This window comes from Engystomops pustulosus, chromosome 4, assembly GCF_040894005.1.
Source record: "Engystomops pustulosus chromosome 4, aEngPut4.maternal, whole genome shotgun sequence".
In the NCBI taxonomy this organism is placed as follows: Eukaryota; Metazoa; Chordata; class Amphibia; order Anura; family Leptodactylidae; genus Engystomops; species Engystomops pustulosus.
Window position 1 is genome coordinate 49,784,968 of NC_092414.1, and position 288,358 is coordinate 50,073,325.

The 288,358-nt window shown below is 41.6% G+C and overlaps 6 protein-coding genes and 1 long non-coding RNA gene across 12 annotated transcripts; 5 read left to right on the plus strand and 2 right to left on the minus strand.

Moving 5' to 3' along the window:
- The first annotated feature begins 12,878 nt into the window (after positions 1-12,878).
- SLC25A48 (solute carrier family 25 member 48) lies at positions 12,879-40,192 on the plus strand. Of its 2 annotated transcripts, XM_072145881.1 has the most exons (7): positions 12,879-13,090; positions 13,675-13,718; positions 21,377-21,448; positions 21,819-22,071; positions 26,995-27,252; positions 31,755-31,888; positions 37,446-40,192. In XM_072145881.1, exons 1-7 carry the CDS (start codon positions 13,045-13,047, stop codon positions 37,560-37,562), a joined length of 924 nt encoding a protein of 307 aa, XP_072001982.1. In that variant the 5' UTR covers positions 12,879-13,044; the 3' UTR covers positions 37,563-40,192. The 2 variants fall into 2 exon arrangements, with proteins under 2 accessions (XP_072001982.1, XP_072001981.1); XM_072145880.1 differs by lacking the exon at positions 13,675-13,718 and having other exon boundaries at positions 12,952-13,090.
- Positions 40,193-69,571: 29,379 nt separating this feature from the next.
- On the plus strand, positions 69,572-73,014 carry LOC140128954 (uncharacterized). The gene is made up of 3 exons (XR_011855210.1): positions 69,572-69,833; positions 69,957-69,989; positions 72,970-73,014. It is a non-coding gene; the product is annotated as an uncharacterized lncRNA (long non-coding RNA).
- Positions 73,015-94,336: 21,322 nt separating this feature from the next.
- On the plus strand, positions 94,337-124,038 carry LOC140126423 (F-box/LRR-repeat protein 21-like). 2 transcript variants are annotated; one of them, XM_072145883.1, is made up of 8 exons: positions 94,337-94,422; positions 98,484-98,613; positions 99,372-99,418; positions 105,551-105,646; positions 109,387-109,762; positions 111,026-111,148; positions 114,179-114,350; positions 121,321-124,038. In XM_072145883.1, exons 4-8 carry the CDS (start codon positions 105,564-105,566, stop codon positions 121,962-121,964), a joined length of 1,398 nt encoding a protein of 465 aa, XP_072001984.1. In that variant the 5' UTR covers positions 94,337-94,422; positions 98,484-98,613; positions 99,372-99,418; positions 105,551-105,563; the 3' UTR covers positions 121,965-124,038. The 2 variants fall into 2 exon arrangements, with proteins under 2 accessions (XP_072001984.1, XP_072001985.1); XM_072145884.1 differs by lacking the exon at positions 105,551-105,646.
- A 397-nt stretch (positions 124,039-124,435) lies between these two features.
- HMMR (hyaluronan mediated motility receptor) lies at positions 124,436-144,220 on the minus strand. The gene is made up of 21 exons (XM_072145882.1): positions 144,020-144,220; positions 143,407-143,505; positions 142,768-142,856; positions 142,157-142,234; positions 140,071-140,259; positions 138,273-138,359; positions 138,072-138,183; positions 137,158-137,223; positions 136,099-136,172; positions 135,512-135,598; positions 134,854-134,951; positions 134,515-134,601; positions 132,409-132,587; positions 132,055-132,203; positions 131,748-131,962; positions 130,909-131,013; positions 128,838-130,310; positions 127,498-127,573; positions 125,310-125,486; positions 125,045-125,207; positions 124,436-124,610 (listed from the first exon to the last, which is right to left on the minus strand). The coding sequence occupies exons 1-21, from the start codon at positions 144,063-144,065 to the stop codon at positions 124,591-124,593; spliced, it is 3,669 nt and encodes a 1,222-aa protein (XP_072001983.1). The 5' UTR covers positions 144,066-144,220; the 3' UTR covers positions 124,436-124,590.
- Positions 144,221-144,439: 219 nt separating this feature from the next.
- On the plus strand, positions 144,440-153,299 carry NUDCD2 (NudC domain containing 2). 2 transcript variants are annotated; one of them, XM_072145886.1, is made up of 4 exons: positions 144,440-144,630; positions 148,243-148,291; positions 149,778-149,929; positions 152,109-153,299. In XM_072145886.1, exons 1-4 carry the CDS (start codon positions 144,532-144,534, stop codon positions 152,190-152,192), a joined length of 384 nt encoding a protein of 127 aa, XP_072001987.1. In that variant the 5' UTR covers positions 144,440-144,531; the 3' UTR covers positions 152,193-153,299. The 2 variants fall into 2 exon arrangements, with proteins under 2 accessions (XP_072001987.1, XP_072001986.1); XM_072145885.1 differs by having other exon boundaries at positions 144,444-144,720; positions 152,109-153,292.
- Positions 153,300-159,372: 6,073 nt separating this feature from the next.
- Positions 159,373-166,196, minus strand: CCNG1 (cyclin G1). Its single transcript, XM_072145891.1, has 7 exons — positions 166,006-166,196; positions 163,940-164,203; positions 163,128-163,381; positions 162,323-162,401; positions 162,006-162,104; positions 161,025-161,228; positions 159,373-160,837 (listed from the first exon to the last, which is right to left on the minus strand). The coding sequence occupies exons 2-6, from the start codon at positions 164,201-164,203 to the stop codon at positions 161,037-161,039; spliced, it is 888 nt and encodes a 295-aa protein (XP_072001992.1). The 5' UTR covers positions 166,006-166,196; the 3' UTR covers positions 159,373-160,837; positions 161,025-161,036.
- Positions 164,148-215,838, plus strand: LOC140126425 (uncharacterized). Of its 3 annotated transcripts, none has more exons than XM_072145889.1 (9): positions 164,148-164,245; positions 202,650-202,715; positions 202,853-202,900; positions 204,745-204,795; positions 207,661-207,723; positions 212,007-212,054; positions 212,178-212,210; positions 213,201-214,366; positions 215,712-215,838. In XM_072145889.1, exons 2-8 carry the CDS (start codon positions 202,653-202,655, stop codon positions 214,362-214,364), a joined length of 1,470 nt encoding a protein of 489 aa, XP_072001990.1. In that variant the 5' UTR covers positions 164,148-164,245; positions 202,650-202,652; the 3' UTR covers positions 214,365-214,366; positions 215,712-215,838. The 3 variants fall into 3 exon arrangements, with proteins under 3 accessions (XP_072001990.1, XP_072001991.1, XP_072001989.1); XM_072145890.1 differs by lacking the exon at positions 164,148-164,245 and adding an exon at positions 167,215-167,458; XM_072145888.1 differs by lacking the exon at positions 164,148-164,245 and adding an exon at positions 202,090-202,173.
- The last annotated feature ends 72,520 nt before the right edge of the window (positions 215,839-288,358 follow it).

The window sequence follows — 288,358 nt, forward strand, 5'->3', positions numbered from 1 at the left end:
CCAATTCTGAGCAATTTGTAGTGAGACTTGCGACCGCTGTGTTCTGCGCTTAGTGGCGCACATATCCATAGCAAAGGCCGAAGTGGCAAAATTCAGTAGGGGTTGGATTTCTATTAGGCAATAACTCAGTGTCATCTCATCTGGCATAGTAGTGTGCTTCCTTTGATACTTGGCTAGAAAATAGCCATAGGAGAATACAAACAGCTTCTTGAAGCCTACAGTAGCGTTCTATATATTTGATTTCTGGTTGATCTGCTGGTGGCTGTAGTTTCTGCAGTGCATGTACTTGCCAATTCTGAGCAATTTGTAGTGAGACTTGCGACCGCTGTGTTCTGCGCTTAGTGGCGCACATATCCATAGCAAAGGCCGAAGTGGCAAAATTCAGTAGGGGTTGGATTTCTATTAGGCAATAACTCAGTGTCATCTCATCTGGCATAGTAGTGTGCTTCCTTTGATACTTGGCTAGAAAATAGCCATAGGAGAATACAAACAGCTTCTTGAAGCCTACAGTAGCGTTCTATATATTTGATTTCTGGTTGATCTGCTGGTGGCTGTAGTTTCTGCAGTGCATGTACTTGCCAATTCTGAGCAATTTGTAGTGAGACTTGCGACCGCTGTGTTCTGCGCTTAGTGGCGCACATATCCATAGCAAAGGCCGAAGTGGCAAAATTCAGTAGGGGTTGGATTTCTATTAGGCAATAACTCAGTGTCATCTCATCTGGCATAGTAGTGTGCTTCCTTTGATACTTGGCTAGAAAATAGCCATAGGAGAATACAAACAGCTTCTTGAAGCCTACAGTAGCGTTCTATATATTTGATTTCTGGTTGATCTGCTGGTGGCTGTAGTTTCTGCAGTGCATGTACTTGCCAATTCTGAGCAATTTGTAGTGAGACTTGCGACCGCTGTGTTCTGCGCTTAGTGGCGCACATATCCATAGCAAAGGCCGAAGTGGCAAAATTCAGTAGGGGTTGGATTTCTATTAGGCAATAACTCAGTGTCATCTCATCTGGCATAGTAGTGTGCTTCCTTTGATACTTGGCTAGAAAATAGCCATAGGAGAATACAAACAGCTTCTTGAAGCCTACAGTAGCGTTCTATATATTTGATTTCTGGTTGATCTGCTGGTGGCTGTAGTTTCTGCAGTGCATGTACTTGCCAATTCTGAGCAATTTGTAGTGAGACTTGCGACCGCTGTGTTCTGCGCTTAGTGGCGCACATATCCATAGCAAAGGCCGAAGTGGCAAAATTCAGTAGGGGTTGGATTTCTATTAGGCAATAACTCAGTGTCATCTCATCTGGCATAGTAGTGTGCTTCCTTTGATACTTGGCTAGAAAATAGCCATAGGAGAATACAAACAGCTTCTTGAAGCCTACAGTAGCGTTCTATATATTTGATTTCTGGTTGATCTGCTGGTGGCTGTAGTTTCTGCAGTGCATGTACTTGCCAATTCTGAGCAATTTGTAGTGAGACTTGCGACCGCTGTGTTCTGCGCTTAGTGGCGCACATATCCATAGCAAAGGCCGAAGTGGCAAAATTCAGTAGGGGTTGGATTTCTATTAGGCAATAACTCAGTGTCATCTCATCTGGCATAGTAGTGTGCTTCCTTTGATACTTGGCTAGAAAATAGCCATAGCAATAGGATAGGATTGTTTGGTTTTAAAAACTCAAAAAAAAACAAAAAACACAAAAAAAAAAAAACACACAAAAAAACACCAAAAAAAACAAAAAGAAGTAAAAAAAAAAAAAAAGTTATAACTCTCATTTTAAAAATGTTTAACCCGAGGGCTAGGGGTAGAGGACGAGGGCGGGGACGTGGGCGTCCAACTACTGCAGGGGTCAGAGGCCGTGGTCCTGGGCGGGGTGAGACACCACCTGCTGATGAGGGAGCAGGGGAACGCCGCAGAGCTACACTCCCTAGGTTCATGTCTGAAGTTACTGGGACTCGTGGTAGAGCACTGTTGAGGCCAGAACAGTGCGAACAGGTGATGTCGTGGATTGCTGACAATGCTTCGAGCAATTTGTCCACCACCAGTCAGTCTTCCACGCAGTCCACCCATGTCACCGAAATCCCCACTCCTCCAGCTCCTGCACCTCAGCCTCCTCCCCCCCAGTCTGCCCCCTCCCAGGAAAATTTGGCATTTGAACCGGCATACTCTGAGGAACTGTTTTCTGGACCCTTCCCACAGTCACAAACCACTTGTCCGGTTGCTGCTGAGCAATTTTCCGATGCCCAGGTTTTCCACCAGTCACAGTCTGTGGGTGATGATGACCTTCTTGACGTAGTGGAAGTGTGTAAAGAGGTGTCCGACGATGAGGAGACACGGTTGTCAGACAGTGGGGAAGTTGTTGTCAGGGCAGGAAGTCCGAGGGGGGAGCAGACTGAGGGATCGGAGGATGATGAGGTGACAGACCCAAGCTGGGTTGAGAGGCCGGGTGAACACAGTGCTTCTGAGACGGAGGAGAGTCCTCGACCTGAACAGGTTGGAAGAGGCAGTGGTGGGGCCAGACGGAGAGGCAGGGCCAGAGCTGGTGCATCAGCGCCACTGTCAACTAGTGAAGCTCCCGTGGTGAGGGCTCTTGCGGCGAGGGCTAGATCTTCAGAAGTGTGGAGGTTCTTTAAGGAAACACCGGATGACCGACGGACTGTGGTGTGCAACATTTGCCAAACCAGGCTCAGCAGGGGTTCCACCACTACTAGCTTAACTACCACCAGTATGCGCAGGCATATGAATGCTAAGCACCCCACTCAGTGGCAACAAGCCCGTTCACCTCCGGCCGTGCACACCACTGCTCCTTCCCCTGTGTCAGCTGCTAGTCAGCCCCCTGCCCAGGACCCTGGCACAAAAACCCCATCGTCGCCTCCACGATCCTCCACAGCATCCACCAGCGTTCAGCTCTCCATACCCCAGACGCTGGAGCGGAAACGCAAATATAGTGCAACCCACCCGCACGCCCAAGCCCTTAATGTGCACATCTCCAGATTGCTTAGCCTGGAGATGCTGCCCTATAGGCTAGTAGAGACCGAGGCCTTTCGCAACCTCATGGCGGCGGCCGCCCCTCGGTATTCGGTCCCCAGCCGCCACTACTTTTCCCGATGTGCCGTCCCAGCCCTGCACCAGCACGTGTCAGACAACATCATCCGTGCCCTGACCAACGCCGTTTCTGACAAGGTCCACCTGACCACGGACACGTGGACGAGTGCTGCCGGACAGGGCCACTATATATCGCTGACGGCACATTGGGTTAACTTGGTGGAGGCTGGGACCGAGTCTGACCCTGGGGCTGCTCATATACTGCCGACGCCGAGGATTGCGGGGCCTACCTCGGTCCAGGTGTTTCAGGCCTACTATGCCTCCTCCTCCTCCCACCCCTCCTCCACCTCCTCCTCCGAACTACCATCCGTGGGCACGGCGCCATCAGTCGGTAGCTCTAGGCACAGCAGCAGTGCCGTCGCTAAGCGACAGCAGGCGGTGCTCAAACTGCTGAGCCTAGGCGACAAAAGGCACACCGCCCAAGAGCTATTACAGGGCATCACGGCGCAGACTGATCTGTGGCTGGCACCGCTGAACCTCAAGCCGGGAATGGTTGTGTGTGACAACGGCCGTAACCTGGTGGCGGCTCTGCAACTCGGCAGACTGACACATGTGCCATGCCTGGCCCATGTGTTAAATCTGATAGTGCAGCGTTTCCTCAAGACATACCCCAATCTGTCTGATTTGCTCACGAAGGTGCGCCGCATCTGTGCGCATTTCAGGAAGTCCAGCCCAGATGCTGCCACTCTCAGGGCAGCGCAGCGCCGCCTCCAACTGCCCGCTCACCGACTGTTGTGCGACGTGCCCACGAGGTGGAATTCAACACTGACCATGTTATCCAGAGTTTACCAGCAGCGCAGAGCGATTGTAGACTGCCAGATGTCAACTTCCACCAGAACTGGTAGTCAGGTCAGTCAGCTTCCTCAAGTCTACAATGAGGAGTGGACGTGGATGTCTGATATCTGTCAGGTGCTGAGTAACTTTGAGGAGTCAACACAGATGGTCAGTGGCGATGCCGCCATCATCAGCCTCACCATCCCGCTGCTTGGCCTGTTGAAAAACTCTCTGGTCAGCATGAAGTCGGAAGCTTTGCGCTCGTCACAAGAGACGGGGGAAGAATATTCCCTTGTTGATAGCCAAAGCACCCTGAGGTCTGTTTCTCAGCGCATATCGGAGGAGGTGGAGGTGGAGGAGGATGAGGAGGAAGAGGAGGAGAATGTTGGCGAGACACAAGAGGGGACCATTGTTGAGTCCTTCACTGTTCAGCGTGTATGGGCAGAAGAAGAGGAGTTGGAGGAGTTGGAGGAGGAGGAAATGGACAGTCAGGCCAGTGAGGGGAGTGAATTCTTACGCGTTGGTACTCTGGCGCATATGGCAGATTTCATGCTAGGCTGCCTATCCCGTGACCCTCGCGTTCAAAGAATTTATTCCAGCACCGATTACTGGGTGTTCACTCTCCTGGACCCACGGTACAAGCAAAATCTTCCCACTCTCATCCCTGGAGAGGAAAGGAGTGTGAGAATGCATGAATACCAGCAGGCCCTGGTGCACAAGCTGAAACAGTATTTCCCTTCTGACAGCGCTAGCGGCAGAGTGCGTAGTTCTGCGGGACAAGTAGCGAGGGAGAGTAGGCGAGCAGGCAGCTTGTCCAGCACTGGCAAGGGTACGCTTTACAAGGCTTTTGCCAGCTTTATGTCACCCCAGCAAGACACTGTCACCTGTCCCCAGTCTCGGCAGAGTAGGGCTGATCTTTACAGAAAGATGGTGAGGGAGTACATAGCTGACCATACCATCGTCCTAAATGATCACACAGCTCCCTACAACTACTGGGTTTCAAAGCTGGACATGTGGCACGAACTGGCGCTGTACGCCTTGGAGGTTCTTGCCTGCCCTGCCGCTAGCGTCTTGTCCGAGCGGGTTTTCAGTGCAGCTGGTGGCATCATCACCGATAAGCGTACACGCCTGTCGACTGACAGCGCTGACAGGCTGACGCTTATTAAAATGAATAAAGGCTGGATTTCTCAGAATTTCCAATCTCCACCAGGTGAAGGAAGCTCAACCTGAATAATTGATCCACTCCTCCTCCTCCTCCTCATTTTCCTCCTTCTCCTCCTCTTTGTACAGTAAAGCAGAGGAAAATGGCTATTTTTTGACAGGGCCCACTGGCTCTTGCTATAGTACTTCATGCATTTAATTTTTCTGGAGGGCCACCTACCCGGTCCTCTGTTTTAAAAAATTTTTGGGACTGCCACATACAGGCACTCAATCTATTCCATTTTTCTGGAGGGCCACCTACCCGGTCCTCTGTTTTAAAAATTTTTTGGGACTGCCACATACAGGCACTCAATCTATTCCATTTTACTGGAGGGCCACCTACCTGCTCCTCTGGTTTGAAACATTTTTGGGACTGCCACATACAGGCACTCAATCTATTCCATTTTACTGCAGGGCCACCTACCTGCTCCTCTGGTTTGAACAATTTTTGGGACTGCCACATACAGGCACTCAATCTATTCCATTTTACTGCAGGGCCACCTACCTGCTCCTCTGGTTTGAACAATTTTTGGGACTGCCACATACAGGCACTCAATCTATTCCATTTTACTGGAGGGCCACCTACCTGCTCCTCTGGTTTGAAACATTTTTGGGACTGCCACATACAGGCACTCAATCTATTCCATTTTACTGCAGGGCCACCTACCTGCTCCTCTGGTTTGAACAATTTTTGGGACTGCCACATACAGGCACTCAATCTATTCCATTTTACTGCAGGGCCACCTACCTGCTCCTCTGGTTTGAACAATTTTTGGGACTGCCACATACAGGCACTCAATCTATTCCATTTTACTGCAGGGCCACCTACCTGCTCCTCTGGTTTGAACAATTTTTGGGACTGCCACATACAGGCACTCAATCTATTCCATTTTACTGGAGGGCCACCTACCTGCTCCTCTGGTTTGAAACATTTTTGGGACTGCCACATACAGGCACTCAATCTATTCCATTTTACTGCAGGGCCACCTACCTGCTCCTCTCGTTTGAACAATTTTTGGGACTGCCACATACAGGCACTCAATCTATTCCATTTTACTGCAGGGCCACCTACCTGCTCCTCTGGTTTGAACAATTTTTGGGACTGCCACATACAGGCACTCAATCTATTCCATTTTACTGGAGGGCCATCTACCTGCTCCTCTGGTTTGAAACATTTTTGGGACTGCCACATACAGGCACTCAATCTATCCCATTTTACTGGAGGGCCACCTACCTGCTCCTCTGGTTTGAAAAATGTTTGGGACTGCCACATACAGGCACTATCCAAATTAAATTGTCTCCATAGCAGCCTCCACACGTTGTCTCCATTGCTACCTCCAAAAGTCGTCCATATAGCTGCCTCCATACATCGTCCCTTTATCAAACGAGGTGTGTCAGGCAGAAATTTGGGTTGTTTTCATGGATTCCACATCAAAGTTGTTAACTTTGTCGCCACCCTGCTGTGTTATCCACAAAATATACTGGCAAACTTTTACCATTTAGGGATATTATTTCAGCGCTTCTTGCGCATCTGTTTACATTCCCCTCACCCGGCATATCCTAAACTTATAAGAACGCTACTACACTTGATCTTATACAAAAGGTTCTTAGAAGTGCTGTTTGGGGAGTAGCCTAGAGACAGGGGCTTGGATTGGCGAAAGCTCGCCTGGCAGCGGAACGCCAGCTCCATGCGCATCATGCGCTTCTTGCGCATCTGTTTACATTCCCCTCACCCGCCATATCCCAAACTTATAAGAACGCTACTACACTTAACTTGGTGCAGGCTGGGACCGAGTCTGACCCTGGGGCTGGTCATATACTGCCGACGCAGAGAATTGCGGGGCCTACCTCGGTCAAGGTCTCAAAGGCCTACTATACCTCCTCCCACCCCTCCTCCACCTCCTCCTCCTCCGAATTACCATCCGTGGGCATGGCGCCATCAGTCGGTAGCTCTAGGCACAGCAGCAGTGCCGTCGCTAAGCGACAGCAGGCGGTGCTGAAACTGCTGAGCCTAGGCGATAAAAGGCACACCGCCCAAGAGCTATTACAGGGCATTCCACATCAAAGTTGTTAACTTTGTCGCCACCCTGCTGTGTAATCCCCAAAATATACTTGCAAACTTTTACCATTTAGGGATATTATTTCAGCGCTTCTTGCGCATCTGTTTACATTCCCCTCACCCGCCATATCCTAAACTTATAAGAACGCTACTACACTTGATCTTATACAAAAGGTTCTTAGAAGTGCTGTTTGGGGAGTAGCCTATAGACAGGGGCTTGGATTGGCGAAAGCTCGCCTGGCAGCGGAGCGCCAGCTCCATGCCAAGATCCAACTAACATAGTTTTAACTGCAGCACCTTTAATCTACTACTAGTTCACTGCCTCCATACATGGTCCCCTTATCAAACGAGCTGTGTCAGGCAGAATTTTGGGTTGTTTTCATGGCTTCCATGTTAACTTTGTCGCCACCCTGCTGTGTAATCCACAAAATATACTGGCAAACTTTTATCATGTACCGATATTATTTGAGCGCTTCTTGCTCACCTCCTTTGGTTCCTCTCTGCCACCCATTGGTTTGAAGCCTGAGTCCATTTAGGGTATGTCGCCATGCCACTCTCTAGCCTGCCGCTGCTGCCGCTGCCTCTGCATGCCGTCCCCTATAGTGTCAGGGTCAATTATTGGATGTTTTAGATGCTATCTAGCTTCATTCTGTCACTCTGTCATGGCCATGCTGTTGGCCATAATTTTGGCATAATGGTGCGATTATGCAGCCTCAGAGGCATCCATGCATGCTGCCCCTGCTGTTTCCTGTCCATTTCCGTGGTGTTTCCATCCTTTTCTGAGGTTCCCAGGTGTTTGGCCAAGCTTCCCTGTGCAGAGCCTTGGTCCCCTTGAAAAATGCTCGAGTCTCCCATTGACTTCAATGGGGTTCGTTATTCGAGACGAGCACTCGAGCATCGGGAAAAGTTCGTCTCGAATAACGAGTACCCGAGCATTTTAGTGTTCGCTCATCTCTATCTGAGACACATTTCTGGCTCAGGAACGTCTCATTAGGACGCATCTACCATCAGTAAAACTGATTTAGATGTCCTTTAAGTTGAATTTGTTAGTCAAAACAGGTGTAACTAGACATTTTTTCTTTTTTTTTTTACAAACAATGAATTTTCAAACTTTTGAGTTGACCCCTCATATGTGGTAACTTGATATGTGGTAACTAAAGTACAGTAAATTAACAGCATCCATGAAGTTGGAGTATGTGGCAAAAAGTCTTCTTTAACCATTTAGTAACTTATTTCATACATGTACCAGCATCTCTAAAACTGTATGGGGAGAGCTTACGAGCTGAGCCTTCTGCATGGCAGCGATCGCGGCTGATATCTTGTAAGCTGGTTTCAATATTTGAAATAGTTGGCAGCATCAATTGACAGCCTGTAATTCACCCTGATGCCATGGTCACATTGATGCCAATATTTTACATTTCTGGGTGCATCAACTCTTCGCAATGTCATACTTTCATGACAGCCTGTTTTGTAGTGTTCCCTAATTCCCCCTGCCAGAAGCAATGTGTAGAAGAGAAGCAGCACACATAGAATATACTGCAGTATTGTTTTATTTGGTATGTTGTATGAGCAATCAGACCCCATCTAGGGTTCTAACACAGTAAATAAATGTAAAATTAATAAACAATAAAAACAAACTAAAAAAAAATAAATTCACACCATCCACCTTTCTCTAAACTGTAGATAAAATAAATGGACATACCATAGTTGCCAGTTTAAAATATAAAAATAATTTTCCCGTATGGTGAGTGATATTACAGAAAATGTCCACATGTCCAAAAATTTCCATACAAAGTCATCAACTTGTTGTACAATACTAAAATTTTTATTTTTGAAAATTTTAACTTGTCCTTCAATATATGACTTTTTACACAACTCTACACTGAAATAAAAAAAATTGACAGGTGTAAGATTATCTTTTTAAAGATCTACATTTGTTTTTAAACATAACAAAATCTTTATAAATTTACCATGATCATACTTACCTAAAGAATAAAGTCTATATGTCATTTGAAACACATAGTGAAAGGCGTAAAAGCATAGCCCGTAACAAAATGGCATAACTTTGTTTTTGTGTCAATTCCTGCTCATTTGGATTTTTTCCAGCCTCCCAGGTCGTTGCATGAAATATTTGCTCCACTAGGAATCCTAATTTGCTTTGCATAATATAAGCTCTGTAAGCAAAGGGATAAAAACATTGTGAAAGGGGTAAAGTAAAAAACCGAAAATCAAAAATGAAAAAAATCCTGTGGTGTTAAGGGATTTACATAGTAATTAGCCCATGATGAGAGATCTAAAAAACAATGTGTAAAGGTAATTTATTTTTTCTGTCATTGCCTAGGAACCAAAAACGGATCTTGTGAAATAACCAATAACTGGAACAAGAATGTCCAGCATGTACTTTGGCATTTCTAATAATTACTGGTTGGGAAATGTGACATTAACATTTCTAGCAAAACATCAAGCAAAAATAGGGTTAGAATTCAGAATATTTTAAGAGGTTGAAAAACTAGTTTCTTTTCACATATTCATAATGATGATGGGAGTGTTAATGGTTGGAATAGGGAAGCTGGTGACTTTGCTATTCCTTTAGGCCCAATACATGTAAAGTTGTTGTTCTGTCATGGTGGATGGGCCTTGCCGAAGCTTTCCTGCATACATACACCAACGGTTGGAGATGCCAGTGTTGAGGGGCACACAATTTTGTGAGATGCTGGTGGTTGTAGTTTCCAGTGAGTGAACTATGATGCAAGTGTCCTTGCCCTGAAATCAGATGAGACGGTCATTGTTGTTGTAGTGCAATTAAGGACACAGAAAATAAATGCAATTGGTCAAAGCCAGAATTTAATTTACTGGAAACAGGACAACTAGTGCACATTACAAGAAAGCACAGGTCTTATGGCGGCAGGTTCATAGCGTGGAGAGTGGCAGTAAAGTTCTTGTGATAACTTGTGTCGCCCTCTGCCACACAAATTATTTAGTAGCAGCACCATAAATAACTTTACCTACAATTCCCAGGTGACAACTGTAAGCCTCTTCAAAAATTAGCATAAAGTTACAAACTACAATAGCTGGGGTGGGTCTGAAAACTCTATCACTCCAAGAACATGTCTTCACAACATTACCTTTGTGAATTTACATTACCATTGTGAATTTATGCCACTGTTTCTATTCTCCTAGTCTCTTGTAAGATCCATCTTGGTCTCATGTTCAGATGAGCAGTCAAATCTTGCTGCCCTCAACTCCTCACTAAGGTACCTTGTCAGTTGTTTTTGTCCATTATTGCTCTGAAACCCTGCTGGGAAGCAGTCCATCAACAGAAAGCACCCAGCCCTTAAGGTTCTAGTCAGGATGGTCACATAATTTTTAATCCCAGAAGAATTTCCCTTTAATTGTATACATCAGCATGATTTTCCTTTTCCATGTCCCCCTTTAACACTGAATTGGTCAAATTCATAACATTTTAAGACCTCGTTTTGTTCCAGCTCATTGATTAAGGTATGAGACTGTTCTCTACTATGATATTCTACTCTATGATCTCTACTATTACATGGGGTGGAGCCAAACTGTCTTTTCCAGCCCGAGACAATTTATCTAATTAGCATATGATGTGCTGATACTAACCTGAAGCTAAACTATTTAGGGTCTCCCTTATGTCAGGAAGATATCTCAAGTAAATCCAATCAGTCCAGTTTGAGAAGCAAATGGAAGTAGATTTATTGCAGTATAATTCATCCAATTGTTTGATGTTTCGACCAGGAAGGTCGTTAGCCGCTGGAAGGATCTACATAGGATCTGGCACTATTCAGAAATACATGTTTGTGCTGTATTTAGTGTATAGTGTCACTACTGTTTTGCACAAAACAAAAAAAAATTATGGCAGGACTACATGACACACACCGAATGACCCCAAATGACCAGTTAACATCTGAAGTTGGGCAATCATTGTCTAAACTGTCCTTTGCCTAAATATTTCTTCATTGTCAACAATTGCTGGCTTGTTTTCTCTATCTGTGTGATTAGTACTGCAATTGTGATATAATAATTATATTTGTAGTTATTGCTACAAAAGAAGACCATAAGATTTTCTTGTGAAATCTCCACAGAGAAGAAAAGGTGTGCCAGACAGGACTTCTGGAGCAGATAAAGTACAAGAACAACTACTTTCTCAGGACATGTCACCTAAATCAGAGGTATCAAACTCATTTTCAGCAGGGGCCACATTAGCCTTGTGGTTGCCCTAAAAGGGCCGAATGTCATTTTATTACTGTATAAATCTTTACTCAATCAGATGTTACATTTATATAACATTAGAGTGCCCCACAGAGTCTGTCACACAGCAACCAGAGTGTACCTACACATATTACCCCAAAACAGCCAGAGTGCATTCACAGAGTCCTCCCACAGCAACCAGAGTGTACCCACACATATTACCCCACAACAGCCAGAGTGCCTTCACAGAGTGCCCCCACAGCATCCAGAGTGCCTTCACAGAGTGCCCCCACAGCATCCAGAGTGCCTTCACAGAGTGCCCCCACAGCATCCAGAGTGCCTTCACAGAGTGCCCCCACAGCATCCACAGTGCCTTCACAGAGTGCCCCCACACAGCATCCACAGTGCCTTCACAGAGTGCCCCCACAGCATCCACAGTGCCTTCACAGAGTGCCCCCACAGCATCCACAGTGCCTTCACAGAGTGCCCCCACAGCATCCACAGTGCTTTCACAGAGTGCCCCCACAGCATCCACAGTGCCTTCACAGAGTGCCCCCACAGCATCAGTTGAGTATCAGACTACCCTGTCCCTATGCTGAATTCCTGACTAGCTCAGCATAGGAACAGGGTGGTCTTCAGTATAACACAAGTCTGGACTCGGGGCATTGTGTTTGACACCAGTGACCTAAATCCTAGATTAAATAGGCATGCATTTATCTTGGGTATTCTGTGGCTGCATATGATACAGTACTGTAGCTGCATAGTACTGTTGCTTTTAGCACAAGCGCATGTGGAGGTTGTATATGGGGTCTCGTCGCTACTGAGAATTTAGTGTATATAGAAGCTAAGTTCCCAGATCATTTAGAACACCTCTGCGCCCAATAGAATTGTCCATATATTGTATGAAATCTTTAAAGAAATAGTTCTTTAAAAACTGATAACTTTTACGGTTAAAACTTTTTATTCTAGCAATAAAACAGCAGGAGCTTCATAAAACTTTTGTAATAATAAAGAAATCACATCTTGTCTCATGTCCTAATTTTGCTTTTGTAAGTAAACCATAAACCAAAAAAAAGATGTAGCATATTAGTAAGTTATACATTACAAAAGGCCTAAAGGCAACCATTAACTAAAATGCAAATATTTGTAGTAAAAATTGTGGCATTCTGCATGATATGTTGGACATATGATCCATGTATGAGTGCTTGACAATATGGCTACAGACCCGATTCTGATGTACACAATGACAATGCAGAACTCCCGCCTCATTTATCATTGCTGTGCACCAAAAATAAGAATTTTATTTTTCTGGCTCTTGTACAGTACTGCTGTGCACCGAATATATATATATAGAGAGAGAGAGATTATACTATTATTTACAGTGTAGAAGCCGACAGCTAGATGGAAACACCAGTCGTATCCTACAACACAGGTGATAACATTCCCTCCAATGAGAACAGTTTATTTTCTCTCTAAACTATTGGTCTTGTTATGCTGGGAAAGGCTGACAATCATGAACTAGTATTGGCATTAGCATAAAACAGATGATACAGCTCCATCTGCCAGGAGAACACATTTGTTTTGTGCATTAAAACCTTTGGACTGGAAGAAAGCAAATACTTGTTTCCACAGCTATGTAATAGTTACTTTAAAAAAAAAACCCTTCATCTGCACAAGAGAGGATACACTAGTCCTTAAACGTAATATGGGAAGAGTCCAACTAGAAGATTTTGTAGCTGGATATCTTGGAGGTAAGTAGTAATACACTGTTTTTGTATTATTTGTTTCAATATTCCTATGAGGCTGAGAGTACAGTGAAGAAGACTAGGCATGACTGATATTTTCTACTATTTAATAACCTTCAAAATCTAAAGTGGAAAATAAGGATTATATGCTGCGGATTGTGTTTGGAACATATAGTGCCATTTGGGCCAAGTTCTTCTGGATAACTCTGTGTTCCTTCCAAGCCCATAAATGTTAAAGATTTCTCAAGAAAGTGTGGATACAAAGTTTATTCTAAGAATCAAGATGGAGATTTGTTTATCCACACTGTATTTGACTTCTGGCTAAGAATCATTTATAAACATGTGATGTATAGAATACTAGTGGGTCATGTTTGACAGAGACATAAATTATTTTTGCTTTTGTGATGTATGGTGAATCTTTATGTACAGTGGCCGTAGAGAGGTATCGGATGGTATATAAAAAGCCTACAACAGAGGAATGCCTCCATACAGTGACTATGAATGCATTCCAGTGCTGAGAACTAGTGTCCTCTCCTGCATAGCATGTCAACTTAAAATCAAGCAATGCTAAATATTTCTTTCTTTTATAGGGGCTGCTAGTGTTATTGTAGGACATCCCTTGGACACTGTCAAGGTACTTGAGTTACGCTTCATAAGCATTTTTTGGCTCTATCCATTATAATGTATTCTCATACATTCGAAAGCAGTTGCCAAATTAGAAACATTTGTGGAAAATTGATAAATAATCATTTCTCAGTAAACACACCATATGACATGTTTATATCAATTTATGTTATCTGTCCTACCCATTCAGGTTAGTGATCTAACATTCTTATAATGGAAGCACCAGTTATCATAAATACATAGGACCAAGAACCAGAAGTCACACTTTTATACACCGACTGCAGCTTATATCAGGATATATCACAGAGTAGACCACACCGGTGTTGTCTTGTCCTTAAATAACCCCACACCTGTTGTGCCATCTTGCCCAATCAGCCAAGCTCACTTTTTACTCATTGCTTAAAAATTAATATATGTTTTTGTTCTAAGCTATGCGCTAAGCTGTACATGATGTGGAAAATAATGTTCTTGTTAAATGTTTAACTATTTCTTTAGCTTAGTTTTTATTTCAATTGCAAAACAAACTAAACTGAATGTATTGTTAGAAAATGATCCATGTAACTGTACTGTACGTGCACATAGAATGAAGAATTATAGATTTTACACTGGCAACTCAAGAACTAACAACATTGCCCCAGATTTACTATTCTTATTGCACCAATACGTGCAAACTGCTTGGACATGTATTTATGTACTGTTTCTGCCAGTATGCACTATAGTGTGCACCTATAGGGTCACGAGTCCGACATAATTGTAGTGCACCAGAAAAAAACAGGTACATTTAGATTAACTGGTTCGCGACCGCCCGCTGTGTATGGAGAGGGCTCACGGGCCAGGCCCTCTCCATAGCCAGCAAGTCTTTGCTGCATATTGCAGCAAAGGCTTACCGGTAACACGGGTGTTTTCACAGAGATGGCTGCCGGCAAAGCTGGCGGCAGCCTCAAAAAGATAGCGGCGCATGGCCACCGCCATCTTACCTGGGATCGCCGCTCCCCGTGACGTCATCGGGGAGCGGCGATCCATCTCCATGGTAGCCTCGGGTCTTCCGAAGACCCAAGGCTATTACGTTTTAACCCCTGCATGTGCTGATAGCACATTGTAATGAATGAGGAGGAAAATCCCCATATACTGCCATACTGTAGTATGGCAGTATATGATAGGATCGATCAGACAACCTAGGGTAAGTAACCTAGGGAGTCTGAAAAATAGTAAAAACAAAAAATTATAATAAAAAAACCTAAAATTTCAAATCACCCCCCTTTCCCTAGAACTGACATAAATATAAATAGTAAAAATCATAAACACATTGGGGCACATTTACTTACCCGGCCCATTCGCGATCCAGCGGCGCGTTCTCTGCACAGGATTCGGGTCCGGCCGGGATTTGTGAAGGTAGTTCCTCCGCCGTCCACCAGGTGGCGCTGCTGCGCTGAAAATCATCTCAACGCGCCGGAATGCACCACCTCGGACCAGGTGAAGGTAAGCGCTTCCCGAGCGACACTTTTTCAGTTTTTAAATGCGGCGGTTTTTCCGAATACGTCGGGTTTTTGTTCGGCCACGCCCCCCGATTTCCGTCGCGCGCATGCCGGCGCCGATGCGCCACAATCCGATCGTGTGCGCCAAAAACCCGGGGCAATTCAGGTACAATCGGCGCAAATCGGAAATATTCGGGTAACACGTCGGGAAAACGCGAATCGGGCCCTTAGTAAATGACCCCCATTAGGTATCGATGCGTCCAAAAATGCCCGATCTATCAAAATATGATAACAATTTTTCAATGCGTTTAACCCTGTAACGGAAAATAGCGCCCGAATTCGAAAATGGCACTTTTTTGCCATTCTGAAAAACATAAAAAAATCTATAAAAGGTGATCAAAAGGTCGTACAGTCCTAAAAATATCATTGAAAATATTATCAAATTTAGCAAAAAATTACACTACCCACAGCTCCATACACCAAAGTATAAAAAAGATATTAGCGCCAGAATTTGGCAAAATCAAAAAAATAATTTTTGTACAGGAGGTTTTAATTTTTGTAAATGTATGAAAACATTATAAACCCTATACAATTTTGGTATCCCCTTAATCGTACCGACCCAAAGAATAAAGTAGACATGTCATTTGGGGCGCTCAGTAAAAGACGTAATATCCAAGCCCACAAGAAAATGGCGCAAATGCGTTTTTTCACCATTTTCACTGCATTTGGAATTCTTTTCCCGCTTCCGAGTAAATGGCATGGAATATTTAATACCATCACTATGAAGTGCAATTTGTTACGCAGAAAACAAGCCATCACACAGCTCTTTACGTGTAAAAATAAAAAAGTTATAGATTTTTGAAGGTGGGGAGTGAAAAATGGACATGAAAAAACAGGAAACCAGTTTAAGGAAACCTTCCATTTCAAATGGTAGCGGTAAGCTGTAAATACCGAGCACCAGCCGGAGCTTACTTTCGTTAGTGTTATTAACCGTTGTATCGCGGTTTTAACACTTTTTAAAGTTTATAGCAGAAGCTGCTTCAGCACGCAGCGCCGAAGCAGCTATAGCTATAAACTTTAAAAAGTGTTAAAACCGCAATACAGCAGGGTTTTTTTTTTCAGATTTTATTTTTGTAATTTTTTTAGGTTTAGGGCCATAAGTAGTGCACTAGAAGGAGATAAGAATTCAGTAGCTCAATTTAAACATGCCTGATCCTTTTGTTCTCTAAATGATAAGATGCTGCAAGAGATGACTAACAGTGGATTTCTGTGCAGGGGCTATTTATATACTGAGTGGACATGTGTTTGGGCTGTCTATATACTGATGGGCACGTGCAGGGGATATCTATATATTGAGTGGGCACGTGCAGGGGCTATCAATTTTCAATATATAAAATGTTCTAATTCTAAAAAGCACATCAATATGGCCAACTCTCCTATTACCTTCAGTACCACTTATCATCACAAATACAAAGACATTGTACAAATTATTAAACAACATATCTCCATCTTACGTCATGACAATATACTTTCAGAAGTCCTGAGCAATGGGATACATTTTGTTTCTAAAAACAATCTTTCATTTGGCAACATTGTATCTCCCAATCTTTTTAATAATCCTGAAACATGGTTGCATTATAAAAAGAGATTTTTTTCTCCTTTATTAGCAAAATGGCCACGAGCACAATGTGTTACATGGGGCTGAGAACTGTGGGAAGAAGGAAGGAACATGGTGGTACTGTTCCTCACTGTATGGGGGTAGCGTTCCTCAATGAATGGATGTATTCCTAACTGTATGGGGGTAGTATTCCGCAATGTATGGGGGTAGTGTCCCTCACTGTATGGCGGTAGTGTCCCTCACTGTATGGCGGTAGTGTCCCTCACTGTATGGCGGTAGTGTCCCTCACTGTATGTGGGTATTTTTCCTCACTGTATGTGGGTATTGTTCCTCACTGTATGGGGGTAGTGTCCCTCACTGTATGAGGGTAGTGTCCCTCACTGTATGGGGGTAGTGTTCCTCACTGTATGGGGGTAGTGTTCCTCACTGTATGGAAGTAATGTTCCTCACTGTATGGGGGTAGCGTTCCTCAATGAATGAATGTATTCTTCACTGTATGGAGGTAGTATTCCTCACTGTATGGGGGTAGTGTCCCTCACTGTATGGGGGTAGTGTTCTTCACTGTATGGGGGTAGTGTTCTTCACTGTATGGGGGTAGTGTTCTTCACTGTATGGGGGTAGTGTTCCTCACTGTATGGCGGTACTGTTCCTCACTGTATGGCGGTACTGTTCCTCACTGTATGGCGGTAGTATTCCTCACTGTATGGCGCTACTGTTCCTCACTGTATGGCGGTACTGTTCCTCACTGTATGGCGGTAGTATTCCTCATTGTATGGCGGTAGTGTTCCTTACTGTGTGGGGATAGTTTTCCTCACTGTATGGCGGTACTGTTCCTCACTGTATGGGGGTAGTGTTCCTCACTGTATGGAAGTAATGTTCCTCACTGTATGGGGGTAGCGTTCCTCAATGAATGAATGTATTCTTCACTGTATAGAGGTAGTATTCCTCACTGTATGGGGGTAGTGTCCCTCACTGTATGGGAGTAATGTCTCTCACTGTATGGTGGTAGTGTTCCTCACTGTATGGGGGTAGTGTTCCTCACTGTATGGGGGTAGTGTTCCTCACTGTATGGGGGTAGTGTTCCTCACTGTATGGGGGTAGTGTTCCTCACTGTATGGGGGTAGCGTTCCTCAATGAATGGATGAATTCTTCACTGTATGGGGGTAGTATTCCTCACTGTATGGGGGTAGTGTCCCTCACTGTAAGGGAGTAATGTCCCTCACTGTATGGTGGTAGTGTTCCTCACTGTATGGTGGTAGTGTTCCTCACTGTATGGGGGTAGTGTTCCTCACTGTATGGGGGTAGTGTTCCTCACTGTATGGGGGTAGTGTTCCTCACTGTATGGGGGTAGCGTTCCTCAATGAATGGATGTATTCTTCACTGTATGGGGGTAGTATTCCTCACTGTATGGGGGTAGTGTCCCTCACTGTATGGTGGTAGTGTTCCTCACTGTATGGGGGTAGTGTTCCTCACTGTATGGGGGTAGTGTTCCTCACTGTATGGTGGTAGTGTTCCTCACTGTATGGGGGTTGTGTTCCTCACTGTATGGGGGTTGTGTTCCTCACTGTATGGGGGTAGTGTTCTCCACTGTATGATGGTAGTGTTCCTCACTGTATGGCGGTAGTGCTACTCACCTTGTTGCGGTTATTTTCCTCACTGTATGGAGGTTGTGTTCCTCACTGTATGGGGGTAGTGTTCCTCACTGTATGGGGGTAGTGTTCCTCACTGTATGGGGGTAGTGTTCCTCACTGCATGGAGGTAGTGTTCCTCACTGTATGGCGGTAGTGTGTCTCACTGTATGGGGGTAGTGTTCCTCACTGTATGGGGGTAGTGTTCCTCACTGTATGGGGGTAGTGTTGCTCACTTTATGGCGGTACTGTTCCTCACTTTATGGCGGTACTGTTCCTCACTGTATGGGGGTAATGTTCCTCACTGTATGGTGGTAGTGGTCCTCACTGTATGGCGGTAGTGTTGCTCACTGTGTGGGGAAAAAGTTCCTCACTGTATGGCGGTAGTGCTACTCACCTTGTGGCGGTAATGTTCCTCACTGTATGGAGGTTGTGTTCCTCACTGTATGGCGGTAGTGTTCTTCACTGTATGGAGGTAGTGTTCCTCACTGTATGTAGGTAGTGTCCCTCACTGTACGGAGATATTTTTTCTCACTGTAAGGCGGTAGTGTTCCTCGCTGTATGGGGGTAGCGTTCCTCAATTAATGGATGTATTCTTCACTGTATGGGGGTAGTGTCCCTCACTGTATGGGAGTAATGTCCCTCACTGTATGGTGGTAGTGTTCCTCACTGTATGGGGGTTGTGTTCCTCACTGTATGGCGGTAGTATTCCTCACTGTATGGCGGTAGTGTTCCTCACTGTATGGAGGTATTGTTCCTCACTGTATGGAGGTAGTGTTCCTCACTGTATGGAGGTAGTGTTCCTCACTGTATGGCGGTAGTGTTTGTCACTGTATGGCGGTAGTGTTCCTCACTGTAGGGCTATATCCACACTGCCGTTGCCCGCCCGTACAGTGCCGTAGCGGGCAACGGCAGTGCACGGGGAGAGGAGAAGGAGGTGAGCGCAGCTCACCCCTGCCCCTCTCCATAGGAAGTAATGGCGCACGGCGCCGTATTACGGCAAGAGATAGGACCGGTCCTATCTTTTTCCGGGAACGGAGCGGTACGGTGCCGCACGTGTTCTGCACCGTACTGCTCCCGTAGGGCGCCGTGCACCCATTTCCGTCTATGGAGGACGTATATCGCCCGTATATACGTCGGCCGTATATACGTCCTCCATACGTTAGTGTGAATATAGCCTATGGCTGTATTCTTCACTGTATGGGGGTAGTGTTCCTCACTGTATGGGGTTAATATTCCTCACTGTATGGGGGTAGTGTTCCTCACTGCATCAGGTAGAGTTCCTCACTGTACGGCGGTAGTGTCCCTCACTGTACGGCGGTAGTGTCCCTCACTGTACAGCGGTATTTTTTCTCACTGTATGGCGGTAGTGTTTCTCACTGTATGGCGGTAGTGTTTCTCACTGTAAGGCGGTAGTGTTCCTCACTGTATGGCGGTAGGCATACCATATTTGTATAGGTTTTATAATGTTTTCACAAAAATACACAATTGAAAACCTCCTGTACAATTTTTTTTTACTATTTTACCATCTTCTGGTACTAGTAAATTTTTTATACTTTGGTGTACAGAGCTGTGGGTGATGTAATTTTTTTGCATCTTTTGATGTAGTTTTCACTGCTATCATTTCAGACGCGTTGATAGCTAATCTGTTTATGATTTTTACTGTGTATTTATTTTTATATCAGTTCTAGGGAAAGGGAGGGGGGGGTGATTTGAATTTTTAGGTTTTTTTATTATAATTTTTTTTTTTACTACTATTCAGACTCCCTATGGTACTTTAACCCTAAGTTGTCTGATCGATCCTATCATATACTGCCATACTACAGTATGCCACTATATGGGGATTTCCTTCCGCATTCATTACAATGTGCTGGGGTTAATCCATGCCTTTAAGGTGGCCTTAATTGGCAATCTCTCCATAAGAGAACACCTACTGTCTGAACCTAGTCAATAGCCTCTCACACAGCCAATCCAGTTCCCTACGCTGCACTGAGATGACCAAATCAGATCGAAACAGTGCTGTCTACAGTTGGGAGTCTGTTCCTTCTGGAATAGATATACTGGTTTGGCTTATTCCCACAGTAGATCTTTAGACTTCTTGTAAGTCATATTTGGTGTTAAGGGAGCTGCCTTTCAAGGTAGCAAAAGGAGGCATTGTTTTCATTTAACACCTTGGAAAACATTTGTGCATATTTCCCAGAATTCCCTAGTGGAGCATCTATGGCTTTAAGTCTCCACATGCCTTTAAAGTGGCCTTAATTGGCAAACTCTCTATAAGGAGAACACCTACTGTCTGACCGGGGTTAAACCGAGGCAGCCTCGGGTCTTTGGAAGCTCCAATCGAATGTGTCCCGCAGCCCTTACGTGGTGGAGACTTGGACTTATAAGTTAAGCTCAAGGGAAGCATATTGTTTTTACCCATATGTGTGCTTTTCCACACACACACATCTTGGTTAACATCCAACAATGCATTGCAAACTAGTGTAGGTGAAGTCAACTTCCTCTTGTGTATAATATGCATATAGTCGCTATGTTTTTAGGCTATGACTAAGGACCATGTATGGTCCAAAGCTCATCAGATTACGGTATGTGACTCTTGTGATTTATTATTTTAATTCTCTTTTTCTATCATAGTACCAGATTAAAAAAAAATTTTGCAGGGGGGAGGGCAAAAACATTCCATTCTGGGGGCTCCAAAAATTCAGAGTGGCAGCCCTTTCGGTCACCATGGAGGTCTGGGCCAACTGCTCATGGTTGGGTGAGCACATGGTGTCTCACTGCACTGTGATTGACCCAGGCTGCCCCTTGTCTTTTTATGGAGAGTGCTTCTCCTTCTTCCTTCACCTGAACGTGGCCTAAGGTGTATGGCCAACTTAAGAGCCAGAAATAGGGACATAAGGAATGTATAACTAAAGAAAATAGTAACTCCTACTGTGTTTTTTTACAGGCTCGTTTACAAGCTGGACATGGATATGGATCTACCTTTAACTGTATTCTCAAAATATATAGGAATGAGAATGTAAGAGCAAAAAAGAATAATAATATACATTGATAGTAATCTTTAACAATCTTTAATTGGCTGTTAGGGCAGGGTCCCTAGCCTAAGGCCCCTTAGTGACCGATGTAGAAATGTGTATGGGTGGTCACTAAGGGATTAAAATAACTTTCTATATATTTCAATTCCGGCACACGAGTGCAGTGCTGGACTTGCATAACCTTATAGTAATTCTGGCATGTCATGTACCAGATAAGCCGATGATTAAGAATGGTGCAAAATGTGCCATTATGTGTTATTACATTGGCCCCTTTGTTTTAAGTTTTAATATGACTAAAAAAATAAAAGGGAATTTTCTAATCATCCAAATAACTTATGCAATTTCTTTTATCAGGTTTCTGGCTTCTTTAAAGGGATGTCCTTCCCTTTGGCTAGTATTGCAATTTACAACTCGGTAACATTTGGAGTCTTTAGCAATGCTCAAAGATTTATTAGTCAGTATCGAAACACAAGCCGAACACATCCTCCTGACTTTTTAGATTTGACATTTGCAAGCATTTTAGCTGGATGTGTTTCTGTGGTAATTGGAGGACCTGTTGACCTGGTGAAGATAAAACTGCAAATGCAAACCCAGACTGCTTCTTCAGGTAGGAAATTATTTTTTTTTTTAAAAACTAAAAATTCAAATCACCCCCCTTTCCTAGAACTGATTTAAAAATAAATAAACAGTAAAAACACATTAGCTATTGCTGCATCCGAAAATGCCCGATCTATAAAAATATAAATGTTTTTCACTGTGTTAAACCCCGTAACGGAAAATAGCACCCAGTCCAAAATGGCCCTTTTTTGCCATTTTGAAAAATATTTAAAAATTCAATAAAAAGTGATGAAAAGGTCGTACAGTTTTTAAAATGACAGCAAAGAAAATATCATCAAAAGTCGCAAAAAATGACACCACCCACAGCTCCATACACCAAAGTGTAAAAAAGTTATTAGCGCCAGAAGATGGCAAAATAAAAAAAAAAATTGTACAGGAGGTTTTAATTTTTGTAAATTTATGAAAATGTTATAAAACCTATACAAATTTGGCATCCCTACCATCATACTGCCATACACCATACAGTGTACTATTCTTTACGGGGAAACTGCGAATGGCTCATTAAATCAGTTATGGCCATACAGTGAGGAACTGTACTGCCATACAGTGAGGAACTGTACTGCCATACAGTGAGGAACACTACCGCCTTACAGTGAGCGACACTACCCCCCTACAGTTAGGAAAACTACCCCCATACAGTCAGGAACACTACCCCCATACAGTGAGGAACACTACTGCCACACAGTGCAAAACACTACCCCCATTTAGTGAGGAACACTACCACCATACAGTGAGGAACACTACCCCCATACAGTGAGGGACCCTACCCCCATATAGTGAGGGACCCTACCCCCATACAGTGAGGGACCCTACCCCATACAGTAAGGAATACTACCTCCATACAGTGAGGAACATTACCTCCATACAGTGAGGAACATTACCCCCATACAGTGAGCAACACTACCCATATACAGTGAGGAACACTACCGCCATACAGTGAAGAACGCTACCCCCATACAGTGAGGAACACTAGCGCCATACAGTGAGGAACACTACACCCATACAGTGAAGAACGCTACCCCCATACAGTGAGGAACACTACCCCCATACAATGAGGAACACTACCGCCATACAGTGAGCAGCACTACCCCCATACAGTGAGCAATACTACCCCCATACAGTGAAGGACACTACCCCCATACAGTGAAGGACACTACCCCCATACAGTGAGGGACACTACCCCCATACAGTGAGGGACACTACCCCCATACAGTGAGGGACACTACCCCCATACAGTGAGGGACACTACCCCCATACAGTGAGGGACACTACCCCCATACAGTGAGGGACACTACCCCCATACAGTGAGGGACACTACCCCCATACAGTGAGGGACACTACCCCCATACAGTGAGCGACATTACCCCCATACAGTGAAGGACACTACCCCCATACAGTGAGGGACATTACCCTCATACAGTGAGGGACACTACCACCATACAGTGAAGAATACATCCCCCATACAGTGAGGGACACTAACTCCATACAGTGAGGAACACTACCTCCATACAGTGAGGAACACTACCTCCATACAGTGAGGAACACTACCCCCATACAGTGAGGAACGCTACCGCCATACAGTGAAGAACGCTACCCCCATACAGTGAGGAATACAGCCACCATACAGTGAGGAATACTACACCCATACAATGAGGAACACTACCGCCATACAGTGAGGGACACTACCGCCATACAGTGAAGAATACATCCCCCATAGAGTGAGGAACACTACCTCCATACAGTGAGGAACATTAACCCCATACAGGGAGGAACACTACCCCCCTACAGTGAGGAACAGTACCGCCAATTTCCTTTCTTCTTCCAGAGTTCTCTACTCCAGGTACCCAGGGCAATAAGAGAAAATAGTTGATTAAAGGAATGGAAGAAGGAACTGCTTTCTGCTGCATTTTTTCCACAATTTGTGTATGGGAATATCAAAAGTCCCATATACAACACTGCTACTGTATTATGCTGGGGATCTACCGCATAGAAATGCTACACTGCCATGCTGCAGGCAATAAGCAATGTTTTCAAGTATCATATTAATTTTTTAGGACAGAAAAACACAATTTTGCTATGGGACCCAGCCTTTCCTAGTTACACCCTGTGAAGGAAACTGTTTTGGACCCCTGAAGGGTACACAAGGGTTCTGAGAGACGCAGGAAGTGATTTGAAGTTGTCCACACAACTTCCGGATATGGCACAACAATAAATCATGACCCTGGATGGCTAGGGTACATTACCGTATATAACCGAGACACGGTCATTGGGATTGGCAGATCGAGATAAGAGTAACACAGGTTACATTTTATATTTAATTGCCTTAAAGGAAACCTACCACTGGTAATGGTAGGTATTAGCTGTAAACACTGGAGCTTACCTTTGCTAGTGTTTTAAACCGCTATATCGCAGTATAAACACATTTTGATGAACAGACCCGAGGTAGCTTCGGCGCTGCGCGCGGCCGGGCGCACATGACGCCTCCGGCACTTTCTATGGCCGTGCGCAGCGCCGAAGTTGCTTCGGGTCTGTTCAACAAATTGTGTTTAAACCGCGATATAGCGGTTTAAAACACTAGCAAAGGTAAGCTCCGGCACCAGCTGACCCTGAGATGGTGCCCGGTGTTTACAGCTAATACCTACCATTACCAGTGGTAGGTTTCTTTTAAGGGCACACTAGACAAACAGTACACACAATAGATATATTGTACAGTTCAGATATACAGTTCAGTAAGTTAGTTACCTTCTGTGTGGGCCTAATAAGGGTGGATAGTCCACACTTTAAGATCCTTCTCCTGCACTCCTGATGTTGTTTCCCCCAGGTTAAAGACAAAAACATCAGGGGTGCTCAGATTATATTAGGTACAGACACACCCCTGCACACCCCCAGGAAAGCTCATAGCACAACTATGGCTGCTGCTAAAGCAAATAAAATTATTGGATGTATCAAGAGAGGAATAGATTCTAATGATAAAGACATAGTTTTGCCCTTATACAAATCCCTGGTCAGACCACACATGGAATATTGTGTAGAGTTTTGGGCACCAGTGTATAAAAAGGATATAGTAGAGCTGGAACGGGTGCAGAGGAGATCAACCAGGATTATTAGGGGAATGGGGGGATTAGAATACAATGACAGATTACAAAATGTTGGATTATTAAATGTATTATTTTTCCAGCCTTATATACTAAGACTATGTCTATGATTACTTGAGGGCTGCAGAACAATTCATTACTAGGGGGCTGCATCTGGCATTTCATTACTCAGCTGGTTGAATATGGCATTTCATTACTAGGGGGCTGCGTTGGGTATTTCGTTACTAGGGTGGCTGCATCTGGCATTCTAATACTAGAGGGGTTTATCGAGCATTTCATGACTGGGGGATGCATGGAGCTTCTCATTACTAAGGGGGCTGCATGGGGCATTTCCTTAGTAGGAGAGGCTATATGGGGTATTTCATTACCGGGGGAAACTGTCTGGGCATTTCATTACTAGGGGAGGCTTCATGGGGCATTTCATTAGTGAGGGAAGGCCACTCTGTATTTCATTACTCATGGAGGCTGTGACCAATGGAGGTATTTTCCAACCTAGGCTTATACTCGAGTCAATAAGTTTTCCCAGTTATTTGTGGTAAAATTAGGGGTCTCGGCTTATGCTCAGGTCAGCTTAAACTGGAGTAAATACAGTTCTTTCTGAATGTTTACATTTTATGTTTACAGTACAGTATCTTTTTAGTTAATCAAATGTGGGAACTGTCTGCGCATACATGTCCCTGTTTATTAACCTTATCATTGTGAATTTGGACGAAAACATACTGTAAAATAAACACATTAGATAAAGATGTTAGACATTAGAAATTAGATCAAATATTACAACATAGAAACACATACATACTAACTGTTAAAACTTAGTTTTCTCCAGCTCTTTCAGCAAAGTACACTGATGTAGCAGTAGCGAGTTTGTAATTTAATGACCTCCATATATACAATACAAAAAAAACCCAAAGTAGAATAAAAAGGAACTTTACTGGCAGATCATATGCGCCCCAGTATATTCATTCTATTCTGTTTGGATGTGCGGGTTAACTTTGTTTTTGGCAGAGGAATTGACAGCTCACTAAAGCATATGGTGCCTCTCAATGCAGCATAAAGAAGGTAAAGAATGGTCAAGTATATTATATTTCAATATGTTCAATCCTTTTCTAAACATTTTGCCTATAAACAAGAGAAAGCTACATATTGGGATCCAACTTAAGACATGTAAAAGCTACTTACAGGTTACAGCTTTTTCTGTAATGCTAAGGTCTACCGCCAGAGGGCTAACTGTTAACAAACAACCCTGATGAATTGTAACTATCGGTATATAATTATGTATACATAAGTCTGCTTGGATATGTCTATGGTCAGGAAAGAAACCAAATTTCTTATGAAGATTTTACCTCTGACACTATTGACAAGATATGAGTTTACATTTTCCTGATTTTCCCAAAGGGAATCTGTCACAAGGGCAGACGTCAATCTTCATTAGCATTCAGGGAGATCATTTTCTTCAGGGAGTTGTGTGAAAACTTGCTAATATATACTCTTCAGGTTTATATTTGTCTCAATTGGTCAAACAGTATTGGAAATCCTGAATCGGTGCTCAATCGGTTCACCCTTAGATGTAACAAATACATTTCAATAAAATGTAAATGCAAAAAAGTTGCAAATATAAGCAAAAAAAGTGATACATAAGTGAAAAGTCACACAGAACATGTGAAAAATAAAGATACATAAGACACTGCACAAGGTGCAGACCAAGGCGTACTGTTAAAGTCACAGTGATAAGTCACAAAAATCAAACTAGCAGAAATAAAGATACATGTCCCCCATTGAACTCACTGATGTTATTATGTTATTTGTTATATCTACAGACATCATGGCCCTGAATCAGAATACATCTCTGCACGGTTATCAGACATCCTACAAAGGTCCAATACATTGTGTGAACTGCATTCTAAGGAAAGAAGGTTTTATGGGCATGTATCGTGGAGCAGGAGCAATGCTTCTAAGGGATATTCCAGGATATTGCCTGTACTTCATACCCTACATATATTTAAGTGAATGGCTGAAATTAGAGCATCACACAACACCAGGTGCTTTGTCTGTGTGGCTGGCAGGTGGCATTGCAGGTATGTAACAATATGGGACATTTCTGGGATCAAAGAGTAAACAAAGTAGGGGGCTACTTCTGAAGTTAGTACAACTCCTTTAAATTTGCAAACTCACAATACAGGCGGTCCCCTACTTAAGAACACCTCACTTAGAGATGACCCCTAGTTACAAACGGATCTATGAATGTTGCCAATTTATTGTGCTTTAGCCCTTGGCTACAATAAACAGCTATAACAGTTATCAAAAGTGTCTGCAATGAAGCTTTATTGTTAATCTTGGTTCTTATGAGAATCCAACATTTTTAAAATCCAATTGTTACAGAGACCCAAAAAAATTTGGCTGGGTTTCCAATGATAAAGTATACAGTTCCGACTTACATACAAATTCAACTTAAGGACAAACCTACTGACCCTATCTTGTACGTAACCCGGGGACTGCCTGTATTACTTAACCATCTGGGGTGATTAAAAGTATCTTCCAAAGGATGAAAATGTCAGATCATTTTTTACGTTTAGTGAAACACTTAATGAATACTAAAGGCCACGTTAATATGTTCTACAATACTGAGATTTTGTTTCATTCTTTGGGTGCACGCACAGTGGGTATGAAAAGTATTTGTTTCATTGCAGTCAATTGCTAAGACCCAAAAAATGTCTTCTGTTTTTGCTCATTAATGTACACTCTGAACCCCATCTTGACCGAAAAAACTGAAATCTAGATATTTTTGCTAATTTATTAAATAAGAAAAACTGAACTTTCACGTGGTCATAAGTATTCAGTACTGTTTGTTCAGTATTGAGTAGGAGCAGCTTTTGAGCTAGTGCAGACATGAGTCTTCTTGGGAATGAAGCAACAAGTTTTTCACATCTGGATTTGGGGATCCTCTGCCATTCTTCCTTGCAGATCCTCACCAGTTCCATCAGGTTGGATGTTGAACGTTGGTGGAAGCCATTTTCATATCTCTCCTGAGATGCTCAATTGTGTTTAGGTCAGGGCTCTGGCTGGGTCAGTCAAGAATGGCCACAGAGATGTTCTGAAGCCTCTGTTTTGTTATTTTAGCTGTGTGCTTAAGGTCATTGTCTTGTTGCAAGGTGAACCTTTGGCCCAGTCTGAGGTCCAGAGCACTGTGGAAGAGGTTTTCATCCAAGATATCTCTGTACTTGGATGCATTCATCTTTGCTTCAGAGTCGTCCTGTCCCTGCAGTTGAAAACCCCTCCCATAGCATGATGTTACCACCACCATGTTTCACTTGGATTGTTTTTGGCAGGTGATGAGCAGTGTCTGGTTTTCTCCACAAATACTGCTTAGACTTTACACCAAAAAGTTCAATCTTCATCTAATCAGACCACAGAACCTTATTTCTCATAGTCTGGGAGTCATTCATGTGTTTTTTTTTTCAAACTGTATGTTGGCTTTCATATGTCTTAGGCTACATTCACACGGACGTATAAAAACGGCCGTATACGTACCGTTTTTTTTACGGGTTACATACGGCCACATTCATTTCAATGGACAATACGTCCAACCATTTATAGTGCCGTTTTTGACACTGGAGTGTACGTACCGTATACTGGCCGTATAAAAATATAGAGCATGTCCTATTTTCTCCCGTATTTCAGTTCTGTATGCCCTAAAAGTCTATGGGCATGTAAAAAATACGGGTTAAATACGTGCTGCATACGGATGAAAAACATCACGTATATACGGGCTCATACGGCCCGTAAATACAGGACTGGAGAAATCATACGGTCGTGTGAATGTAGTCTTACACTAAGGCTATATTCACACTGCCGTTGCCCGCCCGTACCGTACCGTAGCGGGCAACGGCAGTGTACGGGGAGAGGAGGAGGAGGTGAGCGCAGCTCACCCCTGCCCCTCTCCATAGCAACCTATGGCGCACGGCGCCATATTATGGGAAAAGATAGGACAGGTCCTATCTTTTTCCCGGGTACGGAACGGTACGGTGCCGCACGTGTGCGGCACCATACCGCTCCCGTAGGGTGCCGTGCGCCCATAGAAGTGTATGGGGGACGTATATCGGCCGTATATACGTCGGCCGTATATACGTCCCCCATACGTTAGTGTGAATGTAGCCTTAGGAGAAGCTTCACACACTTCCATAAAAACCTAAATGGTGGAGGGCTGCAGTAATAGTTGGTGGAACTTCTCCCACCTCCCTTCTGCATCTCAGTACTCTTGGGGTTCTTCTTTACCTCTCTCACCAAGGTTCATCTCCCACGATTGCTTAGTTTGGCTGGACGGCCAGGTTGAAGAAGAGCTGTGGTCATCCCAAACTTCTTACATAACAATAATAATCTCAATAATAAAATTTCTAATGAACAAGGCCTCACGAACACAAACATATTAACATGGATAGATGTGCTAGAAATTGTTTCAGCAGCTAATGCACATACTCAGTTACTTCTATTGGCTCATGCCAAGGCTGTGGATGCCATGGCCCAGTAATCGCACATTACTGAGCAGGGCCAATTCCTGCCTGAATTTGCTGCCACGGCAGTCTCTTCTACTGGCATCAGCATGTGAGTAGTTTGTGTGCATTATGCCGTTTGTGTGAATTAGGTCTTTAAAATTGAGTGCAATTAATATAGAATTATATTGTAAAATTGTATAGTTTTTAATTCTACAAAAAATAAGACTTATTTGCTGAAACATGAATATTCCATTAAAGGTGCCAAATATGTAACTATTCTGTTGTGTGACCTGCTTAGGCTTTGCTTTTTCAGGAGGATTTATGAGGTTATGTTATTGGTTTCAATATTTTACAAAATCTTCAGCAAGTACATATATTATCACAGTATTAAAATGATAAAATACTATAAGAAGTGATAGTAAAAACGTACAAATACACAGCAGTGCATTCTGTGTGGTATAAAGCGCCAGTATGTGTCGTCTTCCTGCACTTGGTTAACCACATAGGGGAGTGTCTGTGCAGGTCAATATTCACAATCAAACAGAACACTTTCACTGTGAACTTTCATCTGTTTTCTTCTATTTTTGCATTTGCTTTAATGAATAACAAGTCTTCTACAAGGTTCAGGTGCATCAAAGTACAGGTTTACATAAAATGGCATGGACTTGAAAGCATTTGTGATATAGAACATAGGACTGCTATGATTTTACACTAAGATGATTCTAATAAATGTAAGACCTTACAATGAAGGCTTCCCATCCTTTTTATGTACTATCATGACAGGTTTGGGTAGTTGTTAGGGCAAAACTGACGATTTCTACAGAATATGGCGCCAGCTCAGCAGCATAGCAATGGGTGTTATCCATAACATACAGCTGCAGTGGCCATGGCCAAATTTCTTCAATTTCTTAGGGTTCCATATTAGTTAATATATTTGATTCTGTCAGAGTAAAGATCTGATTTATTATATCATATGTTATGATTTATTGTATTATCAGTCATACGCTGACTATTACATTTCACACTGCACACATTTAGTTGTTAAAGAGAATCAACCATTTGCTTTTATGCATTATGAACCAAACATACCTTGAGAATGCTACGGGGACACTGATGCAGAGACATATGTTATTTAATCCAAAACCAAGAGGTTTTGCTGAAAAAAACTGTTATAAAATTATGAAAATGAGGCTCTGTTGTTCCTGTTGCTGCCCCGGCGCTTTTCCTCATCCTAATTACGCACTGCTTCAGCCTTATCCTACCCAGCATAAGCGAGAATATGTCATCACTGTGTTGTCCTTTACAGGCGGAAGTAATCAATTGCTGTGCCATGCCCCAGCTGCTGTACCTGGAAGTAATGTGTAAGTAATGTCTATGGCATCCAGGAAACCCATCTTTCCCAAGCTCCTGAATTTTATAATTGTTTTTGAGCAAAACCAATCAGTTCAGGGATTAAACAAGATATGTTTTTGCATCAGTGTAGTTACAGCATGCTCAAGGTATGTGTGGTTCACAATGCATAAAAACAAATAGTAGAAATGGGTAACTTACTTTATGTTCTACCAACACATGAGCCCACTTTTGGGTAAAGTAAATCCTGGCATATGCAGGATATTTGGTAGGTATGTGATTCATCAAAACAAACATGCATATAAAGCTTCTTTTATACTGGCGAGTGCTCACCTGGGTGACTATACGGTAGCGTGGTGAGGAGAGATGCACGAAGCACAGCTGTATGTACGGTGAAAGATAGAACAAGCTTTATCTTTTGCTTTTGCACAGTACTGTATGGCGCCACACCTATGAGCACACCGTACCACAGCCGGACACCATAGGCATCTATGGGGATGTATATCCGGTCGCATGTTTGTCCACACAATGGCAGTCTGAAAGGGGACTGAGACATGATACCGTATGATAACAGTAGCTATTACAAAAAGATAGTATACTCGAAGAAAATTATCCATCTTTAGATGATACACATTACAGGGAATGCAAGCAATGGTAAATGGAGTAGTGAATGACTGGTTAATACATTGATTATTGATTCTGCTTCCGAATAAATGTATAAAATCTTATAATTTCAGGAGCTATTTCTTGGGGCACCGCTACACCAATGGATGTAGTAAAGAGCCGTCTTCAAGCAGACAGTCTATATAATAGAAAATACAAAGGAGTAAAAGACTGCATTACACAAAGTTACTGCAATGAAGGTATTCAGGTAAACAATGTGATTTCCGTCTCCATTCCTTTGAGAATTTCTCTCTCTCATAAATCACTCCCACATCAGATTGAATCTCTTGATGACCTTTTTAATTTTTGGTTTCCATTATTTGCTCCCCACTTTCAAAAATCCATCACAGCACAAAGCTGTATTAGGCTTGTTTTCTGTGTAAAAAAAATTGTAGTTTCCAGTGACAGTATTTAATATTCCATGCCATGTATTGGGAAGAGGGAAAAAATTCCAAATGTGGTAAAATTAGCAAAAAAATTGTATTTACCCCATTTTCTTGTGGGCTTTGTATTGATACCTCTCACTTTCTGTTCCAAATGACACGTCATATTTATTCCATGTGTTTCTATGATCACAGGGATAATATATTTATATAGATACTAATTTATTTGAATAGATTTAAAAAAATTAAAACATTGGGGCAGATTTACTCCCCGGTCCATTCGCGATCCAGCGGCGGGTTCTCCGACGCTGATTCTGGTCCGGCCGTGATTCACTAAGGTTCGTGCGCCCAATGTCCACTGGGTGCGGCTGCTGCGCCGAGGTCCGCTGGAGTTCACCGGAGTTCATCTTCTATTTCTTGGTGCAGGTAAGTGCGTCTCAAGCGACACTTTTGAAAAAAAAAATACCACGATTTTTCTGAATCCATCGGGTTTGCCGACGGCCACGCCCCCGATTTCCGTCGCATGCATGCCAGCATCGAAGCGCCACAATCCGATCGCTTGCGCCAAAAACCTGTGGCAATTCAGCGCAAAATGGAAAAATTCGGGAAACCCGACGAAAAAAAACGATTCGGGCCCTTGTTAAATGACCACCATTGTGTATAAAAATACATTTCTTTAATTTAGCCTCGTTCTGATGGACTATAAGACACTTCTTACTATAGGACGCACCCTAGATTTAGGCTTCCAAAAATAGGAAAAATATATTTTACCCCAATTAAAATATCCCTTATTGGGTCGCAATAAAGCACAGCACACACAGATTTGCTGCATCCATACATTTACACATACAGCTCTGCTCCATCTATACATTTACACATACAGCTCTGCTTAATCCATACATTTAAGCACACAGCTCTGTTTCATCCATACAGTTACACACACAGCTGTGCTTCATCCATACAGTTACACACAAAGCTCTGCTTCATCCATACATTTACACACACAGCTCTGCTTCATCCATACAATTACACATACAGCTCTTCTTCATCCATACATTTAGACACACAGCTCTGCTTTATCCATACATTAACACACACAGCCTGCTTCATCCATACATTTACACACACACAGATCAGCTATACACATATAAGGAACACTCTGAGCATTACTCTACACATGAATACATATACAGCTCTACTATACACAATTAAAGAACACACTGGGAACTACTGTACACACACAGAAACCCCCTTCCCCTCTTCTTCTTACCCTGTCCCATTGCAGCATGTCACCATTCTCAGCAGTATATGGTGATGTAAGAAGCATGTGATCAGTAACATGATTCTGACATCACCGCAGGTCCTGTAGGTAGAGGGAGAGAGCAGTGCGGAGGCTCTCCTCTCTGGGAGATTGGATGAGGCGCTACGTCAGGACATCATCCGATCTCCATTACAGTGGTCAGGAGGGTCTGACAGTGCTGTATCCTCGTGACCTGTCTATAAGACGCAGGCACTTTTTACCAACATTTTTTTCTTGCTAAAAAGTGTGTCTTCTAGTCCAAAAAATATGGTAACTTTTTCATACTACAGCTTACAGACCTGTGTATGCTTTTATTCTTTTGCAAGATGAGATGGTGTCTCTTTCACTTACTCTCCCTATCTGTCTCTCACTCACACTCACTGGTTGTCTCTCTGTCACTTACTCTCTATGTCTGTCTCCCTGTCACTCAATCTACCTGTCTGTTTCTCTGTACCTGACCATCTCTATCCCTATAAGACACAGGGCCTTATCTGCCATGAGGCGAGATGAAAATCTCGCGGCAGAATGCAGAGACCTTTAGGGATCGGCATTATTACCTGTCTTCTCTTTAAGACAGGTGCGCTAGATATGCCGAGTGATGCAGCGCCTTTATGTCGCTGCATACATTGCCTATAGTAACCTATCAAAGCTCAGAGCTCATATTAATGACCTATGACAGAACAGCAACTAATCACGGCTCAGCTTCCAACTGCCACAGCAGCAGCAGCAGACAATGGCTCCTGTATATGGTCGGTAATAAGTGGATTTTGGAAAGTGCGGGGTGAAAATTTCGGCACAAAACCGGGTCTATGACTTTCTCTGAGTCACCAAGAGCAGCTGTGCATTTGGTGACTGTAAACGTGACGGTATAGATTTCTTCAGTGGACATAGATACATTCAAACATATATAGTGTACATATACACATAGATTCAGCTTTATATAATAAATTAACTGTAGTTACTGGCGTTGCCCAGGATAGTAAATAACTGCTCTTAGCTACAACAAAACGATAGACTTTCTCAGACTGTCTCTGACCATCTCTGTCAATGACCGTCCCTTTCTTATAAACTTTTTGGACCGTCTTTGTTTCTGGCAGGCTCTTTCAGGGATTGTCTGTTACTAGCGCTCTCATTTCATGGACTGTCTGTTGCTGGCACTCTCATTCCGGTGACTGTCACTTTGGGGCACATTTACTTACCCGTCTGCTGGAGTTCACAGAAAGTGCATTGTCCGACGACACTAAGTTTGTGCGCCCGATATCCTGCATGTGTCGCTTCCTCGCTCAGGTCCGACAGAGTAGAAGACAAAATGGCGCTTAACGCGTGCGCTAGTAACCAACTGATTAGACAGTGAAATAGATCATCCAATATTTATTTGAAAACACAAAACATCCAAATGGATATTGTTCCAGGAGTGCTTGGGAGCTGCTGTTATCACACGAGACGTCGACCCTCCTTGGTTGTCTCCTTTTTTCTCAATTCCTCTGGTTTCCACGGGTAACTGGAACAGTTTTACCTCAGACATTTCTGATAAATCTCCCCCTATCTCTGTATCCGTATCCATCTTACCTCACACATAAGCGTCTTATACTCATTCCTTATAGTAACCTATCAAAGCTCAGAGCTCATATTAATGATCTATGGCAGAATAGCAAGCATTCAACTTCCAACTGCCACAGCAGCAGCAGCAGACAATAGCTCCTGTATATCGTGGTTAATAAGTGGATTTTGGAAAGCGCAGGATGAAAATTTCGGTTCAAAACCAAGTTTATGACATTTCCTGAGTCACAGAGAGCGGCTGTGCAAAATTTAGTGACTGTAAACATGATTGAGCAGATTCCTTATATATATACATGCATACATACATACACACACACACAACTTTATATTTTAGATTACTGATACATTATCATACTGACAAAAAAAATGGGGATGTGTCATTGAACCATACAGTACCAAAAAAACAGAGCCCGCAAGAAAATTACACAAATGTGTATTTTTCCAGCTTTCTAGAACATTGCATGGAATATTAAATGGTGCCACTCGGTGTCCAAATAGTGAAAACAAGCATCTCTCTAGACTTAAAAAATTATGAAAGTCTGAAAAGGGAGCAAAAAAATTAAACATAATAACAGAAAAGGTCATTGGTAACAAGTGGTTAAAGGAAATCTACCATCAAAATCAAGAATGTATAAACCAGGGCACTAACTACTAGAACTAGGCACTGTGACAGTGGTAATCTTCTTATATTTGTTATCTATGGCCTCCTTCCTTCTAAAGTCAACTTTTAACCCCTTACTGATGTGTGACCTTTTGGTACATCACACTTCGGCTGCTACTTTATGAACAGGGCTCACGGGCTGGGCCCTCTCCATACAAGGTGTGTGTTTGCTGCATATTGCATAGTTAGCAAGCCGGAGTGCTGAACATCTATTCTTGGTGATCACAGCATCTCAAGCTTAGAGAAGGCAAGTGCCGAAATCAATATGTAGAGAAGCGTAGGTAAGTATTGGTAGATGTTTTTTATATTTTTTAAATGGTAGATTTCCATGAATAAAAATTTATATAGAGGGTAAAAAAAATGTATGTAAGGAGGCCAATTTTCAAAAAAATATGGCACTTTAAATTTTCTTTCTACCCCTACAGTTGTTCAGATATCACTCCCACAATCTGTCATCCTCTCCACTGTCAGCGAGAAGGTGCTGAAGTGGAGGAGGGGGTCATGTGTTATTATCTTCTGTGACAATGCCCTATCAGCGACAGTCAGTGTCAGATGTGTTTCTATGTACATACATAGTGTCAGCTTGTTATGCTCATCTAGTGAAATCACACTGTCTGCTGCGCATTAACACTTCTTGTCAGCATTATTCAGCACACAGAGCACAGCTCACAGGAGCCACCTAGACAACAAGCGTGTTATATAGCAGTAGCCAACCAGGCAAAGAGCATGTTCTATAGCAGTAGCCATCTAGACAGTAAGCATGGTCTATAGAGGTATACTCACAAATGATGGAAAATTCAGTAGTATTAAAGTATGTTTTATGAGCAATAAGACCCAAATGCCATGGGGCCTAAAAAGTAGTAATATTATTCTTAAGCATAGCATTTTTTAACTCAACCCTCTTTAAAATTCATATATAAATAAATCAATCACCAAAAATGTCATAAACAAGTTAATTTTCCTGCATCCCAAAATTCCTGATCTATAAAAATGTAAAAAATAATTAGCCCATACAATAATGGTAAAAAACATCAACATCTCCAACCCTACCCTAGCCTCCACCCCCTTCCCCTTGTATTGTTCGTTATACCCCATTAACAATATTAGTTTTTTCTTTAACGATGATGGGAAATGTTATTCCCCTCTAAAAATGTTATTTATCAATATGTGACATTATACCTTAAGATCCCATTTACTAGATATAACACACAGAGTCATGCCTGATCGCAAATAAACAATAACGATATTACTATGCATAGACAGTGGGGCTTATTTACTAAGGGTCCCACGGCCACATTTCCTTCAGGTTTTCTGACGTTTTCGGGGATTGGGATTTAGAAGGGGATTGTGTTGCATGCAATCGGATTTCGGCATCAGCGCCGGCTTTTAAATGTATGTGTCACTTTTCGTTTCTGTTTGGACTAAAAAAAAATTAAATTTACTTGATTGTTATATAGTTGAGCAGTTTTTGGTGCATTCTGTTTTTCTTGTTGGGTTGTTAATATATTTCATTGCACCAGCTCAGTTGCACTACAGATTGTGCTGACCATTGTACTGTTTAATGGAAAGGTGATAGGGAATGGTGATGCAAAGACATTTTTTTTGCATACCTCTTTATCCCTGCTCACCCACTGCTCAATAGGGCAGTATGAGAATATGCACACAGTTCTTCACATTTTCGGGTTCAGATCTGTTTCGGTTCAGGTCCAGGTCAACTTTAGTTCATACATAAATGTGAACGTTTAAAAAAAAAATCCCTAATTTTTTACTTTTTGTGAATCATCTTAAAATCTTATTGAAACCTACTTTAAATTCCACGGAGTCATTTCTTACAATGATTTTTAAATCTTATCTTTTGCAGGTATTTTTCAGGGGAATCACAGTGAATGCTATACGTGGCTTTCCAATGAGCGCAGCGATGTTTTTGACCTATGAACTTTCATTACAAGCTTTGAAGGCAAGCAAGGAATCAAATTAATTTACAACCAACTTTTTATTATTTTGGGTAATCTAACATAACTGATAAAAAATACAGTTGACTGGAAAAACAACTGATAAATTGATAAATCAAAGACCAAAAAAAATACTGTTCATTGCAAAGACGTCATATGCCACTTATATGTCAAAGAAAATGAGTAGTGTCTGCTTCTTTTAATAATAGCATCCTGAAAACTCTTATGTATTTTACTACTCACCACAAAGATAAAAGATAGCAAAAAGGAAAAGAAGTCTGTGAGGTGCTATGAAACGTAAATGAGGTCAAGATTTTAATCAAACCATCAGATTTCAGGCATGTGCTTTGCTATTGTTCCATTTCATTGTGTGCTGCCAAAATTACATTTGTGAAATGTGGGGGCTGATCCTTTTGTGCATTACTTGTTTTTTGCATGTGTGTTATGAATATATTGGGGCGCATTTACTAAGGTCTGTGCACAGTTTTCTGTAGGACTTTGCACATTCTTTTATGTGCAAACTGCTTTCACATGTATTATATACACTCACCAGCCACTTTATTAGGTACACCATGCTAGTAACAGGTTCGACCCCCTTTTGCCTTCAGAACTGCCTCAATTCTTCGTGGCATAGATTCAACAAGGTGCTGTAAGCATTCCTCAGAGATTTTGGTCCATATTGACATGATGGCATCACACAGTTGCCGCAGATTTGTCGGCTTCACATCCATGATGCGAATCTCCCGTTCCACCACATCCCAAAGATGCTCTATTGGATTGAGATCTGGTGACTGTGGAGGCCATTTGAGTACAGTGAACTCATTGCCATGTTCAAGAAACCAGTCTGAGATGATTCCAGCTTTATGACATGGCACATTATCCTGCTGAAAGTAGCCATCAGATGTTGGGTACATTGTGGTCATAGAGGGATGGACATGGTCAGCAACAATACTCAGGTAGGCTGTGGCGTTGCAACAATGCTCAATTGGTGCCAAGGGGCCCAAAGAGTGCCAAGAAAATATTCCCCACACCATGACACCACCAGCCTGAACCGTTGATACAAGGCAGGATGGATCCATGCTTTCATGTTGTTGACGCCAAATTCTGACCCTACCATCCGAATGTCGCAGCGGAAATCGAGACTCATCAGACCAGGCAACATTTTTCCAATCTTCTACTGTCCAATTTCGATAAGCTTGTGCAAATTGTAGCCTCAGTTTCCTGTTCTTAGCTGAAAGGAGTGGCACCCGGTGTGGTCTTCTGCTGCTGTAGCCCATTTGCCTCAAAGTTCGACGTACTGTGCGTTCAGAGATGCTCTTCTGCCTACCTTGGTTGTAACGGGTGGCGATTTGAGTCACTGTTGCCTTTCTATCAGCTCGAACCAGTCTGCCCATTCTCCTCTGACCTCTGGCATCAACAAGGCATTTCCGCCCACAGAACTGCCGCTCACTGGATGTTTTTTCTTTTTCGGACCATTCTCTGTAAACCCTAGAGATGGTTGTGCGTGAAAATCCCAGTAGATCAGCAGTTTCTGAAATACTCAGACCAGCCCTTCTGGCACCAACAACCATGCCACATTCAAAGGCACTCAAATCGACCTTTCTTCCCCATGCTGATGCTCGGTTTGAACTGCAGGAGATTGTCTTGACCATGTCTACATGCCTAAATGCACTGAGTTGCCGCCATGTGATTGGCTGATTAGAAATTAAGGGTTAACGAGCAGTTGGACAGGTGTACCTAATAAAGTGGCCGGTGAGTGTAAGTGCCCGCATCACATATGTAGCGTACATGACCATTTTGTGGCGTGGCTGCACTATTCTTCATGCAACACAAATTTTGTCATTTAAATGAGCTTTTTGGTGCACAGTCGGACTGGAAAGCTCCATGTAACATACAAAGTCTGATAGAAGTGTGTTGCATGCCCCATGTTAATGGGAACCTGTCATCAGAAATTGGCCTAATAAACCACTGGCAGTATGTTTTCAAGCAGCTGAGCAGATTCTAGATGATGTTTCTTTCATGACCAAGTGTGGTGGCATCATCCACAAAATCAACTTTGAAGTGAGAAGTAAAGTGGTTTTATGAAGTCAAGGAGGCGGAGAGTTTAACACTGAAGTCGAGCTTTCCCTTTCTTAAAATGTTCCCTTGACTGTAATTGATCGTCCTGCATCCAGCAACATCATTTATCAGATCTCAGGAAGTCCAGTGCATGTCAATCACATGGGAGTAGGTATTCAGAGGCAGGGAGAGCTTGACTTCAGTGTTAAAATCTCTGCCTCCCTGACTTTATACATCTAAATTACATCTCACTTAAAAAGTTGATTTTCTGCTGGATTATACCACCAAGGTGGACAATGAAAGCAAAATGATCAAGAAAATGTTCAACTGCTTAACAAGATACTGGTAGTGGTTTATTAGACAAATTTCTGATGAAAGAAAAGTGGTGCACTCTGTTGGAGCAATGCAGGGGGCTCCAGATTCATGAAGAAGGTGCGCCACAATTCATGAATCTAGTGCCCCATTGTGTGATACTTCCAAATTGATTGCAGAAATGTTTTGCAAAGCCATTTTGTCTAGTTATCACAAGTCTTTCCTTTAAACAGACTTCATTCCGATAATATTGGAACTTATTTATTAATAAAGGCTATATTTACATTATAAATACCGTAGTCTTTTTATTAAATGGTTACTTATAGAGACATGCTGGGGGTATTTATCATTGTTTTTTTTTTGTCTATGTTTGGTTTGCTTTGCCACAGTTTTAATACAAATGTTGTTTTGTGACTTTCCATTGCGCCAAATGAACATAAGACATTGCAAAATCACTTTGACATAGACCCTGCTTGTGGCAAATTCATTATTTGCATAGACTAGTTTTTACAATACTGATCTGAATTCATGATTTGTGATTTGGCGCAAATTTGTTGTTTAGGCGCAAGTTTTGGTCCAAAATGACTCCATTCACCCCCTGTTGTATCAAGGCCAATTGCTCTTTAGAAGGACATATGTCCGCACCTGATACAGTGCTGAAAATGGTGTTGGGTGTGCATGGCTAGCCACCTCGGCCGGCCAGAAGCCGGTCTGGGTGCAGCTGCCCAGCCCCATTTGAACATACAGGGGCAGGGCCAAGAGAGGTGGCGGCATGGGACATCAGGAGGGACTGATGTACAAGTTTATTTTTTTAGGCAGTCCAAATGACAGATTCCCTTTACTCTTTGCAAGTACTATTAGTAGAAATTTATACTGTTTTGTTGTATAAGAATACCTCTAAAAACTGTAAAATCTTTACAAAAAAAAAATCTTTGCATTGCTATATTCTGACACCCAGAACTTTTTTTATCACTTTATAGCGCTGTGTAACATATCATTTTTTGTTGAAAAAGCTGATGTTTTCATTGATACTATTTTGAGAACTGTACAACCTTTTGATCACTTTTTTAAAATTTTACTTAAAATGTAAATGTCTAAGAGGTGATAGGTTGGTGCTCTTAAGGTCTCATCAACACGTAAAAGTAGGGTGCCATGTGAATTTAGCCAGTCTTTCACAGTAGGTAAGATCAATACCTATGCATATAAGCACATTTTCGGGGGTTATTGTGACATTTGTGTAATTTTGGAGCATGTCTTTGTTGTTTTGTTTTGGGTTTTTTGCATAATGACTGTATTCTTATTTTGTAATCTCCAAGTCAGAACCTTCTGAATGTTTTCTGTTGTAGAGTTCTGGGCTTTTTAAAAACCCTTCATGACTAATGGTTATTAAAACCTTCATGACCAGACCAAGTTTAACAGTATTGGTATGCTTTAGATCAGTGATGGCGAACCTTTTAGAGACCGGGTGCCCAAACTACAACCGAATCCTACTTATATACCATGGAGTGCCAACATGAGAACTTAAACAGTAACTTATTGCTCATTGTTCTTCCACAACATTCAATCGTATTGGCCCCCTGAGGCCACCAATATAGTTGAAGGCAGGAGGACAAATTTGGACATCATTGTAGCTTCTCTCCAGGATCTCTCTGTACAAGAAGAATCATGAGGCCTCAAAAGATAATCTGGACCTTCTCACTCTTCCTGCATTTCCAATCAGTCAAGGATGTGTCACATTAAAATATCATTGAGAACTGCAGGAATATGCTAGTCCTCACTGATGAATCTATCCTGGAGCGACAGCCGGGGTGCCAACAGAAGGGCTTCAGAGTGCCACCTTTGGCACCCGTGCCATAGGCTTGCCATCACTGCTTTAGATTATCTTAAAATAACTATTAAATTAATCAGCATAGATAAATAATTATATCACAGGTTTTTAGTGACAATATAGGATTTATTTTAGAATATTCACTTTATAAATATTCCAAACATATTTTTCAGTATCTAAAGAAATATTGAGATAAAAAGTAAAACTAAATATTTTGCTTTTTTAATGTAGTGTACTTTGCAATGTACTCTGCAGTGTATATATATAATCTGTAATCAGTATAATCAGTGTAATAAGACCAATGTATATATACACTGTAGCCCAATAAATGCTGTTGTTGTAACAAACTTTCACTTTGATTACTTTGATTGGATCTTTCCTATTACCTCATTGGATTAGGAAAGTACCAATAAAGCAATCAAAGCGAAAGTATATTATTGTGACTTTCCTGTAAAAAAAAGTTAGGAGCTATTCCTCTCCTGAGCTGGGATTTCAGATTGCTGCTTCAGGCAAGCTTTAGAAAGCTGTTAAAGAGCTGATAAATGGTAATAAATTTAACTCTTTCAATGTGATCTCATCTTGATCCAAAGGATTTAGATCCAGAGGATACTGACCTGTATTGTATATTGCGATGTGCCAGCAATACAGAAGTGTATGACAGCCAGGGGCCCCAACTAGGAGAGGCAGGGCCCCATAGTAGACTTCTGAATGGGGCCTTCCTTCCCACTTAAAAATATACATATTACACTCATACATACACACACATTTCTATACCTATATACATAAACATACAGTTCTTCATACATACACACGCATTTATACACTCTTATACACATACGCACACATATAGAGCATTTGAACATTACACATAACCACACATACAGTACCATATACAGATGAACAGCATATGTACACAATACAGTATACGTTGAAATAATTCTCACACCATTTATAAAACAAAAAGACTTTGGTGATTTCCATGTTAAACATCCTTTTGTAGAATCAGAAAAGCAGCTTACACCTTAGTGTAAAAACTAAGAAGTATGGGTTTTCCAGTATGAAGAACAAGTGGAAGGGAAAGCATTGAAAGTTTTTTAAGATATTAACTGGCTAGGGGGAGGGAGAATTAAAAAAAAAAAACCCGATCGTCATCCAGGTGTTGTTGGAGCAGACTCCATGCACATCCTACCCCAGTCTGCTCCACAGACTACACGGGGTGGGAACCAGCTGAAGTGCCTGTACTTGTTGCAGTGGAGCACAGAAGCTGAGTGCTGCACTCTATTTATCATACAAACCCACGTGAGCTGTGTGATATTAGATGCAGTGAAGGCGATGTGTGATAACATCATGTCCTCCTGTATCGGGTCAAAGGCCTATGGCCAAAACTGACACAGCACAGGCGGACATCTGATGTAATCATATGTCACCTGTGCTGGAACTCTGAAGAAGGAGTAAGGTAAGTATGTTTTTTTTATTTATTGCCTACTGGGGCATGTGGGCAGCATTGGCTACTGGGGGTAGCACTGTGAATACTTGGGGGCAGCACTGGCTACCAGGGGACAGCCCTGTGGCTTCTGGGGACCGCACTTTGAATACTGGGGGCAGCAATGGTTACTTGGGGCAGCACTGTGACTACTGGGGCTGAACCGCCTACTAGGGCCAGCCCTTTGACTACAAGGGGCAGCACTGTGACTATTGGGGACAGCCCTGTGGCTACTGTGTGCAGCATTGTGACTACTGGGGGACAGTCCTGTGACCACTGAGGGCAATACTGGCTACTGGGGGCAGGCGCTGTAGCTATTGGCTAATATGGGGCATAATTGGGATATCTAGAGGAACAAAAGAACACTATTAAATTTGTGATAACAAGGTGAAGGATATGAGGAACCTAAATTTTTGAGTGTTTCTAAATCTTCAGAGCCGAGTTCTGGCTGGAAGAAGCTGACATATCCTCCAGATCGAAGATGAAAGAATCTGTCTGACCAAAGACATCATGTGTGATTTGCGGAATTCACAGTAAGTGCTGGTATTACCCATAAACTCACAATTCTGCACTCAATAAACAACACTGACCCTGGTTTTGGTTATGTTTTCATGAACTTCCTATTCTTATACATTACTCGTTACAGGAAATTAATAGAGCCAATGATAAGACAAAAGCATTTAGAAACCTTTACTCTTATCAATTGCTCTATTAGGTTCTGAAACTGCTTCTGAAAAAATAGCTTCAATGCTTTACTTACTCTTTTATTTTGCAATTGCTTGTTAATATGTTTATGCTATATTAATATTTAGTTTCCGTATACAGCCTATCTAAGTATTAAGATATACACTCACCGGCCACTTTATTAGGTACACCTTTCCAACTGCTCGTTAACACTTAATTTCTAATCAGCCAATCACATGGCGGCAACTCAGTGCATTTAGGCATGTAGACATGGTCAAGAGAATCTCCTGCAGTTCAAACCGAGCATCAGTATGGGGAAGAAAGGTGTTTTGAGTGCCTTTGAGCGTGGCATGGTTGTTGGTGCCAGAAGGGCTGGTCTGAGTATTTCAGAAACTGCTGATCTACTGGGATTTTCACGCACAACCATCTCTAGGGTTTACAGAGAATGGTCCGAAAAAGAAAAAACATCCAGTGAGCGGCAGTTCTGTGGGTGGAAATGCCTTGTTGATGCCAGAGGTCAGAGGAGAATGGGCAGACTGGTTCGAGCTGATAGAAAGGCAACAGTGACTCAAATCGCCACCCGTTACAACCAAGGTAGGCAGAAGACCATCTCTGAATGCACAGTACGTCAAACTTTGAGGCAGATGGGCTACAGCAGCAGAAGACCACACCTGGTGCCACTCCTTTCAGCTAAGAACAGGAAACTGAGGCTACAATTTGCACAAGCTCATCGAAATTGGACAGTAGAAGATTGGAAAAACGTTGCCTGGTCTGATGAGTCTCGATTTCTGCTGCGACATTTGGATGGTAGGGTCAGAATTTGGCGTCAACAACATGAAAGCATGGATCCATCCTGCCTTGTATAAACGGTTCAGGCTGGTGGTGGTGGTGTCATGGTGTGGGGAATATTTTCTTGGCACTCTTTGGGCCCCTTGGTACCAATTGAGCATCGTTGCAACGCCACAGCCTACCTGAGTATTGTTGCTGACCATGTCCATCCCTTTATGACCACAATGTACCCAACATCTGATGGCTACTTTCAGCAGGATAATGCGCCATGTCATAAAGCTGGAATCATCTCAGACTGGTTTCTTGAACATGACAATGAGTTCACTGTACTCAAATGGCCTCCACAGTCACCAGACCTCAATCCAATAGAGCATCTTTGGGATGTGGTGGAACGGGAGATTCGCATCATGGATGTGCAGCCGACAACTCTGCGGCAACTGTGTGATGCCATCATGTCAATATGGACCAAAATCTCTGAGGAATGCTTCCAGCACCTTGTTGAATCTATGCCACAAAGAATTGAGGCAGTTCTGAAGGCAAAAGGGGGTCCAACCCGTTACTAGCATGGTGTACCTAATAAAGTGGCCGGTGAGTGTATATAGTACAAAACAAACATGTTCGCTAACATAGATTGAGCAAAAATAATTTGTTTTGTTAGAAAAGTTCTTTTTACTTATTATTATCCTTCTGAAGACAAAGCATTACTTAAGATTAGAAAATCATAGCATATGATAGCCATATTTCGTTTAGAGATTAAAAAAAAATAGTTGATAAACAATTCCTGTTTACTAGTGAATACATAAAAAACATTAAGACAGGGCACAATTACCCATTTATGACTCATTTTGTACATCTAAAATAAAGAAATCAAATAAATGATGTACATTATAGATTGACATCACGAGCCTAGCAACATGATACAATAAGTCATGTGACATTTTAGCATAAATATTTGAACAAAATCATTTATTTACTTCTTTACAATGGAATGTCCAATTTCAAAGAAACTTTGTGAACTTTAGGATCAAAATTGATCTGATTTGTTGATTCTTTTTATTTCCTATTATAGTGTGGATACCCTCATGACAATTTTGGTTGGAAGACAAACTAGATACAATTTTGTCTTTCACAATATTTAGGAGTCTTCTATCAACATCCTATCTCTTACAGGTTTCACAATCCAGCATGATTTTACCTTTGGGTATCACCAGAGTTGCTGTTGGGTTCTATTTGGTTCGGTGGTGTCTTTCTTAATGGTAAATCTGCCTGTTCCCATCCTACATTGTTGTAATGTGTCAGGGTATATAAATGTTTATGGGTTTTTGTAGCATTTAGGCTGTAATGTTTATGCAATGCGCTGCAGACCATTTTTTTTTTTTTTGCTTTTTTTTATTTAATGGACAAATTTATTGATCAGTGTGGAAAAATCACTGTACTAGCCACTATTGTGGTTACAACATGACAACTGGAGGGTAGAATAAACAACATACCAATGATATCAGAACAAATAATACCATTTGGAAGTCCACTGAAGTAGCCATTTAGTTTGTATACTGAATACTGTCAATAATGTAAAGTTCAATATCAGACCTGACTGGTCTAAAATACCTGCAATTCCATGAATTCCAGATATGCATTATAGAATAGGATATCCCACGCATGATGTTACCCAGGATGAGAGTAAGCATTACCATTCCACAATTATTCATACCATAGTGAATCATAAGAATTGTATACACAAAATAAAACCAACAAGATTGACCACCGAGCAACATGAGATATTATCTATACAATGGAGCACATAAATAAGGAAGAAGAGAAGAATGGATGAAAGGTTTATGGTTAACACAAAAAAAACTGTCAAAAATTAATTACAGATTTGATGCTTTTTTTAAACCTCCGCCCCTCGCCCCCCAAAAAAATCCATTGTCAACAATAAGGCATAGCAACCCCAACATGGTATCACTGGAAAATGCATCTCATCCCACAAAAAAATGCCCCAACATGGCCCCACTAACGGAAAAACAAAAATTTGTTTGTCTACAAAAGGGCGCCAATTAGGTAACTAAAATCCACTAAGTTCTATAAGACAAAATTGGCTGCTATAGGGCCCTCTTTCCATTATGTACATCGCTGTGCGCCCACACAACAAGTAATGTCCACATGTTTGGTGTCGCCGTACTCAGAGGAAATTGCATCAAAAATTTTAAGATGTATTTTTTCCATTTATCTTTTGGGAATGTGTTAATTTTAGGGATAAATGAACGTATTACCTTTATTTTCTTTTAATTACTATGCATCGCTCAAAGGGTTAAAATCTTCCTAAAAGCAGTCAGATTACAGAATTAAAGGCAGAGCCTAAACAAACAAACTGGCTACGTCTTGAAGGGGTTAATATTTGAAGATTCCTTAAGCTCTGGTTCTGTTCCACAGGACTGGTGCATAGCAAATGTAGTGCCAATATACAAAAAAGATCAAAACATGATCCTGGAAACTACAGGCCCGTGAATTTAACTTTTGTTGTGGGGAAAATATTTGAGGGGTAAAACCCAGCATCAGCATGGGTTTATGAGGGATCGGTCCTGTCAGACTAATCTGATCAGCTTCTATGAGGAGATAAGTTCTAGACTGGACCTTGGGGAGAGCTGTGGATGTTGTGTATCTGAACTTTTCCAACGCTTTTGATGCTATATTCATATGCTTAGTGGGGTATTTGTGGCTTGATTATATCTAAACTTATAGAAATTTTTAACCCCTTCACGCTCTGTGACGGATATATTTGCCACGGAGCTATGAAGGGTGTATGAAGAGGGCTCACGGGCTGAGCCCTCTTCATACAGAGATGGACTTGGCTGCATATGGCAGCAAAGACCCATCCCTATCACCCGCGGTCGGTGCTTGCACTGATCGCAGGTGTCAACAACAGTTTGCCGCCGGAAAAAGTCCCCGGCGGCACTGAAAGCATGGCGCGCATGGGCGCCGTTCAGCATAAATTGACCTAGAAAACTATAACCATGGCGTCCTCAGGGGGTAACAGGGCTGATCTAAAGCTCTGAGCATGTTTCCATCCACTTTATCACTTTGCTTGATGATGTCATCAGTAGGGGTACTTTGGCAATTAGCCAATTGTCGACGAGTACGTCACTGCAGCATTACAGCTGATGCCCAACCTTCCTCGTCTCTCCATGCTATTGGTCCCAGTAGGGATATTTCATTTCGTCATATTTGTTGGCCTGTTGTTGCTATGGTTTCATAGATGGTTGGTATCGTTGGAACATGTGCTCCCACTTAGATAAAAAGACCCCCCACTTTCTTTGCAGTATAGACCTTACATCCTCATAGAAGCCAAACAGATTAGTGTGACAGGACCGATCCCTCATGAACCCAGGCTGATGCTAGGTTATAAGGTTATGTACATTAAGATACTCCAGGATAGCATCTCTAACAAACCCCTGAAATATTTTCCCCACAACAAAAGTTAGACTCACAGGTATGTAGTTTTCAGGATTGCTTTTTTGTATATTGGTACAACATTTGTTACGCACCAGTCCTGTGGAACAGAATCAGTCCTCACAGTCTGTATTAGTGGTTGTTGTGGGGCGCCTTACCTCTTCCTGGGTTAAATTGCTGACATTCCAAAGAGAATTTACATTATTTCTCATCATGTCTTTCACTATGGGATTTTCCTGGGTAAAGACAGTCGATAAAGCAACATTCAGTAGATTGGCCCTTTCCTTATCTCCCTCCACAATGACCCCCATGTTAATCCTAAAATGGCCCACACTCTTCATTTTTAGTTTCTTATCATTTATATACTTGAAAAATTATATGGGTTTATTTTTACTCTCCTTGGCAATATTTCTCTCAGTCTCTATTTTTGCTGCCTTTATCTATTTTTTACAGAATTTATTTTTCTCTCTGTAATTCTGTAACACATTATCGCTACCTTTATGCAGCGATAATCCTGTAACACCTTATCTTTCTTGCTTATTCCTCTCCTAATAGTACTTAGTTAACCACATTGGCTTTTTCTTGAATCTCTTATGCTTTTTCCCATATGGTTTGTCTTTCTCACACACCTTTTTTTTTTTTAATCAGATAAATTTTTATTCAATTTTTACTTTTAACACAAACAAACAAGTGGACATGCGGTACATTTTGCACAGTATAAGCCACTGCATAAGGAGATGCTAACAGACTGTACATAACATCAATTTACATTGCCAGCAGTCACAGTAAGACATTATGATATTAATCTCCAACATGAAATAGAAAATACAGTGAAGCAGTACACATGCCCAAAAAGAAATTTAACACTATTTCTAAACAGTCAGACCACCGTTCATCTGAGATAGGTCCGATGTCCCTTTCCCACTTAGCCCTACATTTAATTGGTACGTTATCCACTGTTTTATTAAGCAGAAATCAGACTCTTGGTTGTATTAGTCAGCAATGCTCTATTTAGAGCTCCGCACGGTCCTAATGTAATAGGTGTCAAGCGATGCTGAGCATCGTAAGCATGTCGTAATTGAAAAAAACAGGCTCTAGGAAGTTGATAGGAAGTACTGAGATCATCAAATGTCTTGCATACACCATCACTACATAAGTTCTCTATAGTGAGAATACCTTTTTCCTCCCAGGGAGTGAAGCCCTCTAAACGAAAGATCTCCGGGAGCGCCGGATTTCTCCATTGGGGACTATAGGGGTTGAATCTGGATGTACCCATAATGTCTTTCACCTTGTTCCATACCTTCCTCATAAGAATTAAAGTGGTTTTTTTTTTATGTAATCCTCCACCAAAATTGGCCTCCACTGTCTTTTGTTGTTGACAAAAACCTGCTATATTTTAAGGACCCCCAGTCAATATTCGGGCAATTGAAGTCCCCCATGATAAGTATTTCACCATGCTTAGAAGACGCATCCATTTGACTTATCAGTAGTTTCTCTGGTGCATCCAGGGGCGGACTGGCCATAAGACCCGCCGGGAGCCGGTCTGGGACTGGTGGGGCCAGTGAAAAATAAACAAACATGAAACTCACCTCTCCGATGCTGCTCCCCTTCTTGATTCAGTCCGGCCGCGGTGACAGCTCCATACGGGCCGGCGTTGCACAGACCATGACGTCAGCCGTCAGTCCGCGGCCGGACTGAATAAAGAAGGGGAGCAGCGTCAGGGCATCGGAGAGGTGAGTTTCATGTGTTTTTATTTTTATGTACTGTGCTGGCGCTGTATACCGGGGGCAGGGTCAGTCTGGCTGTATACTGGGGCAGGGGCTGTACACTGGGGCAGGGGCTGTACACTGGGGCAGGGGCTGTACACTGGGGCAGGGGCTGTATACTGTGGCAGGGGTTGTATACTGGGGCTATGGGCTGTACACTGGGGCAGGGGCTGTATACTGTGGCAGGGGTTGTATACTGGGGCTATGGGCTGGCAGGCTGTATACAGGGGCTATGGGCTGGCTGGCTGTACACTGGGGAAGGGGCTGTACACTGGGGCAGGGGCTGTCTGGCTGTATACTGGGGCAGGGGATGTATACTGTGGCAGGGGTTGTATACCGGGGCAATAGGCTGGCAGGCTGTATACTGGGGCTATGGGCCCCAGGCTGTATACTGGGGCTATGGGCAGTCTGGTCGTATACTGGGGCTATGGGCTTGCTGGCTGTATACTGGGGCTATGCGCTGGCTGGCCCTACACTGGGGCAGGGGCTGTACACTGGGGCAGAGGCTGTACCCTGGGGCAGGGGCGGTACCCTGGGGCAGGGGCGGTACCCTGGGGCAGGGGCTGTACACTGGGGCAGGGGCTGTACACTGGGGCAAGGGCTGTATACTGGGGCAGGGGCTGTATACTGGGGCTATGGGCTGGCAGGCTGTATACTGGGGTTATGCGCTGGATGGCTGCATACTGGGGCTATGGGCAGTCTGGCCGTATACTGGGGCTATGGGCAGTCTGGCCGTATACTGGGGCTATGGGCAGTCTGGCCGTATACTGGGGCTATGGGCAGTCTGGCCGTATACTGGGGCTATGGGCTGGCTGGCCGTATACTGGGGCTATGGGCTGGCTGGCCGTATACTGGGGCTATGGGCTGGCTGGCTGTACACTGGGGCAGGGGCTGTACACTGGGGCAGGGGCTGTCTGGCTGTATACTGGGGCAGGGGCTGTATACTGTGGCAGGGGTTGTATACTGGGGCTATGGGCTTGCAGGTTGTACACTGGGGCAGGGGCTGTACACTGGGGCAGGGGCTGTACACTGGGGCAGGGGCTGTACACTGAGGCAGGGGCTGTACACTGAGGCAGGGGCTGTACACTGGGGCAGGGGCTGCCTGGCTGTATACTGTGGCAGGGGCTGTATACTGTGGCAGGGGTTGTATACTGGGGCTATGGGCTGGCAGGCTGTATACTGGGGATATGGGCAGGCAGGCTGTATACTGGGGCTATGGGCTGACTGGCTGTATACTGGGGCTATGGGCTGGCTGGCTTTATACTGGGGCTATGGGCTGGCTGTATACTGGGGCTATGGGCTGGCTGGCTGTATACTGGGGCAATGGGCTGGCTGGCTGTATACTGGGACTATGGGCTGGCTGGCTGTATACTGGAGCAGGGGCTGTACACTGGGGCAGGGGCTGTCTGGTTGTATACTGTGGCAGGGGATGTATACTGTGGCAGGGGTTGTATACTGGGGCTATGGGCTGGCAGGCTGTATACTGGGACTATGGGCTGGCAGGCTGTGCACTGGGGCTATGGGCTGGCTGGCTGTATACTGGGGCTATAGGCTGTCAGGCTGTATACTGGGGCTATGGGCTGCCTTACTGTATACTGGGGCTATGGGCTGGCTGGCTGTATACTGGGGCTATGGGCTAGATGGCTCTATACTGGGCAGGGGCTGTATACTGGGGCAGGGGCTGTATAGTGGGGATATGGGCTGGCTGGCTATATACTGGGGAAATGGACTGGCTGGCTGTATACTGGGGCTATGGGCTTTCTGACTGTACACTGGGGCAGTATATATTCTTATACTACAATGGGCTGGATGTATACTGGGGTGGCACGCTGACTGTAAACCGGGGGGGGGGGGTTTGGCTGGCTATATACTGGGGGGGGTGCTGGCTACTAGTAATAGTAGCTATATTCCTGAACATAGGGGGCAGTATTATAGTAGTTATATTCCTGTACATAGGGGGCAGTATTATAGTAGTTATATTCTGATACATAGGGGGCAGTATTATAGTAGATATATTCTTGTACATAGGGGACAGTATTATAGTAGTTATATTCTTGTACATAGGGGACAGTATTATAGTAGTTATATTCTTGTACATAGGGGACAGTATTATAGTAGTTATATTCTTGTACATAGGGGGCAGTAGTATAGTAGGTATATTCTTGTACATAGGGGGCGGTATTATAGTAGTTATATTGTGGTACATAGGGGGCAGTATTATAGTAGTTATATTGTGGTACATAGGGGGCAGTATTATAGTAGTTATATTCCTGTACGTAGGGGGCAGTATTATAGTAGTTGTATTCTTGTACATAGGGGGCAGTATTATAGTAGGTATATTCCTGTACATAGGGGGAAGTATTATAGTAGGTATATTCTTGTACATAGAGGGTTGTATTATAGTAGTTATATTCCTGTACATAGGGGGCAGTATTATAGTAGTTATATTCCTGTACATAGGGGGCAGTATTATAGTAGTTATATTCTTGTACATAGGGAGTAGTATTATAGTAGTTATATTCTTGTACGTAGGGGGCAGTATTATAGTAGTTATATTCTTGTACATAGGGGGTAGCATTATAGTAGTTATATTCTTGTACATAGGGGCAGTAGTATAGTAGGTATATTCTTGTACATAGGGGGCGGTTTTATAGTAGTTATATTGTGGTACATAGGGGGCAGTATTATAGTAGTTATATTCCTGTACATAGGGGGCAGTATTATAGTAGTTATATTCTGGTACATAGGGGACAGTATTATAGTAGTTATATTCTTGTACATAGGGGACAGTATTATAGTAGTTATATTCTTGTACATAGGGGGCAGTAGTATAGTAGGTATATTCTTGTACATAGGGGGCGGTATTATAGTAGTTATATTGTGGTACATAGGGGGCAGTATTATAGTAGTTATATAGTTATATTGTGGTACATAGGGGGCAGTATTATAGTAGTTATATTCCTGTACGTAGGGGGCAGTATTATAGTAGTTGTATTCTTGTACATAGGGGGGCGTTATTATAGTAGTTATATTCCTGTACATAGGGGGAAGTATTATAGTAGGTATATTCTTGTACATAGAGAGTTGTATTATAGTAGTTATATTTCTGTGCATAGGGGGCAGTATTATAGTAGGTATATTCTTGTACATACAGGGTTGTATTATAGTAGTTATATTCCTGTACATAGGGGGCAGTATTATAGTAGTTATATTCCTGTACATAGGGGCAGTATTATAGTAGGTATATTCTTGTACATAGGGAGCAGTATTATAGTAGTTATATTGCTGTACAAAGGGGGCAGTATTATAGTAGTTATATTCCTTTACATAGGGGGCAGTATTATAGTACTTATATTCTTGTACATAGGGGGCAGTACGACAGTAGTTATATTCTTGTACATAGGGGGTAGTATTATAGTAGTTATATTCTTGTACATAGGGGGCAGTATTATAGTAGTTATATTCCTGTACATAGGGGGCAGTATTATAGTAGTTATATTCCTGTACATAGGGGGCAGTATTATAGTAGTTATATTCCTGTACATGGGGCAGTATTATAGTAGTTATATTCTTGTACATAGGGGGCAGTAGTATAGTAGGTATATTCTTGTACATAGGGGGCGGTATTTTTTACTTCGGGGCAGTAGTATTATAGTAATTACATTCTTGTTTATTGGAGAAGGTATTGTAGTAAGTTTTTAGTGTACATATATGGCAGTATTAAGTTGTGTGCTCTTAAAATAGAAGTGTTATTTCTTTACAAGGAGGCAGTATGAGTCTCTTTCTCTATGGTGTACATGTTGATTTAGACCATCTATTAACAGTTTATATGGAGTTTAGTAACTCCACCCACATCACAAGGCCACACCTACTTGTTTTGACCCCAACCCAGAATGTGGGCCACTTTTACAGTTTTTTCCAGGGCCACTTTAAATTCCCAGTCCGCCCCTGGGTGCATCCATTGTATTTGGAGCCTTATAACAAAGCCCTAGTAATATTTTATTATTCTTTTTTCCTCCCCTTATTCCCCTCATTTCTAAAAAAAGATTATATCTATCTATAGTAACAGCCTAGTAGTCATAGCTACTGTCCAGCCATGTCTCGCTGATACCCACTATATCATATTTTCCCTGCAAGATTAAGACAGTTCCTCCATTTTGTTTGTGAGGCTTCTGGCATTTGTGTACATACACTTTATATGGGTTTCCCTATCCCTTTTCCTTTGGTTATTATACTCTGATTTTATCTCAGTCCACCTCTCTCCCCCATGTACCATGGCTCTTCCCAGTTTCCTATGTACACTGTCTTCTTGCCGTGTACAGGTTTAGTTGCCCTCCCCCACAGTCTCTAGTTTTAACATTCCTCCAGACTTCTAGACATTTTTCCCCCAAACAGCTGCACCTTCCCCATTGAGATACTACCCATCCCTACTGTAGAGCCTGAAGCTGACAGCAAAGTCAGCTCTATTCTCCATTTTAAGCATGTTTTGGTTGACCTTGCAGTCAACCTGATCCGCAACATGCCGAACCCAAGCATCCAGCAGACAACACACTGCTCATTATTATGCACATTATTTGTGACAGATTGCCCTGTCTGTTCCCCTAAAAATGGAATCTCCCCACTACCAGCACCTGACGTGTCTGACAGCAAAGCATTGAAATCTATTTATAAACCCTATAAATTGGTTTAAGAAAGATTGTCATTGTTTTTGTAGCTTTTCTGGTTGATTTACCTATTGAGTTTAGTAATGTGTGTATTTCACTGTACATGATGTTATCTTGATGGATGCATAAAGCAGCAATATTTCCTCTGCGTAACAGATAATAATGTCTGATGGACTTTCCAGGAATCTGTCTAAAAGCACAGTATGTACGTTAATATGTAAGCATGTGGCTGTAGTTTTCCCACCTACTGTTTTATTTCTGGAACTCCCAAGGCTAATCTTAAAGTTCATACAACTAAATGCAACTTCCACTGCACAATCCAGTCACATGAAACCATTTTGGTCATTCTTCATCATATTGATGGTAGACTCCTATAACATACTACTCATCAAGTGGTCTGATAATTTATGCACGCCCCGATTATTCTTAACAATCCAGGAATTATCAGGAAGTGCGTAGACATGTGGGGACTTCTTTCTGGGAAATATGCAAATATGTGTTACAGGTTGGGATAAGGAAAACAATGCCCATCCTAGAAAATGTATTTGCATATTTCTAGGAAATAATTGAAAAAATTACTAAATAAGGCAACACGCACTGACTTGGATATACTTGGGGGCCTTGGAATATAGAGAATGGGGGGAATGTGTAGGGAGTGGAGGATCACTGGAGTGTCTCATGTGGTTCATAATGGGTAACTACCTAGCTACCATATTTTCCAAAGAAATTACAAATTTTATGGTTTAGGCCAGAGCACACATGGATCTGGGTCTGTGTTCGGGAAAACGTGCAAAGATGCTGCAGCGGTCCATCAAGCAGCTTCCAGCCCCTTAGCAACCACAGGCAACCACAGGCATGAGTTGGAAATGCGTCTCTGAAGTATAAGAGCAGGGTCACACATCTAGACGCCATTACACGCAGAAGAGAGCTAGGGAGAGGTTGCTACTCATCATTGGGTCAGTGAACTAGGCAGGGAATTACAAAACAGCAATTGCCCTGTACATGGCACTGAGGTGTATAGAAGAGGTTTCTGTTATTAGAGACAGCTGGATATCTGAAATAATTGCCCTTATAAGGGCACTGTGAAAAATTTGTGCAACACCCTCGCCGATGCAATGGCGAGGGAGGGTTTGCGAATACGTCCCACCTGCATGTAATCCCATTACACTACATGGTCCTGACAGGACATAGGGATATTGCAGTGGTGAATCCTGCCTGGCAAGGCAGAGGTTAAGTATTTTGTATAATGCCAGATGCTGTTTGTCCAATGATATGTGTTACATCCTGTGCTTTGTGAGCTGAGATGTGATTGGAGGAGCAGCCACCACCTGACCAAGGGGAGGTAATTAAACTCTCTGGCCAGGAATGTTCTGGAGAACAGTTTAGTCTGAGCTCAGCTCAGATCAGAACTCTTAGAGAGTTAGAGAGAGAAGTCTCTCAGTCTATGTAGTGAGTGAGTGAGTAAATCTCTGTCTAGCCCATACCAGAGCAGGAAGAGCCTAGCCCCTGCCTCTGAAGAGTGGAGCTAATAGATTAGAGTTAGTGTAGTGAGGAAAAGGGGTATCATCTTACCTTTGAAGGTGATACCTGAAGCCCTACAGGACAAGCTGAAGCTTCCTACCAGGACACAGCTGCCTCCCAGCCTGCTCTCTACATCCAGGCTGGTGAACTATCTCCTGCGGCTCCCTCCAACTCACATCTCGGCACCCTACCTACCTGTTAAAGGCACGTTTCCTGCAGTTCCTGCCGGTTGCAATAAACGAACTGTGAGTTGTTTTCTTCAACTTCTGTCTCCGTCTGGTCCCTGCTAATACGGCTGCCTTCATCACCGGCACCCTGTCCATCACCCAGAGACTCACACTCGGGACATTAAGGGGTTGCCCCAGGGAGATCCGCTCTAGCAGCCTCTCCCATATCTTTTCTTGCCAACACCACCCCGCTGGAGACCTGCCAGGCTGTAGGACAGCCCTCCGGTTCCCCCGTACCAAGCACCGTGACAATAGCGTGCTTAGGCCGCAACCGCCAGCCACTCCGGTACCGCGGGTCCCGGCTGACTCCAGGCCTCACCTCAAGGGCTAGGCCCCGGTGGGGGATGTTGCAAGTGGCGTCACGAACAGGATATATACTTCTGTGCCTTATCCTGGCACTAAAGACTGTACTTTATTAAGAAAAAGACTGTGCTGCCTAACCCTGCTGCCATCCGGGTTTAGGCCCGTGTATTTCTACATTGAACTTTATACTGCTGCCACGTGCTGTCGAGCGCCGCTCCAGCACTCAAGAGGTTAATCCTTGCAAGAACTGTGTCAGCTCTGCTACATCCGGCGCTGCCGCGCCTGAAGAATTTACCTCAGAAACTGTGGCGCAGCAAGTATTTCCAGCCCGCCAAATCCTCACTGGCGGGAACTCCAGAGGCGTCACTAGGCTCCGCCCCCTGCGCGAGTGGCGCGAACTACCGTGGAGGAGGAGCTGGAGCGAGTGCGGCCGGCAACGAAGAGGGTTAATCGGCCATCTTGGATTTCGGCGCAGGCCGCGCCTGAAGCCTGCCAGCAGTGTGCGCCTCATCCGGAGTTCCGGCGCACGTGTCCTGCGACTGGAGAACACCGCGGAGCATCACTGAACCCTGCTGCCTGCCGGACATCGGGAACGGAGACCTTCGTGTACCGGAGATGTCCTGTCACCGCGGCTGATCCTGAGTGAGTACCGCTGGGGAAGTTAAAGGGGGGTAGAGATTGTTTCCGATGCTAGGTTATTGGCTCACCTCCCAGGGAATAGTGACTGTGTCTTAAAGTGCCCACGTCCCATTCTAGCCATCGCCCATAGCAACGGACATTGTGTAACCCTACAGGCTTCCCTCAGCTAGGCCAGTCATGTCCACCCAGGACGAAGATACGGGACTGACGCAAGTCCCGTCCCCTGGTCCCTCCTCAGGGTACCGGAGCATGTTAAGTCCTCCAGAGAGTCCCTTCAGCCCTGCTACAGCTAGTGCCCCTGGGACTCCCACCATGATGTCTCTGACTATGCCCTACTATCCGGGGGCCCCCTGGTTACCCCACTACGAGGGAGAATCACACACTCTCTCTGAATTCAGAGACAAATTGTTAGCCACCTTCGCCCTGTGTCCGTTTACAGAGGAACAGAAAGTGGGCATCCTCATCGGGCAGTTGAAAGGACCCGCTCTCCGGGAAGTCAAGTCTTGGCCCCGAGAACAGTGTCAGAATGTGGTCCAGATTCTTGATAGGCTACGCAACACCTTTGACAAGTGTACTGTCTCCGAGTTGAAGCAGAAATTCTTCGGGAAAAGACAGAAGCCCCAAGAGTCCCTCCGAGACTTTGCCCTCTCCCTACAGGAGACATGGAAGGCCATCACCTGCCTTGAGCCCAAAGACGCTGAAACCTCTGATCAAACCTTAAGGGAACAATTTATTAATGGACTTGTTGATAGAAATCAAAGGTGTCAACTAAAGATCATCTCTTCTCAACATGCCCAGGCCTCCTTCCTTGAGTTTAAGGAAACTGCCATTGACATATTAGGGGACCGACCGCCTACTGGACCGCAGAAAGAGCCTGAGTCCGTGGAAATGGAGGAATCTGCTCTAGCTTGCTATCCAACGCAGTCGACATCACCTACTCCTGCGGCTACGGAAGTTGCTGACTTAGCAGGACAGGTCTCTAATCTGGCGGACACCCTGCATAAAATCCTCGATCGGTTGACCCAGGTTGAAGTGACTATCTCCGCTATGAGGAGGAAACCTCCAGAGAACCCGGTACGGTCAGCTACTCCTCGTGAATCTCCGACTAAGCAGCGCCCAAAAGAGGCGAAGTCGTTAAGCACCTGGAGTCAGAAGAAACCCCGCCAGCGGTGCAGCTACTGCCATAAATATGGGCATGAAGAGAATGATTGTCGTCAGTTAAACGACAAACCCTTGGAGCTAAGGGACGACCTCCAAGGGAAGAACTTGTAAGTCCCCGAGATGCCAACTGGATGCCCAGGTTCGTGGGGACTCGCCCCATGGTTCATGTAACCATCAATGGAGTTACCCTACCGGCCTTAATTGATACCGGCTCTCAAGTGACCACCCTCCGGAGTGCTGCCTTCGAGAAATGCCGAGGAAAAGCATCCCTAGTCCAGCCTCCAAAGGCTTACTTGAACATTATTGCTACGAACGGAAAACCCGTACCCATCCGCGGCTACTGGGAGCCCACGCTAACCATGGGAGACACTGAGTTAACCAGACAGGGCGTAGTGGTGACACGTGTGCCCGAAAACGGTAACTTCTCCCTGGTACTGGGTACCAATGTCCTCCGCAATTGCTACCCTGAAGTGCTGAAGGCTCTCCACGACTCCCTGCCAACAGTGCCCAACGGTTCCCGGAAGGTAATTCAAGAGACTATGCAGGTTCTAGCGGCGCAACAGAAGTTTGCTGGCCCTAATGGAGAAATCTGCAGAGCCCGGATCAAGGATCCCCAACCTGTCCGCCTTCAACCTGGGACTGAGACGTTAGTATGGTGTCGAGCCTGCATGGGCGTCCAAGGTCAAGACTACCAGGCGATAGTAGAACCTCTACCAGCTGATGAGGACCTGCCCATTCTAGCCGCCAGGAGCCTAGTCACTGTATCCCGAGGACAAGTACCCATTCGATTACTAAATGTGGGAGACTCCCCAGTGGATCTGAGAAAGTACCAAGCCGTAGCCACTCTCTTCAGTGTCCATCCTGAAGACTTGGTGGAAACCGCTCTGTCTGCCTCCCAACAGTTGGAAGTGAAGCCAAGTGCTGAAGGTGAGCCTGCCGAGCAATCCTGGTGGCTTGAGCTCAATATTGGAGACGACGATTTTACTCCTGCAGACCAAGTACAAGGTGTCCTGGATGTCGTTATGAAGCACCACCAGGCCTTCAGCAAACACCCACTGGATTTTGGGCAGACTACTCTGATCCAACACACCATCCCTACTGGCTCTCATCCTCCTATCAAGGAACGATACCGGCCCATACCTCCAGCCCGCTACCAAGAGGTGAAAAAGCTGGTACAAGAGATGAAGACAGCCAACGTTATCCGGGAGAGTCACAGCCCATGGGCTGCCCCGCTGGTCCTTGTGAAGAAGAAGGATGGAACCCTTCGATTCTGTGTTGACTATAGGAAGATCAACAATATCACCCACAAGGACGCCTATCCTCTGCCTCGAATCGAGGAATCCCTCGCAGCCCTAGGGTCAGCTGCCTACTTCTCTACCCTGGACCTGACCAGTGGCTACTGGCAAGTGGCCATGGCACCAGAAGACAGAGAGAAGACGGCTTTCACCACCCCAATGGGCTTGTTCGAGTTCAACAACATGCCGTTTGGGCTATGCAACGCCCCAGGCACATTTCAACGGCTGATGGAGAGATGTTTGGGTCATCGCAACTTTGAGACCGTCCTGCTATATTTGGACGACATCATCATCTACTCCAAGACTTATGAAGACCACCTCCACCATCTGGCTGAAGTCTTCCAAATCCTGACCCAACATGGGTTGAAGGTCAAGCCATCCAAGTGCCACCTGCTACAGCCTAGCGTCAAATACCTGGGACATGTGGTGAGCGCTCATGGAATTGAGCCAGATCCAGAGAAGATTGCAGCTGTCTACGACTGGCCTACCCCATCAACCGTACGGGACATCAAAAGCTTCCTGGGATTTGCCAGTTATTACAGGCGTTTCATCCCGAAGTTTGCCCAGCTGGCGGCTCCCCTACAAGAGCTCCTAAGGGGCCTGCCAAAAGAGAGCCAACGTTCCCGAGTATCCATTGAGTGGACGGCCGAACGAGAAGCTGCCTTCCAGATGCTCAAGCAACGGCTGACTGAACCTCCGGTGTTGGGATATCCAGACTACAGTCTGCCTTTTACCCTATACACTGATGCCAGCAAGCAAGGTCTAGGGGCGGTATTATCCCAGCTCCAAAACGGAACTGAAAGGGTCATAGCCTACGCCAGCCGTTCCCTCCGAGAACCGGAGCAAAACGACCAGAACTATAGTTCCTTCAAGTTGGAGTTTCTGGCGTTAGTCTGGGCTGTGACCGAAAAGTTCAAGGACTACCTAGCTGCATCATCTTTCACTGTCTTCACAGACAATAATCCGTTGGCGCATCTGAACACCGCACGTCTTGGAGCAATGGAACAACGGTGGGCCTCCAGACTTGCCAATTTCAGCTTTACCATCAAGTACCGGGCTGGTAAGACCAATGACAACGCCGACGCTCTGTCCCGTCTCCCTGACCAGTGGGAGGGACCCTCCACGGATGCTCAGTGGGAAGATGTGGAGATGCCAGCGTTCTATGCCCGGTTTGTGCGTCAAGATGCCCAGAGAGTTTACTCCCTACCGACAGAGGCAGAGCCAGCTACTCCTCAAGAAGAGTCAGAGCCCCCTGCGGAGAAGGACCTCTGGATGAGTCTTCAGGCTGATAGCCGTGCCATAGGAGAAGTAATGGACTATCTCTCTAGTGGGCGAGTGCCTGAAAGAATCCGGCGCAGAAGAGCTGATGGAGAACTGTCTCAATTGTGGCGCCAGAGAAAGACTCTGAGCATGCACCAAGGTCTGCTCAAGAGAAGAACTCTGGACCCTATCACTTATGATCGGATATACCAGATTCTGATTCCCAGGAGGGACGCCAAGATAGTACTGGAAATGTACCATGACCAGTCTGGACACTTTGGCGCTCAGAAGACTGAAGCCACCCTCCGAAGGCGATTCTTCTGGGTCAACATGAAGTCCGACATTGAAGCCTGGTGTCGAGAATGCCCGGCCTGCGCCATCGCTCGAGGAGAGCGACACAACCAAAGGGCCCCTCTCCGTCCCATTGTGAGCCAACGGCCCTTGGAGATCCTGGCATTGGACCACGTGAAGTTGGAGCCCAGCAGATCCGGTCACAGTTATGCCCTTACGATCATCGACCACTATACCAAATTTGTGGTTACAGTACCTGTCAGAGATCTGTCTGCAAGGACCACCGCAGCGGCCCTGTGGAAGAGCTTCATCCTCCCCTATGGCTGTCCGGACCAGATCCTTACAGACCAAGGAACAGCATTTGAGTCCCAAGTCTTCCAGGAGCTGTGCACTCTTTATGGCTGCAAGAAGCTGAGGACCACAGCCTATCATCCCCAAGGCAACGGGCTTTGTGAAAAGATGAACCAGACTCTAATCAATATGCTGAGGACTCTGACCCCTGCAAAAAGGGCTGACTGGCCAAAGCTGTTGCCCGAATTAGTGTACCTGTACAACAATACCAATCATTGCTCCACAGGGTACACCCCGTACTATCTGATGTTCGGGAGACACGGACATCTCCCTGCGGATATGACCTGGGACATGGAGTCCCCTGATTCCCAATCTTTACTCCCCCAGACTGACTGGGTTCACGAACACCAGAGGCGCCTGGCGGATGCCAGAGAAGTTGTGGATCTGCGGTTGGAAGAGGCCCGAGAGAAACAAAAAAGGGACTTCGATCGTAATGCCTGTGCTGAGCCTTTTGCCCCAGGAGATCGAGTGTGGCTGCGCAACAACCATCCTACCAGTAAGCTAGATGGGCGTTGGGAGCGTGAGCCATACCTAGTTAGGGACAGTCTCTCCCCTGAAGTCTACGAGATTTCAAGAGGAGACCGTCCACCACTCCGGGTACATAGGAACCGGCTGAAGAGATGTCTTCGTCCTTTTGCCCCTATGTCCACACCTCTCACCTCGACTCCCAACTTACAGACCTCCTTGTGTTCGCCTACCCCCAGTTTCTTGGAACTTGTGACTGTGCCTCAATTCTGTTTTGTTTCCACTCCAGTAAAAGGTACCCCAGAGAGACCATCATCCCCACCGCAGTCTCCAATACTGCTGCCTGTGGAGGATGATCCGGCTCCAGTGTCTGCAACCCCTGAAGCATCAGAGGCAGCTGAGACTCCGACTCCAGCGCTTGACTCAGAGGAGGACGATGAGGAGGTTGTTATCTTCTCCAGGCCGGAACTTCGAAGGTCTCAAAGGGAGACAAAAGGTAAAGCTCCTGCGTACCTGCAGGAGTATCAGCTGGTGTCACGCAGAAGGAGGAGGCAGGTACGCTTTTCTGACACCGAAGTACTTACCACCGAGGAAGATGCTGAGTAACCCCTGAAGGGCTGTAGCCCACTTCAGGTACTGTACATATTGTATATTTCTGTCCTTACCCCAAAGAGCCAGAGACTTTCCTGAGACTCTCATCCCTATTTATCTCAGTCAAGAGACTCTCCTTGAACTGCCTACTGTCATGTGCTATGATAGCACCCCTTCCTCTGCCACAGCAGAGATTTCTTCAAAGGACTCTGTCCCTCTCCAAAAAGAGGAGACCCTTTGCTTCTTCATTGCACTTTTCCCCCACATCAAGGGCTGTACCCAGAAGATGGACTTTGTCATTAGAGACCTTCTGAGAGACTTTTGCCAGATACTACCAGGGAAAAGTTGCTATGTCTATTGACTATCATTTTGCACTTAATGCCTTCCTTTTTAGGTACGGACATTCTGTTTGCACTTTTTATGCCTTTCCTTTGCAGGAAAAGAGACATTTGCTACCGTGCTACTCTGAGTAGCCTATCTATCTGTAACGTTATGTTATAAGATGTGTACCCATTGGGCTGCTAAGCCAATGTGATTTTGCTAACCTGTTGCACACTGTCATATCTGCCAGTAGTCTGCATTAACCCTTTCATAGGCTTTTCAGGTTGTAGTGTGGCTGTGTCGGACCGTCTCTATGTAGTACAATGTTTTATTGTGTCACATATGCCAATGTATGCATATATACACTATATAATTGCCGCCAGGGAAGAAGCGTTGATCAAACAAATATACAGGCCTTGGTGCAAGGAGTGGATTACAGGACATGACACCACACCTTTCCTACTGTACAGTTCGGTTTAATGGCGTCAGCGACCAACTGTCATACAGCTATATGTTTTGTCTTAGTCCGACACCAACCCAGGTGCCTGTCTCCAGGACCATGGGCGGTTTGTCCCTACACCTCACATAGCCTGCACTTCCCAGAAGTGCCCTTAGCCCCCTCTGTGCCCCAAACCATCTGTAGTCGAGCCGAGGGCGGCTCTTTCAATTGCCCCCGGGGTATGCAACACCCTCGCCGATGCAATGGCGAGGGAGGGTTTGCGAATACGTCCCACCTGCATGTAATCCCATTACACTACATGGTCCTGACAGGACATAGGGATATTGCAGTGGTGAATCCTGCCTGGCAAGGCAGAGGTTAAGTATTTTGTATAATGCCAGATGCTGTTTGTCCAATGATATGTGTTACATCCTGTGCTTTGTGAGCTGAGATGTGATTGGAGGAGCAGCCACCACCTGACCAAGGGGAGGTAATTAAACTCTCTGGCCAGGAATGTTCTGGAGAACAGTTTAGTCTGAGCTCAGCTCAGATCAGAACTCTTAGAGAGTTAGAGAGAGAAGTCTCTCAGTCTATGTAGTGAGTGAGTGAGTAAATCTCTGTCTAGCCCATACCAGAGCAGGAAGAGCCTAGCCCCTGCCTCTGAAGAGTGGAGCTAATAGATTAGAGTTAGTGTAGTGAGGAAAAGGGGTATCATCTTACCTTTGAAGGTGATACCTGAAGCCCTACAGGACAAGCTGAAGCTTCCTACCAGGACACAGCTGCCTCCCAGCCTGCTCTCTACATCCAGGCTGGTGAACTATCTCCTGCGGCTCCCTCCAACTCACATCTCGGCACCCTACCTACCTGTTAAAGGCACGTTTCCTGCAGTTCCTGCCGGTTGCAATAAACGAACTGTGAGTTGTTTTCTTCAACTTCTGTCTCCGTCTGGTCCCTGCTAATACGGCTGCCTTCATCACCGGCACCCTGTCCATCACCCAGAGACTCACACTCGGGACATTAAGGGGTTGCCCCAGGGAGATCCGCTCTAGCAGCCTCTCCCATATCTTTTCTTGCCAACACCACCCCGCTGGAGACCTGCCAGGCTGTAGGACAGCCCTCCGGTTCCCCCGTACCAAGCACCGTGACAATAGCGTGCTTAGGCCGCAACCGCCAGCCACTCCGGTACCGCGGGTCCCGGCTGACTCCAGGCCTCACCTCAAGGGCTAGGCCCCGGTGGGGGATGTTGCATTTGCTTCAGTTCAAAAAAATTCTTAAGGTTCCTGGTCAGGTATGCAGACCTGCTGAAGCTGCTGCTTCAGTCTGTGCAGTGTGTTTGCATTCATACCCTGCTGCTGCTCGCCTACATGAACTGCAGAGGAACTTTGGCCCAGCCACTGTGATGTACCAACTAAAAGGAATTCCACTCTACATATGTTGGAAATCATGTGTTAGCAGCAGCATGTCAGGGTGATTTGAATTAGGGACCAGCAGCACTTCAACACCAACGACTGGGTATCTATGAGGGGCATTTGTTCAGTGCTGTACTGCTTCTATTATGCCACCAATATGGCCAGTGCTGATAATGCCCTTGTCAGCTATACCATCCCTATATATCGCTGCTATATAATAATTGAGAATATAACGGAGGATGTTATAGTGGCAGACAAAGAAAAAAAAGAGGAATAGGTTTCAGACTACAAGACTTGCAGGGTGGGTTCCCAAATCTGTTGTCTGCTATTGCACTGACTTGGCAGGAAACACTGCACTGTTTTGGAGCAGAGATCAGGCCAAGGAGGATGAGTCTGGTGACACCCAAAGATGCTCACAGGCATCACTGGAGCATGGCTGGGGCAACGCAAAGGAGAAGGAGGGGAGACAGATCTCACGGAGGACAGCTTGTCCTTGCCTTTGAGCAGCCTGGGATACATGAGCCACTATATGCTCCAGTGCCTGTAGGCCCAATACTCAACAGTGCCGAATACTCAACAGTGCCTAGTGGCTGGATACCCGCTACATATCATATTTCATTCCAATACAAGCGTCTGAGACTAAAATGAGGGAGTACAAGTGCATTTTAATTCCCATCCAAAATCCAAAATAGATTGATAAAAAAAACTGTTAAAAGACGCCAAAAATTATGATTTTTACCTATTTAATCCCACAAAATGCAATAAAAAAATTATCAAAAAACATATGTACTCCAGAACTGTTGCAAAGTACAACATGTCTCGCAAAAAACAAGCCATCAACCAGTTCTGTAGCCAAAAAAGTAAAAATCTTATGCCACTTGGAAAACAGTGATGCAGAAATGAGAGATTTTTCCCTACGTTAGTAAAACATAAGAAAAAATATTCATGTATGGTATCCCCGTAATCGTATCAACCCACAGAATAAGATAGCATGTTTATTAGGCTATACGGTGAACACCAAAAAAAAGAGTAAAATATCCAGTAGAAAATTGATGCTAGGGGATACCAACCCCAAAATGGTAACACTGGAAAAAGCATCTCATACCAGAAAAAAATGCATCGCATTGCCCCAATAAAGAAAAAGCTAACATTTTAGAGCCTACAAAATGGGCCAATGAGAAAACTAAAATCCTGGCAGCTGCAGGGCTCTCCTTCCCTTCTGCGCCTCGCTGTGCCCCCATAAAACAAGTAAAGGCCACATGTGGGGGGGTCTCTGTGCTCAGGAGAAAATATAGAACAAATTGTATGGTAGGTTTTCTCTTTTTATCTTTTGAAAATGTGTAAATTTTAGGGCTAAATGAACATATAACAGACAAAATTTGACCATTCCAATGGAAACATCTGCAATGTGTTCTTCACACATATTGTTCTTCACATACTATTGTGAAGAACACCGTTCAGCACTCGTGTCTTCGGATAAGTTAGCGTCAGTGAAGAACACATTGCAGATGTTTCCATACATCTGCTAACTTATCAGGAGACATTAGTGCAGAAAGGTTCTTCACAATAGTATGTGAAGAACAATATGTGTGAAGAACACATTGCAGATGTTTAACACGGGTCATTCTCCTTTTTGAAGTTCCACGAATATTCCTTTGAATAAAAAAAACAAAGGAACATGACTGACTTCCTTATTTCTCGATAAAATGACACATTTTATTGGAGAGCCTTGGTCCCTTTGAAAAATGCTCGAGTCTCCCATTGACTTCAATGGGGTTCGTTATTCTATACGAGCACTCGAGCATCGGGAAAAGTTCGATTCGAGTAACGAGCACCCGAGCATTTTAGTGCTTGCTCAACTCTAGTAATTACTATGTAGATCTCAAGGGGTTAACAATCTTCCTAAAAGCTGTTTCTGATAGCTTGCGGGGTGCAGATTTGAAAATGGGTTAATTATATAGGTGATTTTAATGCTAAATATGTAAAATTTCATTCAAAATTGAATTTATCCCCAAAATAGTAAATTCTGAAAATACGGTAAAGCGATATTCGATTTGTAAGCTGCGTGACATCAAAATAAATTATCCAGACATTACAAAAATTATGAAAATGTAAAGTAGATATATGGGAAATGTTATTCAGCAACTTATTTAGGTGGTAAATCTATCTGCCTGAAAACGCAATGATTTAGAATTTCAAAAATGGAAAATTTTTCAATAAATTCATAATTTTTTCTTTTTTTTTTTTTTGTACATAAACACAAAACTTATCAGTCAAAATTTACCACTAAAATGAAGTACAACATGTGAGGGAAAAAAACAAACAATCTCATAATCATTTTGATAAGTAACAGTGTTCAAAATTTATAACCATATAAACGCATGTCAGAATCCAAAATATGCGGCTGAGCCTTAACCTATATAATGGCTACGTCCTTAAGGGGTTAACTGCTGTAACATCATTGTGGTTTTTTTGTTATTTTATTATTTCAAGTACTTTACATAGTCCTTTGGGGGCAGGGCAACTACCCACCATTTTTCAACCCTCTACCCCTTACTAGCCCCATTTTACAGCCATTTTGGCTGTCCCCATTAACTTCTATGGGGTGTATGTTCGTAGCAAATTTCAGCCCCAAGTCCAGGTCCCAAACTGAATTTTGTTGCGAACATCGACCAAGCCTCTCATCTCTACCAAAGATAACAATCTGGGTGACACACTGAGAAAAAAAACAGACCATGATATTCAACTCTGACAAATACAGAAAGTAAGTAAAAGAGAAAGTGTGAAAATTCCATATGTTGTAGGAAGTTGTTTATTCCTAGTCATACTATTTCATGCTTTTTTATATTTTCTTATTTTCATATATGTCCCCTATGAAGTCACAAAAGACCCCTGAGGAACATTTTCACAGTTTCATTTTCTCTTACTTTTTTTTCTTTTACTAGTTTTCCCCTTCAACTGAGGTATCTATAAGAGGGAGAATGACCACCTGTGACTTGTGATGTTAATCAGAGCTTTTTAGAGCTGATTAGCGGATTAGCCCCAGCAGCTCTGGTTAACCCCTTTAGAGCACAGCTCCCTTCTCTCTAGGGTCTCTGGGTGTCTCTGACACCTGGAGACCTGGTTCTGCTCCCGTGGCAAAAGTCATACCACAGTATGGCAGTGTATGGGGATTTTACTGATAATATATTACAATGTGACACTAGCACATTGTAATGAGTGATCAGCTGCTGTACAGCCTTGGGTCCTAGAAAGACCCAAGACTGTCATAGCAACAGATCATTGCTCCCCGATGAAGTCACAGGGAGCGACAATCAAAGCCAAGATGGCAGCCTTGCTGCCGTGAATCAAGGGGTTTCCAGGTGTTACTGTTGAGTGCCTGCTGCAATATGCAGCAAACACTCACCGTGCATGGAGAGGCTCAGCCCTTGAGCCCTCTCTGAACATCCGCAGCCAAGATATATAGATATGTCACACATTGTAAAGGGCCTATTTACATTGTGTTAACATCACATTAACATAGAATTTTAAAAAATGTTAACACGGTGTTAACATTATTCCCCATTGTTAACACATGTTAGCATTGCATTAACAATGGGGAACATTTATTAAAACCTGTGCATGCTTATGTTATAGCGAATCCCCCTGCACTGCTCCGACAGTGTGCACGTTTAACTTAGGGCGTGCAACACATTTCTGTTGAACATTTCTTTTGGCATGATAAATATGGTACATTTTCTGACTGTGCACTGAAACGCCCCTTTATGTGCAGAAATTCGGATGCAACATGTGTGGCGGCTTACACTTCTTTAATACATGTGCAATTAGTTTGCACATAAATAACGTGCAAAGTCTGACAGAAAACAAGGACCTTTAGTAAATGTGCCCTGATGTGTTTTGTAAATGTAAATGTAACAGCAAAGTAATGAGGCAAATTGCCGTCGTGTTGCATTTCAAAGCACAATTTAGACACTACGTTTGAACACAGCCCTCACTCCTCTTTATATATATATATATGACTATTTGTACTATCTGTATATGGAATATGATAGCGCTATAGAATGATTATTATTATTTTCATGGCAAGATTCTGCTTGCTTTAGAGGCAGCTGATTGACATTCCATGCTGTTAATCTATGATCTACTACTACCCCCAGATCCTTCTCAACAAAGGACTCTCCCTTATTTACTCCTTTAAGGACATTTGTTGCATGTGGATTATTAGCCCCCAGATGCATAACCTTACATTTATCTACATTGAACTTCATTTGCCAAGTTTGTAAATCAGCTTTCAACTAGAAATTGTTGACCACAACATTTGCATACGATCCTTCAGCCTGTTTTCAATCTCCAGTTGAGCATGACTCCTGCCAAACCAATAGAGCATATTTTACATCAAGCATTTACGATGGATAGTGTGAAATGCCAAAGTCCAAAAAAACTTTATATACATATACATCGTAAACATTTTCTTCCACTTGGTTGATATATTTACATAACCTATTTCCTGTATTGTAATGCTTTTTTATGCTTTGTCAATTACATACATATTTAGCGAGGCTGTAAATTTCCCTGGTCAGAATGATGTATTGTTTGTGTCTATGACTAAAATTATGATTTACTACAGATATGTAGGTACACACTTTCAGATGAATAAGTTTTTCCCCCTTTTTAATGAAGTAATGATGCTCTAAGAAACATTACATTCTTTTTTTTTTCCAGAAACAAGAAATTTTTATTCCCACTCAAAAGCTAGATTTAGGAATGAGGGCAGAGTTATGCAAATGAGATAATAAAGTGAATTTAAAGCTGTCCTTGTCTTGGCAGGGAACCATCACTTGAGTAGATCTTAAAAGTAAAGATGCCGACTTATGTCTTACTGTTTACTATTCTGGCTGTCATGCCGTTGGCATCAGAGAGTCGCTGTAGCGTGATGGAATTGAGCCGAAAACTCAGATACAAAGGCCATCCAAGAAAAAACTTTTTAGAGGTATGAAATGAATTTACTTCTGTTTTCTGTTTCAATTTTAAATATTGTTTTAAGAAAAAAATTACAAAGAAGGAAATGATTTAAAAGTCTTATTTCTAAAACAGCTTTTTTTTGTTCTTTCAGAATTGTTCGTGTAATGCAACATCTGGATTCCATGTAAGTATCAAACAAAATTACAGTATATAACATTTTTTATTTATATTTAATTTTGATACAAGCTGCAATCTAACCTATGCAATTACAAAGATTTAGGTCAAATACACTGACCTGATTGATTGCTTCTCTGATATTCATAGAGATAGGTGTCAATCACTGTGTGCAGGGCTGGCTTTAGGGGGTGGCAAATTTGGCACTTGTCCGGGGCCCTCTTTCTTAAAGGGGCCCCCTGCATGTAGACTTTTGTGGGCAAAGGATGTATTGCTCTTTTAATACCCCTTAGTTAAATGCCCGGGTGAAGATGCTTATCACCTATCTCTTGCCTATATATCTATCATCTATCTGTCATTCATCATCATGCTATCATCTCTCTATCTCCTGTAAAATTCTCCTACAGTCCCATGTTACAGACACTTACCATACTACTGTAAAGTGTTTGTAAAGTGTTATTGTCGTACATGGCTAAAGGGAGCCTCTTACTGAATGTGACTGTGAATGTTCATAAAATAGTTTTATTTGGGGGCCCTCTTTAAGTTTTGTCCAGAGGCCCACTTTTGTCTAAAACCAGCCCTGACTGTGTGGATGAGGAAATTAGGACTTGTAATGTTTTTACTATTACTATTTACTATATACTATTACTAATTACTAATCTTGCCGGGTAAATCCTATATTACCAAAAGGTAGAATTCTCAAATCAGGTTTGCAGTGAGATGACGTTTTTCCCTAGTGGTAGCTTTATGTAGGTTTTATCACCTAACATTATTACTACATGTAATAATGTTTATTACTACAAAAAGAATTTACTAGGCATTATGTTTTTAAAATGTGAAGCAAACTGAAAAGAAAAAAAGGTTCCTGCTGTGAATAATAATTCCGACTGTTGGCTACTTACAAGAGTATATTTATGTGTTGTTACAATGATTTACAGCTTTTAAATGACAACTGATGACGTCATAATAGTGGAGGGGCCAGCATCCTGGTCTAGCGGATGCCTATGGCAAAATTATTTCTGAAATGAGATGACTGTAAATCTGGTTGCTTTGGCTAAGTGAGCGTAGCCAAATTTGTAACAATGTATATACCGTATATACCGGCGTATAAGACGACTTTTGAAGACAGAAAAATCTTCTGTCTTCTCTGGGGTCGTCTTATACGCCGGTAATCGTCTTATACGGCGGGTCCCGGTGCATGGAGAGGGCTCACGGGCTGAGCCCTCTCCATAGCCGGTAAGTCTTTGCTGCATATTGCAGCAAAGGCTTACCGGTAACACCCGCGATCGGTGCTAGCTCCGATCGCGGGTGTTTGCACAGCGATGGCTGCCGGCAGCCTCAAAAAGCTGCCGGCAGCCTCAAAAAGACATCGGGGTGCATACTCACCCTCCGTTGGCCCCGATGTCCGCGCGGATCGTCTTCCGCGCAGTCTTCTTTCTTCTGCTGGGCGCCGCCATGCTTTTCCCCGGGGCGGCGCCTAGTATGACGTCAGCAGCGGCGCGTCATACTAGGCGCCGTCCAGGGGAGAACAATGGCGGCGCCCGGCACGAAGACAGAAGACGGACGCCGAAGCCAGAAGAGGACCCACGCGGACATCGGGGGAGCAGCGCTGCAGGTCGGGGCCACCGGAGGGTGAGTATATAAGTTTATTATTTTCTATTAATGCTGGGTTGTGCTGTATACTACTGGGGGCAGTGCTGTATACTACTGGGGGCAGTGCTGTATACTACTGGGGGCAGTGCTGTATACTACTGGGGGCTGTGCTGTATACTACTGGGGGCTGTGCTGTATACTACTGGGGGCTGTGCTGTATACTACTGGGGGCAGTGCTGTATACTACTGGGGGCTGTGCTGTATACTACTGGGGGCTGTGCTGTAATGGTAATGTTGTTGTTGTATGCCTTATGTTTATGAGCGACAGTTTTCCTGCTATACACCTGCATGTCATAAGAATTTAAATTATAAAAAGGACCATGTTAAATTTTTAAATCTGTTTTTTTTTAATTTTTACCGGTGTTTTGTATGCGTTGGAAAAGGGGTAGTCTTATACGGCGAATATATCTTAAACTCTATATTTTAAACAGGAAAGTAGGGGGGTCGTCTTATACACCAGGTCGTCTTATACGCCGGAATATACGGTAATTAGGATTGAAAAAGCAATATGGGATTTTTAGCAGTAAGCATTTGGTTTGCAGTATCTTTTCTCTGCTATCAGCTGTTTGAGGCTGCACTCTCAGTGTGATCGGTAGCAGGAAGTTTACTCTCCATAGGAAACAATCTTCACAGACAGTTTATCTTGTAAAATCTATTTCTCACCTTAGAGCAGATCCTGTGCAAATCATCACAGTAGTAGTATATTTATACACATATATTTCTTTCAGTGTTATTACACATAAAGAAAATGGTCACTCATGAAACTCATTTAAGAGAATTTTAAGAGAAGCTTAAAAGCGTAAAACTGGCACAAAACTTTTGGAAATTACACTAAAAAACAGATCTTTTAATGACAGAATTCTGGCATACACGGCATAATGAATTGATACAGATATTTTGACTATCTGTATCCCCCAATAGAGGAAGCTTTAGAGTTGCTAGTATTCTTGTTATTGAATTTAAGGCATATCAGTATTTAATAACTTCAAAGGCTCCCTCTAGTGGTGACTCTAACCAGGCACATTTTTATATTTTACAACTTTAACTATACAGAAGATATGAAACTGTGTTAATAAAGAAAATATTTGACTACTGTAAGAACAAAATAGGAAATGTAGCAGTACTTTAGGAGTATTGGACACATTGACACATGATTTTATAGTTGATGGACCTTGTTATAGACATTCAATGTGGCATAATTAGGCCTCCGAATAGAGATCAATCTTTGTGAATGTATTCTCCTCTGCTTATTGTGTATATTCTAATTTTTATAGAAATTCAAGAATACTTCTATTCTGAAAAATAATAAGTAATGTTTCTTTCGGATTTCTCATCAGGATTATGTTGAGCAAGCTGAATGCAATTGTTTTCAAGTCCCAGAGGTTAGTATTGGTTAAAGGCTACTAATATTATACAGATAATCAGTAAGAATTTTGACTTTGATTTAATTACTTCAAGGTCTCAATTGTGTGAATGTCAATGACTGGTAAAAACTTGTCCTTCTACAAAAACAAGCTGCTTAACAGAAATCTGTAATTTTGGTTGTGCAAAACCGAAGACGTAAGTCTGGGTTCACATCAGTGTTGTGCATTCTCCTGACGCATTCTGCATTTTGTGTCATCCGTCTTCACTTATTTGACGTATATGTCGTATACACTTTAAGGCTACATGCACACGGCCGCATGGGGGACATATATATGGCCAACGTATATACGGCCTATATACGTCCCCCATAGACGGCAATGGGCGCATGGCATCGTACCACTCCATACCCCGTGAAAAGATAGGACATGTACACTACGTTGTGCTGGACCTGTGACTTTCACTCCTTGGTTCCATGTATATATGGTCGGGCTCCAGTCCAGTCCGTGCATTTCAGGGTGTGGAGGCACTTGTTACCTACTTTCTTCTTGTGTTATCATGTCCTATCTTTTCACGGCATATGGTGCCATGGAGAGGACCGGGGATGAGCAGCGCTCACCTCCTCCTCTACTAATTATTTGTGTTTTATAGTAATTTTCATCATTGTTCATCACAACTACCAAAAATATTCCCCCATTTATATAATGTGGTTACATGTGAATTCCCACTTTAAATCATTTTCACTGATCTCTTTGTACATTTAGTAGACTAAGCAATAATTATTACGGTCTCTCAGGAAATAGAAATCATAGCTATTGTTAAAAGTAAATAAGTGACATTTTTCAGAGTCGCTTGTACGCTTGATCTCGGGAACTTGTCTAACCATTTCGGCTTTATATAATTTTTTCTAAATCTTTGCAGCTTCCAGCTCATTCATTTCAATTCAATTCTTCTGTTTTAGGAAAGTAACTGCAATTTGACCTGTTTTAAAAAAGGGGTCCAGAAATATAATGAAACTCACAAAGGATTTGTTGAAGACGCTATGAGGCGCATTAAGGCGTGTCAAGTGAGTAGTTACTTTCCTAGTTGTTATGATTTACAAGTATTATCAATATGTATTATACAACCAGTGTTGGACTGGGTTTCCTTAGGCCCACCAGAGAAAATCAATTTGGGGGCCCACTCTTCATTATTCCCCAGGAAATATACTCTAGCAGCCTCCAAATTGTGTTGTTTTCTGATGGACCACTGGGCTTCAGTATTGGGTTGAGCCAGGGCCCACCGGAGGATCCTCTGGTAATCTGGTAGGCCAGTACGACACTGTCTACAACTGTCCGGTGAGAATAATAACGGAGGCAGGCATGCCAGTGGGGCAATGTGACTGAACATTGGGGGGATGTATTGCTGGCATATATGACACTGTATTTGTATCATGCCTTATGGTCAGGTGCACCCTACAGTCTACAGAAATAATGTATGTAATGTGTTATGTGTTTTTCCTTAGAATGAAACAAAAGCGTGCTATAATCCATGTGATGTGCAAGAAAATGTGACTGAAGACGTGTTTTGGAAACGATTATCCGTTGCTTTACAAAACTTGAACACTTCACCAAAGTCATAAATTGTAAATATTGACATTTAAATCTACATTTTTATTTATTATAAACATTATTTATTTGACTATGTGAAATATTTTATTTTTACACATTAAAATTTTTTTTACCAAACATGGAATTATCTTCATTGTCAACACAGAGTTATGAGATACAGATACAATTGATCGCTTTAGTTCCACCAGCCCTGGCCATTGTGTTAGTGGTGAGGAGTAGCCTGTGGGCCTCTAGCTTAGGGTCTGGTCACCTCTGGTGACCTCTGTAACACCTATAGCTCTGCCAATAAAGCCAGAAATTGTTCTTTATTCAACATGAACAGACTATGTCTAGATTGGATTTCAGCATGATCATACATTGAAACCTTATATACTTTTCAAAGCAGGATTAAGGGAGGGGCAGGGGGAAAAATAAATGGGAGCCCCTAATAATTTCCTTTTTTTAAGTAAATATTGACCCCTAAAATAACACACCTCAGCTGCAGAAGAACATAATTATCCACACCTCAGCTGCTGCAGAACCTCATAATACACACTTCAGCCGCTGCAGAACATCATTATAAAAAAGTCACCAGCTGGAGAACCTCATAATACACAACTCAGCTGCTGCTGCACTTCATAACACACGCCTCAACTGCTGCAGAACCTAATAATACACACCTGAGCTGCTGCTGGACTTCATAATACACACCTCAATTGCTGCTGAACTTCATAACACACACATCAGCTGCTGCAGAACCTAATAATACTTCAGCTGCTTCAAATTCTTACCTGAAATCTGAAGGTTTATTCACACATTACATTTAAAACTGCATCGCAACTACATTGCAAAGAAATGCAGTCAGTTAAGCGGGAAAGCATGACTGCATCATATATGGGACTATGATATAAGATGTCCCAGGGATTGAGCCACGTAAGTAGATTCCATTTTGAAAAGCTATCTAACTGCATAGGGCAGAACAGATCATGAATAGAGATGAGCGAGCACTAAAATGCTTGGGTGCTCGTTTTTCGAGACAAACTTTTCCCGATGCTCGAGTGCTCGTCTCGAATAACGAGCCCCATTGAAGTGAATGGGAGACTCGAGCATTTTTCAAAGGGACCAAGGGTCTGCACAGGGAAGCTTGGCCAAACACCGGGAAACCTCAGAAAATGATGTAAACACCACGGAAATGGACAGGAAACAGCAGGGGCAGCATGCATGGATGCCTCTGAGGCTGCTTAATCGCACCATTATGCCAAAATTATAGACAACAGCATGGCCATGACAGAGTGACCGAATGAGGCTAGATAGCATCTAAAACATCCAATAATTGACCCTGACACTATGGGGGACAGCATGCAGAGGCAGCAGCGGCAGGCTAGAGAGTGTCATGGCGACATACTCTAAATGGACTCAGGCTTCAAACTAATGGGTGGCAGAGAGGAACCAAAGGAGGTGAGCAAGAAGCGCTGAAATGATTTCCTATGTCAACAAAAGGTTGACGGTATATTTAGTCGATAACACAGCATGGTGGCGACATAGTGACCAAGTTCCATAACGTATCTGGTGAAACACCCGAAAAATGAGCCTGACACAGCTCGTTTAATAAGGGGACGACATGTGGAGGCAGCCATGGAGACAACTTCCATGATTAAGAGTGACAGTATGGGGCATCCATATTGCTTCTATGATTGAAACTTCAGGCGACGACAGATGGGCCGAGTTCCATTATGTATCTGGTGAAACACCTGAAAATTCTGCCTGACACAGCTCGTTTGATAAGGGGATGATGTGCTGTATATCCTCTCGTGCTCCAGCGTCTGGGGTATAGAGAGTTGAAAGTTGCGCATGGAGACATTGGTGGACGCTGTGGAGGATCGTGGAGGCAAAATGGACAGGAAACGGCAGGGCCTGTATGCATGGATGCCTCTGAGGCTGCCTAATCTTGGGATGGAGCTGGCGGTCCGCTGCCAGACGAGCTTTCGCCTGTCCAAGCCCCTGTCTCTCGGCTCCTCCCCACCCAAAATGGTCCTGGGGGCCAGAAGCGTTTACTTTGAAAAAATTATAATTTTCGAAGCAGGCGGGGTCGTTTGAATATTTCACTTAGGAATAATGGAATAGCATAGCGGTTCTATTTTCAATTGTTTTTTCGTAAATGGTTCCATGATTAAGAGCGACAGTATGGGGCATCCATATTGCGCTGCTATGATTGCAACTTCAGGTCTCCAGCATGGCGGCGACAGATGGGCCGAGTTCCATTATGTATCTGGTGAAACACCTGAAAATACTGCCTGACACAGCTCGTTTGATAAGGGGACGATGTATGGAGGCAGTAAGGTAGTAGTAGTAGATTAAAGGTGCTGCAGTTAAAACTATGCCAGGCAAGCTTTCGCATGTCCAAGCCCCTGTCTCTGGGATCCTCCACAAACAGCACTTCTAAGAACCTTTTGTATAAGATCAAGTGTAGTAGTGTTCTTATAAGTTTGGGTTATGGCGGGTGAGGGTAATGTAAACAGATGCGCAAGAAGCGCTGAAATAATATCGGTAAATGATAAAAGTTTGCCAGTATATTTTGTGGATAACACAGCAGGATGGCAACAAAGTTAACAAGTTTGATGTGGAAGCCATGAAAACAACCCAAAATTCTGCTCGACACAGCTCGTTTGATAAGGGGACGATGTATGGAGGCAGCTATATGGACGACTTTTGGAGGCAGCTATGGAGATGACGTGTGGAGGTAGCAATGGAGACAACGTGTGGAGGCAGCTAAAAAGACGACGTGTGGAGGCTGCTATGGAGACAATTTAATTTGGATAGTGCCTGTATGTGGCAGTCCAAAAAAGTTTTCAAACCAGAGGAGCAGGTAGGTGGTCCTCCAGAAAAATTAAATAGATTGAGTGCCTGTATGTGGCACTCCCAAAAATTGTTTAAAACAGAGGACCGGGTAGGTGGCCCTCCAGAAAAATTAAATACATAGAGTACTATAGCTAGAGCCAGTTGGCCCTGGCAAAAAATAGCCAGTTTCCTCTGCTTTAGTGTACAAAGAGGAGGAGAAGGAGGAAAATGAGGAGGAGGAGTGCAGAATAGGAGAAAATCTGTGTATCTGGGTAAGTAATTGGCTTAGTGATAGAAAACAGAGGGTGGTCATTAATGGCACATTCTCAAATTGGGTTGATGTTACCAGTGGAGTGCCACAGGGGTCAGTATTGGGGCCTTGTAGTGGGTTTACACAGTCAAGTTTCAATATTTGCAGATGATACTAAGCTGTGTAAAGTAATAAATACTGAGGTCGATAGTTTAGCATTACAGAGGGATTTGTGGAAGCTTGAGGGATGGGCAGAGAAATGGTTGATGAGGTTTAATGTAGATAAATGTAAAGTTATGCACTTGGGCCATGGAAACAAAAAGTATAATTATGTTCTAAACGGTCAATTACTTAGTAAAACTGAAGCTGAAAAGGACTTGGGCGTATTGGTGGATGGTAAACTTAATTTTAGTGACCAGAGCCAGGCGGCTGCTGCTAAAGCAAATAAAATAATGGGATGTATCAAGAGAGGAATAGATTCTCATGATAAAGACATAGTTTTGCCCTTATACAAATCCCTGGTCAGACCACACATGGAATATTGTGTACAGTTTTGGGCACCAGTGTATAAAAAGGATATAATAGAGCTGGAACGGGTGCAGAGGAGAGCAACCAGGATTATTAGGGGAATGGGGGGATTAGAATACACTGACAGATTACAAAATTTGGGATTATTCAGTTTAGAAAAAAGACGACTGAGGGGAGACCTCATTACAATGTACAAATACCTGAACGGACAGTACAAGGATCTCTCCAAAGATCTTTTTATACCTAGGCCTGTGACCAGGACAAGGGGGCATCCTCTACGCCTAGAGGAGAGGCGATTTTACCATCACCATAGACAAAGGTTCTTTACTGTAAGAGCAGTGAGACTGTGGAACTCTCTGCCGCAGGAGGTTGTTATGGCCGACTCTATGTACATGTTCAAGAGAGGCCTGGATGACTTTCTGGAGAGAAAAAATATCACGGGTTATGGGGATAAAACATTTATTTAATTCTTGAAGGTTGGACTTGATGGACTTGCGTCTTTTTCCAGCCTCATATACTATGATACTATGATACTATGATAAATTATTCAGGTTGAGCTTCCTTCACCTGGTGGAGAATGGAAATCCTGAGAAATCCAGGCTTTATTCATCTTGATAAGCGTCAGCCTGTCAGCGCTGTCAGTCGACAGGCGTGTACGCTTATAGGTGATGATGCCAACCAGCTGCACTGAAAACCCGCTCGGACAACACACTAGCGGCAGGGCAGGCAAGAACTTCCAAGGCGTACAGCGCCAGTTCGTGCCACATGTCCAGCTTTTGAAACCCAGTAGTTGTAGGGAGCTGTGTGATCTTTTAGGACAATGGTATGGTCAGCTACGTACACCCTCACCATCTTTCTGTAAAGATCAGCCCTACTCTGCCAATACTGGGGACAGGTGACAGTGTCTTGCTGGGGTGACATAAAACTGGCAAAGGCCTTGTAAAGCATACCCCTGCCAGTGCTGGACAAGCTGCCTGCTCGCCTACTCTCCCTCGATACTTGTCCCGCAGAAGTACGCCCTCTGCCGCTAGAGCTGTCAGAAGGGAAATACTGTTTCAGCTTGTGCACCAGGGCCTGCTGGTATTCATGCATTCTCACACTCCTTTCCTCTCCAGGGATGAGAGTGGAAAGATTTTGCTTGTACCTTGGGTTCAGGAAAGTGAATACCCAGTAATCGGTGCTGGAATAAATTTTTTGAACGCGAGGGTAACGGGATAGGAAGCCTAGCATGAAATCTGCCATATGCGCCGGAGTACCAACGCGCAAGAATTCACTCCCCTCACTGGCCTGACTCTTCATTTCCTCCTCCTCCAACTCCTCTTTTTCTGCCCATACACGCTGAACAGTGAAGGACTGAACAATGCTCCCCTCTTCTGTCTCGCCAACATTCTCCTCCTCTTCCTCCTCATCCACCTCCTCCGATATGCGCCGAGAAACAGACCTGAGGGTGCTTTGGCTATCAACAAGGGAATCTTCTTCCCCCGTCTCTTGTGACGAGCGCAAAGCTTCCGACTTCATGCTGACCATAGAGTTTTTCAACAGGCCAAGCGGGATGGTGAGGCTGATGATGGCGGCATCGCCACTGACCATCTGTGCTGACTCCTCAAAGTTACTCAGCACCTGACAGATACCAGACATCCACGTCCACTCCTCATTGTAGACTTGAGGAAGCTGACTGACCTGACTACCAGTTCTGGTGGAAGCTGACATCTGGCAGTCTGCAATCGCTCTGCACTGCTGGTAAACTCTGGATAACATGGTTAATGTTGAATTCCACCTCGTGGGCACGTCGCACAACAGTCGGTGAGTGGGCAGTTGGAGGCGGTGCTGCGCTGCTCTGAGAGTGGCAGCATCTGTTCTGGACTTCCTGAAATGCGCACAGATGCGGCGCACCTTCGTGAGCAAATCAGACAGATTGGGGTATGTCTTGAGGAAACGCTGAACTATGAGATTTAACACATGGGCCAGGCATGGCACATGTGTCAGTCTGCCGAGTTGCAGAGCCACTACCAGGTTACGGCAGTTGTCACACACAACCATGCCTGGCTTCAGGTTCAGTGGTGCCAGCCACAGATCAGTCTGCGCCGTGATGCCCTGTAATAGCTCTTGGGCGGTGTGCCTTTTATCGCCTAGGCTCAGCAGTTTGAGCACCGCCTGCTGTCGCTTAGCGACTGCACTGCTGCTGTGCCTAGAGCTACCGACTGATGGCGCCATGCCCACGAATGGTAATTCGGTGGAGGAGGGGTGGGAGGAGGAGGAGGCATAGTAGGCCTGAGAGACCTTGACCGAGGAAGGCCCCGCAATCCTCTGCGTCGGCAGTATATGACCAGCCCCAGGGTCAGACTCGGTCCCAGCCTCCACCAAGTTAACCCAATGTGCCGTCAGCGATATATAGTGGCCCTGTCCAGCAGCATTCGTCCACGTGTCCGTGGTCAGGTGGACCTTGTCAGAAACGGCGTTGGTCAGGGCACGGATGATGTTGTCTGACACATGCTTGTGCAGGGCTGGGACGGCACATCGGGAAAAGTAGTGGCGGCTGGGGACCGAATACCGAGGGGCGGCCGCCGCCATGAGGTTGCGAAAGGCCTCGGTCTCTACCAGCCTATAGGGCAGCATCTCTAGGCTAAGTAATCTGGAGATGTGGACATTGAGGGCTTGGGCGTGTGGGTGGGTTGCACTATACTTTCTTTTGTGCTCCAGCGTCTGGGGTATGGAGAGCTGAGCTTGTTTATGGAGACATTTGTGGATGCTGTGGAGGATCGTGGAGGCGAAGATGTGGTTTTCGCACGGGAAGTGTTTGGGCCGGGTCCTGGGCAGGGGGCTGACTAGCAGAGGCAGCAGATGACACAGGGGAAGGAGCAGTGGTGTGCCCGGCCGGAGGTGAACGGCTTGGTGCCATTGAGTGGGGTGTTTAGCATTCATATGCCTGCGCATACTAGTGGTAGTTAAGCTAGTAGTGGTGGAACACCTGCTGATCTTGGTGTGGCACAGGTTGCACACCACAGTCCGTCGGTCATCTGGTGTTTCTTTAAAGAACCTCCAGACTTCCTAATATCTAGCCCTCGCCACGGGAGCTTGACTACGTGAAACATTTGGCGCTGATGCACCAGCTCTGGCCCTGCCTCTCTGCTGGCCCCACCACTGCCTCTTCCAACCTGTTCTCGTCGAGGACTCGCCTCCGTCTCAGAAGCACTGTGTTCACCCGGCCTATCAACCCAGCTTGGGTCTGTCACCTCATCATCCTCCGATCCCTCAGTCTGCTCCCCCCTCGGACTTCCTGCCCTGACAACAACTTCACCACTGTCTGACAACCGTGTCTCCTCATCGTCCGACACCTCTTTACACACTTCTTCCACTACGTCAACAATGTCATCATCACCCACAGACTGCGACCGGTGGAAAACCTGGGCATCAGAAAAGAACTCAGCAGCAACCGGACAAGTGGTTGAAAGACTGACTGGTGGACAAATGGCTAAATGCTTTGTCCGCAATCCACGGCATCACCTGTTCGCATTGTTCTGGCCTCAACAGTGCTCTACCACGAGTCCCAGTAACTTGAGATATGAACCTAGGGAGTGTAGCTCTGCGGCGTTCCCCTGCTCCCTCATCAGCAGGTGGTGTCTCACCCCGCCCAGGACCACGGCCTCTGACCCCTGCAGTAGTTGGACGCCCATGTCCACGCCCTCGTCCTCAACCCCTAGCCCTCGGGTTCAACATTTTCAAAATTAAAGTGTAAACTGTAAAAAAAAATTGGGATTTTTTTTTGTTTGTTTTATTTGTGTTTTTTTGTGTTTTTTTTTTTTTTTTTTACAAAACGATGCTATGCTATTGCTATGGCTAGTTTCTAACCTACACTGACAGCACACAACTGGATTTTGTGCTGTGTCTGATGACTTTGAGTTATAAAAAAAATAAAAGTAAAAAAAAAAAAATCATCAGACTGTGCCTAATTCAATCAAACCCCTAATAAATTGTCCCACTTAGGTGTTTGAGATGTGTGTGTCACTAAGAGCTAAATAGAACGTTCCCAAGTCTCTCTGCAAATTCCTCACAATATGGTACTAGCTGCACTACTAGTGCCAGCAAGCCCAGCCACAAGCAAACAAAAAAAAAAAATATATATAACGCTATTGTAGCCCTAAGAAGGGCTGTTGGGTACTTGTAGACTCACTCCTTCGTAACAGTAAGCTAAGATAACACCCTAACGCTATCCCTGCAGCAGCAGAAGCTCTCTCCCTAACAGCATCCAGACAGAGAATGATGCAAGCAGCGCGGGCAGGGGCTAGTCTATTCCAGGGTCGACTGATCAGGCCAGCCAACCACTGATATCGACGTGTAAGGGTACCACGTCATGCTGGGTGGAGTGCAGAGTCTCCTGGCTTGTGATTGGCTCTGTTTCTGGCCGCCAAAAATCAAAACGGCGGGAGATGCCATTTTCTTGAGCTGGTGAAGTATTTGTCTGAGCAACGAGCAGTTACAAGTACGCTAATGCTCGAACGAGCATCAAGCTCGGATGAGTGTGTTCGCTCATCTCTAATCATGAACCCTTATCCTATGACCTTAACACTTGTATTTTGCCTTTTAACAATAATGGTTAACAGTGCAAAATACATGTTTCTACTTTCAAAGTGTATATATTTTGATCAGGGAACTTCTAAATGCAGCCTTTAAATAGCCATAGGCATTACATGCAGGTGAGTTTCTTGTGTGTCGGACTAACCTACCTAAATGCTGAGTGAACGGCCCATTGAATCAGACAGACACACACAATAGGGGAAATTTATCATAACTAGGAGCATTGTGCACCAGGCTCCATCGTCACTGAGAAAAGAATATCTCTTACTTTCAACATACAGAAATATGATGCTGACATTGTTATAACAGTGCTGGCAGACAGGGTGTCCTTGCATCATATTTCTGCTTAATGAAAGGTCTCTTCCACAGCACTGTGCTTGGTCTGTGTCATTTAATAAGCATAAGGGTCCATTTCCCTGGACCCAATGTGTTTGTGAGCAGGCCGTCTTTCCTGAAGATCATCCAAAAGACAGCAGCATCCAGGCAGACAGTAGTATGGCAGTATATGGTAGGATCGATCAGACAAGCTAGGGTTAAAGTACCCTAGGGGTCTTAAAAATAGTAAAAATAAAAATAAAAAAAGTTAAAATAAATTAAAATTTAAAAACAAAAACCTAAAATTATAATCATCCCCCTTTCCCTAGAACTGACATAAATATAAATAAACAGTAAAAATCATAAACACATTAGGTATTGCCATGTTCAGAAATGCCCAATCTATCAAAATATTTTAATGGTTTATCACTGCGTTTAACTCCAAAAAATGTAAAATTCAATAAAAAGTGATCAAAAGTTTGTACAGTCCTAAAAATGGCAGCATTGACAACGTCGTCAAAATTTGCATAAAATGAGACCACCCACAGCTCTGTACACCGAAGTATGAAGAAGTTATTAGCACCAGAAAATTTTTGTACAGGAGGTTTTAATTTTTGTAAATGTATGAAAACATTATAAAACCAATACAAATTTGGTTTCCCGTAATTGTACTGACCCAAAGAATAAAGTAGACATGCCATTCAGGGCGCACAGTGAACTCTGTAAAAATCCAAGCCCACAAGAAAACTGCGCTTTTTACCAATTTTACTGCATTCTGAATTTTTTTCCTGCTGTCCAGTACATGGAATGGAATATTAAATACTGTCACTATGAAGTTTGTTATGCAGAAAACAAGCCATCACATAGCTCTGTACATGGAAAAGTAAAAAGTTATAGATTTTTGAAGGTGGCGAGTGAAAAATAACGCAAAAACAAATAAGGACCGTGTTGGGAAGGGGGTTAAATTACACATTAGGGTAGAGGCAGGCAGTAGGATTCTACCATCAGATCTACTTCTTTTGGTAGATTCCTTATGGTCTCCACTGGATAGGGCCTAACTTGTTGATCAGTGGGGGTCTCAGTGCTGAGACCCCCACAGGTCACGAAAACTAGAGGTCAGTCAGACCACTTGTCGCTCCGTCAGACTAATGGAGCAGACGGCCGCGCATGACGGTTCTGCACTATTAATCTCTATGGAACTGACGGACATTGGTGAGAGAACCACTCGGCAATTTCCGTCAGCTCCATAGAGATTAATGTTGCAGAACCGACATGCGCGGCCGTCTGCTCCATTAGTCTGATGGAGCGACGAGGCCAAACAATTGGCTTGTTTCTGAAGTATTTTAACCCATTGTAGAATTCATCATTTTCAATGATCAGCTTCCCTACCCCAGCAAGATCACAGCACAAAATGCTTCAGAAACAATCTAATTTATACAATGCTTCCGAAATGGCTGCAGTATTACTGCTGGTCTTCGGCAGTCATTCTGCTATGTGTGCAGAGATCCTTACATCTCTGTGGATGTTCCCACCTGCCTCTGAATCCTTGGTTAATAAAAAAAAATCACTTTTACTTCACAAACATTTTCAAGAACACACAGCTTGCACTTCGGCATAACATAACCAGTTTTAGCTATGCACACTCCTGCTTTAGCTTTGCAAGTATGAGCACTGCTCCAAAATTGAAGATGTATTACCCTAATATGGGGGACCACCTCCCTGCTACACGATTGTGCAAACCATTCACTCTGCCGGAAGTGTGAATAGGGGCATAAATTTATTAGAAGTGTTAATAAGATAGATTGCTTAGAAAATCACTTTTAACTTTATTTAAATATAGCATAAGTGCTTCGGCCAGGTGCTAAACAAATGTCTTGATCATCAGCAACTGGGACCATCTCTATAAAAGTAGAAGTTTTAACAGTTTTTGGTCTGGAGCCTTTAGACTCCTGTTCACACGTTGCCAAGTAGGAAATACATAAGCAGTTATCTCAGAGGAGTAATTGTTGCTAAAATTAAGAAAAAATAATAAGACCATTTCCAAGCTATTTAAAGTTCATCAATCTAAAGTGCAAAAAATTATTTAGAAGGAGAAATCACTCAAGACAAAACAATCTTCTCAGAAGTGCATGTTCAGACTGTGTAATAGATCTGAAAATCACAAAAAAATCACTATACATGATGGAAAACTTATGGGTTGCCAGGGCAAAACATTTTTAGGATGAACATACAGCACTACAATAATTTTTACCTATTTTATCATCCAATTTTTTTTCAACCAATTTATATTAATCAGCCAGTATTACCATATTTAGGATTTGCTTTCTATCTGAATATTTTCAGTGTCCTTCTCTTTACTTGGGTCAATTGTATAGGTGTATATGCACACAATTAAAGTATAACCTTATCCACAAAAAAATATAGCAATTCAAACATTCTGAAATACCAAAGGATTTATGTAAAAATAGGATACAAAAAAAAATTCTGTTGAATATTAGTTCTGTACATCAATAAAATTGAAAGCAAAGAGGAAGAAAAAAACTAAAATCTTGATTCCTGAGTAGAGCCAACAGTTTAATGAGCATAGGAAACGCCATGCATAATAGTGATATTCAATTGGATGAGCAGTATAGTTATGGAAAAGTTGGGGGTTTTTTTTAGACACAGGACCTGGACACCTTGCACACCTATGTTTAGACCATAGTGCTTCTATGTCACATGTGAGGACATGTAACGAACAACTAAAGCTTGTCCCGAAACTAGGTCATACAATCTGACACTGATCCCAAGCAGAGCAGCATATACTGTATACCACAGATTAACTGATAAATATTAAGGTGCTACAATGTCCCAGTCACAGTACAGACTTAGGCTACATTCACACACATGTATGGGGGACATATATACGGCTGACGTATGTACGGCCGATATACGTCCCCCATACACTTCTATGGGCTCACGGCCCTGTACGTGCGGCACCGTGCCGCTCAGTAGCCCGGGAAAAGATAGGACATGTCCTATCTTTTCCGGTGATATGGTGCTGTGCGCTGTATCTTCCTATGGAGAGGGGCGGGGGTGAGCAGCGCTCATCCCCTGCTCCTCTCCGCAGCGCCGATGTATGCCCGCCGTACTACGGTACGGCGGGCATACATCGTGTGAATGGAGTTTTAAACTGTATTGAAATGCTGTGGCAGGACCTTAACAAAGCTGTTAATGAATGTAGAAAACATAATTTAAAAAAAACACTTTTCCACTGAAACACGTTACGTTCCTGGCCAATATTAGACCTGTCCCTGTCTAAAGGTATGTTTGCCTAATGACGGGTGTTTCTAAATGGTAAATTTCCTTTAAATAATAAGGAATAGCACTGATATTTGAACACCAGAAACATATTTCCATTCTGCCACTAGATGGCACTTTATGACATTGAAATAGCATGTAAGATATTTTGTAGTGCTTCATCAATATGAGCCCTAATGCCTTTAGTTATTTAGATTTACCTTGGCTTCCTCATGTGAATATGGAGCGATGATGTTTCTAAAACGGTGGAGATAGTTTTGTTCTTCAGTTCCTGTCAGTTCAGTTTTATGAGTTGATAGTAATGTGTGACAAGAAGATTGTAACAAACTCACTCATGTGCAAGGAGCCTAAAACTGCTTACTTGCCTCATTGGTTCTCAGAATTTACTGATAATCTGGAAACACAAATATTTTTTTTAAGATTTCAAATCTACTTTCAATTAGATAATCCTTTCCATCATAGTTGCATTTCGATTAGTTTTTCCTACATTCTCAAAAGCAATAATTATTTTTTCTTTGCTGTTTACCGAGCTGCACAAGGTCTCGTTTTTCTTACTAATAGCATAATTTATTTTCAGTGCAGTATACTGGGGAGCTGGAAAAAATTCCAAATGCTGTAGAATTTACAAATAATACCCAAATGTGTCATTTTCTAGTGGGCTTTGTCTTTAACCGTGAGGTCCAAACGACAATTCTGTTTAACATTTTTAAGTTTTAAAACTTTACTGTAACCTTTTCATTTATTTAAATGTGCAGGTGACTAGATACGGCACAGCCCCACCAAGCTGCTTTTTAGTGCTTCTTTAGTCTAAGCTAAGAAAGGGTTGTCCATGGATGAAAACGTAAATGATCGCTAATGTTTCAACAAACTTTACACAAACCATTAGCAAGAGTGACAACTTTCTAATATATTTTAATAGAAAAAAAGGTTTTTCTTCTCCACATACTATAGCTTTTATCATCACCATTTTTTTGTAATTCTCAAAAATCTCAACAGAATTCTGTCTTTCTAGCAATTTGGACAGCTGAGTACTGTTGTACTGTTCCCAGGCGCCCCCACACTGCACTCCTTCCTGTAACTCTACTGGCCTATGTGTTTGATAGAGGCTGTTACGCCAGGCAAAAATGTTCACGCATGAATTTTGGCCATATGCCCTAATAAAAACATGTTTCTGCATATTGGTGTGCTTGGATTACATTTTATACATATATGTTTGAGTTGGATCCCTAATCCTCAAAGGTTTTTTCAAATTACGCGCAGTTTTTAGACTAAACACCCATCTAGCCGCTCAGCAAAAAAAAACATGTTTTCCTAATTATTCCTACCAATCCAGATGTTGCTGCGCCTAATAATCATTCATCATTAGCAACTTTTCATTCAGGCGCAAAAACAGGTGCTAAAACACTCCAGCCTGAAGGGGGAGTAAACTGAGAAGCAAGTACTGAGCTCTTGTGCAGAGCAGATTATCCCCAGCAATAGAGCTTAGCGGACACTGCATGCAGCCTCTGTTTACAGTTCGTGACCTTCTAATTACAAACAATCTGCTAAAGCAGCAGCTCAGTGCAGAAGGGAATAGAAGTTTATAAGGTTTTGCAGATAGTACAGAGAAGAGTCCTGGAAGTGTAGCAGGATGAACAAACTGTTGTCTGAGGAGGAATACTGACCAGAATTACAGGGAGGGGGGGGGCAGCAGAAGGAGAAGCCTTCAGGGCTTCTCTACCCTCCAGGACAAGCCCTTGCTGAGGAGATCACTGGTTGCAGCTTGTGGGCTGGTGATGGGGCGTTTGTGAACGAGGCAGCCCAAAGAGCCGATGGCTCACTAAATCCCGCCCCTAAACGACTCACCACACCCCCTTTAACCCAATAAAATAAAGTTAAATTTAATAGGGAGCCGATCAGGAGCCAGAAGAGCTTGCTCTTCTTAGTGAGCGGAGCCTAATGAGCTAGCTCACTAAGAAGAGCTGGAATTCCCATCACTAACCTGGGCTCTGCTGTGAGTGTTATTCTCAAGCTGGGGTGTGGGAGAAAAGCTGGAGGAGTTTGTAGAAAGATCACAAGTAAGAGCCCAAATCTAATATTGCACCTATACTGCGTCTAAACTGCATGTTCTTTGGTGAGAAATTTCTATCATTGATTTATGTTCGTTCAGCCTAGTTTTTATATTGCGAGTTGTCTGGCCGCCATATACTAACCAACAAGGGCATTTTAACATATATACTACGTTTTTTACTTTCACACGTAAAGAAGCCTATTGGATAGACAGACTAGAGCCAGTGTATCCATATAGTCTGAATGAGCAGTGTTGTTTTAATGTTTTCTTGTAATTGTTGCCCTAAGTATTTTGTAAAGCTATGAATTTTTATTGGTCTAAATGGTGATTTGAAAAGTATTTAAGGTATGTGAAATAGCTAAGGCGAATGCCTGAAAATGTACCATTTTCTCCTGACTATGGAGGAGTAGATGTGAAACTAACAAAATATTATGTGATAACAACGTAGGACATGCGACCTGTTTGATTTGGTTGTGCCATGATTATGACCCGTTAATTCCTTTCGGACCGCCCGCTGACTTTAGATGTCAGCGGGCGCAGGTCCAGAGTCTTTAGACTTTGCTCCAGTTTTCTGCTGCTCCCACGCTAATTGGGGGAGCAGGACCCAGTCTCCCGGTGTCAGAGGCACCCGGAGACCCTAGGGAGAGGGGGGAGCGTTACCGCTTCTCCCTTCTCCGGTCTTCGTGCATCGAACTGAATGAGCGCGATGCATAGAGGAGCCGAGCCGAGCTCCATAGACTCGCCGGTTAAGTGACAGCTGGGTCTAAAGGGAGGGGTTGAACAGAGCTGCTGGGTCATGTGACCAGTGACATGTGGTAATTTCCCCTGTAACTGAAGCTCTTACAGATGCCTCAGTTACAGGGGAAATTTATAAAAGAAAAAAAAAATCAAGTAAAATGTAAAAAGAAAAAAAAATCAAGTAAAATGTAAAAAAAAAAAAAAAAAAAAGTGAAAATGTCCCCCAGGGGTCTTTTATGACCTAATTCGGGATATATAAAGTAAAAACACACACAAAAATTACCTATTCACGCTCCGCATCTGATATTTTGGACGCTGAGAGCAGTGACATAACGCTCAGCATCTGATATATATCGGAGGCGAGCGCTGCTTGGATTTTGGACGTCTCGGTGGGAGGTGTCGGCATCGCCAACCTGATTGGTCGTATGACGTTGCTCGTCGCCATTGGCCAGTCAATACAGACTGGCCAATGACAGTGATCTGTGATGATTTTTGGGCAGATCTTACTAGCCTAATGCTCTCCAACATCACTATTTTGTGATTGATGATGTTGGAGAGAGTTGTGCTAGTGATCTATCCCCCCCATTGTCCGTTTTCGCTATCCCCCACAACCGCACTTTTAAGTGCGATCTGTTAGGTGTAGTAGTAGTAGTGTGGAGCAATAGTAGTAGTGTGGGGGAGCAGGAGACGCGTGGAGGAGTAGGTGTTTTGTGGAGGAGCAGGTGTAGCGTGGAGGAGCAGGTGTTGTGTGGAGAAGCAGGCGTTGTGTGCAGGAGCAGGCGTTGTATGTAGGAGTTGTTCTATGTTGTACCAGTACAGAAGCCCCCAAGCCGGACTGTATTTTAATTATAATAGGTACATGGGAGGGGTGGATTTGTCAGACCAGGTACTTCAGCCATATAATGTCATGCGGAAGTTGAGGGTGTGGTACAAGAAGCTGCCGTGCATGTCATGCAGATGGCACTGTATAACGCTTACGTGTTACATCGATGTGCAGGCCAGAGGGGAAGAGAGGGTGATAGTCAAGCTGTTGATTTTTAGAGAACAGGAAGAGGGGAGTGTTAGTACGTCTGTAAGCGAGGCCACATCACGCATTGTACCAGGGCAGTACTTTCCAGGAGAAGTTCCCCAAACTGCCAGCGAGGGAAGGACACAGAAGAGGCACAGGGTGTGCTCCAAAAGGGGCTTAAAAAAAAAAACATTTACCAGTGTGACACGTGCCCCGAGAAACCAGGGTTATGCATGAAAGATTGCGTATATTATTGCCACATATGGGGTATTGCCGTACCCGGGAGAACCTGCATCATGTTTTTGGGGTCTTAGTCACCCGTGACAGTAGCTGGGCACAAGATGACATAATAGATATTTTGTACTATGCACCATCCATTATGCATCATCCTTGGGGTCCACCTGTATGGTTGAAATGCTTACTACAGCCCTAGATTTATTCATGGAGGGATGTAGTTTTCAAATAGCATCAGTTCTCAAGGGTTTCTACTGTACTGATCCCTAAGGGCTTCTACAAATGTTTTATGGTGCCAAAATCTTTTTTTTAATGTCTGTGCTCCAAATGCTATTCTCTTCCAAGCCCTGCCGTGTCTCTATCTTGGCACTTACCCAGGATACCCTGCATGACGATTTTTGGGATGTTTGTCTCCAGTGACATGAATTGGTCAAAATACTTTTGACACTACAATGGCAAATTTTTTTTCGATAGCATTCAATTTGTGTCAAATTTGAGCCAGGATCTTATGAGTTAAAATACTCATACAATCCTAAATAAATTCTTTGAGGGTTGCCCTTTCCTAAAATGGGGTCACTACTCGGGAGTTTCTATTGTACACCAGTCTAGTGAAAAGGGTGCTCCGAAGACCAAATAATGCTTCTGAGGCCTGCCGTGTCCCCAGGCTGTAAACTATTGCTACACATCTTGGCAATGGTATGCCATACCCTTAATACCCCACAGAATTATTTTTGGAGTGTTTATCCACAGTGGCATGAGTTGGGCTGAATAGGTTTCTTCCTACTATGACACATTTGAGAAAACAATGCAATTTTTACACTACCCCCTTCACTTTGTATTACATTTGGGCCAGCATTTCAGGCGTCAAAATTTTCATACAACCCTTGATAAATTCTTTGAGGGGCGCCCTTTACTAAAATGGGGTCACTACTCGGGGGTTTCTATTGCACTGGTACCTCAAGGGCACCCAAACACCAGTCTAGTGACAAGGGTGCTCCAAAAGCAAAATTCTGCTCCTTCCCTTCTCAGCCCTGCTATGTGCCTAGCCTGTCAATTATTGGCACATGTGTGGTATTTCCGTATTCGGGACAATCCGCAGAATGATTTTTGGGGTGTTTGTCTAAAGTGGCATGAGTTGGGCACAATATATTAGGCACTAAAATTACATTTTTGAGAAAAAAATGCAATTTTTGTTCTGTTTCATTTACTGTGCATTAGATTTTGACCAGCATGATGTGGGTCAAAATGCTCACTACAGCCCCAGATAAATTCACTGAGGGGTCTATTTTCCAAATTGGTATAATTTCTCTGGGGTTTCTATTGTAGGGTACCGCACGGGCCCTGCGAACATGACATGGCACTCCAAATCCAAACATTTGAAAACGGAGCTCCAAAAGCTAAATTTTGCTCCTTCCCTTGTCAGCCCTGCTGTGTGCCCAACCTGTCAATTATTGGCACACGTGTGGTTTTACCGTACTCGGGACAACCCGCAGCATGATTTTTGGGGTGTTTGTCTAAAGTGGCATGGGTTGGGCACAATTTATTAGGCATTAAATGACATTTTTGAGATAAAAACACAATTTTTGTAAGCAAAAATTTTGCTTACTTTGCATAGATTTTGACCAGCATAGTGGGGGTTAAAATGCTCACCACAACCCCAGATAAATTCTTTGAGCAGTCTAGTTTCCTAACTGGTGACATCTTTGGAGGTTTTCTATTGTTACTTCAGGGGCTCTTCAAATACACTGTGGCACCACAAAACATTTGTAGCCAATTTCGCCTTCCAAAAACCAAGCACTAACTAACCAACTAACCAACTAACCACTAACCAAGCACTAACTCTGTTCTTGACATCGCTGTGCTGGGAAACAGCAGTTGACATCCACATGTCTGATATTGCCATACTTGGAAGAAGCAGGGCAAAAATTTTTGGATGAATATTTACCTCAAATTCCTTCTGAATGTGTCCATTTTAGGGTTAAATGCGAATAATCTTATTCAAAAATTGAAATTTCTAAATTTTCAATCCATTTTTGTTTGCTTCCACATAAAGAATTAAAGGGTTATCAGACTTCTCAAATGCTGATTTGAATAGGTTGAGATGTTAGGTTCATAAAATGGTGTTACTTGTGGGGGTATATAGTACATAATCCTTTATAGGGCACTTGCAAACTGAATTGGTCACCAAAAATTTATCATTTTTTCAATCTCTTGAAAATCTGAGAAGTTGCTACTAAAAATTGAAACCTTCTCACATCCGTAAAAAAAATGGAAATGTAAAACAAATTATAGAAATAAAAAGAACAATGGCAAAAGGTTTCTACAAAAAAAAATAGTGGCATGACTTTTTGTACATTGTTAAAAGTAGAACATTTGAAACTTTGAAAAATGTAATTTTCTTCAAAATTTTCCCCCCAAAAAGAAACTGATCAACGAAATGACACTACTAACATAAACTACACGAGAATATCTCATGAGAAAACAATCTCAAAATCACAGAGATATCTTAAGGTGTTGAAAAGTTATTACCACAGGAAGAGACACTGGTCAGATTTTTTAAAAAAGGACTGAGCCTTAACTTACAAACAGGCTGTGTCCTTAAGGAGTTAACAGAGGACACGACTCTTTTTGTGCAGCAGTCGCAAAAGTGTCTAAAAACTGTAAGTAAAGTACAATATTGTTTCTTACAACACTAAAGACATATATCTCATTGTCACATGCCTTTGGAAACGGGATGCTAAGACTGCTTGCACATGTCAGTGAAACATGACACACTGACCTACTTTCCATGGCCTACTGAAATTCATTCTCTGGTCAGGCAGTCTGATCTGCTCCAGCAGATTAACTGCACCGTGTCATTGCCTGTGGCGGCGGCTACTCCTCAAAACAACAGATCTCACTGGCAATGTAGAGAAAAGTCATGTACTGTCCGCAGGTTTGTTAATGGTAAATACAAGTTAATATTAATTTGTCTGTAACATGCTAATAGGCCTTTTTTCTATTACATATTCCTCATTTGTCGGCAAAATGTCATCTCTCAGCAGAAGTGCAGCTTTAGGGAGTCGGAGATGTCAGCCAAGGATTTTCAAACTATACATCATGGCATAAGTAGAAGTCTCCTATTCAAAGTGTGTTGGCTTAAAAAGATGGCAATAGCTACAGGGGCGTAACTTGAGGGGGTGAAGAGGTTGCGGTTGCACCAGGGCCCAAGAGGTTTAGGGGGCCCTTATGTTGTCACTTTCCCATATGAGAAGACTATTGCTATAAACCCATACATTATAGTCAGGGGCCTGGCACAGACTTTGCACTGGGGCCCATCAGCTTCTAGTTACGCCACTGAATAGCTAAGTATAAAAAGTCCCCCTACAGAGAATATGAGAAATAACATCATGTCCTCCGAGTCCTCCGGTTTCCTCCCACACTCCAAAAACATACCGGTAGGTTGTTTAGATTGTAAGCCCCATGGGGACAGGGGCCAATTTGACATGCTTTGTGCAGTGCTGCATAATCTGTAGGTACTATATAAATAAAGAATTATTATTATCTCTGGTAACAATGTTTGGCCTTGTTTACATTCCTGCTGCAGCCCAGGGCATCCGTCTCAGCAGGGGATCCAATGTCAATGGCTCTGGAGGAAAATGTTCACCTGCAGCTGATTCAAACAGTTTTTTTCTAAATAAAAGAAGCTTTTCTTTATGTAAATAATATAAATTTACATACATATATATCTACTATTATCTTGTAGCTAACTAGTAGTAGCTCTTGTAGCCCTCAATCTGGTGTAGTAATTTACTAAGCTGCAGTAGCCATAGTAGTTGCACCAGGGCTGCCATCAGGGGGGTAGGACTTTGTAGAGCTGTGTTTAGGGGCCTGGACTACAGATTGGCCCATGCCCCCTGTGTGTCCTGTGTGAGTAGCAGGATGTCGGTGTAGCTTCTGCTGCACAGCCTGTAGGGGGCAGGAGAACATGCCAAGCTCAGAACACAGGAAGCGGAAGGAGAGGTAGGTGTTTAACACCTTGTTTGCGCCAACATAGCTTCCTGTTAGCTGGGGCGTCCTCCTGCATACATGACAGACTGTGAGATACCTGTGTGTTATGCATGTATGTGTCTGTATGTATTTTTCTGTGTTAGCATGTGTGAAATTAATAAAAAATTAAAAAAATTAAAAAATGGACATGCAGTATACACCCTGTGTGTGCATGTGCCCATCATACATATGGGAGTGCCTTTTTCTGCATGTTATTGTGTTTATATCTGTATGTATATTTGTATTGGGTATATGTGATAACATGTGTGTGTATATTTCTCTGCATGAACATGTAATTGTACAGAGCAGGTGATTTATTTGTGTATAGGTTAGATAGGCAGATTGGGACTTGCCAAAGGGCAATGTTGGATACTAAACCATCGGTCCATAAAGACCTGTGGGTAGTTTAGTGTCCTGAATCGTCCTGACCGATTCTTTTTAACTGAAACACAATTCTTGGAAGGAGCCTTCTGTACATGTATACATGGATGGAAGGTGAGCAGCTGATGTGTATATTATGAGGTTCTGTAGCAACTGGCAGATGATGTTTGGATTATGAGGTACTGCAGCAACTGAGGTGTGTATTGTGATGTTCTACAGCAGATGATGTGTGCATTGTAATGATCTTCAACAGCTGAGGTATGTATTATGAGGTTCTGCAGCAGCAGATGTGTGCATCATGAGGTTCTTCAGCAGATGAGGTGCATATTATGAGGTTCTGCACCACATGGAGGGCATTTTAAAGGACACCTGTCATCAGGTCTGTGTCACTTGTCCTGTCACTACTACCTGTTGGAACAGCTCACAAGGATCCCATCCCAGCCTTTATCTAGTTATTTCATACATTATTCATTGTAAAATCACATATTTTTTATCATGTAAATGAGGCTGGTCACATGGTCAGAGGCAGTGATGTCACCCCTGTTACCCCTCCCCTCTCCTCCCCCTGCTCATGTCTGTGTGTAATGTATAGTAAAGCATGGCTAGTGTGTATGTCATCTGCTGACATGCTGCATCCTCCTAATATACAGGTCAGAGACACAGACATCAGCTACACATGAATCTGACATGTTCTGCTGTAACATGTCTGCATCCTGGAGCTGCTGTATCTCTCCTAAACACACACACACATGCACACACAGGCTGCAGGGGGCGTGGCCACCAGCACCAGGAAGCACATCATTATACAGCCTCACATCATTATACAGGCTGTCAGTCAAGCACTGGGGGTGTGGCTGTGCCTCCCACTCATGAATAGAGTGGACAGCTTGAATATGCTAATGCTTCATTGGACATTTCACATGTCATTTGCATACAGCTTTAGGACCTCCGACCTGCCGATATAGTTTTTAAGGTATGTTCAGGTGTTTACATGGTGTTTAGGATGAACTGGTAAATAACAAACCTAGTGACACTCCCCTGGTTTGATCACCAAGGTTTGCTAGCAAACACATTGTACTTTGGTGCACAAACGTAGCACTAAGGTTTGACACCAGTTTTGTTCGATTCAGTTAATGTGGGGGGGCTGCTTGAACTTTTGACCTTTAATTTTTTTGTTCATAAATTCAAAACAAAAGCACCACAAACAAAAATTTGAGCAGCAGAAACCAGCACAAACAAAGCAGAATTGTTCAGCATCAGTTTGGTTTGGTTTGGGCAATGTGGGGGGCTGGTTGACCTCTGATGACCTCTGGAAACTTTCATTAACTAGGTTTGGGGGGGCCAACTTCACTCAGGTCCCTGAATGAGTACAATAAACTAAAAATGCCTCCTTTTCGACACTGGCCAATTTTAATTTATTGAGAAACCAATGCCTTACTAAGGAATAAACCACCTAGTGGATCAAACCAGGGTATATTAGACAAACAGAATTTTCAAGTAAAAACTGGGGGTAAATTTTTTTTTTCATAGTGGGGAGATTTATTAGAAGTGAGAGCAAAGCTGTTCTAGTTGCCTATGGTAACTAAACAGAGAAGTTTGACAAAACTGCTATGGGAAAATGAAAATCAAGCTGTAATTGGTTGCCATGTGTAATTATTATTGGCATTATTAGCTAAACCTGATCCCAGTAGCTTCCTATTTGGTAAGCGGAGTGTGCGCAGCTCTGCACATCATTTCAGGGACATTGAAGTGGTATTCCCATGAAGACAAGGTTTTTAAATATACCCAGGATAACAAAATAACACATTTTCAAATTCACTGTTATTAACAAAAATACAGGGTTTCACAGATATAAGTCCAACCTGTCTCTATCAGTCCTGGTGTACACAATTTACATTACCCAGGGATCTGACTGTAAATCAGTAGTAGGGTCGGGCAGGAAATTTTGTTCTCCTATCTGACGCTGCACTGAGCTACTTTGTGCCTCAAGGCCCCACCCTTGCATTCCAAGACGAGCTCACACAAAGACTACACAAGCTACAGACAGATACGGTCTTTATCCACAAGGGGGTATGGAGGCACAGCAGAGGTGACAGTGTATGTTATGGCTGTGATAGCAGAGCTGAGAGTGCCATTATGCCATCCATCTCATGGATCTCATAATCTCTCACCCTTGATCTGTCTCATCTCTTTTTCTATGTGTCAGATACAAGTGAATGTATAGAAGCTAAATTAAAGTGTATATAAACCCTGGACCCTTCTAATCTAGAGGGATCATAAAGTCTCTGCTTATAGGGTCCCTGCCCACACTCTGGTATTTTACACTGACCAGCCTAGGGAGTGATAGCTTCTAAAACATCAATAAAACTCATTGTAAAATTGAGTAAAATTGTAAAGTAAGGGGTTAAAAATTATCTTTATTGTGTAAGCATCATTAGGAAATTGAAATTTGATAATATTCTTTCATAGGCAAAACCCTTTAAGCTAGTTCCAAGGTAATCATTGCTTAGTATTTGCCATCTACTGGTGATTTATGGTATTGCCGTTAATTAACAATCTGCCTGTCAAAGGAAGGGTTAAATGAGTTGGCCACTTATGATTTTTGTAATGTGTGTGTAAGTTTGGGGGCATGATATTGTGTTATTTACCAATATACATCTGCGCCCGTTTAATGGACAAGAATGCCTGGCTGATGGGGTAAAAGACAGGAGGCTTCACTTTATATATCAATAAAGTGGAACAGAACTTTTAAAAGATGTATATTGGTAAATTACCAAACATCCTGTCCCCACACTTACACATGCATTACAAAAACATGGCCAACCCCTTTAATGTTTACTTTGTTTATAATAATTTTAGTTATATTTTTGTACATATGAGGCAGCTTATAGTAGCTATATTCCTGTACATAGGAGAAGAATAATAGTAGTTATATTTTGTGTCCATAGGAACAGTATTTTTGTTGGTATATATTCTTGTACATAGGAGCAGTATTATTGTAGCTATATTCCTGTACATGAGGGATATATATTAATCTCTCTGCGTTGTATATGCATTCTGCATTGTATTAGCACCATCTACTAGCGCCATTCTCTCTTTATTTGTGAATTAGTCCTGCTTACTAGCAAAAAGTTGTTCTGGTTTTGCATTCCGACCATCTAACAATAAGGTGACTCCGCCCAATCATATGACCACGCCTACTTGTTTTGATTCCACGTACAGCATGGGGCCACTTTAATTACCCAGTCTGCCCCTGGCAATGATCTCTCACCCACCCCTGCTTCTCTCTACCCAAATCTAGTCTCTTAGAGCCATTTTATAAGGCAGCAAGTAACTTTTAAGCCCCATTGAGCCCTTTTAAGCCCTCATTTATATATATGCCTGAGACATAACTGTATGTTTTTTTTTTGTCATTGAGTGTATTTTTAATTAGCTCTACTTTTATGATTATTGTGTGGTTACTGACTTGGGTGGATTGTAAGGTTCAGAGACTCCCCTATATATATTGATGTGCCATATATGGTTAGGGAAAACAAGTTGTAAACAGAGGACCCTATAAATAAAACATAATGCCTTTAATACGGAGGGAAGTTTGTGTGCTGGAGCTTCGCCAGGTCTCCTCCTTTTCACCGACACAGTGACCTACTTTACAGAGAGAAACACGCGAAGGGGAGGGAGAGAACAGACGTAGGAGCTCAGTAGTCATCAAGTCACAAACAGTCTGAATCACGTTCTGCAGAGACACACTGCTCTACCTGTCGATACCGGTGAAATACGTTATAGGTAAGTCGTCTCCATTAACTATTTACTAATGAATACAATCTTTATATGTTTAGAAACGTTCTATTGTTTACTACTCTGCAATGTTTTTCTCACTGCCTTCTGTTTACGTCGAATCTTATATTAGTGCATTCAGCACAAATATGTATTTTATGTCCCCATTCATTATGTTTTACATGTGTGCATGTTGGTGTGGGTTTGTTATGCCATATCTTTTTAAATAAAATACACATTGACTATCATTTACAATGTATTCTGACTACACACTGTTTATTATATATAGCTGGAGATCTATCAGAACTTCTCTGTGTATTAGGTTTCATGTGTAGACGTAGGGAATACACACTGCAAAGCTATTAAAGTCATCAGGTCATGTATTTTGGGGTCACGCACTGTATGACGCACTTGGAGAAGGCACATGGATTAAAGGAAGATACCTTTACAAGTATCTGGAGCATGGTGGCTTCAGGTTAAGAGGACAAAGGGGATTTGTAAGACATCTCCACAAAGGTAAAACATGTTGTAAAATTACAACCTGGTTAATACTGGAGAGGAATCTGAGGCTTGTAGATGTTACCGCTGTCAGATTTCATAGACTCACATACTGGCATTCACAGTGAGAAAGAATATTTTATGTGATTTTCAATCATTCTGAATATAATTCTGTATATATGTAAAATGTATACAATAAGAAACACATACATACCTTAGTAATATCAGTGATTTTCTTTAATGTATTGTTCTTCAATTATATTTTCTAGAATTCCCTTGAAGCCTCTTAGAGAGAGAGTCAGAATTTTGCTTACCGGTAAGTCTATTCATAGTCTATGATGTAGTACTGTATATAACTCATTCGTTTTATTTTTGTTTTATTGTCCCTTTGTGTTTTATTTGTCTTTTTGTCTCAATATCTTAATATATGGTCTCTCTGTATTGGGGGGTTTTATCAGAAGCCCAACTGTTTATAAAATGAAAGCAGAGCTCTGATTGGTTTCCATGTGCAACTACTACAGTTTTACCTCAGATACTTATGATACATCTCCCCCTATGTGTTTTGCAAAGCCACATAAGAACCGTTAAGCCAGCGATGTAGCATACATCTTTTGAGAAATTGTACAAAATAAATTAAAAACTTCCATTCATAATGGATTGAGGGTAAACAGAATATTAGTATATTCTTGCCTGTTCTATAAGTGACGCTACTGAAAGGATTTTACTACTAAAATCAGTCTCAAAAATGGGTGCCTAATATTTCTCTTTATGAATGGAGTGAAAGTCATGAATGTCTCAGCTATCCCCGGAAGTCCCATAGATATACATTGGCTGCAGTGGACATATGCAACTAGCTCTCCATTCCTGCAGAGATCAGAAGACCCGCATTACTGAGATCTGGTAGTGTCCCAGCAGGTCAACAATACTGAATATTGGGGAAAAAAACTGAAACCTGTTAAATGGAGGAACCCTAACCAAAGAAAATGCATTTATTGGTTAGATGAGTCCCAACCAGGATACTTTTCCTGTGATCTATCCTTAGTATGCCGATGTGAAATAAAATCATCTGACTAAAGAGAACAAACCAAAATAGGTGAAAGAGTAGCTGTGAGAAAATCTAATTCTTATACTCCTAAGTCCATAAGAATCCTAAATGTTAGATTGTTTCCCAGCAGCAGGAGCTGGGAGGTGGCACATGGCCATGGCTTTCTAGGATGAGAGTGGCCATGGCTTTCTAGGATGAGAGTGGCCATGGCTTTCTTGGATGAGAGTGGCCATGGCTTTCTTGGATGAGAGTGGCCATGGCTTTCTTGGATGAGAGTGGCCATGGCTTTCTTGGATGAGAGTGGCCATGGCTTTCTTGGATGAGTGTTTTTCTATTCTTTGGAATGTAAATTTTGACCTTCAAGCACTAATTGACCATTTGATGTGAATAAATCCACAACATTGTGCTCATTTCTTAATAAATTTACTGGCTACAGAATTCACAAAAATGTTTTACCATTTTGGATATTAATGGCATATTATCATAGTAATAGTATATTAGGACTTCACTACTTTAATTGAATTCTGTGTACAAAGAGTCCCATGTAGTTTAAAAGCACAAAGGGTTAATCCAGTTACTTCCAGTTATCCTGTGGATAAGGGGATAAATGTCTGTTTAGTTGGTGTCTGATTGGGGTAATAGAGATGTAGGTCAGGCATGGTTACTACAGGACTATTGAGCATAAAGTATCTGGCTCCCACAATCTCCTAGAGTTAGACAGAGCAACATCACGTATGTGACTGGCTGTTTCATTCAACAGGTAAACAGGACCTCTGTTTCTCATTGTAAATGGGAAATAATTTGTTGTAAATGGAATACCCCTTTAAGGCATATTGAATATATACAGACTGGCTGGCTGCATAAAGATGCTGAGCAGAGCTGAGAGCGTTGTCTCTCTGAAAGGAGGCTGGAGAGCACACACAGCCCTGACCTCTGTGCCTGGAACAGTGAAATCTTTTGTGTTAGTGGTGAGTTAGAGAAACTCTGTTTAGTTAGCGCCCAGACGGATATTGTTTGTTTTGATGCCTGAATGTAAAGGCTGTTTTATTTTGTTCCTCTTGCTGCAATAAACGCAGACGAGACCTGTTCTGGACTGTACCTTGGTGTCACTGTCTTGAACTGCATCACAAAACCCCGCTCCCACGGTCTCTACTGGGCCAAATCTCCCACAGTAGATAGAACAAACCAATATGGTGTTACAATATTCAGCATAGAATGGCCTTACCATGTATAATGGAACCTGCTGTATAATCGAACAACCAAAACAACCAAATGGACATTTTATTAAAAAATCAGTTGTACTTTTAAAGTAGGTCAAGATACTCCATGTTCTGTACTGCTCCTTTAGACACTACATGTGGATGGCTACATTTTATCTGTTTGGGACCATGTGTGCATTGTAAAGGATCCATACGGAGCTCTTGACCTCAATTTAAGACTATATTCACTTTGGTGCGCTGAAGAGGAGGGGTGACCTCCCTTCTTCATAGGAAACAGCGCTGCCCGGCCGTACGTACGGGGAAAGATAGAGCAGGCTATTTCTTCTCCCTATGTATAGTACAGTACAGTGCCACGTTTGTGGTACAGTACCACAGCCGGGTCACAATAGCTATGGAGACGTATATTATGCAGTGTGAATTGGGCCTTATAACCTGACATTTTAGGACTTTGGAACCAATTACTAGTTTCCCATACAATTATGGTCTCAAGTTACAATGTTTTCAGCTTACCGTGGTCTGAGCTGCACAATCATCATGTGGAATTTTCTTGTCAATAACTAGTTATAATGAGTTTTCACATAAATATTTCAAATATTTCCATTTTTAGATTATTAACTATGGCTGAGTTAGTTTAGATGTTTGTCATCACCTATACAGATAATGAATAGTTATCTGATAACTTTTGTAACCTGGTTTTATTAGTTCTCCTGGTATTTGGCTTTACTTGGTTCTAATAAAGGATATTAGTGTTTAAAAGACCACAACAGAGACTTTTGTTGTGTCTTAAATGTGTACAGAATACAATGTAATATACTCCTGTTGTATCGGGCTCCTGTTCAGCCATGTTGCGATATCCTGGCTAACATAGATAACCTATTGACCATCCTGCCACCATGGTTGGTGAGAAACATCAGTATATTAGAGGGGAGAGATGAATTTGTGTGTAAGAGATTGTGGTATTCTTACCCCACTACGTGATTATGGGTAATATGCTCATGTGTGCACTGGTCAGACAAGATTGCTATATTTGCTATGTGCTTCAGCAGTTCTGGACTTTGAACTTCTTTTTACTCCTAGATATTTCCATTTCAGTAGCCGTAAGAATTCACAGGGGCAGCATGAGAAGGTCATACATTGTAAAAAAGTTGTCATGTTATGACTGCTACAACTCCTCAGCTACCCTACAGATAATGATTGTCTAATTATTTGACCATATAATTACTAGTGTAGGTGATTAATGTTGCTTTAATGTAATTGCCCCATTGTAGTTGCCCCATGTATTGTATATTGGGATCAATTCAATGGTTAATGTGTAATATTAGATATTTTCATGACATACTTACAGATGTACTTTGGCTCATACTTGCAAACTTACTGTTTACAAGCAGGATGAAAGGTCACCATTGTACATTATACTGTGCATCAGCTGACAACAGACTGCAAGCAGTGATAAAAGGAAATGGCCCAATAATGTTTCCGGGATCGCCCAGACAAGGCAAAAAAATCAACATGTTTCAAGTATCCAAAGATGCTTAACCAGCACAGAATAGAACAGATTCACCTTTTGTGATCAGTGATTGGGTTTCATTTACCTTATGAATATTTAGGATATCTTAGCATTGGGGATCACTAATTGCTACAAGATGTGAATTTTGGCAAGATGATCGATCCACATCTAGATGAAAAAACAATAGACCGCTGTCACATTTTAACAACTGTTTGCTATATTGCTTCCATAAGTGGTGCAACTTCTACCACATACACTCTACCTTGTCTCTGTGACTATATAATAGAAAACTGTCATAGGTAGATTTTATGTAACATTTAACCATATTATAAACCCATCTAATTTTAGAGAAAGCGTGATGTGAAGTTACATTAGTCACTCTGCCTGAAGCATGCCTCACTTCATCACATACAGGCCACTAATGAAAGTGATGAAGGCCTCCTCACTCCCTTTGTATTCTGCACAAGAGAGCTTTTACATCCTGTCTTCTGCTTGTAATCAGGTCGAGGTCGTGATTCATTTTCAGATGTCCTCTCCCTCCTTTCCATTCTTTTTATAGACACATTATGCTCCACTTGTCTTCAATTTGGATGCTGGGGACTTATTTAGAAAATCTATTTTGTATTAATAATAAAAAAAAGATATTTTTTCTTCTAGCCCTGGCAATTGCTATTTTTATCATGGCATTATTGTGTATCGAGTTTTTGCTATTGTTTAAAAATAGCAGGCAGTGTGAGCACGTTGAGAATGCAGATACAGATAACGCTTGCTTTATCGTTCTCAGCTGTGTAGTCTATTTGATAAGGTAAAGGATGTTTGAACAAAGTTCTAAAATTTGGTATACCCCTGAATACCATCATTATGAGTATGTGATGTCATACGTGGTTGGCTTTTATCAGGACTCTGGTTCTTATTCTAGTTTGTTATAGTATTATGGTTGTCAACTGCATATATGCAGAGTGTGTACAGAGTGTGATTGCACTCATAAAATAAAGTCATTCCATTTTTTGACAGATTTAACAAGGATTTAACAAATTACTGGTTGAGCATGCAATTTTTCCTATACTGGTGCAGCTGAATTTAACTTTTTTATTTTTTTGTATGTACAGATAGATATATAGATACCATTAAAATAAAGTTAAATTTAAGACAAGAATATCTCTTCAGGAGGCAAAAACTTTTAGCCAAATATGCTTCTAATATAAAGATATCTCTCCTTCATACACATGCATTGTCAGGTTGTGTAGTAAAAGGAGAAAGTCATTACAAGACACCTCATAGACCTGTTTCACATTAGTCCGTGATCATGGACTTGAGAAGTACCATGCATCGTATAGCAATATTATGCCCTGATCAGACCGTGGCACGGCTCTCCTCCCATTCCTGATCACAGACTGGTTATGGACTAATGTGAAACCAGCCTTACAGTGGCTGAAACAACTTCATCGGCAGAAAGTTGAGAGGACCTTTACTAAAAAGATGGGCAGCTCAACCACTTAAATAGGTGGATTTAACTGATTTCCAACTAGTGCGAAAAGATGGTGATAAACTTTAACCAGAAAATGTCAAAGCACCATACATATATGCTATAGGTTCTGTGAGCTTATATGAATGTTCAGTAAGGGTCCTGCAGGGAAGCCAGAGGAGAAGGAGAGTTTATAGTCTTCTTCTGTCCATGCTACATAATGCTCAATGAGCGCTATGCTTTGAATAGTGGCAGATTACATTACTCCAATTGAAGCAAAAAGCAAATAATTTTTGGTAGCCCAACAAATAAGAAAGTTTGTTGAATTCCAGACAATAGTGCGCTTATGTATGTAAATAAAAAAAAGTTATCGCAAATATATAGCATCACTGTGGTCAAGATAAATCACACTACTTACCTCTTTTTAATGAAACTGCATGATTTAAAGGTGTATACATATATATGTACATTATGTCACTATCACTCATGTGGTGACTGAAAAGCTAGTGAAACGTCTCCCTAGAAGTGTGGTGGCTACTACTATGTCTAAATGCATATTGAAATCTATAATCCAGATCAGCTCCAGATTTCAGTGGGCCCCTTGGCGACAGAGCCTCAGTGGGCCCCTTTGCAGTTAACTCACATGGTAGTATTCAAAATTAAGAAACTAAAACAGTCTTGTGTTACCTAAAATATTCCCTAGTTTATCATCCCCCTCATGGTTATTTTAATTAATCCCCCCTCACACCCTATGGATTCATTAGATACAGCACCCCGCACCCCCTTTGATTCCTTATGTTCAGTCTTATTTGCCCCCCCAGCAGCTATGGGCCCTGGCACTTGCCCAGGTACACCCAGTGCTGGCGCCGGACCTGTCTATAAATCTGGAATGAGCAAAAATGGATTGGATGTTTGAGTTCTACATACATTTGGGCATATACTCCTTTATTTCTGTATTAAAACTTTTGGTAACACTGAGAGCAAACACAGAATAAGTATTCACTTTTACTTGGGTGATTTGAAAAAAATATATGGTATTTCAAGCCTTTGTATGTTGCTTTCTGAGTTTTCCACTGCCTACCATCCAAAGACATTTATGTACATTACATATATTAACAGTATGGTTTGTGGTCTGTGTTAAATGTGAGTGTCTTGTCCTGGTCTTAATATCTTCTGATGGGCTTGTTTTTCATGATATTCTGCTGAGGTAGGAGGTCAAAGTGGATGGATGCTGGTGAATGCCCCATGGCCGCGGCTACCTCAGTTCATTCATCAAGTACAAGCTATAACTTGGAAGCATATTTTAGGTAAGGAATTTGTTTCCCTTTATGGAAATTCAGTTCTTACTCCACAAACACAGGAAAAGATGTGAGTCTACAGTGTCCATAACCTATTTTAATGGGTGCTAGTTGTTTATTTTTACAATTACATTTCTGTGCTGAATAATTTCTTATTGGTTCAGCCACAGCATAAATAGTAACCATGGGGCCAAAATTTTAAACCTTTCAAAAAGATTTGATAATGATGTCATAGTGCTGGTGGTTGCTATACCTGCTATCCTGGTCGTTACGCCCTTGGGTTCAGTGAGAATTTTTTTTTTTTTTTTTACGATAATAGAGCTCCAAATAAAAATAATTCAAATATACCCTGATATGCACACTCTTTCCATGGTAGTATGGAACCCTCTCAACTTTTTTTCTGAAAATCTTTTTGTTCAACTTTTTTTTGTTAAAGTATAGTGGCCCAGATTTATCAAAAATAGTGTTAACTGAACTAGTTTGCCTGTGGAGTGTGCAACAGATTCAGAAATTGTGGCGCATGTTCTTCATAAATCTGGCGCTCCTGCACTGCTTTTTTTTCATGCACCATATGCACATATAGGGCGTGCAACACAATTCTGTCGGACACTGCATGATAAATGCGTCGGCAAAATTTTGTGTCGCATAGTGCAGCCGAGATGCAAATGTGTCTCGTAACACTTTATGAAAACATGTGCAAGCTGTTTGCACTAAAAAGAGTGTGCAAAGGAAATCAGAAAACTGTTAAACCCTTACCGACATGTGATATACAACTATGTCACATTCCACCTGCGGGGGTATGGAGAGGGCTCACGGACATATTACAGCAAAGACCCACTGGTAACACCCGAGGTCGGCCTTCGGCAAAGCAGTGAGCAACCACTATTATATATAGCGGTCGCCCCCCACCCAACATGATGTCATTGGGGAGCAGCAATTGGTTACCATAACAACCTTGGGTTTTCCGAAGATCCAAGGCTGTCTTGTTTTAACCCATTCATTACAATGTGAGATTTACACATTGTAATGAATGAGGAGAAAAATCCCCATATGCTGCCATGCCGTACTATGGCAGCAAATGGTAAGATCAATCAGACCATCTAGGGTTAAAGTACCCTAGGTGGTCTGAAAAATAGTAAAGAAAATTATATTTAAAAAAAAATGCATATAAAAAAAAAATATATATATATAGCCGTGTCCCAAAATGTCTGATCTGTCAAAATATAACAGTGGTTTTTCACTGCGTTTAACCCCGTATTAGCGCCCAAAGTTGAAAATACCACTTTTTGCCACCAAAGTATGAAAAAGTTTTTTGTGCCAGTACAACCTTCTACAGGAGATTTTAATTTTTGTAAATGTATGAAAACATTATAAAACCTATACAAGTTTGGTATCCCCGTGATTGCACCTACCCAAAGAATGAAGAAGGCATGTCATTTAGGGCGCACAGTAAAAGCGGTAAAATCCAAGCTCACAAGAATATGGCACAAATGTGTTTTTTTCACTGCATGGAATTTTTTCCCGCTTTCCAGTACATGGCATGGGATATTAAATATCATCACTATGTGCAATTTGTTATGCAGAAAACAAGCCCTCATACAGCTATTTACATAGAAAAAGTTATGGATTTTTGAAGGTGGGGAGTAAAAAATGGAAACTCAAAAATGACCTCGGCGTTAAGGGGTTATTAAATCTGGGCTTATTTTTGTGTGCTTTTTGCTGACATTTTGTCACTTTTAATGTTGGGAAAGAAGGTTCATATAACCTCACTATAGGAATAGAAGACCCACTTTTTACTCCCAAGTTGAGGCCTACTGGCGTGCTGTTTTCTTCAATTCACACTTTTAATGTTGGCCATTTGTTATTAGAAAGAAGCTACTGGTGAAATACACTTTGTACCACTCTTATAACGGAACTCTAAAGCAGCTACCTAGACTTGGTTTACAGTACATATACCCCATCTTTATTTCCACAATTTGGTGGAATCTTAAAGTACTTTTAGCCGATCCTATTCATTTTAGATAAAGATGTTATTGTCTTGGGTTCTTAAAATTTCAGAACATAACAGAAGCTCTTATTTTAAGAGTACATAAATCAGCACAAATCAAAAGATTTCATTGCATTTTTTATTTCACAAGTCCAAAGTGTGGGTGAGGGACTTAGCTATCTACCAGCAGAAGAACAGAGGTTTCTAGCACCAATGAATGACCAGTGTAAAGAGTACAGGTGACTCGTAGATAGGAAGAAGACCTGTTTCTTGTCTATTTAAGGGGATAAAAAGCTATATGGTGTTTGGTGGTGAGCTAAGTTCAGACAATATCCTATGGAGAAGCTGGGTGAGTACCAGTACAGCTCTTGGTCACTCATTGTGGTGTATGTAAGCATATGATGTCTAGTGAGGAAGTGAGTACAACCCTTAATTTAAAAAAAAATGCTAAATTGTGCCCAAACTGTCAATATTTTTATGACCAACTTTATTTGTATGTACTTAAATGTCTTAAATCATATCTTAAATCTCTTGAAGTTCACTAGAACTTTACAGTTTGCCACTGGAATCCTCTTCTACTCCTTCATATTGACATGACAAAGCTGATAGAACTGGCACTCCCCCATCTTCATTTTGAGAATGCCTCCACAGATGCTCAATAGGGTTTAGGTCTGGAGACATGTCTGATTGGTCCAGCACATTAATATCAGTTTTTATAGAAAAAACAGAGTTAGTATTTGAAGTGTATTTGGGCATGTTATCATTTTGGAATACTACCCTGTGGCCCTGTTTCTGAAGTTATGGGATCATGCTCTGATTAAGTAATGTCAAAGTAAATGTTGTTATTCATGATTGTCTCAATACTGTGGCTCTCCAAAGCACACACTTCTCTTTGTACTGCTCACCAGGTTCCCGCCAAACACACACTTGAAACCATTGGAACCAAATAAGTTTATTTTGATCTCATCAGACCACAGATCAAGGTTCCTTAGTCTGTTTGTCTTCAGCAAGCTGTTTGCAGGCTTGTTCATCATCTTTAGAGTAGGCTTCCTCCTGGGATAACAGCCATGCCTACCAATTTGATGCAGTGAGCATCATATGGTTTAAGCACTAACCGGCTGGCCCACACCCCTATGAAGCTCTGGAGCAAAGCTGTTAGCACCCATACATTGATTTTGAGAAGACAACCTATGGACTGAGCAGGTACTGTCAGCTTCTTCAGTCTATCATGTTGAGGCCTGATCTGCATGGTTTTGGCCACCATACTAAAGATCAGTTTCAGGATATCACCAGTCTTCTTGTAGCGTAGGTCATCGAGAAATATGGAACAACAATGTTATTATCAGATCCTCAGAGAGTTCTTTTCCATGCGGTGCCCTGTTGAACTTCCAGTGACCAATACAAGAGAGTGTGAGAGCGATTCCATCAAATTGAACACACTTGCTCCCCATTCAAACCCGAGAACTTGCAACACCAATAAATCACATGACTATGGGAAGGAAAAGTTCCCAATTGGGCATAATTTGGCCATTTTCACTTAAGGGTGTACTTACTTTTGTTTCCAGCGGTAGAGTTAATTTGAGGGCACACCAAATTTACAATGTACAGATTACTAGTGGGCAGTTTGACTTTTTCTATTATTAAATAAACAAATAGAACAGGATATCCCACATAAAAAGGTTCATATATCTAAGCATTTGACAAGCCTGTAACATGTCTCTTTGCACCTTAATTTTGAATACTTCATTTTTTTCCTCTCTAGAATGAAACGAGGTAGATTAACTGTTACCATTGACAGCCAAGTTGTTGAAGGTTCAAAAAGAATAAAGAAACAAAAGAAAGACCCTCTGCCTCCTAAATTTCAAAAATCTCAAATGCAGCCTTGTTTGTTGGAGTGGGGAAGCCTGCCACATCACGTAGTTTTGCATATCTTTCAGTATCTCCCATTAGTAGACAGGGCTCGTGCATCATCTGTCTGTCGACGTTGGAATGAAGTTTTTCACATCCCGGAGCTCTGGAGAAAGTTTGAGTTTGAACTTAACCAGCCGGCCACATCATATTTGAAGTCTACTCACCCAGATCTCATTCAGCAAATCATTAAAAAGCATGCTGACCATCTTCAGTATGTTAGCTTCAAGGTATTGTCCCTACCATTATTGATGTCAATTGAAGGTTGCACATAGAAATACAGTGGGTACGGAAAGTATTCAGATCCCTTTACATTTTTCACTCTTTGTTTCAATGAGTTCTTTTTTTGCTCATTAATATACACTCTGCACCCCATCTTTACAGAAAAATATCAGAAATGCAAATTTACTAATGAAAAAATGAAATATCACATGGTCTTCCTTATTCAGACCCTTTGCTCAGTATTGAGTTGAAGCACCTTTTGAGCTATTATAGACAGAAGTCTTCTTAGGAATTAGGAAAAATGCTTTTCACACCTGGATTTGGGGATCCTCTGTCATTCTTCCTTGCAGATCCTCTCCAGTTTCTTCAATTAAGTTTATGTCAGGGCTCTGATTGGGTCAGTCAAGAATGGTCACAGAATTTTTCTGAAACTCATGCTTTATTTTAGCTGTGTTTTTCGGCTCAACCTTCGGCCCAGTCTGAGGTCCAGAGCACCCTGCGGCCAAGTACAGAGATATCCTGTAAACCTCTTCAATTAATAATTTCTTCAATTGCAACCTGTCGTCCTGTCCCTACAGCTCAAGAATACCCCCATAACATGATGCTGCCAGGGATAGTATTTGGCAGGTGATGAGCAGTGCCTGGTTTTCTCCACATATACCACTTAGAATTAACACCAAACAGTTCAATCTTCGTTTCATCTTTTAAACTTCTTTCATTTAAAGCTAATGGAGGCCACTGTGCTCTTTCTGTCTCTGAGCTCCTTGGGCAGTTCCTTAGACCTCATGATTCTCAAGTGGTCTAACATGTACTGTGCGTTGTGAAGCCTTATATAGACAGGTTTGTGCCTTTCTTAATCAAGTCCAATCACTTTAATTAAACATAGCTGGACTACAATAAAGGAGTAGAACCATCTCAAGGAGGAGCTGAAGGAAATGGGTAGCATATAAGTTAAATATTAGTGTCACTCAGCAAAGGCTCTAAATACTTATGATCATGTGATGTTTCAGTTTTTCTTGTGTAATACATTTTACAAAAATATCTATTTCAGTTTTTTTTTCTATCAAGATGGGGTGCAGAGTGTGCATCAATGAGCAAAAAAATGATCTTAACAATTAGCTGCAATGAAACAAAGAGTGAAAAATTTAAAGGGGTCTGAATAATTTCTGTACCAACTGTACGACTTTAATAGAGGTTTTTGCTATTTTTTTTTGCCAAAGCAAGGATAAGTGATGCAATGTATTTTATGGAGTTTTTACCTTAATTTGCAGGTTGACAGCTGCACAGAATCGGCAGAAGCTGCTTGTGACATTCTTTCCCAGCTCGTGAATTGTTCCATTAAAACTCTTGGGTTGATTTCAACAGCAAAACCTAGTTTTATGAATGTTTCTAAGGTAAAAATAATGTGATATATAATATTGTGTGTGGAATTGTGTGAAGTGTGCATGATGGTGCACAAATGATGTGTGTATTCAAAGCCAACTACAATAAGCAATTTATTTCCTTGGTGACAGATTTCATATAATATAATGTAATGTATATATTGTAAAATTGTGCCTCCCGCTACTTGAGCAAATCTGTAGATTCTATGGAGAACATGGACCTCATAACATATGACCTTACTAAAAGAAATAACTACATAACCACCCAATCAAAGCATCCTTCTATAAAGTTAACCAGAGTAGCCCAGTAAATAGTGTAATGTAACATCAACATTTAGCGAAGTCAAATTTCACATGATCCAATATTGACAATGTGTGTTCTGCAAGTACTTAGCACTAATGAATAAGTATAAGCATATAAGTTGCATGTCATGTTAAAAGGCCCTATAAATATGTGAGGACTAATGTTGCTATGACACAATTGGACACCATCCAGTTTGCAGGTCTCAAATGTAAGTAAGATGAACCTAAATGAAATATACCATTTCAATCAGGGATAATAAACCAGATGCACTGATCTTCTGTTTGTTATCCATGGCCTCCTTCCTTCTAAAATATATATTTTTAATTATGTTAATGACCAGACTCCCTTCGAGTTCTGGCTTCACAGGCTGTTAAACTGAGCAAGAGCTCGTCTCCTCCTCCCCCTGCTCCCTTTGCACATCCATCTCCCTTTACCTGCTGTGATCTCATGGCAGCAGAGTAAGTTTAAGCACACAGAGGGAAGGGGGGATGGGAGTGCTCCTGCAAAATGTAACAGTCTGTGAAGCTACAGCACAGAGGTGCTCTGGTAACGCTCTTCTGGCTCATTAGCATACTTTTACATTACTTTTGAAAGAATGAGGCAATGAATTACAAATATAAAAATATTATTACAGGTCACTGTGCCTGGATCTATAAATAAATGTGCCAGGTTTACTGGATTTTGATGGTAGATTTACTTCAAACTCATATAGACACAACTACACTGCTCAAAAAAATAAAGGGAACACTCCAATAAAATCCTAGATCTGAATGAATGAAATATTCTCATACTGAATACTTTGTTCTGTACAACGTTGAAAGTTATGACAACAAAAACACCAAAAAATCATCAATGGAAATCACATTTATTAACCAATGAAGGCCTGAATTTGGAGTCAATCAAAAGATTAAAGTGGAAAAACACACTACAGGCTGATCCAACTTTTATTATAATGTCCGTAAAGCAAGACAAAATGAGGCTCAGTATTGTGTGTGGCCTTAACATGGCTGTATGACCTCGCTACAACACCTCGGCAACCCACACAAGTGTCTTAGGTAGTGCAGCTCATCCAGAGTGGCACATGAATGGAGCTGTGCCAAAAAGGTTTTCTGTGCCTGTTTGGTAGGTGCCTGGAGGTGCTATCAGGAGACAGGCCAGTACACCAGGAGACATGGAGGGGGCTGTAGCAGGGCAACAACCCATTAGCAGGACCGCTACATCCGCCTTTGTGCAAGAAGTAACAGGAGGAGCACTGCCAGAGCCCTGCAAAATTACCTCCAGCAGCCACAAATGTGCATGTATCTGCACAAACGGTTAGAAACCAACTCCATGAGGATGGTATGAGGGCCCGATGTCCACAGATAGGTGTTTGTGCTTACTGTACAGCCCAGCACCATGCAAGATTCTTGGCTTTTGCCAGAGAACACCAGGATTGGCTAATTCGCCATTGCCCCCCTGGGATCACCACAAAAGCAGGTTCATACTGAGCACATGTGACAGATGTGACAGAGACTGAAGAAGCCATGGAGTGTGATCTGCTGCCTGCAACATTCTCCAGCATGACAGTAATGGTGTGGGGTGGGGAGTCAGCCTGACTGCCATTAGGTACCAAGATGAGATCCTCAAACCCCTTGTGAGACATATACTGGAGCGATGGCCATGGGTTCCTCCTAATGCAGGAAAATGCTAGACCTCATATGGCTGGAATGTGTCAGAAGTTCTTGCAAGATGAAAGCATTGAAGCTATGGACTGTCCCGCTCGTTCCCTAGACCTGAATCCGATTAAGCACATCTGGGACATCATGTCTCACTCCATCCACCAACATCACGTTGCGCCACAGACTGTCTGGATGCTTTAGTCCCTGTCTGTGAGAAGATCCCTCAGGAGCATGCCAAGCCAAGGTGTTGTAGGGAGGTCATACAGGTACGTGGAGGCCACACACAATACTGTGCCTCATTTTGTCTGTTTTTACGGACATTACAGCAAAATTGAATCAGCCTGTAATGTGTTTTTTTTATTTTAATTTCAAATAATAAATTTGATTTCTATTGATGGGATTTTGATGATTTTGTTGTCAGCACATTCAACATTTTAAAGAAGAAAGTAATCAATGAGAATATTTCTTTCATTCATATCTTGAGCTTTCCCTTTATTTATTTGAGCAGTGTATAAGAAGCGACTCTGAACCTTCCATAATTTTCTAACTGCATAAGTTATAAAAAAAAAAAAAAAATCGACACATTTATTGCCACACTGGTAGTGTTGGTATAAATATCATTTAGGCATTTTACCAAACAGTCTTTATGGAATTTTTGGCACTTATGAATACAAGTCAACTAAGCTAATAAATAAGTAGTGCAATATAGACTAAAGATGTACAAAACAATTTATCTTTTAACATGAGTCACTATGATGAACTTGTACAGTAAATATATTATTTCTACAAATTACATAGGTTATGTAATCTTGTGCAAATACATGTACAATAGGAAGATCCAAAACATACTGGTAGGTTAATTAGATTGTGAGCCCCATTGGGGACAGGGACCGATTTGGCAAGCTCTGTGCAGCGCTGCGTAATCTGTGTGCGCTATATAAATAAAGGAATTATTATTATATACGTTATTCATAACTTGCTTTTGAGAAATAACATTCAATTTCTCAATATAGATAACTTGAAAAACTGTAGCTAAACCAAACCTATGTTATACAAGTAATAATGTCTTTTCTCTTTTAGTCTCATTTCGTGTCTGCACTCACTGTGGTCTTTGTCAACTCCAAGTCATTGTCTTCAATAAAGATTGACGACACTCCAGTGGATGACCCTTCCCTAAAGGTTTTAGTTGCAAACAACAGTGACACCCTGAAGCTACTAAAAATGAGCAGCTGCCCTCATGTTTCACCTGCTGGTAAGATAACATAGTCTCCAATACTCGTTTATGATACGCAGGAACAGGGGCGTAACTACAGCCTTAGCAGACGTAGCAGTTGCAGCGAGGCCCGGCAGGGTCAGGGGCCCGTACTCGGCCTTGTGTCCTGGCCCCTGTAATGGGCAGCATAGCGGTACCGCAGAGATGCAGGACTGGAATTAGGGGCGGGTACCATCCTTCTGCTCTGTGTAGCCTGCATAAAGGATCTTGCTATCAGGAGAGAGATAGGGAGGGCAAGAGACTGGCTGCAGCCAATCCCTGCTCTGCACCTCAGCAACGTGGGAGACTCAGCTTGAAGTACGGCACCTGAAAAAAGGATGCAGCAGCCGGAATCAGCCAGAGCAGTCCTCCCTTCCCCAGTGTCTCCTCAGGGTGATGCCACACATGGTGTTTTGAACCCGTTTTGGTTCGTTTTTAAGCAGTCCGTTTTTTATCAGTTTTAACTAAGATAATTGTTCAAACCTGCTTAAAAATGCTTAAAAACGGACCAAAAACAGGTTCAAAACACCAAGTGTGGCATCACCCTCACACTCAGCCTTAACCCCTTAGTGTTCTGTGTGCATCACATCACACTCGCAACGAATGCTGCTTGGATCGCACACGCTATATTTTGCGCAATTTTTTTTGCGCCTAAAATGTCTCTATTTTGCACCATATTTGTCTAATGTCAAAATTTCCTTAGATAGATGTGAACCTTTTTTTTAGACTTTTTCATATATTTGCGAAAAAAGTCTCAATGAGAAAAAGTTCTATAAATCATCTCCAGCCGACTACATTCCGCTGGAAACATCCAATTATTTACCATTTAGGAACATTCTACAGATTAATGGTTATTTTTTGGGAGGATTTTATATAAAAATAAAAAAATGGATATAATTTTATGTTTTAATGATAATATTACTGTTACAGCTATGTATATAGAGATGTCCTATCCCGGTGTGTCCTGTACATGGTCACTGCTCCTTTATCACATACATTATAAGGAAGTGGGGCTCAGCCACGTGTCCTTACACTGTATATCACTGACGCATCACTGTGTGCGTATAGAGGGCGATATGAAAGCAGGGGGAGGAGTCATTGACTGTTTCCCAATGTCCCGGTGCCCATATATGGAGACTGAAATAACTGGGGATGTGTTCAGGCAGGGGAGGGGTTAATGTGAACAACCCTGTATTATGATGGTTTATATTGCTAAGCATCATCATTGTTTTCTATTTAAAAGAATCAGTTTAAAAAATATATATTTAAAAAACATCAAGAACAGCTGTATGACTGATGCTCCTGATGGTTATGACAAAATGTTTATGTAAAAATAAACATGAAGTTACAAAATAACAAAAAAAAATTTCCTCATTAAAGCCTATGGGAGAGTGAAAATCTGCATCAATGTGCAGTTTCCATGCAGAATTCTCAGTCAAAACAGATGGGAAAAAAAGCGGAAAAGAATTGCATGCAAAAAAATCTACATTAAAATCACAAAAATGCACCTATTTATCAAATGTGTCTGATCTTTTTTGAGACATTTTAAAAAAAGTCGCATGTCATAAATTAGGAAAAACATCTGGATTACTAAATTAAATGAGGCGTAAGTGGCTAAAATCCATGCGCCGCTAACTTTTGGAAAGTCTCAAAAAAAGACGCAAATACATACTTAAGCCAAAAAAGTCTCAATAAAACACACCGAAAAGTCGCAAAAAATAGATGATAAATCTGGCCCTGGGAGTGAACTGGGATGTCGACTTCATCGCATCACACTCGCCATTTTTTTGCGCCATTTTTGCGATTAAACGCCAAACTAGCCGCGCAGCAAACATAAGCAGCTTTCCCTCATCTATCTTACCAATCCAGATGTTTTGCTGCGCCTAATGATATTCATCACTTGCAACGTTTTCATTTAGGTGCAAAAACGGGCGCAAAAACACTCCAACCCGCAGGTGGTGTTATCTTAGAAGAAAGCACTGAGCCCCTTTGCAGAGCAGCTCATTTCTAGCTGCAAAGCTCAGCCAGACACTAGAACATATAATAGACACACTACATACACTGCAAACAGGAGCTGCAGACTCTATTTACAGTTCATCACCTTCTATTTACAAAAGATTCTGCAAAACGCTGAGCTCACAGCAAAAGCAAGAGAAGTTTGCACAAGTTTGCAGAATGTTGCAGATACGACAGACAAGTGTCCCCCATGTAATTCTGCACAGTATCACCAGTGTTTCTGAGGGGGATACTGTACAGAATTACAGGGGTGCAGCAGGAGATCAGCACTGGGGGATCCCCTCCAGGAGAAGCCCCTGCTGAGGAGGTCACTGGGTGCTGGGTGTCACACACCTGGGTGCTGCTGTGAGTGTTATCTTCATTCTGGGATGTGGGAGAAGCAGAGAGGAGCTTGTAGCAGGATCACATGTAAGTGCCAGAATCTAACATTGCGCCTAAACTGCGCCAAAATTGCGCCTAAACTGTTTTAAAGTAAAGTGATTAATAAGAGGCAGAAAATATACTTATCACAGATGGTTGTAGCTTGTGATAATTCTGGCAAAACAGTGCGCCAAAATTTAGGCGCAACTACTACACTTAGGCGCACAAAAGTGATAAATGTGGCCCACCATCCCCTCATATCTTCCACCACCACTGCATTTCTACATTAATATGATGTGAAGCAGTCAGTAATAAATGTGACGCAGTCAGTGATAAATGTGGTGCAGTCAGTGATAAATATGATGCAGCAGTAATAAATGTGGAGCAGTCAATGATAAATGTGGTGCAGTCAATGATAAATGTGGTGCAGTTGGTGATAAATGTGGTGCAGTCAGTGATAAATGTGGTGCAGTCAATGATAAATGTGATGCAGTCAGTGATAAATGTGGAGCAGTCAATGATAAATGTGATGCAGTCGGTGATAAATGTGGTGCAGTCAATAATAAATGTGGAGCAGTCAATGATAAATGTGGAGCAGTCGGTGATAAATGTGATGCAGTCAATGATAAATGGGGAGCAGTCAGTGATAAATGTGGTGCAGTCAATGATAAATGTGATGCAATCAATGATACATGTGGTGCAGTCAATGATAAATGTGGTGCAGTCAATGATAAATGTGGTGCAATCAATGATAAATGTGGAGCAGTCAGTGATAAATATGGAGCAGTCAATGATAAATGTGGTGCAGTCAATGATAAATGTGGAGCAGTCAGTGATAAATATGGAGCAGTCAGTGATAAATGTGATGCAGTCAATGATAAATGTGGAGCAGTCAGTGATATTTGTGGTGCAGTCAATGATAAATGTGGTGCAGTCAATGATAAATGTGGAGCAGTCAGTGATAAATGTGATGCAGTCAATGATAAATGTGGAGCAGTCAGTGATAAATATGGTGCAGTCAGTGATATTTGTGGTGCAGTCAATGATAAATGTGGAGCAGTCAATGATAAATGTGGTGCAGTCAATGATAAATGTGGTGTAGTCAATGATAAATGTGGAGCAGTCAATGATAAATGTGGTGCAGTCAATGATAAATATGGTGCAGTCGGTGATAAATGTGGTGCAGTCAATGATAAATATGGTGCAGTCGGTGATAAATGTGGTGCAGTCGGTGATAAATGTGATGCAGTCAGTGATAAATGTGGTGCAGTCAGTGATAAATAAGGTGCAGTCAATGATAAATATGGAGCAGTCAGTGATAAATGTGGAGCAGTCAATGATAAATGTGGTGCAGTCAATGATAAATGTGGTGCAGTCAGTGATAAATAAGGTGCAGTCAGTGATAAATGTGGTGCAGTCAATGATAAATGTGGTGCAGTCAATGATAAATATGGAGCAGTCAGTGATAAATGTGGAGCAGTCAATGATAAATGTGGAGCAGTCAATGATAAATGTGGTGCAGTCAGTGATAAATAAGGTGCAGTCAGTGATAAATGTGGTGCAGTCAATGATAAATGTGGTGCAGTCAGTGATAAATGTGGTGCAGTCAATGATAAATGTGATGCAGTCAGTGATAAATATGTAGCAGTCAATGATAAATGTGATGCAGTCAGTGATAAATAAGGTGCAGTCAATGATAAATATGGAGCAGTCAGTGATAAATGTGATGCAGTCAGTGATAAATGTGGTGCAGTCAATGATAAATATGGAGCAGTCAGTGATAAATGTGGAGCAGTCAATGATAAATGTGGTGCAGTCAATGATAAATGTGGTGCAGTCAGTGATAAATAAGGTGCAGTCAGTGATAAATGTGGTGCAGTCAATGATAAATGTGGTGCAGTCAGTGATAAATGTGATGCAGTCAGTGATAAATATGTAGCAGTCAATGATAAATGTGATGCAGTCAGTGATAAATAAGGTGCAGTCAATGATAAATATGGAGCAGTCAGTGATAAATGTGATGCAGTCAGTGATAAATGTGGTGCAGTCAGTGATAAATGTGGAGCAGTCAGTGATAAATGTGGAGCAGTCAGTGATAAATGTGGTGCAGTCAATGATAAATGTGGAGCAGTCAGTGATAAATGTGGAGCAGTCAGTGATAAATGTGGTGCAGTCAATGATAAATGTGGTGCAGCCAATCATAAATGTGGAGCAGTCAGTGATAAATGTGGAGCAGTCAATGATAAATATGGAGCAGTCAGTGATAAATGTGGTGCAGTCAATGATAAATGTGGAGCAGTCAGTGATAAATGTGGAGCAGTCAGTGATAAATGTGGAGCAGTCAATGATAAATGTGGTGCAGTCAGTGATAAATGTGATGCAGTCAGTGATAAATGTGGTGCAGTCAGTGATAAATGTGGTGCAGTCAGTGATAAATGTGACGCAGTCAGTGATAAATGTGGTGCAGTCAATGATAAATGTGGAGCAGTCAGTGATAAATATGGTGCAGTCAGTGATAAATGTGGGGCAGTCAATGATAAATGTGGGGCAGTCAGTGATAAATGTGGTGCAGTCAGTGATAAATATGGTGCAGTCAGTGATAAATGTGACGCAGTCAGTGATAAATGTGATGCACGTTCAGACTAAGCAGTAACAGCCCCTTTATGTGACATTTTTCTGTCTTGTCGGACACTGAGCAGCCACCAATATGGTAGTTGGCTTGTGTATCAGGGGCTTCTGCAGCAGATGGCGGATGTATTGGAGGGTTCTGCTGTTCCTGCTTCTTAGTGACTTTATTAAAATGATGCAAGAATTCCAGAAATGTAACCCTTCCCCTGCTTTATTGCGGTTAACGACTCTTCAGACAAGCAGTGTAAGGGTTAAAACTCCTGACTAGTCGCTGATAAGGACACATGGCCCATACACTGATACTGAGCAGGAGTAGCCATACTGATGGTTCTCACCAACATCAAGGGTTTCCATTATCTTCTTCAAGAAGTCTAAAAATATGATGTGGGATTAAGCCAAACCAGTATATATGGGGGGACATTAATCATAGTCAGTTAGACTGTTTTGAGCGTCTTTTAACGCGAAAATCTGGCGCATCTCGTTAATTAGGCGCATTTATGCGCCATTTCTGGCGCACGGCAAAGTTCGGCACGTAGTGGTTTTGAGTCTCTGCGCCTTATCTGACATAGTGAGTGCGTCCTAAACAGATGTTTGCACGGGATCTATCACAAAAGTGCGCCTAAAAAGGCACAAAATAGGCGCAGAAAATGCACCTGCTCTGAGCAGGTGTACTTTAAAAAAACTTCCCTTTTCATTACTAAAAACATACATTTTCGGTTCCCAAATGAAGAATAACCTCTATGCAACATGGAAAATACTTCGGAGCAGTTTTAAAATGTAAAATTTCTCCAGTCACGACTTCATCATTGTCTATGGGATCATCTCTGGGAGTGATTATTGTCTTATTGTACAGATCTGAGAATATTATCAGTCTCCATTTCATGTAAATTACAATAAAAAGGGAAAAGACTCATTTCAGCAAGAATTTTTTTTTTTTTTTTTTACATCTCTGTCACATTTAGTCCCTGCATTTGCATCATAATGATATTTTTTTTTGTGCAGAGATGAAACCCTGAACGTTCTGTCACATTTTCTCAGTCTCCTTTCATTATTGCTCACAAATGAGATCTAACAATTGCGCCAAATTTGGCGCTAATTTAGGCGCAAATGAATGGGACATGCGACAAATCCAAAGTGCATTTACTAAGGCAGAACCAGATCCATCATAGATCAGGAGCCAAAAAGAAGAGCAAACCAGGCGCAAAAACAGGCGAACCTGAGACCCACTATGATTAATGTCCCCCCATATTCCCTAAGGAAATTATGGAAATAACAGAGACCGGCAGTAAATAGAAGCCCCTCCCCCAGCGCCAGAACTGCTACCGTCACTTATAACAGAGAAACCTGTGCAGCAACCAGCAGTATTATTACATTCTTCATTTACTGCCGGTGTCTGTTATTCTCCTCCATTATAGAAAAAGATAATGGAAACCCCCATGTAACACTCAGGACCTATGGTTGGAGGGAGCCCCAGCCAAAACTTAGCTATGGGGCCCACTCATTCCTAGTTACCAAGGGCGTCAGATCAGACTAATGCTTGGTTCCAAAGGGACAATTGTAACTGTTGGAGTATAAAATGTAAAGAATATACAAACCAGAACAAAGATAATAATAGTGTCACTAACACCTCCAGCAGTAATGCAGATCAAAGGAGGAAGAATAAAGAATACAATGTATGTCTGTACGCTGTGGGATTAGGTAAAAGATCATGAGGACAAAATATGATGTTTACATAGATCAACAGATGATACAGTAAATGATCTGCTCTTGTCCAGGATACTCGTAACATGCATGACACCTAGGTTCTTACCCCGTAGTATGTGTACCCCAAATACCCAAATATGTCATATCTTCAGAGGGTATTCACATTGTCTTTATATTTGTATGAACAAAGCCATGGGGGGGGGGGGGGGGGGGTACTAAGCTAAGATACTAAACACAATTGTTCTTTTTCCTTCCATATCAGGAATCTTGTGTGTGGCTGATCAGTGTCACGGACTCAGAGAACTTGCCCTGAACTACCATCTTCTGAGCGATGAATTACTCTTAGCTCTTTCCACTGAGAAACACGTCCGACTGGAACATCTGCGCATTGACGTAGTCAGTGAAAATCCAGGTCAAACCCAATTTCACACAATAAAGAAACAAAGTTGGGACGCTCTCATCAGGCATTCTCCAAAAGTCAATATCGTCATGTACTTCTTCCTGTACGAAGAGGAATTCGATGCATTCTTCAGAGAGGAGACTCCAGTTACTCACCTCTACTTTGGGCGGGCAGTGAGTAAGGCAATGCTGGGGCGTATCGGCATGAACTGTCCACGACTGATTGAGCTGGTGGTTTGTGCAAATGGACTTCAGCCATTGGACGATGAGCTCATCCGGATTGCCGACCGTTGTAAAAACTTGACTGCCATCGGCCTCGGAGAGTGTGAAGTTTCGTGCAGTGCATTTGTGGAGTTTGTAAAAATGTGTGGGAGGAGACTGACACAGCTGTCCATCATGGAGGAGGTACTTATTCCTGACAACAAGTACAACCTGGAGCAAATTCATTTTGAAGTATCAAAGCACCTTGGAAGAATGTGGTTCCCGGATATGATGCCGACTTGGTAGACTAAGCGGAGACTTCAGACGTGTCTTACTTTTGCTTGCTATGCAATTATAAGTTACACAGATAAAATGTCATATAAATCAAACACAAAAGCATTTCAGAACTAAAACCATTATTTAAACATAAAATCATTTTAGGAGATTGCTGGGCCAGTGATCGATGGTTTCTACTGATGCAGCTGCTATGGATAGATTGTTTATATTGTTATAGTGCCTGGTTTATGGACAATTCTATTTAGTGTTCTTCTAGGCTCTTAGCAGACCTACAGTATTTATGGTGGACTTTTACCATAGTAGAAAGATCACTTACAATAGAATGTGTGTCCTGAAGCTTCTAAAGCTACATCCATGTCCAACACAATGACCATGATGTAGGACATCTGTTATATAAAGATCTACTTATATGATTGTTGTCTCTTATTACCTTATGTCCCATGGAATAACCGATATACCCAACATAGGTACTTGACTGAAATCTAATTTCTGTACTGAGGAAAAGGTATAGATCCAGTATAAGAAAGCAAATGTAAGCCATGTTCATGGATGAACAGAGCAGACATAGACCACAAGGGGCGCACTGCTAAATTGTAGGAACACAGTGGACAATGCTAAATCATACAAGTCTACGTTGGACAGAACCATTGGTATTCTACGGTGCCGCTATGGGCATTATGGGAAGATTTATCAGAAGTGTCTGAGGCCTAACTGTTCTAGTTGCTAATGGAAACCAATCAGAGCTTAGCTTTCATTTTATAAACCACTGTGGGCAAATGAGAGTTGAGCTGATTGGTTGCCATGAGCAACTAGAATAGTTCTCTTCTGAGACATGTCTGATAAATCTCCCCCAATGTTTTGCAGTCTGTTGATCCAATATGAGATATATATATATTTATTAAGACTGTACATTTCTATTAATTCCGCAGTAAATGTTCTCTTTTTAATTTGTATTTGCAATCGATCAGGATTCAATCAGTCTTTTTAAAAATCCTCTACCATCAGTTTCACTGACCAAGTTACATTCCTCCTTTTTTCAGAACTATATGTTGCGATTGTGGCAATAGTTATGAAAATTATTCTAATTAGCTTGTTGCGCCTCAGCTACATCACCGGAGCGCCTCATATTTTCATTCCATAAAACTGATAGTAGTTGTCCTTTAAGCCAAAGCCAGAAGTGGAACCTACACAGAAAACGTGCAATTGAAAGATCTGAATCGGTTACATGTCTTGGACCATTCCTGGTTTTGGCTCAAGACTTGCGCAAAATCCTGACATTTTTAGGCCATTTTTGGGCCGTTTTTAGTTATGCGTTTTCAGATTGTAAAAAACGCATGAGTTTTTGACCAGTTTGAATTAAGATAATTGGTCAAACCTGTCAAATACTCATGCATTTTTTACGATCTGAAAACTAACCAACTAAAAACAGCCCAAAAATGGCCTAAAAACATTATGCGTCACCACTTTAAGAGTGCGTCAGAGGTTATACAGTAGCTATCTGAATAATGGCTCATTGTGATATTCAGGGGCTTTAACATGTATCTCATTATTGAATAAAGAGGGCATCTTATAAGTGTGCAAAATCAATGCTGCTTTGATGAGTTGCTAGGACCAGGGCAGCCCTTAACTATGCATCAAAATTGAGTTAATAGTTACCCAAATCTACTCATGTCTAACAGGAGAATAATATGTGAAATCTAGAGCTAGTTATTCCCAAAACTTAATACCAGGATGTCAGTGGGATACCATTGTTGAAGAAAACTGGAATAGAGTTAAATGCTTACATAAGTCGTCCTGAGAAATCATATTGCAATGTGTAATCCTTTGGGTTTCTAATATTTTCAGTATGTAATGCTTTACTAGACTAAAATTGTAATGTGAATCCACTGAGCCATTTCAACTCCATTATATAAGGAATTTCTTTATGGGCAGGTCTACCATTCATCACCAAATATAGACTCAGTCTTCAGTTTCATGTGACCTGGAATATGAGTAGACAACTCGGAAATGTGATCACAAGAGTCTAATTTCACAAATATGTAGGTGACCTGATACAAAGGATAATAAAATCCAAGTTACCTTATGATTATTGTGTGATATCTTTTTAAAAGTTTACCTTCGGACATATTTAGTTCTAGGGCTCCAAAGACCTGACTGAAACAAACATAGGTTTAGGTAGTAAGTGAAGGCAAGGAAAGTTTCCAAGTGTCACAATAAGCCAAAACTATAAAGGCAGGGGTTAAACACTGTTTATATGTAAGCCCAATGTCCATGAGAAGTTTTATTCGGAAAGTTCTGCTGCTTATGGATCTATCAGACTTCGGCCCATTACCCACAAGCAAATGTGCTGCGAGTTCCGCTGGATATTGCCTTAAGTGTTTTTGTGCTGGACTATTGAGACTGAACTGACACGCTGAGTGATTCATTCTGAGATTTTTACTGCTCTGGAGGACCTACTATAGACCAAAATGTTACGTGCGTAAAGATAGATTAAAACTTTATTTAAATGACAATAAAAGCAGAGAAAGCGCAGAGTATACAAGTTTAAGAATGGATTTTCATGATTTACAAGTGATCGAAATGTACAGTACTACATTTAAACCATTACACAAAGTACAGGCAGAAGAAGGTCTCATCAGAATTTTTTTCTGTTTCCTGTAATGAAAAACAAAACACATTTAACATCCAGGTCCATAAAACATATCTCCTATTTGTGAAATTTTATCTAGCAGTGAAGGGGTTAGTGGGTCTGAGTATGCCAAACCCCCAAAATTGGGATTTCTAATATAGAATAGTACTGCCAGGCAAATATCTCTATATCTAACTTGTGGTGTTCAAAATCCCAAGAGTTCATTTTAACTGCAGATGAGGGATTGGCCCATTCTCTTAATACATGCAGGCTTGTCTGAGCAGAACCCAGAAACTGTATAGAAGACCGGTAAGCGCCATCTTTGTGCAATACGAATTGTGTGAAGATCAGTAACCATGCAGGAACTGGTAAAGGTTCACTTGATCAGAAGGCTAAACAGGTCAGGTTGGCCGTGCTACTACATTGCCCCATGTCAGACACACAAGGAGCTTGGTCTTACCATCTCTTAATGGAGCTTTAGGATAAACGTTCTCCTTGACATCATGCTGGAATGCTTTGGATGGATCAAACCTTCTTACACCTTGCAGTTCATTTACATGGGATTGGAGTTGCCTTTCTATTTGCTTCTCCTTGGAGAGCTGAACTCTCAGTTTGGCCACCTCCTATGGGGAGAAATAAAAATGTTCTATTATTCAATAAACTGCATCTCAAAATGGTCTGGGATAGAATTTGGTTATGTGTAGGCCACCTTGTGGGTCCAGTACCTGCTTAAGCTCTGTGTTCTCAGTCTTTAGCTTCATGACGTGCTTAATCTTCTGCTTCTGATTCTGATGCCCCAGCAGCTTGGCATAGGCGTCACTAAGCTTGTTCAGTTCATCCTGGGCTGCTCCGTGTTCATTTAGTAAGGCATTTTTTTCAGCTTCAAACGCATCCAATTGTTGCTGTAGCAGATAAAGCAGAAGTTAACACAAGATAAAAGATGAGCGATTTATAGGGGACCCTCGACAGCTTCCTTCCTTTTTAGCAGCTGCACATACTACAGCTTACTTTACATTTATTTGGCAACTGTGCCTTTTAAGGCAACATGACTAATCTGCTCATTTTTACCTGACTTACCTGAAAGGGTCAAGATTAAGGGGGTGCTGTATAGTACCTAGAGACATGCAAGACTGAAATTGAATTTCTGTCTGCAGTTCACATTCCCATCTATCTCTAAATGCTTGCATTATTTAGGTAGAACCACAAAAAGGAGGAAACAAAAAACATTTTATTAGAAACCAATAACAGTTTATTAACTCAATTAAAACAAACCCATACAACATACACATCAATGGTCAAATAACTAAATATACATAATACAGATCACAATAGGCCTGTATACAGAAGGTCTAGTCCTCAGAACAAGTCAAGGTATTTGCTTACAAACAAGTATTGCACATTACCCAGAGGAATAACAGAGGACAAGGGACACATTATAAACAGATCAAAGGTGGACACATGTTTAGCCTAGCTTCATCAGGGGTATGTGTGTATGTAGACCTGTGTATGGGTCCCTTACCCTCTGGGTAATGTGCAATAATTGTTTGTAAGCAAATACCTTGACTTTCCAGAGGACTAGACCTTCTATACCGGCTTATTGAGATCTATTTATTATGTATATTTACTTATTTTGAACACTGAATGACTTTGTGTATGTTGTCTCTTTAAGATGGATTTGTTACAAGTGATCTAATAACGTTATTTTATGCTTTCTACATTTTTGTTTTCTCTTTGCGGCGATACCTAAATAATGCAAATATTCAGACATAGATGGGAATGTGAGCTGCAGACAAATTTCCAATTTTCGTTTCAAGCACAATATTGATTATATTCCCAGTTAACCATCCCATTCATTTGTGCTACAGCTCCTCAGACACCAGTCCTGGGCATTAAATACACTTCCTCCACCTTTTCTGGAATTTATTAACAGAGCCCCTTGTAACATAACTTAAACTACATCCAAACAATAGTTTTTTTGTAGTTTAATGATCTCCCCCCATACCCGGTGGACTCTCCACACACCCACACTTTGGGACTCCAACACCAAACAAGGTCAGCCATATTGGCTTCCACCATACGGAGGTCCAGAACATGACATGCCTACAGCATATGCATCCCACCCCCTTCTTCAGCCATACAACAGACCCCAAGCATACCCTCTTAAGGGCATTTTCCACATCACTAATAGAGCCCTGCAGGCCCAGTGAAGGAGGAACAGTTGGGGCTCCTGCTACACTTCGACTACCGGAATCTCTCATTTCCTACACACCTCAGCCAGTTGATCCTCTAACAGTCTATCCAATAATGCACTATACAAATAGGGAAATAAGACCCTTCATATTCTTAACCTGCAGTACTCCCAATATTACTACTAAAGAAAAGGCCACTGCCCTGATGCAAGCTGAGGAGATTCTCATATTTGTAATACCTAGAATCACACTTCATCACAGCCCCCAAGGGCATCTAAAGTGATTCAACTTCTAAAACCAACTCATCTTAGGAAAGGTGACTTCTAGCAGGCCAGATACTTTGCATGAATATAGCTATTATTGTCCACTTCCAGCAAAGAATTAAAATTTTTTTTGTAAAGAAAAGTTATACAATTTTCCAATATACTTTCTGTATCAATTCCTCACCGTTTTCTAGCTCTGCTTGGTTTGCTTCTATAGAATGCTTAAATGTTTATTACCAGTGGATAGAATCGGTCCATGGTGCTGTGATTGACTTGTGGGTGCATGCGCCATTATTTTTCACAGCTTCCAGTGGATAGAATCTGTCAATGTTGCTGTGATAAACATAGAAGCTTTCTATAGAAGTACAGCAAGCAGAGATCAAGAAAACCATGAGGAAGTGATGGAGAACGAATGATTTACTGAAAGTGACCAACCCCTTTAACCAGGTTGTAAAGCTTACCTGAAAAGGCCGCACTTTATTTTGCAGCTCCTCAAACAATGTACGCCACTTGTTCTCATTGACTTCAGATACTTTACTGTGTGGTAGTGAAAGAAAGAAATTACATTAGATCCAATGATGGTTACATAACAATTAGGACTCAAATCTACAATTCATCAAATCCTTACTCAGGATATTATTTCAAAAGACATCAAGCACATTTTGAATAGACCTCTAAGGAAGGAGAATTTGGGCACCACACATGGCATGTCTAATAGTGAATACTTAAAGCAAATCTACCATCAGGATCAAGGATTATAAACCAAGCACTCTTACATGCAGGTTTGTGCTCCTCTGACAGGATCTCCTATTCAGTCATTTTTAAAGCATTTTTAGTAAAAACAAGGGCAAAAAAACTAATGCTAATGAGATGAGGGGCTCTTGGCTCCATAGCAGGTAATGAAGCCTGAGCCCCTGAGGCTCATTTGCATACTTTTACTGCCTTTTTTTGGAAAAGCAAGGCATGCAAGTGTGCTTGGTTTATGATCCTTGATCCTGGTGGTGGATTTAGTTAAAGGGCACCTACCACCACAAATCTACCTATAAAGGTAGATCGGGTGGTAGGTGGATCAATAGGACATGAGGATAGCCCTTTTAAGGGCTAATCCTCACGTCCCCGCAATGATTTGAAAACTTTTATTGCCCCAATATTAGAAAAGCAGGCCCGCACCTGTGCAGCTCCGACTCCGTAGCAGTGACCGCGCAGGCGCGGGCCTGCTGTTCTGCGCAGACAGCAGATGTGCCGGACGAGGGCGCGCAGCTCCTCGTAGCTGCGCGCCGAAGATTTTTGGTAGGAGGAGAAAAGAGGCTACCGGGGCGTGGAGTAGCCGCCTCGTGTAACCTCAGATGCGGCTACTCCACGCCCCAGTAGCCGCATAAGAAAATTTTAATATTGGGGCAATAAAAGTTTTCAAAACATTGCGGGGACGTGAGGATTAGCCCTTAAAAGGGCTATCCTCACGTCCTATTGATCCACCTACCACCCGATCTACCTTTATAGGTAGTTTCGTGGTGGTAGGTTCCCTTTAAGTATCTCCTCAAAATAATTCTGAAACACCTCTGATTCTCAATTATTCCTCTTCATAAACTGATTGACAATCGGTTAATATTGGGAGCGAGAGTCTGCAATCGTCATTTATCACAGTTAATGGAGAGTATCCAGGAGGAATAAAAAAAGAGTAAAGGCTCTACAGTTATAACATTTTCCAGAATAGTTATTTCATGGAGAATACTAGCATTGACTAACATTTCAGGAGAGTCCTCTGTCCCTTCTCTATTGTATAAGAATTGTATTTAATTACCGAGAATATTCCTCTCGCAGCTCTTGCAGTTGGGATTTTAGACTTTCAAGTTCACCATCTTTCTCATCCCTTTTATGTTCTGCTGTAGCCAAGGTCTTCTGAAGGTCTTTTACTTGCTTCTCTAAACTTCCCTTTGTTCTTTCTGAAGATTCCTGCAGCTCCTGAAGTTGCTCCTCCAGTTCTCTCCGGATTCTGTTAGAAGCAATGTCCAGCTCCTTCTCCATTGCTTCCTTCTCTTTTATCACCATTTCCTCAAGTTGATGAGCCATTTGCTTTCTGGATTTGGAAGTTTCTTTTTGCAGCTCAAGGACTTGAAGCTCCAACTCAAATATAGTTTTGCTGGAGGACACTTGCAGATCAAGCAGCTGTTTTTCCAACCCTTCCTTTACTCTTGCAGAGGTCTCCTGCAGGTCATAGAGTTGTCTCTCCAGCTTTTCATTAGTTGTTGCTACAAGGTCGTGAAACTTGGATTGCTTCAGCAATTGTTCATTCGCCTTTTTTGAGGTTTCTTGGAGCTCAGAAAACTGCTGTTCTAATATGTCCTTTGCACATTTCAGGTCTGATATTTGTTGTTCCAACACTCCCTTATTCTTTGCGGAAGTCTCCTGGAGTTCAAGAATCTGCCATTCCAAATCTCCTATAGTTTTAGCTGAAGACTCCTGGAGCTCATGTAGCTGCTGTTCTAACCCTTCCTTAGTTTTAGCTGAAGACTCCAGGAGCTCGTGTAGCTGCTCCTCCAATGCTTCCTTAGTTTTAGCTGAAGACTCCTGGAGCTCATGTAGCTGCTGCTCTAACCCTTCCTTAGTTTTAGCTGAAGACTGCTGGAGCTTGTGTAGCTGCTCCTCCAATGCTTCCTTAGTTTTAGCTGAAGACTCCTGGAGCTCATGTAGCTGCTGCTCTAACCCTTCCTTAGTTTTAGCTGAAGACTCCTGGAGCTCGTGTAGCTGCTCCTCCAATGCTTCCTTAGTTTTAGCTGAAGACTCCTGGAGCTCATGTAGCTGCTGCTCTAACCCTTCCTTAGTTTTAGCTGAAGACTCCTGGAGCTCGTGTAGCTGCTGCTCTAACCGTTCCTTAGTTTCAGCTGAAGACTCCTGGAGCTCGTGTAGCTGCTCCTCCAATGCTTCCTTGGTTTTAGCTGAAGACTCCTGAAGTTCCAGAAGTTGTTTTTTAAATTCATCTTCAGTTTTTATCGAGGTCTCTTGGAGCTCGACAAGCTGTGCTTTAAATCGTTCCTCAGTGTTCTTCGATGACTCCTGAACCTCAAGCAGTTGGCTTTCTAAGGCCTCCTTGGTTTGGGTATACTCCTCTTTAAGTTTACAAATTTGCATTTCCATCTCTTTAACATCCTTTTCTTTACTTTCAAGATGTTGCTGTAAAACCATTTTTTCATCTTCCACCAGAGCAAACTTTTCTAACAGGGAAGCATTAGTTGATTTTAGAGAGTTAATCTCTGTTGTGGCAGAAACCTGGGAACTAAGCATAGGAATAAAGTGAAAAAGCAATTTGATACACAATGTTATAACCAATATGCTAAGTTTATGATACAAAATCTAGAAAGCAACTATTTACGATACTAAAGGACTTTGATTAGGATATCCCCAGAACACCCTTTAAATGAACTACAGGCGGTCCCCTACTTAAGGACACCCGACTTACAGACAACCCATAGTTACAGACGGACCCCTCAGCCCACTGTGACCTCTGGTGAAGCTCTCTGGATGTTACTATAGTCCCAGACTGCACTGATCAGCTGTAAGATGTCTGTAATGAAGCTTTATTGATAATTCTCGGCCCAATTACACCAAAAATTTTGAAACTCCAATTGTCACTGGGGCAAAAGAAAAAAAATTGTCTAGAACTTCCATTATAAAATATACAGTTTCGACTTACATACAAATTCAACTTAAGAACAAACCTCCAGACCCTATCTTGTATGTAACCCGGGGACTGCCTGTATATCAAAACCTATTCAAGAAAACCCTTGATGGATTACATTAAAAAAAAAGTCCTAAGTGTAGAAACAACATTTCTGTACTTAATCTACCCAATCTACTGGCAACATTACAAGTACCTTTCATATTCTAAAAGTTTAGACAATGTGACTACATGTTCTTCACTCAGCTCTGACATTTTCCTTTTGTGTGCCTCTTCAGCCTTTTCCAGCTCTTGAATTTTCCTGTAAGGACAAGAGGAGTCAAAAAGTGGGGAAGCAATTTGGATAAACCGTTCTAAAGATTTGACTTGCATTGGTTATCTATATTATAGACACATTATCTAGTTTTATGCCATAGGTTAATCATTGTCTAAGTTGGGATTTTAATACAAGATGCATCAGGCATCTTGCATCAGCAGCTAACGCACCAGTACAATTCAGTTATAGGACTTCCCCTGCATTCATTTAGGATGTGGTGCACTCACAACTGCCAAAACTAGCCTCAAAACTGGTCGTTTTTTCCGGGATGTTCTAGAGTGCATAAAGACCACCTAATCCACCATTAGAATTTCTTCAACCTTTCAGGTCAATCGTCTTGTTGGAGGGCCAGGGCTTAAAGGAGACATGTCTTCCGTGAGAAAATGTGTGGCCCGAATGCAGAGAAAGTTTAAATTCTTGGAACATTTACAATTCCAACCTCTATACATTTTTCACTCTGTTACATTGCAGCCAATTGGTAAGATCAAGAAAGTTCTTTTTATCATTAAATGTACACTCTGCTAATTTAGTATCTACTTTTTCTTAATTTTTTTCTGTCAAGATGGGGCGGCATAGTGTACTTTAATTAGGCGGAAAAAAAAAAATATGGCATCTTACCATTTGGCTGCAATGAAACAAAGTGAACAAATTTAAGAGGGGTCAGAATACATTCTGTAGCCACTGTATGCAATGTGTATTTATACAGTAGCATGGCTCACCCTTTCAGAGTTTCTTCAAGAAGAGCCAGCTCCTCGCCCCTCTCTTTGTTGACTTTCTCTAACTGGAGAATGATTTTCTCTGCCTCTTCCTCCTGTTGTTGCAGTCTATCTAGTTCATCCAGCACCCCCTCAAGCTCATCCTCCAGAAGACTCTTCTCTTTCATCATTTCTTCTTGCACTTTCTGCAGTTCCATCTTAAGAGCACTGGAGGTCTCCTAAGGAGTAAGGTGGACAACCGTCTTCAATACCAAGATGCAAGGCTTACTGGGACAAGCCTATAGCTTTCAGTGTTCTGGGTCTCACTTACGCCTTCTTTCTCAAGCAGAGTTTTCAGCTCTTCCTCCCGCTTTTGTAAGGTTTGCCGCTCTCCATCCTCCTGGCTCATAGTCTGCTTTAAGGCTTCCAACTCCGCAGAAAGACTGTTCTCTCTTGTGCGACTTTTAGTCAAGAGATTTTCTGAAATGAATAAAATAATTGAAGAATATTTACTTTCAAGTTTGTGAAATAAAATGCTAACCACCTCTTCAGACAATATTTGCTCAAACTTGGCATGCTCTGTTGTAGGTTATAATATAACACAAAAACATGGAGCATCCCAAGACTAACAGTAAAAATGAGATCACTTTTATTACAGACCAGTTTTGTATTGTCAGATGCTTACCCTTTTCTTGCAATAGTACAATATAATTCTTCTCTAGATCGCTTATTTTGGCAAGTAACTCTTCTTCCTTCTGGCTAAAGTTGTCCCTTTGGCTCATCTGTTCCAGGTCTTTCTGCTTTATACGTTGCTCAGCCTGGTCTATAAGCTGCTTGTAGTTTTCAGCTTGCAAGATGACCTTACTGGAAAGGGATTTCTACAGTTAAGTCATTATAAGACAAAAGGAGCTTTGGTCACTAAATATTAAACTTAGTATTATCCCGGCTTCACTACCTAACCTCATCGCGAGAGGAGGCACAGGATGAGAGTCCAGTGAGCCTTATTGGACTCAACATCTATGAAAGTATAAAAGTTAACGGGTCCTCTGTGTATCCCTTTACGTATATTACCACCTAGTGGTGGGTTTCAGTACTGCAGCATTGTTTTGTTGTACCTAAAAATATATACTCTAAGACCGTGATGTCGAACCTTTTGGAGAGAGTGCCCAAACTACAACCAAAACCCACTTGTATGTCGTAAAGTGCCATCATGACAATTTAAGCAGTAGTTTATACTTATTGATCCCTGCTGTATCAGATTTTAATCATATTGGTGTACTGAGTTCACCAATACAATAGAAAGATGGAGAAATTTGGATTGCAGCTTCCCTCCAGGGTGCCCTGAAGAGGAAGAATGAGGAGACCCAGAGCAGGTACTCAAATGACAATCCATCTCTATCCATCCCTTCTAGCTCCTCATGTAGTCCCAGCAGCCAAGGATGTTGCTTTAAAATAGCGCCGAGCATGGCACGTTCTGGGCTGTCTTGGACTGCAGGAGAAAGCCGTGAGTTGTATCTGGCAAACTATGTGTTGGTGTAAAGGCCTGGGTGCCCACAGAAAGGGCTCTGAGTGCCACCTCTGGCACCGGTGCCATAGGTTCGCCACCACTGCTCTAAGAAAATCGGTAGTTAATCTTTGCTAGGGGTTTGTAAACATACAGTATTGCCTTGCATAGCTTTTCTGTTAGCACATTGTAGGAAAATGGGTTCATCGAATAGGATAACTTTTGGGAAAGGTGAGCTCAACATTTGCATTGTAAAGGTTGATTTCTGCCCCACAATCTGCAGAAAGAAGAAGTGTCGCTTTCCCTGTAATGTGTCCACGATAGTCATAAACATCGTCATAAGGCATTACCCTACAGATTTGCTGTTACATGGTAAAAATCCATGGTAAAAAGTTCCTGCATTTTGAAGCTCCCATATTACCAGTCCTTTGTAACCATTTCATTACAGGAAAGACAAAGTGTTTCTTCCTAGCTCTGAGCAGTGGGCCTTTACATGCTGCAGGGAAGACGTCATAGAAACAGATGAAAGGTTTAGAGCTGAAGGACCTTTCATGACATTAAGAGCATTGAAGTTGTCATTTGCTCTGGAGAAGTTTTTATACTGTGTGTTGGGTATTGAAGTATGAATGCATACAAGCTGGGAACTACTCATGTCAACCTGGGAATCAAAAGATATTCTCTACATTTGCTCAAATATTGGAATTACTTGCATATAATACTAATATATAACAACTTTTTTGGGAGTTGTCATGGCTGTCCAAAGCCTGTTCAGGGCAAATCCGCCCTCATGTAAATAATGCTCACACACTTCCCAACACCATTTTCACACTGATGTGTGCTCACCTGGCCCTAGCCTGGGCGAGCACGCTGCTCACCCCTTCCCTCTCCATAGGGAGAAGTGTGGTGTGCCTCTACTTACTGTGGAAGAGCTGCTTTATCTTTACCTCCTAGATGAGCAGGCAATACATCCATCAAAATTAATGGACATATTGCTCATTGATAAGCATGGGAACATATGCAACCCATATCGTGGTAGTGTGGCTGGCATACAGGCGGTTTCACACGTTTGTGCCCATCCTAAATAGGGAAGCCATTTTACACCCTCATTTGACAGGACCCAGGTTCTAACCCCACTGATGCTCATTTACACATCTGACCACTGGCAGAAATTCGGTTGTGGGTTCTGTCAATGAGTGCATTTAATAAGAAACTTTTATTGCATATATTAAGCCATTAATAGAGGAAGCAACCGTGGAAGGTAAAGGGTCCAGTTGTTCTGACATTTACCTCATCTGCTCCAGAGTTGCAATCAGTTTCTCCTCAGTATTAGCTTTTTCCTGAACCAATTTGCTTCTTTCTTCTTCGGTTTCAGCACTGTGTAAAGAAACATACATATCACTCACCAGGAACTGGTCTTAAAAGGAATCTAAAGTTTTGCAACTCATTAACCTAAAAACAACTATTCACACGATTTACACAACGGCAGTCGGACCCTCGACTTGAGCCCCATAAACACATGTATGGTCTAATCAACCAAGCATAGGGGAGGATACCGATGAGCATTCGTGTTTAGGAAGTTTTGGGGCAAAGTTAAATGTATTCCAGACAGTTGATAAAAGGACTTACAGCTTTCCTTCAAGTTGAGAGATTTTTTGTAGCGCCTCCTTCAAATCAGTTTGAGCCTGTAGGAGTTTCTGCTCAAGATCTTCAAGTCTGGCAAGGGCCTATAAGAGAAAAAAAACGTGGGTGTGGGGGAGAAATCAGACAATTCTTTAGAATATAAAATTTATAAACAATTGAATTGTAAAATACAGTATTACTGACTAGGATTTTTAACCTGCCCCGTGGGCATTTTTAACAATTATTTGTACAACCTTTTTTTGTTTTGATTTTTCCGTTTTGGTGTCGAGCCCTGACAGCACAGCATTACAAATATGCGACCTTTTAGATCACCCATACTGTGTATAGTTCTATTAGAGTCACCACTAGGCTATAAGTGTACTGTGAAGCATTTCCCATAACAGTCTGAAACAGTTCACATAACAGTTTTGCTTTATTTGTTTAGTGCACAGAGCAGGGCCACATAAGGTTGCCAAATATTTCATATATATAATAAAGAGCAGCAGAGTGCTTTCTTAACCACTCATTATAATTCCCAATTCCATTTAGAAACTGCAAGACCGAGGCCTTCCTAGTTGCTGGATTACAAGGAAGCACCATACAGGGGGAGCAGTTTTAGATTTCTCTATTGATCAGCTCCAAATAACCTTGGCAGTACACTCACCAGGCTCTGCTCAGAGATCTGAGACGTTGCCATCTGTAACTTGCTCTCATATTCTTGTTCTTGGGCACTTATTTGTATCCTAAGATTCTGAAAAGCAAATTGGCATTGTTTTTCATCAAAAACAGGTCATAGATCAGGTTGGAAATAAAATAAATAAAAATCATGCCCATCATTCCAAGTTATAATCGTACATGGTCGGTCCAGAAGCAGGCAAAAAAAAAAATCTGATGCAAATTGCCACTGTGCTATGGTCTGCAGCAGATGTCTTATAAAAAGGCATCCAGGCCCACCTTGAACTTGATACAAAGTATCAAAGTTCCATAGTCTCACTGCTCTTACAGTAAAGAATCCCTGTCTATGGTGATGGTATAGAATCGCCTCTCCTCTAGGCATAGAGGATGCCACCTTGTCCTGGTCACAGGTCTAGGTATAAAAAGATCTTTAGAAAGAGCTCTGTAAATCCAACATATTAGTATGATCAGATCACCCCTAAAAGGCCTTTATAAAATGAATAACCCTTACCCTAAGATTGTAGAAACGAAATAGAGGTAAGTAATAAAACACAACCTAACTGCACATGAACTTACTTGCATATTTTCGTGGGCACTTGACAAGTATTCCTCAAGATTTTTATTCTCTCCTTGCAGTTGTAAAATTAATGCTGGAAGAGAAAAAACTGGAACCTCAATTATGTGAAATGACTGAAATGTGCAAGAAAAGGATTCCCTCAGTGCAGCATTTCAAAAATTAACGTAAACCAAATTTGTTATGCCAATGCATATATTTGCACTGTGTGCAGTGCCATCTGTAAACAATAAAGGCGACCTATCACCGGAGGGCTGGTTTTAGTAGTAACCATGTTCCCACAGACAGAGATTTTGTAAAACCAGTTTTGCATTATGCTTTACTAACTTTGTGGTTAAAATTAGATTAAACTTTACCCGGCTCCTTGCCAGCTTTCACTTTTAAGTCCCAGGGGTGTGAGGTCCACAGATCAGAGTCCCCTCCCCTGCAGAAGAGGAAATCACTTGTCATCCTCCTTCAAATCCAGCATTCCTGCTCCTCCCTCCCCCTTCTATTCTCACTAATTGAAGCAAGCAAACAGAGCGGTAAAGAACAGTCGCCCATCTTTATGGCTCTCTGCACATGGCAAGTATTAGCTGCTGACCATACAAGTGCAAAATATTCTTGCTGCAGTCAGAAAGAGTAGAAGAGAAATGGGGGGGGGGGGGGGGGGGGGGAGACAGGGATGTTGGATTTAAGTTAAATTGTTGAGTATGACGATTGATTACATCGGGTGGAGGGGAGGGGTCTCTGCTCCATGGACCTCATACCCCTGGGACTTGAAGCTGAAAGCTGGCAGGGAAGCAGGTAAAGTTTAACATATAAAATCACATGTTCAGTTTTTCATATGAATTTTTGATATCCAAATCAGAAGTGGGTTGGAAACAGATGAGGAACAGCATCTTTCAGCAATACGTTCTCACCTCATCATGATCCAAACCTACTTTTGACTTAAAAAATTGCATCCGCAAAACTGAACACGTTAATGCACCCTCACTGTCCGTGGGAACCTGATCACTACTAAAAACAGCCCTCTGGAGACAGATTCCCTTAAAGATAATAGATAAGAATACTGATATTACCTTGTGCTTGGTCAATCTCCTTCTCCAAGAATTCATTATGCATAACTGCTTCTTGGCAATTCTCATCTGAAGAGCAGACAAAAGGACCTTAAGATACAGAGCAGCGTTCACATTACTCAGAACAGTGTCCAAATTTATCACAGCTTTTCCCCACTGAGGTTTAACAAAAGAGGGGACGACAAGGCAGAATACCACCTAAGGCAGGTACAGTGTGTAAAATTATTAGCTCCAGCATACAGTTAATCCACCCCATATCTTGACACAGGCAATGCTAACCTGGACCCCAAAGAACAAGGGAGTTGTCTTTGACTCTCTAAATAGAATGCCGGAATGTGGTGTGAATGAGAGGGTTGAGACATGCTGGCTGTGTTGAGTGTGACTCACTGGAGGGGATTCCTGAGGGAGCCAAGTTCTCTTCAGCATCACACACAGCCAATGTCGGTCTCAAATTCTTCATTCCCGAGGGGGCCGTGTTCGGAGTGTCAGATAGGACAGGTAGCTTGACTGTATGCCGAGGCCTCCTGCCTCCATGATTGGATGTTTAGTAAAAGAATGCAGCAATAAAAGTCTTTTTGTAGAAGAATGGTGGGTCTAATTCCATGGATAGAGGCATCAATGGCACATGTATGAAGACACCTGAAAGGTTATCTGTTTGTGGGAACGCAGGGACATTCGCTGGTGACAGGTTCCCTTTACATTGAGAACCGGGCAATATGCGCCTCCCTCAAGTCTTATTTTCTGTCCATTGCTTATTTGGTCAATAAAGATCACCAAATTCTCACACTGGACATACCCGAGCAATGGAGACAGCAGCAGCTGCCACTGACAAACGATGGTTATTATGGGGGTAAAGTAAGAGGGACAAGATGTCCCCATTACTTAGAGCAGTCACATTTCTTCCCATTACAACATACCTAGAAGTTTATTCTTTTCTTTAAGACCTTGCACGTCAGCCTTGGAGGCAGCCAAAGTAGCTTGAAGCGCCTGGATTTGTCCTTCAAAGTTTACCTGAAGACCATTAATTTCCTGAAATTAAACAAAAATTTTAAAAGTACAGCCTACATAGAAAAATACAGCATAAAAATGAAAGAAAAGGAAAGATAACCCACACCAACCTTGTCTTTAGCATCCACTTTATTTTTTGCCTCCAGTAATTCGGCACAAAGACTGTTTATTTTTTTCTTTGAGCTGTCATCAGAAAACTAGAAACAGAAATTACATTAAAAAAAGTTCAGGTAAAGTGTTTAAATGGGATGTCTAGGTGTCAAATGAAACAGACAAGAAGAGAACACATTATTGTAAACACCACAGAAATGAATAGATCACGAAATTGTGCATCCTCCACCACCTTTAAGGGGTATTTCCACAAAGACAAGATTCTTAACCCCTTAAAGGAAACCTAGCACTGCTAATGGTAGGCATTAGCTGTAAACACCGGGCACCAGCTCAGGGTGAGCTGGTGCTGGAGCTTACCTTTGCTAGTGTTTTATACTGCTACATCGCGGTTTAAACACATTTTGATGAACAGACCCGAGACAGCTTCGGCGCTGCGCGTGGCCGTGCGTGTGCGTGCCTCCATAGGAAGTGCTGGAGGAGTCGCGCGCGCGCACGGACGTGCGCAGCGCCGAAGCTACCTCGGGTCTGTTCATCAAAATGTGTTTAAACCGCGATATAGCGGTTTAAAACACTAGCAAAGGAAAGCTCCGGCACCAGCTCACCCTAAGCTGGTGCCCGGTTTTTACAGCTAATACCTACCATAAGCAGTGGTAGGTTTCCTTTAACGACCAGGCCCTTTATAGTTTTTTCACTTCCATTTTTCACTCACCACCTTCTAAAATCTATAACTTTTTAATTTTTCCACATAAAGATCTGTGCGACAGCTTATTTTCTCCGTAACAAAGTGCACTTCATAGTGACCATTTAATATTCCATGCCGTGTAATGGGAAGCGGGAAAAAAAATCCAAATACATTGAAAATGTTGAAAAACCACATTTGTGACGTTTTCTTGTGAGCTTGGACTTTACAGCTTTCACTGTGCCCTACAAATGACATGTCTGCTTTATCCTTTGGGTCGGTACGATTACGGGGAGACCAAATTTGTATAGGTTTTATAATGTTTTCATACATTTACAAAAATTAAAACCTCCTGGACAATTTTTTTTTTATTTTGCCATCTTCTGGCGCCAATAACTTTTTCATACTTTGGTGTACGGAGCTGTGGGTGGTGTAATTTTTTGCGACTTTTGATGGCGTTTTCATTGCTATCATTTTTATAACTGTGCAACCTTTTGATCACTTTTTTTTATATTTTTCAAAATGGCAAAAAAGTGCCCTTTTCGACTTTGGGCGCTATTTTCCACTACGGGTTAAACACAGCGAAAATCAGTTATTATATTTTATAGATCCGGCATTTTCGGAAGCGGCGATACCTAATGTGTTTAGGATTTTTACGGTTTATTAATATTTATATCAGTTCTAGGGAAAGCGGGGCAATTACAATTTTCAGGTTTTTTTTATTATATAATAATATAATTTTTTAATACTATTTTTCAGAGTCCGTAGGGTACTTTAACTGTAGGTTGTCTGATTAATCCAATCATATGCCACCACACTACAGTATGGCAGTATGTGGGGATTTTCCTCCTCATTCATTACAATAATTAGCACACTGTAATGAATAAGTTAAAACGAGACAGGATCGATGACGTCACAGGGAGCGGCAAGATGGCGGTGCCAATGCTGCCGGCGGCAATCGGCGGGAAAACATCCGCAATCAGTGCTGGCACCGATCGCGGGTGTTACAGGTAATCCTTTGCTGCAATATGTTTCTATAGACCCCCTGCCATGATATATATTATATTATTTAAACCCAGACAAACCACTGTAATGCTTTGTTCTCTCCTTGTAGTTACCTTGGTTTTTAACAACTCATTTGCTTTAGTCAAGTCGGTCATTTGCCTCTCTAAAGACACGATGCTTGCAGCTAGTGAGCTTTTCTCGCGCACAGCAGAGACCAGCTTCAGTTCAGTCTTTTTAAAGTCTTCCTCCAAGAGTTGAAGCTTCTTGTCTTGCTCAGCACGTTCCTTCATAAGCGAACGAATCTAATGCATAAATCAAAGGATGTCAATCATTTTATAAAGAGGTGGAGCTGCGTCTAGTCAGTATACACAGAAAACTGGTGTAGTGGTATGCAGTGCCCATGCCTGGACTACGCATTAGCCTTGTCTTATCACATATGGAAATAAGTTCAGTAATACAGGTCATGCAAATTGCACAGCACTGTTTATGGTGGACAACAAAGGAGACTGATCACTAAAAGTAGACTGATCACTGCCATCAACCAAGGCCATTAAGGGGTTTTGATATTCCTCAGTTGTTCATTTCTATGAATCAAATAATACATTTATTAAGACTGCCATATGGCTGTAGGTGTCCAATTTGCACATGCCCTATGCAGATAGCACGTATATAAACACCATGGCAGTGTCAAACTTTCAACTGTCAAATCTCATGAACCATAGCACCTAGAAACACACATTTGGTGTTCTTTTAAATGAGAGAATCCCCAAATTTAAGGTGGATATCCAAACACAATCCCGATGTTATATTAGAGTTACAGTAATAAAACAGAATACAGAACTTGATTTCCAACTAACTTTAAGAGTTGATATCGCTGGTTCTGTTTCACATAGAAACACAATAATAGTACATTAAACACACCAGATATTTTATTAAAGTAGAGATTCTACTCTAATTTGACACCAGAAAGAAGTTTCTAGATGCCACAGTTCAGGAGATAGGACAATTTGAGGTGAGCCAGACTGTCAGCCGAAGGCAGAAAGCAGACAGACCTGTAGAAAACCCATAGCAATAGTACATGCACCCTCTGTACATAGAAAATGGCGATGGATTCACACTGTACATACTTAAAACATATTTCCGTTAAAGTTTATACAATTTTACCGCTCATTTAAAAAATGTAATGGGGAAAAAGAAAAAGCATACATCTTCAAATTTTTATTTAATTTTGTATACTATTTCCGTTGACATTTCATCCACAGCCTTGAAGGGGTTAAAGGATTTTTCCAGAGGCAGGGCACTCATTGGCTAAAACAGGTCTCCAGAACTTCCAGCCAGGTGCGGTGCCAAAAAAATACCAGAGCAATGCAGGAATCAGGGCAAAGGTTGCTTTTTTTTACCTCGCCTGTGCCAAAGTCTCCTAGGTCTAAAAACCTTTAAACCTACGACTAAGCCATTTTCATTTGAATAAAAGTTTCATATTACAGGCCGTCCCCGGGTTCCATACAATATAGGTTCCATAAGTTTGTCCTTAATTTGAATTTGTATGCAAGTCAAAACTGTATATTTTATCATTGTAGATCCAGACAATTTTTTTGCCCCATGACAATTGAAATGTTTTTGCTGTAGTGAGACCAAGGATTATCAATAAAGCTTCATTACAGACTCCGTACAGCCGACCATTGCAGTCTGGGACTATAGTAACATCCAGAGAGCTTCACCAGAGGTCAAAGGGGGCAGAGGGGTCTGTTTTTAACTAGGAGTCGCCTGTAAGTTGTGTGTCCTTAAGTAGGGTACCGCATAAAATATATATCACACCTATCAAAGTCGACAAAATATACATATTCCACAATGCAAGGGACCATTATGGATATATAGCCAAAGGCCGGCGCCACACAGGGCGCTTTGTCTGCGCTTGCAAACGCAAACAAAGTCGCGCCCACCGGGGCGGGCCTCGGCCCGATCGCATCGGCGTTTCTATGGAAACGCCTGCGATCGGGAACGAGCCGCCGGTGTTTCGCGTTAAATTAACGCAAAACATCGGCGGCTCGTTCCCGATCGCAGGCGTTTCCATAGAAACGCCGATGCGATCGGGCCGAGGCCCGCCCCGGTGGGCGCGACTTTGCGTTTGCAAGCGCAGACAAAGCGCCCTGTGTGGCGCCGGCCAAAACCTTCTGGATGCTTTTATTAACCCCTTACCTCTTTCTCCAGAGCTTTCTGTTTCTTCATTTCTCTGATGAATTCTGTGTCCCTCTCAGGCTTCTGCCTCAAGTTTGGCTGTCAGAGAAATACTGTATTAGTAAAGTCTCATATTACAGACCAAGTAAAGCAATTACACACAATGAGGCGCCTTTACTAAGGGCTTTGCACGTTCTTTCTAGTGTAAGCTGCTTGCACACCTATTTAAGAAGTGTCTGCACCGCATTTTTGTCGCACACAAGCGTTTTGTGGCGCAGCTATTAGGGAGGCAAGTATAGCTTGTCTGTTATTTTTACACACCCTGGCTCCCATATTCAAAAGCTTAAAGAGAACATGTCACCACCTTTTGAGTTGTTTAAACTACTGACAGGTTCCCATAGCACAGAACAAACCAATGACCACCCATTTTTTACCTAAAAAAAAAAAAAATCTGTTCTTTCTAGAAGCATTAAAGCACTTCTTAATCTTACCTGGTAGCTTTGTAGGTTAAAAAAAAGTGGGCATTAGTTTATACCATGCTAGGAAACCGCAAACCAATGTAATTTACTAGCTTTGAAGCACAAACCTGTGTCTCATTGCTGGAGTAAGACTGGAGGATAAATATCACTTACTGTGGAGCCAAGAGAAGAATGCTTGCGAAGACGCACTGGGGAAGTCGGCTCATCCTCACGGTCCATGCTCTGACTTTCGGCACTTGAATCTAAAGTTCATAAAATGTAACATTTTACATAAGAAAAACACCACACAAATAGCATCCCTATGAATACATTACTCTGCAGTGTATCTGAGAGCCGGTCACTGGGTGACATGACAAGTAGAACACATGGTACAAATATTACCCACTTATACATATATTCATAGCTGCCGGAAAGGAAGGAGACTCTACAACACCAAGGGAATGGTGACAGGTGGGAATTTGGAACAGAGGAAAGAATGGGTGAGAAACCAAATTACTACATCTCCAGGAACGTTCAATGAAAAATCGGGATCACAATCTGTTTGGCTTTCAGACATGGATTTGGACGAGCATGACTTATATTCATTGCTGCATATGCCCAGTTTTGGCCTGAAGTATAGGGTTTGTTGCTGCTCTTTATTGCGAGCATCATCATGACGGCTTTGCCTACATTTTTATAAGCAAATGTTTTTTCGTGTGAACCAGTTATCATAGTACCGGCACAATGGATGAGATTTTACTCCATTTCTATCCACATCAGTCCCATGTCTGAGCTCTAATTACGACAATTTACCTTTCTTTGCTCTGAATCGCTGAGATTTTTCAAACGATACAGGTCCTTTCAGGCCGTCTAATACCTTCACATCATAGGATCCTGGAGCTGGAGCGCAGCCTGCAAAACAGAACATGTCACCTGATATAGGAGGTCATCACCCAGGCCCAGAGGTCAGAAGAGGATTGTAGTAAGTTTTGATTACTCAATCCTTCATGGTTCAAAGACCATAGCTGTCAAAGTTATTAACGCAATATTTTCTGTGGTTCTACACCATGCATTTGATTTTCATCTTGAAACATATTCGATCATTTCAGGAAGGTGCATCTACCAAACACAGTTGTTTAGACCCAAAGGTTTGAATTAAAAACAAACATGTTTTGTCAGTAAACAAGGGAAAACGCAAGGTGTGAACACGGCCTTAGCAGCTATGGGACATCCGCAGCCTTCACTATGAAGGCAGCCACAACAAGGGCAAATACTCTGAGGGAGGGTGGGAGACCACATACTGCTAATCGATGGAGTGCACTGGTAAGACGCTTCAATACAAGTCGTCATATATAAACCACAGACCTAGAGCTGTCACTGAATCCGCACTGTGTGAACAGGTGACCTACACCGCGCTCATACATACCGACATGCTCGTTAAAGCGCTTCAGAGGAGCCTTAGGGAAAGACATTCTTGTAGCCGCCGGTCCCGGCCCCGAGTCACAACCAGCAATAACAAATCCCAACTCTCGCCTCTATCTCCTCTTTAAAAACTGCGCAAAGCTCAGCCAACCAATAGCAGCGCTACTCCCGAGCAGCAACGGGCGCTACAGCCAATCAAGAATCATCATGCACGGTCCAATCACAAGCGACTTCACATATATCTAGCGGCGGGTGCTACAGTTGCTATGATGTCAAGCGAAGGGGCGGAGCGTCTCGGGAAAGGGGTGTGTCTTCGCGTTGCAGGAGGAAGCAGAGAAGTGGTAATAACACGACCCAGATATTCTCACCACACCCACTTCCAGAGAGGCCCCGCCCTTCCACTGACGTAATTCCCACAGGAGCTACTGTATTCTAGACAGTTCTGTAGAACTGCGCATGCGCATTTTGTAAAGTAAAGTGTTTTCCGTCTCATGGCGCTGAACTGCATGTGATGTGATGTCGGTGAATTTTGATGAGAGGAGCGGGGTGGTGCCATGCAAGACGCCCTGGGGCTGCTGGTACCAGACCATGGAGGAGGTGTTCATTGAAGTCCAGGTGCCCTCTGGTACACAGAGCCGGGATATCCGCTGTAAACTGGGCATCAGGGACATTGCACTGACTGTGCGGGACACAGACATCCTTCAGGTGCTGCTCCTATATACGTCTATGCCCCCCCAGCTGCAGTGTTCAGACGTGGCTGCAGCTGGGACACGGGAGGGCCAATCACAACTGCGCTCTTATCAGTGTAGTTTGGGAACTAAAAGCAGATTGGTGGGGCAGCGGGGACACATTTTCTGATGGTTTAGGGTCCGTTTCCCTGTTTTTAGCTTCAGTTTGTGTGACCCTACATATTAATAGCAAAGAATCAGTTATTTTTAATGGTTACCTTAAAGGGATCAGTTAAAATAACGGATACCTCGCTTTACATTATTAGTGTCCCGTCAGTTTCCATTTTTCTGTACCTTACAGCCGTCAGGTTATTTTTGCTATTCCTACTGGTAACTCAAATAATGAAAAGTGTCGTGGAAGATGTTAAAACGGATTCTAACACAGACACCACTGCAAGTCTATTAAAATCAATGTTTTGCAAACTGAACTACTAAATGAAAGCCAAAACCCTAATGTCAACCGGTCCTTAGATGCATGAGGCCAGTAAACCACAGTTAATACAACCTGGGGGCTGACAGAGGGGTAAGGTCACTGCAGTCTGTGCCTGGAAAGACCCCAATCATGTGGCAGGTCACCAGGGGTCACAGAGCTGGAAATGATGCCGTCACTTGGCCAGATATCCATCCCCATAGACGCCTATGGTCATGCTCCTCTTTTCTTGTATGTACGGCCAGACATCATGTGTCCCTATGGAGAGTCTTTTGCCTTTCCAGCCAAACAAATGCTATGCTTGGATGTAGCAAACGCTTGTGTTAAAAGGAATCCCACCATTTGATTTGATGCATTATGAAGCAAACATGCATTGAGACTGCTATAGCTACACTGATGCAGAAGCATATCTTGTTTAGGCTACATTCAAACAAACTTATGCCCGGGGAGCATAAGTTTGCCGCAATAGAGAGGATGAGTGGTGACCCCCTCCCCTCTCCATTGCAATGCACGGCGCCATAACTCGGGGAAAGATAGGACCTGCTATATCTTTTTCCCTTGTATGGAGAGGCACGTGTGCTGCACTGTATCGGTCCATGTGCCCATTGCCGTCTATGGGGGACGTATGCGGCCGTACATAAGTGCCTCCGGTCGTGTGAATGCAGCCTTAATATCTGAACTAATTGTTTTTTCTGAGAGAAACAATTATACTTCAGGACCTTGGGAAAGCTGGGTGCCTTTATAAACACATTACACATGGAGCTTCCTGAACTGTCTAGGCAGGACTAATCCACCTGAGCTGGATCACTCATACACAGCAGCAGGCGGATGGTACAGCAATTGATTACTTCTGTCTGTCAGGCACAACCCAGTTATTACATCATTCTCAGAAGCAGTGCATAACTAATGTAAAAGGAGAAGCCAGGAGCTTATCATAATTTTATAATAGTTTTTTCAGCAAAACCACTCGGTTCAGGGATTAAACAAGATATGTTTCTGCATTAGTGTAGTTACAGCCTTCTTAAGGTATGTTTGGTTCACAATGCATCAAATCAAATGGTAGATTTCCTTTAAAGGGGCCTTATCCCCATATCCTGAACATTTCCGTGGAGGATGATGTGGCCTGACTGTCGTAACTTTCACCAATTCTACAAGCGATGTATGATTGTGATATTTTATGGGCTGGTGGTGGGTACAGGATATGTACTCACGTTCTATAACCTACAGTTTGGTCCTATTCATATAGAGCAGGCTCTATCTTTTTCCTGTGTACCGTGCAACGCACGTGTCAGCACACCAGCGCCGGGTCGCCTTAGGCGTCTGTGGAGACGTATATCCAGTCACAAACTTGGGCACCTTGGGCCCATTACACGTGGGAGTTCTGTGCATGTATTTTTGACGTGCAGATCTCACATTGCACTCTTTCCCATTGTATTCTCCATAGTCATAGAAAAGATAGACTCCAGTCTTCGTACACACAGTACAAACTCGGATTGAAAACTATTATTGGACTGTTTTGAAAAATTTTTTTAGAATGATTTTTATTACTTTTCAACAACAAACTGTAACATGCATAACAAGTAGACAGTCGTTATCAAAGGGATAGGGCCTAACTTTCTGATCAGTGGGGCTCTCAGTGCTGAGACCCCCGCAGATCGCGAAAAACAAGGGGTACGTCTGACCCCTTGCCGCTCCTCAGACTAATGGAGCGGACGGCCACGCATGACCGTTCTGCTCCATTAATCTCTATGGAGCTGACAGAGATTACCCAGTGCGATGCTCTGCAATTTCCGTCTGCTCCATAGAGATTAATAGAGCAGAACGGACAGGCACGACCGTCTTTTCCATTACTCTTATGGAGCGACGAGGGGTCGGTTGGACCCCTCGTTCTCGCGATCTGCAGGGGTCTCGGCACTGAGACCCCCACTGATCAGCAAGTTAGGTCCTCTCCCGTTGATAGGGCCTAACTTTGCTTCGTGGGTAAACCCCTTTTATAATAATTCTTTTAATAATAATAATTCTTTATTTATATAGTGCACACAGATTACGCAGCGCTGCACAACCATGTCAAATTGGTCCCTGACCCCATGGGGCTCACAATCTAAATAACCTAACAGTATGTTTTGGAGTGTGGGAGGAAACCGGAGTACCCGGAGGAAACCCATGCAAACCCGGAGAGAACATACAAACTCTTTGCAGATGTTGACCTGAGTGGGATTTGAACCTAGGACCTCAGTGCTGCAAGGTAGAAGTGCTACTCACTCAGCCACCGTGCCGCCCTTTTATGTGCAGAGTGTTCAGATTTTTGAATACTGGGGCACAACCTTAATTTATCTGGCGCACCCTGTACTGCTCGGGAAGTGTGCACCAACTTTTTTTTGGTGCACCTTTAACATACAGTGTGCAAAACAATTCTGTAGAGTTGCAGTAAGAAATATGGTCTAAATCGCCACTGGAACACCCCTAGGTGCAGAATTTTGTGGCGCGGGGGACACAGTGCAGCTGCAACACAAAAGTGGCGCAAACGCTTCACAAATACATGTGCAAGCAGTTTGCACGTTCTTTTCAGTGCAAAGTCGGACAAAACTGGGTAAACACTTCAAATGTGAGCCGGTGTTTCTATGTGGGTATGCAAGGTGGAATGATAGACCAAATTTTGTAGCATATAGAAGTACTCTGTAAGTTCCGTAGGGAGTGTAAGAGGATCTCAAATATCAGTAATATTGACAGTAAGGGTTGCATTCACACTGCCGTTGAGGGACGTATATACAGCCACAAGATATGTCCCCATCGATGGCTGTAGGCACTTGTAGTAGTAGATAATAATAATTCCTTTATTTATATAGCGCACACACATTATGCAGCGCTGTACAGAGTTTTGCCTAATCGGTCTGCGGGCAGTTTTGTGTGTGGCAGTAAGAATTGTTATTGTTGATAAAAGGGGCAGTTCATGCATCGGTCCCAGGTTGGAGAGGTGCTGGAAGAGATTAGCACATGTTGTGTTGATAATGTAAAATAATTTCTGGCATTTCAATACTTTATTTACTGATTTAGTGCTATGTTTTTCAGGGAAGATTGTATGATTCCACGATAAGTGATGAAAGTACGTGGACATTGGGTAAGATTCTTCGTTTTGATTTTTTTTACATGTGCAGCTGAAAATTGGATGTCTTGTTAGAGCCTTCAAGAACATGTTATATTATATCTGGTATTAACTGTTAAATGTTATTTCATGTATAATATATGAGCTTAGAGGGAATCCATAACAATAATTTACATACCTGAACTGGTTTGAAAGGAAATCTACCTTCAAAATCCAGCATGATAAACCAGGGGCACCGTGATTGTGGTAATCTCCTTTCTGTTATCCATGGCCTCCTTCCTTCTAAAACTAAGCCGGAAGTGCTCACACCAAGTGCTGTGTGAGGAGGGTGAAAGAGTGTAATAGTCTGTAAGCCAGATCACACAGGGGCTGGGGTCGCCCTTCTCACTCATCAGCATTATTTTAAAGTTGATTTTAGAAGGCAGGAGGCCATGGATAACAAGGCTGACCCCTTTGTTTTTATTTTCCAGCTACTCCTTCTTTACCAATATAATGTTAGAAATATATGTATAAGGCTCAAGTTCAGGCTCTGGCTTCACAGTAGTAACAACACGGCATGCAATATTGCCATCACCCAGCGCCTTCTCTCATTGTTCCCTCTTCATCTACATCACTCCTGGGTCAAGATGTGGAGCCCTGAGACGCACTGCGTATCCCGCCCCGCCCCCAAAAAAAAAAAACTGCAGCCTATTTAGCATTTTTCTAAACTGAAGTTTTGGCATGGAAGGAGCATACAGGATTTGTCACTACTAAATTAGCAGCACCTTGATGGGGTATGATATATCCTTTTTAGAATTCTCTCTTTTATTTTACAAAATCGCTCATTAACTATTGGGTTCTCTTATTTTGTACCAAGATACAGTGATAAGGGTTATTACACTGTCCCCCCAGCAGCCAGAGATGTTATAGTCTCTAGATGCCCATGTGATACTCTCCTGATGCATCGTCGGTAACAGTAGACAACACAAAGAAGATGAAAATTAGCAGTCATGATGATTAAATATACCAAACAAGTGCCACCGTGTTGAGTGATGTATGTATCTGTCATGGCTGTATGCTTGTTCCTGCATCATAGATTATATGATGCCTGGTGTCCCCACAATAATGTGGCTGTAGCAGAGCTCTATATCATAGGGATCACAAGGATCTAAGCTAGAATTGGTATAACCACTTAGATGCCACAGGAAAAACCAAACTAATGAAGATTATATAGACTGATGCTTTAAAGTGGTATCCGGGGTCTACACTGCTGACATTCACCACTGCTGGATACTACCATAACATATCAGGGCTGAAAGTCACTTACCCCTGACATGGGGCCATCTTTTCACTGACAGGTTAGTTTTAGCCTCTCCAGACCATGGGTGACAGACATTTCACTGAAGTCTTACTGTGCTGCACTGTATACGAAGAGTAAGTAGGATAGTTATTGGTACACATTGTTTTTCCCATTCTCAATTATGGAAAATGCTTATATTTAGTTTTTTTTGTTTCATTGCAGAGGATAAAAAGCTTATTCGTATAGTTCTAACCAAGACTAACCGAGATGCTGGCAATTGTTGGTCATCGTTACTAGAAGGAGAATACTCTGCCGATCCTTGGGTTCAAGATGAGATGCAGAAGAAACTTACACTGGAGAGATTCCAGAGAGAGGTAATGCCGGAAATCCTGCCCAATACTTATATACAGTGGGGCACGTTTACAAAGGGCCGTGCAAAAGTTTTCTGTTGGACGTTGCAGGTTTTTTTTAGTGCAAACTGCTTGCACAGGTATTTAAGAAGTGTCTGCGCCACTTTTGTGTCGCACACAAATTCCTTGAAGGAGGCGACCCGGTGCTTAGTCAGACCCTGCACCAGATTTAACATGCAAAGTCCGACAGACACGCCCCATGTTAAAGGTCCACTAAGAAAAAAAGTTGGTGGACTCATCATGAATCTGGTGCCCTCTGCACTATAAACAGGCAAACTGCACATAGTACAGACTGCACTGTTCTTGGTAAATGTATTACTTTAGGGATTAGGTCTGAAGCCGTGTTTCAGCAAATATCTGAAAATGACAGGCAGTCCTATACATATGACACAGGAATATCCATATTATACCAAACATGAATGTGCATATATCTGCAATATTCTGTGTGCTTATCTAGAGAAGAGGAGGGTGTATATGGGATCCTATGTGCGCATATCCATAAAGGAGGAGGGTGTATATGGGATCCTATGTGTGCATATCCATAAAGGAGGAGGGTGTATATGGGATCCTATGTGTGCATATCCATATAGGAGGAGGGTGCATATGGGATCCTATGTGTGCATATCCATATAGGAGGAGGGTGTATATGGGATCCTATGTGTGCATATCCATACAGGAGGAGGGTGTATGCGGGATCTTATGTGTGCATATCCATATAGGAGGAGGGTGTATATGGGATCCTATGTGTGCATATCCATATAGGAGGAGGTTGTATATGGGATCCTATGTGTGCATATCCATATAGGAGGAGGGTGTATGCGGGATCCTATGTGTGCATATCCATATAGGAGGAGGGTGTATACAGGATTCCATGTGCTCATGTCCATATAGGAGGAGGGTGTATATGGGATCCTATGTGTGCATATCCATATAGGAGGAGGGTGTATATGGGATCCTATGTGTGCATATCCATATAGGAGGAGGGTGTATATGGGATCCTATGTGTGCATATCCATAAAGGAGGAGGGATTATATGGGATCCTATGTGTGCATATCCATAAAGGAGGAGGGTGTATATGGGATCCTATGTGTGCATATCCATATAGGAGGAGGGTGTATATGGGATCCTATGTGTGCATATCCATATAGGAGGAGGGTGTATATGGGATCCTATGTGTGCATATCCATATAGGAGGAGGGTGTATATGGGATCCTATGTGTGCATATCCATATAGGAGGAGGGTGTATATGGGATCCTATGTGTGCATATCCATATAGGAGGAGGGTGTATATGGGATCCTATGTGTGCATATCCATATAGGAGGAGGGTGTATATGGGATCCTATGTGTGCATATCCATATAGGAGGAGGGTGTATATGGGATCCTATGTGTGCATATCCATATAGGAGGAGGGTGTATGCGGGATCCTATGTGTGCATATCCATATAGGAGGAGGGTGTATATGGGATCCTATGTGTGCATATCCATATAGGAGGAGGGTGTATATGGGATCCTATGTGTGCATATCCATATAGGAGGAGGGTGTATATGGGATCCTATGTGTGCATATCCATATAGGAGGAGGGTGTATATGGGATCCTATGTGTGCATATCCATATAGGAGGAGGGTGTATATGGGATCCTATGTGTGCATATCCATATAGGAGGAGGGTGTATGCGGGATCCTATGTGTGCATATCCATATAGGAGGAGGGTGTATTTGGGATCCTATGTGTGCATATCCATATAGGAGGAGGGTATATATGTGATCCTATGTGTTCATATCTATATAGGAGGAGGGTGTATATGGGATTCCATGTGCTCATGTCCATATAGAAGGAGGGTGTATACAGCAATGGGGAATGTGTCTTTTTCTTTTTCTTCTGGTTCTGTAGTTACTTGCAGTGCATGACTTGTTTTCTTCAGTATTCACTAATCTTGACTCCTATGCATGAATAATTTTACTTTGGTTCTGGTTGTTTATAATCTGAAAACTCCTTGCGACAGAATTGCATCTTACCTTGTCAGAGAATTATTTTGCGACTTGACTCCAACTAGTAGTGATGATAAATTTGTTGTGCACTGCTCTTACACTAATTGCATAATAAAATCAATAAACCCGTTGTTTTATCTGTTTTCCAGAACCCTGGATTTGACTTTAGTGGAGCAGAAATTTCTGGAAATTACAGCAAAGGGGGACCTGACTTCTCAAGTTTACAAAAGTGAACCCCCCCCCCCTATTATTGGACAATTTATATTTTTACAGTTGCGGATACCAACAAATAATTACTTCAGCTTTCGCACTGCTTAGTGAACGAGAAACGATAAAATCACACACTCATTACACACAGATTACAGATGGAAGTCATTGGTTGATCTGATTCTTTCCAATTTTGCGATTCTACGACAAAGTCAAGGTTGAGTCACGGTTTGCAGCAGCAGGTCTTCACGCTTGTCCTCTCCATTCTGCATTTAACATCAGAATTTTTTTCATTGACTCAAAGAAAACAAAACACACAGTCTGGCAAAGTCTGTGGGACTTTTCTGACAGCTATCGCTTTAAAAAAAAAATAAATAAAAAGGGGGGATTTATTAAACATTTTAAAATAAAGAAAAATTCTATTAAACAAATAAGTCAAAGTAATTAATTGTAGATAGCACAAAATGGTGTAAGCAATCCGTAGCAATAAAAGCAATGACCCCCAAGGAGACGGAGAGCTTATACCACCAAGACGAAAACCTCGCTCACACAATCGCACATCCACACCTTCTCAACAACCGCCAAGATGTGTGAAGCTAAATTAGCCAGCCATCTCAGAAGTCCTTAAGATCCTTGATCAGATTTTCTCCCAACTTTTAGGGAGCATAGATTTGGAAAGGGGAGCATAGCTATTGACTAAGGTCAACCACCTCTGTTTTTACAGGTCCTTCCAGGACATTACTATAGTAAAAATGTTATTACACAGAGCGGACCTAGTGTCACAGCAGGGACATGGCAGACTGAACAGCCCATATCCGATGATTTAGACATAGGTGTTATCGACCATCACTCCCAGTCATTTAGCCGTGTGTGGTCACAGAGACAAACAGTGGGATCAGGAATCTATTTATATAGTACGGTCATAAGATTGACTCACATACAATACACTCACTAACTGCCCTTGTCCCAACTACAATCAATACCACTGTATATTAAAATGGTGTAATATGCAGTCTTAGTCTGTCTGCTGGACACTTGTTTTTAAACACATCCCTTTTTTAGCACTAAACAATACAACTTTTCTTCTGTATTGCTTTTATGATTTGATAATTAAAAGTGACATTTTAATCTACTTGTTGTGTCCGGATGTGGGCTGTTCTGTCTGCCAATGGCAGCTCCGTTAAACAAATCTTTTTTTCCCTGTAAACTCTATGTTGATGCCTTTTACCAAAAAGCTCAACTTTTGTCTCATCTGACCAGAGAACATTCTCCCAAAATGTTTTAGACTTTCTCAGGTACGTTTTTGGCAAACTCCAGCCTGGCTTTATGTTTCTGTGTAAGAAGTGGGGTCTTCCTGGGTATCCCACCACACAGTCCCTTTTCATGCAGACGCTGACGGATAGTACACGTTGACGCTGTTTTTCCCCCTGGCAGCTTGAACTTGTTTGGATGTTAGTCGAGGTTCTATATCCACCATCCGCACAATCCTGCATTGAAATCTCTTGTCAATTTTTCTTTTCTGCCCACATCTAGGGAGGTGCCACAGTGCCAGGGGCTTTACACTTCTTGATAACACTGCGCACGGTAGACACAGGAACATTCAGGTCTTTGGACTTGTAGCCTTGTGATTGCTCCTCACAATTTTGATTCTCAAGTCCTCAAACAGTTCTTTGGTCTTCTTTCTTGTCTCCATGCTCAATGCGGTACACACAAGGACACAGGACAGAGTTTTAGTCAACTTTAATCCATTTCAACTGGCTGCAAGTGTGATTTAGTTATTGCCCCCACCTGTTAGGTGACACAGGTAAGTTACAGGTGCTGTTACTCACACAAATTAGAGAAGCATCACATGATTTTTCAGACAGTGCCAATACTTTTGTCCACCCCCTTTTTTATGTTTGGTGTGGAATTATATCCAATTTGGCTTTTGACATTTCTTTTTGTGGTTTTCCATTGAAGGCAAGTTAAATGAAGATAATAATACCAAAGAATTTCTGATTGCATTCATTTTTTGGAAAAAAACTGAGTATTACCTGACAGAATTGCAGGGTTGCCAATACTTTTGGCCACCACTGTAAATGGCAAGTACTACAGATTTCTTGCTACAGGGCTATACTTTGGGTACATGATGCATTGAAACTTTGGTACTTTATCAATACCATCCACCCTCCAAATGGTTCAATACCAGGCTTTGAGAAATTTGAATGGAAAAAAAGTTGCTGTTTTATGCGGCCCAAATGAGAAGACGTTCCCATGTATCAAATGGAAGCATATGTAATCCAATCCAGAATTATGAATGAATTCAAGTTCACTAAATATAGTTTAAAGGAAATCTACCATTTGTTTTTATGCATTATGAATGATACCTTGAGAATGCTGTAGCTACGCTGATGCAGAAACATATCTTGTTTAATCCCTGAACTGAGTGGTTTTGCTGGAAAAACAATTATACATATATGATAATGAGGCGCTGTTGCTCCTCTGGCTAGCCTGGCACTTCTCCTCACCCTAATTATGCACTTCTTAAGCTTTGTCCTGCCTAGCATAAGGTGAATAGGTCCTCACTGTGTTATCCTTGACTGGCAAAAGTAATCAATCACTGAACTATTCCCCCAGCTGCTGTGTATGAGTCATCCAGCTCAGATTGATTAGTCCTGTCTAGACAGTTCAGGCAGCTCCTTTGTATGTGAAAGTAATGTAGGCAGCCAGGGCACCCATTTTTCCCAATGTCCTCAATTTTCTAATTGTTTTTTTGAGCAAAACCACTCAATTCAGGGATTAAACAAGATCTGTTTCTGCATCAGTGTCTCTACAGCATTCCCAAGGTATGTTTGGTTCACAATGCATAACAACAAATGGTAGATTTCCTTTAATTTAAGGGATCATAGGCCTGGATGAACAGTGAAATAAAATTTAATAAGAATAAAACAATGACATTATTCAATGGTAGCCATTCACACAGTGACACACATTTATTATGCAGTCTAAAATTCTGGCGCATATGTATTTATGACGCGTGTACGCTAATATTGTGTCGCGGCTGCACTATGCACACCACAGTACTGTGTACAGAAAGGGGCGTTCCGGTCACCACGTTTATGTCTGATGTCAGACATAAATATGTCGCACACAAAAAAATGGTACACTTTGTTCATGCACTTCGGGAGCTCTCAGCGTGCGCCAGATTCATGAAGACCGTGCTCCAGTCATCATGAATCTGGCGGACGCTGTTTGCCTTACTACAGTAAATGTGGACCATTGTGTTTGAATTATGTTTTGAAACACAATTCAAGCCTAGTGTTAAGGAGCTGCTCCCTATCATAGATGTGTTTAGACTTGGAGCCAGTTCCCATCTGCTTTCTGCCTTTCATTTTCCATTTTTAAAACTGCTGAATAACGGATCTTTTCTTCACATTGATATCAATGGACTTTCAATAGTGTTCCTTTTTGTATTTTTGTTTACATCTTCTGTTATTTGAGCGGATAGTTGGACACAAACGGCTGAATCAATTTTAAACTGCAAGGCTTATGGAAGTCTCATAATTTTTACATTATGTAAAACGGATGTTCTTAACTTGTACCAATTTTTACCATTAGGTATCCACCCGCTTTATCAAACTGAACATTCTCTCATTTTACATTTCAGAGTTTCAATGCAACTTCTAGTGGCCAAAACATAAATATACAAAAAAAAACCAGAAACTAATAGACGGATGTTTATAAAATAATGAAAAGCGGAAACAAACTTATTTTGTACAAATCTGTTTAATAAAAGTATACAGTACTTTGCAATCTATGGATCCATCCAGACATCCGTTTAACTTAAATTCCTTTTTTTTTTAAATAATGGAAACTGCAAAATAGAAGCCAGAACGCACACGGGAACAGGCCCTTAACTGCTGATGACTAGGAGACTGTGCTTCTCTCTTGATTTTTTTTTCAGCTTCCTGGTAAAGTTCACAGAATATTTAGGGTACGGTCATCGTCTACATGCAAAACATGTGGTGCTAGTTACCAATCGCCTGCATTTCAGAGGAAACGCAGAGGATCGCAACAAGTCCTACCTTGTTTTGGTGGCGTTGCATTTCAAAATGCAATGCAAGCGGAAAGTGTGACTGCATCCAGAATGGTGACACTAGGAAGATATGTAGGGGGTTAATTTGCTAAATGACTTCTATTGCACTGTGGGGACATGTTGCAATGCTATCATATGCTGTGGTGGCATCTGAGGGGTTAAATGCCTGTGTTTGATGCTGTGTAACTTTATTAATGGAGAATTAATACCGGGGCCCCTGCTTCGCTTAAATTGTCACTTATACTGTACAGTTATGGTGAGGTTCAAATATGGGTTAGTGCAAATTTATTATGAGGATTGAGGACTATTTAGACAGTGGCAGGTGGGTGTAATTATTATAATAATGAAAAAAAAAATGTCATATCCAAAGAAAGGGATTTATTCTTCATTATAAAACACTGACATTTTAAGACTTATAGATGTTCCATTTTTTTTTCACTTTCCAGCTAACTTTATTTTTGTGCTTGGCCAGAAAACAATTGCGTTACAGCTTTGCTTATCAGAATTTTTATTGACCACCAGGTGGCATAATTTCTGTATTTGCTATGTACAGGCGGTCCCCTACTTAAGGACACCCGACTTACAGACAACCCATAGTTACAGACGGACCCCTCTGCCCACTGGGACTATAGTAAAGCATCCAGAGAGCTTCACCAGAGGTCACAGACTGCAATGATCAGCTGTAAAGTGTCTGTAATGAAGCTTAATTGATAATTCTTGGTCCAATTACAGCAAAAATTTTGAAACTCCTATTGTCACTGGGGCAAAAGAAAAAAATTCGTCTACAACTTCAATTGTAAAATATACAGTTTCGACTTGCATACAAATTCAACTTAAGAACAAACCTCCAGACCCTATCTTGTATGTAACCCGGGGACTGCCTGTACATCAATATTTTAGGGGCGACAAAAAGTGTCCCACAGATATAATATAAAAATGTTGCTTATTATATTCTGCTTTTGATATCAGCATGGAATAGTTGCAGGCTCCAGTATCCCAGAAAATAGTAAGTGCTTTATCTGAGTAACGGGTCACACAGGCAGAACTGCCATGAGGGGCCCCGTCACAGCGTAAGAAAGGCAGTGGACAGGGCTCACTTTCCTTAGTACTGCCAACCATTGCTTTAGCACTCAATGCGACCAGAATTGGCCGTTCAAGTACTACATGCAAAATAATCAATTGTACCGCCATCTTCAACACACAGGTACAATTTATTATATCAGCATGGATGCCTGTGCACGGATGGGGCTTGGAATAAATTGGAATATTTGGGAGTACCAGTAAAGTCCCCTCTAACTGGAACTTCTGACTTTCACATAAAAGAGGCAATTCTAGAAAGAATATATTATACCCGATATGGTAGCTTAGTGGGCTAAAAGTAGGTTCCTTTTAACTGTCTGCCCTAGAATTCATTTATTAACATTTATGAAGGGTTTTAAACAGTTTTTAGGCTCTTGGTCTCATGATATCAAAATGGGGCAATACATGGATCAAAGACCAGTTGACCACGGTCCGGGATACTGGGAGCGCCGAAGCAAGTGAGTTATGTCTTATTTTTTTTATTTAAATGCCTCCCCAGCCCAGCTGCTACATTTTTAGCACAGCCAGACAACCCCTTTAGAGGCTTAATTTCACAACAAGTCTTTGATCCATGCATGGCCCTATTTTGATATTATGAGACCAAGACGACACCTTGATCAATTGATAAACAGGACCTCACTGATTCCTCAATCATGGTGTTCTCAGAAATAGCCATTGGGGGACATTTACTTAGAGTGTCGGTGTCTGCATTGGCTTTGTTACCGACCTGCTCTGGGAAAGAAGATACACATTTAATATTGTAGAGCTGTGCAGAGACATTTCTGTCCCCGAGCCCATTTTCTGTCCCCGAGCCCATTTTCTGTCCCTGGGACCAAAATCTGTCCCAAGCACCAGAAATGTGTCCAACAGTCCCTGCTAGACCAGTTTTCTTTTGGTCTACTTTCCGCCAGTTTACAGCGCCCAAAAATGGCTGTGACACATATTAATTCTGTCTGAGTTTCCACTCCGCCAAAGCCACGCCCCTTTTCGGAGAAGAGTCGGAGCAGATGGAAAATGTCATTTTTTCTGTCCCCGACAGCTAATAAATAGGTAGGAGAGCAGAACATGTGGTGAGAGCGCCACAAAACTGGCGGAAACGCCATAGTAAATGTCCCCCATTGAGTTTAGAGTATCACACAGTAAGTCATCAGGAGGGTGCTACAGAGAGACTGGAAGCATCACAGAAACGAATCTAAGTGAAAGTGCTTTGGCCACATCCCACAGCGATGACTGCTTTGTTGTCCTTTGGAAATGAATAATGAATACCACACAACTGCAGGCACATTTAAGGGAGGTGAGAGGTACCCAATTGTCACGTCAGACCATTAAAAGTAGTTTACATCGGTGTCAGCGGAAAAAGACGATCTGTTCCCATGATAACCTGGAGGCTCCAGGACCTGTTATTCATTTGGCAGTATCTTTAGACCCATGGCAAATCCTCCATTTACATTATAGTATTGCAGTTTATGGTAGAAATGATCAGACGCCCAAGGATTAAAGTACCTGTGGATGGGTCTTAAAAATAGTAACATTTTTGGGTGGGTCAATCTGGAGGCCCCTGTAGATGTAGCCTGCCTCCAGTGGGGGATGTTGCACTGACTAACCTTCAGAAACACATTTGGAATATTCTACACGGATGTGGACCATAGGGTGACTACTTATATTAATGGCATTAGTAGGGAGTTTTAGAAGTCAAAGGAAGCAAATAGTAATAGTGGATTTTCCGAATTATGGAGACACACGTTGGACATATTTGGTCCTGGACCACCCACATAAGTACACTGAAGGGTTTAGATTTTAAAGTACTCCAGTGTTTATAGATGCATGTTCCCATTTTATAAAGCGCTGGCATATTACTTTATCTGATCCACATCTTCTCTGCACAGTAGGGGCTTTGTACAGGAAAAAACAGTGGAGGGTGACATGGAGCTTCAGCCCTTTAATTTTTAGGATTGGTCTGGGTCCCAAAAGGCAGATCTGCACAAATTCTTGAGTGATGGCATAGCTTAGCAAATTTTATGAATAAAAAAAAAAAAAGAAAGAAAATACACTTTTTTTCTTTTCAATAAATTTTATTGAAAGGCACACATCTTACTGCAATGTTTAGAGGCACTTGCTTGTAACAGGGGCTTGAGCCCTGTGGCAGTGATGACAGTGTCTAGTAGTACAACATTGGTGATCCTTAACTAAACACAGATGTTCCCCAAAAGACGCAACATGGACACCTTGTACTCCCTCTATATCAGACTATAAATATTAAATAACAGCAATAAACCTCAGAATTACCACATAATATTCTCCCAGTATATGAAATGCAGAGCAATCTGATATAGTGGAGACTGTATCCGTGTCCATGTGCGTCATAGGTGACCTCAGCAAATTTGACTTAGTTTTTCTATTCTCAGTTTCAGAAAGTAATATAGCTTTTTTTTCATCTCCCTCCTGGTGCTGACAGAGTAGACCCCCACATGTACCATTAGTGACCATGTCCACATTGCAGTTTATAGGAGGAAACCCAGAATGTGGCCACAAAGAGGTAAACATGGCAACTATATGATCATCAGCCAAGAAATGATTTTAAGAGCTAAAATAAACTTCCAATAATTTAAACAAATACTAGACCTTTGAAGGCCGTATACAGTACAGAACAAGACAACAATCTTCGCAGTACAACCGCATTAGTCATAAGGCAGATATGCGCTATAAACTCGTGTGTGACAATTGCGTATTGCTTGACACTGAAAAGTTTGAGCCCTTGAAAACAAACGAACATTGAAACATCTTGCGGCACAATATGCCACCTTAATTTGTTAAAAACTAGTAAAGTGCATCTTTTTTTTCTGAGAAAATACACAGGACAAGACTCTGGCATTTCTAGGTGCTTCCAATACATCAGTTTGTGTAGTTTAATACTTTTGGGATCTCAGGATAGGTTTTCAAATGCCATGTGACTACACCCCTATCATAAGCCCAGATCAAATATGCTTAAAAGAGAACCCCCATCCAAAACAGAAACCATTTGACCTCAAGTATTGTCTTCCATACATGTTATATGGAGTTCTCCCTTAGGCTCTACTAGGAGGCCTGACTATATTGCAGAACACCCCAGCATTAGACTTGTGTAACCTTGACCTGCCGAGCTGCTTTTTGCTTATGCTGTAAAATACTCCATAAGCAATTCTACATGACCTTCTCCCACAAAAACTGAGCTTGAATTGAACATACATCAGTAGGAAGTCAGAACCCCAGTCAACATTACATTTCACACTTTCACCAGCAATACACCTATAGAGAGGTACTTCTAGCCATAACTAAGTCTTTTGTCCTGTGCATATTTCTCTAAGTACTAAAAACCTTTTTGTCACATTTTCCGCTTTTTTTTTCTGTTTTTCCTTTTTGAAACTTCAGAAAACTTAAAACTAGCTGCCATGTTATCCGTAGGCTTCACAGTTTGTGCATTCCATGTGTTCTCCATTGTCCATTGAAAATAGTCACACACTTCTTTTTTCGTTTTGACTGTAGAAAAAAAAAAAACGAGAGTTCCTTTAGATATCAAGGATGATTTTCACTTTTCCTCATTGCAACTTAAAAGTCCTAATATCTGCGCTACTAATAAGATTACTGAGAGAGTGCAAAGTGTGATCATGCATTTATCCCCTACCCTGTTCTGATACAGATTATTAAAGGTCAGGATAACACTTACCTTCATAAGATTTTAGGAGCCCGATTCTGGAATTGTAGGAAGATGTGCTATTCTATAGTAACTGTGCTTCAGCTGCCTCGCTGTGCGGCCGGATACAATCCACTTGAGCTTTTGAACATTTGGCTTTGCGCATTGACTGGAAGAATATTCTGCTAGGCACTTTGATACTAATTCTTTCCAGCAGAACAGGTCTCGGCTGCTGATCTGGAAAAAAAAGGAAGAATGTATAATGAGCTTTTCTGCAGTTTTTTTTCTCTAATACACTATAGATAGGTAGAAAGATAACTGAGAAATCACAACTATGAGCAATGCAATTCATCAGCAACAAAATACCGTCCCTATTCCTAGCGCTATATATAATGGGGGACGGGTGGGCATGGCCGGGCCCTTGTCCGGCTGGAAGCTGAGGACAGCACCACTTCTGTGTCCCCGTTTATTTACATGGGTCGGGAGGGCGGTACCGCAGAGGTAAGTAAATGTTTTTTTTTTTTTCAAGAAGCCCCCTCCTGGCCACCAATGTTTTTTTTTTACTGACTCAGAAAAGGGATTATACCAAGTGTTATTGCGATCTCCTATCCACATTGGGACTATTGTCTTATTTATTATCCTGCTACTGATATGAGACAGTAGTCCAGCATGCAGACAGTAACCTAAAGCAGCACAACAGCAGCACACGTGCGGCACCGTACCGCTCCGTACCCGGGAAAAAGATAGGACCTGTCCTATCTTTACCCGTAATACGGCGCCGTGCACCATGTATCCCTATGGAGAGGGGCGGGGTGAGCTGCGCTCACCCCTCTCCCCGTGCACTGCCATTGCCCGGTACGGTACGGGGGACGGCAGTGTGAATGTGGCCTTAGAGTCTTGAGTATAGTTCAGTCCAAGAAATACGGCCAACATGTGCTCTGTATTTCAGACTGAACATGACCATCTAAAGTCAGCCGATGCAAGTTACAAAGTGGGCTGGTTAAAGGTTTCTACCTTGGAATGTTTCTGTAGACTTTCCATTGCTTCTGTCAATTCATGTAGCTTCTGTTCCTGTATCTCGACAGCCATTATAGACAACGCCAACGCTGAGGGCTAAACAAAAGAAAGAATGGTACAATATGTAAAGCTGTAATCTATTACACAGAAAAATACACACTAAATTTCCCATAGCAGAGAATACATTTATATATTGGGCGAAGGGGGGGGGGGGGGGGGGGCTTGGTTGGTAAATTAAGTAATCAAGGGAATCCCTTTCTGAATAAACATATCAATATTACTTTGTATTTGCACATTTGTCTCCCTTGGCTTACCTTTGCTTTAGAGAATCCAAGCCTACAGTGGCAAGCCTTAAGGTTGGTTTCAAGACGTTCCAGTGTAAAAAACTTTTGCCTAGGTGGATGATAAAAGAAGACACAATAAGCAAAAATAAATATACATTTTTGCATAATTCTAATTATCCATTGGGGGGGGGGGTGCGCAACATATAAATTTATGTTTTACTCAAGTGGTGGAGCTTTACTCCACTTCTCTCTTACTATTAACCTTCCTGACCATTTTTATCTCCAGAATTCTCTGTTCTGTAGGCTTATGGGATTGAATTCTGCAGTCTCATTGTCTCCCAGAATGCAGTGCAGCACAGAGCTTTTCATTATAGGAACAGAACCAAACTACCAGTACAGCTCTGTCGACACACAGCTTCCAGTATCAGTCCGTAGAGCTTTGAATGCGGCTTTGATTGATAAGGCTGGATTCACACACAGCATTTTTCCGGAAAAGAAGTAGTATTTTTGCCTATATATTGAACTATGAATTGCACCATTGAGGATGGGATTTATTATCACTGGCATATTGAACAAGGCTCTGTCCTCATACAGATGTGAACCCCTCCACAATAATGAAATCCCTACGTTAGACCTGACTCTCTGGAGGAGAATATACTAAATATGGCAGGCTCGCCCGCCACTCTCTGCATCAAGCTCCAAAGTGGCAGGTGGGGTAGAAAACTGACAAAACACCAGAATATGAGACTATGTAAAGGAGCCAGAATACATACACAAGTACTTAAATTTATATCATTTTCAGTTCCATTGCTTAAATATTGATAACAGTTTTTACCTTTCACTTGATAAGTTTTTAATAACAAGGGAATGGTAAAGTTGCAAGAGGTGATACGCTGTTGTAGATTTCACTTTCCAGCCCAACTTTTCCAGAACAATTTTCTCCATACGCATCATGTCACACACAGTGAACTTGTACTGACTTATTCTGATCAGATCAGTCGCCAGGGGCACGTTTCTTTCTTCTTCTGTGGTTTTTACCGCTAAGTAAAAACAGGACAGGCCGACACAGCCCAGATGTTTTGGTTGTACCTAAAAATTGTGAATAAAAAAAATGTAAGAAGTCACAGCTTATAACACATATTAAACAGAAATGACATAGGCAAGGCTCTGGTTACACACTTAGAACAGGACAGGCTTTTGTGTCTATCAAATACATTTCTTTATGGCCAACAGAATTCAATAAAAATGTTGCGCTATATACAAAAGCATTAAGTTTACAATACACTTTAGGTTACAGCAGCTCGGCTTAATGGGCTAGAGAACAGCCAATCAGGCAGCTTTACGCTCCTAGCAACTAGGCATGGCTGTGCCCTCCTTGACAATTACAGCCATGCCTAGTTGCTAAGTAAAGCTGCCTGATTGGCTGCTCTGCAGCCCATCAGTCGAAATGTCAGAGTCAGGCGGCGATGCCAGACAGAGAACACTGAACTTTAAAGTTCGGGTCCACTCCTCTCTAGTTGCTAGTTCTCAAACGAAAGCATTTAGGTCTAAATGCACTTGAATTGCATTGCAAAATGTAATTCAAGTGCAGTGTGTAAACATGCCCTAAGTGATACATGTTTTATGGCAAGAAAATAAGTCACCTACCTTCATTTTGGCTAAAAACCGGTCCAAAAGGTTTACAGATAACGAGAATGTTTCTGTACTGAAACCAAAGAACTGAGTTAGGCTAAGCAAATCTTTCACTTCAAAGTCACGAAGCCTGGTGGTCATCCGGAGGCCATTGTCATGAGCAGTTTCAATCAACCGCAAACCACAAGCTTTTGGCTGGCATTTCAGCTCCTGCTCCAAGAGTGAGTTCAGCTGGCTAAGAAGGTCCTGAGCTTCTGATGTTACAAGTGTGTCAATCATCTGAAACACAAGAAGAGATGAAATTAGACTCTGCAGTGATGTGTAAGTACACCTTGTATATGTTTAGTGTATGAATATTATACATAGGTCAGTTATGTGCAACCATAAACAGCCATATTCTAACTGTAAAGATGGAATTTTCCTAATTCCAGAAAATAGGAGGTGTCTTTCCACATGTGTGTGTGTTTATGTATTTATAGGCTTGTTTTTCTGCTTTAGTTTTGCAGTCTGTAGTTTTTCCTTTTTTTTTTTTTTTTTAAGAAGAAATAATTTAAAGTTTTCTTAAAATGTAAAATACTTATGGATAAGGAGGGATAATAGTGCATTAACAACCCACATAGTTCACACAGGTGTAATATGTCAGACCACAAAGTAAATTCATATTTAGGTAATGAGCACCTGACCGTGGTTGGTGCATACAAAACTGACTGTATGTAGGCTGGATTCTAGGATTGCCTACAGTGCTGAGGATGGGACGTGTATTATAGTGATATATGATATGTTCTGTGCATCATATATCCCTATACAGGCGGTCCCCTACTTAAGGACACCCGACTTACAGACGACCCATAGTTAAAGACGGACCCCTCTGCCCACTGTGACCTCTGGTGAAGCTCTCTGGATGCTTTACTATAGTCCCAGACTGCAATCAGCTGTAAGGTGTCTGTAATGAAGCTTTATTGATAATCCTTGGTCCCATTACAGCAAAAATTTTGAAATTCCAATTGTCACTGTGGTAAAAAAAATTTTTTGTCTGGATCTACAATTATAAAATATACAGTTTCGACTTACATACAAATTCAACTTAAGAACAAACCTACAGACCCTATCTTGTATGTAACCTGGGGACTGCCTGTATTCAAGTCACCCTAACTTGGCCATGGTTTACGGAAAGCTGACAGCATTTAAAGCTGCCATTGTCATTTATCTTTCTCAAAAACAGACACAACTTCTAAACAAATTAATACTTTTTTACCCCAAAAAATGAGCTGTGACACACACAGTATATAGGGGCTGAGGCTTTTATTCCATGTAGTTTAAGGTAAAGCTACTAAGGATAGTTTATACGCTGTAGGATAGTGATCGCACTGTGCAAACACTGTTTCTGGCTCCAATGCCTTCAAGTACAAATCTGCAGGCCTATTGTAATGCAGTAAACCATGAAGAGCAACTTCTCCTGCTGACACTAGTATCAAAAGCTGCCAGCCCTTCCCCCTCACCCATGTAACAAAGACTGGGCTCTGCCCCCCTGAGCTCTGGTGAAGTCACTACAAATCCTCCCATTGAGTGTTTGACGTAAGTTCAGGTCCTCCCACTGATACACCCCCCTCTACTTACACAGAGGACAAGTCTAGACTTGTTCCCTCTATAGGAAATGCACTATACAGAAGGCCTAGGTTTAATAGTCACATATATACGTTTCCACACAACTTATAATTCTCTTTTTTACACGGTATCATTCAGCTGTAATCGTTGAATCAGAATAACCAGGTCTTGTAGTGTCATTAATCTAGGGCCTACAGGGATTCTCGCCCACAAACGTACATGCATCTACAGGAGCTTGCAATCTAAAGTATTATCACCTTTTCTATATGTGGACAATATCGTAGACATGACAAATATGCTTTGCAGTTTAGTTATGAAGATGATATGTTACACAGAATACAATAGTAGAATGCAACCACCTAGAGTTACTCAAATCCATTAAAACTTCTTCTCAAACCTGGTGAATAGAATCAACCAGACATACAATTGCAAAACATGAGCCTAGATGTAAAAGAGCCTATAAACCTGTCACTTACCTTTTGTGGGGTGTAGGAGGTTGATGTCTTAAGAAGTTACAGAAGTTGCTTTTTCCTATCTTGACGTTGCAAACGCTGCTTGTTCAATTGTAGCAGCTCAATGAATTATAAGCGATGAATGAAGCTTCCCCACCCCAAAAAATGATTCTCCCCCTCCAGCTCTTCTTTACTCAGCCGACTAAAGGACAATCCCCTGACAGGCCCTTTTATAGTCAGGCATAGAGCCAGCCCCTCCGCTGTCTATTGGTGAAGCGCTCAGCAAAGTCATTCTTCACATTCTCTCCTCTGAGTGAATGTACCATGCCACCTCCTGGTGATTTTTGAGTTTTCCTCAGCAATATTTTTAACATATAATGCAGTGTATTTGACAGTATATCAATGTGAGCGTAGTTAAAATAAAGAACTAGAATTTATACTCAAGGATTTTTTTAATGTAATTTTTTTTACGAAATGAAGTGATTTCTTAATAACAGAGGCCACATCACCTCCTGACTGCAGAAGAATTGAAAAACAGGAGCAGTCGATAAATACTGACAGTCACCGGGTAGTCTTACTTACCTCCAAGTTAACATTTAAAAGCTCATTGACCAGTCCCTGGTCAATCACTAGTGATCTATAGTTATGAAGACCTCCTTAGGCCGGCGCCACACAGGGCGCTTTGTCTGCGCTTGCAAACAACGCCTGCGATCGGGAACGAGCCGCCGGTGTTTTGCGTTAATTTAACGCGAAACACCGGCGGCTCGTTCACGATCGCAGGCGTTTCCATGGAAACGCCGATGCGATCGGGCCGAGGCCCGCCCCGGTGGGCGCGACTTTGCGTTTGCGTTTGCAAGCGCAGACAAAGCGCCCTGTGTGGCGCCGGCCTTATCCACACCATTGAACAATGGTCATTAGGATGTAGTCATACACTTGCGTTTTTGCATATTTACCATGTGCAACATCCCTGCCAATGCATGGGCAGAGGAGTAGTTGCAAATAAGTCCCTTATATCATACAATAAATATAAATAAAGAGGTAATTGTGCAGCGGTAGATACTGCCTTGGTAGGCAAGGGTTAATGTTACTTAATGTTATCATCCAATTATATACCTCAATGCACTTAATTGTGAGCTGGAGTGTGATTGGCGAATGAGCCACCACCTGACCAGAGGGAGTAACAAAACCCCTGGACAGGAAGTGACACACGCTCTTAGGATCCAGCATCTGACAGAGAAGCATCTCTTTGAGCACACCTGCTACTAACCAAGAGTGAGAGATCTAGTGTCAGCCCAACTTCAGGGCTGATACTGAACATTACCCAGAATTAAAGCTGCAGCTTCCAGCATCGTACACAGCTACATCCCAGCCTGCCCCTGAATCCAGGCTGGTGACCCAACTCCAAGATCATTCCAGTAACCTACACTTGTACAGAATCATTTGGCCTGTTGCCTGCTGTTGGTTCGAATGAAGAACTGTAAGTTACTTTTATGCACAACATTGCCTCCGTCTGGTCCCTGCTACGGATGTATCACCATCAAGGGCGCCCCATCTATCTACCAGGGACACATACTACAGACTCTAAAGGGCTGCCCCAGGGAGAACCAGTACCACAGCCTCTCCCTCCATTATTCTTGCACACACCACAAACTGGAGACCTGCCATGCTGTAGGACAGCCCTCCGGTCCCCATACCAAGCACAGTGTCACTAGCGTGCCTAGGCTGCAACCGCCAGCCACTCCAGTATTCTGGGCCCCGGCTGCCTCCAGGCCCCAAGAAAAGGCTAGGCCCTGGTGGGGGATGTTGCACATGCGTGTGGCTGCTTTGAATCTGTTTTTCTTCATTTCTCGAAGTGTAAGCAGCTGCTTACTTCCAGAAATGAAGAAAAACGGATTCAAACCAGCCAAACGCATGGTAAACATGCATAAGTTTTCAAAGCGTTTAAGAGCGCACCTATTGTGCCAGATCCTGCTGATACTCTGCATACTATGCTTTCATGAAGATCCAAAAGTCTTGTTGTCTACCAATTCATTAGCTGATTCAATTTTACCTGTATGCTCATCAATTCCGTTAGGTTCTGTTGCTTTAGGGTGCGGTGACACGTGGCATTTACAAACGCAATGCAAGCGGCCAGGGTCTCAGTCCGATCACATCTACATATTAAGTGGAATGCATGTGTACCGGTAATCAGTAACACATCAGTAACAGTACCCGTGTTTTGCACAGTCGTTTCCATTGCATTTGTAAGCATGTGAAGGTTACTTGTTCTATGTTCATTCCTGGTCCTAGGTGGGGTATTTGAAAAGTCAGTGACAGCCCTCGTGCAGATGAATATTTTTGAGACCTGTAACTAGCTGTTCCTTCAATGGATCAAAGGTCCCATATACTTCTATGAGCTCATGCACATATTTCATACACAAAAATCCTGAAGAGACACTGGTGGAAATTTATTATTGGCTTTGCTCCAGTTTTTTGGCAGCCATTTTTATAATGTTGCTGTGCAATGTATAACGTATTTATTATATGTCAGCGCCACAATCTGATTTCTTTTCCAATACTCGCACTTTTTTTTTCCAGTTACGCAATATGGATGCAATTTTTTTCCCTCTACTGCTACTTTGCCAACACCTTTTTCTATCGCAATTTGTGTCACACGCTTAGACCCACAAAATGCAAGTCTACTAAGTTCTTTAAAGGAAAACTACCATGAGGAATCTACTCATATGCAAATATTCCAGATAGGCTCTTGATAAACCGTAGATTAGGTTAGAAATTGTTATACGGTTAAGGAAGGATAGTTTAGGGTTTAGGATATTAATGGGAACCTACGATCAGATCTACCTTAATAGGTAGATTCGTGATGGTAGCTTGACTTTGCAATGCAAATGGATTAGGCTCGGCACAATGGCATATGCATTTTCATTGAAACTCATGCAACTGGTAACTTGCCAATACAAATATGCGATCGGGCTATGCCTCACCCACATGCATTTGCAAACGCACATTTACTAACAGCAGTTCAAAGTGCACTAAATGCAATTTGCCTGTGTAGTGTGCAGGGTGCGCCAGATTCAGGATTTTGGGTGCATGTTCTTCATGAATCTGGCGCCCCCTGCTTTGCTCCAACAGACTTTGCATGTTAAAGCTGGCGCACGGTCTGACTGAGCACTGGAACGTCCCTCCAAAGTATAAAGCCCTTGCGACACAATGTAAAAATCACAGTATCAAAACCTGCAGTTTGTGCGCAAAAAAAGCAGACCCTGCGACACAAATAGTAAATGTGCCCCACTGACTCCAAAAACAGGATTGCGACCCAAGGTAACAATTCATGTACAGGTAGCCTTACCTTTCTAAATCTACACTGTTTAGATACCGGGTGTTTTTTAAAATTTTTTGATTATTAAACTTCTGCAGTAGACCTTAATGTGGCTTCTAGCCAAAATTTCAGTTTAGATGGCCCTGCATTGCAAAGGTTAAAAGCCTTTAACAGAATCGGCTACCATAATACAAATGCTGATTTATAATACACATAATTATTCTTTATTTTACTATGTTTTATCTGTGTTCTGACGTGCTTAATAGCTGTAGATCGTATTATATCCTGCAGAAACACTGGTTCCAGCTTCAGCTGAAGGAGAAGACATTAGGACTTGGCAGACAGCTTAACGTTCTTCAGGAGGTGCCGCCCTCTGAGATTCTGGTTACTTCCAGAAGTGTCTGGCTCAGCTGTCATTACATAACAAAGACTGCTGTCATTTCAAGGCCGTCTTTCAGCTCAGACCTCTTGTTCCTACTGAGTCAGACTGTCTGTACTAGTATCAGCAGTAGTGAGGGGAGAGCTATGTCCTGACATGTCCCCTACATATAGTCTATCTGCATGTGTTATATAAGTAGGGGACATGTCGGGGCATATTCACTGTGTCCTTCTAAAATTTTGATTTATAGTAATTTTATTTTTTATAGTAAATTTTTAAAAAAATATTTCTACAAGCCCAATTTATGTTTTCACATATGTTTGCCCATTAATTTATCTATTGTTGGATAGAGTAGAGAGTTTGAAAAATACTCACAATAGTATGAGATCATACATCTCTCAACCTATGTTTAAACACTCATGTAAATGAAGGGTCATTTAAATGGACTTGGATAATAGAGTCTGTCCCACAAATATTTGGGTTAGAGGGATACAAAAGAATAAAGACCCAGAGGACATTGGAATAGTACGGGATAGTCTATTTAATAGGCTAAGGACTCATTCACACATGGTGTTTAATGCATTTTAAAATGCAATAGAACAGCTGAAAAGAGAAATCGATGTTATCATTTGCGTTTACAGAACACAGCCGTTTGAAATATAGAAACCCTTTGTGCACAAGATAAAGCAGGATCAGGCAAAGAACTGGAATTAACTGAACCTAGAATTATGATCAATGATCTCCAATAGACTAATAATAGCATATTAATAGTGGAGACAATGCCAAGCAGCTCTGAATTTGAGGTACATACACAAGGCGCTCAAGATGACAGTAGGTCTGTAGAGTTTCGTACCTCACCAGGCCCCTCGATAGCAATTGTAAGCCAACTAAAGCTCTTACCTCCACCTGTCTTGTTCCTGGGGAGAGACAGAACCATTTGGTCAGCTCCAATAGCGTAGGGAAGCCAAAGGAAGACAAAATCAGCATCTGAACCTGCAAAGAATTTCCCGCCATTACCACCATGCATCTTCTCCTCAGCTATCCGAGGACCAACTGAGCCTTACTGAAGTACCCAGAAAGCTGACACTCCAGGCCCCTCTCAGGATGAGCCAGGGGCTGCACAAGCCCCTTCTGCCTCTATAGGCAGAGCTATAGCAGATATAGATTTTAGTCACAGAATGCTGAGACACCTAAGGTGGGTCAAGAAGGTCATCAGAATTTTGGGGGTTAAATCCTTACAGGTTGTATGCGCAACTCCTGCAACAGGAAATTGTTTAAGCTTGATATTAACATTAAGGTTGATACTAAGGATCAGACTTTGGGAAATGATATAGAAGCTATTTGGGGAACATTTACTTAGAAAGTCAGAAACTGCAATAAATGTGCTATTTCCGTGTATAATGCTGGGTGCGGCGATTCACTAAGATCGTGCTCCAGAAATCATGAATCTTTCGCTTCCCTGCAGTGGCCCAACAGAGTTCACTCTCTTTTTTGTGGTGTGTCTTTAACATACGGTGTGTGACACAATTTGCATTTAAATGTGGCGCTCGGTCTGAATCAGTCGGACTTACCAGCGGCCTTCCCCCTAATTTGTGTTGCATGGAAGCTAGCGCAGCTGTGCCACAAAAGGCTTGTGTGGGACACACTAGCAGCGCAGACACTTCATAAATACCTGTGCAAGCCATTTTAGCCTAGAAGAATGTGCACAGTCCGACAAAAGTGCGACGCAAAGCCCTTGGTAAATGTGTCCCATTGAGTCTAAAGTGGACTTCACTTTTGCACAAATAAATCAGCGCTCAAATACAAACTCAACTGGATAAGGCTTTATCACAAATTGATGACTTGTCTCATAGAGACTATTTTAGAATCATAGGACTCCCTGAGGCAATTACTGACCACTTGAAGAAGTGGTTCATGAATAATTCAAATCACTTGTACCAGACTTGGAATTAACCCGGTTCTGAAGGGAGTTTCCGGACCTAAGGCAATTAAATTATGGCATTAAATGGCATTAAATTAGTATCCAGTTTTATTAATAAAATAGCCACGTGTTTCGGTTCGGTCTCTGGACCTTCCATAGGCAATACATGTATGTTGAAACCGTCCACCGGCGAACCTGGAATACGAAGGATGCAATTTTTTTCGTGGACAGCTGTCAGGATCCCTACTACATTATCTTACATGCCAATCATTGTGTAGACCAGCTGAGAGTCGGTTTACACCATAGGAGAAATCCACTGGTTATCATTTAATGCATGGGAAGTGCGCTCCTTATGTCTTTGTCTATCTATTCTATAATAATGGGAGAGTGTAGCATACATGCACACCTCACTTTGTTCCCAGGTTTTTGACTCTAGCCGATTTAGGCTGCATTCACATGTTTTGTCTGGATTGCATTTCAAAACGCAATCCAGATGGAACAGGCAGGGGCTCCAGCCAATCGGGTATACTGTATGTTTCAATAATACTGAACTCAGATCTATCAGACATTTTGGTTGTACATGTTTGGCAATACGTTATGCATTTATGCATTTGCACAGTGTATAGAATTGAGCAATACTGGCAGCATCATAAGTATATATTTCTCAGGCAATAACTGATTTTCTATTTAGACAAGCCAAAGTATTATGAAGGATGGCACCTGACTATGTGACAGGCCTGAAATGCAATTTTCTGCTTGAGTTTCATCTTGAATTTCTTTGCATAATGTCAGAATAGCCTCTTAGAGCTGCTGTTTTGATGTGAAAGGCTTCCCACCCTCATAGATCTTTTGCCTGATGATACTCCAAAGGTTCTCCATAGGGTTGAGGTCAGGGGAACATGGTGGCCAAACCATGAGGTTCTCTCCTTTTATGCCCATAGCAGCCAATGGCACAGAGATAACTTTGCAGCATGAGATGGTGCATTGACATGAATGAAGATGATTTTGCTCCATAAGGCACGATTCTTCTTTTTGTGCCATGCAAGAAAGTGGTCATTCAGAAACTCTATGTACTTTGCCGAGGTCATTTTTACACCTTCAAGAACAATACAGCGGCTACTAACTCCGACCCGAAACCTTGCTTCGCCACCTCCTTGTTGATACTGCAGCCTTTTTAGAATATGGTGCCCATCCACCAACCATCCACTACTCGATCCTTCTGGACCATACAGGGTTGCGCGACACTCATCAGTAAGACTGTTTGAAAATTACTTTATATATGTCTGGGCCCACTGCTACCATTTCTGCTTGTGAGCACTGGTTAGGGGTGGCCAAATAGTAGGTCAATGCACCACAAGTCTTTGAAGTATCCCATACCTTGAGATTTTGATTACAGAGGCACCAGCTGCTTCAAATATCTGTTTGCTGGTTTGTAATGGCATCTTAGCAGCTGCTCTCTTAAACCAATGAAATTGCCTGGCAGAAACCTTCCTCATTCTAACTTTATCTGCACAAACCCGTCTGTGCTCTGAATCAGCCATGATGATCACTCTTAAGTTTTCGTGAAATATCTAATGTTTTCATACCTTGTCCGAGGCATTGCATTATTTGATGCTTTTTGGCAGCAGAGATCCTTTTTCTTTCCCATGTTACTTTAAACCTGTGTAATGTGGAATATCCTCCTTAAGTAGTTTTCCTTTATTTGGGCTCACCTGGCAAACTATTTATCACAGGTATCTGAGATTCATTTAAGCGATCCAAGGAGCCCTGACACACAATATCATTCATGAGTTTCATTGAAAAACTTTTTTTTTAATCTTTATGACACTTAAATCCAATTTGCATATTAATTTGAAACATGGTGTAAACACTTGTGATCAGGAACAAGCAACACCAGCAGTGCAAAACTTGTGCTGAGTACCTGAACACAAGCTTTAGGCGGGGTTCACATTTTTTAATGTGTTTTTGGATGCTTTTTATTAATATGCATTTTGGTTGCTTTTTTATGCGTTTTTGGATTGTAATAGACACTGCAATGTTTATTATTATTAATCTTAATTTCATTTAACAAACATGGCAGCATTTTTTCACAATGCAAAAACGCATAGAAAAACGCAAAATGTGAATGTGGTCTTAGGGTTAAAATGGAGAATCTCCTCCTCACAGAGTCTGAATTACATTTCCAAGGGTAGTTACCATCTGCATTCAGGTTTCCGTTTTGCAGTTTATGTTGAAACGCGGATGAATCGAGGATCTGTTATTTGCCCAATTGATTTCAATAGACTTGCAATTGGACTTCCGTTTGTTCATCTATTATTTGCATTATAACGGATAGTTGGATAAAATGGATTGCTATTAAAATAAACGTTAACGGACAATAACGGGCGATTCATAGCACCGTTGTTGGTCCATGGATCACGGACCGCGCAGAGTCCTGTGGCATAAACCGACATCACTCCTGGGGACAGAACTCCTTACATGATAGTGATCTATGATGTAAGTAGTTCCTGCTTTTCTACTTAACAGAAGTACCAACATTGTAAAGATGATTATAGTCTCAGCCAGTGTCAGACTGGAGTACCTTAGGCACACTCTTCATGTAACGAGAAAGAATTCCAGACTATATCTAATTGCAGTGTAACACACTTAAATGATCTTGCATAATATTAAACATGTATAGGCAGATATATAAGAAGCATCTAACATTAAAGGGAACCTGTCACCAGTATACCCCGATTTTAGCCCTCCACACTTCCCCATAGAGCATTGCATGTACACTACTAAACATCTTTTGTTGCAAAAATTGGCTTTACAGAGAAAAAGATAACTTATATTTTACCTTTGAAAAACCTGTGCAGTTTCACTACTCCAGTCGCCAAATGGGCGGGGTTGAAGAGGAGTATATTCCCCCCACCCTCTGGAAACGTCTCCTCACTCCCGCATTTTCAAATCAATATTACCGCCCCTCATCCGCCCTTCGTCTTCATTTCAACACTCCCTTGCTCGGCCCTACTGTTGACGTCACCTACTCACGTCCCGCCTGCTGCCCGCAACTCTCGCTGACCACGTCTGGCATTCTCGCGCCTGCGCGGTCAGCATCGCTTGTGCTCTGCGCACGGACATGCGCAGATGAAGTGGTGCCGGCCACAAGGTCCCCGCATTCATCTGCGCATGCGCCACACTACGCTGACAACTCGCACTAGTTACGTTGTTTGCGTAACCCACGGCGCCTCTCTGTCTATTCTCCCAGTTCCCACTCAGTCAGTGATTGCTCCTGACAGGGTGAGGCTGCAGATACAAACCTGTGAGGGGGCTGACTGTATTAGTATAGTGAGTTCCAGACTGGCACATTATATACTGGGCAAGTTTATGGCATATAATAGACTGGGCAGTGTGGCTGGCATATAAAATACTGGGCATGTTTAGTAGTGTACATGCAATGCTCTATGGGGAGGTGTGGAGGGCTAAAATCGGGGTATACTGGTGACAGGTTCCCTTTAAACATTGCAGAGTGAGACCGACTGCCTTGTATGTAACAGATTTGGTTTGGTTTAGCTCATGGCAGAAAATATGCAGGCTTTTGGGGCATGTTAAAACCACTTTTTTCATACCAGTTGCAAAAGTGTCTAAAAACTAAACTGCCAAGCTAAACTGCCACTATATAAATACAGGACCAGAACAAAGCTCAGTACATAAATGCAGCACCCAGTCAAGCTCACAAAATGAATACAGGGCGAGAATAAGCTCAGTACATAACTGCTGCACCCAGCCAAGCTCACCATATGAATACATATGTTTGTATTTTTTGTGGGGCTGTGTATACAGTAGGAGATCTCTAGATCAGGACACAGATCGTGATGAGACCATGTACAGTCACTGCTTTCTCCAGTAGTAGCTTTAGACTCCCAGAGGCTGAAGGACCTTTGATGAAGTCATGGTCACATGACCTGCCGGGGAAAGCAGTGAACACACAGAGCTGCATCAGTGAGGTGAGGGGGAGACATGACAGGGGCTGGGGAAGGGGGGCTGTGAGGACATTACTTACTGGGGGCTGTGTGGGCACATTACTTACTGGGGGCTGTGTGGGCAAATTACTTACTGGGGGGCTGTGTGGGGGACATTACTTACTGGGGGGCTGTGTGTGGGACATTACTTACTGAGGGCTGTGTGGGCACATTACTTACTGGGGGGCTGTGTGGGCACATTACTTACTGGGGGGCTGTGTGGGGACATTACTTACTGAGGGGCTGTGTGGGCACATTACTTACTGGGGGGGCTGTGTGGGCACATTACTTACTGGGGGGGCTGTGTGGGCACATTACTTACTGGAGGGGCTGTGTGGGGGACATTACTTACTGGAGGGGCTGTGTGGGGGACATTACTTACTGGAGGGGCTGTGTGGGGGACATTACTTACGGGGGGGGGGCTGTGTGGGGGACATTACTTACTGGGGGGGGCTGTGTGGGGGACATTACTTACTGGGGGGGGCTGTGTGGGGGACATTACTTACTGGGGGGGGCTGTGTGGGGGACATTACTTACTGGGGGGGGCTGTGTGGGGGACATTACTTACTGGGGGGGGGCTGTGTGGGGGACATTACTTACTGGGGGGGGCTGTGTGGGGGACATTACTTACTGGGGGGGCTGTGTGGGGGACATTACTTACTGGGGGGGCTGTGTGGGGGACATTACTTATTGGGGGGGGCTGTGTGGGGGACATTACTTATTGGGGGGGGCTGTGTGGGGACATTACTTATTGGGGGGGGCTGTGTGGGCACATTACTTACTGAGGGGCTGTGTGGCCACATTACTTACTGAGGGGCTGTGTGAGGACATTACTTACTGGTGGGGCTGTGTGGGGGACATTACTGTAAGTGACTGTGGTATTTGGGTAGCTGTGCTGCATGGAGTTGAAGACATTTCTTTGTGAAAGCGTAAAGAAGTACCCTTCCAGATGGAGTAGATGGTCACACAAGGTACTAGAGATCACTAATATCTGTGACTAATGACTGACTACTAGTGTGTAAGGTAGCATCACCAGGAGCACGCACGCTTGTGCGCGCGTGTGCCTGGTGGTGGTGGGGGGGTGTTCAGCATTTTCAAGTTTCGCCTCAGGTAGCAAAAAGGCTAGAATTGGCCCTGCTCTGGACCACCACGGGGGTTGGTATGAGACCTGTGGTGGCAGCCAAGGCATGCCTCCCCTCAATCAGCCAGTGCAAATCCTGTGCCCCGAAACTTCCAAGTAAGAGAGGAGACTGGCAACTCTGTCAGCGTCACAGAACAGGCCTCGCCGGGAGGGTCACCACAGGCCCGAAGCCCCGCTTAGCAGCAGCCTCGCCTGTACAGTGAGGCAGCGCAACTGGAGGGAGCATGCAGCCCCTCCGGTATAGAGCTCCGTGCAGATGATGCAGATCCACTAGCGGCGCTACCAGCAACGGATGCCTCCCTCACCCAGGCGTCTATGAAAGTGATGCTATGCATTTTACGCAAATCCTTTCAAAAGGACTGCTATACAATCCCTAGGAAACAGAACTGACCTTATCAAGAAACAGCTCGGGGTATTGCAAACCTCACACAACAAACTGATTGATGCACATTATGACCTGAAGTTAGAAATTCATGTGTTGCAGGCAAAGATGGCGGACCTGGAGGACAGGTCTCGTTGCAACAATGTCACGTTGTATACAGAAGCTCATCAAAATACTACTGCCTGATGTCTCCCAGTAGGCCCTCACCATTGACAGGGCGCATCGGGTCCTGAGACCCAAGCACCTAGACGAGACAACATCCAGGGATGTGCTGGCCAGGATACACTTCTATACTACTAAGGAAGAAATGATGAAGCTTGCACGCAAGATGGATTCCTTGCCAGAACCCTTCCAAGAGGTATCTTTATATGCTGACCTATCTGCGGCAACACTACAGTTGCGCAGACAACTGCAGCCTATCACCAAGATCCTCTGGGACAATAAGATTCTGCACAAATGGGGCTTTGTGCACAAGAAAAGGGGCACCACCATCGTAAGGACACTAGAAAATGGATTTGTGTTACTTAAAGGCTGGCCCCTCGAGATCCCTTCAGCCGCCGTCACAGGGAGACCAGTGGCGCCAGTGGTCTATTGCATCTGCCCGGGGAAATCACTGCTGCAAGAACAACTGGATCCCTTGTTCCATGGATTCCATGGCGGACTTGAGTAGTGGTTTTTCCCTCACCTCAGTACGGTACCTACCAAACTACTGTTCTACTTTAGTCCAATGGAGCTGATATTCTAAGCTCAAAATCTATCATTGGACATTTTTGAGTGTAAAGGTTTATGCTTGTTTCTGTGTTTCTTATATTTGTTTACACAGGATGCACGCACCAACTGGTATGACTATATAATTAGATGGGGAAGAGATCTGGAGGAATTTCTCTCACAAGTCACTTATGGTGCTTAAGGTAACCTCCATCAATGCAAAGAGACTTAATAGCCCTTATAAACGGGCACAAATGTGGAATGAGGCTAAGATGTCAGCCTGTGACGTATTATGTGTCCAAGAGACGCATATGCTTACTGCAGATGCACCCAGAACCAATAACCGCGCCTTCCCAAATATATTCCATGCTCATTTTTGCAAAAAAAAACCAAGCACTTATTGCAATAAAATCATCAGTAACCATCCAAATCTCAGACACCATCTGTGACACGAATGGTAGATATGTTATTTTGATCTGCAAATTGCAGATCTCTTTCTTCCAACAAGTCATGAGTGCCATTCTATCACATAGACAGGGCAAACTTTTGATATGTGGTGACTTCAATGTAACCCCGACCTCAAGATGGATTGCACCTCCACGGTAAGAAGCGGCATGCCTGCACTCAACACGGAATCGTGAAAATATGACATATGACACATGGCAAATTCTCAACACTACTGAAAGGGACTTTTCGTTCCACTCGCTAGTACATAATTCCTATACTTTTATTGACCTCATTCTGACAGACAGAGACACTTTGACCCAAATAATGGAGGCAAAGCTGGGCCTGATCAAATGGTCCGACTATGCCCCCGTGTCCTTGACTGTAGACACAGGATTACATGACTGGCCGACTTACATGTGGAGATGCAATCCATTTTATCTGTCCCATGATTCCCATCAGGCTCAAATTGAAAAAGAACTTTGCGAGTACTTCACCTTAACCTCTCCCCTTATATCAGACCCTGCTTTACTCTGGAACGCACATAAGATCTATATTAGAGGCACTTTTATGAGGCTTGAGCGCACACACAACAAGATTAAGAAATCCCAACTCAAGACACAAACGGATCAGCTGCACAGTGCAGACATAGCTAATAAAGCTGACCCTTCACAATCCAATCTGGAGCTTCCATCTGCTCTTAGGCTTCAGCTTAGAAACCTACTCCTATCCCAGTATGACAAAGGCCTAACCAAACTGAAAGCTACCTACTACTGCCATAGAGTAACAAAGCGGGTAAGATACTAGCTCAACGCTTGAAGCAGCAACAACAGAAATCCAGAATCCCTTACCTACTTCATCCCTCGAACGGAAGCAAATTGTATACTCGTAAGGACATCACAGACAGATTTAGGAATTATTATTCTTCATTGTATAACCTCTCCTCTGACCCTATCAGGCATCAACCAGTAGATCTAAACAAGTTCTTAAAGTCCACAGGCCTAACACCACTGACTTCCGAACACTTAACGTCCCTAAACTTCACTATAAGAAATTATCAAAGCTACGCATTCCCTCCCAGCCCATAAAGCCCCTGGTCCTGATGGATTTACTTCAGAGTATTATGAAACCTTCTCGTCCCTCCTTCCAAACCACTTTGTGAACTTTATCAATGATGCTGCCTTGAGGGGAACTTTAATTGTAACCATCCCTAAGCCTGGCAATCCCTCTGAGACCCCACAGAATTTCAGGCCTAAATCCCTCCTAAATGTGGATACTAAGATATATGCCTCCATAATTGCATCCCGTCTCATGCCACACATACCCTATATTGTCCAAGACGATCAGACAGGTGTTATAAAGGGCTGTCAGGCCTCCGATAATACAAGACGGGCGGTAAACATTCTGGACTGGCTCCACTTGTGTAGATCCCCGGCCTTGTTGCTAGCTTTGGACGCCGAGAAGGAGTTCAACCGCATTAATTGGTTGTACGCCTTCCCGGCCCTCAGGTGCATGAGCCTGGACGGGCCTATTTTATGATCTATCCATTCATCTCCCTCAGCAATGGTATTTACTAATTGTGCGGTCTCTACCACGTTCGATATAACGAATGGCACAAGGCAAGGCTGCCTATGTTACAACCTGAGAACTCGCGGGAAGCCGTGATGAATATCATTACAGACTTTGGCAGGGTGTCCTTTTACAAGCTTAATGTGCAGAAATCTCAAGCCCTTCCAATACATATTCCACCTATTAAAAACAACATATACCTTGGATTGGCAGTCCCCATCCATTAAAAACCTGGCAATCACCCTCAGCCCATTACCATCCGCCCTTTTCACTAACAACTACCCTCCACTACTATCTGAGCTTATTAGAGAATGTACATCGCTCCAGAAGGTTGAACTCTCCTGTTTGGGGCAGGTGGCGGCTTTCATGTACTACTTAAACTCATGTACCTGTTCAGGACTCTCCCAATCCCCCTTTCGGACAAATTTCTGAGTAAAGCCCAAACCGTGGCCACCCGCAGGGAAAAATCCCCATCTTGCGAAGCATATTATGATTAAACAGAAAATGGTGGGCAGCCTGTGGGCGCCAGGCCTAAAAGCCTATTATTTAGCTATCCTATTAGCACAGAGATCTTCCTGGCATAACGCAAACATAATAACCCCCTGGATGCAATATCCTGTTGGCTTCTCTTTGGGACATCCCCATTTCCAAGTTGCTCTTTACCCCCACGAAAGCCCTCCTCTTAGGTTGGAAAACCCTTTACACCAAAGGTCAAGACCATCTGTCATGGGTTGACCTCCCTCTCGCAATTCTGAGATATTTTATTCCATCTATTTCATTATCATCCTGGGGCTCACTGGGGATTCACTCCTGGTCACAATTATACAAGGGAGGAAACCTACTCCCATTCAACCGACTCAAGGAACAGTATCCCTGATTTCCTCTAAAATGCCCAGGTAGTACACTACCTGAAATCCCGGCCAGCACCTACCCCCACATTTGGCGAAGAGCTCCTTGTCTAGATGTTCCGCAAGGTTAGAAGACTCAAGCAGTTTTATGTGAAGATAACTAAATGTATGACCTTTCAATAGTCATACCATCTGCGAGGTTGGAAGAGGGAGTTGGGCTAACTCTACCCCAAAATAATTGGACTAAATCCCTAAACCTCATAAACAGTGGGTGAGATTGAAGCATCCCTAAAACTCATGCTGCACTGGTACTATACTCCGGTCCGCCTGAGCCAGATGTACCCTGGTGCAGCACACCTCTGCTGGCGATGGTGTGGGGGAAAGGCACTGTATTACACATATTCTGGGGCTGTCCTCTACTCTCCTCTCATTGGTCCAAAGTATTTGTCATACTCCGGCATTTGTTCCAATGCCATATAACCAAATCTCCCAAATTGGCTTTACTACTTATGGAGGTCCCCACCCTCCCCTTCCATGATAAGAAATTACTGGTTAAACTCCTTACCATTGCTAGAGTCCTATTCGCAAGGAGATCCAGTATAATTCTATCCAGGACTGAACTAATATTTGAAATCAACACTGTCTTTGCTTACGAGATGGCTTTAGCTTATGGTTTCCTGAAAACACATGCCCCTATGTAAATTTGGAAGTTTTGGTCCGCCAGCCCATATGCCACATCAAGAATCTGATCCTACACCCCTGACTCCATATCATGTTTACATACCATAAAAAAGAGTTTATACATAATCCAACCTACCAAATATACTCGAGTATAAGCCGACCCGAGTATAAGCCGAGACCCCTAATTTTACCACCAAAAACTGGGAAAAACTATTGACTCGAGTATAAGCCGAGCCCCCCCCAGTATATAGCCAACAAGCCCCCTGTAGTATATAGTCAGCTAGCTCCTAGTAGTATATTGCCAGCCTGCCCCCTGTAGTATACAGACATCCAGCCCCCTGTAGTATACAGACATCCAGCCCCCTGTAGTATACAGCCACCCCCTAGTAGTATACAGCCACCCCCTAGTAGTATACAGCCAGCCAGCCCCTAGCAGTATACAGCCAGCCAGCCACTAGTAGTATACAGCCAGCCAGCTCCTAGTAGTATACAGCCAGCCTGTCCCAGGTAGCATACAGCCAGACAGCCCCTAGAAGTATACAGCCAGCCAGCTCCTAGTAGTATAAAGCCAGCCTGCACCCATGTAGTATACAGCCAGCCAGCCCCTAGTAGTATACAGCATGCCAACCTCCAGTAGTATACAGCCAGCCTCCAGTAGTATACAGCCACCCCCTAGTAGTATACAGCCAGCCAGCTCCTAGTAGTATACAGCCAGCCCCAGTAGTATGCAGCCAGCCAGCCCCTAGTAGTATGCAGCCAGCCTGCCCCCATGTAGTATGCAGCCAGCCTGCCCCCATGTAGTATACAGCCAGCCTGCCCCCATGTAGTATGAAGCCAGCCTGCCCCCATGTAGTATACAGCCAGCCTGCCCCCATGTAGTATACAGCCAGCCTGCCCCCATGTAGTATACAGCCAGCCTGCCCCCATGTAGTATACAGCCAGCCTGCCCCCATGTAGTATACAGCCAGCCTGCCCCCATGTAGTATACAGCCAGCCTGCCCCCATGTAGTATACAGCCAGCCTGCCCCCATGTAGTATACAGCCAGCCTGCCCCCATGTAGTATACAGCCTGCCCCCCCCCAGCACTTAAAAAAAACAAAACCTATATACTCACCCTTCGATGCCGGCGCGCCTCCCCGATGTTGGCGCGTCCCATCCTCTTTCTTCCCTGCGGCTCCTCTTCTTTCTTCTGTCTTCTGTCATGAACAGTATTGTCTTATGTATTGCAGGGCATTATCAGTGTCAGCCTATGCACTTGCATAGGGTGGCACTCTGCCAGTAAGATGACGTCACAGACGCCATCTTACCGGCAGTTCCTGCAGGTAACACTGGGGTCCAGATCGGACCCCAGTGATACCGTAGCAGTGATCGGTGCCCCCCGAAAATGATTCGGGGGGGCCGATCGTGGGGGAAAGACACCCCATATGCATGTTAGATGCCGCGGTCGCAATGACCGCGGCATTTAACGGGTTAATCACCCGTGATCAGAGACAACTCCGATCGCGGGTGTTACACTGGGGTGCCGGCTATCAGTCACAGCCGGCACCCCGTGTTTCCCGATGCCGGTTCGGCTCAAATCTTGAGCTGAACCGGCATCGGCTCAGCGTCCGATATATCTAGCGTTAAGAGGTTAAACGGTCTTTTATTTTGCAATACAGCAAAAAAATATTCTCCTCTCTTTATTTAAAAAAAAAAGAGAAAATGAAGGGGTGCTGTATAATATATTTACTCTTTCCTTTTCAAGGATGCATCTCTTGGATGGAAGTCCTTGCATTACGTCACAATATGATGAAAGAACTTCTCAGTTTCGCAGACTGCACATGGTTGTACATGAGCCCTAACCTCGATATTGTCACACTGCAGCCTGGAACTTGTCCAAAAAGTTGCACACAGCCAGTAATGAACACAGTTTGTATTTTCCACTGTCCCCCTATTTATACCTATGTTTCTAACTGAAATTTCTATGAACTGTAGGATGTTTGGTAATTACACTGATAATACATAAGAACACATATTACACCCATCTAAAAGTGACATTCGTTTTCTCATTAGTTTATGATTGGTGGTTGGAGTGGGGAGGCGGCATTTTAATTTTTGCCTCCGCTAACAAAATTGTTACAATTGGCCCTGCTCTAGTCAATAGCTGTGCCCCTCTTTTCCAAATCCTTTATGAAAGTCAGAAATATTCAGATTAGTTTGTCAAAATTTGGTCAAGGTGCTTGGAGATCTCCGAGACTGCTGGCTAATTCCTCTCCTTTCGTATGGGTGAGTTGTGCAGGAGGTGGGGGATGTATGTTTGGGTGAATGTGTAAGTGTTTTTCAAGCTTATACCACCAATAAAACTATAAATAAGATTTTATTATTATGCTGATATTGTAATATGTACAATTAATTGTTTCCACTTGCTTATTTGATTGCATAGTTCTATATTTTAAAAATGCATAAACAAACCTTAAATAAAAGCAGCAACAGGGTTTTAATACTATTAACTCATGAATTTATAGCTATCTGCACTCTAATACTTGCTGTTCGGCACCATCTAGTGGCCGTAGTTGGAAATGAAGTGCATGTCAAGGTCAGGCATTTTAAGTGTAAAAGTTTTTATCCAAAACTCAAAAAACATTAAAGTTTATTAAATAGATTGTAACATTTTAATACTTGCTGTAGTAATAATTTGTGCTATTTTCTTTAGTTCTACCGGGGCTGTATGACAATTTCCCAATAGCTAGTACTCTTTCCACACAGTTTGCAGGCTAGCAGACAGGAGCTTTGTTAGGGTGGTGCACATCAGGAGCTGTGCCACATTGCATATGTACTGAATTCTCAGTAGTGGCCTCTCCCCTACATAAACCCCCCACAAGCTCTTTCACCAAAAACAACTGTGCTCATCCATAGTTATTGAGTCCTATGGCCATGTTCACGCGTTGCATTATGAGACACAATCCAGGGTCTTTGGTCATGATCACATGTCAAGGTAACGCTGTGTTTCAAAGAAAAAAAGAGAGTTTTTCCATTACTCAAAATGATTAAAATCCAGTAAACTTTAACGCTCCATTAAAAACACATGACAAACCTGGGACAGATGTAAACATCTTAAATTCTTAGGCATTGTCTGAATGGTGTAAAAAACATACTGGTGGTCATTTACTAAGGGCCAGAATCGCTCTTTTTAGTCTGGTTTCCCAAAAATTACCGGTTTGCGCTGAATTGCCCCGGGTTTTTGGCGCACGCGATCGGATTGTGGCGCATCGGCACCGGCATGCATGCGATGGAAATCGGGGGCCATGACCGTCGGAAATCGCGACGGAATTAAAAAAAAAATGTGTCGCTTGACACGCGCTTACGTGCACCCAGGATAGGTTGGTAAACTCTGGCGGGCCTCGGCGCAGCAGCGGCACCTGGTGGACATCGGGCGCACTACCTTAGTGAATCGCCGGAAGACCCGAATCCTCGACGACACAGTATTGCATGCACTATTTTACATTGTTTAGAATGTGAGACACCTGGAGGCAGGACACAATATTGCATACACTATTTTCCATTATTTAGCGAGTGATACACCTGGAGGCAGAACACAATACTGCATGCACTATTTCACATTGTTTAGAAAGAGAGGAAAAAATAGTGAGGGATTTGTCTAGAGCCAGGCGCCAAAAGTATGCACAAAATTGGGGAGAGAGATAATGGAGTGGAGTTGCAGCGTCAGACCCCGTGGCTGGATGTGGATCCAGATGTGTTGTGTAGAAATAGAGAAAAAACGGGGTCAAAGAGTTAGACGCGCTACATCCGAGGTGTATTATTGATTATTTTTATTGGAGATGTGACTACGCGTTTCAACGCCGTAATGGCGTCTTCATCAGGTCAAACACTGTGGGGTTGCATAGTAAAGAACATAAAATATCATAGTTAGTAGTTAATAGTTAATAGGTTAGTAAACATAAACATAGACATAAACATAAAATGCGAGTTTAAAACACAAAATGAATGTAAAAGGGTTAAAACAAGAGTTAAAGCCAGGGTTAGGATGAAGGAGGTGTGTATGTGTAAAATGTAAAATGTAAAATGTAAACCGGGAGTCTAGTTTGAGATTGGACAGGTATTTGGTCAAATAGTTCGTTAGTAAAGAGCATAATGGTAATAGTAGTAAATATAAATATATGAACAAATAGATAAATATATGAGTTAGATGAGCTAAAGAAGGGTAAATTAAATGGTTGGTGATGAATGAATAGGTGAACATATGGATATATATATATATATATATATATATATATATATATATATAGATAGGTATATGGTAATATAATCGGTGTGTATAGAGGAAAATACCTGCAGTGAGTCCTGCGGTGTCTTAAGGCAGATGCTGTGCTGCCTAAAGGTCCAATCCTGAGGAATGTAATGCAGAATGAGATCAGGGTGAAAAATTATAGCGGTGGGGTCAGATGGAGGATAGAGCTAAGAGCTTACTTACCGCTGCGTTCAGTGTGGCGGGGAAGAGGGCTGCGTGCTGTCACCGACGCGGGATGGACTGAATATGCCCCGGGAAGACACACGGTTTTTTATTGATTGGTAGGCGGCTGGATCAGGGAGATGTGGGGGCAATGCGCCTGTGCGGGTTACGGAGCGGAGATGTGAAATGGGTACGAGGTGAGTACATGCCGGTGGGGTGATGAGATTGTGTGGTTACAGATTCTGTAATGAAATCGTGTGTGTAATGGGTACTGAATGTGTGTGTATAAATGAGGATGAAATGGAGATGGGATGGGGTTAAATTAAATGGAGATGTGAGAAAAGTTATTATTGGGGATTGATGGAAATAAATAAATAAGAAAATAATGAAGAAATAATAATAAATGAAGATATGATAAATAGATGAGAGTCTTGGCAGACTTGGGTGTATGAGTGGATGAGCATAAATGGATAAATGGATATAATATAGGCTACATGAGTGTATAAATTAACCAAAAATTAAATACAGAGTTAAATGCATAGATGGATAATTAAGTAAATAAATAAATATATAAATAAATATACATAAAAACATATATATATATGTAAATATATAAATATAAACAATTGGATGGTTGGTTAGATAAATAATTAGATAATTAAGTACAGGATACAAGAGTGGACAAAGTAATAAATTGAATTAGTATAATGGAGGCATTAGAAATGACAAAAATGAGCCGAGACAATACAAATAGTTCTTAATAAAGATTAAAAATTAGAAATTAGATTAAAAAATTAGATTAACCCCATCCCATCTCCATTTCATCCTCATTTATACACACACATTCAGTACCCATTACACACACGATTTCATTACAGAATCTGTAACCACACAATCTCATCACCCCACCGGCATGTACTCACCTCGTACCCATTTCACATCTCCGCTCCGTAACCCGCGCAGGCGCATTGCCCCCACATCTCCCTGATCCAGCCGCCTACCAATCAATAAAAAACCGTGTGTCTTCCCGGGGCATATTCAGTCCATCCCGCGCCGGTGACAGCACGCAGCCCTCTTCCCCGCCACACTGAACGCAGCGGTAAGTAAGCTCTTAGCTCTATCCTCCATCTGACCCCACCGCTATCATTTTTCACCCTGATCTCATTCTGCATTACATTCCTCAGGATTGGACCTTTAGGCAGCACAGCATCTGCCTTAAGACACCGCAGGACTCACTGCAGGTATTTTCCTCTATACACACCGATTATATTACCATATACCTATCTATATATATATATATATATATATATATATATATATATATATATATCCATATGTTCACCTATTCATTCATCACCAACCATTTAATTTACCCTTCTTTAGCTCATCTAACTCATATATTTATCTATTTGTTCATATATTTATATTTACTACTATTACCATTATGCTCTTTACTAACGAACTATTTGACCAAATACCTGTCCAATCTCAAACTAGACTCCCGGTTTACATTTTACATTTTACATTTTACACATACACACCTCCTTCATCCTAACCCTGGCTTTAACTCTTGTTTTAACCCTTTTACATTCATTTTGTGTTTTAAACTCGCATTTTATGTTTATGTCTATGTTTATGTTTACTAACCTATTAACTATTAACTACTAACTATGATATTTTATGTTCTTTACTATGCAACCCCACAGTGTTTGACCTGATGAAGACGCCATTACGGCGTTGAAACGCGTAGTCACATCTCCAATAAAAATAATCAATAATACACCTCGGATGTAGCGCGTCTAACTCTTTGACCCCGTTTTTTCTCTATTTCTACACATTGTTTAGAAAATGAGACACCTGGAGGCAGGACACAATATTGCATGCACGACTTCCGGTTCCGGCCCCGCCATGTAAGGAAGCAGGAGAGGGGAGCTCCAACACCCGCCACCACAAAGCAGGCTACCACGCCACTAACAGGGGCAGAACAATGGCGGGCACACTTACCGGGGGCTAAGGCACCGCTCCTGGAGAGCTCGGCGATCGCGGAGATCAGACGCGGCAGCACCGCGGAAAGGAAAAAGCAGCACCACATGGCGCGCTTGCCGGACCCGCCACTTAGACGCACCGACTCTGGCGCAGTCAGCGCGGCTCTCACCCGATACCGGATCGAGCCACGCAGTCCCGGTGAACCAAGAGCACGGGACAGAAGAAAGCAGCATCTGGACACATACGACAGTAGATTGCAGCACAGCAGAGAGCAGCCACGTGCTACACAACCCCACAGACCTGCAAAGCCAGCCAGGTGCGTCATAAATAATTAATGTGACCAAGCCAACCCCTGTATAGTACAAGCAATATAAAACACAGCCTGCATCACAAGCAGCTATATACATACCTAACAACAGTAATGGCACCCCAGAGATCTCAAGGGGGAGAGATATCAGAAGAAGAACAGGCAGAGTCAGATGCCAGCTCGCAACACGCAGCCAAACTCCCCATTAATTATAAGAAACTAGCTAAAGAGGTGGCCAAAAAGATAGCGGCAAGCATACAAGAAACTGTATCCACAGCGATAGAAGACACTCTCCAGGCCATACAATTAGAAATTGATTCGCACACAAATCGCTTAGAAGAAGCAGAAAGACGCATCTCTACCTTAGAAGACGATTTAGCAACGGCACTAACAAAAATAAAGGCAGTAAATACAGAGTCAGAAAAAATGGCGGATAAAATAGATGACCTGGAGAACTTGTCACGCAGGAGCAATCTCAGAATAGTGGGCTTACTAGAAACGGTCACTACTTCGTAACTATACCAACTATTTGCCGAAAAACTGCCATACAATCTAGGGCTCAAAGGCCTGTTAAAGGTGGAACGAGCCCACAGGATAGGCCCACCTAGAGCCCCGAGGTCCCCATCAACAAGACAGACAGAGAGAGAGGACCGTCCGAGACAAGCAATAGCAAAGTATCTTGACTATGCTGACAAAGAAGCGATTCTACGAGCATATCGCGGACGACGAGAACCTCTCATAATAGATAATACAAGACTACTGCAATTCGCAGACTACTCGGCTGAACTGACCAAAAAAAGAAGAGCATTTAGTCCACTTTGCTCTGCGCTTTTCAAAAAGCAATGGAAGTTCCAACTCATGTATCCAGCGACCCTAAAAGTGTTCACACCAGATGGAATGGCACAGACCTTCACAGATCCCAACACAGCAGAGTCAGCACTGGAAACTCTGCCGAGCTGGCAAGACCCTGATGGTGGACAACGCACTCAAAGATCACCGCCGAGACGCGATCAAAGACCATCACTACCAAGTACGTCATCACGGAAACGCCCCGAAAAATCACCCAGATAGAGAATAATGGAAACCGTAAAGAACGGGGACACTGCCAAAAACACACGGAGACACAAAGCTTGCAGAACTACAAAGTTGGGTTTTAAACACTAGAAGGGTGAACTGCTTCCACCACTGGACGGAAAATTGGGAAGTTGATGAAAGGAGACTACTGGTTCACCTCCGTGGACCTGGGTGAATATGATAATTTCACTGTTTAACGTTTTGAATATGCTAAATATGTCATTGATAAGAGAATTGTTTATGTTTAGAAAAGTTAATCTAGATTTGCAAGAGATAGATAAATCCAAGGTACAGGGAACAACAACAGACAGAGGCACATTGGGAGACATGCTAGATAAACCAATTACACTACAAACATCATGACAGTAAAAGTGATCACGTGGAATGTTAAGGGCCTCCGATCGCCACAGAAACGATCCATGGTATTGCGACATCTGAAATCCCTACATGCAGATGTGGCAGTATTACAGGAAACACACCTGCTAACCGCAGAAACTAAATACATGAAGCGCTTATGGGTAGCCGAAGCTATAGGCTCCGCAGAATCCAATAGGCGAGGCGGTGTCATACTTTTAATAAATAAGAACTCAGCCATAACGATAAAATCACACTCAGTCTCAGAAGACCATAGGGTCCTCCATGCGATTTTAGCAACGCCAACAGGAGAAATAAGTATATACAATGTATATGCCCCCAACACGGAGCAGCAACAGTTTTACTCCATGTTAATGGACCGACTAGCGCTTGACATGTCTGAACAAATAGTGGTAGCAGGCGATTTTAATCAAGTAATGAATCCTCGGGAAGACAGATCACGGCGAGAAAACACACGCCAAACACAGACACAAAATCAGACTGATTTAGCCTTACTTGCATCAGATTTGGGTCTTATTGACAGCTGGAGATACGAACATCCTGAAGGTAGAGAATATTCTTTCTATTCAGACGCCCATGATGGATGGTCTAGGCTAGACCATATCATGGTCAACAGGACCTTACTAGGCAAAATAGAGAACACAAAGATTGAAAACATAGCAGTGTCACACCACGCCCCAGTAAGCCTAACCCTAACCCCCTCGCATAAGGCGGGAACTGACTACATATGGCGTTTCCCGTCTTACATGGCGAAGGACGAAACCTTCCTGAAATTATTGAAGGGGTGGTGGACCGAATTTGAATTTTACAATGCTTCCACAAAAGACAACCCAACAGTGCATTGGGAAGCAGCCAAAACGGTAATTCGAGACCAAATACAAAGATACGTGGGACGGGCTAAAAAACAGACCAGGAAAAAATTACATGAGAGCAGTACAACACTCCAAAACGCTTACACCTCATATTTAACCGCCCCAACACCCCAAGCCCTAGAACGCTGGAAGGTAGCAAAATCCCAATACGAGACCTTGCTAGAGCAACAAGACCACCACACGCGTGTCAGAAAACAAGCGGACCTATTTCAGTTTGGAAATAAGTCAGGTAGGATACTGGCCAATCAGGCAAAGGGCCGTAGACCAACCACACATATCCCAAAAATTAAAAAAGAATCAGGACAGATACAAGAAGATCCACGAGAGGTACTGAACACCTTTCGCCAATACTATGCAGACCTTTACTCAGACTCAGAACCATACGACAAACAAAAAGGTGAGACATACCTATCCCAATTAAAATGACCAAAACTGAATGAAGACCAAAAAGGGGCCCTCAATGCCGAGATTACACAGGAAGAAGTGTTAGCGGCCATAAAGGGACTGGCGTTGGGAAAAATGCCAGGACCTGATGGTTTCCCAGCGGAGGCATACAAGGGACTAAAGGAACAAATTTCACCGGTCCTAGCAGGATATTATAATGACCTACTAAAAGGCACCCATCTCACACCCTATGCTAACAAATTCTTACAGACCGATATCCCTTATAAACCAAAACCTTAAACTGATAGCAAAGATAATGGCAGATCGATTATCGCTCCTAATGCCCAGCCTCATAGAAGAGCCGCAGGTGGGTTTTATCAAAAATAGAGCAGCGGTAGCAAATATCAGAGTCCTTACGATCTTGGACGTGGTAAAGGTGCAGCCACCAACATCGGGCAAAAGAATCCTATTAACCCTCGACGCAGAAAAAGCTTTCGATAAGGTCAGATGGGGGTGGCTGGACCAAGTCCTAGATAAGTATGAAATACGAGGCCCATTTAGATCAGTAATAAAAGCCTTATACAGAAACCCGACGGCGGCCATTTACTCACCGGGATATCTGACAACTAGATTCCAACTAAGTAGGGGAACGAGACAGGGATGCCCACTCTCGCCACTTCTCTTCAACCTGGCAATTGAACCCTTGGCAAGAATGCTAAGAACCCCGGACATAAACCCGGGCATAAAAGTAGGATCTGAGAGAGTCACAAATGCACTCTTTGCAGATGATATACTATTATTCATAACAGACCCGATAACAAATATACCCAAAATCTTGCATCATATTCAACAGTTTGGCAGCATATCAGGTTTTACAATTAACACGTCAAAAAGTGAGATTCTGCTACTAGACCCATTCACTTTCAAGGAACAGGCTCATATGAAGTCATATAACTTAAACATAGCTAAAGAACATATCAAATACTTGGGGAAAAACATAGGCAAGACACCGTCATCCCTATACAAACTCAATTACCCACCGATCTTTGCAAAAATCAAAACTGAATTAAAACGCTGGGAAACCCTACCACTTAACATATCGGGGAGGGTGCAGCTGATTAAAATGATCAGCTTTGCAAGACTACTGTATCCTATGCAGACCCTGCCACTACTTTTAAAGTCAAATGATGTTAGGGAATTAAATAAAACATTCACAACATTTATATGGCAAGGAAAGAGACCTCGTATCTCACTACAAAAACTGACATACCGAAAACACCTAGGAGGCCTAATTTTCCAGACGTTAAAAGATATAATTTGGCATGCCTAACCAGACACCTGGCAGACTGGATAAACGCCACCAACCACTACTCCAACACCAAGTTAGAACAGGCACTACTACACCCATGCGGGCTAATAGCAGCCTTACATATCCCTTACGGAAAGTTGCCGCAGATGGCCAAACAATCACTATTGCTAAGAGACACAATATCAACATGGAAGACACTGAGGAAAAAAGCCCAATTATCCTACCAAATTTCAAAGCATCTCACCCTATGGGACAACCCAGAGTTTCCGGCGGGACAGAAAAATAGGCTTTTCATACCCTGGCGAACCCAGGGAATACACCGATTACAACAGCTAATACACCCAACCGAACCAAGACTAAAAACCCTAAATGAAATAAACACAGAATTTCACCTATCACCGAGACAAGAGTTTCAATATGCGCAACTAAAAGCTTTCTGCTCAGCAAGATTGAGAAATCTAGCGGGAGAACTTATGACAAATAAAGTTGACACAATCATAGGAGGCCCGAACGTCAAACGGACGATCTCTATTTTATACATCCTATTAACGCCAGAGAGGGACAACACAGAAATAGCCTTACAGTTCCCATACTGGGAGAAGCGACTGCGAACAACGAAAACGTCCCAAAGGATCTTACAGGGGTGGGCGACAGTAAGGAAACATATAGTTAGCGAAAAATGGAGAGAAACCTTCTTTAAACTAATGCATGTAGCAACATACGCATTCAACATTCCAGCCTCGGAATCAAGACCAGAGAGGATCACAGCATGTCCCAAATGTAAAAAACCACTGACTGACCTCTTCCACTCCATATGGACCTGCCCCTCGACGCAGTCCTTTTGGAAAGACATCCAAGCATTTATTACAGAACATTACGCAACAATCATTCCCCTGCAGCCACTTGCTTTCCTCTTTCATTCCATAGCACCAGAAGAAGAGGGAGAGGAAACAGACATCGCAGTATCACCAATCATACACATACTTTTATTAGTCGCCAAGCGATGTTTGTTAAACCACTGGTTAGAACCTACACTCCCGACACTCTCTGAGGTCATAGGTCAAACAAAAGTGTACCTGCATATTGACAAAATAGAGGCAGAGAGTAAAGGAGATAAACGGATAAAAGGGTTTTTTCGCAAATGGCGGAAATTTATCACCAACCACATGACTACCAGCGAAATTAGAGAGATCATGCGAAAACTCCAATATTCAGCATGGTACATGACCGAAGACATCAAAGGCACACTGGGCAGATTGAGAATATAAGATCATAAGAGATAACAAATTAAACCACAGTCAGAAACAAAATCGAAGGCATTTAGTTTCCCCACCTATAAATTTTATGAAAAAGTAAAAACAGCTCCAATGAACCTGTTACAGGATTGTGATACTCTTGCTGTATTTAAAATGTTAATGTATAACGAAAATGTTTAGGTACAAAACTGTTTAGTTATAAAAGAAATAATATAACCTGGAAAATGTGATATAAAACTGTTAACTAACATGCAATGGTGCATAAAGCACCTCCATAAGGGAACAAATAGGAGGAAAATTGAAAAAGCGAAGAGGGAAAACGACATCAGAACATCAGCATGCGGGATGTATGAAACAAACTGTATACTATACCATTGTAAAATGTATACATATAATGTTGATGATGTTTGACAAATGTACTTACCTATATTTCCCAATAAAAAGGTTATAAAAAATATATATATATTGCATGCTCTATTTTACATTGTTAGCATGGGAGACAAGACACCTGGAGGCAGGACACAATATTACATGCACTATTTTACATTGTTAGCAAGTGGGACACCTAGAGGCAGAACACAATACTGCATGCACTATTTCACATTGTTTAGAAAGTGAGACACCTGGAGGCAGGACACAATATTGCATACACTATTTTACATTGTTTAGAATGTGAGACACCTGGAGGTGGTAGTTCTTACACACAGATACACTGCACCAGCTCAGGGTGAGCTGGTGCCGGAGCATATTTTTATTAGTAGAATAAACCCAGTATCACATATTTATAAGTTATATTAAAATTTATCTCGGTGCACCGCACTAAGGCAAGGCGCACCATCCGTGTGCCGGATTCTGAAGTGCTGGAGAGCCAGTGATGTAACCGAGCTCTCCGGCACACTCACGTCTGCGCAACATTGCACGGGGTAACTAAGTTGGTGACGTCACTGGCTCTCCAGCATAAATGTTAATATAACTTATAAATATGTTATACTGGGTTTATTCTACTAATAAAAATATGCTCTGGCACCAGCTCACCCTGAGCTGGTGCCAAGTATATGTGTGTAAGAACTACCAATTTTAAGTGGTATATTTCTTTTAAAGATAGTGTCTATACTGAAATTCTGAGCAGAATGACAAGATGTAAAAAAACGTGTTTTGTTGATATATTTACAAAGATTGCATTTAGTACTCACAGATTTATAGCAACCTACAGCTCTCAGACAATTACCTTGAGTATTATCGTCCTGTACAAACAAAGCAGTGGTCAGGTTCAGGCGGCAGAGATGCAAGGTCAATACCAATCCGAGGTCAGCAACGGGAGGTCCAGGCAGATGGGAACGGGAACACAGGCACAGGGGATGCTGGAATGCAGGAACACTGGAATACGGGATAACGGGAAAAAAGGAGCAGGACCAGAGAAGAGCTCAGTAATATCACTGGGGAGCTTGCTGTAATGCGTAGCCACAAAGATCTGGCAGTGTGTGATGGGAGAGGAAGGTTTAAAGGAAATCTACCACCAGGATAAAAAAATTGTAAACCAGCAACACTGACATACTGGTGAGTGTCCCCTCTGGTAGATTCAATACAAATAACAGCATTAACAGTGGCCTTTCCAGGCAGAACCTACAGCTGCAATTACACAACGTCTAGATTCCAGAACCTTCCAAGAGAGGTGATCAATCTCCCCAACAGCTCCTAACCTAGAGAGGGTGCTGTTCGCAACTTCCCATCTGCCTATAATTAAAACATTCTACTGATACTTTTTTATATCAGACATTAAATGAAAAAGCGGTAGTAGCAACAAAATGGTCTACTTGGAAGTTTATGCCCCCTGCTTTCTATTTGACCACGACACATTAAAAAGCCCAGGGATAATTAACCTTCTTCGAGATTACGTCACCTTTTCTCTACAAACGAACATGACATTTTGTCTTAAACTGCTATTTACTTAAACATTTCTTGGAAGTGGTGAGGTAGGGCGAAAGCTGTAGGATAAATAATTTTAGTTCCAAAATTTGAATGATAATCTGTTGTATTTGGCAGATTTCAGTGTGATTTGATTACCTTTTGTTCTGATACTTGTTAGCTTAAAAATTTACAAGAGAAATATAATCTTCACAACCTGTATCATCTAGATAGACGAATTGGACAGGTAAGACTGAATGTCACCTAAAGACCTTTATGACCTGCATCAAGCACTGTGAAGGATATCTGTAGTTGCTTGGGTTATCTGAGGCTGAGGCATCCATGGTTGGCACCTTGAGGATGGGCATCTTAGGCTGTTAAAAAACAACCTAGCTTTGTTATCAATGGTTTTCTTCAATGACTGCCTGGTCACCAAAGTAACCAGAGGCGGTGAGAGCAAAAGAAGTTACTGGAGTGATAGCAGTGCTTTCTTTACTCAGAGGGAGCGAAACAGCTGTTGCTTTCTTCTGCTCTAGCTACTTATTTTTTTACAAGATGTTCCTGGTGTGTGCCGCTTTTTCTATCTAACACTTGAGACTTTGAATGAATCTTACTAAATTGTAAGCCCTTTTGCAATTGGATTTGTCATCCAAATCTTGCTCCTTCCTCTTGTATTTTGCAGCCTTCCCCCTGTTGTTAGTCATTCCTTAGATTGCTGTTGCTAGGCACATTCCGTCTTCTCCTCACAGCTCAGTGCTCCAGCACTCAGCTGAGAGAAGCCCTAACTAATGTAGTAACAAAACACCTACACTTATCTCTCCCTCAGCTTTCCCTACACTTGTATATAAACAAATAATCCACAAAGGCACAAGCTGCAGATCCATCACAATCTACTCTACCCCATTCCTTCACACTCCGCTGCAGGAAAAGACAGATAGATAGATAGATAGATAGATAGATAGATAGATAGATAGATAGATAGATAGATAGATAGGATATACATAAGTAGATAGACAAATATGGTCTCATTGGTCAGAAAGGGGGGTAGAAATATGGGGTTAGATGCAAATAAACAAACATAGTCATACAGTGGGTATTCAGACCACTTTTAATTTTTCACTCTTTTTTTCATTGGAACCAATTGGTAAGATCAAAAAAGTACTCTTTTGCTCATTATTGTACACTCTTCATCCTATCTTGACAGTGGAAAAATAAGAAATTTAGATATTTTTGCTAATTTATTAATCAAGAAAAACTGAGATATCACATGTATTCAGACCCTTTGCTCAGTATCAACCTAGTACAGTCATGAGTCTCCTTGGGAATGATGCAGCAAGTTTTTCACACCTGGATTTGGGCATCCTCTGCCTTTCGTCCTTACAGAACCTCTCCAGTTCCCTCAGGTTGGATGGTAAACATCGGTGAAGGCCATTTTCATATTAATCCAGAGATGCTTAACTGGGTTTAGGTCAGGGCTCTGGCTGGGTCAGTCAAGAATGGTCACAGAGATGTTCTGAAGCCACTTCTTTGTTATTTTAGCTGTGTACTCAGGGTCATTGTCTTGTTGGAAGCTAAACCTGCGTCCCAGTCTTAGGTCCAGATGACCCCCCCCCCCATAGCATGTTGCTGCCACAACCATGTTTCACTATTAGGATTGTATTTGGCAGGTGAGGAGCAGGGCCTAGTTTTCTCCATATGTAAGACTTAAAATTTACACCAAAAACTTAACTCTTCATCTCATCAGACTAGATAATCTTATTTTTCATAGTCTGGGAGTCCTTCATGTGTTTTTTTGCAAACTGCATGCAGCCTTTCATATGTCTTGCACTGAGTAGAGGCTTTTGTTGGCACACTAGGCCATAAAGCCTCAACTGGTGAAGGGCTGCAGTGACAGTTGACTTTGTGGAACTTTCTCCCATCTCCCTTCTGCATCTCTGAAGCTTGTTCACACTGATGTTGGGGTTCTTCTTTATGTATCTCCTCAAGGCTCACCTCCTACGATTGTTTAGTTTGGCTCGACACCAGGTCAAGGAAGAGTTGTGGTCATCCCAAACTTCTTTGCAGAGCCGACTCTATGTTTCTGCCGGCCCCTGGGCAACAGAGCCTCAGTGGGCCCCCTTGCAGTGAACTCATGTTGCAGCATTAAAACTAAAGAAACTAAAATATTCCCTAGTTTATCATTCTCGAAGAGCCCTGTTACGGTTATTTTATATACAGTCCCTTATAGTTTAACTGTATTGTATACTGCCCCCACTCCTCACCAGGTACTGCCTGGCTGTTGGGAGATTTTGCTATGTGGGCCCCCCAGCAGCTCTAAGCCATGGCACTTGCCCAAGTATGCCCATTGCTGACCCTGACCATGCTTCTTCCATTTAAGGATTATAGAAGCCACTAAGGAACCTTGAGTATTTCAAAAAATCTTTTTTAGCCTTGGCCAGATCTGTGTTTAGCTACAATTCTGTCTCTGAGCTTGTTGGGCAGTTCCTTAGATCTCATAATTGTGCTCTAAAATGCACTGTGGGCTGTGAGCTCTTATATAAACAGGTGTGTGCCTTTCCTAATTAAGATCACTTAGTTTAATGAAACACAACTGGACTCCAATGAAAGAGTAGAAGCATCTCAAGGAGGATCAGAAGGAAGTGGACAGTAAAACATGAGTGGAACAGCAACGGGTCTGAATACTTATGACCTTGTGATATCAGTTGTTCTTGTTCTAAGCAAAAAAATCTACATTTCAGTTTTTTTCTATCAAAGATGGGGTTGCCGAGTGTAAATTAATGAGCAAAAATGTTTAAAATATATAATATCCATTACAATGTAGTATAGATAAAGTGAGCAATATCTTCCTTGCAGAACTGGGTCATTTCGTTTTTTTATGCAGAGTAAGAATATATCAAATAATGTCTAAATAGTAACTGCCAGCTGGATAGCCAGACATCCCATTTTTTAAAAGATGTGACCTTTGTTTAATGAGAAGACAATCATTTTTCATACACACAGGTATTATTGATTCAGTTAATAATCAATGGAACGTGATCAGAGGGGAGAGCTATGTCTGCATTCTTATCAGCTATTGCTTAAATCAACAATTTTTATTTGAGGACCATTATGTCAACAACTTTTCTATCATCCTTATAACTCCAAAAACCCTGAATTTCATGCTGAATTTCTTGTCAAGGTATCCTGATCGTAGCACATTAGATTTTATCCCATGAATTCTTCACCCATGCCACAACTTCTTGTAAAGTATCTAAATCTATCAATACTAATGTGTGATATTTCATTTTATCTACATTTCTATTTTTTCTGTCAAGATGGGGAGCATCTTTTGATCTTACCAATTGGCTGCAATGAAACAATTAGTGAAAAATTTAAAGGCTTCTGAATACTTTCCATATCCACTGTATGTACCATAAATAGTTGAGAATCTGTTTGTGAAGTGATGCAATTTAACATTGCTTTTAGGACGCTGAATAATTCCTATAAACTGTCTCCTTCTGCTGTCTTTAACCCCTTAACACTCTGGGCCATACGGCGCAGAGGTTTAGGGAATGTATGAAGAGGGTTTAGGGAATGTATGAAGAGGGCTCACAGGCTGAGTCCTCTATCAGAGGTGGGGGTTGTTGCATATTGCAGCAAACCCCCACTGTTAATAACCGCGGTCGGTGCTTCGTTTGACCCGAGGCTTAATGGCTTCTGCAGATTCGTTACAATGAGCCAGTGTAATGAATTAGCTGCAAAAATGCCATATATTGCAATACAGAAGTATTGCAGTATATGGTAGGAACGATCTAACCATCTAGGGTTAATGTACCCTAGATGGTCTAAGATATAGTGAAAAAAAAAGTTTAAAAAAAGTTTAAAAAATAAAAAAGATTAATAAAATATTAAAAATTCAAATCACACCCCTTTTGCAAGAACTGATATAAAACATTATAAACAGTAAAAATCACAGACACATTAGGTATCGCCGTGTCCCAAAATGCCCGATCTATCAAAATATAAAAACGGTTACGGCCGGCGGTGACCTCTGATACGGGAAATGGCGCCCAAATGTCCGAAATGCGACTTTTACACCTTTTTAGATCACATAAAAATGGAATAAAAAATTATCAAAATGTCACACAGACTTCAAAACGGTAGCAATGAAAACGTTGGCTCATTTCGCAAAAAATGACACCTCACAAAGCTCTGTGTGCCAAAGTATGAAAAAGTTATTAGCGTCAGAAGATGGCAAAAAAATTTTTTTCTTTTTTGTACACATTCGTTTAATTTTTGAAAATGTAGTAAAACACAATAAATCCTATATAAATTTGGTATCACCGCGATCGCACCGAACCAAAGAATAAAGATGAGGTGTTATTTGGAGCGCACAGTCAAAGTCATAAAAACTGAGCCCACAAGAACGTGCCACAAAATAAGCCCTCACACAAGTCTGTACACATAAAAATGAAAAAGTTATGGATTTTTGAAGGTGGAGAGCGAGAAATGAGCGAAAAAACCCTGCATCCTTAAGGGGTTAAGGATGTACAAGCTCCACTAAGGAGTTAGGAAAGGAATACACAAGCTATATTTTTAAGATGGGAATGGTAAAACTTTCCCTCCAGTTCTTCCCTTTAGAAAACATTTCTCTATAGATCAATCCTCGAGGTTCAAGAATCCTTGTAACAAGGGAAAAGATGAGTTTTTTTCTTCCATTGGGAATAGACTTTCCAACTACAGACAGTGCTTTGCTTCTTGTCAGTGCAGTGTAAGGAACCATATGGTCTATGTAATTTCTGATTAGTGATGGTCCTCTCAAAGACGAGATTGTTTAGAGAAGTCTTTATGGTACTTTCCATTTCTCCACACAAATTGAGGACAACCAGTTAACTTTCTAACCTCTAGATATTCTTGTAATCTGCAATTTGATAATATCAAAATGTTTTTGATTAGTTCTACTTCCAAGAAGCATTACAAATTATGTGAACATTCTATTATACTCATCTTTTTAATATACCATGACAAATAAGGATTATGATCATTGATTAGAAAAATAAAGTTGTCTAAACTTCTAAAATGTCAATGTAAGATTCCGGTTCTGGAGATGTGAGTACTTTGCTTCGCACTATATAAAGAGAAGCGATGTCCAGTGATAACTACATGTAGCATCATGAAGATCGCAGTCGCCTTCCTAGTTGTAGCTTTCAGCTGCTACTTCGGTAAGTTATAGCATTTAAATGTTTAGTTATTGTATATAACTAAAGACTGGAAGTAATCTAGAATTTAAAGTTTTTGTTTGGGAAATTGTTACATGATGATGTAAAATGTTCAATTTTTTTAGCTGGATATTGCAGAGCCACCTAATATATAAAGCTGACTGTACATGTGTGTGTATGTATGTATGTATATATGTATGTCCACTAAAAGAATCTGCATTGTCACGTATACAATCAACAATTTTTCCACTGCCACTCGGGAAACGTCACAGACTAGGTTTTTAGCTGAAATTTTCACCCTGCACTTTCCAAAATACACTTATTAACCACCATATACAGGAGCCATTGTCTGCTGCTGCTGTGGCAGTTAGAAGATGAGCCATGTTTGGTTGCTATTCTACCAAAGGTCATTAATATGAGCTCTGAGCTTTTATTGGTTACTATAGGCAAAAAGTATAACACAGTTTATGTGTGAGGTAACATGGGTAGGGATACAGACATAGGGGGAGATTTATCAGAAATGTCTGAGTTAAAACTGTTCCAAATGCCTATGGAAATCAATCAGAGATCAGCTGTAATTTTATAAACAGCTGTGCAAAAATGAAATGTGAGCTCTGATTGGTTACTATGGGCAACTAGAGCAGTTCTGCTCTGACACTTCTGATAAATCCCCATTGACAAAGTGACAGTTAGAGACAGTCAAATACAAAGACAGTTAGAGACAGTCATTTAAAGAGACTGTCAGACGGTCACTGAAAGAGACAGAGATGGTCAGAGAAAGAGATGGTCAGAGACATAGACGGTCAGAGACAGGCACTGAAACACATAGTCAGAGATGGACACGTTAAGAGAGAAATGTTCTGTTAACCCAATCTATTTTGTTATAGCTAAGAGCAGTTATTTCCTATCCTGGGGAGTGCTGGGATATATAAATAGTAGATATTTCATCATAAAACATTTCATGTTTTAAAAGTACACTTTTAATCCTTTTAAGCGGCAATGTCCATATGTGTACAATACGCTGGATGAATTGCTTATTCATTTAAATTTCAGCTTTCTAAATAGTCAGCTTGCATGTTAAGTGAATGCTAGAGAGGAGAAAGCTGCTTCTGGACTCTTCTGATAGAGGCTAATTACATTACAAAAGGATTAGGGCAATTAGGGTACAGTCAGCCAAACCCATCTAAATCAGAAGATTTGGCCAGTACACATCTAATATACATATATAGCCCTCTGCAATGCTCTTTTGTAAAGGGAACCTGTTACCATGAATGTAAATTTCAGCTGGTGACTGGTCCACATAGCCTTTTCTTTGCTAATCTTAAAAATGCCTTTGTCAGCAATAAAAAAACAATAAAACTGTATCTACACTACCGGGCTCCCATCACTGGACGTTGTCTTATCCCCCTTATGCATTTTCCTCTCTCCTGCCTGCTCCATGCACATGACAGGAAGAGGAGGGTGGTGAAAATTAGGTGTAAAAGGTACCAATTTTACAGTCGGAAGCACAAAAGATATAAGGTTTGCATCAAATTTGTGTGACAGATTCACTTTTATTGCTGTAAAACTTTAAATTGTATTCTGTTTTTGCAAGATCTCACTTCAGCTCACTGCATGAGCCAATGTTCTAAAAGTTGCTGGCAGCCGCATGTAGCTGATTTTAAATGCATTCAAGGGGCCTTGGTAAGTAACACAGCTAAACTAGCTATAACGATTTAGAAATTCAATATAATAATAGAGTACTAAGCTATATGTTATTGGATAGTTCAGGATTACAAAACATGGATATATGGCTTGGGGGGGGGTGGCGTTTGTATAACAAACATCTTATACTTACCTGCTTGTTCTCTCGTTCACCTCTGGTGTTGCCTGTCACTATCGACCTCTGTTTTCACACCAAAAAAAAAAGTTTAAGACTGGGTTCAATCAAGATGACCATGTATATTCAATTGTCTTTTGCATGATAAATTAGAAAAATGTAAAATATAATGTATGTAAAATAGATGTAAAATACCCCTGTAAAACAAAAAACCTCTATAAAACTCTGCATTGTTGTGTTGCTTATGCCAAACATTAATATTATCACTGTTTTATCGGTTGAAATTGACTAAATTCTGTAGAAGGATTTATCCATAAAAAAACTTTTTTTTTTTTTACAGGCAATGAATCAACTCCCAACCATCGGTGCTATGGCCAATCTCTTATGTGCCTATGACAGAAGTAAGGTAAGGAAATATAATACTAATACGATTATGTATGTGACATCACATTTTTATACAATCTGCTTTTGCTGGCAAAACGTTTGATTGTTAGCACTAATATCATGGCTTCCATAATTAATAATGATTTATGTCCTTTGTAGACACTGAAAAATAAAACCGAACTTTTAAGGGCAATACAAAACTTTAAGGTAAATCAATTGTATTACTATGTGACAATTAAACATATGTATGTACATGCAGTGGTTTGGTCGAAGAAGAATTGTAGGGCACATTTATTTATGTATGGTGCCAGATCTAATTTTGTGCCTACAATTGTGCCAAAAATTGTAGAGAAACTAGAATTGCAGGAGAAGTGTCAAGATTTAAAAGTGGAACCCAAATTGAGCAAAAAAAATAAACAGTGCGAATGTTGGAAAAAATGAGACGCCAACAATAAATCTGGCACAAGGGGTGCAATAAGAAATGATTCTGGTGGCAGAAAAGAAATTTTCGACACATAGTAAATGCCCCCAATGCTGTCTTCTCTACTGCATTGGAATGTACAAGAAAATTTCACTCACACACATGGAGTAAAACCCACCGCACTCACAGGCCTACCCTGCAGCATGTCAATGTGAATTTACCCCATACCAATTCAATGCAAAGGTTAAAAGCTGCACCAGACTAACCCCTGGCTTTTACTGTGGGGACATTGGGGCACATTTAATTGGGCTTTCCCTATCTTCTATGGGAATAGGGCTTGCACAGGTATTTATATAGTGGGGGCATTGTGATTGTGTCACACGCAACCCATTTTTAGGCGCAGCTGTATAGGCTTCCATGCGATGCAATTTAGGGCATGTGCTGTTGGATGATCCGACTGATTCGGACTGAGTGCAGGATTTAACTTTCAAATTGTGTTGCAAGCCCTATCACTTTGATGCACCACTAAACAGATGGTGAACTCTGTTGGACCTGAGCAGGGAAGCAACACATGCAGGATTTTGGGCGCACTATCTTAGTGAATCGCAGCACAAAGCATTGGAGTCTAAACAATCCACTTTCTGTGAACTCCAGTGACGGAGTAAGTAAATGTACCCAATTATCTCAAAAAGCAGACCATTTGGAGTGTTATCTGCAAGCGTAGATCAGACAAACCTGGTACTGAATTTCCACTATAGAATTCTAGCAGTGAAGTCCTCGCATGTAGAATAGGAAAAAAAAACACTAAACAGACTGTAATTTCATATTCATTTATAAAATTCTAATCAGGCTTGGTTTTTTATAGATGCGAGTCCCACATCTCTAAACACTTACTGTGAATATGCTTGCTATAAATGTCTTTCATTGGAAATATTCTTTAAATATGAAAGGGAACCTGTCACCACATTTTTCACAAATACAGCTACTAACAGGTTCCCATAGAGCCCTATTAACTAAATGCCACCCTCCTTTTAGCTAAAATTTGTTCTCACACTCACATCCCCATAAAATCAGCTTTGTTTGCCTACCTGGCGTGCCCCAGTTCCCCCCAAGCATATGCCTCTTCAACTTTCAGTACTTTATATCATGTGACCAGGGTAATGTCATCTAAGGTCCTATACCCTGTAACATTTTCAAAGTCTACCCCATGTATGAACCTTATCACATGATCACAGCAATTCTACTACTCCCCATTCTCCATGGAGGCTTCTGTGATTTTATGTGATCAGATACATACATGGGATAGATGTACATGTTAATGGGTAAAACAGAGGGTAAAACAAACTGGGTAAAGAACCTTAGTTTTTTAACTAGTGATTTTGGGTGGGTTGATTTATGTTCCAAATTATGTCCTTTTACCCAGTTGCATTACTTTCTGTCTTATTGAACACAGAGTCTTGTCCCAGTAAACAGACAATGGGCTTTAAGAGAAATTAACTTAAAGTTTACTTTCTTCTCTTTGCCAGTGTTATAAACCATAATATAGGATAAAAGTAATAATCATAATAATGAGCAATCTTTAAATAGTTGCTCTTTTTTTGTTTCTTGAATGACTTTCTTTGTCTTTCAGGATGTAATTCAATGTCCTCTTGAACACATTCTCGGAAATGATTTTACATTAGTGAGTATTTATGACATTGTTTAAAATGGAATTGTACTTACACTTGTACCTTTCAGGAATACTGCTGAAAATAGCTAAAAATTACATTATTGTAATATATCAATAGTGAATTCCAAGGAGGAAACCAAGTGGTCATTAGTAAATTTGATGTACCTGTATTAGTGGCGTCCTTTAAGCCCTACACAACTGCCATATGGCTATCAACATCCTATTTGCACATGCTCAGTTCACATAGCATGTGCAAATACATCACTATAGTTTCACATTTTAAATATTTTACCTGTGGCACCTAAAAATACAGTTCTGGTGTCCTAGTAAAAAGGAAAATTTTCCCTTTAAAGAAAACCTGTCACCACAGAGCTCTTTTTTTACTGTTGGCAGGTTCCAAAAGAGCCATCTCACTGCACTCTGTACACGTCAGGTTACAAAGTCTATGTTGTTAGTGGGAGTCTACGTCATTAGTGGGAAGGTGAATAGAAGACGGATGTGGGAGGGGGTTTGGGCTGAAAAGCAATGGGCAGGTGGGCGAGCCTCTCATGGATTCAAACAAGCAGGCCCCCATTATTTTGAAAGTGCAAACCCCCGGGACTTATGAGCGCGAGCTACCAGGGAGCCAGGACAAGTTCAAAAGAGCATAATTCCAAAACTAAGTACTGAACAGAAAAGATAAAAGCAGGTTTGCTATGCTCTGTTAAGTCTCTGTTGGAACCTGTCACCAGTGAAAAATAGCCCTGTGGTGACTGATTCCCTTTTAATTTAATATCAGGATTGTTTAAGTTGAAACAAAACCAGAGATATACACTGTAAATGTTTCTGTAAAAAAAAGAGATTTTATAAACTAGATCTCAATTCACAACATGAACTTTAAAGAGTGTATATCTCTGGTTCTGTTTCACCCAGAAAAACAAAATATTAGCTTGAGGCCGGCCCTGCACATACAAAAAACATCAAATGGTACGGGCCTTGAATCTACAGCAACTTTTTTTTGAAGTTGATGTAGCTTCTCTTGCACTAATCGTGGGAGCAGAGGATAGCAGAGCTGGTACTGGCGGTCACATTGTTGGATGTGAATGAGTTAATCAGAGCTGCTGGGTCTGATAACAGATCTGATCTATATATATATATATATATATATATATATATATATATATATATATATATACACTCACCGGCCACTTTATTAGGTACACCATGCTAGTAATGGGTTGGACCCCCTTTTGCCTTCAGAACTGCCTCAATTCTTCGTGGCATAGATTCAACAAGGTGCTGAAAGCATTCCTCAGATTTTGGTCCATATTGACATGATGGCATCACACAGTTGCCGCAGATTTGTCGGCTGCACATCCATGATGCAAATCTCCCATTCCACCACATCCCAAAGATGCTCTATTGGATTGAGATCTGGTGACTGTGGAGGCCATTTGAGTACAGTGAACTCATTGTCATGTTCAAGAAACCAGTCTGAGATGATTCCAGCTTTATGACATGGCGCATTATCCTGCTGAAAGTAGCCATCAGATGTTGGGTACATTGTGGTCATAAAGGGATGGACATGGTGAGCAACAATACTCAGGTAGGCTGTGGCATTGCAACGATGCTCAATTGGTACCAAAGGACCCAAAGAGTGCCAAGAAAATATTCCCCACACCATGACACCACCACCACCAGCCTGAACCATTGATACAAGGCAGGATGGATCCATGCTTTCATGTTGTTGAAGCCAAATTCTGACCCTACCATCCGAATGTCACAGCAGAAATCGAGACTCATCAGACCAGGCAACGTTTTTCCAATCTTCTACTGTCCAATTTCGATGAGCTTGTGCAAATTTTAGCCTCAGTTTCCTGTTCTTAGCTGAAAGGAGTGGCACCCGGTGTGGTCTTCTGCTGCTGTAGCCCATCTGCCTCAAAGTTCGACGTACTGTGCATTCAGAGATGCTCTTCTGCCTACCTTGGTTGTAACGGGTGGCAATTTGAGTCACTGTTGCCTTTCTATCAGCTCGAACCAGTCTGCCCATTCTCCTCTGACCTCTGGTATCAACAAGGCATTTCCGCCCACAGAACTGCCGCTCACTGGATGTTTTTTCTTTTTTGGACCATTCTCTGTAAACCCTAGAGATGGTTGTGCGTGAAAATCCCAGTATATCAGCAGTTTCTGAAATACTCAGACCAGCCCTTCTGGCACCAACAACCATGCCACGTTCAAAGGCACTCAAATCACCTTTCTTCCCCATACTGATGCTCGGTTTGAACTGCAGGAGATTGTCTTGACCATGTCTACATGCCTAAATGCACTGAGTTGCCGCCATGTGATTGGCTGATTAGAAATTAAGTGTTAACGAGCAGTTGGACAGGTGTACCTAATAAAGTGGCTGGTGAGTATATATATATATATATATATATATATATATATATATGTATATATATATGTATATATATATATGTATTTAGTAGGACACCAGAATTGTGTTTCTATGTGCCAGGGTTCTAGAGATATGACCATAAAATATTGATAAAATTATTCTATCATGTTAAAGTCTCACATGCAAGAATTGACCTGGATATTCAGGCACCAATGACCCTTGATCACAAAGGGGTAAATTTGTTCCATTATGGAAAAGAAAAACAGATGCCCTAAACTAATGGGAAATGGAAATGCCTTTCATTTAACATTCATTGTCACTTAGCATTTATTCCCATTCCCTTTCTTTAGGTGCCCATTATTTCTCCATTATTTATATTGGCAGAATTAGTGGTTGGCAGCACTAGTGGCGACAAATTAACCTGAGACAGTGACTCACAACATACGGTACTTGAAAACCATAATATTGGTAACTGACCATTGTCCCCACTCTCTATGTTGAAGGAACTACAAGCTGATGAGGACAACGCTCTACAGTATCTGCTAAGGGCTATAGTCGACTCTATGGTAATTTATTTTGATTTATTCTCAGTTCTAGAAAAAAAAAAATTGTTATTCTATGTATAATTCTTTTTTATACAATTTGCCCAACCCAAATATGGTCATTAGTAATGATCCCAATACAATTTATGGGACTAAAATATCAACAGCTATCCCACGCTTATAATGAAATAAAATAATTTGACTTCATTTAATTAGTGAATAAAATAATGAATAGAAGTAAATAGGTCATCACTAAAATGAAAGCCGAGACTGTTATTGCAGTTTATCTATACAAGCCACTACAGAGTATGGAGCTGTGCTTCTGATATTGGAGGTAGCCAACCGCTGATCAATGGGGTGTTTATTGTTGGATCCCCACCAATCTGACGTTGGTGAACTGTTCAATGGATATGCCATCAATATACATACTCCACAAAACTCCTTGAAATATTGTTCACTCAAATCTGCTGCTTTCTTTGCAATGTCTGTTTATTGCAGATATTTCTGGATAGATCTTACAGCATCCAGCAAATGGATCCATAGGCCCCTATTTATAGAATGAAGATGCAGTAGGTAGCACTAATCGCATAAAGTGACTCCTAAGTTGAGTTCCATGAGAAACATGCATCCCAGACACGAGTATACCTCACAAGTTAATAGTTCAAATATATAAAACTAGCAGCCCACATGGTCAAAGGCCGGAAGATGTGAGAATTAGTACCAGGAGGCTGGAAGTATGTCATAAACCCAATGACAATCACATGACCAAGAACTAGGGATGAGTGAACGCAGGTTTTGGTTGTTGCAGAACATTGTGTATTCAGCCAGAGCTCCATGTTCAGATTCGCCGTTTGACACATCGGGAAAAGCTGGTTGATGGTCTGCTGAGCAGCTCTTAGCCAATAGCAACCCATAATGGGCATTGCTGTGATTGACCTGGTGGGTCAAATGACCCTGCTGTATTCAGATGGGCTAACATGTCCCAGAGACATAACAGCTATAAGAGGGCTTGGGAAAGGCTGCAGCTGGAGATAGGGACAGTCACACAAGGACACAAGGTCACACAACCATGGGCACCTAGTGATGTTTACACAATACATATCATTAACAACCCCCTAACATTACAATTTTACTATGTTTATTGCTGTTTTAGCTCCTCTAACTTAGTGGTGGTCAGTGTAAAAATCCAGAGTGTGGGCAGACACTCAAGCAGACACTTCATGATTCCTCTATGCTATGAGATGCTGTGTGCTGACAATGTGCTTAGATTATCAGGGTATAGGGTTTATCTACATTTGTCTTTAGCTTCTGAACATTCACTAGTATTTGACAAAAAGAGTTCATTATAAAATTCTCTCACCCCTGCTAACTCACACATATTCTGCTATGCTTCCCTTATCTTTCCTGTAGCTGTAGAGAAAGTCTTTGCACACTGCTTGCTGGCAGGAAGTGCCTTTGTCTGAGCTGGTCTTGTAATGCAGGGGGAGGGAAAGGGGGCAGAAAGCACTGTAGTGTGCAGACAATAGAAGCTATTTATAAGTCGAACCTGACCATAGACAGTAGTTAGTAGACCGTCGGATCCAAGGACAACCAAAATTGTAACCACCAGGACAGGTTGAAATTATATCTGTGAAATGCTATGTTTTTGTTTATAACAGTGAATTAGAGAATGTGTTCTTCTGAGTTTATTTAACCCCTTACCGACATGTGACGTAGTATTACATCACATGCCGGGTGCGGGTGCATGGAGAGGGCTCACAGGCTAAGCCGTCTCCATAGCCGGTAAGTCTTTGCGGCATATTGCAGCAATAATTTACCGGTAACACCCACGATCGGTGCCAGCACAGATCGCGGGTGTTTTCCTGCTGATTGCCACCGGCGGCTTCAAAAAGATGTCGGCGCATGGGCGGCGCTATCTTTCTGAGGATCGTCGCTCCCCGTGACGTCATCGGGGTGCGGCGATCCGTCGTCATGGTAGCATCGGATCTTCCGATGACCCGAGGCTACTTCGGCTTAACCCATACATTAGAATGTGCTATCAGCACATTGTAATATATGAGGATTAAAATCCCCATATACTGCCATACTGTAGGGAGTATGGCAGTATATGGCAACCTAGGGTTAAAGTACCTTGGGGAGTATGAAATATAGTAAAAATAAAAACAAGTTTAAAAAAATATAATAAAAAAACCTAAAAACTGAAATCACCCCCCTTTCCCTAGAACTGATATAAATATAAATAAACAGTAAAAATCATAAACACATTAGGTATCGCCGCGTCCGAAAATGCCCGATCTATCAAAATATGATAAAGTTTTTTCACTGCGTTTAACCCAGTAATGTAAAATTGCGCCCAAAGTCGAAAATGGCACTTTTTTGCCATTTTAAAAAATTTTTTAAATTCTATAAAAAGTGATCAAAAGGTTGCACAGTCCTAAAATGATAATGTCATCAAAATACACAAAAAATGACAGCTCCCAAAGCTCCGTACACCAAAGTATAAAAAAGTTATTAGCGCCAGAAGATAGCAAAATAAAAAAAAAAATTTGTACAGGTTTGAATTTTTTTAAATGTATGAAAATATTATAAAACCTATACAAATTTGGTATCCCCGTAATCGTACCGACCCAAAGAATAAAGTAGACATATCATTTGGGGCGTACAGTGAATTCCATAAAATTCCAATTTCACTGCATTTGGAATTTTTTTCCCGCTTCCCAGTATACGGCATGGAATATTAACCCTTTCAGGACCTGGCCCTCTTTTGTTTTTTCATTTTCATTTTTCACTCCCCATGATCAAAAATCCATAACTTTTTTATTTTTCCATGTACAGAGCTGTGTGACAGCTTATTTTCTGTGTAACAAATTGCACTTCATAGTGATGGTATTGAATATTCCATGCCGTGTACTGGGAAGCGGGAAAAAAATTCCAAATGCAGTGAAATTGGTAAAGAAACGCATTTGTGCCGTTTTCTTGTGGGCTTGGATCTTACGGATTTCACTGTGCGCCCCAAATGACATGTCTACTTTATTCTTTGGGTCGGTGCGATTACGGGGATACCACATTTATATAGGTTTTATAATTTTTCATACATTTAAAAAAATTAAAACCTCCTGTACAAAAATTTTCGCTTTTTGCGGATTTTGATGATGTTTACAATGTTATCAATTTTAGGACTGTTCGACCTTGTGATCACTTTTTATAGCTTTTTTTTTTTAAATGACAAAAAAGTGCCATTTTCGACTTTGGGCACGATTTTCCGTTACGGGATTAAACGCAGTGAAAAACCGTTATCATATTTTGATAGATCGGCATTTTCGGACGCGGCGATACCTAATGTGTTTATGATTTTTACTGTTTATTTATATTTATATCAGTTCTAGGGAAAGGGGGCTGATTTGAGTTTTTAGGGTTTTTTATTATAATTTTTTTTTTTTAACTTTTTTTTATTTTTATTTTTAGTATTTTTCAGGCTCCCTAGGGTACTTTAACACTAGGGTGTCTGCACGATCCTATCATATACTGCCATACTACAGTATGGCAGTTTATGTGTATTTTACTACTCATACATTACAATGTGCTGATAGCACATTGTAATGCATGGGTTAAGCCGAAGTAGCCTCGGGTCTTCGTGAGCGACGGATCGCTGCTCCCCGATGATGTCACGGGGAGCATCGATCCTAGAAAAGATGGCGGTGATCAGTGGGAAAACACCCGCGATCTGTGCTGGCACCGATCGCGGGTGTTACCGGTAAGCCTTTGCTGCAATATGCAGCAAAGACTAACCGGTTGTGGAGAGGGCTCAGCGCGTGAGCCCACTCCAAGCACCCGCGGCCGACCCATGACGTGCTATTACGTCACGGGTCGTGAACGGGTTAAATACCACCATTTTGAAGTGTAATTACGCAGAAAATAAGCCATAACACAGCTCTGTACATGGAAGAATAAAAAAAGTTATAGATTTTTGAAAGTGGGGAGTGAAAAATTAAAACGCCAAAACGAAAAAGGGCTGCGGCGTTAAGGGGTTAAGAATTTTGTCTTCATGGGAATACCCCTTTAAACTTTATTTGTCGAAATTTGACTTGTTTACTTTAAGCTGAAGCAATAACCCTATTGTACATCTAGAACAAGTAATCTACAACTTTATATAATACAGCAATCACTTTTTACATTTCCACTGTAATTATAGACTTTATATCTTAGAATTGTTGATTTCAATTTATACTTTTATTGAATGGAGATATACTTATATTAGTTGGTGGTTTAAAAGTTATATTTTTTCATTTATTTTACCAATATTCTAGAATGGCCTCAGGCTTGAATCTCTTTCTACACCACTATGTGGACCACTGGTAAGGTGCAAAATGTTCCTATATAAAACATATGATACTAAGCAGTGTGCTTATACGTGGCACTTTTTTTTAATGACCATTAGAAAACAATTAATTTCATAATTCTTTTTTCCCTTGGTGCAGAGGCCTCTCCTAAAAAAAGTTATTAATATACTGGTAAGTAAAAAAATAAGTGACCACTAACACTGCTAGGTTAATGTGTGGGGAGGGGTGGAAAATCAGGTATCAAGGGAAAAGTAGCACTCGCCCTTTCTGAACAGGCTGGTTCTCCATCATGGATGGATCTATACCATTACCTTGGAGTTTCTCTCTGTGACAGAAATCATACCTTCAGCCGTCGTTATGTCCAATACACACTAGATAGAAGTCTAGGGGTACAGAAGGCCCCTCCTGCGAAAGTGAACCAACATACCCGTCTTAAATGGTGCCAAAGCTACAGTTATTTGCACCAAATGCTAGCACTAGTATGTGGGAACTATCGGATGGTTTACATACAGTATGTGTCACAGTACAAAATAAAGCAAAAAAAAACAACAAAACATTTAAATCTATTTTTTCTTTAAAAAATGAATAATGCATATGATGGTAAACTTTTCAATATAAATTAGTAAGGAAAAAACTCATGTTATGTTTGCTCCCTGTTTCTCCTGTAGTGAGCAGTGTTTAAAAAAGCCACGATTTAAGGAAAAAAGATCTGGACCACACATCCACACATCTTTTACCACTAGCGCTTCATTTATGCATACTACATCAATTTTTTTTATTTAAATTTGGAACAAATTGCATTCACTGTGAGAGGAATTTATCACTGCTTTTCTGCCAGTTTTCTGGCATTAAAGCAGTGAAATAACCACAAATTCTTGCGCACTGCATGAATTTGCATTTATTACGCGTTTACGCCACTCCACGCTATGTGGACGTGGAGGGGATGTAGAGAGGTGTGTATGGTTTTGTACTTTTTTGTGGAAAACTATACTAGGACGGACCAGGTGTAGTTTTGCCAGGCAGTGCAGCCAGCTGCCAGATACATCAGAAGGCCTTTGCCTCTTGATGTTTCGCCCTGTGTCTTTATGTTTCATGACTCAAACTATACTATCCTTACAGTGTACCTAACCATTATGTTTATTTTTGTTCTTCAATTATTAGAATATCCTTGGCATCCCTAGCCTTAATGGACGGATACAGAAAATAGTCTGGATAAATGGTGGAAAACACCTTCTTGGGACTCTTGCAGTGAAATCCCCAGGAGTTTTAACTCAGGTGTTAGAATTGCTTTTGGGACCAGTATCTACTGTTCGTGATGTGTTAGGGTTGCTCGGTGGTCTAGGAGGAGCCATTGGAAAAACAGTTGGAGGTTTGACTAATGTAGTTGGGGATGCGACAGGGCTGCTTACTGATGTGACTGAAGGAGTTGGTAAAGTTGTTGGGGGATTAACTTCAGGGCTTGGTGTGACAGGACTACTAGGTAGTAAAACAGTAGGATCACGTAAATATGTTAAAGGATTGACTCCAGGGCTTGGACCTGCGACAGGTCTACTGAGGGGTGGAACCGGAGGTTTTCGTAGAACTGGAGGATCAATATCTGAATTTGGTGGGGTCCCAAGTTTACTTGGTGGATTAGGTGACACAAGTGGAGTGGTAACAGATTTAAATAGAGCAGGATCTAACGCTAGACTCACTGGGGGAATTGAGGTCCCAAGTTTACTTAGTGGAACAGGTGGCAGAAGTGGAGTGGTAACAGATTTAAATGGACCAGGATCTACCACTAGACTCACTAGTGGAATTGAAGGAGTGACAAATATTGCTAATGCTGGGGGAATTGGGGAAACTGTTGGAGCATTGACTCGCACACTTGGGGGAACAACCAATGCACTTGGAGGTGTATCTGGGTTACTTGAATTGGTACCAGAGACTTCTAAAACTGTTAGTGATACCACTGGAAGTGTTGTTAAAACTGTTGCAGATGGTCTTATTGGTCCTACAGGATTACTTGGGACAGGGTTACTCAATGGACTTACAGAAACAAGCAATACAGGTCCTCCAAATACTGAAAATGTTGTAAATGACAATATTTTTAGCAGTGGTGTAATAATTCCTCATTCAAATGGTATACAGCAGTCAGGGGATGTGAGTGGCAGATATTCAGCAAATTCTGATTTAAGGCAAGGGAATGGTTTGTTAACAACACAAGGGAATGTTGATGCTTTTGGAGGTCCTCAAAGTGGTTTATTGAGTGCAGTTGGAGATATTGTTAATGGGATCCTTGGTAGTTCAACGACACGGAAATCTACATCTCTATTAGGATTGTAATGGTAAGCAAATCTTTATGTATTTTTACATTAGACTGTTTTCATTATAACATTAAACAAAAGTGGAGAGATGTATGGTTCTCCCTTCCTGCACCACTGGTTCAGTTATCTTCCCATGCAAAGTAATAACAGCAGAACTGTCACGTGGCAGCAGTGGGTCAGTGTACATTAGACAAATCAATGTTTGCAAGGCAACTAGTGCTGACATAGATATAAGTACACTTATATGCATATCACAGACCACAAAAAAGAGACCCATCACTGAATCATCTCACTGAATTAGTGCATAGCTCATGGACAAAAACAACTTTTGTGTGCTCATATGTGACAACTGATATTACGGTGCAGGCCACCACTTTATAATGGATAATGTGGTAGGTGATGTGACAGGACAGCTTACTGAGGACTTGGAAAACCTGTTGGAGGATTAACTTTAAGGCATGGTGAGACAGGACAGTTGGGTGGTAGAACAGGACAGTCAGGTAAAACTGTTTACGGATTGACTTCAGGACTTCCAAAATCTGAAAATTTAGTCATTTACAATATTTTTAGCAATGGTGGAATTATTCCTTATTTAAACTGTGTAGAGATTTTGGTTTCAAAGTTTCCACGGTAGAGTATAGCAAACCGGCAGGCTGGTCATTCACGCCTCTGCTTCCCCCCGCAACTGACCACAGACATGCCCAAAGTAATGTGCAAGGTCAAATAAGCCATGAAACTGAGAGGGAAGGGGTAGAGAGAGATTTATGTTTCCTCCACACTTTCCGTTCTTTTGATGACTGGTAAGAACGTAGTTATAACTAGGATCATTTGTTCATTTGTAGTTTTATTTTTTTGTAGTTTTTTATTATTTTTTTTAGTTATTCAACAACTGTAGATTCACTGACCAAATAAGTATACAGGTCACTGTACATACTATAACACACCTTTACACTTTGCCAATTAATGAGTAATAAAAACAAAGGCAGTTTATTAAATATTTTACAACTTATTATAAGGGGATTTAAGTCTGTTGATATCATGATTTAAGTGTGAAAAGTCCATTATTACTTAAGGTGGTGTCTCTAGGTAAGATGCAGTTTTTTCAAATCCAACATGCAATTACATAGGAAATTAACACCCGCCCCCATAAGGCTGGTGCCAATTAGTTTTCTAGTGAAAGGGGCGATTCCTTTCCAATTCCAATGTGACCCTTGCAAAAAATATCCCTGTATCAGTGTCCCCTCTCAAGAATGTAGTTCCCATAATGTGATATTTTTCCTTGAACTTAAAAATCACACTACTATTAATAATAATTATTATTGTTGCATATTCACTAAAAGTCTATGTTCCTTTTTTTATCTTACAGATGAAAAGTTCTTCAATGCATCAATAAAACAATAACAGCAAATCACAGCTCCTAATATTACATGATTTACAATCAAATTCTGCTTCCAATGTTCAGTGAACTACTGAATTATATAAGCTTGATTCATACAACATGATTTAATAAATGCTTTAAAAAACTGTCTACAATTTCAATACTTTGATTTAAGATGGTGTTACAAACAGTACCCAACAATAAAAAGCTACCCAAAGAAGTCTTCTGACTACAAAGGGTTCATAATGACTTAATAAAAAAACACTACTTGCAGCTATGTTGCAACTCTCTTTCCACTGTTGCCCAGGTTCTTTAGTGGTTTCCACCGACTGTTTCTCATAGAAAAGCCAAAAAAGTAGGAACATTTCAATAATAATAAATCTGGTCAAATAAGTTCACAGTGTAGAATTATTAATGGGCAGGTTCGAATTTTTGCTGAACACAGACAAAAAATCAAATGTAAAATTGAGGCTAAAGTTTTAACAAGGCCGAGTGGAAACAAAAACTATGATCCCTTGCAGTAAACCCACCAGATTGTCCAAACCTATTTACCTGTCTCTCCTCCTCTTCTCAGCTGTTCCGATGCATTTGACAAGTCACGTGTGAATGCACCTTAAAACATGTCCACCTATACTATAAAACACTTACAGAAGAATAAAAAGATGAACACATTGCAGCTTCACAGTATGTGTTTAAAATATATATATCTTCCCCAGAGGACCACCTCTGTGAGAGTACCCACTCCCTAAGAGACAGTATTTTTTAATTCAATCACTGTTTTTTTTTTTTTGCCATTATACTCTATGGAAGCTGCCTCCTATCTGCAGACCACCCGTTTCCTGTGCAAAGAGATCTGCTCATATAGGTTGCGCTGCATATACACTATGCTGTGTGTGCAGGATCTGATCCATTCATTAGAGCTGATGGGTGGTCTGAGCTCTGGCTTTATTATTGACCTCGAACTTTCATACATACACATTTCTACTATATCCAAACTTTCAAACACAAACATCTTTGCTACAAACCATTCCTGGTATGTAATAAGATGACCTGAAGCATGTGATAAGTCACATTCTTACGACATCACAGCAGTTCCTGGAGCTGCTAGGATCTTTTACAGATTTAAGCAGCCGCACACACTCCTCTACACCTCTACTCCTCTACTGTGGATTCCCCTAGTAACCAATCAAACAAAGACAGCCAGAGGGACAGGTAGCTGCTAGCCTTATAGCTGACAAACGGCTGTTAATGAGTGCAAATTAGCGAATAGCTTATTTTGGCGTAGTGCAGAGCTAGGCAAAAGTTATTATACTTTACAATTGTACTTTAAGAAATCCACGATGGCGCTGGTCAGATGGGGAAGAGACAGGGAATGTGGATGAATACACTAAGAGCTTAAAGGACATCTACCACCAGGATGAAGGATTATATACTAAGCACACTGACATACTGGTGTCCCCCCCCCCCCCCCAGATAAGATCCTTTCTTCTATTAGTTTCTTATGCCCTGATTTTAGGGCATAGAAAAGGCTTTTAAAATGATGAAAGCTTTGTGTTTGCCAGATAACAGACTGGAGGAGCACACAGAATGGGTTAGCAAGAATTAAAGTTGCATGCAGTTAGGGAATGTCATAGGCCTGCCTAAGGAGATCGGTTTAAAGAGCATGTTTAAAGCTTTGGAGGTTGCACATTAGTCATTAGTCTGATATACTGGGGTAGGGCATTTCAGAGAATTGGTGCAGCTTGGGAGAAGTCTTGGAGACAAGATCACTGGCAGATTGAAAAGCAATGGTTAGGAGATGAGATGAGAGGTAGGGAGGTGCAGCATTGTGCAGAGCTTTGTGAATGAGGGTGATTAATTTTATACCCACACCAATGGGATCTCCATGTAAGTGCAGACCAGAGAATAGAGCCATCCCTCCTGGCAATGTTCTATTTAATGACCAAGACACTGATGGAGGATGCACAATTCTTATTTTATTATTTGTAATCTAAAAGAGAATGAAAAGAGCTTGGTGTATCAGGGTGAATACTGTATACCAACAAATATGAGGTTTGCTAATCAGATCGATAATACTGGAACCTGACTAAAGCTGTGAGGGAAATGTACCGAACCAAGGAAAGTCTAGAGAATAATTACATAGCAAATATTTCAAGTGTGGATAAAAGTAGTTCACAGAAGCAGAACTGTACTTAATACCTTGTTTTAAGCTCCTTCATGAGGATGAACAACATGAACATAAAAGAATGAATATACTGACTTTATTGTATTTCATTAAAGTTCAGTTGTTTTGCTAGCTTAATTTTTACTCCTTTAAAATGTATAAACCAACTAGATTTCATTTGAAAAAAATCTATTTTATAGCACAGTCTTGTGATACTGTTTCCTATTTGTGTTGCTTTTAATGCCCAGACTGTTGTACATCATTTGCATAGTGCTCTGAATGATGTAGATGTAATGGCCGGGTTGGCCTTTAGATGCCAGTGTTGTTCCACAATATTTCTTGTTATGATCATTACCATATCCATATTACCATAACATTGTGGCAGTTCATGCGCATGAATGTCATAATTCTATACTGTATATACGTTGTAGAAATGTACTGCATGTATGAATCCTTAGACAAATTTATATACATAAGTCATCTGTGTGATGTAAAATCACAAGCCAAAAAACTGATAAAAGAGAAAATATGGGCAGCTCACCGTCTCTCAATGGTCCTATGGCTTCATGTCTATAAGTTCGGTGGAAGTTCAGAAGGAGAGGAAGAGATGGCTCTGCAGGAGACTGCCGCACCAGCAACAGTTGAGATGATCGAAACAATGTGAGAAGAGAGATAAACCCAAAATAATAAAAAGTGGAAAAAATTTATTTGTTATTTATTGTTATACAAATATTAAAATTGGTGTACATCCATAAAAGAAAAGTAGGCCGATGCGTTTTGAGCATGTACATCCTGCTCTTAGTCATTGTTGTTGCCATAAATCACAAGATGTGTGGCCTTTTTTCTTGGCTATGTAATACCACATATAGATGTTGTTGGGGAGAGTTATCACTGTTTCTATGCCAGTGGCCAGTATCATATGACGGTGCAGTCATGCCAGTGAAATTAAAGATTTCCCCTTATAAATCTGGGCTGTAATATATAGCGGAGCCCTCTGTATTTCACAGTACCATTATTTCACAATACGCAGTATCAAAAAGAAACATACATAATAATGAGTGAAATTAACCCCTTAACGACTTGGCCTTTTTTAGTTTTTTCACTTCCATTTTTCACTCACCAACTTCAAAAATCTATAACTTTTTTATTTTTCCACATAAAGAGCTGTGTTATGGCTTATTTTCTGCATAACAAATTGCACTTCATAGTGACGGTATTTAATATTCTATGGCGTGTACTGGGAAGCGGGAAAAAAATTCCAAATGCAGTGAAAATGGTGAAAAACCACATTTGTGACGTTTTCTTGTGGGCTTGGATTTTACAGCTTTCACTCTGCGTCCCAAATGACATGTCTACTTTATTCTTTGGGTCAGTACGATCACGTGGATTCCAAATTTGTACAGGTTTTATAATGTTTTCATACATTTAAAAAATTAAAACCTCCTGTACAAAATATTTTTTTTTTATTTTGCCATCTTCTGGGGCCAATAACTTTTTCATACTTTGGTGTACGGAGCTGTGGATAGTGTCATTTTTTGCGAATTTTGATGGCGTTTTCATTACTATAATTTTTGGGACTGTGCAACCTTTTGATCACTTTTTAAAAATTTTTTCATATTTTTCAAAATGACAAAAAAATGCCATTTTCGACTTTGGACGCTATTTTCCGTTACGGGGTTAAACGTAGTGAAAAAACATTATCATATTTTGATAGATAGGGCTTTTTCGGACGCGGCGATACCTAATGTGTTTATGATTTTTACTGTTTATTTATTTTTATATCAGTTCTTGGGAAAGGGGGGTGATTTGAATTTTTAGGTTGTTTTATTATAATTTTTTTGTTTAAACTTTTTTTAATTTTTACTTTTACTATTTTTCAGACTCTCTAGGGTACTATAACCCTAGGTAGTCTGATCGATCCTATCATATACTGCCATACTACAGTATGGCAGTATATGTGGATTTTACTCCCTATGCATTACAATGTGCAATTAGCACATTGTAATGCATGGGTTAAAACAAAGTAGCCTCGGGTATTCGGAACACCCGAGGTTACCATGGCGACGGATCGCCGCTCCCCGTGACGTCATCGGGGAGCAGCGATCCACGACAAGATGGCGGCGCCATGCTAGCACCGATCGCGGGTGTTACCGGTAAGCCTTTGCTGCAATATGCAGCAAAGACTTACCGGCTATGGAGAGGGCTCGGCCGCGAGCCCTCTCCATGCACCGGGACCCGGCGCGCGCCTTACTAGTACGGCGCGTGTCGGGAAGGGGTTAAGGGGTATTCCAGGATTCTTTTTCACATCACATTGTCATTTGTCTTGACACCTAGCAACCCCATCAATTAGCTATGAGAAGAGACTGCAGCATTTGAAAAAGCTACAGTCTGTCAAGCATAACACCGTACATGGTATAGTGGTTGCACTTGGTACTGCAGCTCAGCCCATTTACTTGAATGGCACTGAAATGAAAATCGACCATGTGACCAATGGATATAGAACCACAGGAAAGTAAAACTCGTGTGCTGTGACTGTTGCAAACAGCTAATAACAGGGACAGGACATTTGGTGTCAGTCCCCTGTCATTCTGATGTTAATGACCTCTAATTTTAATGATTTGTGATGAATTGTCAAGTTTTGAAAAATGTGCCCCAGATGATGCAAAAATAATAAAGAAGTTATATTTTCGTTAATTCTTATCTCTGATTCAGCACAATGCCTCCTTTCACCAATGGCTTCTGTTGGTATGCTGTGCTGGTGTGCTGTCCATGCAACCGCATCACAGAGACGATTTATGACCAGTGGTGATGGGAGAAACCATGCTCAAAGGCGTATTTCCTTCTGGGCATTCACAATTAATTAAATTAATTTGCCATATGTAAACATTCTTCAATTGGATGTTATTAAAAAAAAATCTTCCTGCGTGAAGATAATTTCTCATAAATTTAGCCATGTTGTCCCTTAGAAACAAGATAGCTTCCATGGATATGACCACCTCACATTTTGGCAACAGTGGCCAGACATGCACTATTGAATCCTACCTGACCAACAGGATTCAGCGTTCATTACCAAAGGACGTCTGTGAGATATGCAGTAACTCGCAGACATTTCATATACAAAAAACCTTTGTTTCTTTGTGCAATCACTCCAGCAGAGGTGGTCGTATCCAAGGACACACTCTTATTTCTAAGGGACCATATGACTACATTTATGAGAAATTATCTTCACACAGGTAAATTTTTCTTAATAACATCTAATTGAAAAAAATGAAATGTATATATATGGCAGATAAATATAACTGAATGTGAGTGCCCAGATGAGAATACCCATTTAAAAACATGGACAAGCCCTTGAACTCCTATTGGAGGGGGAAAAAACTTGCTAATAGCATTTTAATTTTACAATTTACCGTACAAAGAATAGCACGAATAGCAATGAATAGCCCCTCCCCCCACTTCACGCCAGTGGGGCATGAAGGGGGGGGGCATGGCCAGCTGAGCGGAGGGCCCGGCCAGCTGGGAGTGGGCGGGCGCTTGCCGTTACTGTCTTCCTGTCTGCGCACTCGCTGCGTTTATTTCTACGCCTGGAAGGACCATGGTGGATACATCAAGAGCCCAAAGTCTCTTGATGTATTGGGCTGCACAAGTGCATGGGGGGGGGGGGCTATCATATGCTGGCACACGATAAATAACCCCCTTCATCTAAATCGTTACAACTTAATGTTGGGGGGGGCGGGTAATTGTTTATTATAATAAGATATCAAAATAATAACTGACTATATTTATTGCTATTTTTTCACATTGTATAATGCTTTAGATAACTGGGGCATTACTGACTCATAATCTTAGGGTTAAACAGCTATGATCCCATGCCATTGCATTTTGGCAATCGCACTGTGATCATGCACCTGTGTCTGCGCACTCGCTGCGTTTATTTCTACGCCTGGAAGGACCATGGTGGATACATCAAGAGCCCAAAGTCTTTTGATGTATTGGGCTGCACAAGTGCAGGGGGGGGGGGCTATCATATGCTGGCGCACGATAAATAACTCCCTTCATCTAAATCGTTACAACTTAATGTTGGGGGGGGGGCGGGTTATTGTTTATTATAATAAGATATCAAAATAATAACTGACTATATTTATTGCTATTTTTTCACATTGTATAATGCTTTAGATAACTGGGGCATTACTGACTCATAATCTTAGGGTTAAACAGCTATGATCCCATGCCATTGCATTTTGGCGATTGCACTGTGATCATGCACCCGAAAACACAGCAATGTAAAGTCACATTGGGCTTCAGAAATGGACTGGCCAACAGATATCACAGTTATGTCCTGGTGCAACTACAAAGTTAAAGTGCAAAGATCATGATACTGACACATCAGATGTGAAGTAGTAAAGTCCTTTGTTTGACTTTAGATAAGTACTGTACAGTTTTGACCATGATCAGTTACCCATCAACGGTATTGTAACCCATCAACTGTGGAAATGAGGATTCAACAGTAAATCAAGATAAAGTTACAGGATTTAAATTGTTCTTGCCTTATAAATTCAGTTTTTCAATTGAAGTAGTTTTTTTAGAAAGTTATTTTTGCTAAAATAAAGTTTTTCAAAAAGTACTATTAATATTCTGCACTTATCTTGTCCTTATGTTCCCATGCTGGAGTAGCCATGGGGCTAAACACATAGAATGTTTAAAAATCAATCAGTCCAAGGTGACATTCCTCTTGTATTGAATATGCAGATTGGAAGAAATTCATTCAATATTAGCTATTCAAATAAGGAACGCTCCTGATTAAGCATGACTTAAAGATCTTCTCTAATGCAGCAGGACATGTCCAATCTGTGATCATTGTACAGAATGACTGAAAAGAGCAGTAATCGTTAAATAATCTTCCACTCCAGCTATGCATGAAGATGTGTTAAATGAACACAACTCTGATTTTCTGCTTCTCCGCAAAGCAATCATTTCACTTATTAAGAAAGACCTTTACATTTCATTTAATGTCAGCTTTTGCTGACTCCTTAAAATATATATTTAAACTTAAAATATGCACCTAAATGCAGGGGTGCACCAGCCATGAGGCGAGTTGAGCCTATTGCCTCAGGCAGCACCACCTTCAGCAATATAAGGTGCAGCATCAGGGGTGCACTTATCTACTAGAAACTCTTAACACCTGATATTAGCATGAGTTTTAAACACTGCACGGAGAACCCACACAAAGATGTTGCAAAGATTAATATTAACCACTGAGTAAACTAATGAGTGGTATGGCATGTGTGTATGCGGGGATGGGGGGGGGGGGGGAGGGCATTTGACTTTTTCTCTTGTAAAGCAGAAAGGTTTGAGGAAGCTCTGGCTGCACCGTACAGGCTCACTGCTTTAATCAGCCACTACATATTTGTTCAAAACAATCATATGTATGATAATTTATGATATTTAAAGGGGTATTCTCGTCTGGGCACTCAAATTCAGTTTCATTAATCTGCCATTAATCATTTCTTTGTTGTCCCTTAGAAACAATATAGCTTCCTCGGATACGGCCACCTCTGCTGTAGGGATTGCATTAAGAAATGAAAGGTTATTGGGGGACATTAATCATAGTCTGTTAGACTGTTTTGAGCGTCTTTTAGCGCTAAAATCTAGCGCATCTCGTCTCGTCTGGCGCACAGCAAAGTTTGGCACTTAGTAGTTTTGAGTCCCTGCACCTTATCTGACATAGTGAGTGCCTCCTAAACAGATGTTTGCACGGGATCTATCACTAATTTGCGCCTAAAGAGGCGCAAAACAAGGCGCAAAAATGCACCTCCTCTGAGCAGGTGCACTTCCAAAAAACTTCCCTTTTCAATACTAAAAACATACATTTTAGGTTCCCAAATGACAAATTCCCTCTATGCAACATGGAAAATACTTCGGAGCAGTTTTAAAATGTAAAATTTCTCTAGTAACGGCTTCATCACTTTCTATAGGATCATCTCTGTGAGTGATTATTGTCTTATTGTACAGATCTGAGAATATTATCAGTCTCCATTCCATGTACGGTAAATTATAATAAAAAAGGAAAAGACTCATTTCAGCAAGAATTTTTTTTTTTTTTTACATCTCTGTAACTTTTAGTCCCTGCAGTTACATCACAATGATAGGTTTTTGCTGCAGAGATGAAGCCCTGAACGTTCTGTCATCTTTTCTCAGTCTCTTTTCATTATTGCTCACAAATGAGATCTAACAATTGCGCCAAATTTGGCGCTAATTTAGGCGCAAATGAATCGGACATGCGACAATTCCAAAGTGCATTTACTAAGCCAGAACTAGATCCATCATAGATCAGGAGCCAAAAAGAAGAGCAAACCAGGCGCAAAAACAGGCGAACCTGAGACCCCCTATGATTTATGTCCCCCCATTGTATATAAAATGTCCGGGAGTTACTACATGTCACACAGCCGTCCTGTGGTGATGATCACTTAATCCAGGTGGTCCGGCAGGACTCTTTAGCGCAAGTCTGGCCACCGCTGCCAGAGTGTGACGTGGTCGTATCCGAGGAAGCTATCTGGTTTCTAACGGACAACATGACTACGTTTATGAGAAATTAACTTCATACAGGAACATTTTTTTTATTAACATCCAATTGAAGAAATGTTTACATAAGGCTAATGAATTAAATTAAATGTAAATGCCCAGATGGGAATACCCCTTTAAGTGATTTCCATTATTTGTTTTAGTATAATATTGAGTGGAAAGACTTTATTGAGGAAAATGGTAGTTGAGTCTTTGGCACTCTGTTGGGTTTGCTAGCTAACTTGGATGTAAAATGATTGGGCACAGAGGCATACATGATCTATAAGGTATCCTTCTGCACATTTGCCCACAGATTCCACACACAATAAATATGGTAGTTTGGGGATAAAGTGTTGTGCTCAAGTAGTGAAGTGGGAGGTTCACAGTTTGGAGGAAACCTCATCAGTAAGGGTGGAGAAGTTAGTGATACAGGAGGTACAATGGGTATTGTGGGAGGGTTACAAGAATTTTGTGCTGAAGCTAACTATGATCCTTACTATTTTGTTTTTGAAGTGTGAGGAGATATCATCAGAGATGATAGAAATGGTTGGAGGTGTGGGAGGGTTTAGTTAAATGTAGAACATAATTCTCTGTGGTTATATAAAAAAAAACACAAGATTTATGAGAGAGATTATTTTTTCAATAATTTTAAGAAATCTCTTTTTCTAAAGTGTTTGTATGACATGGCTGCAGTCATGGGCTAAAATGAATCTACTATCAAGTAGGATAAACTAAGGACATTTACTGATAGATCAAGATTCAGTGACTGTGGTAATCTTCTAATATTTGTTATCCATGGACTCCTTCCTTCTAAAATCATCTTTTAAAATGATGCTACTAAGCAAAAATGGGTCTACCTGAGCACCTCTGTGCTGTAGCTGCACAGGCTGTTGCATTGTGCATGAACACTTTCCCTACCAAGTGTGTGAGTCTGGTAGAGCTGGTAGAGTCTGGCTCATTAACATCATTTTAAGAGTTGATTTTTGAAGGGAGGAGACAATGGATAACATATGAAAATGACCCAGTCATGGTGCCCGGATCTATGAGTAATGCTTGATTTTGATGGTAGTTTCCCCTCAAGTAATAGTGGCATTGTAGAAGATAGGATGCCTTAACTCTTTAGAAGCTTTGTGACTATGTTTTACTACTTAAAGGGGTTGTCCCGAATGAGGGAAGGAAGCAACTTCCTAAACAGTGAGGTCATAGAGCTTGGACCCCCAGAAATAAGAAGAACAGTGGTCCCATTCTCACTAATGGGTGGAGCGGCAGGCCAAGCCTCTCAATTCTATGCTGTGAATGCAGGCAAAGATTGATGAGTACAGTGATCGACTATCTTTAACTGTCCCCAGATTGGGGATAACTTTCTAAGTTGGGGCAACTCTTTTAAATGCTTTTATTGTCATGTTGTTATTCTGCTATCTACGCAATGTCATAAAAGGTAACTCTTAAATGTTTTTAGGTATCTGCCCTTTTAGAATACACAATTTAGCAGCTGCATCTAAAAGTTGATAGCTGATTTACCCTGTGAACTACTATTTACTTTGTGCAACCATCAATGTATTTGGTCAAAGCCTAAAGTAGAAACCGTTAATCTAAAAGGCTAGCCCAGAGAAGATATTGTAATATCATGCTCATTATTATTAACTGGGTGACCAAGGGGTTAAATGGTTATTTTCGGGTTTATAGTTTGTTGTAATTAAAAAAAAAAAAAAGCATAAAAAAGTACAAACGCAGTAATTTGTTTGGAAAAATGTTTTTCATTAAGCCTATGTTTCCATTGTTCTATAGAACAGACAAGGATAAATAAAATCAGTATTTATATTCACAGGGGGAACATTAAACATTAATGGGGTCACCTTTGCTTCAGTAAGCAAAATCGCTGACCTTGTTACATATGATTCATAGATCTGCAACGGATGTCATACAATAATTGCTGTATCAGAGCTACTGGAACCATTGAACTTGTCATTACGAAGAAGCAATGATTCCATAAGCTAATTTGCATTTACTGTACTAATTATTCCAGGTTGCAGCAGTAAATCACAAGGAAGTTTCCTTCAGCTTTACTGGAAAAAAAAAGCTAAATTGCCATAAAAGTGAAGGATGTTGACGTTCACAACTCCGGCTTCTGCTAGACTAACATTTACACAAAGAATAACATGAACGATCGGGTACATTAAATAATGACTATATATATATATTTTGGACCTTGGTTTTGAAAAAAATGCTTAAAACATCAGTGTTATTTATAACTGTATCTTCTTGTAGGTATAATAAATAGTATTTTCTACTATTTGCTGGAGCCTGTTTACAATGTTATTTTATAGTTTGTTTGTATAGTTTCATATAAAAAAGTGCCTAAAGGTAGTTTTATGTTCCCTTGATTCATTTTGCTGTACAAATTTGGTATATACAAATATATACAAGAAAAACATAATTGTTTTAAACATTTTAGAATTCTTCAGATGGAAATTATTATCATGGGACTTATTAAGCCAATGTTGCTGAAGACTACATTCATGTAAGATAGGACTCTTCATTTATTATCTGTCTTGTAATGGATCATCCATACCAGATCTGTGAGGGTCATCCTAGTCAAACTCAAGTGAATAGGGCTGAGTTGCAATACAGAGTTTGTCAAGCAGTGAAAGGTATTGTCTAAATGTTGTGGTCTCTTCCAATAGCTGAACTGTGTGACTACTTAGTGTCCTACCCTCACCAATCGGTAATCGATCTTAAAGTCTGTTTTGATATAACACTTCAATTTCTATGCTGTGTCTTAGAAATGTTGACCATTTGCCTTGTTAAAATGTTACCCTTGATAGATATGGCTAACAACACCCACTTCTCCACTCACTTGTCACTTGGTCAGTATCACAGTTAATGAATGCAGCTAATTCTACATATGTCCATCATCTACTGCCAATGAATGTTTTTTTTCAGTGAATTTACACATATTGGGGCACATATACTAAGAACAACGCACTCTGTACTATGTGCAGTTTGCCTGTGTATAGTGCAGAGTGCGCCAGATTTCAGATTTCTGGTGCCTGTTCTTCATGAATCGGGCACTCCCTGCACTGCCCTGTCAGAATGCACCACTTTTTTTCTGGTGCACCTTTAACATGAGGAGTGCAACACATACTTGTCGGACTTTGCATGTTAAATCTGGTGCACGGTCCGACTGAGCATCAGAACACCCCCTTCAGTGCAGAAATTTGTGTTGCATGAAGCATAGTGCAGCTGTGCCACAAAACGGTCGCCTGTGACACAAATGTGTTGTGAACGTGTTTTAAATATCTGTGCCAGCAGTTTGCACTAGAAAGAATGTGCAAAGTCCCACATAATACTGGTGCACGACACTTAGTAAATGTGAGCAATTGCATCTAGACCCAGGACATAAAAAATCAGTTTGACACGTAAAAAAATCTGGTTGACACAAAAGTTAAAAAAACCCCTTCTGTATGAACCAGATTTTATTCTCTTTTCTGTATGGACTGCATGGTGTATTTAACAGTGATCACTGTGTGGGAAACTGCAGAACTTCTCAACATTTCACACGCCCTGTGAAGGGCGGAGCTACACACTAGATGGCGCGGCCAACATTGACAAAGGCAGAAAAAGTTTGAGGAAGGATTTTACTGTTGGGATTTTTCAATTAATGCACGGTGGTGGGTGTAGGGTTTATTGTGCCAGACTAAATAGCATACTATAGAATACTTTAGTGTCCAACAGAACAGGTGACTATAGAGGAGGTCCTTGAGAGTCATCATGTTTCTGTCATTTTACAGAATAAAATATTGCACCATCTTTCCCAGCTTTAAGGAACACCCAATGAAGCCTCCAGAAACAGATGTGAATATAGCCTTATTACTTACAAATTTGTTTCAGTAAATTTAAAGAAAAATCCAACTCACAGGAGACTACAGACCCAACCATGCCAATCAGAACTACATTTTAATTACCTATTTGTGAAAATTACTGCCATAGTGATTTAGCATCTTATGTATAAAATCCTACATAATTCCTTTTGAAATTGTATTAATTCTTGCCTAAAATGCCTTCATAAAAGTCTGTCATTGTAAAGGAAATGAAGGAGATAGTGGAGATTAGCATGCATTAATTATCGCATAATGAGGCGGCTTATGTGGTTAGAAGATGCTTAAAACATTGACGAGAACTACAGGAATTTTATGAAATGTGATGTGTATTGTTAATAAACATTTTAATGACAGCATTATCAAGCATTTATCAAGTTGTGTCCTAATGAATTCTAATATAATATCTATGAAATATGATATAAATATCCTTGTTGCAGATAGCATTTAAATTTTGTTGACTACCTTAAACCCACTATCCATGACTGAGGGACACTAAATTTATGGGGTGCCCATACCACCCCATAAAAAGCTCCTACCCCCCTTTGGTTAAATAAAGACACAACACAAATCTTGTAGGTGGTGAAAAAGGCCTTAGCAGCCTAATTTATTAACAATTGTTTACAAAAACAAAGAACTTAGGAGTCCTCGAAGGCATACCCTAGTTAACTCTTTATTAATAAATCTCTACTTGCGACCACCTGTTGGTCACCAAGCCTGAAGGCACCACCTCGGAGACCTAATCCGCATCTTGTGGGCCTACCTCTAATAGCTGGGTAAATTACCTCAGCTAGCCTACAATTTCCCTCATTCTACAAACTGGCCCCCCTTTGCCCAGTTCCAAACCTTTAATGAATAGCCTTCAAGCACCCCTCGTTCTACTGCAACATCAAAGAATACTCACACAGAAAATTTCTTTTACTTATTTTCTTTTTTTTTATACTCTCAATTTTTTATTATTATTATTATTATTATTATTATTATTTTTAGACATATAATTAAAACAGCAATAACATTAGGGCGGGTCCCAGGAGTTGGCTCATGTCATTGTCCGCTGTAGTCCAGTGGGTCCACTACCTCTGACAATATTTAACTAATAAATCAGTAAATAGCTTTACTGTGGAGTACCACCACTGGAGAGTTGTTTCTTTACTTTAGCCTAAGCAATGGATTAAAATGGTCCATAGCAGGTGGTGGGGGAAATTGATCAAGTGCTGGTGCATCATGATGCATCAAAACGGTTGCATTATAGTAAATTATGTGATGTTTGCTCAACATACTGACCTTCTCATACACTAGCATTAAACGGAATAAAACAAAATGACAAAGTTTGTACATAGTATGCATACAACATTGTAGTACAATATGTCTTTCAGGAGAAATTGTAAATTTATAGATAATGCATAGGTGCAGTGACATGAAAGCTGAAAGAACACAACTAAAGGGGTTTTCCTATGAAACAAGTTAGGCCGTATCCACAGTGATGAGACCCCCACAGATTAAGAGAACTGGGGGTCCCTGAGATTAGTGGAGCAGCCTTTCGTGGATGGCTGGATTGCCCTGTTCATCTGGAGCGCGAGTGCGCTCAGCACTGTACTTGGCAATCTCCGTCAGCTCCATAGAGATGACATGGTAGCCTGGCCACCAACTGCGTTACATCTGACCCCCTGTTCTTGTGATTTGTGGGGGTCTCATTACTGAGACCCCCACCAATCAGGAATTTAGGCTCTATTCTATGGATTGGGCCTAACTTATTTTAATAGGAAAATCCCTTTGAGTGTTGAGACATCATACCATTTAAAGCCACCAATAAAAATGGTCACTTTTTTTTTTGCAGCTGTCCTAGTCTGAACCATTTTTCACGGATCATAGACTAAAATTTATGAGGATTATTAAAAAATGGGGCAAGACAAACTATAAGCTTCAGGAGGGCAAATTTTCAGCTGGTGAGGAAGAATCTTACTGGCATAAACAATGTCCTCGAAAACAAAAGCACCCAAAATAAAAGGGATATTTAAAAAAAATATTCTTAAAAGGTTCTGTGAAAAACATACACTGTATGGGAGTAAATGAAATAGAAACAAGAAGAAGTACAGCCACCCCCTGATGACCTCACAGGGGAGCAATCTTCCACAAGATGGCAGCATGGCTTTGCTTGCAGCTTCTAAATGGTTAACTACTGTTGTAGCAGCTAACAGTTAAATGTTAGCCGCAGGTGTTTGCTGCATAATGCAGTAAATAAATGAAATTCTTGGATACATCAAGAGAGGCATAGATAGAGGTTCATGAAAATGACATAATGGTGCAGAAAATACTTGGTTAGTATAAAGAGGGCTCTTCAAACATCCTCAATGGCCCCATGATGTACAGATACGTCATGGAGTGTTATGGTGTTAAAGAGGGTAGACTAGATGTCCGTGACCAAGCTGATTTGGGCCAATCAAAAAGACAAATGTCAGTGCCTGTTTTTCATGGCCTTTTTGTATCCGATTTGAATCAGTGTCAGTATATTGGAGCAAATTTATCAAGCTGCCTAAGAGTAAGAATGTGCTTAGTTGCATATGGCAACCAATTACAGCTCCCCTTTAAAAGATTCATGAGCACTGCATTAATAAAAGCTGAGCTGTTATTGGTTGCCATGGGCAGCTAAGCAGATTCTTACTCTTAGACAGCTTGATAAATCTGCTTCGTAGTTTTTCATGGATGGCACTCCAATTATTTCACTGACGTTTGACTTTTATTGGAAATGTTTTTAATAGAACAGACACATGGTATGGGAAACAAAACCGAATGTATGAATTATTGAAGAGAAAAAAGTATTGCAATAAGCTCAGTCTTGTGACTAAAAAGTACTGTATCATGTGGTGTCTAAGCTACGTTACACAAAAATGAAAGATTAGTAAAATTGTTCCATGGTATTTGCTGTAAGCCTACTCTCTGGGACCGTAGTGCAGACAAGATGGCTGCTCCCAAGATATTAGACTAAATTCTCTTAAACTGGCGAAGTAGCAGCTTTAAAACTTTGGTTCAGTAGATGAGAAAATGGAATGAGTTTGTTTCTGAATCTGAGCAGGTGACACAAGTGCATTCACCCCTGTCATATTTATAAGTGAATATTATTCATGAGCTGCAGCACACATCTGAAATAGGAAGAGCCACACCTGGATTATTTCACCCTTCTGTATTTCATATTTTTTCCACAGACTTGCTATTTTGATAAGTATTTAAGCTGCTTTGGGGGAAACATTTTATCTTAATAAGAATAACCCATCAAGCAAGAAAGCCAGCTGACTATAGTAATAATCACTCTGTATAGTCAAAAGTTTGGCTTTTTCCTGCCAAAAATTAATTCCACACTTGGTAGCTTCAGAAAACGGTTGGTTTTTAGTGGGTGATTTTGATTGACAGCCAGAGTGGGCGACCAGCAGTCTGTCACAAAGTAATGATGGGATTAGTAGCAGCTGAATAAAGAGACATGATGGGTTAAAGAGGTTTTGGAAACATTGTACTGACTGTTTGCATCTTTTTGAATATTAACATTCCCGGCATGTAACACAAAGTCTTTAAAATGCCATTTGCATTTATGTTGGTGTAATTGACATTGCTCCCTTAGGAGCTCTAAGGATTGTGGGAAAAAGAAATCACAGAAATGTCATCTGTTCTTGGTGCTCTCGGAGAGTATACCGAGATAAAATCACTAATTATTGTACCCTCCATTTTAATAAATATGGAATAGACATCCCTAAATCCTGCTTTCTTCTCCATACTTCACTGCTGTTTTCTATTTAATTAGACAATGGCTTCTTTAATTATCATTAGCAAAACTTCCAATTTATTTTCTGCCTTTTCTGTAATTCCATAGTCCTTTTCTGAAAGTAAATGGTAATTATCGAGCCAAATACGTGTGTGCAAGAAAGTACATTTTCTCCAGCAAAAAGGATTTAGCATGTTATCTACAAGTCTTTATTTTATTATTTACTTAAAGGGGTTGTCAGGGTGTCAAAAAATATATAGCAGGCCTGGGGGGGGGGCTGTGAATAAAAACAAAACTTACTTACCTTCTCTGAAGCTCCTGTTGTCCTGTGCTGCTGCCCGTTGGTGCTGTGCCCGTTTGTTTACTGCAGCAGCCACCCCCCTGGCATGCCCATCCGTCCCTTGTCTCTGTGCCTGATACACATTGAAACTTATGCTGTACCAGGTGGCAGTGGACCGGTGGCAGCGCAGGGAGGCAAAAGTTGTCAGATGGTGCCTGTCTCTGTAAACAAACAGGGGCACAGCACCGACTCGGTGGTGACACAGGAGACCGGAGAAGGTAACTTTTTTTCTTATTCATAGCCCACCAGGCCAGCTATTTATTTTTTTAACGCCCAGAAAACCCCTTTAAGATTACCAGGAAATGGGGGGTATCAAGAACTAAGTGTTACCTTCCCTAAGTTACTCCTGAACATAAGTAGTAACTGAAACATAACACAACTTCTCAAGCATAAACCGCAATACAAACAAATCCATTCCAATAGATTCTCTTGTCCTAATGCAACTGCACTCACTTCTAGGACCTCTGTGTACAAGCTAAACTTTTTGTGTATTCCTAGAAAAAAGATTAGATCCATGATACATGTTTTTTGTTTTTAATTGATCACCTGACATATGATTGGAAGTTTGCAAGTATAAATATTTATAACCCAGTGCAAGGCTTTTAGACACTTTAAAGCAGGGGTCTCAAACTCAATTTACCTGGGGGCCGCTGGAGGTAGATTCTGGGTAAGGCTGGGCCGCATCAAGTTTTCCACACAAAATGCGCCTACAAAATATCATTATTCAGATTCAAATGTCATGGCGTCTCCCAGCGCAAGGAAAGCCCCGAGCGGGGAGACGTGTTTTCTCTATGAACGCGTCCTGTGCACCGAGGGGTCCCAAGCTCCTACCGCACTGAGCCCAGTCAGGGACACTCCATCCCCCCCTCCCCCCCGGTACTTGCCTCCCCGTGTCCCTCCCATCGAAGAAGATGAAGTCGCCGCTCTGACTTGCACCAAGTGCGTTCAGAGCGGCGACTTCATCTTTTTCAAGTACCGGAGGGAAGGGGATTAACCGGTTACGGGCCCTTTCCTGTTTTTTCATGTCCATTTTTCACTCCCCACCTTCAAAAATCTATAACTTTTTTATTTTTACACGTAAAGAGCTGTGTGACGGCTTGTTTTCTGCGTAACAAATTGCACTTCATAGTGATGGTATTAAATATTCCATGCCATGTACTCGGAAGCGGGAAAAAAATTCCAAATGCAATGAAAATGCATTTGCGCCATTTTCTTGTGGGCTTGGATATTACGTCTTTCACTGAGCGCCCCAAATGACATGTCTACTTTATTCTTTGGGTCGGTACGATTAAGGGGATACCAAATTTGTATAGGTTTTATAATGTTTTCATACATTTACAAAAATTAAAACCTGTACAAAAATTATTTTTTTGATTTTGCCAACTTCTGGCGCTAATAACTTTTTTATACTTTGGTGTACGGAGCTGTGGGTGGTGTCATTTTTTGCGAAATATGACAATATTTTCAATTATATCATTTTTAGGACTGTACGACCTTTTGATCACTTTTTATAGATTTTTTTATATTTTTCAAAATTAATTATTATTCAAAAACGCGTCGATACCTGATGTGTTTATGATTTTTACTGTTTATTTATATTTATGTCAGTTCTAGGGAATGGGAGGTGATTTGAAATTTAATGTTTTTTTATTATAATTTTTTTTTAAACTTTTTTTTATTTTTATTTATACTATTTTTCAGACTCCCTAGGGTACTTTAACCCTAGGTTGTCTGATCGATCCTATCATATATTGCCATACTACAGTATGGCAGTATATGGGGATTTTCCTCCTCATTCATTCATTTCATTCATTACAATGTGCTATCAGCGGGCCGCGAGTTTGAGACCCCTGCTTTAAAGAAAAACCACCATGAGTAATCTACTATTTATGTAGATCTGATGGTAGGTTCTCACTTACATTTTAAAGCCTAAAAAGCTATGTTTAGATAATCCGACAATACTATCTATCTACACTAAACTACTGTTTATCTAACTAATATGCTAATTTCTTGCATGGGCTACGCTTCCTGGCTCCCTGATTCTGCATCCTTGGCTATGCAAGTGAGGAGACTCGCAGCGCCCAAGTAAGAGCAGGTGGGCAGAGATAGCAGAGAGTATTCCACGACCCAGTAGCCTCTGCACAAATTGACATATTAGTTATATAAACTGTAGTTAAGTGTAGATAGTGTTCTAGGATTAGTTTAAAATAGATTAAGGTTGAGAATGTACAGTGGGGAAAAAGTATTTAGTCAGCCACCAAATAGAAGTTCTCCCACTTAAAAAGATGAGAGAGGCCTGTAATTGGCATTACAGGATGGGAAGACTGGATTTACAATAGGCAAGCAGCTTGGTGGGAAGAAATCAACTGTGAAAGCAATGATTAGAAAATGGAAGACATACAAGTCCACTGATAATCTCCCTCGATCAAGGTCTCCATGCAAGACCTCAACCCGTGGGGTCAAAATGATCACAAGAACAATGGGCAAAAATCACATGGGTAGACCTAGTGAATGACCTGCAGAAAGTACAGACCAATGTAACATCGGGCTACCATAAGTAACACACTACTAAACCAGTACATATTCGGACCCATCTGAAGTTTGCTAGAGAATTATTTTATAGAAGCATGGTGTGGCAACATCATGCTTTGGGGCTGTTTCTCTTCAAAGGAACCAGGATGGCTGATACGTGTACAAGAATGAACGAGGCCATGTATCATGAGATTGTGAGTGCAAACCTTCTTCCATCAGCAAGTGCATTGAAGATGAAACATGGTGGGTTTTTCAGCATGACAATGATCCCAAGCACACTGCCAGGAAAGTGAAGAAGTGGTTTTGTAGGAAGCATTTCAAGGTCCTGGAGTGGCCTTCAGATCGCAACCCCATAGAAAACCTTAGGAGGGGTTTGAAAGTCTGTGTTGTCCAGCGAAAGCCCAAAACGTCACTGCTCCAGAGGAGAACTGCATGGAGGAATAGGCCAACATACCCTCAACAGTGTAAAAGATAAATAACAAAGTATTAGGATAAAATTTTGTTAGTGAGACAATACTTACCGTATATACTCCTGAATACAAAAAATGTGCTGAAAAATCTCACCCAGGCTTATACATGAGTCAATTAAAAAAAAAATCTTAATACTCACTCTCCGGTGTCCCTGATGTTTGTCGCGGCTCCCGATCCCCGTTGCAGCTTCCCGTGTCTCCTCTTCTATCTTCTCTCTTCTCTAGCCAGCAAAGTCACGTCCATGCGATCTTCCGGGCCGTCGCACACTATGATGCTGCGGTGTCGCCGCTGATGACATCATCAGCGGTGACAGCACCACATCGTAGTGTGCGACATCCGGCAGATCGCATGGACATGACTCTGCCGGCTATAGAAGAGAGAAGAAGCTGCCGGGAGCCGCGATGAACAACAGGGACACCGGAGGGTGAGTATTAAGTTTTTTTTTTTTTTCTATTTGGCAGACTGCGGGGGGGGGGGGGGGGGGGAAGGGGGCAGGCTGTATACTACTGGGGGCAGGCTGTATACTACATGGGGGCAGGCTGTATACTACATGGGGGCAGGCTGTATACCACATGGGGGCTGGCTGTATACTACATGGGCTAGGCTGTATACTACATGGGCTAGGCTGTATACAACATGGGCTAGGATGTATACTACATGGGGCAGGCTGTATACTACATGGGGGAAGGCTGTATGCTACATGGGGGCTAGCTGTATACTACACCCTCGGCTTATACTCAAGTCAATAGGTTTTCCCAGTTTTCTGGGTCGGCTTATACTCGAGTATATACATGCAAATACTTTCTTTAAAAATTAGACAATGACCTATATTTACTAAAACAGCGCAAACTATGTGCAGTTTGCTTTTGTAGTGTGCAGAGTGTTCCAGATTCAGGATTTCTGGCGCACTTTCTTCATGAATCTGGTGCTCTCTGTACAGCACGAGAAAGTGCACCACTTTTTTTGTGGTGCACCTTTAACATAGGGCGTGCAGCACATTTCTGTTGAACTTTGCATGACAAATGCGGTGCATGGTCCGATTGTGCACCGGAGCGGATGTGGAGCAGGCACTTGCAAGCAGTTTGCACCTGAAGAACATAGAAAGTCTGACAAAAAACTGTCGGACCTTAGTAAATGTGGGCTAATGTGATTTTCTGGACAGGGGCTGGCAGGCTGTATACTGGGGGACAGGGGCTGGCAGGCTGTATACTGGGGACAGGGGCTGGGCAGGCTGTATACTGGGGGACAGGGGCTGAGCAGGCAGTATACTGGGGGACATGCACTGGCTGGCTGTATACTGGGGGACAGGGGCTGGCAGGCTGTATTATGAGGGACAGGGGCTGGCAGGCTGTATTATGAGGGACATTGGCTGGCAGGCTGTATACTGGGTGACAGGGGCTGGCAGGCTGTATACTGGGGGGCATGCACTAGCTGCCTGTATACTAGGGGCAGGCTAGGACCAATGCATTTACTACCCGCGGCTTATACTCGAGTCAATAGTTTTTTTCAGTTTTTTGTGTTAAAATTAGGTACCTCGGCTAATACTCGGGTGGGCTTATACTCAAGTATATACGGTTGGATTCCTTTAAGGGGCTGTCTAAATTATTTCACAGAAATGGGAGCTGAATCTGCAGTCATGGTGCACGACCATTACAGTGAGGATTGGACCATCAGCTTCTGGCTCAGATGATTGTGTTTTCCTGGGCTGGAACAAATGACCAGTGCAGGGACTAGGTGTCAGTGCGAGAGATAGAAAATGTTAAAACATAAGCTAATTTTGCATAAGCAATATATTTGTTCCTTTAATGAAGCTTTTAGTCAGATTTTTCATTTCCAAGGGATGTGGAAAAATACTGTAAACTGTAATATAACCGACAAATCACTGCAGAATGATTTGCAGATGAGAGATGAGAGGAAAGGTAACTAGAGGTTCGAGAGAAACCGATGATTAACATCTCAGGAGCAGGAAAGTTATTGTTCAGAGAAGCAGCAGTCAGAATGACATTGTCAGGATGTAGGAGGCTTCTCTAAAAGTATGAAGCTAAGTGAGTAGGAAGAACAAAAAAGTTTTCAATATCTTTATTTTAGCTTTCAAAATGCTTTTACATAATCGTAATGTCATGGAAATTCTCTAATATACTATAAGAAGGGTAAAGGTTGTGTGTGGTTACCCCTTTTTCTAATTATAATTAAATACTGAAATTTTCTGGTAATCTGACTTTATTTTCTGATATCAAATGATGGCAGTTACCAAAAATCTTTGAATCGACAAATACTCCATATCAGTCATAATAAATGCCTGGATCAATGTCCCATCCCAAGAAATCTAGTTCTTATAATGAAAACCAGCATTGGAGAAGTTTTTGCATGTTATACTGTATTAAAGGTAATATTCATTTCGATTGATTTAAATCAGATTATAAAATGTATCAACTTTTTCACTTTTTCTACTATTATTTTTTTTTCTATTTTCTGTCTATGATTATGGGGGCGACCTTGGAGCCAACCCATTAAGTTCTGTGTAGATTTATTTTTTAGATATACTTTGTGTAGTTAGGAAGTGTAAATGCTGTGACAACACTTATTGTTAGCAGTGAATGTAAAAATAGTGTTCTCTAAAATGTTCTTGTCTATTATAATTCCTTCCTATGGTTTACATAAATATGTGGTCATGATCTTGTGACACCTACCTTTTATTTAATTTCTATAGCATTTCATGTACAAAAGCCTCCCTTCTGTCATGCTTGCAGCAAGTGTACAGCAAAAGTTTCATTTGTCATTGGAAAAAATAGCTAAAAGGGAAACACTCCTGGTTGATAAGAAAGTGCCAAAAGAAATGCACATAATAACACACTACCAACTCACAATCCCAGATGATGACGATGTAATCATCAAACATTGGGACATTCTTCTTCTTGATCCAGTACTAAATAAATATCTACTGAAACAAATGATAATCTCCCAAATAGCAAATAATTTTAACACTGATGTTATTACCCTGATGATATTTGGAGAGGCAATTGGAGACACCTTGTGGCGCAAAAAGGATCCAAATGAATTTACACCTTAAACGAAACATGCCATATCTTCTATATCTTCTATAACCTGCTATATCTTGGTTCTATAGAAGTTAGAACCATGGTTCTGTTAGAAGACTAAAGAAGGGAATCTCATCTATCAATATTTGGACATGTGGTGCTGTCAGCTGCAGAACCAGAGATTCTTACAAATAAAAGAAAAAGGTGAGGATTGGATTTTTATCTGGAGTTTGCAATACCAGCCTTTTTATAACCAACCCATATCTCAAGTTTTCTAGCTGAAAGAACCACAAGTCTTATTACTTATAATTTAAAAGATACTTTTTCTTCTTTAATCTGATCTGAAGTTGTAGTGCTATGGCAACCAGTATATTTTCATCTGAAGCGATGTCCCCTGTCCCTTCCAGCCATTAATCATGGCTCATCTCTGGCAAAATATGGCAGTTTTCACTGCTCACATGAGCAAGGAGGACATTTTTGACCCAGAATGGGTCAATAAGACAATGGGGCATATTTACTTACCTGGTCCTGCGGAGTTCACAAAAGTGTATTGTCCGACAATAATGCACTCTGCCGATATCCTGCATGTGTCACCTAAGTTCACCTTCTTCTTCCTGGTGTATATAAGTGCATTGCCTTGCGACACAATCTGAATCTTAAATCCTGCGCCCAGTCCGAGTCCGGGACGGCCCACCCCCCGATTTGTGTCACATGGAATCCCGCACAGCTACACCACAATTCGATCGCGTGCGACACAATCCCAGTGCAAACCTCTGTTAAATACCTTTCAAAGCTGCGCAAATCCCGAAAAAAAGTGAACAGTCCGGTGAAAATGCTATCCGCGACCCTTAGTAAATAAGCCCCAATGAGTTTTGTTTCTTTCTTTGAAATAAAGGAGGTATTCACTGTTTAAGGAGCACTGTAATTAAGAGCACTGTAATGCATGGCTAGAAAGTGAAGATTGTAGGTTCAATTCCTTCCATTTGCATTAAATTTGTTACTGCTGTTATTAGAATTTTAGACATGAATGATTTTGGATACCCGGGTACCTGGTTTCTAATTTTCTTATTCCCCTTCTTGTTAATATGTGAATATATTATCTACTAGTGTTGAATTTTGGGTATAAATTTTCTGTACTCATTACCAGGTATTCCATCTACACTGGATGTGTAATTTTTTTTATAATTAAAAGAAGCTTATATATATGTATACACTGTATAGAGATCTCCAGGTAGATCAATCTCTATAAACCAGTGATTGAACTTGTGTAACAGTGTAACTCTATGGAAGGTCTAGTAAAGCTCATGGTTAAATATAATACTTCCATTCATAATAGGAAGCTGCATAGTCTAGTAGACAAGAGCACTGTAATGCATGGCTAGAAAGTGGAGATTGTAGGTTCAATTCCTTTCAGGCCAAAAATAATTAACTAGATAAGATTAAATAATTTAAATACATTGGGGCTCATTTACTAAGGGTCGTGCTGCTCACTTTCATTGGACTGCACACATTTTGGGGGATTACACGTCTTGCACAGGTATTTAGCAGGTGTCTCCGCTGGGATTTTGCTGCACGTGATCCTTTTTTGCGCAATTGTGCGGGCATCCATGCGACACAAATTAGGGCCCTGCTGTCCAACGACGATTGGACTGAGAGTGGGATTTCACTTTCAAACTGTGTCATAAGCCCTAGCACTTACATGCACCACTAAAAAGATGGTGAACTCTGTCGGACCTGAGCGGGAAAGTGACACATTTAAGATAACGGGCGCACGATCTTAGTAAATAGCAGACAATGCACTTTTGGTGAACTACAGCGGGAAGGCAAGTAAATGTGCCCTCTTGTGTCAGGGGAACCCTCAGGTGTAGAAACACCGAATTTGGGACAGGTGATGATGGTATTTCCCCATGACATGGTTCCTGCTCTGCACACTGCACGACACATCTATTAAAAGTATTCACTTCCTCTCCTCTGTCCCACATCTCATCAAAGAGGTTTCTGCAGGGGAGAAAATAATCTGCTCCCTTCTTGATACTAGAGCACGGGAGGTGTCCAACTGTCAGCAGAGCCTGTACTCCATTAATACAGATGGAGTACATATCTAGGTTAGCAACAGCAGAAAGCATTCAAGTCAGGTAAAATAATGTACAGAAAGTACACTTTCATAAAACATACAACAGAAACCCTACAATATGAACTAATAATATATATTACATATTATTAGGACTCCTACTTAAAAAAAAAATTGTTCAAAAGTTTAGTTAGGCTTTAAGGAACACCAAAGAGATAAATCATGTGCCGTGCACCAAAACTAAGGGCCAGAACTTGATATAAGAGAGTGGAACAGGTTTGTACTTAGACAATTCAAAATTGAAGGGTACCTGTCACTACATTTTCCCAAACACAGCTAGTGACAAGTTCCCATAGAGCCCTATTAACATACATGCTTATTTTAGCTAAAAATAGTTTCCCTTACATACCCACAAACCAACATTTACCTGGGATTGGAGGGGGTGAATGCTACTTGACTGGCCCCTCCATCTATACCTCCCCATGTTCCATGCTTCTTCTCATCATGTCAAGTGACCGGATTCATCATCAGCTTTAGCCTTCTAATATTAGCAAACTGTATACAATGCATATATCTGATCACATGGAGGCATGCTGTGATTTCATTTCATCAGATACACACATGGAGTAGACTGTGCAAATGTAACAGGTCCTTAGATGATGTCACCCTGGTCACATGATATGAACTGGCCATTAATGTAACAGAGCTCTAACTTAGTTATGACATTGCATTTAAGTTTACAAACTGATTTTTTAACATTGCAGCCATGAAAAGGAGCCATTTAGGGATTAAAGCAATGCTTTTGTAATCATAGTTTTTAATTATTAATTTATTTTGGGTGGGTTAATTAGCATGAAAGGTTCTCTTCAAAGACCGAGTCTTCAGAAGGTAAAACTGGTAAAAAATTGGATTAAATACAAATAACATAATTATATATATTTAGCTGATGTCATCAATTATTATTATTTATGTATGGAAAGTTTGTTGGAACCTTTCATACAGTTTTAGTGACAAATAAGTAAGAGAGATTTGATATTGGCTCCGGTAAAATGATATATACTTCTGTTTTTGTCCGTGTTTGGTTACCAGTAACTAGCCATCATGCATGGGCAGCATTATTGTGCGGAAGTGGCATTGCAGGCTTATTACATGCAGCAATCACAAGTGTTATTGTTGGGAAGGAGGGTTGGAGTCATGCCAGGATCCGAATGAGAAATTGTGACTAAAGTTGTGGGCTCCGACCCAAACTTTTATGGTTTTGTCCACTCTACACTATACATGACATTATACATTGTTACTTTACATGTAGTATAGCAAAACAAGTTAGACCAAGAAAAAACAATAACACACTAGCTTTAATCCCAACAACCTAAATACATTTTTTATGCACATCCCTATTATCTCAAGATAGCAACTTAGATCTATGTGTGAATGATAAATTGGCCCCTAATTATTATATCAGAGACTACGATAATGATGTTTCTCTAACACACTATTGGTACTAGCCATTCAATACATATGCCCAAGAATTTACATGCAGATAGTCACTAATAGATAGTGATAACTGAAACTGGGCCCCTTACCTACAGGGCCCCTGTACAGGTTGCTCCAATGGAAAGTCCACCCCTGTTAATCTGAAATGTTGGTGCTTTAATGTTGGCAAAATCTCAATATTCTATCAAAAGTCTAAACTGAATGTGTTTGCTAAATGGAAATGTCAGCTTTGCATTTTATAATTAATAATATATCCATTAAGGGCATCTCAGTATAATGCAGGTTCTTTTCATTTAGATTAATAAATGTTAGGCTTAGTCATCTTGTAACACTCATATTAAAGGAACATATAAAAATGTAAGGTCAGCATTAATTAGTCCTAGGGCGATTTACAACACATTATTTTTCCATCCTGAGAAATGGTAATGAATTGTTAAACCCTGGGGAAGGGGGTTAAAGTAAATGCTGTACAGTGGGTCATGAGGATTAGAAAATATTAATAATTTTGGTGTTTTTCACTGCAGAGTGGTGGGTATTTGCTTCATCACACAATTCCACACAATTCCAAATTAAATGAATCTCTTGTATTTCTAATTCTAGCTTGAAAACTGTCCATTCACAACACAACCGAATTAGCTCTAACTTTAGTATGATCAGTCATTGCTATAGTTTGCATAAGCATTGGTAGGTCAGTTGACGTATTTATCAACTTTTTATCTATATTGGCTAATTCATTTATATACAGGCTAAAATTTTGGTTGTAGGGATGGATTAAAAGTGTCATATGGATGGCTACAGCTACATTCCCTCCCCTCTCATCTCTCAGTCTAGTACAGCTCATTCCTCTCTCAACCAGGCTCCTCCTGTCATCTCACAGCAAACAGCTTAATCTGATACAGCTAAATCCTCCCTTAGTTAAGACCACTGTGTAACATTCACTTACTGCCCAGTCTAGCAGTGTCACTATGTATAAGACTATAAGAATCTGTAAAACATATCTTGCTCTCTGTATATCACTATAATACAAGGTACAGAGAAAGGAGACGTGCATCTTATCTATTAAGTAGCTATTCAGTGTGAATGGAAGAGGAAGAGGCATCAGAGCAGGCTTATAAGTTCATGTCCAGATGGCAGGTGATTACATGTGACCTCTGCTAATGAACTCTGAACCTAGAAGAGGCTGCAATTTGGAAATAATGATTTATGAATGCATGACCAGAAGGCTCAGTGCAAAAAACAATTATGTGCATCTTATTTTACTACAGGAACTTAGCACTGTGCGTGTTTATTGATTTTATAAACATTATCAAAGCTTGTAAGGATTAACCTAAGGCTTCCTGGTAAAAGTGCTGACTGTTTGCCCTTAGGTTCTGATAACAATGTTATCCATCACTTATAAAGTGCTACAGCCCTTTAATTTGTATCCAGGTTTCCCATGTCCTTAACCCTTTCAAGACTGGTCAACGTTATAGTATGCTAAATGGTCATCAAGGAATACATGGAGAGAGTTCAGTCTGTGAGCCGACAGATGTTAGATGTATTTTATAACAAGGCCTGAAATAATTGTCAAAAATATATATAATTTTGAAATATGAAAAAAAAATCAAAAAACACCCTTTCCCTAGGATCTGTAATAAATAAGCAAACATGCCCACGCCTAAAATATTTGGTATATCAAAACTAACATGCCCACGCCCTAAAATTATTTTGTATGTGGCGATTGCTGTCACAGAAACAAAGTTGTCAATGTTTCTTACTCATTAACCATATATAATTTAGAATTCACATACCTTATATACTCGAGTATAAGCCTAGTTTTTCAGCACAAAAAATGTGCTGAAAAACTCAAACTCGGCTTATACTCGAGTCAAAAAAATAATAAATCAAAACTCGCCTTTCTGGCGGCACCCGTAGATCTTCTGTGCGATCCATCTGGTATTGTTGTGCTGCACGACGGGGAAGGGGGGGGGGCTATATAAACTGGGGCAGGGGCTGGCAGGCTATATACACTGGGGCAGGGGCTGGCAGGCTATATACACTGGGGCAGGGGCTGGCAGGCTATATACACTGGGGCAGGGGCTGGCTATCTATATACACTGGGGCAGGGGCTGGCTAGCTATATACACTGGGGCAGGGGCTGGCTAGCTATATACACTGGGGCAGGGTCTGGCAGGCTATATACACTGGGGCAGGGGCTGGCAGGTTATATACACTGGGGCAGGGGCTGGCAGGCTATATACACTGGGGCAGGAGCTGGCAGGCTATATACACTGGGGCAGGGGCTGGCAAGCTATATACACTGGGGCAGGGGCTGGCTGGCTATATACTGGAGAGGCTGTGACCAATGCATTTCCCACCCTCGGCTTATACTCGAGTCAATAGGTTTTCCCAGTTTTTTGTGGTAAAATTAGGGGCCTCGTCTTATACTCGGGTCGGCTTATACTCGAGTATATACGGTAACAATAAACTACAATTACTATTGTAAAATGTATTGCTATAGCAAAATGTGACATTACAATGAAGTATTCATTTTTAAGATCTCAATGGGCAACATAAGGCATTTTTAAAATCTCACCACTCACCAGCAGTAATCATATCATATAAGGAGATTGGTAGTATCATGTTATTTCAGAATATGCAAATTATTCCCCTAAACTTTAACAACCTCTACAAAACCGTGTTACCTGAAATGTTTCTATTTCTATGCTCTATTCTGCCAAAATACCTACTAAAGAAAATCATGAAAGAATAAAAAATATGAGAAAATAAATTGATTTTGCTGCTTTATTGGCAATGAAGAAGAGATAATGGTCATCAATGTTGTCTTTATGCCTGAAGCATTTGTTTGCTGCTGTAGAAAAGATAAAAAAAGCAATTACAGAATTCAGTGATATATCGTAAAACAGAACACCAAAGATCCTACCGAAGGAGCATTACTGTTATTGTAGTCATGTGCCAGAGCGTCTTCAGCTGCATCGGGTAGAATGAAGAAAGATATGTTTTACAACTTTTAGCTGTTGTAGATTATTAGAGTTGCCATAAAATACACTGCATAAAGGTGCCCTGGTTTATGGTTCATAGAAAACTACATGAAGTGGACGACAGGAGAGAGGGAACAATCGGCTAAGTTACTGAATTCAGTTTGAAGGTGTTTAACAATCATAAGAATATTTTACTTCTCATTTACACATAAAATTGCGGGGACGTATTGAATTTTGTGGCTTATTGAAGCAGTGGCTTATTTTAGCATCAAACCTATTTAATAGCAAAAAGAAAAGCAAGTGTGCAAGCGTTTTGTGTGCATTGATCCTAAATGTGTACAGTGTCCAAAGTGGGATTTAGGATTAAGGGAAGGAGTTCCTTTTTTTGGATCTAGCAACAAATAGATAAGTGCATTTAATTTTTTTCAAACTGATATTTTTTTTGTGGGTTTTATTCCAAGAGATAGAAAGTAAATAGAGCTAAATGTATTTTACTTGCATAATCTGTATATTGTGTAGGGGGTACATTGTTGGTTAAGTCTCTGAGGGCACATTCACACAATAAAGAAATTGACAATATTGAGCAAAGTTTGCTGCTCCTGGAGCACAAACTCTCTGGGGAAGATGGGTGTGGGGAGGGAAATATGGAGGTTCAGAGTGAGGAGGCAGCTAGTTGGGTAACATGTAGATGGCGGGGTAGAGGGAAGAGTTGCTGGGAGTCTAGTCCTGATCTGGTGCACCCCAATAAGTTTGCCAAGCTGGCGGGTGAGGATATCAGCTCTGGGGTAACGATACTGCAGCAAGACGTGGCCTTTAGCAACCAGGGGACTGTCTGCTCCAGAAGGAAGGGAAAGGGAAGCACAGGCAAGATCAGACAGGTGCTGGTAGTGGGAGATTCGATTATTAGGGGAACACACAGGGCAATCTGTCGCAAAGACCGTGCATACCGAACAGTGTGTTGTTTGCCGGGTGCTCGGGTTCGGCATGTTGTGGATCTGGTTGACCGATTATAGCATCTATAACTCATTATAGTGGGTTTGTTTGTATGTGAAATCTTGCCTCCTGCGAGATGACATTGGTGATGAAAATTTAAATGTGGAAAACAATAAAATATTCTTAGGGGTTTGTTATAAGGAGCTGGCTATATACTAGGGGGAGGCTGGCTGGCAATTTACTGAGGGAAGGCTGGCTATATACAGGGCAGGGGGCTGACTGGCTATATACTGGTGGCAGGGACTGGCTGGCTATATACTGGGGGCTGGCTGGCTGTATACTGGGTGGGGTCTATGGACTAGGCTTATTCTCGAGTAAATAGATTTTCCGAGTTTTTTGGGGGTTAAAATTGTGTATTAAAATGTAAAAAAGTGTGTTATGTGTGCATAATACACAGTATATATAGTTAATAGGGATTAAGAAATTCCTCTTACTATTCAATTTTGTAGTAGAATGAAATAAGTACATTAGTGAAATAAGAAGCTGAAGATAACAATCTTCTTAACTGATTACATAGAATTATCTCCTGTTTTGTAAATTATTAGGTGACATTTTTAGAAGAAGCACATGAGGTATATTATACTGATTATTGAAGAAACCTTTTTTTTAAACTTAAAATCAGCCTGTGTCACCTTAAATTACTGTCTTTGATTGGTAGGAAGGAGTGTAAAAGCTCTACAGGGGATACAATGAAATGTTGACATGAAAAGATTTAAATGTAAAAAACCAACGTACATGATAATCATTTGGGATTGAACAGAGCATAGATTTAACACCAGCAGTAAACCATATGTCATGTATGGAACTTTAGCTAACAGTGAACTGGAAATTTCATTCCTGCACGTATGATGTTTTTTAGTGTAAAGATGAAAACCTTTTATCATCAGATACATTTAAATTACATACATTTACAAGAAGTGCAACCTAAACATATAATCATATGTATAGGTATCAAATATCATAGACTGGAAAAAATGGCAAAATAGACAAAAATAATTTGTCCAAATCAAATTATTAAAACCATAACTAAACTTTTAATAAAACAAATTAATAATGCAGATGGTTCATTCCCTTGATAGTTGTAACATCTCTGTCAGGGTCATTCTTTGTCTGTGGGTTTCAGGTGATGAGGTGTTTATTACCCTTTTGCCTTTCTGAACAAGTGCAGTATAAACACGGGCTTAGCTGGCTATGCCATTTGGCAGTTTCAGCGCCAGTTTAGCTGGCCATGCGGTTTAGCAGTATGAACATGAGTTTAGCTGGCTATGCTGTTTGGATTGATTTAGCATTTCACCCATTTTATATCCTGAAGCATTAGCCCTATCTTTTTCTCCATGTTCTGTACTTGGGCCAAGGGAGGGGTTGTTGGCCAGTTACCGACCACCACCTAGGATGGTTTCGAGTAAGTAGGAAAGTAGGAAAAGATTCAGAGTAAGGGCTTACTGTCTTTTCCATTGTACTGTAATTAGTTCCCCCTTACAATAGTCTGACTCATGTGTTTGCAGGAACAAGTTTCTGAAGACCAGTTCTCAGGGGAGTAACTAGCATTGCAGACCTCTGAATGGGCCCCCCGTATGTGCACACACACACGTTTACACAATCACAATCATTTATACACTCATACACACAGTATATACACACAAAAATCCAGTATATAAAACATATACGCACCCGCATCCAGTATATAAACAAGAAACACACCGATACACAGCATATATACACTCTCATCCAGAATATACACTGCATACACACTGCTATACAGCATGTATACACTTGCATCCAGGATATGCACACCATACACACTGATATACAGCGTGGATGGCGGGGTCACATGGGTTGGGACGTGGAGGAGGGAGAGGATGGAAGTAGAGAAGAGGGCGGGCCACTTATATGGTGGGCATGCCAGATTGGGCTGGTCAGTTGTAGTCAGAAAAGGTAGTAGGATGGAACTGATAGCCTTATTATGTCCACGTCCACATGTTGGCAGCCGCAAAACCAGCAGCTAGCTCAAGGCTGCTATAGGCATACGTTGCATGCTTGCATGCTTGCACGTTGCGGTGAGCACACTTTTGTCTCACCACGCCGCGTCTGAGCTGGGCAGCCATGCTGCAAAAGCATAGAGCAGGTCCTATACCTGACCGAATTATGGCGCAGCCACTTAGATTCCCTATGGAGAGGGTGTCCTCACCCCCTCCTTCTCCAACTGGCATGTGGCTCATGGTGCACTTCCTTTACCTTTAATTCATTTGCCACTATTTTGGTACAAGTGTACTGTACATTACAAGACCTCATACAGCCCAGTAAACTAAAAAAATACAACAATTTTGCCTTTTGGAAGGTGGGGAGTAAATTACAGAAATTAAAAAATTGAAAAGAACCGAAATATGAAGAAACATATAATTATTTGTGTTTTGCTGCTACACATGTATAGCAGAATAAATTATTGGATGGAAATTTTTACATATATTTATTTTTTGCTTAAGCTTCTTCAAAAAACATCAAAGCGCACAGGGAATTGAATAGATCTAGAATGTAAATGGAATCACTTAAAAGCCTAGCCAGTCATTTCTTCTCACATTGTCATTGAGTATTTTGTACGAATCGTCAGCATAATGAAGATTGTGGTAGCAATTACTAGTCCATTCCAAAGAACCAAACACACATTGCTACTGCTTAAAAGATTAACGTAATGGAAAGGATTAATCTGTCCTTAATTAATTTGTAGAATGCGCTCTGCTCATGGCAAGTATTCATTAACGGGAAACGGAAGCCACAATTGGCAACCATCAGAGAAATACTCCTTTAAGGTCACTGTAAGCAGGTTTCTCATAAAGAAGAGATTGTTACTTGCACTGTATTAGCTTTTAAATTAGCCCCAATGTGTTGTAATAGTTATCTGTGGTCATAGGTTCTTCTTTTCTGTCATTTGCTGGTGATAAACATAAATAATCCATCCATGTAATTTAGTTAACTTGTAATTACTGTACATACAGATGTCCTCCATTATGATATGTACAGTCATGGATAAATGTTTTGAGAATGACACAAATATTAAACTTTCACATAATCTGTTGCCAACTGGTTTTTATGTGTGTTTGTCAGATGTTTTTATCACATACAGAAATACAAGTGCAATCATATTATGAGTAACAAAAGATTTTATTGACAGTTAGAATGAGTTAATGCAGCAAGTCAATATTTGCAGTGTTGGCCCTTCTTCTTCAGGACCTCGGCAATTCTCCCTGGCAGCTCTCAATCAACTTCTGGACCAAATCCTGACTGATAGCAGTCCTTTCTTGCACATTCAGTGCTTGCATTTTGTCACAATTTGTTGGTTTTTGTTTGTCCACCCGTCTCTTGATGATTGACCACAAGTTCTCAATGGGATTAAGATCTGGGGAGTTTCCAGGCCATGGACCCAAAATCTCTATGTTTTGTTCCCTGAGCCATTTAGTTATTATGTTTGCTTTATGGCAAGGTGCTCCAACATGCTGGAAAAGGCATTGTTGATCACCAAACTGCTATTGGATGGTTGGGAGAAGTTGCTCTTGGAGGACATTCTGGTACCAATCTTTATTCATGTATGTGTTTTTAGGCAATGAGGCTATGAGAGAGCTGATATCCTTGGCTGAGAGGCAACCCCACACATGAATGGTTGCAGGATGCTTTATAGTTGGCATGAGACAAGACTGGTGGTATCGCTCACCTTGTCTTCTCCGAACAAGCTGTATCCCAGATGTTTCAAACAAATTGGAAAGGGGATTGATCAAAGAAAATGACTTTACCCTAGTCCTCAGCAGTCCACTCCCTGTACCTTTTGCAGAATATCAGTCTGTCCCTGATGTTTATTCTGGAGAGAAGTGGCTTCTTTGCTGCCCTCCTTGACACCAGGCCTTGCTCCAAGAGTCTCAGCCTCACAGTGCGTGCAGATGCACTCACTCCTGCCCTTTGCCATTCCTGATCAAGCTCTGCACTGCTGGTAGCCCGATCCCAAAGCTGAAACACTTTTAAGAGACGGTCCTGGTGCTTGCTGGTCCTTCTTGGGCGCCCTGGAGCTTTTTTGATTCCTTGCGATAGATTGTTGTCTGAGGTGCAATCTTTCCAGCTGCGATACTCTTCCCTGTTAGGCCAGTTTTGTGCAGTGCAATGATGACTGCACATGTTTCTTTAGAGATAACCATGGTTAACAAAAGAGAAATAATGATGCCAAGCACCAGCCTCCTTTTAAAGTGTCCAGTGGTGTGATTCTTGCTTAATCATGACAGATTGATCTCCAGCCCTGTCCTCATCAACACCCACACCTGTGTTAATGTAGCAATCACTGAAATGATGTTAGCTGCTCCTTTAAGGCAGGCGTGCAATGAAGTTGAAATGTGTTTTGGGGGCTGCATCCTTGAGGGGTTAAGTGTCGCAGTACTAAAATGCAGCCATGCATAACTTGGCATGTATAGAGAGGGCTCAGTCCTTGACCCTCTGCATACATCCTTTATATCCCTTTGCTGTACTATTATGGCACATTTATTATCACAATGTAAGTGTGTACATGTTGTTTAACAATGTGGTTCTGACCTCTTCTGATTATATCTCATCACCAAGTGATCACATTATTCCTGACTGATTGGGAGAGTCCTCAATGCATTGCAGGAGGGTTGGGTCTTAAGAACAACAGTTGAGGAGACTCAATATAGTCACTCCAAACCAATTGCAGTTCAGGTACGCCTGGTTTGGTTAACTCCTACACATTGATATGAAATTTACATGTCCTCATACACAACAGTATCATCTTTTGGGTCTAGGGCTGTGCGCATTTCCTTTACTTAAGAATTTTACCCCTTTATTTCCCAGGCTAGGGATTTGCATTTGTCAAACATAACTGCAGACCCTAATACCTCCCAAATCGAGCCAAAGCTCCGGGTGACAGATCTTATTAAATCCTACAACTCAAAGGAGCTAAGAGGGGTTGTCTGAGACAAATGAAAAATACATATGTGGCCCAGTGTCCCGCGCCGCTGTCTCCTAGCTATGCCCCTATTTGTTTACAAGGGCATGGAAACTGCGCTGTGAACAGCTTCCAGCTGGCCGAGGTGACTGTACATGTCCACCCGTCACCATAACTTAGCACTATATCGGCTTACCACCTCAGCCAGCTGGAAGCTGTACTGAGTGCAGCTTCCGTGCCCCTGTAAAAAAAACAGGGGCACAGATCAGAGAGAAGGTGGCACAGGACACCGGAAGAGATTGTGGAGGCAAGTACACTTTATTTTTTAAGCAGCCACGTATGTAGTTTTTATTTGTCTCGGACAACCCCTTTCAGCTTTAGCTTAAGAGGGTGGACACAGCAGTATTACAGTATTAAATAACCTTTCTGAACAAAGGATCACACACCATACTTGCCCTGGACCAAAGTTTCTCTTGTAAATCTTTAAAAACAAATGAAAAGTTGCCTCACAATACCAGATTTATTCTTTTAGTTCAGATATGTGTAGATAATGAAGGAGAAACTAGAGAAATCCTTTATAGAATGGTACCTGCTCTCCAGCTGTATCTAAAAAAAACCTTTATGATTGAATTTAAATACATTTTCCATTTAGTATATCCAAAGCAGCACTAATTCAGAAAAACATTGAATCCAATGTTGCTTGACAGCCCAGTGCAGCTAAAATTCCATTATTAGCATACGGCTTCTAGATATCAGGGCGAGAGGTTCAGGGTCTCTTCTTCTACTCATTCAAATAATTGTAGCCACATCTTGTTAGCAGAAATAGCAGTTGGAGCTATTAAATACAGCAAACTCCAAGCACGTGGCAGTCACAGAAAGGCAGCCACATTCTCTGCCCATGAGAGCTTATAGTCATTCAGTTATCATGCCCACTTCTGTAACCATACAGTAACCAAAATACCATCATACCGTGACCACATAATAACACAATATCTGTATACCACGGCCACACATTACAATAAGTGACTGAATAATATCACCATACTGTTACTAAATTAAAAAAAACACAATCACTATCATAACCATCATGCAATGCTCACAGGTGCTCTGTAGGCCACATAGATGAGTATAGTCAATTTATAACCTTTACAATATATATATATATATATATATATATACACACACACTCATCGGCCACTTTATTAGGTACACCTGTCCAACTGCTCGTTAACACTTACTTTCTAGTAGACAATCTCCTGCAGTTCAAACCGAGCATCAGTATGGGGAAGAAAGGGGATTTGAGTGCCTTTGAACGTGGCATGGTTGTTGGTGCCAGAAGGGCTGGTCTAAGTATTTCAGAAACTGCTGATCTACTGGGATTTTCACGCACAACCATCTCTAGGGTTTACAGAGAATGGTCCGAAAAAGAAAAAACATCCAGTGAGCGGCAGATCTGTGGGCAGAAATGCCTTGTTGATGCCAGAGGTCAGAGGAGAATGGGCAGACTGGTTCGAGCAGATAGAAAGGCAACAGTGACTCAAATCGCCACCCGTTACAACCAAGGTAGGCAGTAGAGCATCTCTGAACGCATAGTACGTCGAACTTTGAGGCAGATGGGCTACAGCAGCAGAAGACCACACCGGGTGGCAATCCTTTCAGCTAAGAACAGGAAACTGAGGCTACAATTTGCACAAGCTCATCGAAATTGGACAGTAGAAGATTGGAAAACCGTTGCCTGGTCTGATGAGTCTCGATTTCTGCTGCGACATTCAGATGGTAGGGTCAGAATTTGGCGTCAACAACATGAAAGCATGGATCCATCCTGCCTTGTATCAACGGTTCAGGGTGGTGGTGGTGGTTCTTGGCACTCTTTGGGCCCCTTGGTACCAATTGAGCATCGTTGCAACGCCACAGCCTACCTGAGTATTGTTGCTGACCATGTCCATCCCTTTATGACCACAATGTACCCAGCAGGATAATGCGCCATGTCATAAAGCTGGAATCATCTCAGACTGGTTTCTTGAACATGACAATGAGTTCACTGTACTCAAAAGGCCTCCACCGTCACCAGATCTCAATCCAATAGAGCATCTTTGGGATGTGGTGGAACGGGAGATTCGCATCATGGATGTGCAGCCGACAAATCTGCAGCAACTGTGTGATGCCATCATGTCAATATGGACCAAAATCTCTGAGGAATGCTTCCAGCACCTTGTTGAATCTATGCCACGAAGAATTGAGGCAGTTCTGAAGGCAAAAGGGGGTCCAACCTGTTACTAGCATGGTGTACCTAATAAAGTGGCCGAAGAGTGTATATTATATATAAAGTTACTGGAAACTTCTTTGAATGGAGCAGTTTTCGCTCTTTGTTTTTGCATTTGATGTAAACCATTATGATAACTTCCTACGACCATGATTCTCTGTGGAGTTTTTAGCCAGAACGTGTCTGGCTACTTGCTTTTTCAGCAGTCTCCTTATCTATATTTAGCATGTACACAAAATGTAATACTGCTGCCGCTTTAGCTGTAATATTATGCATTTCTACTGCTGCCTTTGTAAGTCCATATCTAAAGTTACCTCCCAAAATTAGGGCTTCTGGTGGTAAGAAATCGACAGGGCAGCTCAGTCTACAAGACTGAGAGTAAGCGGCTTATTGTTTTTTAAAAACATTTTGGAAAGTACAATGCTTTACAATTAACTATAGTAAGTTAAAATGTCCACAATGTAGAAGACTCTTCAAGACTTGATTAGTTAGACTATGGTAGGTATTGAAATTGTCAGAAGATCCAGGATGTAAAAGAGATGTAGACAAACCCAAGATACATACAGAACACAAGTGAACAAACACATCACTTACATACCTGGGCCCCCAAACGGCTGTACATAAGGAATCCATGTGGGTGAGGGTCGCTGTATGTTATGAATCAATAGGGCATGAGGAACAGGAAACTGTTTTAGTTTCTTAATTTTGAATGCTGCCATGTGAGTTCAATACAAGGGTGCCCACTGAGGCTCTGTCGACCAGTGGCCTACTGAAACCTGGAGCCGACCCTGTGCATGCCTAAGTATCACCAGCTTAGATCTCAGCTCTTTTTATGGTAGATTATTCTATTAAAAAATCTTCGATACAGCAGCTTGGCTCTAGCTATGTTAGACACCACTACACTCATTTACTCATGAAGTTGCAGGAGCAATGACAGAAGAACTGCGCAGCATAGAGTAATAAGCAAGATGATCCAGAAATGTAATATTATGAGGAATGCAACTATTTCCTAAGACAGACTTACAGGTAAGAGCTAAATTTTTTTCTGTATTGCTAAGACATTTATGAATCCTTTATTAACATGTATGTTTTTGCTGTCCTTATATATTATATTTAAAATGTACATTTATCCACCAATAGATGGCAGCATAGCGCTATAAGAAGAAATGACCTACTAATGTTCTCCATGTAAAGTTCTAACTAGAATGTAAAAACAACTTTTATTAACTCCCTGTGACTCCACTAGAATTCCATGCAGAATACTGTTTTACACTGTTGTAAAAGTCTCCACTTAATTCTATTCCAATACACTTAACTGTATGCAATTATGTTTTTGAATTCAGAATATGCTGAGATGCTGTACATAGTCCTTCAGTTATCAGTACAAGCAGAGACCACTTCATCTAAGCATTAGCAAGTAGTCCACAGAGAAATACATCTTATTGCAGAATTGTATATATACAAATACTTGATACATATACATAGAATTAGAAAACATCCCCAGAGAAGAAATACATTTTGTAATCCCAAACCAACTGCATGTGACACGAATGCATAGAGTAAAGCAGTTATTTTCTTATCAAAATTAGAAAATTGGAATTGAAATTTTGGATCTAATTGATTAGATATTTATATTTAATAGGACTAAGAATTCAAAGATTTCCTTCACCTACTGTAACTGTGATGACACAACCGCATGCAACAAATAGGCATCTTTATATCTCATATGAATATACAGACACATGCAAAAATATACACTGGAGTGTATTGTTTCCATGCTTTATGTTTAATGTTTTAACATTGATTAAGCAATTTGTATCAAGTATTTTTTATTTACATTTTTATTGTGTGACCATATAACAACTCCCATAATTGCCCTCTAAATGCACCCCAAGGAGCATTAAGGTCCATTAAGTCCAACCTGTAACAAGCAGCTGCAGTATGACTCCTCCTCCTGTGGGTGGTGCCAGAGTACAGAAGGAGAGATTTGAAGTGTGAGAGGACATATGAACTTGCTGGAGACAGGATTGAGATAAAGCATACCTCCCTACTTTTGGGCTCCAGAAAGAGGGACAAATGCCCCTCCCCCTTTTCCCTAAACCATGCCCATTGTCACATTCCCAAGCAAAGTATTATATCAACCTTACACTATGGCCCCCACATAGTATAATGCTCCAATCCTGTCTCCAACCCCCTATGGACCCCTAATGCAACTTAGCATGCCATAAAATGCCATATAATTTTATCCTCCATTTACATTTGGTCCTCCATTTGTATTTATCTCCCTGTACTTTTAATGCCCTAGCTTTTTACACTCATACTCTCCTCCCATCTCCTTTCCTCCTCAAATTGTGGCCCCTCTTCTCCATGTCATCACATCGTGGCACCTCTCTCCAACAATGTGCCCCATCTCTTCCTCATCACATTGTGGCCCCTGTCCACCATACCCCTCATAATGTGGCCTCCTGCCCTCCATCCCCCTCATATCGTGGCCTCCTTTCCTCCATCCCCCTCATATTGTGGCCTCCTTTCCTCCATCCCCCTCATATTGTGGCCTCCTTTCCTCCATCCCCCTCATACTGTGGCATTTCTCCTCCTCATTTACTGGTTATTAAAAAAAAAATTGTTACTTACTGCTTCTTCTGCCGGGGCTCTGATGTTGACTATGAAGAGTGGGCAGGGCATGCCTACGGGAGGAGCCTCCTCATGTATAGCGCCCTGGATCAGAGGATGATTTACCATTTGTGGATATTTAGATATTTCTTCTATGCAAACTCAGCACTTTCTTTTACATCTAGGGTTAACTTGCATAAATCTAGTGTTATGTTATATACATTCTGTTTATTAGTCCTGTATCTATAAAGACTAGTAGAAAAGACTAATGAGCATTGAAAGACAGTAATTTCCCACAGATATACTAGATCATTTACAGAAGAAAAACAGACTTATTTACCAGACAAGCAGACAGCCTGACCCGAAGAACAGTCTGGAAACTTGTTTACACTTTAGAACCCTGCTGCCATAAAACATTATGGGGACTCAAAGTCAACAGGAGAATGCCTTGTCATTGTTTTTTTTTGTAAAATGTAACCATTCTTCCCCCGGTAGAAGGTATATAAGGAGAACAGTCCCAGTCCTTACAGTCTACCTGAGCAACCAGAAGAAGAAGCTGAGATGGGGATACTCTGCTATAGACTCCTAGCCTTTGACCAGCCTTCTGAGAAAGCTAGGACAGACCTCTCATTAGCATAAAGCCCTTCTTCCAAGGAGGAGATTGCAGAATTCAGTCCTTTGATTTGCTAGTATTGCTTTGTACCTAAATTCCTTCATTAAAGGAGGAAGCTGTTTACTGCAGACCCTGACTCTTTGAACTTATTTCTCATTGAGGTGCACTTTGCCTTACCATCTGTTCCGGAGAGCAGCAACACTTGGTGATACCTCAACTGTGCCTGGCGATCACAGCACAGCTTTGGGGCCACTACTAACCCATACAATGCACAAGTCTGCTTCAGAGATGAAGCTGACATGTGAGGAGGTAGCAGGTAGCTGATTCAACCTCCTACAGGACCAGGAGGAGGCAGGGCAGCCCAAGACAATCTCCCAACCTCCTGGGACAGCAGTAAAAAAACGGGACTGTCCTGTTAAATCCAGGATGGTTGGGAGCTATTCATAAGAAGAAGGGAAAGAAAGGGAAGGACTGTCCCTTTAGCTCTGTTGCAGGGAACCAGAGAGAGATTCTGCAGGTGAGGACAGTGTGGACGGAGTGGAAATGTGGCTGAAGAAAGACCAACACTTCTGCAGTAGAACTAAAGCAACAGCATTGTTTGAAATGTTATTTCTTGCACATATGGACAATTGCTTTATTTATTAACCCTTCAGTAAAATTTTGTTTAACTCCGCATGTTTGCCTTTACAAATCTATAACATTAAACAAATGTTTTCTTCCCAAAACAGGTCATCTGTTTGTTCTCAAGAAAGGCATCTAGGCCCTTCTTGAACATGTACAAAGCATTTGCGATTACCACCTGTGACCAGAGTTCCATAGTCTCACTGCTCTTACAGTAAAGAATCCATCTATGGCGATGGTAGAACTGTCTTTCCTCTAGCCATGAAGAATGTCCCCTTGTCCTGGCCACAGGTCCAGGTATAAAGATATCCTCTCCCTCCCAAGCTGGCTGTTATATGCATGAATTTGGTAATGTAACCTACTCTATTTTTTGCTACCTTCTTTTTTTTTTCTTCTTCTTACTAGGTCTAGGCATAAAGAGATCATTGGAAAATCCATTTACTGCCCATTCGAGTATTTATACCTTGTAGAGGTCTCTAATAAGCTTGTTAGCAAATACCGCATATACTCGTGTATAAGCCGAGTTTTTCAGCACAAAATATGTGCTGAAAAACGTCCCCTCGGCTTATACACAACTCAATATTGGACTTAAAAAATAATAAACTTGTATTCTCACCCTCCGGTGGCCCCGATGCACAGCACTGCTCCCCCGATGTCCGCACGGTTCGTCTTGTGTCTTCCCGGCTCCTCTTCTTGCTTCAGCGCTGGTCTTCTGTAACATCGTGGTGGGCGCCGCCACTATGGCGGAGCCCACCACGATGTTACAGAAGACAGAAGACCGGCGCTGATGCTTTTATGATGCTTTTATGATGCTTTTAAAAAACCTTGGAAAAAGCCAGATACACAACATCCACATCCTCCCCTATGTCCAGTCTAGGTCCAGGTCCCTCCTCAAAAGCTGAACAGATTGGATTTACAGGATCAATCCCTCATAAAACCATGGTGAGGCTATATACATTGAAATACTCCAGGATAGCATTTCTAACAAACTTCAAATATTTTCCCAACAACCAAAGTTAAACTCACAGGTCTTCCAGGTTTCCAGGATTGATTTTTGATTGATTATTGCCACCCAGGGCCAGATCAATGTTGGTGGAAGCGCCTGGGAGAAATATCTGCTGAAGTCCCCCATAATATTTTTTTCTGATTATCCAAAATGCAAAATGTGGTGTTTCCCTGAGCTGCATGTTGTCTGCCATCACACTGTAATATAAATATACAGTGCATTCTTTTGACTATGGTGTTGGCCCATTACTGAGAACACTTTTAATCTGTTTTAAATAATATTAAAAAAAATAACCTTTTTATGACCATTTGCCTAGTGTGCCATTGCTTACTTTTACATCACTGTAATATAATACTGGGCCTAATGGTAGACTTTATCACATAGGCAGATCAATTAAAGGGGTTCACCAGAAACAAATAATGACTACAGCCATGTCTCTAGTTACTGCTTCCAATGATGAACTATTGATGTATATTTTTTCTTGGTTAACCCCTTTAATTTATTGTCAAGGAGAAATATCAGATTTTTATTAAGGTCAGCTGTAAGCGCTATAACCAGTCGGTCCACAGTTCTGCCTTTCTGCCTTTCAGTCTATAGTATCAGGTGCAGAATTAAGAAACCATGGGTATTGGGGTGTATGAATATAGTACATCCCCCACCAATATTAATTTGAAAATAATCATCTAAGACCAAACTTACTACAAAAATAGTTCCAGAACTAAGATTACTACATAGATGCAATATGAGAACCAAGTAGGCTACATAGATACAGTAACAGAACTGAGATTGGTTCTAATATTGGATCTATGAATTAATCTTACTACATAGAAACAGCACAGTAAGAAGATTTACTACCATACATAGATAGAGACAGTTCCAGAACCAGCATATCACTGGTTTTGATATTATGGACTTCACTGTGTAGTTAAAATTCCAAATCCCTTTTGTTCTTCTGTTCAGTATGATAACAGAAATCCCAAATTTTAGCGTTCACTAAAATCTTTTCTCTATATTGCAGTATTCTGATAACCCAAACATTTTAGTTTACGGAGCTCATTTTTTTTATGGATGAACTGAAATCTCCATTGCCATTTGTAGTTTTTTCCCCGTTACATGGTTTAAAATTCAGGATTTTTGTATTTTGAAAGATCAGCCCTTTTTGGATGCGGGGGGGGGGGGGGGGGCACCTAACATGTTTATGATTTACTATTTTTTTTATTGTCCTATGCATTCTAGGAAAAGGTTGTGATTTGGAAGCCCATGGTGTCTGATCACTCATACAATATATGACAATACTACTGTATTTCAGTAGATTTCTAATATTTAAGATTTTAGCTTAACAGTTTAAATTTAATGTAAAATTGTACATGTTCACACAATGGCACATTTTGCTACAGTTTAAACACTTTGTATAAAATGGTGAAAACAAAGATTTATACGTTTACACAGTACATTAAAAATGAAAACATTTAACAGAGATTAAGAACAGGAATAAATTTGGAGGATAGGGTTAACATTAGAGATGAGCGAACATGCTCGTCCGAGCTTGATGCTCGTTCGAGTATTAAGGTACTCGAGACGGCTACTATCAGTAGTGGCAAACCTTTTAGAGATGGGATGCCCAAACTTCAATCCATATTCCAAAGTGCCAACACAGCAATTTAACCTAAAAACTCAAGTTTAAAATAAAGAACTCATACATTAACATCTCTTGTTAAACAATAAAACAACAACCTACACAATACATTTACATTTCTTACATGCCTTACATTTCTGCATTTGTATTGCTTTTGAACAATTAAAGGTTATCTGTAGAGATGAGCGAACATGCTCGTCCGAGCTTGATGCTCGTTCGAGTATTAAGGTACTCGAGACGGCTCGTTGCTCGGACGAGTATTTCCCCTGCTCGAGATCGAGCATTTAATTAAAAAAACACAGTGAAGAACAATGAAGAATAGAATAAAAACAGTGAACACAGTGAACACAGGATCATTTAAGTGAAAAACACAGTGAAGAACACAGTGAAGAATAGATTACAGATGTTCGGCACATCTGCTTACTTGTCGGAAGATACGCGCGGAACGGTGCGAACAAAATAGTATGTGAAGAACAATATATATGTGTGAAGAACACATTGAAGAACACGGTGAGCAGGACAGAGACAACGGGGAGCAGCACAGAGACACCGGGGAGCAGCACAGAGACACCGGGGAGCAGCACGAAGACATCGGGCAGCGGCAGCACAGAGACATGGGGCAGCGGCAGCACGGAGACATGGGGCACGGAGACATGGGGCACGGAGACATGGGGCACGGAGACATGGGGCACGGAGACATGGGCACGGAGAGCAGCGGGGCACGGAGACATGGGGCACGGAGACAGCGGGGCACGGAGAGCAGCGGGGCACGGAGACATGGGGCACGGAGACATGGGCACGGAGAGCAGCGGGGCACGGAGACATGGGGCACGGAGAGCAGCGGGGCACGGAGACATGGGGCACGGAGACATGGGCACGGAGAGCAGCGGGCACGGAGAGCAGCGGGGCACGGAGACATGGGGCACGGAGACATGGGGCACGGAGACATGGGCACGGAGAGCAGCGGGGCACGGAGACATGGGGCACGGAGACATGGGCACGGAGAGCAGCGGGGCACGGAGAGCAGCGGGGCACGGAGAGCAGCGGGGCACGGAGAGCAGCGGGGCACGGAGACATGGGGCACGGAGACATGGGGCACGGAGAGCAGCGGGGCACGGAGAGCAGCGGGGCACGGAGAGCAGCGGGGCACGGAGAGCAGCGGGGCACGGAGAGCAGCGGGGCACGGAGAGCAGCGGGGCACGGGACAGCGTATCTCCCGACAAGTAAGCAGATGTGCAGAACATCTGTAATCTATTCTTCACTGTGTTTTTCACTTAAATGATCTTGTGTTCACTGTTTTTATTCTATTCCTCACTGTTCTTCACATCTGTTAACTTGTCGGGAGATAATATACGCGCGGAACAGTGAAGAATAGATTGCAGATGTTTGCATACATCTGCTAACTTATCAGAAGACATTCTTTTTCAATTAATTAACACATTTTATTCCCGAACCATGGTCCCTTTGAAAAATGCTCGAGTCTCCCATTGACTTCAATGGGGCTCGTTATTCGAGACGAGCACTCGAGCATCTGGAAAAGTTCGTCTCGAATAACGAGCACTCGAGCATTTTAGTGCTCGCTCATCTCTAGTTAACATCCCTTTCTAAAGAAATTATTTTCTTAATTCAATGCAAGTATGAGAAGACAAACCCATCCCACAGATATTGTAAAAAAACGGAAATTAAACACAAATTATACCTATTTGTTCACCAAGTTGTAGGGTGAGGTTGAAGAACAGTGGATTTATTGCAATCCGGAATCTATTAATTTCAGAATTTGATGTATTAAGATTATAATATATTTTGCTAACAAAACTCCAAGAATAATGACAAAATTTCAATCTACTTCTCCAAGTCCTAAGAGAAAGGACTCAGTTTTTCTGGTTCCTGCTACTTGCTAGAAAAAAAATGTATCTATTTCCTCAGTTTGACTCTTATCTGTCAGGAGAATTGGTCTTAAATGTCAAGCAAAAGAACATTCCTGACAGAAATCATATCCCAGTTATCACACGTTCTTTTCAGGCCGGCTCAACTGCACCAACAATGGAACTTTTAAATGTAAGTTTAAAAACACAGTAAGATGAATAAAATATAGTGTTTATATAAAAGATTCAGTTTCTGTTCTTTTCATGTTCTGAGTGGATTCTAAAGTCTAAAATGTGTTTAGTTTTATTAAATAATTATGTCCCAGGGTAAGTTCTGCAACTTGTATTTATTTTAAATATTTTTTATTTCTATAGTATAATGGTTCACATGACCCCAAAGACTCTTGTCTGTGATTTCTGTATAATAGTATCATTGTATATAAGGATGGAAAAAGACGCAGGTCCATTTAACCCATAAAAATTAAAGCAAGCAAGCAAAATCGAGCAAGAGAAACCAGAGACCCTTGCTCATTGATCCAGGCATTGTGTTGGTGGTTATCATCTTATTTGTTATCTATGTCTTATTCCTTCTAAAATCAACTTAGAATTATGCTAATAAGAATAAAATAACACTTTATCAGATCAATTAAAACAAACGTATTTAAAAAGACAACATACACAGAAAAATGGACAATGGACAAATAAATATATATAAATAATAGTTAAATCCCAGTCAAGGTATTTGTTTACAAAAAGCTATTGCACATTACCCAGAGAAATACAGGGGACTCATAAACAGGTATATGCAGACCAATGGTGGACACCACCCAACACATGTTTCACCTTGCTTTATCTGGGGTATTATTTTGACCATTGGTGGACTTTTTCTGTGTATGTTGTCTTTTTAAATGGATTTGTTTGAATTGATCAAATAAAATGTTATTTTATACTTTTCTTTTAGTTTTTGTTTCCTTTTCTTTTTAATTCATATTATTATCTCATTTCCTATTCATTTGATTATAAAGTATACCTTATATAGTGGTGCCATTTAAATATCCCTAAAAAGAAATGAATAAATGGAATATTACATAGAAATTTAAATAAAACTGAAACTATAAAAGCGCTGCAGCTGTAATTGTATTTCACATCTTCTTGATTACATTTAACAATGCAATGAGATGTTATGATGGCGCCCTACTGAGATGAAAGATGCACTTTCAATAATATATTGCATTTTGTACATGTTCATATCTGTGGCACAGTGAGAAATTATAGGGGAACCTACACAAAGAAATCTTTAAGTTTTATTCAATGCCTACCACTGTGAGATTCCTTTTTTATTTAGTGCAATTTATGTATTTATTTTGCAGCATGTGTTCTTTTTACCAGTGTATTTTTCCTTTAAGAATAAAAACCTACTATCAGTAGTGGCAAACCTTTTAGAGATGGGATGCCCAAACTTCAATCCATATTCCAAAGTGCCAACACAGCAATTTAACCTAAAAACTCAAGTTTAAAATAAAGAACTCATACATTAACATCTCTTGTTAAACAATAAAACAACAACCTACACAATACATTTACATTTCTTACATGCCTTACATTTCTGCATTTGTATTGCTTTTGAACAATTAAAGGTTATCTGTAGAGATGAGCGAACATGCTCGTCCGAGCTTGATGCTCGTTCGAGTATTAAGGTACTCGAGACGGCTCGTTGCTCGGACGAGTATTTCCCCTGCTCGAGATCGAGCATTTAATTAAAAAAACACAGTGAAGAACAATGAAGAATAGAATAAAAACAGTGAACACAGTGAACACAGGATCATTTAAGTGAAAAACACAGTGAAGAACACAGTGAAGAATAGATTACAGATGTTCGGCACATCTGCTTACTTGTCGGAAGATACGCGCGGAACGGTGCGAACAAAATAGTATGTGAAGAACAATATATATGTGTGAAGAACACATTGAAGAACACGGTGAGCAGGACAGAGACAACGGGGAGCAGCACAGAGACACCGGGGAGCAGCACAGAGACACCGGGGAGCAGCACGGAGACATCGGGCAGCGGCAGCACAGAGACATGGGGCAGCGGCAGCACGGAGACATGGGGCACGGAGACATGGGGCACGGAGACATGGGGCACGGAGACATGGGCACGGAGAGCAGCGGGGCACGGAGACATGGGGCACGGAGACAGCGGGGCACGGAGAGCAGCGGGGCACGGAGACATGGGGCACGGAGACATGGGCACGGAGAGCAGCGGGGCACGGAGACATGGGGCACGGAGACATGGGCACGGAGAGCAGCGGGGCACGGAGACATGGGGCACGGAGACATGGGCACGGAGAGCAGCAGGCACGGAGAGCAGCGGGGCACGGAGACATGGGGCACGGAGACATGGGGCACGGAGACATGGGCACGGAGAGCAGCGGGGCACGGAGACATGGGGCACGGAGACATGGGCACGGAGAGCAGCGGGGCACGGAGAGCAGCGGGGCACGGAGAGCAGCGGGGCACGGAGAGCAGCGGGGCACGGAGACATGGGGCACGGAGACATGGGGCACGGAGACATGGGGCACGGAGAGCAGCGGGGCACGGAGAGCAGCGGGGCACGGAGAGCAGCGGGGCACGGAGAGCAGCGGGGCACGGAGAGCAGCGGGGCACGGGACAGCGTATCTCCCGACAAGTAAGCAGATGTGCAGAACATCTGTAATCTATTCTTCACTGTGTTTTTCACTTAAATGATCTTGTGTTCACTGTTTTTATTCTATTCCTCACTGTTCTTCACATCTGTTAACTTGTCGGGAGATAATATACGCGCGGAACAGTGAAGAATAGATTGCAGATGTTTGCATACATCTGCTAACTTATCAGAAGACATTCTTTTTCAATTAATTAACACATTTTATTCCCGAACCATGGTCCCTTTGAAAAATGCTCGAGTCTCCCATTGACTTCAATGGGGCTCGTTATTCGAGACGAGCACTCGAGCATCTGGAAAAGTTCGTCTCGAATAACGAGCACTCGAGCATTTTAGTGCTCGCTCATCTCTAGTTATCTGTCATGTTGCCCCCACCTTGTCCCTTCCGGTTACCATCCCTAACTTATATTAGCAGTTAGGTCGTGTTTACTACTGCAGCCAATCACAGGTCTCAGCACAAACAGCACATCATTCCTAGTAATGTGGAGGGATTGTAACTAAGGCTTGCTGGTAGAAATGGTAAAAATCATATATAACATAATAATCTCATATGACAATGGGGTAATAGTAAATACATTAATGAATTATTAAAGATGATGTTGATAAAGATCAACAGAATCTATCCTGAAAAAAGGTTCATTGTAGACAAAAAAAGCTCTATTATTTAGTGAAATGTCTTTATGTTACGTCACAGCCGTTAGCCTCTAGGGATTATGGTAAATGACATACACATGCATGGTGATTATTATCTCCTCTCTATGGAATTACATACCTGTCACCTTACCAATGGCAAACTAATCCTACATAGTACCCGAGTATTCTATATCCGTGTTCCTCAATCTTTATTTATTTGGGGAACGGCTGCACCTAAAATGTTTTTTCCAAGGATTGGGGCCAGGTATCTTGTCATGGTCATTGGAAAAAAATTGTGTGCCCTAACCTAACCTAATACCTAACTGCAACCCATATAATGTCCAATTTCCTGCACCCCCAGGGCCCATTTTTCTGTAACCTTCTTTTCATGTCTTCATAAACAGACGGTATACTATAATACCCCTTTCTAATGCAACCCCACACACCTATAATGTTCCTTTGTCTTTAGGCTTTTCACTGAAATGTCCAAAGCAGAGCCTCGAAATGCTATGTTCCCAGCAGTGTTCCTCCAAATGCAATGTCCCCAGCAGTTCTTCCCCTAAATGCAATGTTCCCATCAGTGCTCACCCCACCCAATAAAACTTCTTTAGTGGAGCACCCCCACCCAATGAATTGTCTCCAGTAGAACCCCCCCACTTAATCATATGTCCCCAGCAGAGCTCCCTCATCCAATGAAATGTTCCCAGCAGAGCCCCCTGCCCAATGAAGTGCTCCCAGCGGAGCCTCCTCATTGAAAGTTCCCAGAAGTGCTCGCCCATTAATGAAATGCCACCAACAGTGCTCCCCACCGTCTGCCCGTGCGCACCCACTATTGTTTATTTCTTCTCTCCCTTTATTAAGGTAAAGTCAAAGAGGCAGAGGAGCTCAACCATTCTTTATACTACCCGCCACCTCTCTATGGCCTGTTTGATTGCAACAAATGCAGTGGTGCACATGGATAGTGCATTTTTAATTTTGCTGGCATCAGCTGGTTTTACAGGTGCATTTCATATGTTCAAAACTGTGAAAACAAGAGAGCATTGCCAACACTCAGATATGTTGTTAACAATAAATCATCCATGAAGAAGCGGAGGGAGCTTGACTGCTTGGTTGAGCTCCACTGCCTCCTTGACTTTATCTTAGGGGAGGGAGAGAAGGAATAAAAGAAAAATGTTGAAACATTAAAGGGAATCTACCATCAAAATCAAGCATGATAAATTAAGAGCACTTACTCATAGAACTAGGCACAGTGACTGTAGTAATCTTCTTATTTTTGTTATCCATGGCATTCTTTCTTCTAAAATCAACTTTTATAGTAATGGTAATAAGCCAGAAGGTCTCCATGCTGTGGCTTCATGGGCAGTTACACAGTCCAAGAGCAATTTCCCCTCCCTCTGACCACTGTAATCTCACACAGGAGGAATGGGAGTAGTGCTGCTGGCTCATGTGCATAATTTTATACAAGGAGACAATGTATAATAAATATAAGAATATTACCACAGTCACTGTGCCTCTATCTATCTATATATCTATCATCTATCGATCGATCAGTAAGTGTCCCTGATTTATCGTCCTTGACCTTGACAGTCACCAAATTTTGTACTACCGCTCTCTGTGACTCAGGTAACGTCTTAGACCAGGTTTTGAGCCAAAATTTCCACGCCACGCTTTCCAAATTCCACCATATACAGGAACCATTTTCTGCTGCTGCTGTGGCAGCTGGAAGCTGAGCTGTGATTGGTTGCTGTTCAGCCGCCACAGGTCATTTATATAAGCTCTGAGTTTTGATAGGTTACTATAGGAAATGAGTATAATGCAGCTTAGGTGTGAGGTAAGATGTGAAGTAATATGCAAGGTAACATGAGGTATTATGATAACCACCATATACTGGAGGCATTGTCTGCTGCTGTGGCAGTTAGAAGCTGAGCCGTAATTGGTTGCTGTTCTGCTACAGGTTATTAATATGAGCTCTGAGCTTTCATAGGTTACTATAGCCTATGAATATAATACAGCTTAGGCTGTGTTCACACGTTGTGTTTTGTTTGCATTAACGCATGTGGTTTTGAATGCATCACAACAGCTGAGAAGAGGAGATTTGCCAAATTACATTGCATTTACAAAATGAAAGCTTTAACTCGATTTTGTGTGAGTGAGAGACAGACGTGTGGAGTCACTGAGAGACACTGAGACAGACAGGGAGAGTGTGTGAGTGACAGCCGGTGAGTATGAGTGAAAGACAGCTAGTGAGTGTGAGACAGACAGGGAGAGTCACTGAGAGACAGCCAGTGAGTGTGAGTGAGAGACAGACAGGGAGAGTCATTGAGAGACAGCCAGTGAGTGTGAGACAGACAGGGAGAGATAAATGTATATATAATATTTTTTTTGTTAACCAATTCTATTTTGCTATAGCAAAGTGCAGTTATTTACTATGCCGGGAAGCGGCGGTATCTTCAGCTAATATAGAATAAAGTACAATTTGGGGTTATTATGTAGAGTTTTTTTTCTATACTAACATTTTATCACCTGGTTAATGGTTAAAAGGTGTTAGCCAATTTCAATCCAGCCAATCCAAATAAAAAAAATAAAAAGTGTGTCAGCATTTGTGCAAAAAAAAAAAAAAGTATTGTGAAGTCTTTGTGAAGATGTGCTTTTTGCTAACAAAGCCTTCGGTGTGGGTTGAAACATTGCATCTTCTTGTGTGGAGGGTTTTAATAGACATCTTGATTTTTTTTTTCTTCCATAAACCCTGTCACAGGTTTTTATTTTCTCAATTTTCCAAGGTACAATAAATCAAAACGTTCATTCTAGATTTTTTTAAAAAAAAGAAACATGTCAATTAGCTGCAGAAAGCTTCAAATGGAAGTCAACAAAAGTCACCTCATGAGTCTCCCCACCACAAGATGCCCATAATACTTTAGGCAAACCAGCTAGTAACATTCTGTTATACAGGTATTCATCACAAAGGGGGAGCTCTCGGCTTCCATGAATTTATACAGATAATTTCTACATCACTTTAACTTTGTTTTTCTGGATTATGCCACCACTTTGGGCCATAAAGTGAACAAGTTCCGAAAGGTGTTAATGTGCTTGACAAGTAGAGGTTTATTTGGTTAATATCTAATGACCGGTTCCCTTTAAGTACCGTAGTTTACTTACTGTATATCTCAAGCAGATTTAGTTCTTATGGTTGCTGTGAACCCTTTTGGGACTTGTGATATTTTTTGTCCTTGCTATGCAATCACTCTTTCCAGAATATCACATTTTGACATTGATATGTAAAAATAAGATTGTCCCTCAGCATGAGATATTTCTAATGATAAGGATCTATATATATTTCTGTGAATCATCAACACATCATGATCTCATCCGAGTGCACAAGAAAGGCACCTCAAAATAGATCTCTGTATGAGCTTAGGAGAGAGAAAAGAATCTATAAGGAATGGATAGTCAACTGGGAAAGAAAATGATTTTATATAACAATAACTTGTGCCCATTGGCTTGAAATCCCGTTGGTAAATAAAAAAAATAGAAAAAATATATTTTAATTTACAATAATTTAATTTGATTACACTGATGTACAAATAGCAAATTTGTGTTAAAAATGTGTGTACCATGTTGTCATGTAAGAGTTGTTGGATTATCATTCCAGCAGCTTCTGTGTGATTTTTTTTTCCCTTTAAATTCAGTGTTCACCGCATGGGTCAAATAATTGTTTAGGATTGTGGAGATATAATTATATATTTGTGGCTACCAAATTTGTGTAATATATTTTATGTGTGTTTTTCATCCTTTTTCCATAATATACCTTTTGTTATAAATAACAATGTCTATCACTGACACTGACACTATCAGTTATTTGGAGAATGCTAGTAATCACTGTAAGAAGTGGTTAAATAACAGTCAATTTCTATCTATTAAGAAGAACTGTACCCTCCACCACTTATTCATAAGGCATATAAAAGATCGGCAGAGTAAACTTAAGATCAACTTCAGAAATAGAAACCACTTTGAGGAATCTTCTAGCCCAGAGTAAACCTAAACATGTAAATCAGTAATCTGCTATATTGGATAGGAAGATTTTATGTAAATAAGCTTGGATCAGGTCACTTCAGCCATAAGCATGATTTGTCAAACAAAAACGCAGGAGAATTTTTAGTTAAACACCGTTTTATACGGTCTCTAATTCTTTTATAAACAGAGCTTCTTTGGATTCTACCAGTGGGAGTGGAGCCCAGCAACAGCCCCCCCCATAATTAATTGATACCTTTTTAATAGTTATGAGCATAACTACCTTAGATGATAGAACATCTATTTAAATGCGTTGTCCACTTTAAGCACATTACAGCTCCTTCCTGCTGCAGCCCCGTAGTCCGGTGTGTGCCTCAAGGCTGCTGGCTCCTCTTCACTTGGGGGTTTGCTTCCTGGCAGGACCTAGCTGTAACTAACTGGGCATGCTCAGTTACTTTTATTAAACACTGCAACTGCCGCTGATATAGTGGATCTTTGACGGTTAAAAACCTTTCTCTATATGTACTGAACATACGCCTTAAATCTCAATCCAACACATGGTGCTCTATTCACAGAGTTCAGTTTTGTATTGGAGTACCACAACATCAGAAAAGAAAGACATAGAATGACACTCACTCTTCTTGGTGATTCAATCAATCTTTATTTCTTTTAGGGATAGGGAGTGATGCAGAGGCGTTGTAAGCGACGGCCTTTTCACGTGTGCCACGCTTCTTCCGGTTTATTGTGGTCATGTGACTGCTGACCTCCAAGTTATACCGCCTTCAGAACCACCCACCATGATGTTATGGCCATCCCAACCCCATAATTTACTGTGTAGAGCCGTATTTATTATGTCCAAAACAGCTAAGGGCAAGAAAAAATTGTACAACCTGTACATTGTGACAATATAAATCTGCTCTGAATGGTGCGCTTTACATTCTATACCCGTCCACGTGCGTAAGGGTATCAGTACACTCTGGAGAAATTGGGCATTAAACTTTGCAGAGCATTTCATTATTTAATTCATTGTGAAAGTATCATTTTTGGCCTAAATGAATGTATTTTCCTCCCAAAATTCAACACACTTGAATTTCTATTTCGTTGTAACCCAAGTGAAACACTTAAAGGATTAATACATTTCATAGAAGTTGTTTTACATACATAGAGGTGTGTAGTTTCAATATTTTGGTAATAGGTTATTTATGGTGTTTTGCTATTATTTAGGCCTTTCAAAGTCACTTGAAAGCTGAGTTGATTTTCATGAAAATCTAAAGTTCTAAACCTCATAACATCCTAGAAAAATGAGAGGACGCTTTGTCATCTTGTCACCATAAAGCAGACATTCTAGAAATAGCTATCAAGTTTTTTGGGTAGTTTAACTATCTGCCTGGAAAGTAAAACATTTCAATCTTTGAAAATAAAAAAAATTTCAGAAGTTTTTCCAAATTTTCATTTTTTTTTTAGAACGAAACTCAAAACGTATTACTTACATTTTATAACTAACATGAAGAGCAATGTGTCACAAGAAAACAGTCTCAAAATCAGTTGGGTATGTTAAAGCTTTCCGAAGTTATAACTAATTATTGTGACACATTTAGATAAAAAAAAATCTAGTCTGGTCGAGCTGAAAACAAGCGTGGGTGATAAGGGGTTAATAGGTACCTTCTTGGTTCACTTGATACTAAGAATCTTGTATTCATTTTTAAAAATTGATGAGAAGAATAGAAAAACATATGTTGCCGGGATGTGCAGTCCTGGATTTTAAAATGTTTTATGGAACTTATGGGCTTTAAGGTGTTTCCCCCAAATTGCCACAGATGTACAGTAGATTGCAGGAACATAGTGTTGACTGTATTTAACCTGAATCCACCTTATCACAAGTGCTAAGGACAGATGTTAGATGAAGTGAAGACCAAAATGTGTGACCTTCAAATGGCGACAAAGACAAATGTGAGAAAGTCATTTCCTATATGTTTCACATCTGAGTATTTGACTTTGATGCATTCGTATTGTATTCAACCGTGTCGTCTTCCATAGAATTCTTGATATATAGCAGAACATTTCTTTATCTTCTGACTTAGCTTTGATTTTCCTGTACAGATATTGGAAAGGACAACATGAAGCGTTCCATGGTTTATTATTTAAGCCTGGTTAGATAAAAAAATGACTATTTCATCTACTTCACGCTCTGCCTCTGCCAAGCCTACCCTCTACGTGATACATTTAGCTACAATAATTACTTTGACTGTGCACTTATCAAGAGCAGTACATGAGCAGCATATCTGAAGTCCTGAACTCAGCATTCAGGTAAGGAGAGGTTTCCATACCTGCAGAATATTTTATTTGATAATTCGGCTCTGTAAGGAGATTAGACTATCTAGCAACTGTTTGAAAGTGCTAAATCAATAGAAACATTACCAGGTTCCTTCCTCTATAGCTGTCAGTGGAGTACAGGAAAGAAAGTTATTATATGCAAATTGCTTAAATAAGTAAGAAAGGCAGGGAAAAAGAAGAACACAGAAATTTCTTTAATAACAAATATTACAAAGTTTACTATTATTATGTCCACTATTTATTTATGCAATTTTGTTAAATTTTAATTACCCTTTGAGTTATGATTTATTTCCAGTATACAATTAAAAAAAATAGTCAACACATATACATACATATATATAAATAGACATTTAGAATAGATTGGTTCACAGGGATGTTTCCCAGCAGATTTCAACCAGGAGACTGCATCTATTGAGCAAGAAAAGGCAATACAAACAAAAAAACAAAAAAGTCTGGAGTCATAATTTACCATAGATAACTCTACAATGGAGGTTTTCAGCCAGCTCATGTGTAAGGTACCAGTTGGTCAAATGGTACGGTTGTCTGATTTTGGTATGTATTCTGTCTGGCAAGAACCTAATAAAGCTCTCTTCTCTATGTAAATATATTTCTTCACCCAGTCCATATAAAATATAAATAGCAAAAGTTGTAAAATAGCTTTAAAAGGGGTTGTAGACAGCTTTTGATGCCTGAGGGTGGTCTGAGGGGTCTTCATATCTGAACAAAATCCCCAGTGGGCAATTCATTCAGATATTTTTTTATTAATTCAATTAAGTTTATCATTTTTAGTTATTTGTTTTTTAAATCTACCCTGTTTCCCCTAAAATAAGACATCCCCCGAAAATAAGACCTAGTACAATTTTGTTCAGGCTTAGAAATATAAGGCCTCCCCTGAAATTAAGACCTTGTGGCTGTTATTGCAGCGGCTCCCCCCACGCCATACATTAATATTAGTAAATAGATGCTGCTGAAGGTTGTGACATGGAGAAGAATTCATGGAAGTAAATCACTGACTGTTGTGCTTCAAATGTGATCCCAGCAGTTACCAGGATAAGAAGGGTCATTTATGGAAAGTGCTTTTACTAAACATGAGAGATTGGGATTGGAGATTGGATAAATGTAAATTCTTGTTCATGGAAAAATAAGACATCCCTTGAAAATAAGACCTAGTGCCTCTTTAGGATCAAAAATTAATATAAGACACTGTCTTATTTTCGGGGAAACAGGGTATAAACTAAGAACATGTAATTAACAAAACTATCCTATCACCATAAAGTATCACATGTCATGAAAGAAAATAAAGTCAGTCAAAAAATGCTATAACATGTAAACCTGTTCCACTTAAAGAAGAGAAAAACAGTATTTTAATAAACATCAGATAAACAAATCTACAATTTCATGGGAGAAGATGAGCTGCTTCTCCCCACTCACAGGTCATGTGAGGTCGGTATAAGATTTCAGGTTGTGGGCTATGACTCTCTAAAACACATTATGATCCATGTGTGCTGACAATGTGATAAACATTATCAGGTTTATCTACATTTTTATTTACCTTCTAAACATTTTACTAGTATCTGACACATAGAAAGAGACAGATCAGATCATAGATGATGAGATCCATGAGATTCATATTAAACATAATGACCCTCTCCAGCTCTACTACATCTCAGCTATACACACACTGTTAGAGCTGATGTACCTCCTTCCCCCTCCATGGGATAAAGGACTTATCTGCCTGTAGATTGTAGCTCTCCTATCGCTGTGATGTGTTGTTGTTTGCCGGCAGGAAGTCAGTAAGTGTGAGCTGGTCCTGGAATGCAGGGGGGAGGAGCTGCTGCAGGAGGCAGAGAACAGAGAAGACCTCAGCTCTACAGTGTCAGATAGAAGAGCAAGATGGCTGACGACTCTAAAGTCAGAAGATGCATGTTGGGAAACCAGGGGCAACTGAAATTGTGTAAACCAGGACTGATAGAGACAGGTTTAATAACTCCTTAAGGATGTAGCCAGTTTAAAGCTTAAGGCTCAGCCTGATTTTTTGGATTCTGATTTGCGTTGCTTAATATGGTTATAACTTTTGAACACTGTTACTTATCAAAACGATTTTGAGAATGTTTTTCCCCCACGTTGTACTTCATTTTAGTGGTTAATTTTGGCTGATAAGTTTTGCGTTTTATTTACAAAAAAAAAAAGAAAAAATGATGATTTTTTTGAAAAATTTGCCATTGTCGAAATTCGAAATCACCGCATTTTCAGGCAGATAGATTTACCACCTAAATAAGTTGCTGAATAACATTTCCCATATATACTTTACATTTTCATAATTTTTGAAATGTCTGGATGATTTATTTTGATGTCGCGCGGCTTACAAATCGAATAGCGATTTTTCGTATTTTCAGAATTTACTATTTTGGGGATAAATACAGTTTTGAATGAAATTTTACATATTTAACATAAAAGATGGGTATAAACCCATTTTCAAATGGCCACCCCTCAAGCTATTAGAAACAGCTTTTAGGAAGATTGTTAACCCCTTGAGATCTTCATAGTAATTAAATCAAAATGGAGGTGAAAATTATGCCCGTTATACGTTCATTTAGCCCTAAAATTTACACATTTCCAAAAGATAAAAAGATAAAATCCACCATAAAATTTGTTCTGCAATTTCTCCTGAGTGCAGAGACCCCCCACATGTGGCTGTTACTTGTTTTATGGGTGCACAGCGAGGCTCAGAAGGGAAGGAATGCCCTGCAGCTGCCAGGATTTTAGTTTCCTCATTGGCCCCTTTTGTAGGCTATAAAATTTTCTCTTTTTCGTTATTGGGGCCATGTGATGGCATTTTTTTTGCAGGATGAGATGCTTTTTTCAGTGTTACCGTTTTGGGAATGGTATCCCCTATTGTTGAATATTTAGATTTTTTTTTTGAGGGCAGGAGTAGAAAATAATCAATTCTGGACTGGATTTTTTTTTTCCCGTGTTCACCGTATATAGCCTAATAACCATGTTACCTTTATTCTATGGGTTGATATGATTACGAGGATATCATACATGAATATTTTTTCTTACGTTTTAGTAAATTTTCCAAATAAAACCCTAGTTTGGGAAAAATCTATCATTTTTGCATTGCAGTCTTCCTAGTGGCATAACATTTTAACTTTTGTGGCTACAGGGCTGGTTCATGGCTTATTTTTTGAAGCAACATTTATTGAAGCATACAACAAACAATAAACTATAACGTAGTTTGTCATAAGATGGAAGCAAATACAATATGGATGATACAGATGAATTATGGCCTAGAATGGTACGGTCAATGGGACTACATGTCACATAAGCCAGAGTTCAAAGACAGAGTCAATCAACAGACAAATTCTGAGCAAGACCATATTGCTTCCAAAAAACTGTTTGATAACAGAGACATAGGGGTAGGGTAGAACGAGAGGTCACAGAACAAACAAAAAAAAAGGGGGGATAGGATTGGGTAGGGGGTAAAGGAGTTTAGAGAGAGTGAGTTAAAGAGAAAAAGAATAGTAAGTTAAGAATAAAGAGAGAGAGAGAGAGAGACCAACACCAGGCCACCTCAGGAAATTGATCCAGATGTGATCCAAGCCGCGAAGGAGGGAGACTCCCTGAAGGTCACCCAGGGAGACCATGTACTATGGAACTGTGTGATTCTGTCGTTGTCGATAGCCCTTAATTCCTCCGTTCTAAATATATGATTCAGGGCAGCCATCCAGTCAGCTCTGGAGGGGGGAGCCGAAGATCTCCAATAGCAGGAAATAATCTGGCGAGTAGCCATGAGAAAATGTCGCAGTAAACCCTATTTGATCTTATAGACAGGTCCCGGAAGGGTGGAAAGAAGGGCCTGTTCCAGGGTGAAGGTCACATGGGTTTTGGTCTATTCATTATACAACTGATTAACATTCTGCCACAGGGGGGCAATGAGAGGGCAGCCCCACCAAATATGTAACATGGAGCCAATATCACCTTCGCAGCGCCAGCACTGGTCCGAAATCTGAGGGTCAATTTGCCTCAGTTTAACCGGGGTGCGGTACCATTGTGAGAGAATTTTAAAGTTCAGTTCTTGAAGTCTGCAGGAAGAAGAGAGAACGTGGGTTAGCATGAATACATTATACCACTGTATAACAAAGTGGTGGGCCATTTTTTGGAGAGATATAAAAAAGGCACAAGGTATATCCCAGGGAACAGTCTGGAAAAGGTATAGAAGTCGGGGGAGGATGTCCATTTTTAGGACATTAATTCTCCCAAACCAGGATAAGGTCAGTGGTTGCCATTTAGTCAGATCAGCCGCTAAAGCTTTCAGCAGCGATTCATGGTTGAGGGAGTATAGCCGAGAAAGATCTGATGGAATGTGGACACCCAAATACTTAATGGACGTATCCGTCCAGCGGAAAGAGAACACAGATGCCAGATGAGACGCCTCCGTTTGGGGGAATGACACATTCAGCATCTCCGACTTCTGCAGATTGACTTTGAAAGTGGGGGGGCTCCCCCCAAGCCCTCCGGAACAATCTAGGCCACTCTGTGATGACCGGTGCCGGAAAGCCCAAAGCAGCCGCCAGATCAGGAACCTCAGCCGAATGCGGTAAAGTGTATCTGCCCCCTTTGTAACAGACGTTTAGACAAAACGGAAATCCCCAGGAGTATGGAATGTTCCTGTGACGGAGCTCTCCAAGTAGAGGCTTAAATCCTCTCCGTTTAAGCAGCGTGAGACAGGACAAGTCTGGGAATAATTGTAGGTTTGTGCCTTGAATCTGGATGTTCTCCATATCTCTGGCTTTGGACATAATGGCATCCTTGATTTGGTATTTATGAACCCTGCAGATGACATCTCTGGGCGGAGCCTGGTCACCGGGTTTAGCTCGTAGGGATCGGTGTGCCCGGTCCAGTTCCAGGGGCGTATCAGCCGGGATCTCGAGTATAGAATTAAATATCTGTCGAAGGGTGTCATGTAACTGAGAGGCCTCCACTGTCTCCGGGAGGCCACGGGCCCTTATGTTGTTGCGACGACCCCTGTTTTCAGTATCATCCAACTGGTCAGCTAAAAATTGTAGTTGGAAGGAATGTAGAGACAGGGTTTATTCGAAATTGTCCATTCTGTTAGAGATGGATGCTTGACTGTCTACAGTGGAGATTCTAACGGTGAGATTTTGAACATCTTCTTTCACTACCGCTAATTCTGCCCCGCATGACTGTTCTAGTTGTGCCATGTAACTTTCTATGTCCTCTCAACTCCGCTAGTGCCCCAAGTTCTTGTGATAAAAGGACAGGTGGAAATCCAGGCATCATCATCTGTGATTGTTGTGGCAGCAGAGAGGGGTGTGTGGAGTAAGGTGACATTGTAGGTGCAGTTCCACATGGATAAAGGGATGCAGACATGGAGGGTGAGGGAGGTGATGTATTGACTGCCAGAGAGCAATTTCCAGGTGTGGGTGGCAATTCCTCACCTTGGGAGGACCAGAGAACTGGGGAGTGCGGGTTTTCTGGGCCCTGAGGCAGGGAACAGTGCAGGGCTTCCCTTTGGTCAGGGATTGGCCTATGATGGGCCTCCTGTGGTGGACACGTTATGCCCCTCTGGGTGGCATCCCCCCCCAGCCTCAATGGCAGATGGCGATAATGGCCCCAAGTCAATATCCCCAGAAGCCGCAGATGACCCCAGCAAGTGGTCAGCCACTTGTGGGCCCGAGTCCACTGGGCCACGGGAGGTAACCATGGGTGAGGGGGAGTGGGGTGTTTCTTCTGTGTCACCTTGCTCCTGGCCGACCAGCACTGCTCTCACCTCCAGAGCTCCAGGGGTTAAGGCCTCCTCTGTATCCCCCGGTGTTCAGGGGTAGGTGTCTGATCTGTGTGGTCGAGCGCACGCCAGAGACCCGGGCATGCTTGATCGGGGAGTCCGCCCCCATGCTCCCAGATCCCAGTACCTGGTGGGTATTGTTGTCAGGGCAGTGGGGCCGATGTGGAGGACGGCGCAGAGGTTCCTGCCACCATGTCGGCACCATGTGGCGCGGGCACTGGGGAGGCAGCAGCCTTGGGCACCGTGGCACTCGGTGCCTGGAAACTTCCTCTTTTCTTGGGACCTATCTGGGTGTCTGGGCTATGGATAGCGGGGTGAGATGGCTTTCTCCGGGGATTCGGCTGCAGGAGCTACTCAGAGATAAGTCTAGTCTCCTCCATAGTTCGGCCACGCCACCCTGGGCAGGTTTTTAACAGTTTTTTTTAATGGCGTTCATCGTACGGGGTTCAATAATGATTTACTTTTATTCTATGTGTTGTTACGGACGCGGTGATACTATATATGTGGGGTTTTTGTTATAATTTGGACTTTTTTTTTAGCTTTATATGTGTTATTCGAATGAAATTTTGTCAGAAAATTCGGCTTACTCAGCAAGTTTGAAGAATTTATCCATCTCTACTTTGAATACTTTAGAGAGGCAATACAATTTTGTGAATCAAAAAATCAAACTATTTAAAGCTCCATTTTGTGACAGATGACATTGAGTTTTGTTATTTAGATTTATTTATATTATCAAGGGTTTTTGTATCAGACGTTTATATTCCCTGAATACCCCTTTAATTTCCTGTATTTATAAAACTCTGAGCTGTGAGTTTAACTCTTTATGATCTCTGCCTGGCTATATTCTGTAGGCATAATTTACTATGGCATTGCAACTGTACGTCAATAAGACCAGATGAAAAACAGACTTTTTTAATCTCATGCATGACATTTCCTTTTCTTCTTGATTTTCATATAAGCTTTTCCTTTTTTATCACTTGCTTCTTATTACATTTGCAATGCCTAAAATAAATTACATTTAAGTAACACAATTCTAAAGTGACGTTATCAAATTAATGTTATCTCACATTCTAGTTCTAACATGAATGTACTGCTTTTCCTAATGAGATCTCAGTATTCATAGTGATTTATCGAAAAAACACATACCAAAACATAGATGATTATGAGCTGTATTACTAAGCATTTTTAAAAGAAACAAAACAAAATAATAGGTGTTTTAGATTTATAATAAAGTATATACAGTTTCCTTTTATATTTATCATGTTATCTCTTCTTGGGATAAAACATTCAGAATCATTAGAAGGAATTTATCAAGAGAGGGCACATTGATGCAGATTTATCACAGCTCCCCTTTAAAATAAAAGAGAGGGAGTTGATAAACTCATGTCCAGAAATAGTTTGGACTTTTTCATAATAAATCCCACCCACTTTTTTATAGGCCTAGACATTACAGTATGTGTTGGACTTTTAGTGAAATCAACCGATGTCTATAGATACAGTCAACATATTATTCCATGGGATAGTCAGCATATTCTATTTTGAAATCTTAATACATTGTCTAGCTACTGCTTATTTTAAACTGTTTTAATATACAGGAAAAAATTGCATTGCAATTTTAAAAGTTATGGTCATCTATGTCCGGTCATTGGGTTCACTGAATTCTTAGAGGGGTTGGCCAGAAATATACGCGTTATTTAAAAGAAAGGTCATTAATATGTTAGGGGCTGATCAGGGTTACTGGATGCCCTTGTAAGTAGACAAAAGCTACAACTATAGCCATGGGGTCATGGGTGAAGTTGGGTATGTGAATTGGGGGTAAAAAACATGAAAATGTTTTTCGGAGCCTGCTTATGACTAATAAAACTTGACCTAAAAGCAGTAAACAGTTGGATGTATATAATACATACGAATTCTAGTTACATAGAATCTTCATATCAGCACCAATACAAAATTTCTACATGAATGTGCTACCTTTTCTAACTCCCTGAAGACCTACCTAGACATATGTTCTGATAGTCCATTTCAAGTAGTATGTTTTCACAGGCTACATATGTAGCCCCACAGAGAACAGTCAAGGTTTTCAATAATGGTACAGTTTTTGCAATAAATGGGGTAAGGCATGAAGTGCAGGCATATATCCTAGCAAAGCATATTACACCAGACTTTTCACAGATCAGCTTTTTATATTCTGGAGCCATTGATTTTTAAATGAATTACACAACAATTATACTTCTCCAGGACTGAGAACTGAGAAAATGGCTACCGTAAATATATCCAAATATAAGCCGAATTTAAAAACACAAACTCGGCTTTTACTTGAGTAAAAAAAAAAGAAAGTTATTACCTGTCCGACGGCCCCCTCAGGTCTTCCCGAGCTAGGACTTCAGCCTCTGCTGACATCTGAGTGTGTGCCTGCCAGCAAACACAATATTATGGCAGCAGTGGCTGATCTCACAGCTTGTGTGCCAGAGCATAACACAGACCTTCCCAGTTTTTTGTAGTAAAATTAGGGGTCTCGGCTTATATTGAGGTCAGCTTATACCAGAGTATGTACAGTATTTTTCATACTTCTCTACATTCAAATACCTTATTCTCCTCGTTGATTTATGTTTAAGACCCACTTGTAAACTTCCACAATGACTGCTCAGACTCTGTGATCTTCAGACATTTAGGCCTCATGCACACAACAGGGGAAGTTTGTGGCCCATTTTGACTAGGAGGAGATGGGAGGAGTAAGCTGTGGGCAACACAGGCAGAAATAGGACTTGCTCAGTCACAATGTGGTGAGACTATCTGCTTATTGCACCATTAGACTTTTATATATGGGCCCACATATATGGTTGTGTGCATGAGACCTTACTCTGGCATTTCTATACTATTACTCGGATCTCTTGTCATATTTTTCTCCTGTGTGTCTGTGAAGAACAAAGATACATTGACTGAACAGTTAAGGTTTGTTCTATTGGAAATTCTTACACTATAATTACCATTTATACTCGAGTATAAGCTGACCCAAGTATAAGCCGAGGCCCCTAATTTTACCACAAAAACCTGGTAGAACCTATATATTTTTTTTACTCAAGTATAAGCCAAGTTTGGGTTTTTAGCACATTTTTTGTGCTGACAAACTAGGCTTATACTCGAGCAAATAAGGTATATTGATTGGTATATATATGGTATATTGATATATGGTATATTGATAGGAAATCCTTGTTTGCATATGTCATTGTTACATGTGACTCTTGTTGCATTTTTATTTTATTTCTTATTATGTTAAGCTTTTGTCTAGTTTAAAATGTATTCACAAATTTATAAAAATAAAAGTTTTATTTTTTTTGGAAAAGTTATGAACTAACTATCCCTGACAACCTAAAAGGTCTTCGAGAACCCTCAATGTAATTTCCCTTTCAGATGTGCTTGCCTAGAAGCAGAACAATTGCATTCATTTTCTATATAATGAAATGAACACATTTATATGAAGAACATTGGAAACATTCAGCACAAATATACTGTATATATCAGGTCATTCAGAAGAAAGTGTTGAAAAGGAAGGTCATGAGATGCTTATATTGCTAATGGGAATATATGGCAGGTCAAGAGAGTTTATTATGTAAGAGATAATTGAGTGCTTGCTTTTGCAGTAAGACATCCAGGTAAAAGGCTTTTTTATATGCTGGAATATATATGGATATTTTTAATTAGATGAATGTGAAGTCACGATGATTTTGGATGTACAAAAAAGAGAAACAGTTTATAGGTACATATGGTACATGTGTCTAGATATTAATAGTATCTAAGGCTCAGTTCACATATGTGATATTTTAGTTCAGTTTTTTAGATACATTATAAACTCATTGGGGAACATGTATCTTAGGTTTAATTTTGTTAGGTCTATGTATGATCATGTCTTTTTTCTTGTGACACTTGTTTAGATTTGCCTATCCTAGCGCCACTTTTGGCTTATTTTTTAGACTTGCAAATGTCTCAAATGAACATGGACACGAGCCATCTGAGGGGATTATGTATATGAGTGGACACTACTGTAAATTTTCGATTTGCGGCCTTAGCCTGCAATTTTAAGCACTCTAGTGACACCCCAGGGAGATAACGACTTATGAGGATGTGGTCACACATGGCATTTGGGATGTGTTTTTCAAAGCATTGCAGAAATGCATACGTTTTGCATGTTACCATGCGTTTGGTTGGTTTGAAAGCATTTCCCTTTATTGTTGGAAGTGTAAGCAGCTGTGTTGACATTTTCAAAGCTGCTTACACTTCCAGCAATAAAGAAAAAGCACTTTCTAACCAGCCAAATGCATAGTAACATGTAAAACACATGCATTTCTGCAAAATGCTATTTAAGTTTGATTCATTGGATATTTTAAACTTTTGTAAACAGTAATAAACTGAAATGTAGGAAGTGCAATATAATTCAGCCCGTTTACTTTCAGTGCAACAAACTTACTCCACAAGTGCAGAGAGGATCTCCAAATGATCCAATGTTGTCTTAAATCACTGATGATGATAAATATAATCCACTTGTGTGTAATATAGTCTCCATATAAATACACCTTCTCTGTGATAGTCTCAGAAGATCAGGGAACACGACAGGCAGGTCTGTCATACTGTTGTGGAGAAGTTTACAGCCAGATTTGGATACGAAAAGATTTCACAAACTTTAAACATTCCATGGAGCACTGTGCAAGTGATCATATTGAAATGGAAGTATCAGACCACTGAAAATCTACCAAGACCCGGACGTTCCTCTAAACCTCCATCTCAAACAAGGAGAAGACTGATCAGAGATGCAGCCAAGATCACTCTAGATAAACTGCAGAGATCTACAGCTGAGGTGGGAGAGTTTCTGCATAGGACAACAATCAGTAGTTCACTGCACAAATCTGACCTTAACGGAAGAGTGGCAAGAAGAAAGACATTTCACATAGATATCCATAAAATGTCTGGTTTAAAGTTTGCCAGAAGCTGCCTGGAAGACACACCAAACACTTATATTTTAAGCCTAAAATGTGACAAAAGGTAGAAAAGTTCAAGGGGGTCACATACTTTTGCATGTCACTGTATATGTAACCCATTGCATTTTGCATTTTTTGCGTTCCCATCTTTTTTCTTCCCTCTTTGTCAGGATATGTCTGGGGGGAAGAAGGACTCCAGACTAAATTAGCTTTAAAATGTACTTTGTTTTCCATATATAGCTAAAGTATTTTCTTCTACTTGCAACAAGTTAGATTCAGCAGCTCTCCAATAACAACTGGAAATGCCCTCAGGAAAACTTTAACAGTATTGCTGCAGTATATTTAATGCCCTTAACTATCACTAATGACCTAGTGCTTTTAACATTTCTGGCATATCTGACCCGCATAACGGATAGGATTATACCATAAATATCTTATATCTTATAAGGCACAAACTTGAAAAAACAATACCCTGTCACAAAGCATTAAGATTCTGACCTGTCTAACAGAGCGCTCTCATGAATCACACTGAACCAACTTATTTTTAGTGAAACATAATGAGCAGTGTCTTTTGGGAAATGTATAAAAATAAAGCTGCAATAAATACATTATGCACTTTTGGTATTTTAATTGTAAATCATAGTGGTAAAGCTGAAATTGTATATGGTCAGGATATATTTTTAGCAACAAAGGCCAGGGGAAGGGTATAGGTAAGTAAAACATCCTTAGCCTACCTGCTTGCCACTACTCTTCTATTTGCAAAGTGTTTGAATTGCCACTGCTAATGAGAGAACTGAATATTTCTGCAATGATTGTGAATACTATATTTTTTTATCAGCTATATGGATTAACTAACACAGTGCACTTAGACAGAGTACCTCTGGAATGGAGTGTCTTCTCTTTTTTAAAGGAGCACACAGAATGTCACCTTTTATTAGTAATACCAACTTATTGAAATTCTTTGCTTTCTAATGCATCCTTTGATCAAATCTATACAGTAACACATAAAGGGGAATGTATTCAAGAGGTATTCTCATGTACAGCTGTAATGAGAGCTTTAGATTCAGATAGGACAGACAAGGCAGAGAGCTCCCCCGAACTGTCCACTGCCTAAATACTGTGTCTACCCTAACCAGTGGCCAGTAACTGGTTAATGTTCCCTATCTATGTGGGGCATAAAACAAGACTTACAAACAAATAACACAGTAGAGTAACAAGCGGTCCAGGTCACAACAAAGATGGATACAAGGCACAAAATTGCAGATACAAAGGGATAGTCTCAGAATACGAAATACAGAAGTACAATGGATGTTGTGACGTCTGAAATGCCAGAGAAATTACCAGAGAAATACAGATGTCCAATCTGTGAGGTATGTATTGCGAACATAATGAATGCTGAAAAAGCAACATTAATGCAGGATCTAAGATCTGTAAACAGAGAGGAGGTTCAGCAATCTGTATTTAATAAAAAAATTTAACCTCCAAAGAAAAAAAACAAAAGAGCACTCAGGAGCCATCCAGTTCTGAAGAAGAAGCTGATTTATCATCAGTTAAGGATCCCTGGGCGGATGACCCGTCCACTATGCCCCTGATGAGGGCCCAGTACACTCTACTTTTTCTTGTCAAACAATCTACAAGATTGGCTTAAGGCTTTGCGAGATACTTTAAACATAGAAGATGTTGTTTAGAGTAAATCCATATAGGACAAGGGCTTAGGGCTTAAAATAGACATTTTTTGCCTGTTAATGATGCACTTAAAGAGTTAATCAGGAGTGGAAAGAGACAGAAAAAAAATGATTATCTGTCTCTAAAGAGTTCAGAAACAATCTTTTATTTGAAGATAAAGAGCTTTGGGGCCTACAACCAAGTGTGGATGGTACAAAAAAACTGGCTAAAAAAAACTGATTTGCAGTTTGAAGATGCGGCACAAAGGATCCCATGGATCGCAAGTGTGACGCCCTTTTAAAACGAGCCTGGGAGTTGGCTATTACAAACTTAAAGTTGTATGTAGCCTCTACATCTGTTGCCCGCACACTATATTTAATTAGGGGAACTTGAAAAGCATTTAAAGGAGTAGACTCTTAGGTTTTCAGCAAAAGAATGTGGCCTTACAAATTCGGTCCATAGAGCTTTGTGGTTGAGACAGTGGTAAGGTGATTTCAAGTCTAATTTATTGTTTGGGCCAGAGTTGCAATCTATTCTTGAAAGATCTTCCAAGAAGAAAAAAGGATTTCCTGAAAATAAAAAAACAAATAAAAAGAAACAGTTTGATCGCCTTTTTAGGGAAAATAAAGATACTTTCAGGGGGAGAGGAGACCAGAGTTTTTAGTTTTTTTTCAAAAGAGGGGTAGAGGGAGAGGTTTCCTCTTTAACCCCAAAAGCAAAGAGTGAAGACAGTGACATAAAGGTGGTGGTGGTGGGGGGTGGGGGAGGGGGACTTTTATCCTTTGCACCAGTCTGGAAGAACAAGACACAAAACTCATGGGTCCTAAACATAAAAAAAAATCAGGCTACAGTATATAGTTTCTAAGAAAACCCTCACAACCGTCTCCTAAATTAGAGGAACATTTATGGACCAACAAGTTGATTGTTATGGATGTGATTGTTCTGGTTCCTCTTTTAAAAACATGGAAGGGATTCTACTCCCTCTTTCTAGTAAAAAAAAACCTGTACATTCAGATTGATAATAAAACTGAAGAAACAAAACAAATGGATAATATACCATAATTTCAAGATGGAATTCATAAAGTCAGCAACTCCATTGATCGGGAAAAATCATGTCATATGCACTCTCAGAGATGTATATTACCATATACCCATTCACAAGTCAAGTCAACAGTTTCTGAGATTCGCGGTCAAGAATCCCAGCAGGGAGATTGTACACTACCAACTCTTCCATTTGGAATCCCATCTGCTCAAAAAAACATTCACAAAGGTCATGGTGGAACTAGTGCAGAAGATAAGGAAGAATGTTCTTATCATCCCCTATATGGACGGCCTTCGGTCCACAACAACCCGCAGACTCAATGAACTTCAGGCTTTATAGTGTAAACACACATTTTTACGTATTTTTGTCGACAGAACTATCCTAAGATTAGACAATTTTTTCCTTCCAAAAGTGGTCAAAATAATCTTGCCATCTATTCACAGTAATCCCAAAAAATTCTCAGGAGAAAACATGGAAATGTTTGGACCAAAACCTATAAAAGCTCAATTGCAAGATGGTTGAAATCAACTATTAGGGAATGTTACATGTTATCAAATGTCCTTTTTCCATGGGGGACGCAATGGGAAAATAGGAATTAGACTTACTGGTATTTCGGTTTCCACTAGTCCACCATGACAGCCCTCCCTCATCTTTTTCCCCTCCCTCATCTTGGTGCTGGACTATTATCCCTATATCTTCTGGTGGTACTCTGGTAGACACTAGAGAGGGCCATTTAAACTCTCTCAACTAACGGTCCCTGCAGAGAATAGGAGCAACCTCCAGGTGGGCTGTCATGGTGGACTAGTGGAAACAGAATTACCGGTAAGTCTTATTCCTATTTTTCTTCAGTAAAATTATAAAAATACATTTAAAAAATTATATAAAATGTAGTGATACATAGAATAAAGATACCAAATTATTTTTATGGTAAAGTGTGAAAAATTGCATCTAACATTCTATGCCTCATAGCATTCTATAAAAATAAGAGGACGCATAAAAAATATGTCAACGTAAAGCAGACATTTGGTAAATGTTAGTTATCAAGTTATTTTGGTGTTATGACCGTGTGTCAAAAAGAAAATTTGGAATTTCGAAAATCGAGAATATTTCCAAATTTTCCCAAAATATATTATCCAAATTTTGGTAATATTCTCAAAACATATTAGACACATTTTTCAACTAGCATGAAGTGCAATGAAAACAATCTCAAAATCACCTGGATATGTCAAAGTGTTCCAAAATTATAACTACTTATAGTGACACATGCCAGATTTGCAAAACTGGGTCTCGTTAGGAAGGTGCCAAATGGCCAAGTCTCTAAGGGGTTAAAGATTGACATAAGAATACATCAGTCCACCATTTTACATTGTGGTGTTTGGAAATAACTGTTAATAGTAATACACTTTAAAATGTTGCTAACTCACACTCGCTAATTGTGTCTGCCAGTGAAAGTGATTAACCCCCTGCCTCTATGCAGGCTGCTAGGCAGCAGAGACTTTTGATTGCCAGTCACCTGAGGTCACATCATTTTTTATGGATGGATAGAAAAGTGGAACAGACAGCTCAGCCTTTCAAAGTCACACGTTAACTTTATTTTGGCTCTCCGATTTTGCACTGGTGCCAGAAACACACAGGAGTCATTGACAGCTGCACCGCGAGGCTGATTTCATTTCTCCGCCCACAGATGCTAACTTTCACATCACTCTTGAGGATTTCTTTTTGGCCACAGAACTAGTAAACATAAGGTATAATTGAACAGGAGTGACCCATGCCCAATACATCACATTGAACAAATCGTAAACACATTCTTCAAAGAATCACCATGGATCTTTACCTACTGTGTAACCAGTCTTTAATCGGGTTGACCTACAGATATGAAATAATGACCTACAGTGGGTGCACAATGAAAAAATAATTTACATTACTAAATTTAAAATCAATTTATTAATAGAGATGAGCGAGTATACTCGTCCGAGCTTGAGGCAGCGGCAGGCACGGAGACAGCGGGGCAGCGGCAGGCACGGAGACAGCGGGGCAGTGGGAGGCACGGAGACAGCGGGGCAGCGGCAGGCACGGAGACAGCGGGGCAGCGGCAGGCACGGAGACACCGGGGCAGCGCCAGGCACGGAGACACCGGGGCAGCGGCAGGCACGGAGACACCGGGGCAGCGGCAGGCACGGAGACACCGGGGCAGGGGCAGCGGCAGGCACGGAGACACCGGGGCAGCGCCAGGCACGGAGACACCGGGGCAGCGCCAGGCACGGAGACACCGGGGCAGCGGCAGGCACGGAGACACCGGGGCAGCGGCAGGCACGGAGACACCGGGGCAGGGGCAGCGGCAGGCACGGAGACACCGGGGCAGGGGCAGCGGCAGGCACGGAGACACCGGGGCAGCGGCAGGCACGGAGACACCGGGGCAGCGCCAGGCACGGAGACACCGGGGCAGCGCCAGGCACGGAGACACCGGGGCAGCGGCAGGCACGGAGACACCGGGGCAGGGGCAGCGGCAGGCACGGAGACACCGGGGCAGGGGCAGCGGCAGGCACGGAGACACCGGGGCAGCGGCAGGCACGGAGACACCGGGGCAGCGGCAGGCACGGAGACACCGGGGCAGCGGCAGGCACGGAGACACCGGGGCAGCGGCAGGCACGGAGACACCGGGGCAGCGGCAGGCACGGAGACACCGGGGCAGCGGCAGGCACGGAGACATTGGGGCAGCGGCAGGCACGGAGACATTGGGGCAGCGGCACAGAGACATCGGGAAGGGCAGAGAGATCGGGGAGACTTCAGTGGAAGAAGAGGAGCGGATCCCGGGACAGCGTATCTCCCGACAAGTAAGCAGATGTGCCGAACATCTGCAATCTATTCTTCACTGTGTTTTTCACTGCGTTTTTCACTTAAATGATCCTGTGTTCACTGTTTTTATTCTATTCTTCACTGTTCTTCACATCTGCTAACTTGTCGGGAGATAATATACATGCGGAACAGTGAAGAATAGATTACAGATGTTTGCATACATCTGCTAACTTATCAGAAGACATTCTTTTTCAATTAAATAACACATTTTATTCCCTAACCATGGTCCCTTTAAAAAATGCTCGAATCTCCCATTGACTTCAATGGGGCTCGTTATTCGAGACGAGCACTCGAGCATCAGGAAAAGTTCATCTCGAATAACGAGCTCCCGAGCATTTTAGTGCTCGCTCATCTCTATTTATTAACTCATGGGTTCCAAAAGTGCAAGAAGGAGACTTGTAGGGTACATATATCCACAGGAGGTAAAAAAGAGTGGCACTCACCGATCTCAAGCAGAGGAAACTTTATTTCAGGAAGAAATCAGGGCAGGGGTGATGCACGCCACGGCAGGCGACGGGCCGTTTCGCGCTAGGAAGCGCTTTCTCAAGCCTCCGAGGCTTGAGAAAGCGCTTCCTAGCGCGAAACGGCCCGTCGCCTGCCGTGGCGTGCATCACCCCTGCCCTGATTTCTTCCTGAAATAAAGTTTCCTCTGCTTGAGATCGGTGAGTGCCACTCTTTTTTACCTCCTGTGGATATTGATTCTGTGTCTTCTGTGAAGCTTGGATGTGCACCCCGCAGCAGGACTCTCTTTGCCGGTCCCGACGTGTGGCTGGGTCTG

What these genes read in the sequence shown, in the direction of transcription:
- SLC25A48 (XM_072145881.1), top strand. Translation starts at nt 13,045, where the DNA reads ATGGGAAGAGTCCAACTAGAAGATTTTGTAGCTGGATATCTTGGAG. An exon ending in TGTAGCTGGATATCTTGGAG is followed by an intron (nt 13,091 to 13,674) that starts GTAAGTAGTAAT and finishes TTTCTTTTATAG; the next exon opens with GGGCTGCTAGTGTTATTGTA. An exon ending in AAATATATAGGAATGAGAAT is followed by an intron (nt 21,449 to 21,818) that starts GTAAGAGCAAAA and finishes TTCTTTTATCAG; the next exon opens with GTTTCTGGCTTCTTTAAAGG.
- LOC140126423 (XM_072145883.1), top strand. Translation starts at nt 105,564, where the DNA reads ATGGATGCTGGTGAATGCCCCATGGCCGCGGCTACCTCAGTTCATTCA. An exon ending in AACTTGGAAGCATATTTTAG is followed by an intron (nt 105,647 to 109,386) that starts GTAAGGAATTTG and finishes TTTCCTCTCTAG; the next exon opens with AATGAAACGAGGTAGATTAA. An exon ending in CCCTCATGTTTCACCTGCTG is followed by an intron (nt 114,351 to 121,320) that starts GTAAGATAACAT and finishes CTTCCATATCAG; the next exon opens with GAATCTTGTGTGTGGCTGAT.
- HMMR (XM_072145882.1), bottom strand. Translation starts at nt 144,065, where the DNA reads ATGTCTTTCCCTAAGGCTCCTCTGAAGCGCTTTAACGAGCATGTCG. An exon ending in AGATCTCTGAGCAGAGCCTG is followed by an intron (nt 134,952 to 135,511) that starts GTGAGTGTACTG and finishes TTTCTCTTATAG; the next exon opens with GCCCTTGCCAGACTTGAAGA. An exon ending in TCTCAACTTGAAGGAAAGCT is followed by an intron (nt 134,602 to 134,853) that starts GTAAGTCCTTTT and finishes TTCTTTACACAG; the next exon opens with TGCTGAAACCGAAGAAGAAA.
- NUDCD2 (XM_072145885.1), top strand. Translation starts at nt 144,532, where the DNA reads ATGTCGGTGAATTTTGATGAGAGGAGCGGGGTGGTGCCATGCAAGACG. An exon ending in TGAAAGTACGTGGACATTGG is followed by an intron (nt 148,292 to 149,777) that starts GTAAGATTCTTC and finishes GTTTCATTGCAG; the next exon opens with AGGATAAAAAGCTTATTCGT. An exon ending in TGGAGAGATTCCAGAGAGAG is followed by an intron (nt 149,930 to 152,108) that starts GTAATGCCGGAA and finishes TCTGTTTTCCAG; the next exon opens with AACCCTGGATTTGACTTTAG.
- CCNG1 (XM_072145891.1), bottom strand. Translation starts at nt 164,203, where the DNA reads ATGATTGACACACTTGTAACATCAGAAGCTCAGGACCTTCTTAGCCAG. An exon ending in GGTTTTTAGCCAAAATGAAG is followed by an intron (nt 163,382 to 163,939) that starts GTAGGTGACTTA and finishes CACAATTTTTAG; the next exon opens with GTACAACCAAAACATCTGGG. An exon ending in AAAAACTTATCAAGTGAAAG is followed by an intron (nt 162,402 to 163,127) that starts GTAAAAACTGTT and finishes TCATCCACCTAG; the next exon opens with GCAAAAGTTTTTTACACTGG.
- LOC140126425 (XM_072145888.1), top strand. Translation starts at nt 202,105, where the DNA reads ATGAGCCAATGTTCTAAAAGTTGCTGGCAGCCGCATGTAGCTGATTTT. An exon ending in GGGCTATAGTCGACTCTATG is followed by an intron (nt 207,724 to 212,006) that starts GTAATTTATTTT and finishes CCAATATTCTAG; the next exon opens with AATGGCCTCAGGCTTGAATC. An exon ending in AAAAAGTTATTAATATACTG is followed by an intron (nt 212,211 to 213,200) that starts GTAAGTAAAAAA and finishes TTCAATTATTAG; the next exon opens with AATATCCTTGGCATCCCTAG.